Source organism: Dryas octopetala, chromosome 7 (genome assembly GCF_963921425.1).
Source record: "Dryas octopetala chromosome 7, drDryOcto1.1, whole genome shotgun sequence".
Taxonomy (NCBI): domain Eukaryota; kingdom Viridiplantae; phylum Streptophyta; class Magnoliopsida; order Rosales; family Rosaceae; genus Dryas; species Dryas octopetala.
Genome location: NC_141372.1, coordinates 14848153 through 15136510, shown reverse-complemented (window position 1 = coordinate 15136510; position 288358 = coordinate 14848153). Strand labels below are relative to the sequence as shown.

The following is a 288358-nucleotide window of genomic DNA, read 5'->3' as shown; positions in this document are numbered from 1 at the left end:
TCTTGGTCAACCAATCATGATTTTGTTAGTACTAACTATACAACTGAAGCATTTTTTCCTTAAGAAAAGTCTTGAAACACAAAACCAATATTCTGTAGAAGAAAAGTCTAGCCTTCCAAACTACAAAGGCATTTTGCAAAGCTTATAACAGAATCATGTAAAGAGCACGAAAAGAAATTCGAGGATACCTTATTGATATCATTCCCAAATTCATTTTTGTAGTGATTGAGAGATGCATTGATCTGTGCTTTGATCAAATTCATTGATCTGTGATTGAGAGATGCATTGTTTTTCATTTTTGTAGCCAACATCCTGATAGGCCTTCTCCGAGATCTTTTCATGGAGTATCTTAGCGTCTGATTTTTCCAGAGTCATGTTCACCTCATCTCCCTCATATCTATATGCGCTAACAAGAGGTGCCAAAAGCTGGGAAGAGCAAAGTTTGACAGTAAATCTCTCTTTGTTGCAAGGAGAAAAAAATTCTCAAATGAAATAGAAACTTTGATATGGTAAGTCCATAAAAAAATTAACTTGCCCAGCAAAAAATATATATAACTAACATTAACAAATTTGAAAAAAGAAGGCTTATCAATGGATGACTATAGCCAGTGCTTTGCTAGGACCTTTCTTTATTGCCCTTGAGACTGGGCTAACTCTGTTCCATTGCCACCAGCCATTATATGATTAATCATTTTCACTCACACATATATTTAAAGTCTACCTGTCTAGGAAGTCTATTTTCCTTTTAATTTTAAGAAAGCATTTTCATGAATTCAAAAGTGAAAAGCACCACTCATCATTCACTGCACCTGTCTAAACAAATGGTTGCTAAACCAATCAGAAAATAAATGTCATACAGCCTTCTTGGACTGATAAAAGAATGCATTAAATTGTAAAAGTACATTGTTTTTCTTTCTTTTCCAAAACAATAGAAAAGGAACTTCATATCCAGTTAATACCTAGATATCTCAAGTGGAAAAGTCTTCTATTAGAAGATAATCTATATTCCTTTTAGACTGAAAGAGCTATACTCAAAAAGTTGTACCTTGAAGATGTCCCCAGTTGTGTGATGTGCAACATCCTCTTCAAGGGACCTCTTATAGCGAGAATGATAAGCCTGCCTTGCCAAAAGTAGATCATGTGAAGACCTAGGGCCTGACTGCTTTTAGTCCTCTTCTTTGTTGCTTCATTGGCCTAAAGTGCATTGCGTTCAGCAGGATCAAGATTAAGCTTGTGAAAACTAGTATCATGGATTCGTATCCAATTAAGAAAAAAAGAAAGCTGCAAATATTGATAGCATATGCCTTGCCTTGTCTTGGAAGAATCATGGTATCAGTCTATGTAAAACATATGCAGTTAAATGAACACAACTAATGTAAAACAAAGTACCTTCCAAAAGTGGCCTCAAAGTCACTTGAAAGTTCTTTGTTCAGTTCCTTAGGGAGATCTTCACCATAAGCTTCAGCATACGTTTTTCGAATAACCTTTCTTTGAGCAGCATTTCTATTCCCCAAAATGGATATGATCAACCTCATTGGTCCCCCTTCCTACAATCATATTGATAAAAAATTCATATGTCTACAATAGAAAAGGACATTGTTTTTTTTTTTTTTTTCTTTTTCAAAACAATAGAAAAGGAACTTCATATCCAGTTAATACCTAGATATCTCAAGTGGAAAAGTCTTCTATTAGAAGATAATCTATATTCCTTTTACACTCAAAAAGTTGTACCTTGCAGATGTCCCCAGTTGTGTGATGTGCAACATCCTCTTCAAGGGACCTCTTATAGCGAGAATGATAAGCCTGCCTTGCCAAAAGTAGATCATGTGAAGACCTAGAGCAAGCTATTTCTGCAAGAACCTGACTGCTTTTAGTTCTCTTCTTTGTTGCTTCATTGGCCAAAAGTGCATCGCGTTCAGCTGGATCAAGTGTCCAAAGCAGTACCCCGGCCCTTCTGATTTAGAGAAATTCAGAAAACCAAATATGTTAGCTCTATCAACGGATGTGTTTACTTCCTCCCATAAGTTAATTAGCCCAAAGATTAAGCTTGTGAAAACTAGTATCATGGATTCGTATCCAATTAAGAAAAAAAGAAAGCTGCAAATATTGATAGCATATGCCTTGCCTTGTCTTGGAAGAATCATGGTATCAGTCTATGTAAAACATATGCAGTTAAATGAACACAACTAATGTAAAACAAAGTACCTTCCAAAAGTGGCCTCAAAGTCACTTGAAAGTTCTTTGTTCAGTTCCAAAAGTGGCCTCAAAGTCACTTGGAGATCTTCACCATAAGCTTCAGCATATGTTTTTTGAATAACCTTTCTTTGAGCAGCATTTCTGTGCCCCAAAATGAATATGATCAACTCATTGGTCCCCCTTCCTACAATCATATTGATAAAAAATTTAAGATTACATAAATCCAAACAACTTGAACATGAAAGTGATTGATAACAACTCTGGTCTAAACTATTAGCGGTAAAATAATTATAATCATGCTGGGAAAATTTATCAAATCAAAGGAAAATTTATGTTGTTAAAAGTGACTATAAATTGCACATCAGACAATGTTGAAATGTATTTCAAATGGTTTCCAAAGCCAGGTGTAATATTTAGAAAATTAATACTACATTTTCAAGAATCAACCAGATCTAATAATTAGCTTCACTATATTGCTTCTGCTATCAAAGGACACGCTTTCTAACGGTAAGAACTGAATAACCTTTTCTTTCTCTAAGGATTTTCATCATTAATAAATACTCATGCATCCCTCTTAAACAGTCCATGTCAAATCGGATTATTTACAAACCTGTTATATATCTATATATAGCAATCTTTTTTTCTTTTTCTTTTTGTTTCAGATGAATTATCCCAAATACATTATCGATCTTCCTCTGATAAAAAAAAAAAAGCTTTGGTGAAGAGTGAAGTGCTCAACATGTAAAACAAGCTTAACAGATACATCGTTTACATTCACATGGACCATTCACCAACCCAGAAGACCCCACATACAAGCTTAACAACAGAGTCATATAGAATTAGAAGAATAAATATGAATAACAAGGCGGCTCGTTTTCCATTATCAGATCATTAACGTCATATTTAACGTTAACAATCAGACCAGTGAAATAGGGTTGGTCAACTTGGTCGAGAATCAATCTTGAGGCCAATTAAAAATGGGGTGGTGGATTATGATCGGAAAAAGAAATGGTGCAAAAGAGAAAATGATCAGAAATATAAAGGAACTTGAGTTGCTCACAGTCTTCGGATGCAGAAGGATCAAGTTCGTTCTGCATCCAAAGAATGTGAGCAACTCAAGACTAACTGATTAGGGACTTGAAGGGTCGACATTGTCACTTTTGCTTTCTGATTCTCTCTCTGTATAAGAAAATTGAAAACGAGAATGGCTCTGTTTGTATATGAGTCTGTACGTGGCCCTTTTTTTCTTTGTAGCTGTCCATATTCCATATATAGTAATGCCACTGTAATTACTGCCACGTTTCAACGTACCTGGTAGTCTTTGTAGCTTTGTATTGGTCCTGTTTATATATATTGTATTGTTGCTAGTCATTTTGCATATAAAGTATAGGCATATAAGAAGCCATTGTTTTATTCTCTATAATTTCTCACAAGGAAAAGCCACACTTTTAACATTGAGGCATCCTACATGCATTATACAAGAAGCATATATCGCACACAAGTACATGAAATAGATTACAATAAGAAAACATCTAGGAAGAACCTTTCTTCTACGAAGAAGACTCACACAAAGTAAAATATGTATAGGAAAGAAGCAAATTCCTCAGGTAGTCAAACCATGGAGTGCCAGCAATTCACCAAAGGTTATCATACGCAATGGCTTTGACAAATGCAGCCTTTGAGCTGAGAAGTGTTGAGAAACTTGTTTCATTGTTGTACGAGATTGCGGACTAGCATTCAAGCAGGCAAACGCTGTCTTCACAAGAGTGAGCACTTCCCCTGCTTCTTGATGTGTAGGAGGGGAAATGCGTTGGTCCAAAAACTCTAGAATAGGGATTTGATTGGCTGGTAATGCAGATGAAGACGACGAGGATGATGATGACGATGACCCTGATGCTACAGATGAGAGAAGATCACCCGGATGCCTTCCCAAAATTATTTCCAGTGTTACTATTCCGAAGCTATACACGTCACATTTCTCATTCACTTCCATTGTATAAGCAAGCTCTGCTTAAAGAAAAAGCTCATATAACAATGGCATTGTTAGTATGTAGGAATAACTATTCAATGAAAGTTTAAAAAAATTAATCATATCTTGCATAAATTGTATCATGCTATCACGGATTAATTATTAGTGTAACATGTTTATCCTTAATTAACCTCATCCTAACCATGAAAACGAATGATTGGTCTAAAAATAAAACCATAAAATATGTTAAATATACAATAATATAAAAGACATAAAACCACAATATTACCTGGTGCCACATATCCGTATGTGCCCGCAAGGGCAGTCCAATTAGTTGAGTCTGGGTTTAAGAACTTAGCAGTGCCGAAGTCTGAAACACAACCCTCATATTCAGAATCCACCAAAATGTTCTTGGTTGATATGTCTCGATGCACAATTGGTGGCAAGCAATCGTGGTGCATGTAGCACAAGGCATGAGCTACACCTTTAACAATATTCACTCTTTTTCTCCACCCCAATTCTTTAGCTTCATCATCCTTGCTCAAAATTGTGGCCAAGCTACCCCTTTCTAGATACTCATACACCAAAAATGAGTGCCGTTTATGGGAACAAAAACCATAAAGCTTCACAATATTTCGGTGTCGTATCTCTGTTAGTGCCCTTATTTCATTCAAGAACTCCTTTTGAAAATTCTTCTCACCATTGCATAGAAGGTGGAGTTTCTTCACAGCAACTATGTTGGCGGATCGCAAATTTGCTCTGAAGACGCTTCCCTGTCCTCCTTTCCCAATGCAATATTTAGAATCAAAATCCTCGGTTGCCCTTACGATTTCCTCATACATGGTTTTTCCATCAAAGTTTAAAACTGAAAAAGAAACCTCTTCATGCGCAATGGTTTCTTCTAGATGCTGATGCTTCTTTTTCCTTTCTACTACAAAGACAATTGTAAATATAGAAGAAAGAAGGAAAAGTGCTGCCACAGGAGAAAATGTGATTACAAATATGAGTTTGTGGTCCTTTTCCTTTTTTGAGCCATGTTTGCAAGGTTGCAAAGCACCAACGTTGCCACACAATCCTTTGTTGCCTTGTAACGCTTCTGGGGAAGCATCTTGAAATGCGCTGATGTTGGGAAGGGGACCTTCCAAGTCATTGTAGGATATGTCAATATTCAACAAGCCGTGCATACCGCCAAAACTTGTTGGAATGAAACCAGAAAGATTATTGTGGGAAAGATTCAGCTTCACCAAACTCTCCAAATTGCCCATTGCTGATGGTATCTTACCTCCAAGCGAGTTACCACTTAAATCAAGTTGGGTCAAGTGAACTAATTCCCCCAACTGAACTGGAATTCCTTGATTAAACTGGTTGTTGCTCAAATTTAAATAGAATAATTTGACCAAGTCACCCCGAAGGCTAGGAATTGAATCATTGAATGTGTTTGTGGACAAGTCGAGATACTCAAGATTAGTCAATGATCCAAATTCTGAGGGTACACGACCAGACAATTGATTTCTATCCAACATCAACCTCTGCAAAGAAGTCAACCTCCCGAACTCCTTTGGGATAATTCCAACTAAACGATTTGAAGAAAGATTGAGTTCTTGAATTTGGATTGCGTTGCCAATTTCAGGTGATATACTCCCAGTAAGGTTGTTTCCTCCAATTCGTAAGGTTGTTAAATGCGGGCACTGTACCCAGTTGTGTGAGATTTCACCATAAAATTTATTGTCACTTATATCTATAAAATGAAGATTTGGATAGACACCAAAATCATCAGATATATTGCCTGTCAATTGGTTCCCATCAAGCCACAATCTGAATAAGCTCATGCAGGTTTTGAAGCTTTTGGGGATTGGACCAGTCAAATGGTTGTTGCTTACTGATACGTTTGCGAGTGATCCACCTTGACAAAGTTTTTGGGGCAAATAACCAACTAATTCATTATTATCTAACTGCAATACTGCCAACCTCGTGAGATTTCCTATTTCCGGTGGGATAGTTCCAGAAAGCTTATTTGTAGAGAGATAGAGACGGGTAAGATTTCTCAAATCACCTAAAGAAGTAGGAATTGAACCAGTGAATTGGTTCTCGATCAAATCGAGCTGCTCTAGAGACTTCAAGTTCCCTATCTCTTTAGGAATTGTTCCAGAAAACTTATTTGAATAAAGATCGAGAATGGTAAGATTTCTCAAATCACCTAAAGAAGTAGGAATTGAACCAGTGAATTGGTTGTCACCCAGATGTAGCCACACCAAAGACTTCAAGTTCCCTATCTCTTTAGGAATTGTTCCAGAAAACTTATTTCCCCCAAGATAGAGAATGGTAAGATTTCTCAAATCACCTAAAGAAGTAGGAATTGAACCAGAAAGCTTATTTGTATTGAGATAGAGATGGGTAAGATTTCTCAAATCACCTAATGAAGTAGGAATTGAACCAATGAATTGGTTCCCGCTCAAATCTAGCTGCACCAAAGACTTCAAGTTCCCTATCTCTTTAGGAATAGTTCCAGAAAACTTATTTCCCCAAAGATAGAGAATGGTAAGATTTCTCAAATCACCTAAAGAAGTAGGAATTGAACCAGAAAGCTTATTTGTATTGAGATAGAGATGGGTAAGATTTCTCAAATCACCTAATGAAGTAGGAATTGAACCAGTGAATTGGTTCTTGCCCAAATCTAGGTACACCAGAGACTTCAAGTTCCCTATCTCTTTAGGAATAGTTCCAAGTCGATTGTTTCCCAAGTATAACATGGTTAGCTTTTTCAAGTTCCCAAACTCTTTAGGAATAGTTCCAGAAAACTTATTTCCCCAAAGATAGAGAATGGTAAGATTTCTCAAATCACCTAAAAAAGTAGGAATTGTGCCAGAAAACTTATTTTCCCCAAGATAGAGATGGGTAAGATTTGTTAGTAGACCGATTTCTGATGGGATTCTCCCAGACAACTGATTGTCAGAGAGATCAAGATGAACGAGTTTTGAGAGGGAACTGATCTGAGGTGGGATGGGATCAAAGAGTTGATTGATGCTGAGGTCAAGATATTCAAGATTAGGGAACGACAAGAAAGAAAATTCATGTAGCGTACCTTGTAAACCAGAGTTGGTAAGGTTTATCCAGGTGACACTTCCAGCAGCGTCGCATGAAATCCCAGCCCAAATGCATGGGCTTGTATTTGGTTTATGATTGGTGGAAGAATTGGTGGCATTGTTACTGGGAAGATAAGTCCATGAGGTGAGATTATTGAACTGGGTTTGATTATGAAAGCTGGCTTTCCATTTGAGAAGAGCCTCTGCTTCAGTAGGAGCAGCAGAAGCAAAAGCAAAGTTTGGTGATGAAATCAGCTCAACATACAAGATAAGGCAAAAAGCAACAGAGCATGATACTTTTGAAGATGTCATGGTTTTTCTTTTTGGTGTATATAATGTTTATACTACTTCTGGTACTTATTTATAGTGCCAACTGCCCTGCATTAGCTATAATTATTCTAAGGGCCCTGTTCTCTCTTCTGTAATAAGTTGGTAAGTATTCCAGGGTTCAGAAGTCTTTCCAATATTTCTTTCACTTTTATTTCTTTTCCATGGAGTTTTTCACACGCTTGAGTCAAAGTCTTTGTTTGTCATCTTTAAAGACTAAGAACAGTTCATCCATATGAGTAGAAAAAGACTAAGAACAGGAGAAGAGTGACAGCACGGCAAGCATGTATGAACAGGTGAATTGCAAAGAGTGAGAATTCATGCAATATATGAAAATAAGCCAGAATTCATGCAATATAAGAAAATAAGCCAGAGAGCATATTTTATCAGAATAAGTTGAAGATGTCCATAACAGTGATGGGTTAACCCATCTTGCTAACGAGCTAAAGCTAAAATTAGCAATACAAAAGTAAAATATATTTTCTCTCATACTGATTACATATTGGGTATCTCCTATATATAGGAAAGGAAAAGTAAATAAGTATCTAATAGGAAATATTGCCCATAACTGTGTCAAAGTCTTCGTCTCTTATATTTACTGTAAATTAATTTATGTTCCTCAATAAAGTTAGGTGCAAATTGTTTTCTGTTTGGGCCTTTGGCTCGCAGTCACCAAAAAAAAAAAAAAAACAAAATAATAAGGTTAAAGACTTGGAAGGTGTTTCCAACTTTCTCCTTCACTTTCGTTTCTCAATCATAAGTCTTTGTGTCTTTTCTCTTTAAAGTTAAATGCAACTTTTGCATTTTATTGGATTTTGACAGTAGGGTTTGAGACTTGAGATGGGTCCTACTCCTACCTGAAAGATTGATAGTGCTAGACTGATGAAGAAGACTTGATCGAAGACCTTGTCTGAAGGGACCATAAAATTAGTGCACATCACTGCCAAAATCAGTCAATTTCTTTTGTTTGGTAGAATGTTGTGCGTACCTCATACTGTGAGATTGGATTTGGCTCAATTTATTTGGTTGATGTCAGTGTTTTCAGACGCAAAAACATGACGCGAGGCGTTTTAGTCGTAGTAGGCGAGGCGTAAGTCTCAACGCGTTAAGGCGTAAGCTTTTTGGGATATATTTTTTATAATAAAAAAAATTATAAATATATATAAACATATATAAATAGGTAAATATATATATATATATATGTATATATATAGAACATAAGACCAAACCCATGCTATAAGTATATATAAAGAATATAAGTATATATATAGGTAAACATATATATAAATAGTTATATATAGGTAAATAGGTAAGTATATATATATAAGTATATATATAGCAAAAATGCTCTAAAACTAACTTGTTAGTAAGTTAATACAAAACTAACTACCATGTTGGGCCCACTGCACAATGTAATTTCAAAATCCGAACCGTATATTTTTTAGGCCATACTTCAAAGATCAGCCCTGTAAAAAATCTTCAAAATCGGAAGTCATTTAGTCATTTGATTATGATAACAACTATTTCTATGCTTTTATCGAAAATATTGATCGTCTATTTATTTGATCTCAATTAGATGACTACATGATTTTCGATTTAGTTGATTTTTTGCAATGATGATCTTTGAAGTAGGGCATAAATAATTGATAGTTCGGATTATGAGATTAGTGATGTGGTGGGCCCAAAAGCATGGTTAGCTTCGTATTAACTTGCTAACTGGTTAGCTTTAGAGCACTCCTCATATATATAGAACATAAAAAAATTAATATTTTAAAATGTTTTTGAATTAAAAAATAAATAAAAATTCTTCTACCTCCCTTCCCCCCCACCCTGTGCATCCCCCACCCCGCGCATCCCCCACCCCAAGGTCCCCAACCCAGCAGTCCAGCACTATCCCCTCCCCGACCCCCACCCCCACCCCGCCCCACCCCATCACCCCTTCACCCTCACCCTCACCCAAGCCCAACCTAACCCCCTCCTCTTCACGCGTGGAACCAGGAGGCACTTCCAATCCTTCACGATCTCTTTGGGATGTCTTCTCCGATCTTCTTGGGGAAGAGACTGCGCGGACCGATTGGGGGGGTGAGCGAACTGGCAGCGCCGACGTCGCCTCTGGTGACTCAGACGTAGACGTCCACCACCTGCGATGGGTTGAATTTTGGCGGCATGGGTTTTGCGACGCTTTGGGTTTTGCGAATTTATCTCCTTCTTCGCATGGGTTTTGCGTACGCCTTCAACGCCTTCAATGCCTTGCCGTCGCGAGGCGTACGCCTTCAACGCCTTTCCGTCGCCTTTCAGTCGTTTTACACAATCCGGCGACGTCGTGCGCAATCGGCCGCCGCCTCGCCACGACTCGCGCCTTGAGGCGCGCCTGAAGCTCGCCTTTAAAAACACTGGTTGATGTCGTGGTTTCAGACTCCCTCCCTCTTTTTTTGTTTGTTTGTTTGTTTTTTTTTTTTTTTCTTTTTCTGTCAGTCATTCCCTCTCTTCCTCTAGAAACTCATACAATAAAAAATAAAAATAAAAAGATTTAGAGAAAATTTCAACTTTAGTAGTGAAGTGCCCTTCTTCAAATCTAATTTTTTTTTTTCTAACTTATTATCAAATTGGAGTACAATATAGAAAAAGAACTAGAGATGCTCTTATATTTGGTCACTATTGTTGTATTGTCTTATTGATTTTTTTTTTCTTTTTTGCCGGTCTTTCTCTCCCTTCCTCTTTGCTCTTTCTTCTACTTTCACTTCCTTTTCTTTCTAACTTTTTCGTTCTTTCTCTTTTTTTTCTTTTTCTTTAGCTCTTTCTCACTGTCTTTCATTTTCTCTCTTTCTCTTCTCTTTTTTTCTTTCTTTAACATATAATGAACGTTATTATCTAAACCCATTAAAAAATGAAGGCATAATTGTGCAACCCAAAGTATCACGTGAATCTCACATTACTATCCGAAATTTTTTCTCCTCTAACTAACCATTTGCAATTTATTTGTGTGTCGCACTTTACTATTCTCTGTGAAGTTCATTAAGTAATCCATTAGTTTTGATATGATGATGTAGTGCCTATGCGGCATCGATGATATAACTATTTAAAATGGTCATTGCTTTGAAATTTGAAAATAAATACCTATGTGGATTAAACAAATAAAAGTTAGGGGGGCGAGGAAGATTAATGGTTATTGTTGAACTTTAGTTATTTTTTAACTTTTGTTATTAGGATGAATAATTGTACATTTTGGGATCCTATTTTTATTTTAAACTGAAAGGCATCATTTGGGCGAAGGCTTTGAACTTGTTTAGAACTTGTTTACATTATTTGCCCATATGACTACTGAGACAAATAAACCCAACAACACCTCCATTCATGCTCTTTACCTATATTACCAGTATAACCAACGAAGACACACACCAACACCCAATGCAAGATTCCCCTAAAATTTTCCCCAAAGCAAGTTAAATGGAAAAGGCTCTTCTTCTTCTTTTTTGCCAGGGGAAAGGGCTCTTCAAACTCTCCCTAAACCTCTAATAGTCAGAAAAAAAAAAAAAAAAAAAAAGATTTAGGACAAATTTCAACTTTAGCATTGGAGTGCCCTTCCCCAAATCTAACTTTTTTCTCTAACTTATCATCAAATTGGAGTAATATATAGAAAAAGAACTGGAGATGCTCTTGTATATGTATGGTCACTATTGTTGTATTGTCTTACTGATTTTATTAATTTTGAAAACTGAATTATCGTTTGGCATCAATTTTGAAGTTTATGCCAGATATAAGTTGATTTCCGAATGATTACTGCTGACCGAACATAGAATCCCAACAGAGAGAGAAAATACCAAGGTGATATCTACTTATGGTTTGATGCATAGAATTGATTTAGATAGTTTAATTCAATGGCTAGATATATATGTATTCAAATAATAAGCTTCTAATTAACTAGAAGAAATTAATATAATTTGTAAATTAGAATATTCTTAAGGCGTAATTTAGGGATGATTAACAAACAATTGACCAATGGCCTGCTACTTCCGAGAATATTCCTGAAGATCATCATGAGGTAATTTCCTCCACCTACTTCTCCTTCTCTTTTTCTCTTGAATCTGATGTTAATCTTGAAATTAACTACATTCGCATTTCAGCATAAGATTGAATTTGTTATGTATTAGTAACACCATTGAGTATCCTATTGCTAATTACATGTTATCTCATCGTTTGTCTGAATTATATGTTGCCTTTGGAACTCTAAGTGTTAGAAAAAAGCTTTCATTGTCTAGGGGCCAGCCTGTTTAATTTTTTCTGCCTCCGTCTACCATATTAGACAATCACTAAACCAAACCTTACGGATCCTGAGACTATGCAGATTGCAGCTTGTGAGATAGCACCTGAGAAACCATTTACAGTTTTGGCCTAAATTGTTGATGGGATTGTGACAATGCAATTTAATTGGTAGCCTTGCAATGGTTAAATGGTTACATTCGCATTTCAGCATATAGATTGAATTTGTTATGTATTAGTAACACCATTGAGTATCCTATTGCTAATTACATGTTATCTCATCGTTTGTCTGAATTTTATGTTGCCTTTGGAAATCTAGGTGTTAGAAAAAAGCTTGCATTGTCTAAGGGCAAGCCTGGTTAATTTTTTCTGCCTCCATCTACCATATTAGACAATCACTAAACCAAACCTTACAGATCCTGAGACTATGCAGATTGCAGCTTGTGAGATAGCACCTGAGAAACCATTTACAGTTTTGGCCTAAATTGTTGATGGGATTGTGACAATGCAATTTAATTGGTAGCCTTGCAATGGTTAAATTAATGGTTATTGGTTCATCCTCAACTTGACTATAGCTTTCTTGACTATTTTTTTATCCTGTTCCTTGAGTATCAGACAAATTTAATTAGAAATGAAATTCGAAATTGTCATATATGGTCTTGACTATTGCTGTATTGTCCTATCGATTTTTTTAATCTTGAAATTGAATTGTTTAATTACAAGAACAACGAAGAAATTGGTTTTCATAACCAAAACCCAAAAGCTTTCACATCTCTCTCACAAAGCCAAACAAAATTCTCTCACTTACTTGCTTAACTGTGGCTAGAACAGAACACTACATAAAATGTCAAACCATGCCATTATACAAAGAAATCTGTGTTGGGTTTATTGATTTAAAAATTTACAGCAAAAAGGAATCATCAAGCTCATGATGCACTTGCATGACTGAAAATTCATTCTCATAGTCGACTTTTCCTCACACAGGGGTTGTGGACCTTGTCGATTTTCACTGTTACTCACGTATCGCATTCATATTGGTATGAAAAAAAAAAACATTTTTCATTCATAAAAATCTTAAAAGAATCCTAGTCAGAAAAAAAAAAAAAAATCATATGCTAATCTAGCTAGTCTTTTATCAAACAACAGATATATATATATGTTTAAAGTAAAATCAAGCTTCAAACTTCAATGATCGAGGAAAAAACCCAACAAAAAAACAATAACAAAAGAAAGAAAACTAGTATTTAATCTTAATTGCATATCTAATTATTTCGGCCAAATGAATTGGTTACTAATTATTTCGAGCTTTGTGGAGTCTACTCTTTAAGGATGGTATATCACAAGATTTAGAACACATATTATCAATTATCAAACCATTTAACAAAACGAAATCCTTGTTTTATTCTTTTTAACTTCTCACAAGGAAAAACAAATTCAACTTTATAAAGTACGTACATATTAGCCATAGCAAAAGATTGATAAAAAAAATTAAGCAGAAATATAAGTAGGAAAGAAGCACATTTCTATCAGGTAGTCAAACTAGAGAGAGCAAGCAATTTTTTTTATATTTTTTTTGTTATCATACTCAATGACTTTGACAAATGTAGCGTTTGAGCTGAGAGGTATTGAGAAACTTTTCCTTTAGAAAGTATAAATTGGAAATTTTGCATCTTCTCATGGAAGTTAACAATGAAATTGATAGATGCGAGAGTTTTATTGGATGTTATTGGTGGAGGATGTTTTTCATAGACTTGGACTTGAGTCGAGTCTTTTTGTCTTATCTTTAAAGTTTTTAATGCAAATTTTGCATTTCATTGGATGTTAGACAGGGAATTGATAGTGCTTGATGGTGTGGAAGAAGAGAATCAGCAACAGAGAGCTCGCTGGAGATGATTATTACAGCAGCTATGTAATGGGTTGCTGGAATTGGGTGGGTTGGGGTCTCGAATCTGGATATTTTTTTTTTTTTTTTCAGAAAATTAGAGTTTACACCTTATTATGTATCTTTTTTGGACTGAATCTCTATGGTGTTTTTTTTTATTTTAAATAAAGCCTTTTGACCACTGCCAGGTTTTTCCTTTATGAGTTCACCTCATACCTTTATATGGTGTAGAATGAGACTTAGGTTTTAACTCTGTGATTTTGAGCAGAGGCGTCAAGCACTCGAGGGAGAAGCAAAAATGAACTATCGAACTTTGCGCTGGGAATCCTATAAAAAAATTTGCCGCCATATATTTATAAGAGTTTATTTATAATTTTAAAAGTCATAAGGTTTCAGTCTGTAAAAGGTATAATTAAAAAACTCGAATGAAAGTTTCCCTTAAATTTTTTTGTTATAATTATAAACCCTCTAATCATCCCAAAATTCTCCCAAAACCCCCTGTCATCTAAAAGATCTAAAAAAAACCCCTTAACTATCCCAAAACTCTCTAGCTATCCCAAAACCTCAAGCCATCATGTACTGTTCATAAAAAAATTACAATAAAACCCCCTAGCCACCTAAAAACTTTGCCTAAACCCCCACCTATCTAGAAATTCTCTCAAACCTCCCTATAACTTATATTCCTAAATTACCCTCCTGACGCACGCTGACATGCACTAACATGAATTAGTGAAACTGAATTTCAGAAATTCAGTTACACTAAAAAAATTTTACATTATTATTAACTAGAATAAAAGAATAATTACACCATTATTTTTCCATGGAAAAAAGAATTAATAATATATTACACCTTTACTTCAAAACAAAAACAATTACATCAATTCAGTTTCAGTCTGAATTCATAGCATTGGGGCATTTTTTTCAATTACAACTGAAACTTAACAAAAATCTTCAGAACTTCAATCCTCAAATCTTTAAATCTTCAAATTGTAACTGAAAGTAAACAATAAAACAATTTCAATCGAAAAAACATGAAATAGAACACTACAATCAAAGCAACAGGCCTATTCAAGAATAAAAATCAAAGCTAAAACAGATTATAAAAGAAAGCTAAATCAGAACTGAAATTGAATATGAACTGGAACTGAATACGAACTTAAACTTAATTTGAACTGAAATTTTCTCTAAAGCATATAATTAATCATAGATCAACAACAGAACACTATAATCAAAGCAACAAACTATTCAAGAACAAAAATCAAAGCTAAAACATATTATATAATAAACAGATTATAAATCAAAGCTGAATAAGAACTGAAACTGAATATTAACTGAAACTGAATACGAATTGAAACTGAATTTGAACTGAAACTTTTTTTGAAGCATATAATTAATCAAAGATCAACAATAAAACAACATAACACTATAATCAAAGCAACAAACATATTCAAGAACAAAAATCAAAGCTAAAACCGATTATAAATAAAAGCTAAATCAGAATTGAAATTGAATATTAACTGAAACTAAATTTGAACTGAAACTTTCTCTGAAGCATATAATAAATCAGAGATCAACAACAAAACAACATAACACTATAATCAAAGCAACAGACCTATGCAAGAACAAAAATCAAAGCTAAAACATATTATATAACAAACAGATTATAAATCAAAGCTAAATCAGAACTGAAACTGAATTTGAATTGAAACTTTCTCTGAAGCATATAATTAATTAGAGATCAACAATAAAACAACATAACACTATAATCAAAGCAACAGACATATTCAAGAACAAAAATCAAAGCTAAAACAAATTATAAATCAAAGCTAAATCAGAATTGAAATTGAATATTAACTGAAACTAAATTTGAACTGAAACTTTCTCTGAAGCATATAATTAATCAGAGATTAACAACAAAACAACATAACACTATAATCAAAGCAACAGACCTATTCAAGAACAAAAATTCAAAGCTAAAACAAAATATATAACAAATAGATTATAAATCAAAGTTAAATCAGAACTGAAACTGAATACGAAGTGAAACTGAATATAAATTGAAACTTTCTCTGAAGCATATAATCAGAGATCAACAAAACTTTCATTGTTAAATCACGCTTCGTACAACTATTCATACATACATACATACATATATATAACCCTTATTCCAACAAAACAAGCAGACAAAAAGCAAAATAATTATTGTGAAAAAATAAAACAGAAGAATTTATATATATATGTACTCTTTTTTTTTTGCTAAAGAGATATGTGACATGAATACTAAAATTCCAAGCAATTAAGCACACACGCACAACCATGAAGACAATCCATGCAATTAGCTCATAAATTAAACTATGATATTTTGCAACAAAAAATTAAACTAAGATTTCATGGACATAATTTTTTGTATTCTCGTTTGTATTGGAACTTTCACACAATAATTTCTAGATAATTTCAATTGGTCCCCAAATTCTAAATCCTCGGTAAATCAAACAAATATATGATATGCTTGGAACTCACAGGAAAGGGAATAGAAATTGTAATTGCTAAAAGATTTTAATTAAAGTGAATAAAATCAGGTAACCACTCGAGGCGGAGTCGCTGCAGTGGCCGTGAGGTTTGATTTGGGGTTTTTCGATTCATCAACAATTAATTGGACCAATCCAAACACACATAAGTGAAGAGCACAATGAGGAGAAGAAGATGGGTACCTGACTTGACGGAAATGGTTGCCGGAACACAGAAATCACCGGCGAGGATGTCGCCAGCTTCTCTCCTTCGAACTGGCTGGCCTAGGGGTCATCTAGATCTTATGATGGCACCAGTGGACTTGGGACGTCGAGAGGAAGCCATCGATGGCGGTCCGGCACTTTGTCGTTGCCGGAATCGACGGATTGCCGGCTAGGGAGCTTGGGTCTGCCTAGACCCGATCCGGCGTTGATGCTAGCTTTCATTGAGAGTGGAATACAGGGGGAGGAAGAGGGAGGAGAGATGAGAAGATCAGGATCGGTCTCGCCGGCAACCGTTGCCGGACGACGGAGCACTCGCCGATCGACATAGCCGCGAGGGAGAGAGAGAGAGAGAGAGAGAGAGAGAGAGAGAGAGAGAGAGAGAGAGAGAGAGAGAGAGAGAGAGAGAGAGAGAGAGAGAGAGAGAGAGAGAGAATGAGAGAGAGTGAGAGAGAGAATGAGAGAAATGAAATTGGAAAGTGGGTCGTGCACATGTGCAGTAATCATAATGGGAAAGGGCAAAACCGGAATTACAACAAAAATGAAAGTCAATAATAGCTGTATATCCATTGACTAGGGTGTTTAGGCAAAAATTTAAGTAAAATAGGGGGTTATGAATTAACTAAAAGCATGGTTGGAAACTATGAATTAACTAGGGTAGAATTAGGGGGTTTATAATTATTTACTAAAAAAAGAATTACAGTAAAAAAAAAAATTGGAATAAAAAACAATTACATTAAAAGTTAACACATTTGTTTATATGCAGGATATTATTTTCAAATGGATGCTCTTTTTTCTATTTGTTTAAAGCAAAAAGAGAGCATCATTTTTCTTGTGCCTGTTCTTTTGCATCCTGTCTATGGCTATAAATTGGCTCGATACAGCTCGAGTTCATATTGAGTTCGGCTCGAGCTTGGTTCGTTTAAGCTCGGTTTGAAAAAAAACAAGCCAAGTCGAAACTCGCTTGTTTAAGAAACAAGCCAAGCTTGAGCTTTAGTATGTTCGGCTCGGAAAGCTCGTGAGTAGCTCGTATTTTCTAGTTTATATGTTTCATACCTCATTTTCCATAGCTTATATGAGGACTTACTATTTTTATTTCCTACTTTGTTTTTGTACTGTTTGGTTATAAGACTTCTACTACCTTGCGTTTCCTTTTTTAATGAGAATTTTTGCAAATGTTATAAGTTATCAATGTTTAGAAGGAATTATTTGGTACAGTTGTATTTCATGGAAACCAATTCATCTATATGGTGTTTTAAAGAAGTCTTTGGTGCCTATCTAATTTAATTAAAAATATATATTAACTCTAAGTTATATTAACATATTAATATATTATAATGCTTTCAAGAAGAAAATGTTTGATAGAAATTAATATTTTTTAAAAATAGTAGCTAATAAAATATTTTTGATAAAATTATGTGAATAAGCTCGATACAGCTCAAGTTCGTATCGATTTTTTTTTTTTAGCTCGTTCGAGCTTGGCTTGTTTCTTAAACGAGCTGAGCTCGAAAAATTAAAGCCAAGCTTGAGCACAGTGATATACGGATTGGCTCCGCTTGTTTACACCTCTAATCCTGACTTCTGGTAAAGGAAATTAAAGTTAAGCATCTTTTTTGAGTTTCTCTAATTCATTTCTTTGTCTTAAATTATGAGATATGTTTTAAAAGATTAACATGCATGCTCATCTATTAAAACTTTGATGGCTTGGAGCTGGCATAAACTCAATCAAGTAATCAATCAATTGGTAAATCAACCACACATCCAATTCCAATACATTTTAACCAAAAGGACCTAAAACATTAATGTAAAAGAATTTTTTGTAATTTCAACAATCAAGATAAACTTAAAAATCCAACATTGACCTGCTATCCTAATCATCTACTTCCAAATTAAAATCATTGATCAATATCCTGCTTAACATCACCATATGGCATCATTTGAATGATAAACAAAAAATTCTCCTACTTCTTCTTTCTTTGTTTCCGTTTATGTGCGACCCGACCCGAACCCATCTTCCATTTTCAGCCAGTGGCATTAGAACCATCTCTTTATCCTCTTTCTCCCTCTGTCATCCTTTCCACCATTAGAGCTACCAACACAGTGAGTTGAAGAGAAATAAGTCCGAAAATCCTCATTGTCTATTCGCCGATTCCAGCCACGACGTGACCTCCTACCTCCACTTGCTGATCAATTTGGTACCAATCCCTTGTCCCGACAACGACCCACAGCGGCGAGTCAAAGAAAAGAAGCTCGCGACTTCTCAGGTAATTTTCCAGCGACCCCCTCATTTCGTCCTCCTTTCTTTCTCTTTCTGTCTCTCTTCCCATACCCCCAAATCTCCCAAGCCCTTCTTCTAAATATAAACTATCGAAGGAAAAAAAAAAAAAAAAAAACTCCACACAAAAACAAGAAGAAAGAAGAAAGAAGAAGAAGAAGATTAAAGAAAAACGAAAAGGAAGAAGAAGAAAGGAAAGAAAAAAAAAAAAAGGAAGAAAAAGGAAAGAAGTACTTTACCCAATAATTAATTTAGTTGAGGTACTAAATTGTACTTTACCCAATAATTAATTTAAGAGCAAATTTCACTTTGCACCCCTGAGGTTTGCTCAGATTGTCAAGTTGCTCCCTTAGGTCAATTTTGGCAATTTGAAACCTAATATTTGAAATCAAAGATAATGTGGCCCTTCAGTAAGTCTGACCGTTAAGTCAGACGTTAAATGCTTATGTGGCACATGTGGGACCCACAATGTCTGCAACCATCATAAGGGCAATTTTAGAACTTTTCCATGTCTGCTCTCTAACCACATTCTTTTGTAAAATTTTAAAAATAAAGAAATTCCTTATTAGTAAGCATTTAACGACTGAGGGATCACATTGTCTTTGATTTCAAACCTTAGGTCGAAATTGCCAAAATTAAAACCTGAGGGAGCAACTTGACAATTTGAGCAAACCTCAGAGGTGCAAAGTGAAATTTACTTTTAATTTAAACTACACCCAACACCATCAGTATACCCAACATCTGCACTCATCTTTACATCTCTACACACCTCTCTTCTTTAACAAAACCCTAAACTCCACTACACTAACATTCTCTATATCAAGGCAAACAAGCAAAATATTGATAAATAGATGCATAAGTCACGATTTGGGAGTCTTCAAATCAAATATTATCATCATTTCTTCATTTTTTTATCGAAAAAATTAGTATTTTAAAAAAATGAAATCACAACATGTTCGGTGCATCAGTGTCGAACACTTGGGATACTGTTCGGCAAAGAGGCACCGAACATCATCAGTCTTGTTCGGAAGGCCACAACCGAACAGGTCTTTTTTTAAACAAAAATGACCACAACGAGAACCAATACATATCAGTTGCAATTGCAATTACAATTATTGCCACGTTAAATTCAACATACCTGGAAGTCTTTCCAGCTGTCTAATGGCCCTGTTTCTATTTATTGAATTTTTTATTTTGTTAATTAATTTTGAAAAGAATTGCTTAGTACTGATTTTGAGCCTTGTGGGGTCTTTTCTTTGCTTGTCTGTTGGGGTGGCGTACAAACTCAAATTCACTGTATGTGTTGCTGCATTGTCCTGCAGTTAGTCGTTTTGCATATAGCATATAGTTATACAAAAAGAAGCCATTGTTTTATTTTCTTAAGAGCCATAGCACAAGAGTGCATGTAATAGATTACAATAAGAAAACATCAAAGAAGAACCTTTCTTCTCACTCACACAAAGTGAAATATGTATAGGAAAGAAGCACATTCCTCAGGTAGTCAACCCATGGAGAGCCAGCAATTCACCAAAGGTTATCATACGCAATGGCTTTGAAAAATGCAGCCTTTGAGCTGAGAAGTGTTGAGAAACTCGTTTCATTGTTGGATGGGATTGCGGACTAGCATTCAAGCACGCAAACGCTGTCTTCAAAAGAGTGAGCACTTCCCCTGCTTCTTGATGTGTAGGAAGGGAAATGCGTTGGTCCAAAAACTCCACAATAGGGATTTGATGGGATGATAATGCAGATGATGACGACGACGACCCTAATGCTACAGATGAGAGAAGATCTCCCGGATGCCTTGCCAAAATTATTGCCAATGTTACTATTCCAAAGCTAAACACGTCGCATTTCTCATTCACTTCCATTGTATAAGCAAGCTCTGCTTAAAGAAAAAGTTCATAACAATGGCATTGTTAGTATGTAGGTATGGCTATTAATTCAATGAAAGTTTATAAACATTAATTATATCTTACATAAATTGTATCATGCTATCACTGATTAATTAGAAGTGTAACATGTTTATCCTTCATTAACCTCATCCTAACCATGAAAACGAATCATTGGTCTAAAAATAAAACCATAAAATATGTTAAATATATAATAATATAAAAGACATAAAACCACAATATTACCTGGTGCCACATATCCGTATGTGCCCGCAAGGGCAGTCCAATTAGTTGAGTCTGGGTTTAAGAACTTAGCAGTGCTGAAGTCTGAAACACAACCCTCGTATTCAGAATCCACCAAAATGTTCTTGGTTGATATGTCTCGATGCACAATTGGTGGCAAGCAATCGTGGTGCATGTAGCACAAGGCATGAGCTACACCTTTAACAATATTCACTCTTTTACTCCACCCCAATTCTTTAGCTTCAACATCTTTGCTGAATATTGTGGCCAAGCTACCCCTTTCTAGATACTCATACACCAAAAATAAGTGTCGTTTATGGGAACAAAAACCATAAAGCTTCACAATGTTTCGGTGTCGTATCTCTGTGAGTGCCCTTATTTCATTCAAGAACTCCTTTTGAAAATTCTTCTCACCATTGCAAAGTAGGTGGAGTTTCTTCACGGCACGGCAACTACTATGTTGGCGAATGGCAAATTTGCTCTAAAGACGCTTCCATGTCCTCCTTTCCCAATGCAAAATTTAGAATCAAAATCCTCGGTTGCCCTTATGATTTCCTCATACATGGTTTTTCCATCAAAGTTTAAAACTGAAAAAGAAACCTCTTCATGCGCGATGGTTTCTTCTAGATGCTGATGCTTCTTTTTCCTTTCTACTACAAAGGCAATTGTAAATATAGAAGAAAGAAGTAAAAGTGCTGCCACAAGAGTAAATGTGATTACAAATATGTGTTTGTGGTCCTTTTCCTTTTTTAAGCCATGTTTGTAGGGTTGCAAAGCTCCAATTAATGTTGCCACACAATCCTTTTTTCCATTGTACCGCTTCTAGGGGAGCATCTTGAAATGCGCTGATGTTGGGAATGGGACCTTCCAAGTCATTGTAGGATATGTCAACATACAACAAGCCGTGCATCCCCCCAAAACTTGTTGGAATGAAACCATAAAGATTATTGTTGGAAAGATTCAGCTTCTCCAAACTCTCCAAATTGCCCATTGCTGATGGTATCATACCTCCAAGGAGTTACGACTTAAACCAAGTTTGGTCAAGTGAATTAAATCCCCCAACTGATCTGGAATTCTTTGATTAAACTAGTTGTTGCTCAAATTCAAGTAGAATAAATTGGCGAAGTCACCCAGAAGGCTAAGAATTGAATCATTGAATTTGTTTGTGGACAAGTCGAGATACTCAAGATTAGTTAGTGATCCAAAGTCTGAGGGTACACGGCCAGACAGTCTTAGATCACCCAACAATGTAGAAAAGCCTAATTCCACTAGAGACTTCAAATTTCCAATTTCTGGTGGGATTATCCCAGACAACTGATTGTGAGAGAGATCAAGATAAATGAGTTTTGTGAAGGAACTGATCTGAGGTGGGCTGGGATCAAAGAGTTGATTGATGCTGAGGTCAAGATATTCAAGATTAGGGAAGGACGTACAGGAAAGAAAATTCATGTAGCGTACCTTGTAAACCAGAGTTGTTAAGGTTTATCCTGGTGACATTTCCAGCAGCGTTGCATGAAATACCAGCCCAAATGCATGGGCTTGCATTTGGTTTATGATTGGTGGAAGAATTAGTGACATTGTTACTAGGAAGGTAAGTCCATGAGGTGAGATTATTGAACTAGGTTTGATTATGAAAGCTGGCTTTCCATTTGAGAAGAGCCTCTGCTTCAGTAGGAGCAGCAGAAGAAAAAGCAAAGTTTGATGATGAAATCAGCTCAACATACAAGATAAGGCAAAAAGCTACAAAGCTTGATACTTTTGAAAATGTGATGTAGAACAAATGGCAGAACGGTTCATGCAACAACTCGACTGCCAGAAGGCCAAGAAAAGGAACAAGCCTCAGCCCGGCCCAGTGTTTGAAATGGGCCCATGATATACCGATTCTGAGGGCCTAGTTTGGCCAAATTCCTTCGTTTAGGGCTTCAAATAAGCAATTTAGTGTTTTTGAATAACTTTTCTAAATTGCACTTTATTTCCATTTTGATTTTCGTTTTGTTTTGAATGTATTTCAACAACCTTTTTGGCTGTTTGTATTTTTCATTATTATCATTTTAACCAGAAAACTTTGAGATTTCTCTCTTTTCTCTGGTGGACTTCAGATTCTTTTTTAGGGTTAACATTGGTTTTCCCTACTTGCGTGTTACGCTGCATCAAGATGTTATGGTTTTTCTTTTTGGTGTATATAATGTTTATACTACTTCTGGGACTTATTTATTGTGCCAACTGCCCTGCTACATGCTTTTTTTATTTCCATAATAAACTCACAAGTCTTTAGGGTGTAGACTTGAAAGTCGTTCCAGTATCTTGTTAAAATTGGAAATTTTGCATAGTTTCCTAGCCTTGAACTTAATGAAATGAAAATGATAGATTCATTGAAGATCGAGAGAGTTTTATTGGATGTTACTCATGGATTGGCAAAGAAAATATTTCGTGGATGACAGCTCATCCACTTGAACAGGAAACACTAAAGATCGTGGAGAGTACATCATCAATATGGATAGAAGTGAGCCAAATCCACTGTGAGTAGGGAGCATCATCAATTAGAAGAGAAGTGCGCCAACTCGGCTCCTCTTCAATCCACACTAAAACCGCTGTCTTAGTTTTCTATTTAAATGTTTTTGTGGCCTTAAAATGAACGTGTGCTTTAGGTTAATTGAAAGTCTTAATTTGTCTCTGAGCTTTATCGATCTATTAAGTCAAATGCAAATTTTGCTTCTTTTTTTGTTGTTGTTGTTGATGTTGATGTATGTGGTGCGTACTATAGGGAATGAGCATTTGAGGTGAAATAGCGATTCAGGGATATTTTCTCATAGGCTTTTGCTCAGTGGTCTGGTGGTCCAACTTGAAAAGAGAGAAATAGACTGAAGTAAAACAAATCGGATTATCTCAGATACATTTTCTTCTTATACAAACATAGCTTTGGCGCAGACTGCAGAAGTGACCAACATGTCAAACAAGACAATTCGGCTCCTCGATCGGTCTCCAATGCACATGAAAACTTATACAAGAAAGTACAAACTTAGCTAAAGATTAGTGGTCTTAAAATGAGGGCATGCGTACGTTGGGTTTAATGATTCAAGAATTGACAACACAATGTAATCTTCAGGCTCATGATGAGTTGATGACCATGCCGCATGACTAAAAATTCAATTGCAAGTGGGGGTTGAGGGGAAGCTTCTCAATTCTCATAGACTTTTCTTCATATGGGGGTTGTGGACTTTGTGGATGTTCACTGTTACTTATAATTCAACATGTCACATTCTAATTAGCACTCATAAAAATCTTAAATTCTCCTAGACAGAAAATAAAAAGAAAATATCGGATGAGGTACTATCTAGTATTTTTTCGAAGAAGAGACATGGTTAAAGTAAGTTCAGAAGTCTTTCCAATATTTTTTTTCACTTTTATTTCTTTTCTTTGGAAAGACTTGGGTGGGGAATTCCTTGGAGTTTTTCATACGCTTGAGTCAAAGTTTTTGTCTTTCACCTTTAAGACTAAGAACAGCTCATCCACTTAGGGTGCGTTTGGTAAACATGGAAAAGCAGCTTTTTATTACAATTGTGAGGTGACACACAATTAAAGCAGCTAATTGGTGTTTGGTAAATATTAATTAAGTTGCTTTGTATGAAAGTTGGAGGTGAGTGACCGTAACTATGCAAAGCAGGTCCTCCCCTGCTTTTAAAAGCAGCTGTGAGTTACAAAAAACCGGTCATTTAATGAAATATTTACATTTCCTATTATACCCTCGATCATGTTAGAAAAATTACATGTTATACCTCACATTTTCACGATGTTGTCTTCTCCGCCGTTCTCTCTCACAGTCTCTGCAACTTGAAAGCCTTCAATCGGCATTTTCTTCTCGTCGTCTCCATCGTCTGTTGTCGTCGTCTCCATCGTCTGTTGTCGTCGTCTCCATAGGTTAGTGCTCTATGTTTCTCTCTCTCTGTCAAAATTTCCTAAATTCTAATATTTGTTAATAGGTTAATATGTATTTGTTATTATGTATTTGTTAATATGTATAGGTTAGTGCTCTATGTTAATATGTATTTGTTAATATGTATTTGTTATTATGTATTTGTTATTATGTATTCGTCGTCTCCATAGGTTAGTGCTCTATGTTTCTCTCTCTCTGTCGTCGTCTCCATAGGTTAATATGTATTTGTTATTATTTCTAATATTTTTAATTCTTATTTTACGTTGAAAAAGATGTCGAATGTTAGTTATAGTTTTTTGTTAGATAATATGATATAGTTATGTTTTCAAATATCAAACAAATGAGAGACATGTGTCAGTTTAGTCATTAAAAAAAAATTGAAAAACAAGCAAAAAACACTTTTTTTTTGCCAAACAAATGAGTAAAAAATATTTTCAACTATAACATGTCAATTTTAGTCATTATAAACATCCAAAGCACTTTTACATGAAAATTTACCAAACAGTATTGCTTTGCTTCACAGCTACTTTTACTTCACAGCACTTTTGAAAACACAATTTACCAAACACTAAACTACTTTGTTTCACAGTTAGTTATACTTCACAGCAGCTTTAATTCACAGCTAATTATTTTCACAGTATTACCAAACACAACCTTAGAGTAGTAAAAGACTAAGAACAGGAGAACAGTGACACGCACGGCAAGCATGTATCAACAGGTGAATTGCAAAGACTAAAGAGTGAGAATTCATGCAATATAAGAAAATAAGCCAGAGAGCCTATTTTATCATCAGAATAAGTTGTAGATGTCATGGTTTTTGTTAGTGATGCGTTAACCCATCTTGCTACTGAGCTAAAGCTAAAATTAGCAATACAAAAGTAAAATATATTTTCTCTCATACTGATTACATATTGGGTATCTGGGAAAGTAAATAAGTACCTAATAGAAATATAGCAATCAACCAATTCATTCCTCTATCCCATAACAGTACTGTCAAAGTCTTTGTCTCTTATATTCACAGTAACTTCACTTTTGTTCCTCAATAAAGTTAGGTGCAAATTGTTTTCTGTTTTGGGCCTTTGCAGGCTCCCAGTCACCCCCAAAAAAAAAAAAAATTAGATGCAAATGTTTATCTACAAACATGCTATAATGTATGTATACCAATTATTTCTTTCTTTCTTTTTTTCCAGTAGAATTAGCCCAAATACATAATCTTCTTCTAATACAAACAGAGTTTTGGAGCAGAGTGAAGTGACCAACATGTAAAACATGCTTAACAGATCATCGTTTACAAAAGGCAGGCAATCACATTCACATGGACCTTTCTTACACCAACCCACGAGACCCCACATACATAAAACACCGATCTGACCATTGATACTGAAAGAGTGAATGAAGATGAATTAAAAGACAGCTCATTTTCCATTATTAGATCATTTACGTTAAACATAACGTTAACAATCGGATCGGTGAAATGGGGCTGGTTCAGAATCAATCTTGAAGCGAATTACAAAAGATGGGGCATGTGATGATCGGAACAAGAAATGCTGCGAAGGATAAAACGATCAGAAAATAAAAGAAGGAACCTTTGAAGGCCTTTTTGAGTTGCTCACGGTCTTTGGATGCAAAAGGAACTTGATTAGGGACATCATCACTTTTGTTTTCTGATTCTTGGTCTTTGTAAGAAAATTGAAACTGAGAATGGCTGTGTTTGTATATGATTTTATGACCCTTTGTTTCATATATAGTGTCGCCATTGCAATCACTGCCACGTCAAATTCGGCTTACCTATTTTTCTGATTAAATTGTTGATAGATTTTGTTGATTAATTTTGAAAATTTAATTGATTTTTAGCTTTGTGGGGGTCTTTTCTTCTCTGTTGGGGTGATGTACAAACTCAGATTGGTCTGTATGTGTTGCTGCATAGCCTGCATTGTCTAGTCGTATTGCATATAACATATACGCATATAAGAATGCACTGTATATAAATATATCAAACCATTATACAAATAGAAACCATTGCTTTATTCTCTTAAATTTCTCACATGGAAAACAACAAACTTTTAACATTGAGGCACACCACATGGAGTATATAAGAGCCACAGTACACATGCAAGTATGTGAAATAGATTACAATAAGGTACAATCGAAGAAGAATCTTTCTTCTAAAAAGAAAGCTCACACAAAGTCAAATATGTATAGGAAATAAGAAACTTCCTCAAGTAGTGAAACCATGGAGAGAAAGCAATTCACCACAGGTTATCAAACCCAATGGCTTTGACAAATGCAGACTTTGAGCAAAGAGGTATTGAGAAACTTGTTTCATTGTTGTACGGGATAGTGGACGGGCATTCAAGCAGGGAAACGCTGTCTTCACAAGAGAGAGCACTTCCCCTGCTTCTTGATGTGTAGGAGGGGAAATGCGTTTGTCCAAAAACTCCACAATTGGAATTTGATGGGCTGGTAATGCAGATGAAGATGAAGAGGATGATCATGATGATGACCCTAAAGATAAAGATGAGAGAAGATCACCCGGATGCCTTCCCAAATTATTTCTAGTGTTACTACTCCGAAGCTATACACATCGCATTTCCCATTCACTTCCATTGTATAAGCAAGCTTTGCTTAAAGAAAAAGCTCATAACAATGGCATTGTTAGTATGTAGGTATAACTATTCAATGAAAGTTTGCATAAAGTGTACCATGCAATCAATGATTAATTAGAAGTGTAACATTTTTATCCTTAATTAACCTCATCCTAACCCTGAAAATGAATCATTAGTCTAAAAATAACCATAAAACATGTTAAATATACAATAATATCAAAGACATAAAACCACAATATTACCTAGTGTCACATTTCCGTATGTGCCCGCAAGGGCAGTCCAATTAGTTGAGTCTGGGTTTAAAAACTTAGTAGTGCCGAAGTCTGATAGAAAGCCCTCATATTCAAAATCCACCAAAATGTTCTTGGTTGATATGTCCCGATGCACAATTGGTGGCAAGCAATTGTGGTGCATGTAGCACAAGGCATAAGCTACACCTTTAACAATATTCACTCTTTTACTCCACCCCAATTCTTTAGCTTCATCATCCTTTCTCAGCATTGTGGCCAAGCTACCCCTTTCTAGATACTCATACACCAAAAATGAGTGCTGTTTATGGGAACAAAAACCATAAAGCTTCGCAATATTTCAGTATCTCTGTTAGTGCCCTTATTTCATTCAATAACACCTTTTGAAAATTCTTCTCACCATTGCATAGCAAATGAAGTTTCTTCATTGCAACTATGTTGGCGGATCGCAAATTTACTCTGAAGACGTACGCTTCCATATCCTCCTGTCCCAATGCAATATTTAGAATCAAAATCCTCGGTTGCCATTATGATTTCCTCATACATGGTTTTTCCATCAAAATTTAATACTAAAAAAGAAACCTCTTCACGCGCAATGGTTTCTTCTGGATGCTGATGCTTCTTTTTCCTTTCTACTACAAAGGCAATTGAAAATATAGACGAAAGAAGTAAAAGTACTGCCACAAGAGAAAATGTGATTACAAATATGAGTTTGTGGTCCTTTTCCTTTTTTGAGCCATATATGTTCGCAGGGTTGCAAAGCTCCAACATATCCACACAATCCTTTGTTGCCTTGTAATGCTTTTGGGGGAGCATCTTGAAATGCACTGATGTTGGGAAGGGGCCCTTCCAAGTCATTGTAGGATATGTCAATATTCAACAAGCCATGCATACCTCCAAAACTTGTTGGAATGAAACCAGAAAGATTATTGTGGGAAAGATTCAACTTCTCCAAACTCTCCAAATTGCCCATTGCTGATGGTATCTTACCTCCAAGCAAGTTAGCACTTAAATCAAGTTGGGTCAAGTGAAGTAACTCCCCCAATTGAATTGGAATTCCTTGATTGAACTGGTTGTTGCCCAAATTCAAGTAGAATAATTTGGCCAAGTCACCCAGAAAGCTAGTAATTAAATCATTGAATTTGTTTGTGGACAAGTTGAGATACTTAATATTAGTAAGTGATTCAAATTCTGATGGTACACGACCAGACAGTTGATTTCTATCCAACATCAACCTCTGTAAAGAAGTCAATCTCCCAAACTCCTTTGGGATAATCCCAACTAAACGATTTGAAGAAACATTGAGTTCTTAAATTTGGATTGCGTTGCCAATCTCAGGTGGTATACTACTAGTAAGGTTGTTTCCCCCAATTCGTAAGGTTGTTAGTTGTGGGCACTGTACCCACTTTTGTGAGATTTCACCATAAAATTTATTATCACTTATATCTATAAAATGAAGATTTTCATAGACACCAAAATCTTCAAATATATTGCCTGTCAATTGGTTCCCATCAAGCCACAATCTGAATAAGCTCATGAATGTTTTCAAGCTTTTAGGGATTGGACCTGTCAAATGGTTGTTGCTTACTGATAAGTTTGCGAGTGATCCACCTTGGCAAAGGTTTTGGGGCAAATAACCAACTAATTGATTATTATGTAACTCCAAGTTTGTCAACCTCATGAGACTTCCTATTTCCGATGGGATAGGACCAGAAAGCTTATTTGTAGAGAGATAGAGATGGGCAAGATTTCTCAAATCACCTAATAAAGTAGGAACTGAACCAGTGAATATATTGGTTCTCCCTCAAATCTAGGTGCACAAGAGACTTCAAGTTCCCTATCTCTTTAGGAATAGTGCCAGAAAGTCGATTGTTTGCCAAGTCTAACACGGTTAGCTTTTTCAAGTTTCCAAAATTTGGAAGTATAGGCCCTATTAAATAGTTGTAGCCCAACTGTAGATCCACCATAGATTTTAAGTTCCCTATCTCTTTAGGAATTGTATCAGAAAGTTTATTTATAAAGAGATACATAAGGGTAAGATTTCTCAGATCACCTAATGATGGAGGGATTGAACCAGAAAGAGTGTTGTTATTAAGGGCTAAACTCACAAGAGACTTCAAGTTCCCCATCTCTTTAGGAATAGTTCCAGAAAACATATTTGAATAGAGATAGAGATGGATAAGATTTCTCAAATCACCTAATGAAGTAGGAATTGAACCAGTGAATTGGTTCTCGCTCAAATCTAGGTGCACCAGAGACTTCAAGTTTCCTATCTCTTTAGGAATAGTTCCAGAAAACCTGTTTGTATACAAATATAGATGGGTAACATTTCTCAAATCACCTATGGATTCTGGGATTGAACCAGAAAGATTGTTTGTATAAAGTTTTAATTGCTCTAGGGACTTCAAATTTCCTATCTCCGGTGGGATAGGACCAGACAGTTGATTGTTGGTCAAGTATAAGACTTTTAGCTTTTTCAAGTTTCCAAAATTTGGAGGGATAGAGCCTGTTAAATTGTTGAGGCTTAACTCTATATCCACAATAGATTTCAAGTTCCCTATCTGTTTAGGAATAGTTCCAGAAAGCTTATTTTTATAGAGATAGAGAAGGGTAAGATTTCTCAGATCACTTAACGATGCAAGGATTGAACTAGAAAGATTATTTGCAGCGAGACTTAGACTGGTAAGATTTGTTAGGAGACCGATTTCTGGTGAGAATCCCACCAGAGTTGGTAAGGTTTATCCTGGTGACACTTCCAGCAGAGTCGCATGAAATCCCAGCCCAAATGCATGGGCTTGTATTTGGTTTATGATTGGTGGAAGAATTGGTGGCATTGTTACTGGGAAGGTAAGTCCATGAGGTGAGATTATTGAACTGGATTTGATTTTGAAAGCTGGCTTTCCATTTGAGAAGAGCCTCTGCTTCAGTAGGAGCAGCAGAAGCAAAAGCAAAGTTTGATGATGAAATCAGCTGAACACACAAGATAATAAGGCAAAAAGCAACAGAGCATGACACTATTGAAGATGTCATGGTTTTTCGTTTTGGTGTATATAATGTTTATACTACTTCTGGGACTTATTTATAGTGCCAGCTGCCCTGCCACATGCCTTGAACTTAATGAAATGAAAATGATTTATTCATTGAAGAGAGAGTTTTATTGGATGTTACTCGTGGATTGGCAAAGAAAATATTTAGTGGATGAGCTCATCCACTTGAACAGGAAACACTAAAACATCGTGCATCATCTGCTCTGAGCGTGCGTTGGGTTTATTGATTAAAGAATTGACAACAAAATGTAATCTTCAGGCTCATGATGCACATGCATGACTAAAGATTCAATTGCAACTTGCAAGTGGGGGTTGAGGGGAAGCTTCTCAATTCTCATAGACTTTTCCTCATATGTAACTCATAATTCAACATTTATGTCACATTCTAATTAGCACTCATCAAAATCACATTCTAGACATGGTTAATGAAATGAAAATGATAGCAGTAGTGAGAGTGTTATTTGATGTGCCCATACCTGGGGGTTTTTCGAAAATGTTTTTCTTTGGTCCAGGGACTTGATTCATCTGGAATTGACTGCAAGGGATTGGTGCCACCAATCATTCATCAATTTTTTCTACATGTTGTTCTTACCGAGAGAGTCAAGAGATTGGATTTGGGCTCAATTTAATGGTCGTGTCTAAGGTTCTATTGCCTTGAAATTTACAAATAACCCCTATGTTGGTTAATTTTTTTGGTACGTACAATTTATTTTTGGGAATTTTTTTTTATCAATAATCCAATAGCTAGTTGGTCTAATATTAGATAAACCAACGAAATTTTCAAATAAAAAAAAAACCCAAACTATTTTTTAAATTATTTATGTAATTTATGTTTACATGATCATTTTATAGTTATAATCTTTATAGTAAATATTTTAAAAATATCTATTTTTTAAATTTATTCATTCCGGTCCATTTTTCCCATTAGAATGTTTTTCTAATTGTCAATTAGCTAGTAACATATTGCATAAGTAGTATATCAACAATGGGAATTGAAATGCAATTCACCTTCTTCAATCTACCTTCTCTACCAACCTTATCTTTTATTAGTCTTATTCCGCAATGTATTTTTATGATCGAAACCATTTGTTTCTTAGATTATTCAATGAAGATCATCTCTAAAAAAAATCTACCGAATCCGAAATTGTTTAATTGCATAAATGTGATCAAATAAATAGACGGTTTTTGTAACAGTTTGATTCACAATTTGTTTATTTGATAGCGATTATATGACCAAATGATTTATGATTTAATTGATTTTTTACAGAGACGATCTTCAAAGAATGATCTAAAAAATAAATAATTCCGATCATCAAAATATACTACATAATGAGAATAATAAAAGAGAAGGACGGTGAAGAAGATAATTGCCCTATGAGGAAAACAATGTAAATGACTATTAATTTGACACAATTGTGGAAACAATAATTTAATTAGATGTTGTAAGACAATGCTAATGTTCCCTTTCAGTATCAGGGCTACTGAAGTCACTCACACTCGTCCTCCATCTAAGACTAGAGATACGAACACAATCCATGTTTGTTGTAGACCTACTTTGACCTAATTAGACAAATGAAAAGCTTTAAAAAAAAGGGCCAACTAAGCTGTATATATATATATATATATATATATATAAGAATGTGCAGTTTAATTTGAAAACACCTGAGAATTATACACTTTGTGCAATTTATGGGTTGCCTTGTGTAACACCCTGGATTTTTTTGCAATCCTATTGTGTTTTGACACCTGTTTTCGAATTTCTTTTGTACTTAGAAACTTAAGATTTCTTAAAGGAAAGAGATTTCCTTTATCTTTTGAGTAACTAACTTGTACCAATAGAGGTTTAGAGTTGAGCTCCAGTATCCTTGAGTGTGATATCATTTTGGTGATTATCAAGTTAGAATTAATTTTTGAAAATTAAATTCATTGAAGTTGAATTTTCTTTAACTTTTATGGAGATCAATTTAGTGTTTTAGGTTACAGGAAATTAGGATTAATCACTACAAGTCCGTAGGATTTTTCGAAAAAATATTTGGAGCCCCGAGCTATTTTTTGTGATTTAACAAAATTTGGAGAAATTAGAAAAATAGGAAAAGAAAGAAATTAATTTGTTTTGCAGACTAGACTGACACGTGACACGTGTCGCAACGTGACTGGTCCACTCGCATTGACGAGGCACCACAGGCGTTGACATGCCAAGCTCACGGGAGCTGTCCTACGCGCATCACACCGGAGCCAGACTCGCGATCTAGTCGCGACCATCCAAACTCATTAATTGAGCGAGATCTGGGCCGTTGATCCGAGAGAGAGAACCGATCACTTTGCAGCCGGGTCGCGCGACCCGCGCACCACCAACCGGGTTGACCCGCAATTTTTTTGTTAGTATAAATGAGTTTTGTGATGGGTTTTCTTGACCCAATTCGAATTTCAGCCTTCTTTTGAGGATTTTAGTGCAATTTGTCTCACTTTAGAGATTTACAACTTCTTCCAACCCTCTAGTGCCTATAACTAGAGACTCAGTCCCTTATTTTCACTTACACCACCAAGTGAAGTTAGAGTTACTCACTCCTTGGTTATTTGGGAGTCTCGATCTCTAAGAAGAGACATACCAAAAGGGAATAAACTTCTCATAGTTTAAAGTTTTGGGAGTGAAAGGAGGAGTCCCTAGGAGTGGGTCTAGCTTTGGAGGTCTATAACTGGATAAGTATTTTATTATTTCTACTTTATTTATTTATTTTTAGGCTTTAATATTAGGATGCATGCTTAGATTAATTAAGTAGGACTTATTTATTAATTAAGCATACCCAGCCTTATTTTTGGAGACTTATTTGTTTGTTTAAGAGTAATTAGCATGCTAGAATTATCAAGTTTCAATTATAGCGATTAAATTGGATCAATCTAAATTATTTTAAGGATTTGGTTTGAGTTTAAGCAAATAGTCAATTGGTTCGACGTCAAGATAAAACTTGAAACTTGTGAACGCTTAAGTAAACTCTAAAGAGAGGAGTTTAGTCCACTTAGGACCAGAAACGAGCGACGTATGACTAAAGGAAAGGTCATATCGTCTTCCCTTATTGTTAATCATCCCTAACTTAGACTTTGTTTTCTTTTGTCATTTTTGTTTCTATCGAATTACCAAGTTACCTAGTTGCCGAGTTATTAAGAGGTTAAGGTTGCAGTATTGTCTAGTTACGACGGATTTTCCAAGATAGAACCGTGCGCGAACATGGAAGGCTTATAGAACAGAATACGTGTAAAGCATTGGATTCCAGGTAGGAAGATTTATCCTACATTCCTAACTATGGACTTTGTGTGTGTATATGTAATTTTTAAACTATGATAATATGCTATTATTATTATTGTGTTTGGTCAGAGAGTTTGGATAGCTTAGTATGGGACCTTGGGTTCAAATTCCTAAACCTTCTAGAAGAATTGATCTGTACATTATGGGGAGTTTAGCCAGGCTAACACGTGGCTACGTGTGTTTGTGCGAAACGGAGACCCACGATTGATTAAGTGGCAGTGTTACGGTTTCTCAATTATAAGTTCCTATTTTCTGTTTACAGAGCACTCTCGCTATGAATGCTATTTTTTTTTTTATTATAGCTGGCCATAGTTGTACCTAATGTGTATCGATCATCTGAGTTATTGTTATTTATGGGTTTTTATGCATGTTTACCATATACTGCAGCAGCTGAGGTGTTAAATCGATTTTGTGGAAATGTTTTGCGATTTTGGAATCAATCTTTCACAAGGAAATGGTTTTAAAGGTTTTTCAAACCTAGCAGGGTCCCTTGAGGGAAGTTATGATCGTATGAGATGCTTACCCTACTTTGTTTGTTTGTTTTGTTTCTACCCCATTGCTTATGCAGATTTACCTCTTGGAGGAGATCTTGACTGAAAGGGTGCGTAGCTTGGATTCTCTTGTCGGGTGTCTCAAGGTCTCTGTTATCATGTCTTTTGCTATAGTAGCGGATCTTGCTTCCCATGTGTGTTTTATATTGGGAACCCATTTTGAAACAATGTTATTTTGTTTACTCATTTTGTAACTTTTGGGTTTTACTTATACTTTGGTAATACTCTTTTTGGGGTGCTGATTTAACTATTTCACCCTAACGGGTTGGTTAATCTTTATTTTGATTACTATTTATTTTGATTTTATTATTCCTTTAAAGATCCTATTGTGTAATGAGTACTCTGATCGTCCCCGAGTGTCTTGGGGGATTAAGGTCAGTGGTTTGACATTAATCTCTTGGGATACTCAGGAAGGGTGCCTCTGTCGCATAATCGGGGTTCGAGCATGTTCAGAAAGTAATAAGGGATGAGGTGTCTGGTGGAGTAGTGGCTATGAGTCATGACATCACTATTGACCCAGGTGTGTGGAAAAATTATTGGTATATGTTTACACCCTATTTCAGAATTGGGCCGAAAGCACGGCTAAGCCCAAAAATTCATAAGGAGAGTTTAAGCCCACTGACAGTTAAAGCCCAGGTGTTTGGTGGAGTAGTGGCTATACATGAGTCATGACATCACTACTAGCCCATGTGTGTGGAAAAATTATTGGGTATATGTTTACACCCTATTTCGGAATTGGGCCGAAAGCACGACCAATTAAGCCCAAAAATTCATAAGAAGAGTTTAAGCCCAATGACAGTTAAAGCCCAAGTCCACGGCAAGGATGCTCCAAAACCAAAATCCAAATCAGAATGTGTTTTTATGAAGAAACCTAGTTGCGCCGAGAGTCCTTGGTGAATTAGCAGATTTAAATCAATCCAGAATGGTAAGTACGTCTTGAGCGTGAAGGAAAGAGGAAATAGAGTTTGTATAGGAAAGGGTTTCCTAAAACCCTAAAGGATTGATCACTATATAAATGAAGCATTGACAAGAAGAAGAGCTCTCTCCAACACATTCAACACAACTCAACTCAAATCTCAGATCAAGCATCTCGATTTTTCAAGTTCTTCAAGTTCTCAAGCAAATTGTTCCTTTTGTTTTAGCTCTACTAGGATCTCATTGTTCTTAGTATCGATTTCTTTTGTCTTAATCCTGGGTTTTCATGTCTTTTCATCATGAGATTTGTTATTAGAACTACAATTGTTACTCGTTTTCAAGACAATCAGATTGTCTATACTTTTTACATCAAAGTTCATAATTTATCGTTGCATCCAATTACTCAAGCACCCATTAATCGCATCTTTACTTTCGAGCACACTGTTATAGTCACACCAAGTAATTAGAAATCCTTGAGGATCAAGGCGATTGAATCTAGGCGAGGTTTTTGTTCCTTATCCTGCCGCACGTTCGTTTGATTGGGAGTTTGAATCACGGTGTAATACAACAAACTAGGCATCATAATACATTCTGTATCCGGCCATCTGGCCATGAAGTGGCACGCCCGCGCACAAAGAATAAGGACTACCAGTGAATCAATTTTCTCGGCTAAGTCTGCCGTGATTTTTTAGGGTAACAGTATAACTGATACACCACCACGTACGTAGTGTAACCAATCCAACGTGTAAGGGTATTATTGGACGACATGGCAATGTATAACACATAAGTTGGTTATATTACGTGGCAATGTTTCTGTTATACCCAATAATTTCTTATTGAGTCATCTATTTATGGACATGTTCTTCATCAAATGCTCCTGTATATGGTTGTTTGATTTTGTGTAACTGTTCATTCAATTTGGCTACTCATTGATTCATAAGTCATTTGCTTAGCATTCTTGACTATTGGTTTGTTTCCCTGTTTGACCCTTTCTCTTTTCTTTTTTTCATATTTGGTGTGCATCAGCCAAATGTAAGAAGACAATGTGAAATTTTCATATAGGCTTTTTATCATGTTACTCACCTGAACTTTGACCCGATTTTTACTTCACCACTTAATAAATTTTTTGACTCGATGTGCCACCTGAATTTTAAAATATTTTCAATGTGAGACCTTCCGTCCAATTCCGTCACATTTTCTGTTAAAAATAAGGTTATTTTGGTCTTTCTATGTTAATTTACTGTTCATCATCTTCAACCTCAAGCCTCATGTTTTCTAATTTTTATCTCAACTTCACTCCTACTTTTGACTCATCAAATCTCCATCAAAATCAACAATCTTATACTGATTTTGAAACCATGAAACTCCTCTTTACAACCATATAAAAATAATTCAAAAAGAAGCTATGAAACTCGAGATAATGGGTCACAAACTAGGCTACCCGAAACTGCCAAATTATCTAAAAAAAATTGCAGATTTTTCAAATTTCACCGAACTTCAATTTCTTTCAAATTCATCACCCCAAATTTCACCCAACTCCAAATTCCTTCAATTTCCTTCAAAATCCCCATAAAAAACATAAACCTCAAAACTAAGAAGTCAAAATCAAGAGAAGTAAAATGAAATAACTCAGTTTTTATTAAATTAGCTAATAATTTTGTCTAATTAGTTGCAATTATTTTTATATTTATGTTTAAAAAAAAATTTGGACGTGTAGAAGATAGTAGCTTCTACACTTCTCTATTTTCTTTTGTTGTTTTAGTGTATAGTTTTGATTGGTTATTCTAAGAGGTGGCTGGGTGGTGGTTTAAGTGAGGTGTGTGTTTGTGGTGGTGTGGTGTGGTGTTGGTGGTATAAGGCTGGGGTTTTAAACACAACTTTGAACATCAAACCTAGCAGAACCAAAGAGAACTCGAGAGAAAGAAAGAAAAAGGAAGAAGAAAGGAAAAACCAGAGAGAGAGGAGAAGAAGGAGAGAAAGGGACAAAGAGAGGAATACAGAGAAAGAGAAAGGAGAAAGCTGGAAAGGAGAAGAGGTAAACTCCAATTGCATACACTCTGTTTTTCTTTGATTTCGAATTTGGTGATGAAATCTGTTTTGGTGAGGTTTATATAATTGTTAGAGATGTTTATAGGATCACAAACAACCTAGAGTTTGAAGGAGAATTGAAGTGATTTTCGAGTTGGGGTGTAGAGAGTAAATTTTCAGTTTTGGGTTTTTGATTTTCATTCCTTTTGATCGAGTTTTCTATGATTTTAATTGAACTATAAGTTATAATTTATCATTCCTTAGCCTTAGGAACCGAATTGGATGTTGGGAATCAAAGAGAATTGAAGTTGGATGAATTTTGGGAAATCTGCAAATTTTGGACAATTTCGGGTACCTACCTTTGAGACCAATTATCTTGCATTTTACCCGTCTATTTTGAGTGATCTTTGTATGGTTATAAAGAGGAGTTGCATAGCTTTAAAATGAGTATAAGTTTGTTGAATTTGGTGGAAATTTGATGAGTCAAAAGTAGGGGTGAAGTTGAGATAAAAATTGAAAAACATGAGGCTTGAGGTTGAAGATGATGAACAGTAAATTAAGATAAAAAGACCAAAATAGCCTTATTTTTAACAGAAAATGTGACAGAATTGGAAGGAGGTTTCACATTGAAAATTTTTTAAAATTCAGGTGGTACACCGAGTCAAAAAATTTATTATGTGGTAAAGTGAAAAACAGATTAAAGTTCAGGTGGGTAACATGATAAAAAGCCTTTCATATATGGTCATGGTTTTGAGAACCCATAATCAAAATATTATAAGAGTAATACAAACTCAAATTCTTGTTTGTATATGTTGCTGTATCCTTCTGTAGCCTTTGTGTATATGACACTTGGGTATATTGTTAGCAGTTTATGCCAGATTGGAGGTGATTTCACAAATATCTACTTATGGTTAACACGTACGTACCTTATCCTTCAAATGAATAATGCGTACAAGAAACAATGAAGAGTAGTTTTGATTCCCATAACCAAAACCCAAAAACTTTCACATCTAGCTCTCTCACAAACCTGGCCAAAGAAAATTCTCTCACTAGTCGACTTACTTGTTTAACTGTGGCTAGAACAGAACACAACATAAGATGTCAAACCATGCCATTATACAAAGAAAGCAGATATGCAAGTTTAGGTCTATCTCCACTCCCCCATGCATCACTCTGATTAAGTACAAACTTTTATTAAATTAACACTAAAAATACAAAGAGTTTATTAAAGGATACAGAAGAATGACTTTATGAAAACACCCAATTGTTTTAGGATACAATAAACCAAATCCTACATATACATGCAGCTAAGAGAAAGAAAAAAAAAAAATCAAATTATAACTCACCTTTTCTTGACCATGCGCCTGTTCTCATAATTTAAACCTGGAGGGAAATCATCTTTCTCAAGAAGAAAAGAGTTGCTATTCCTCTTCTTAACATTGTTGGATTTATCGCGGTCAAATTTGTCACGTTGATGGAGGTTTTTTTGGACTTGTGACTTGAAAGGAGAAAAGGAGTAAGGCCTCTCTTGTTGTTCTTGCTGGACTTGTGATTTGGCAAAGGGGGAACACGCGACAGGTTTAATTCCCTGAAGCTCGGGATCGGGAAAATAATGGTATGGTTGTTTGCTATTATCCATTTTTCGGAAAGTAATCGAAATCCTGCAGCGATTGCAGAAAATATTCAGGAAATACATAAAAAGACGAAAAGAAAAAGTGGTTGTATTGAAGGGGAACATGATATATAGGATACCTTCTTGCTCGAACACCAGGAACACAATGCTTAGCAATGTCTGCTGCATTACCATTTAGAATAAGCACTGATCTGCAAATCATATGTATAGCAATTAACAATTAATTAACTACAAAATCCAGCATACATTCCTCATATATTTTTTCTTGAAGGACAAAAAAAAAATATATATATATATATATATCTCTTAGTAGTGCTATGCGTTTTTTTGGCCAATAGTAGTGCTATGAGTTAACTAGGAAATATTTGATTTATTAGTTATAGCTAAACTTTTTCTATTAGAACATAATTAATATAGGAAAAGAAAATGCGAGAGAGAGATAGAGAGAGGGAGAATTCAAAAGAAATGCCACTTTGGTATACATTGACACTCTATATAAAATTTTTATCTAGCTCTAACATGAATGTGCTATTTGATTGAAAAAAGAGGATGCATTTCAATAATAAGGAATTGAGTATATCAAGAGTAAAAAACATTAGAAAGACAGCGTCTACAATGACTGCGGGCATACAATGCCGTCAAGAATGTGGTAACTAACGATCAAGAATGTGATAACTGACGATATATCAAGATAGTGGTAACTTACCAGCTTAAGTAAGTGGTAACTAGCGATCAAGAATGTGGTAAGTTACCAAAAACTTGATATGGAGTTACCAGTTCTTTAATAAACGTTCAAGAATGTGGTAACTAGCGATCAAGAATGTGGTAAGTTACCCAAAACTTGATTCAGAGTTACTAAGTACTTGAGCGAGATATCAAGAAGTGGTAACTTATCTAGATAGACCCATTTTTTAAGAGTTACCACAAACTTGATCCGGAGTTACTAGTTCTTGAATGAACGCTCAAGAATGTTGTAAGTTACCAATTCTTGAATAAATGCTCAAGAATGTGGTAACTAGCAATCAAGAATGTGGTAAATTACCCAAAACTTGATCTGGAATTATCAATTACTTGAGCGAGATATCAAGAAAGTGGTAACTCATCTAGATAGGCCTTTTTTGAAGAGTTACCACAAACTTGATTCGGAGTTACCAATTCTTGAATAAACGTTCAAGAATATGGTAACTAGCGAGAATGTGGTAAGTTACCACAAACTTAATTGATCTCGAATTACCAGTTCTTGAATAAACGCTCAAGAATGCGGTAACTAGCGATCAAAAATGTAGTAAGTTACCATAGACTTGATTTTGTGTTACCAGTTCTTGAAGAAATGCTCAAGTAAGTGGTAACTAGTGATCAAACAATTAAAACAGAAGAGATCAATTGAGAAGAGAGGCAGACCAAAAAGCATACCCGAGAGGCAAAGGTATAGAAACAGGTCCTGAAAATTCTCCTGGACCCACAATCTTTAGATTTGAACCAAAAAGTATATTGCACTCTGCCAAAAGGGAAACTGTGCAAAAAGGTCTAACAAAATCATGGTGGTCGATGTGAGGAGGAATGCAATCTCCTTCATCATATATATTCACAATGCAGCTGTCAGGGATGCATGTTGGAGGTAATACGTGCCACTTTACCATTCTCCTTATCATTTGCTTGAACAAAGGAGGTAGCACATCAACTTCTTCATCTCTAACTATGCCTGGTGGGTTCCCATTCTTATCCTGTAATGTCACACAAAATATAACATAAAGCTAATATACATTGTAATTTGAATTAAATACTAATAGTACATAGAGAGAATACATAGAGATACCATTGCATAATTGTAGCAACAACCAAACTGTATTTTTACACGTCCTTTACCACGCATCCATTTTCTAGGTTCAGTATATGTACGTTCTGTAAGATATTCAAGCAAAAGTTACAAATGGAATAAGGAACGACAAATATCTGATTCATTTTATTTCACATATATGTTATGCAAACCCACATGCTTGGAAATGAGGAGACAGAAAGAAGTCCACCCATGAATTAATGATTGTTTTCATGATATCTTTATAACGATAGCTACTAATAAAATAGCAAGTTAGAGTTTACATTGTCTAATCAGATAGAGGCCTATACTAAGGAAATAGGATTTGTAATAGCCATGTATATATTATTCCGGCCAGGACATTTTATTTTTTAAAAAAAGAAACATAGTGATTATATTAATGGTATACAAAGGGGAAGAACAATCAATGTGGACCAGCAGTCCACAGCATCTTAAGAACTACAAGCAATCTACAGTAAACAAGCCACCATAAATTATTGGCTTTTTAACACTTTACCTATCTTAATTTTGAGATCGATCTCACTTTATCACCTAACAAACAAATTGTAGCAATTTACTAAATTTTAATTTTAATTTTTTTGCAATATCATAACTCAGGCAGATTTCATAACAGTTCCGTTAAAAATAATCACGTGTCGTCACACATGACCCACTTTTAAGGGGGCTTTTTGGTCTTTTTATGTCAAATTTGAAGTATATACGAAAGATTTTTATTGTATTTAGGGGTACTAGAAGTGCAATAGCTATAAGGATGATTTGCTTCTTTTACATACCTCTTTTTTTTACAATGAAAAACTTCCAAATACACTTCCAATTAGACATAAAAAAACCATAATGCCCCTTAAAAGGAGGTCACGTACGACACGCGCGCACGTGCTTATGTTTGACGGAAAGTATGACGAAATCTGCCCGAGGTCTGACATTGCAAAAAAATTTAATTAAGATAATAAATTAGCACAGTTTTTTATTTTATTAAGTTGTAAATGAGATCGGCCCTAAAGTCCAATAGGTAAAGTGCAATAAAGCCTAAGATAATTGACAAACAATGGATGACCATTAAAGAAGCGGAACAGAAACAAATAAAACCCCCAAAATGAAAACAAAACTCCTCCCCAATCTAGATAGATCAGACTAACCAAGATATATCCTCCTAGAATGTTTTGTTGAAGATATCGAATTAATCATTTATAGCATTATCAACTGCTAGAGAACTCTTCCATTTCTTCCTACTCTTTGCAGATAGGTTGTTTTTACATCTGAATGATGTGTTATCTCATTTTTTGCACACTTAAGCACAACCCAGGAACCCAAACAGTTGAATGGAAATTAAACATGTGTGGAATTTACTATAGCGCGCTGTCAAAATAAATTATACCTCTCAGCTGTCCCTTTTGCCCCATACGTTGTAAACTATAGATGCATTCAACAATTTTCTTCTGCTCACCCGAGTTAAAAACCCGAGTATGTAGCTCTAGGCCCAATAGCACATTTGTTGCTCTGCCACTTATATTCTCAATGTGAATGAAGTCCTTCTTTCTGCGAACTTCTGATAATCGGTTATGCTCATTCGGATCCTCCGATAACCCATCATGAATGGATGAGGAATTTCCATTGAGTGATCTTTGAGAACCTGAATGCTCAAATGAATTGCCTCTGTGTCCTCTTTGTGTTGATGGGTAGGATATCTTTTGTGTATATCTTGTGTGGTTATCACTAGAAAAGGATACCTCATCCACTTTCTCTGCTTATAAGGAAAAAAATAAAATAACAAAGAAAAGGAAAGGATAGAATGCATTTATTCATGGTTAATGATAAGTGATAACATATCTGTGCAATAACAAACACAAAGTAGTGAAATATACTAACCACCTTAACATATATTTCCCTAATTGGACAAAAAGTTCAAGTACAGCTAGAAACCCCAAAAATACTGAATTGGGCATATAAAACATTATTTTGTTTTTTCTATTTTTATACTAAAAGGTAAGGTATGAAACAAACAGTAGAAACGCCACAGGCCACAGCAAAAGCAAAAAAAAGTAAAATATATCAGCTGCTTGAAGAAAAGAATAAACTTTAAACATAACAGGAAAACAAAAAACAACCAATAATTCTGTTATTCTCACTCACAGGAATTAATGCGAAATTCAAAACAAAAAATGCAGAGATGGTATATCGATTTCTTACTGTTAATGAAGCTGTGAATTCGATCCTCCAAAACGACTTGGCAGCACTGACAAAACCCATTTGACAAAACTTGCAAAATTTCGTCACGCTCTAAAGTCCTCAGCAAACTCATCGAGCCGCCGCCGCCGCCGCCGCCACTGGACTCCGGCAAGTACTCCTCCTTGCCATGCTCTCCAGTCATCATCATTACAAATTCACAATTACATGAGATGAGTTGACATTTATGAGATGTTTGTCAGTTTTCAGTTTTGGAAGACAGAATGAGTGAATGGTTGACTGATGGATTGACTTGGGAATTGGGGAAGTTGAGGTTGTTCTTGTCAGTGTTCTGCAAGACTTATTAAGTCTTTCTCTTTTTGGTCAGAAAAATAATTTGACTACAATGCCCCTGGGCCTTGGATGCTTCCTATTAAATCTTGTTCCGTTGTTCTTGTCAACTCTTTCTTTCTTTAGTAACTGTCTTAAGTCTTTCAATCAATCAGTTAGTCAGGCCATCAAGGTGGTTACTTGGGCGCCTCTGGGTCTGGGCCTTTGATGGGCTTATCATAGTTTTATTTTATAAATAATAATTTGTTAACCTCGTTTTTTTCATTTACAATGTCAGACATATTCTTAATTACTATTTTTGTTCATCATATATTTGTTAAATTAAAATTATGGTTTATATCTCTTCTTACCTTTTTTTTTTTTTTTTTTTAAATATCCCATCTCTCAAAAATGGTTTTTTACATTTATAAAGAATGCAGCTCTCTGTTGTGGAGTGTGTTCAATATTTATTTGTATGCTAATTGTAACATCATCTTCGTTCACATTTTATCAGGGGTGGATGGATGGGAGCATGCTTTATGATTTGATAATTTGATTGAATAATGGAGCATGTTATTGCTTTTGAAATTAAAAAAAAAAAAAAAACAGATGTGTTGGTTGCCCTATCCTCATTTATCTTGGTGATCTTAATGGTTAAATCATATATTCACCAGAGGAAGAAGTTCCTCTGAGCTTTGTTGCTCAATGTCTAACTTTGGGGAGAAAATAAATGGATGGTTTCTAGAGGCAGAGATATGTGGTAGTAGGATCTTTTGATTTGGGCTTAAGAAAAGAAAGCGTATATACCCAAGTTACTTTCGTAAAAAATAAATATTTGGAATAATCCCTAAAAAAATAAATAAATAAATACATCATCCCAATTCAACTAAGCATGGCATCATATGTACATGCTAGCATCAAGTTTGAATTTGAACATGTTAAATACATCAAGATATGAGTCAAATTTCATTCACAGGTTGGCAGCCAAGTTCACGTACATTCAGAAACAATCACATTCACAAGCACACAAGCATTCAAGGTTCATTCACATTTCAACCATCAAGCACTTGTTCAACCATCATTCACATTTCACAGGTTTGGTAAGCACCACTTCCCCTACCTCAATTACGTAGATCCTCCACCAAAGCTAAGAATGCTCACAAGGGAAATTCTATATCTAACAATTTTCTTTTCTTACCCATCATCATTCTCACTACACCCAACATTCACTTTTTTTTTTTTTTTTTTTTTTTTTTTTCATTTTCTCATTATACCCAACCTACTTTCCTATAACACCCTTATGTTAGTAAAACATACGTACATTAACATTAGAATTTATCTCCTTACCCAACACCACTCTCACATGTACCAATACCCACATCACCAAATACCCAACTTCTAAAGCCAACTCTCTGCCACCGCCGCCACCGAGGCTAGCCTTCCTTGCCGATGCAACCACCCACTACAACCGCCGCCCAATCAGCCTTAAATTTGCTTCAAACAAACATTGGCATCCCCACATATTCTCATTTTTCCATCAATTAAATGAATCAGACACATTTTCTTGTTATAAATCATAAGGATTAATGTGTGGATGACCACCATTATCATATCATCATTATTGTATAACCTATGCCTTAATGACATTTTTGTAACCTATGTACTAATGGTGGTAATTAGTGATTTGTAACCTACAAATTTATGGATGGTTAATGATTTGTATTAACCATCCTATCATTGTAAGCCTATAAATAGGCACCTCTACCAAAGATGAAATACACAAGCTTTTTGAGAAACACTCTTAGTTTATAACACGTTATCAGCACGAAGAATCTCTTGATATATTTTCTTTCTTATTACATCGCAGTATTGTTTATTCACTACAACAATTTTGGCCAAAGGCCTCCAATGATTTCCACCAACGTTGGGGGGGTGCCAATTGCTAATGTGGCTGTTCACTAATGTTAATTATTAGTGATTACATTATTAAGTCTGACATGAACAGTGATTGCATATTCAACTAATGATTATGATTAGTTGATTAAATTGTGGCAACCCAGTAATTTAAACTAAAAAAGGGGTTTAATTAATTTAAACTAAAAAAAGGAGTTAAAAAAGGAATTTAATTTTTTGTCTGCTTGCTCCTAGTGGCTAAACCATTACTAGGTTTCCCTATATAGTGGCAGCAACTCTTTCTTCCCACCCTCAAACCAAATAGGATCCAGCATCGGTGGATGTCAAATCTCACCCTAGAAAGTGCCGATCGGTTCAAATCCCCAAATTAAGGGGTTGCTCGTCCTCCAGTCACCATCGGAAAGTGGGTTCCCTTTGGGTTGTTTATTGCCAAATAACTGAGGTTCAATCCTTCCACTGTTGTTGCGCATAGGTGGGGGAAATTCATGAGTTTTTTTGCTTCTATGGTTACCATTATTCATGTTTGTGGCACCTGGACTTGGGTTTTTTCAGAAATTGTGGTTCCTCTTTGCGCTTGGGCTATGCATGAATGAGGAAGCACCTGCTACACCCATTTTTTGTGTAGATGGAGACAATATGCTTTTCAGAAAATGTGTTGATTGCTGGAGGTTCTGGAGGTCCGGTCCTCAACTTCATGTTGGCTTCCTAGAGGTCAAGTCCTCAAGGTGGAGGTCCGGTCCTCTCTCCATGGCTTTGCTGAATTGTACACGTGTATGTATTTTTAGTGATTGTGGTTATTAGTTCTTCTAGTTAGTCTATAGCCTATAGGTGTGTGCCATGTGGCTTTTAGAGGGCAATTTAGTAAATTCGTCAGATAGGGTTTGTTTATAAAGACCTAGCTTCAACCTTTTTCTTCTCATTTTAGTCCTGAAGCAGCCGCACACCCCCTTCTCTTTCTCTCTCTTCTCTCTCCTCTGTTGTGAGCTCTCTTCGGCCATCTCTTCGCCATCCAGCTGCCAACACCGACGACATGGACCTCAATCAACTAGTCTCTTCCTCCTCTCTCTATCCTTGCCTTTTGATTGCTCAACAACCCAATGGAAACATGGATTCACATCTTCTCACAGCTATGTCCCAAGATATTTTCTCCTGCATTCTCCATGGATACAAGTTAAAGGACATGCACGGGTAAACAAATATTTTCTCTCTTCCTCTCTCAAATCATGAAATTTTCTTCTAGGGTTTCGGGATTTTGAAAATTATTACAATTTGTAGATTTGGTGTTTAGAGGAAGATTTAAGTTGTAACTATTATGTTTCATTGTTTCCTTTCAGATTTGGAGCTTTAAAGAATTTCTATCTTCAAAGTCGTTTATATTGTCGCCATCATCATCATCTTAAGAACATCCTCTGGACCACCCAAAGGAGGATATGAAGAATTTCTGGTGAGACCCACCATGAACCTTAATTTCTGCCCTGTCCAAGATCCCTAATTTCTAAGAGACCTCCATATATCCTAGTTGAACTGAGTTTGAGTCATGTTGTGGACAATAAAAAGCGAGCTTCTTTCTTATGAACAAGAGTTTGAGAGTTGATCTGTTTATATTTGTTGTGAATTTGTTTTTTTTTTTTTTTTTTTTTCATTTTTTAGATATGTTTATATTTATTTATGTTTTATAAATTTCCTTATGATTTTGTGGCTATAAACAAACACTTAATTTCGTAGTAAATTCTGAGACTCAAAAATAAAAAGAATATGAAGTATTAGATTTTGCTGAGAGAGGTCCGGTCTTCATGGTGAAGCTGGGAGCTGCTGGAGGTTCTGGAGGTCCGGTCCTTAGCGTCATGGAGGCTTCCTGGAGGTCCGAACCTCAAGGAGGAGGTCCGGTCCTCAGCTTCATGGCTTCAATGGTGAGTTTCTAGAGGTTCGGTCCTTTGGGGAGAGGTCCGGTCCTCAAGCTTCGAATCTACTTCTTGTTCTACATCAATATGGAACATTCAACATTGCATGGTTTATATATTGGTGTATGTATTTGTGTAGATTTTAGATGATTCACAATGGCTAAGTATTGTTGTTGGTTAATTCTATATAAGTACAACAAAAAAGTTTGTTTATCAGTAAATTTAACAACTATGCACTATATGACTTGTAAATGGTGTTCTTGAAGCAGAGAGAGTTACTACTGAAGCAGCAACAAATCAAGAGAATAAAGTTGCATGCTTAAGGTACACTCTTGATAATTATCGGGGCATTTATATATTTATTTTGGTGGTACAATTAAAGAAATTTCATTTTGTAGTTCTGTGAGATTGATGGTATTGAAGGATCTTCGGTTCGTGAAAGGGGATCTTGAAGGGCATCATATTGATGGTGAAAGCTTGGTCATATTTTTGTGAAAACTGATAGGGTATCTACGTATTTTGTAGCGGGTTTGGAGCTGTTGCTTGACCAAGTTTAATTGTTTTAGATGTTTCTAGTTGTAAGAATGTTGAAGGAAACTGATAGAAGGATTTGTAATTTAGGCTTCAACTGATATATATATATATATGTGTAATGCAAGTTACATTCAGTTCAAGTATGTGTTTTCAGATTTTATGAGCAATTTATTAATTAGTAGTGTTCCTTTGAGGTTACATGAAAATTCATTACTATTAATTAGTAAGCATTTTTTTTTTTTTTTGCATGGTGGAGGACATTTAATTACTGAAACCAAATCAGAAACTAATACCAAGAAGATGGGAATGCAGCAAGCTACTGTTAGAATTAGCGAGCTACCTAACCCACTTTTAACAAGATAGTAGAAGAATCCATGGCATATCATTATTTAATAATATCAATCCTCCGCCAATATAGCAACCTCATTAGATATGGTGAACAATTGAAACCAACTAACTACAGCATTGGTGAGGACCGGACCTTGCAGACTGTCATGGCAGGTTTTGGCAGAAGCTTCCACCATTCTTACATGTGGGTGGCCTTAGCTCCCTTGCCACCCCAACACCAACCTCCAACATGCTCTATGATGACTGCAGGGTGGCAATGGGTAATACAAACTAACAACAGTGGCAGTTGCATCTATTCCTACCCAAAAAAAATTGGTTGCCTTTGCTAGATTTTGTTGTAGTGATTATTCTTTTCAATGCTGTACTGTAAGTCGCAATGATAGCATATTTTGATTATCAATGTGCCATTGTGCAAGTTTTCGCATGTTTTCTAATCTTTCTAATTTTATTTACTATTACTTTGAACTCATGTGTGCCTTTATTTTTACATATGTGTGTGCTTCCAGTTAAGTTTAATCCATTTGAGATTGTTTTATTCTCTAACTAATATAGCCATTTTTTATACTTGATTCTTTTGGATGTTTTAATATATTGTTTTTTAAATGGATTAGTCTATGTATAATTGGTTTTCTAGGTGCTACTGTTTTCGTCCATTACTTTTGCTTCGGATTCATCACCATATATTTGTAATCATATAATTGGTTCATCATCAATTTTAAAATCTATTAAGAGCTTTTATTTTTATTCTGAAAATTTGGCTGTTAATTTGTTATTAAGTAACGTGAACTTTCTTTTGTCTGTTACAATTTTCTTTGATCTTTATGGTATTTGTTTTTACTTTACCTATATTTTAAATATTCGATCATTAGTTGTATTTATTTATATTGTCTATTGTTTGATTTTATATTGTTTAAATGTTATCTTTTCATTTGTACATTTATGGATTGTACGTTTCATTTATGCAAAATGTATGGGTATATATATATATATATTATATTTATCATCATAATATAGGACCTGAAGTTCCTAATTTTAGTTATATTGTATTTAGCTCAAGCTTATTGACTCTTGGAACCTGAAGTTTCCATTAGTTTTTTTTTTATTAAGAACCCGAAGTTCTAAATTAGACACACATATCCGAACATGGAAGTTTTGAATGTCCATTGAAATATATTAATATGAACCAAAAGTTCATGGATCCCAACATTGTAAACTTAAAGTTTATATTTTATGTTCTTACTTATTGTATCAATGGATCCTAATTTATTATTATTTTATTATTATGTAGTGACCAAGAATGACCAACTTGACTAAGCTTGAGTTTGTTGAACTTGATATCTCGGGGAAGAATTACTTCTCATGAGTCTTGGATGCTGAGATTCATCTTGAAGCTATGAATCTTGGGAACACCATCAAGGAAGGCACAGACACATCCCAGCAGGATCACGCCAAAGCCTTGATTTTTTTCCATCACCATATCCATGAAGGACTTAAGAGTGAATATCTGGCGGTCAAAGATCCATTAATTCTTTGGCAAAATTTGAATGAGCGATATGATCACCAGAAAAACTGTGATCCTTCCAAAAGCTCGCCATGATTGGATGCACTTCCGTCTCCAAGATTTCAAATTTGTTTCTAAATACAATTCTGCTATGTTCCGAATTAGCTCCCAGCTGACATTGTGTGGAGAAAACATAACAGATGAGGATATGTTGGAAAAGACTTTTTCCACATTTCACGCCTCGAATGTGCTCCTGCAGCAACAGTATCGAGAGCATCAATTCAAAAAATATGCAGATTTGATATCTTGTCTCCTACTGCTTGCTGAGCAGAATAATGAGCTTTTGATGAAGAATCATCAATCTCGTCCAACAGGATCGACACCATTCCCTGAAGTGAATGCCACTACATCACGTGGTCGTGGTTGTGGTCGTGGCCGTGGACGTGGCAGTGGTCAAGGTCGTGGTGGTCACAACCATAACTTGGGTCCCAAAATAGCCAAACTTCGCATCACCACTAGAAGTGGAACAATGGCAAAGGGAAAGGTCCAATGAATAAAGCTACTAAAAATTCTGAGAATTTCTGCCACAGGTGTGGTGTGAATGGTCATTGGTCTAGGGCCTGTCGTACGCCCAAAAATTTGGTGGATCTTTAATTATCAAGCTTCATTAAAAGAGAAAGAGAAAAATGTGGAGACCAACTATGTTGACCAATTTGATCAAATGGACATTTCTGATCCAATGGACATGACCCATCTTGAAGCTTCAGATTTCTTTGTGGACATGGATGTGAACTCTTTTCGTCCTATGATTGGTGACGGGATTGTCCCTTCCAACTAAATTGTTTTTTTTTTTTTAATCTATCTATGTTGTTTTTTTGTTTTCTAGTTATGTTTGTATGTTCTCACATCAGAATAAAGTTTTTAAATTGAATAAAGATTTTAATTTCCTTCATTTTTGAGTAATTGGTTTAATTTATTTTATTTTTATATTAGTTCGCATGGATGAGACTTGTAGATATTCCATTTAAAAAATAATGGTGAAGATGTATGTCTAGCAGATAGTGCGACTACACACATAGTTCTCCGAGATCGAAAATATTTTTCGAAGTTAACATTATCAAAAGCTAATATATGTAACTACTATATCAGGTTCTTCGATTATGTTACCAAATGGGACACAATTTTCCATTCAAAATGCTTTATACTCTGTCAGATCTAGAAGAGATCTGCTTAGTTTTAAACACATACGTGTGAATGGATACCACAATGAAACTACAAATGAGAACAATGTGGAATATCTTTGCATCACCTCCAATATAGATAACCAGAAGCTTATATTGGAAAAACTCCCAGCTTTCTCTTTAGGGATATATTATACAAAAATAAAAATAATTGAAGCCAATAGTGTCATGAACCTGAAGTTCACTGACCTGAATTCCTTTATACTTTGGCATGAACATCTTGGTCACCCTGGATCCACAATGATGAGAAGGATCATTGTCAGATCATCTGGGCATTCGTTGACAAACAAACACATTGTGTTGTTTGGTAACAAGTTATGCAAAGCTTGCTCACAAGGAAAGTTGGTTATCAGACCATCATCATTAAAGGTTGAATTTGAATCCCCAACATTTTTAGGAAGAATTCAAGGGGACATTTGTGGGCCTATTCAACCACCATGTGGACCGTTTCGTTACTTTATGGTCCTAGTTGATGCATCCACAAGATGGTCCTATGTTAGCCTATTATCGACTCGTAATGTTTCATTCTCTAAGCTACTTGCTCAAATAATTAAATTATGAGCACAATTTCCAGATTATTCTATCAAGTCTATTCGACTTGATAATGCTAGAGAGTTTACATCTCAAACTTTTGATGAGTATTATATGTCCTTGAGATTGATGTTGAGCTAGCATCCGGCCAGTTCCCATGTTCATACCCAAAATGGACTAGCATAAGCTTTTATTAGGCGTATTCAATTGATCGCTCGAACTTTACTTTTGAAAACAAAATTGCCAATTTCTGCATGGGGACATGCAGTTTTACATGCTGCATCATTAGTTAGATTGAGGCCTGTTGCCCACAATTCTTACTCTCCTTTACAACTCGTTTCTGGTACTCGACCTAATATTTCACATCTATAAGTTTTTGGCTGTGCGGTATATGTGCTTGTTGCACCCTCAAAACGCACTAAAATGGGTCATCAACGCAGACTTGGCATTTATATTGGTTTTAATTCACCTTTCATTATTAGATATCTCGAACCCTTGCCAGGTGATACTTTTATCGCACGTTTTGCGGATTGTCACTTTGATGAGATTGTCTTCTCGCTAGGGGTGGGCATAATAACCGGCGCACCGAAAACACCGAACCAAACCGACTGTAAAAAAACCGAAAAAAAACCGAGTTGACCAAAAAGTCAACACCGTAAGAGAAAACCGAACCAAACTGTATATGGACGGTTTCGGTTCCGGTTCCATGCTCATTTTACTCGAACCAAACCGTGTAATTTTTTAAAAATATAATTATATATTTTTATGCACATTTTATACATTTCTGTACACATTTTATATATTTGTATACACATTTTATACATTTTTATTTTAAACCCTAAAATATATTTTATATGACCCTATGAGTTTAATATTATATATATAATAATGTTTTAGTATATAATTTTAGTTATATCTTATATAATAAAATTAGTATATTATATTTCTATATACTCTATAGTCTATAGTCTATATAATAATGTTTTGTGTATATAGAGTTATATATAAACTTAGTATATAACTATATAGTTAGTAACTTAGTATATTGTTGTATACATACTACAATAGTTATATATAACTATATAAGTAATATATAATTATAGTAGTATACTAGTATATACTGTAGTAGTATACTAGTATATACTGTAGTAGTATATAGTTATATATATACTATACTCATTACTCTATAGTAGTTATATATAATTTTATATATAGTTATAACTTATAACCCAAATTTGCCCAAACCCCAAACGAAATCTCAATCTCCCCAAACCCTAAACTAAACCCCAAATAAAATAAATTAAAAAAACCAAACAAATAGACAACAAATAGATTATATAATATATATAGTTACAGATTATAATCTTATATTAGATATAACTTATAAGTTATAACCCCAATTTGCCAAAACTCCAAATGAAACCCCAATCTACCCAAATCCCAAACGAAACCCCAATCTACCCAAACCCCAAACAAAACCCCAAATAACTAAAACAGAAAAAAAAAAAAAAAAAACCAAACAAATAGAGTAATACATAAATACTATAATAGACCAAAAACAAAAAGAACAAATTAAAAATCACAAAATCGATCACTTAGTAATCACTTAGAAATCACTCATCACTCATCACTCATCAGACAGTGGCATATCTAAATTAAACTAATTAATAGTGTAAAGTCTGTAATATTAGAATAGAGTCAACACTCAACATACCAAAAACAAAAATAAAAAATTAGAAATCAGTAAATCACATATTCATTATTCATATTCACATTCATTCAGACAAACCTAAAAGGCTAAAACTCGAACCCTCTCTCGAGCCGCCCTCTATCTCTCAGACTCTCACTCATACACTCATCTCCCCCACTCTGTGTCTCTGTGACTCTCATCAGTCTCTCGCGCCGCCCTCTATCTCTCACAGTCTCAGTATCGAAAGTCGCAGCTTCAAGGTATCGAAGGTCTCACGCTCATCTATTTCTCAGTCTCAGTATCGAAGGTCGCCCTCTATCTCTCAGTCTCACACTCTTTCAGTTTCTCACCTTTCATGATCTCATCTCTCACTCTCTCAGTATCGAAGGTCGCAGCTTCAAGGTATATCTTCTCACACTCTCATCTCGTCTCTCATTTCTATCTCTCATCTCTCACTGGTTACTGGTTAGCATGAATTGAATCAATTGATTTGGGGATTCACTAGTTAAGGTTCGAATTAGGGTTTTTCATTTGGGATTTACGGGTTAAAAGTGTTAAAGTGTTAAATGTTAATTGTGCATTTGATAATGAGTTATTGAGTTTAATTTAAGAGTTTATTAGATTTGAGTACTTTGATAAGATTAATGTTTATTGTTTAATAGAAACTTGATAGTTGATACCAGTGGGCATTTCGCATTTGAATGAATTTCTTGGGCATTTATTGTATTTTTTCTTGTTCCAAACTTCCAATGTTAGAACCAGTGGGCATGTTAATTGGAGATGCAATTGTAAATTTGTAATTTAGTTTATGGCATTTATGATGTGAATTGGGTCTGAATTTGTAATTTAGTTAACATCAACTTGTTTTTTTTTTTAGGGTTTAGGCAGTTATGGAACCCCAATCAGAAGTCCCTAGCCACTTCCATTTTGGCTTAACTTGTGCGCTTGGTTTTTTTTTTTTTTTTAACAGAATTCATGAGCTCAGCCACTTCCAATAAAAGTGCCCCTTCAACATTTCAATGACTCAGTGTTAAAGAACTTAAAGTGTAAGTGAACTACCAAAATTTGATTTTGTATGTGGTCTTTATCTATTTTGTATGTGATCTGATTTTTATGTGAATATGATGTTGTTTTGTTACTTTTGTATGTGATCTGATTTTTTTTTTTTTTTTTTTTTTGTATGTGAAACTGGGGGCATTATGAACTTGGATTTTGGAATGTATGAACCTTGGCTGTCTTGGCTGATGGCAGATGGTGCATGTCATGGACTCATGGTGTAGGTCATGGTGCAGGTCATGGTGCAGACAAGGTGCAGGTCATGGTGCAGGTTATGGTGCAGTGCAGGTCATGGTGCAAGGCTTAGAGCTGCTGGCAGCCTGACATAGATAATTAGATATTAATATGATGACTAATGACTTAGTGTAATTTAACTTGTTATTTTTTTGGTTGGCCTGTAATACCTAAAGAAACTAAGAAAGCAGGTTCTTAACTTTGTTTGGTTGTAGACTTGTAGTTATTTTTCTGGTTGTAGTAAACTAGTAACTTTTAAGTGTTACGCAGGTTGTATTTGTTTTAATTTTAAGTAGGTTCTTAACTTTGTTTTAAGTAGGTTGTATTTATTTTAAAATCGTGCATGCTGCACCGAACCAGACCGTCTCTGCAAGGGTTTGGTTTGGTTTGGTTTGGTTTTTCTCTACTTTGTTCGGTTCACAACACCGAACCACACCGAGAAAACATTTCTGGCGTGGTGCATGGTTCTCGGGGTGAACTAAGCCGAACCACACCGTGCCCACCCCTACTTCTCGCCATTAGGGGGAGAAAAGGTTGTTCCTAAGGAACAACGTGAATTGTCGTGGAATGTATCTACCATGTCTCATCTTGATCCTCGTACAACTCAGTGTGAAAATGAGGTACAAAGGATAATACATCTTTAGAGGATTGCTAATCAAATGCCAGATGCATTTACTGATATAGCAAAAATGACTAAATCACATATACCGGCCGCAAATGCACTTGCAAGAATTAATGTTCCAATTGGAAAAACTAATGTGGCAGTAAATGAGTCCTCTGTTGCACGCCTAAAGCGTGGCAGACCTTTAGGTTCAAAGGATTCAGCCCCTCGTAAGAGGAAATTAAAAGTGCATTCAAATCCGAGAGAGAATGCTCCATAAGAGGTTCTTGAAAGAGAAATAACCAATGAACCAACACTTCATGATTTCTAAAATTCTGAAAGGGAAAATATCCTTGAAGAAACACAAGCCCATGAAGAGGCACATGTACTTAACAATAAAGAAATCTCAGTAAATTATGCATGCACTAATGAATTGTGGGATCACAATGAGATTATTATTGATGATATATTCTCATTTGCAGTAACTACTGATATTATAAAAACTGATGATAATATTGAACCAAGATCTATTAATGAATGCAGACAAAGGCAAGATTGGCCTTTATGGATGGATGCAATCCAGGCAGAATTAAGTTCTTTGGAAAAACGTAGTGTATTTGGACCTGTACTTCAAACACCAGAAAATGTTAACCCTGTAGGTTACAAATGGGTTTTTACAAGAAAGAGAAATGAGAAAAATGAGATTGTAAGATATAAAGCCCGTCTCGTTGCACAAGGTTTCTCACAAAGGCCTGAAATTGATTATGAGGAAACATACTCTCCTGTTATGGACTCAATTACATTTCGATATTTAATTAGTCTCGCAGTTTCAGAAAAGCTTGATATGAGACTTATGGATGTTGTTACAACATATTTATATGGAGAGTTAGATGCCAATATATATATATGAAAGTCCCAGAAGGATGAAGCAAAACCCCGAAATATGTACTCAATCAAATTGAGACGATCATTGTATGAGTTAAAATAATCTGGGTGAATGTGGTATAATCGTCTTAGTGAATATTTGACAAAAAATGGTTATATTAATAATCCTATATGCCCTTGTGTTTTTATAAAGAAATCAAGTTTTGGATTTGCAATAGTGGCAGTATATGTCGATGACATGAATTTAATTGGAACTCCTGAAGAGATTGTAAAAATTGCCGATTATTTGAAAAATGAATTTCAAATGAAGGATATGGGGAAAACAAAATATTTTCTCGGCCTGCAGATCGAGCATTGTACAAACGAAATTCTTTTCCATCAGTCAGCCTATATCGAAAAGGTTTTAAAACGTTTTAGTATGGATAAAGCCCATCCGTTAAGCACTTCAATGGTTGTCCGATCTCTTGACACTAAAAAAGATCCGTTTCAACCTAAAGAGGATAATGAAAAGATCCTTGGCCTAGAAGTGCCATATCTTAGTGCAATAAGTGCTTTATTATACTTAGCACAATGTATTAGACCAGATATATCATTCTCAGTGAATTTGTTAGCCAGATATAGCTTTGCTCCAACACATAGGCATTGGAATGGTGTCAAACATATCTTACGTTACCTTCGTGGAACAACAAATATGGGTCTATTTTATTCAAGTGAATCTTCCAATGGCTTAAGTCTTGTTGGATATGCAGATTCTGGATATCTCTTTGATCCGCACAAGGGCCGCTCCCAAACCGAATATGTGTTTACTTGTGGAAATACAGCAATCTCATGAAGGTCTACAAAGCAAACATTGGTTGTTACTTCCTCTAACCATTCATGAAGCTAGCCGAGAATGTGTTTGATTAAGATCAGTAATTCGTCATATCCGAAGCACATATGATCTACCTCCAACAAACACTCCAACTGTTATGTATGAAGACAATGCTGCTTGTATTGCTCAAATATAGGAAGGATATATCAAAGGTGACATGACCAAACATATATCACCAAAATTCTTTTATACACCTGAACTTCAAAAAGGTCAGCAAATTAAAGTCAAGTAAATTCGATCCAATGATAATCTAGCGGACCTTTTCACCAAATCTCTACACATAATGTTGTACTCTTTTTCCTTCGCTTTGGTTTTTTCCCACTGGGTTTTCTAAGCAAGGTTTTAATGAGGTAACTATCATTGTATGGTGGACATCCAAGGGGGAGTGTTATAAATCATAAGGATTAATGTGTGGATGACCACCATTATCATATCGTCATTATTGTGTAACCGATGCCTTAATGACATTCTTGTAACCTATGTACTAATGGTGATAATTAGTGATTTATAACCTACAAATTTATGGTTGGTTAATGATTTGTATTAACCATCCTATCATTGTACGTAAGCCTATAAATAGGCACCTATACCAAAGATGGAATACACAAGCTTTTTGAGAAACACTCTTAGTTTATAACATTTCTAAGTTTTTTGGATTGATTTTTCATATTTGTTGATAAATATGATGTTTTTATATGAATTAATTGGAGTTTTTTGCAGGTAAATGAGGTTTATGGGTATTCATGTCGGAGAGGTTCATTCGATACTGGTATGCTGAATACAATGACAGTATTCAGTAGCCAACCACCAAATTAGTTTAGTATTTTCAAAACACTCCCACTGAATTAATGAATCCAAACATGAATACTTCATATGTCCATTCGATGGATGTCAATCGAGTGAGAGTATGTTGTTTGATGACTGCCTGTCGAATGACTCATTCAGTTGACACCCATCGAAATTTGTTATTGTGTTCGGTATTGGTCCACCTAACAGAACAGAAACTAGAAATTTTCTAGAGCGTCATTTGCACGAAAAATTGGCATAAAGTCACTTTTGGTTCCTGTACTTTGGGGTAAGTAGCACTTTGGTCCAGTCATTTCAATTTGCACATTTGTAGGACCGTGTTTACATTAGTGTCGCAATCATGTCCAATTCGTCAAAATCGAGACGAAAAATGCCGACGTGGCATTACCTGATTGGCTATGAAGTAGACGATTTTGACAGATTGGACCTGATTGCGACATTAATGGAAACATGATCCTTAAAAACTTCAAATTGAAATTATAGGACCAAAGTGCAACTCATCCATAGTACAAGGACCAAAAACAGCTTTTGGCCCAAAAAATTTATAGTGACGATGAGCAATCTAAGCAAAACTTAAGAATGTGCGAAGAATCACAAAAGAAAAATACTTGATTAATAAATATTATAAATCTTCCATGGTCTCGAAAAGAGTTTAGCCGATATATATTATTTTCCAACGACATTAGTTTTATCGACACAATTCTTTTGTTTTTGTTTGTTGTTGTTGGGTTGTTGCCCCCTTTGGGCTTCTGCCTGGGCTATTTCTGTGAAGGCTAGAACAATGATGTGTTCATAGTAGAATCTATTTTTTGGACGAATAAGAGCACAAGTTCAATTTTTATAAGGCATTTCAATTTAAGTGAATCAAAAGTTTAATTCAAGTGAGCTTTATCCTTCTCTGGTATCTCAATTTATTGGCTTTATTCGCCTATAATGATTTTTGAATCTACATCTAGTTTTAGTTAGAAAAGTATTCCCATGAATAGTCTATCAAGAAAAAAAAATCATGAATATATAGTTTTCATGGTGGTAAGATTACTCTAACTATATTGATGAGAATGATGATCGATCAGTAGATGTGATGATGAACTATGAAAAATATGATAAATCAAACATATAGAATAAAAAAAAAAGAATCATTGAATTTTATATGGATAAGATGGTCTTTCACTAAATATAATATTAATATGATTTGACAAATATATACTGATGTATGCAAAATAAGGGAAAAGATTTTGGGCCCTAATAGGGCACAAGATCTATGTGCCCTAATCTGATGTGGCAAAAATATTTTGCACACATTATTATATATTTGCCACATTAGATCAATATGATTATTGTTAAAAGACTATCTTACTCGACTCAAATTTAATTAGTAGCTAAAATTACTATTTAATTAATTAATATAAATATGTATTGTATTTTCCCTATGATTTAAAGACATCATCTTCAAAGACCTAAATCATCTCCAATACTTTTTCTTCTTCTTTTCTCTTCCATTAGTTCTGAATCATCCAACTTAATCTAACAATTAGAGAATTAGAGAATTAGAGAAACCTTCAACTAGTTCATTGAATGATTTTATTGGGAAACAATTTTTTCTTCATAACTCAATCTTGTTGACGTCTCCAAAGAATTTGACGTCTACAATTTCATCTGCTTCTTCCTTCTTATAAGCATCAAGAACAATGAATGGGTATACTCCAATCCATGAAGACATAACAGGTGGCCGACTCTATTACTCCATTTTTTTCTTCTTTTGAATGGGAAAGTAAAAGAAAATTGGATCATTAGGTGATTTAGTAGAAGAGATTGACTTAAAAACCTTCAATTTTATAGACCAATCGAATCCCACATCTATTTTCTCCTGGGTTGATTCTCCAGTAACAATTTACTTTTAGTGTCTTTCATCAAAACATCACCTCCGTTTGATTTCAATCTAATGACTGCAATCTACTCAGCTATACTTCATTAAACTAAATTAGCAGTATCCCATGCTTTTCAGCTATACTTCATTAATTGTTTTTCTATTAGAAGGAAGAAGCAGATGAATTGATCATTTGTACAAAAGTGATACTTTTCAGCTATACTGCAAAACATTGATAGTTGTAACTTATGAATGATGTTGCCATGAGCCATAAGCCAAAAACCTCCGTCTGAAGAAGATGAAGAATTAAAAAGAATTTCTTTTTAACAAAAAAGTTTATTTATGGCCATTGGATCTAGTTTAATGAAGTTGGACAACTGAGATTACAAGTAGAAGATAGAATATCCAATTCCATTTAAGTTTTAAAATTTTTTAAAAGAGGTTAAAAGAGTCTTTAGAGAAGCTTATGTCGCTATGACATGTAATTAGGGCACGATTAGGGCACAAATTATTAGAACACTCTCCGCAAAATAATTTTGTCACAGATTATGGCACATAGATCTTTTGCCCTAATAGGGCACAAAATCTTTTCCCTTGTATTTATTAGGCTAACTGAAGAGTTTAGAAGTTCAATTAGGCCCAAAGTATATTTATCAGATTATTATTTTGGCTAGGATTATTATAGGCCTTTTGGATTTTATGTATTTATTTATTGAATATGAAAAGTGGATAAAATTCCAACAACCCAATCCCTCAACATGGTCGGCACTCCCTAGGATAATGGGAGTTGATTTTAATACTCCTATTATAAATATGAGAGTTATCCTCGTCGATGAGAAATAGTAAGATTCTAGGTAAGTATTAGTCCTGAGACATAAGATAGAGAGTATGTTTTGAGAGTTTTTCTGAGAGTTCAAGAGAGAAAAGAACCCACCCTCATTGCCGCCGGCCACCTAGGGATAGCAAGGGAAGATTGTCGAATATTGCCTCTTGATAGCACATTTCGACCCCTCCGTTATAATCTTGTTTAGGTCGACTTCTTTGTGGACATTTCTTTGAGACACGTCATTTGTGGTGCATGAACCATTGAACTAGATGACCATGAAGAATAGCTCAATCAAATAACATAAGTGTGAGAATGTGAAGTGTTGTCCCACATTGGAATATTATATAGGACTATTTATAAAAAAGTCAGTAAAACATTTCATAATTACAAATAGGTCAATGAACATTTCCTAAATTCCAAAATAGTCACCATTGACTAAAATGAATTAAATGAAATTATGCATTATATAAAAGAAGACATAACAAATACTAGAAATTATAGCCACTGCCATTACCATGGAAATTTCAAAAAATTATAAAAAGGTCAAAATTAACCATAAGCTGACACGTGTCCAAATTAAAGGTAATAAACTAACTAAATTATTAAAATAAAAACAATGAACTGGGGCAAAAGGGTAAAATGAACTCAGAGAAAAACTAATAATGAGCTGGGGCCCGCAGGGCTATTAATCAAAATGTAATTTATGAAATTATATGATTGACTAAAATGAGATAGAAACTTTGGTATTGACCTTTTTGCAATTTTCAAATTTTTTATTGACTTATTTGTAATTATAACCTTACAGTGGCTTATAAGGGTTTGGGCTACTCCTCTTATTGCCAATTGGTTTTGGAATGAATGCCTTGATTCCTTCATGGTATCAGAGTAGGTTCACCCACGTGTGTTAGGTCGAATGACCACACATACTCCACGTCACCCAATTTAAGTATGAGTTGTTCATGTGTTTGGCTTTAGTGACGCCACACTTGCGGGGGCGTGTGTCCTACATTGAAAAATTATAACCTTGTATTGTAGCATATAAGGGTCTTGATCTACTTCTCCTATTGTCAATTGGTTTTAAGATGGATGCTTAGATTTTTTCATGGTATCAGATCAGGTTCAGCTATGTATGTTAGGTCTAGTGGCCACACGTAAGGGTGGAATCGCGGTTAGTAATTGAACCGATACACCGATGCCAACTACCGACTATTGAAACATCGGTTTGACGGAACCGAAACACCGGTGCCAACAAAAAAGACCCGCCGCGCGCTGAACCGATTGAGGTCTGTAACCAATTTTTCGGGATTGGTAGGGATCAGTCGGCGGTATTAGAGGGGTTGGTCGGGGTTTTTGGTGTTTCTTGAGGGGTGGTTTCCATGCAGTTTCCGACCCCGATCGTGGCGGTTCGGAACGGTTCACCAACCGAAACCGAAAAGACAACAACAAAATCGAACCAATCGGTTTGGATCGGTTTGGTAGGCGGTTTTCTTTTTTTTTGGTATTTCAGTATAAAATGTCAGCCTTAGCCACACGTGCTCCATATCACTCAATATAAGTATGAGTTGTTCACGTGTTTGGCTTAAAGTGACGCTACACGTGCGGAGGTGTGTGAGAATGTGAAGTGTTATTTCACATTGAAATATTATAACCTTGCATAGTGGTTTATAAGGGTTTATGTTACGCCTTCTATTGTCAATTGGTTTTGAGATGGATGCATGTATTCCTTCAATAAGAATGTATTGATTTTCATTTTATTAAATTCCATATATTTCTATTAACATAGATTTGATCGCCACCTCTGACGCCTTTACCCCATATTGATTGAAAAGCACAAGCTTAATAGTTTACTAATCTACCCTTGGATAAAAGGCGGGTGAACAGAGGTATCTAGCGGAGCTTTCACCAAACAAGTTATTAAAATTAGGCTCAAGTTGATTAACAATTAATCAATTTGCTAAATTACAAGATCTAGACTCATTGGTCAACCGAGGTCAAAGGTGGTCAATTTATTAGTCAAACCAACCGGGGTTGACCCATCACACCCCCGAATTAGTCTGGCAGATAGAAAGTCTCATGTGTGACAATGCAACTAAAAATTTAATGAGCCAACAAACAAATCTTAAAAAATGACGAAAATAACAAATCTACTTAGTCCAACCCTCATTCGCTAGTTTCGTGAAGCTCAGATATCCAATAGTGGTCAAGGTCGAAGGGGTCTCGTCGTCAGACAGAACCTCAATGATCACCATGTCCCTCTACATGAAAATTTGAGTAGGTGTAAAAATCACCAAACCACCAGATCCTTTGCTCGGTTCACCTTACCCAAAGGTGTCACCATACACACCTGACCCAAAAGCGTGACCATACAAGTTTTATAGAACTTGTTAAAAAAGATAAGAATCAACCAAATCCAAGGAAATTGACAACCTTTGTGGCTAACAAGAACCAACAGACTTCAAAGTGATAAACAAACCAAAAGTAAGCAAAAGTAAGCAAATGCCTATTTATTAGTAGCCCAATCAGTAAACAACTGCAGAATTTGCTACAAGACCAAGAAACCATATTTAAAGAATTTGGACCCATCTACCAATAATTGCTACCTAGGAAATATATTATACTTTCAAAATTAGAATCAGGGATTTCAATTATTATCTTCAACTATTGTTCCATCTGCCCGGCAGGATAGGAGGAGGTGGACACTGTAGAAATTCTCCACTTAATGGCTGCCGCTTCTAGCTCTGGCGCTCTTGGGCAGCGAACCTCCTGCCAAGAGGCCAAGGTTGCTTGGTAACTCTCAGCCACTTGGTACAAGGAAGACCTTCAAAGGTAAGCTTGGATTATTGCTCATGGGAAAGTTAATACTTGTGATATGGTTCAAAGGAAGACCTTCGTTTTGTCTTTCTCCACATTGTTGTGTGATGTGCAAGAAGGAAGCCGAGAGTGCTGATCATTTGTTTTTGCATTGTCCAGTTGCAACGTCCTTTTGGTCGCGACTCTCTAAGGAGTCTGATCTGAAGTGGGAAATCCAAGCCTCTAGTGCTGGTCCAAGAGGTATCATTTTTTTGGAGGGAAGAAGAGGGGTGTGTTATTGGGGACCATTGAAATTATGTGGGAAAGAGTCCGAATCTGGGGTTCCCTATGGGTTTCGGTTTCTTCGGAGCTTAGAGACTTTTCTTTTGCTATCATTATGCTGGATTGGAAGGCTGTAGTGTCTTAGATTCTTGATGGTATGTTCTGCTGCTGTTTTGTTTAATTGCTGTTTACAAGTTTTTAGCTTCTGCGATAGTGGGTAGCTTATCCAATGTGTACATTTATTTTCTATTAATAGAAGTATGTTTCTTTAAGAAACAAAATCAAAATCAAAATTACTGTCTTTGCTTATTGAGGTAAGAACTGCGTGGATATCCAAGCTTCAAAGCTGTACCTTGTATATATTTTGGTCAGTAAGATAAAGAGAGTAGTTCCCCTGAGAATCTTTATTTATTCTTGTTTTATTAATTATTATAAACAAGATGTCAATGTCTACATTTTCTAAATAGGTTTGCATTGTTGGCCTAGTTGGTACCCACGTCTTTCCTCTAGAAAGGATGTTCTAAAGTTCAGATCCTCTTTCCCTTAAGTGTTGTAACTAATTAACAAGACTTCCGAATTAGGTTTGAGCAAACACCATATCCTGGAATTAATGTTGATGTAGTTTTTAAGTATTATATTAAGGTAATTTAGATTAATGATAAACTTTGTTGGTTTACCAATATCCCAAAAGCTTAGGCTATTAGGATGTGGACCAAAATTATCATATATTCTAACACTCTCCCTCACATGTTGGCCTCTCTCCACCACTAGAACTCAAGATGTGGAGTTCAACTTATATTAAGAGGTTGCAACTGCAGTGATTTGAACTCAGTATCTTCTGGTTTGATGCCATAATAAAGTTTGTTGGTTTATCACTATTCCCAATAGCTTAAACTATTAAGATGTGTGGGCCAATAATTATTTTATATTCTAACGATCCCCAGTACCTGCATTCCGGAAGTAGTGTTTGTCAGTTCATTCTTTTGGTCGATACAATTTTTCTTATGTTTTAGGCCTAATTATCATTGAAGAGAAATCAATCAGTGTGGTTGAAATTTTGCTTAGATGCTTTTATAGTATCTGGTTCACAAACGGTAACATAAGTGCGGCTTATTTTATTAGTACATGCAATGGGCAGCCTTGTACCTACTAATATCCTGATCTTGTCAACCTATTTATTCTATGCCAAATTTTGATGCAGCTTCGTCACTTAAGTGATAATGTATCCTCCTGATCATGCTGCAAACACTTGCAGGTTATTTTGACAACTTTATTGAAGGTTTATGTCAGAGGAGGGCTGTTCGAAAAATCAAGAGAATTATTAGCTGAACTGGAAGCTTTGGGCTATGCTAAAGATGAGGTCCACTAAGATCTTTACCTCTGAATCATTAGTTTAAAAACCCAAGATTTACCTTTCTTGTCATTGGTATGATTTTCTCTTTGTAAAGAGTGCTTCAGAGCCAAATAGGGCAGCTTATGAAATCGCAAAAGTATGTAATCTTCACGAGATTATCTAATAAGTTAAATAAGAAACTGACAAGAAGAAATTTAGGCCGAAAAAAAGTTTTGATGTTTAAATGCTATGAATATTTATCTTTTTTAGAACCATTTGTAAGGCTTTGATTCCCGTTCCCTTTTAAAACCTTTGTTTGGTTGCTTGCATGGTATTAACTTTGGTCTCATTGCCTATAACTTTATTCCCTTCAGTCATTTACGAAAATAACTTTTAAAATGCTATTGTGGTATTCTTTGCAATGATCTTTCTGTATCTTATCTCAATAAAATTTGTCTCCTTTTCAAAAAATCTCTCTGTATCTTACCTTTCAAACATCTTGTGCTTTCTTAATTAGTGACACTACCAAGTAATCTTTGTTTGGTTTACAGTAATGCAACGCTTGCTTGTCAAATATTGGACCACCATAATTTGACAATGCTCCTATGGCTTTTGTATGTGTGTTTTTTCTTGGAAAATTTATACAAAGTTTTATGCTTCAGTAACTGCATTTTCTTAGTTGTCTCTTAAATTATTATTTTTTTGTTATGTTCTTTTTTAGCTCATCGAATTAAGTCTATTTGTAGATGCCATACTGTTTATTGATGGATGCCCTTGCTAAGGCTGGGCGTATACATGATGCTAAATTGGTTTTTGATGAAATGAAGGAGAAATCCATCCGATCTGGTATCTGACAAATCCTCAAAGAAGGCTTTCCTGTTATTTTGAATAGATGTATTATTACTTGTGACACACAATTCACTAAATGACTTAGGCCAAACTGAATTATGCATTTTTGTGTCTTCAAAAGTATTTATAAGTTATGAACAAGCTAAAGATGCCATTTATTATTCTTCCTCTATTCCCCGTATAAATTTCCACTCACAATTTGAAGAGTAAATCTTTGTATTTAAATAACGTCTTCTTAAATTATATTAGCAAAATACTTGCTCTTACATAGAAACAGAAAACTTGTGCATGAATCCCTATTCTGTAAAAATAAGTGACGTCTGAAAGCAGTATACATATTTTTGGAGCTTTGAGAGATACTTCCTTTGAATTTGTCTTTTCTGAAGAATTTTGCTTCCTATGCAGAAATCTAAGTTTCTGTGTTCAGTCCTGAAAATTTATGATTTTTTCGCACTTGCAGATGGCTATTCGATCATACAGTATCATGATTTCAGCTTTCTGCCGAGGTGGGCTTCTGGAAGATGCAAAGCAGTTGGCTAAGGATTTTAAGGGAACTCATGGCAGATATGACTTGGTTATGTTGAATACAATGATCTGTGTATATTGCAGAGCAGGTGAAATGGATAGTGTAGGAAATGCCAAGAAAAATGGATGAATTAAAAATCACTCCTGATTATAATACCTTTCATATCTTCATAAAGTATTTCTGCAAGGAGAAGCTATAGTTGCTTGCTTATCAGACCATAGAGGACATGCACAACAAAGGCTACCAACCAGATGAGGTATTATGTTCTTACAGGATGCATCATCCTGAGTATACTTGTTGAACACTGCCATTTTACTTGCATTCTCTTCAATAAAAAAGAAAAGTAAACAAAGAACTGGCTTCCAAATTTGAACATTAATATGACTGTAGGGATTCTGTTCAAGCTGTCCTTTGTCAATTTACTTGCCTCTATGTTGTATTAGTGAAGGAAAATATATGGTGTGTATTGTTGTTTATGCTGTTAGGAAACAAATGAAAGCTCCCTGAGAGAGGTACAGTTAGGCAGCTAGCTTAGTTGCTAAAGTCCTTTGGCATTGCCTAAGGACTTGGGATTGAATCCCACCTGAACATAAATGGGGATTTTTAATGGGATGGGTGAGCGCTACCCTTGTATTGTTTATTGCATAGGCACATTTGGCTTCAATAGACAGAAGAAAAAGAGGAGCATTCTGAGAGAAGTGAAAAAATGAAGGGAATGCTGGCTGTTGGAACTTTTACAATACAAAAGCTGCAGCGCTTTCGGGCTTAACTGTTAGTTGCTCTCTTACTTGAATAATGAATGTTACAAGTCACTAGGATAAATGTTTGCCAAAAAAGTTTGAAATTTGACTGACTGATGATTTTCTGATCTATTTAATGACAGATTCTCTTTCTTAAAGTAAATGTTGGCTTCAATATTAGGTTTTTGGGCAGGAATATGTGATGCAATGGACCAAATAGATTATATTTTTCTTAATATTTTTCTTTTGCCTATAATTTTATTAGTTTGTAAAAGTTTGGCCATTGAATACAGTTCTTTAAACAGGATCCCTGAGTCTTTGGGTTGGGGATAGGGATGAGGATGAGCGATATGATTAATACCTCTTTAGGTAGCTCTGTTTATTGCAGGATAACTGAGTGAAAACTGTGGATACTGTATGATTTCTAAGAAGGATAACTGAGTGAAAACTGTGGAATTCCAGGTACCTTCCATCTTGGCCTTACTATATGTGAGAAGTGTAATTTAATACTGAAGGTTGACACTGCTAGTATAACATGTCTTTTCACATTTATGAGTCAGTTGTTTGTTGTATCGGAATGCTTCCTTCTTTGATTGGTTTTGACTGATCCCAATATGAAGTGCAATAATTGAATTATGCTAATTGTATAGCCTTGAGTGCATGTAATCAGATATTGGAATTCTGTTCTAATTCTTTTGCTATGTAAATTGACCTACTTTTTCGTGGTGACAGTTAGTGAATCTTTGACTACTGAATGGGCTATGAGTATCATAAACTCAGATGGTGCATGAATATGTTTTTCTCTTTTCTTTTTCTTCTCTTAACGTTGTTATTTCTTTTTCTGATGCAATAGGCATTTTGCATGGCTAAGATTTGTCACATGATTGCTCTAGATTCTAGCATCAGTCATGCAGTTGTAATGTATTTAGCGTTCTAAATGTAATAAATGAATCAACCACCTTCTGACCAAAAAAAAAAAAAAATCAACCTACCTATAAACCATATCTGTTGGTTCTGATAGCAGTCTTAGGGATAATTTTGGTCACGATTTTGCTTTCACAGGCTCCTCTCTCCGAAATTTGTTGAAGAAAAAGTTGGGTGCGAAGGACTTTATCATTTAACTTAAAGCAGGCTGTCCCCTTTTAAGAATAGAAATGTTGTTGCCAAACTCGATCAAGGAGTTTGTGTCATTATAAATTGGAATAGGCTAATTTTATGAGAAATGTACAAGTGATAGGTTTGCTTTAGACATAAGGGGGACTTAGTTTTTTTGCTATTAGTTCAAAAAATACGTTGGTTAACCAAAATATGACATGATTAATTAATGGGTTGGGTTAGTGTCGAGTAATTCGACACAATTAATTAAATAGGTTAGGCTAGAGTTGACTTGTCTATAGCACGTACACAAAATGACAGGACACAAACACGATCCACTAACACGAATCGTCACATGCACCTACTTATTGTCTAGCTAATTTTTCTTTTAGAACGTTATGTATAAATATGTACATTGATTCATTATTATTCATTGAATGAAAGTATTTAATTCTTGAAAATCATCATTCTCTCTGGACACAAAGTGTTCTTCTGTAAAATCTTATTGCTTATTTAAAAGGGAAAATAAATTAATAATAAAGGTTACAATTCTGATCAATGGTTACTACAACACATTGGATATCATTAGGTTACATTTGTGATCTCTTCAATAGGGTACAAATGGATTCTGTCTGACCATGCATTTCTTTCTGTTGGATCAATATCCGAAATGCATTTCCAAATTGCACTGTTACACTTGAAGCCACTTCCAAAGGCAATTTGCCACACATGGTTTCCTTTCTTCATCTTTCCTTTTGCCTCCAAATAGCAGAGCTCATACCAAACTGAAGAAGATGAAGTATTTCCAAATCTATATAATGTCATCCTGGAAGCTTCCCCATCTTCCTTGTTCAGTCCGAGACTCTCTTCTATGCCATCAATCACTGCTCTTCCACCAGCATGTATACAGAAATGCTGAAGAGCCTTGTTGAAATTTGGTACATAGATTCTCTCCTGGCTTGGTAAAAGCCAAAGTTTCTTGCGAATCACTGACCATCCAAATCGGAGCTGCTCCGAATATGGTAGCACAAGTGGGCCTAACTTTGATATGTTAATTTTAAGGGCTTTTGCTGCTACATGTACAAGAGCCCGTGATAGTGAGACCCCAACAATCCCAGCTTCGTCGGGTTTCTGGAAAACAGATTGGTATGCTTGATCATCCGAACCAATGTGCGTTCGGACAAGATGCTGGAGCTTATACTTAGCTCTTCGCTTGTCTTGCTTCCTATTGGATAGTAGAATAGCAGCTCCCCCCATCCGAAACAAAATGTTGGGAAGAAGCATGGATTTTTTTGTACCCTTGTACCCACTGGGAGTTACAGCTTCCATGCTGAGAACTAAAGCCAAGGAATTCTTTTGAACTTTTAGAAGATCTTTAGCCAAACTTATTGACAAGATTCCAGCACCGCAACCCATTCCACTGAGGTTGATGCTCTTTATGTTGCTTCGGAATCCAAACTTGTTTATGACTGTAGATGTAATGGAAGGTGTAGGGCAGAAAAGGCTACAATTTGACACAAGAATGTCGATGCTTTTAGGATTTATTTTGTGCTTGGAAAGCAGGTCTTTGACAACAGTGAAGAGAACAATTTCAATTTCTTTTCTAGCACCGACTGAAGAAAGACAAGGCGGCAGCTCATGTAGTGAAATAGGCATGCAAGTCTCTTCTCCAATGCCTGATCTTTCCAATACCTTTGCTTGGAAACTGACACATTCTGTGTCATAAAATCCAGATCTTTCGAGGTGTTCAATGAAGCTCGATTTTGAAACCCGCAAGGTATCAGGAGGCAGATAGCAGGTGAAATCGATAAGGTATGTACTCTTGGATCTGAAAAGCAAATAGAGAACTGCAATGATCAAAACAGTTGCAGCTAAGAAATGGGTGAGGGAGATTGGAAATTCTGTAATGATAGATGAAAAGGATCTTCTAACCAATGTAGTCTCCATTTCAACTTGTTGGACGGGGTTAACTAGGAGCTTGTTCTGATATTTTTGCTTATATATATCTTAGCAGGCAATGAGGAAGTTAGGAAATTATCTTTCTGATGTTCAATCAAACAATTCCAGAGTTCTCTCTCTCTCTCTCTCTCTCTCTCTCTCTCTCTCTCTCTCTCTCTCTCTCTCTCTCTCTCTCTCTCTCTCTCTCTCTCTCTCGCAATATGAGGAAAGAAACGGTCAGAACATGAAAACCCAACCTCAACAACCTTTTATCTATTACGTTTGCATATTTTCTTACTTTTTATGAGTTAAAGAGTATGGTTTTGTACTCATAGCTATCCAAGGCTGAGATTTTAGGTATGAAAGAGCAGGACTACAAAGATTCATCCAAATTACTATGACATGATTTTTTCTTTTCACAGCTAAAAGTTACTAGGGTTTTTTTCCTAGTTTTAAGTACGGTAGACTTTTTTTTTTCTTCTAAAAGTCCTTGTACTTCATAAACATTACACAAAATATACATGTACTCAAATACATGCTTTTTTCAAATCGGAGGATTGGGATTTATAAATAAAGACACCAAAACAACAATCTCTTTGGAGAAGAAGATGAGCAGGTACATGCTTACTCGCACAGACATATACCACAAACACATACGTGGTATATGATGCAAACATTAACCTATAGATAATATCAATGGAATGTTCATAACTGTCAAATTTTACATAATCTGCCCAATCAATTATTAATAGAGGCATCAATTGTTACCTCAAGTAATGTTAATATTTTATTTTTCTATATTTGAGTCCATTTTGTACCTCATTTATTTATAATAAATAAGAAATTACGTTATCATGTATCATATTGGTAACTACAAATTTGAGAAATAATTGGTGCCTTTAGTATTATTGATGTTTTTTATTTGAAAGTCCCATATTTTTTATATTTGTATATATGGTTGTTAAAAAGACTAGGGCGTCATTCCATACCAACTATCAATCCCTTATGTACCTTTTCCAACAAGCACCTGAGATGCTGGACCATATCTTGATTAATTGTTCCTTTGCTCAAGTTATTTGACTCCATGCTTATAGGCTTATAGCAAATGCATTACGTACACCTCCAAATCAATCAGTTCGTTAATATCGATAATTATTAATTGGTCAGGCTTCAACATTTTTTGTCCTTCGGCTGTCCACATTTGAGACCCATTTACTTAGTTGTGGCCTCATTAGAAGTTCGGAAAAAACTTACCTATTCCAATGTTGTAGTGACGCATCTCTTAAAGAGAGAGATAGAGACAAGAGATGAGAGAAAGAGAGAGAAAGAGAGTGAGAGTAGAGAGAGAGCCAATGAGAGAGGGTGAGGATACCATGTAATATCACACGGGGTGATATGTAAGTTTTTTTCTTAGAGGTTTTTGTTTGTTATTTTGTTTGGTAAGAAAAAAAGAACTACAATTTTCATAAAGAAAAATTGGGTTTTTAGTAGTGTAGTAAAATGGGCATGCATGGTTTCCTTTTACTTTTGAGTGTAAATATTTCGTTTTTTATTAAATAGATGGTTGCATTCCATGGGTAAAGGCAATCTCTAGTTTGTTTAATCATGAAGTTTTCATGTGCAGACGAATATTATGAAGCCTCTTAAACTTGAGAACCTCCAACTTGCATGAAACAAATCAAGCAAGCACTAGTACCCCGGAATAAACTGCCCTCAAGACAGGGTCCACTAAATTGAGGAAGCATCATAATGCCTCTTGACATTAATTTGCTCTATTAAACACTCCAAGCCAATGTTCAAGCACTCGCCTACAAGAGGGCCAATTAAAAATGAGTACTTATATTTCTACCCTTTTGTCCTATTTTGCAGGCCACCTACCTTAATTTTATACCCATCATTAAAATTTAACAAAATATAAAAACATTTTTCCCACCTCTCATTATTCTTATCCCTTTGATATCAACTCAAACACTCACTAGTCTTCCCAGAACAAAATAAATCCATAATTGGGTCATCTAGGTCTGTTGTTCTCATGAAGCTAGGGAGGTATCTCAATCGGATACCCTTCATGCCTGGTATCCAATCTATTACAGTATCCAAATACCCTTTTATCAAATAACTAGCATCTGCAAATCCAAAGAAATAATTAGTAAAAAGTCAGTGGTTTCCAATATTCCAAATGATCACTCAGAAATTTGATGTCAATTCCTCATTTTGATTTATAATCATCCCCAACGGCCACTTTTGAAAAGTTTATCATAATGTGAGCCACTTAATCCGTATATATAGATTCCCATATATATAATACCTGTGCCTTTTCTTTTATGTGAGATACGGGAATCTTTTAATGGCCGTTCGTTTGGTTATTTGTGTGTGGCTCAGATTTAACTGAGCCAAAAAGAAGGATTTTAGGACTTCAATTAGGATTAGAGGAGCAACATTTTAGTTGAGGACTCGGAGCAAAATAGGATAGGAGGAAGAAAAACAAGCACAGTTTTTGCAGCATCATCAACATTTTCTTCAGACGGTTTGTGTTATCTTTAGGACGTCTATTTAGGTAGTTCATGTATTTTCCATAACAATTAATCTATCTTCTAGATTCTTTTTTGACTTTATGTGTAAGATCCTTATAGAATTGTCACTGTATATAAAAGGAGAGTGACGCAGCGTAGCACGCAAATAAAAGAGAATAGGGAAAACCAGCGCTAACCCTAAAAAAGAATCTAGAGTCCACCAGAGAAATGAGAGAAATCTCAAAGTTTTCTGATTAAAATAATAATAATAATAATAATAATACAAGTAGCCAAAAAGGTTGTTTAAATATTTTCACAATCCTAGACGTTTGAAATTCAAAATGGAAATAAAAATGAAAATAAAGTGCAATTTAGAAAACTTATTCAAAAATACTAAATTACTTATTTGAAACCCTAAACGAAGGAATTTAACCAAAATAGGCTTGTCGTTCCCTTCGAATCAGTATATCATCGGCTCATTTCTGACATTGGGTCGGGCTGAAGTTTGTTCTTTTTTTTAGCTTTCTGGCGGTCGAGTTGTTGCATGAACCGTTCTGCCATTTGTTCTACATCAGAGAGTGATCAGCTCTCAAAGTGGGCTTCTTCTTGGAGAAATGAGAATTAGTTTACACTTTGTCTTTGCAGTTTTTCTTCAAACAAATTGTGGTTGCCCATATCTTTAAGGAATACAACCAATATATAAAAGGGCCGATTACAAATAAATCAATAAACTTTTTCACAATTACATATTAATTAATGCACTTTTTCATAAGTTTATTTTAGTCACTATTGACCAAAATGAAAAAATATAAATTACAATAGATTAATAAACATATATTACTATTAATATTTAGATTTTTATTAGGTTCGTGTTTAACTGCATCGCAGCAAAATGGCTTAGGGTTTAGCGCCCCGGGTTTTTTGACTCTAAACCCTCTGCCCAAAACTCGAGACCTAAACCCTAAGGCATAAGCCCTAATTCTAAACTGGCCTTAAACTCTAAACCCTATTTATATACTCTAAATATTATTTATATATATACCCTAAATCTCATTTCTATACCCCAAATTAAATCAAAAGCAACGTCGTAATTTTACGCCCATAAATAATGAAAAAAAGGAATAAACAAATTGATATTTTTCAATGCACCAAAATACATGACATGATCAAGTGAATTGAGCTTTATGACAAATTAGTGACTAAAGTGTGATATAATTTCAAAACTTATTGACCTTTATGGAAATTTTTTTTTTTACATTGACCATTATATAATTTTGAAATATTTTATTAATTTAACTGAAATTTGCAATGTATAAAAGTCCATGCAACTACAATTGGGAAGTATAATAAGAAACCAAGTACAATATGACATCAACACAATATATGACGTTTTTATTAATTGGGGAAAAAACAAAGAAAATATATTATATCCAACGATGTTTGTTTTATTCTGAAATCAATATAAAAATCCTACTTCTTTATTGATTTGATAAAAAAAAAAAAAATCAAATGCCACAATATGCCTTGACGGTAAGGGATGGTCCAAAAGTGCCAATGAGTTGTGCTTTAATATATTCTGACTGATCAAGTGGCTTATATCTTAAGGGATTGTCCTTGTCCACAAGCTCCTTTGGTACGTATGTTATCGCTTTTTTGAGTGAAGAAAGCTCGAATGAGTATCTAACCTTATTTTCCTTCACAAAGACTCTATGTATACAAGACCGTATTCTATCATTGCTCAAAACCTAGTATGAAAATAAAATAAAAAATTAGGATTAAATATCAAATATCAATAGTTTTTCAGTAAAGCAGCAATACACTAATTTTTTTTTTAGTTTAGGTACTAACCTAGAGCAAGACATTTTGGATTAGGTCAAAAATCGGTTTGCTGTATAGTTGTGACAGTTCGGCAGTCACAGTTGTGACTGTTTCAAATTCATAAAAATTTAAAATTTATAAGAATTTAATGCTTTTGATTTAGGCTTGGAGGATGAAGTCCTATAACTCAGAGACTAAACATTAAAGTTTAAGTTTTGCAAATATTGAAAAAAAAACAACAAATTGGATAAAAAAGTTATGACTGTTAGACAATCACAGCTGGGTATAACCATATTTTTTAAAGTTGGTACCTAAACTGAAATTTAGTATCTAAAATGAAATGACATTAACGTTTTAGTAGTTAAAATGAAAGAACATTGCAATTTGGTAACTAAAGTCAACAAACCTAAAATAAAATAAAACTTGGAATTAATGACACTAGCACAAAAAAAAAAAAAAAAACAAAGAACTAATTAATTAATAATATAGGAGAAGGATCCATGACATCATATTTTTGACACAAATTTTGACACAAATTTTCAATGAGGCCCATTCCATATAGGATTTCAACGATCGGAACCGTCTATTTTTAAGGTCTCCATTAAGGGATCATCCTTGCAAAAAATTAAGTAAATCAAAAATCATTTACCATAAGATTAAATGGTCAACATTTCAAGTAGAATGTCACGATCCGCCCCCAATGATATATATATATATATCATAGTATGGATAAACACTGGTGGGACAAAAAAGTTCTTTCAAAATTTTAGTAATTAAAAATATTTGTGTTTTATGAGAATGAGAGATTAATTGGAACTTGAAAACTCTTCCATAAAGTAGACAGAAATATTATTAGACAAATAGCTAATTGATAATTGTTAAAGGATAGTGTTATTGGCACTCCAAAAAAGTCATCCTGCATGCACTCCAATTTTAAAAAAACATAAGATAAAATTTGTACATGTTGAAGTACTGCAGGATGACCTTTTTGGAGTGACAATAACACTATCCTAGCTTGTTAAATAATTCGTAATTCACACTATAAATAATCACCTCAATTGATCTACAAGGGATGCCAGTCAATTAAATTGGTTTCCCATGTGAATTTCATCATCAAGCTAGAGTAGAATTACCCACAATGCACCCAAGTTTGATCCCTCTCCTCCCACTCAAAAAAAAAAAAAAAGAAGCTAAAAAAGCTAAAAAATTGATTTTTCATCTATTAAATAAAAAGACGAGTGTGGCCGATCTTATAATTAAGTGGGATTTTCAAAGTTGCAACTCACTTATATTACGTATGTATATGAGACATGTGATATATACATATAGAATTTTTCTCTAGAGAGGATGTCTGCATTTTTTAAAATTTGCGGATACCGACATAGTGCTGACATGGGGTAGACAGTGTGTCGACACAGATGATATGCTGCAGCAAGTTTTTGAATTTCGTGTCGTCACACTGTCTACTCCATGTCAACACTGTGTTGGCATCTTCAAATTTTGAAACATACGGACATCTTTTCTAGAGAAGGATTGGTATTGAATTTCTCTCTAGAGAGGATGTCTGCATTTTTCAAATTTTGCGGATGCCGACACAGTGCCGACATGGGGTAGACAGTGTGTTAACACAGATAATGTGCTGTAGCAAGTTTTGGAATTTTGTGTCGACACACTTCCTACCTTATGTCTGCATTGTGTCGGCATCCGCAAATTTCAAAAAATATGGACATCCACTCTAGAGAAGGACTGTAATTATATTAAATGAAAAATTATGGCATAAACATACATACCTGCAATACATCACTTGCTAGGAATACGAAAGATGAGGTGGAAGATCAACACATATCCATTGATCATCCTTTGTATTTACCTCCAAACCATTGAGATGATTTTGACAGAGAATTGGTGGATATCCTGCAAGTATACAGGGTGGATGTAATATAGTATATGGAAAAAAAGGTTGTCGTACCCACGAGGATTTTTAATTTAATTGAAAAACTTAAATTCCTTATTTAGATCTAATAAAAATAAGCACAACTTGAAAATTAAAAATGACTTTGAGAAAATTATTTTGATGATTTATGATGGAGTAAATGAAAACGCAACAATTAAAAACAAGGATCAAGAACAATAAGTAAACTAATGAAAATAAAAGATTATGGTTTAACAGTCAATTGGAAGAACTAGATTCGGAATTAACCACAAGCAATCTAGTTTAGGTTTTAATACATTCAACAAATTCCTTTGATTCTTTAGATGATAATTCTTGTATCTAAGTTCCTCTCAATCCCTTAGACCATAGTTTTACTTAAGTGCATGATTCTTTCCTTCTCAGGCAAAGGTCGTATACCCTAACATACAATTTATCCGGTCTTCTCAGACATAAATTTAACAAGTAAGATTCATTACGCTCTAGAAAACAAGATAACCAAGCAAAACATTATTCTCTCTCGAGCAACAATGTAATTTACCACACTCAACCACAAGAAGCTAATTCAAATTATATTGCCTCTCAGCCTCAAATTTAACTTCAAATTTACTATATGCAAAGCCCTAAGGTGCACAGTCAAAAAACTTAACAAATAGCAACAATTAAAACAGTGATTAAGCATTCATCTAAAAGAAACTAGAAATCCATTGAATAAATATTAAAAACCATAAACATTCATGCTAGGGCATCATCCTATCCCTAGAAAAAGAGTTTAGTTACTCATGTTTAAAGAAAACATAATTAAAAATCTAGAAAGCATTAAAAACTTATGAATTATGACAACGGATGGAAGAAAACAATGATGGCAGCCACTTCTTGTCTCTCCCTCTTTGAAAAAAAAAATTCCTTTAAGATGATGATCTCCTCCCTTTAAATAAGAAACAAATCCTTTTCTTATTTGGTAAAGACTTTCCTTGTTTTCCTTGTTGGACTTGGATTATTCTTATGATGAGTTGTCATTGATGATTTGGCAGCCAAAATCCCAACAAAAATAGGATTAGACCTTAAAAAATAAACCTGGATCCCTCTAGATACTTCTCAAATGCACATAACATCAATTGGTCTCCAAGAAAGAAATCTACAAAGAATTACTTTGCATTTTCGCACAAACTTTTCTGCATGAACTGCCTTCACTCAAATAGCTATAACTTCTCCTAGAAAAATGCAAATCACGAACCATAAATTAAATTCCTCGGAAAGCTAACATTCATATCTTTCCAATGGTATAAGGCACGACATCTGGTTTGCTCCGAGGAGGTGCAGTTTATTCTGTGAAGTTGACTGATTTGCCCAGTAATTTCTACTCCGAAAATATCCCTTTTGCTTTGTTTTCTCCTCTTTACTCTTCAAACCTATAGAAATACAAAACTGAATTAAAACGAACTAAAAACACTCAAAAACATAACAATAATCCAAGAACAAAAGTATAAAAGTATATGAATAAATGGTCAGATCAAGAATGGTGGAAAAGCTCTTGTCTGTATGACTAACTAGACTCACACTTTCACCTTTCTTGGGTTCTCTGTATTTTAATAATTTGAGAGCGTAAAAAGTCGATTGAATGTGATCATCATGATACTTCTCTACACCATAGTTCTCGAATACCATTCTCGTCACAACTTCATTTAGTTCTGCCACCACTTTCATATGCATATCAACACTATCACTGTAGGCCCAAAAAAAAAAAAAAACAAGAATTAGCTAGACAAGAATTGAAATGAACAATCCAAGAACATATGTTTTGAAAACTATACTGAAACTGATGGTTTCCGTTGGGCCAAAAAATATGTGAGAATCTCTGAAGTTCTTCTGGGTTTGAAACATTTTCAAGGAACATGGCTTCATAGCAGGGTTCTTAGTAAAATAGCCAGAAAAAGGCTTGTCTTGGTAAGTATGTTGGGCTTTGATTTCTGTGGGGAAATCAAACATCTCTCTCAATGTACCAAACAAAGTGTTGTGAAGCTCCAAAGAGACTTTGTTGGACAGGATTGAAATGAACAACCAAACTCTTCGAGTGCATGGCAAACTTCTCTGCGAGCTGAATGCCAAGAACTTGTCCCTGGCTTCTAGAAGTCCTCTGATTTGGAGAAATCTACCACCGGAATTTTGGTCACTGTTTGAGTGCTCATGGTGTTCTTTTTCTGCTCACAAGCAAAGGAAAAGATGGAGAAAGAATTGTTGGAGAACAGGAGAAGAGAGATCTCGCAAGGTGATTAAATTATATGGAAAAAGTGGTCCATGCTAGCCATCTGTTTAGTCGTTTGGCACATGAATTTTAACGGAGTTATAAATTTTTGCAGAATTTATGGATTCTATAGATTCTTTTTTATTTTCATAAAATCCATCAAAATTTGAGGGGGAAAGGTTGAAATTGTCATAGTCTTTGTTTTTTGAACAAAATCCACCACTTAATGAAATCCTTTAAAATCAAATACAAATATTTAAAATTCTGAATTAAATACACCTATATTTGTATATGAATTTTCAAATTCTCTTAAAATCCATTAGGATCCATTTGGATGGAGTTATTTCATTGGGGGGACTTGGATTAGGGCTCCCCAAAAACAAATCCTCATGTTTGGATCCATGATTTGTTTTCTAAAAAATAGAGACAAAGTGTGGTTGTTGGGTTTCAGCCCTCAACCTTATACACACAAGTAATTTCCCACCAAACTAAGCCAATTAAACTTGTATTTGTATTCTATTGTCTAGTTTTATATATTTATCCAAAATTGCTAAATATTTGAAAAAAAAAAATACGAAATCCTCACATTTAAAATTTTTATCCAAAGAACATAATTTCAAATCTAAAGATTTTAAATATATAGATATCAAATGTGCATATATGTATTTGAAATTCAAATTCAAATTTAAGAATCCAAATGGGCCCTAGAATCTCAATTGAATACACCCCCCTTAGGCCAGCCTATTGTAATTACTACCTTGGACAATAGGATACTAATCTCCATTCTATGCTAATCTTATTTCATATTAATTTCCATGTCCTCTATTTGATTATATAACACAATTTGCAATAGTAAAAAGAAACGAAAATCCATGTCCTTTATTTGATTATTTGACATCCTGCCTTAATCGATAGACCACATTTTACAACAGATAATTGTAGGACTACAAGCTACATTGGTTTGATACATAGATGGGGATCCACTTCACCCTTATGGGCCATTTGGTTCAAATTTTGGAGGCCTGGGAATAATAAATCTCATTCCCACGTTTGGTAAGTACAAGGAAAAGAAATCAATTTCTGGTCCACTCAACGTTTTTCACATTTCAAAGATTAGGTGGATTGATGTAACATTTAGAGACCTCAAAATTGACCTATTTATGATTTACATCCCCTATTCCCACGTTTGGTAAGTACATGGAAGAGAAATTAATACCTGGCCCACTTGACATTTTTCACATTTCAAAGATTAGGTGGATTGATATATCGATGTAATATGTAGAGACGTAAAAATTGACCTATTTATCATTTATATCCCAATTGAATACACCCCCCTTAGGCCATCCAATTGTAATTACTACCTTGGACCACAGGATACTAAGCTCTATTCTATGCTAATCTTATTTCATATTTTCATGTCCTCAATTTGATTATATAACACATAGGGAGAGGCTAGGGAGTTTACTTGCTAACTTGTTAGAGTAAGGGAATAGGAATTAGGGAGGAGCACGTACTTCCACTACAAGATAGAGAACAGGTCCTGTTTTTTGGAAGGAACAATCTTTGAAAGAACTATAAAATAAGAGCGTTTTCCCCTCGGCAACCAGAGTTACCTCAGCCAGCTGACTAACTCCCTTCTTCAACTAGAGTTACCTCTTCCAGTTACCGGTATCTCTGTCCCTTCTTCTGTTAGCCCAATTGTCACCCCATTTTATGACACCAATCACTACAAGAAAAAATACTTTAGGCGACGAACCTGTTTTGTCGCCCAAAGTCAAATTTCGTTGCCCAAACTTTTGGGCGACGAAACAGCTTCGTCGAGAATTTTGTCGCCCAAACCATGACGCCCAAAGTTTTGGGCGACGACTAACATGGTGGTCGCCCAAAGTCGCTTTGGGTGACGGAATTGGTCGTTGCTTAAAGTGACTTTGGGCGACGGAAATAATATGTTCGTCGCCCAAAGTCACTTTAAGCGACTACCAATTCCGTCGCCCAAAGCGACTTTGGGCGATGAACTTATGCCTTTGTCAGCTTATACGACTTTGGGTGACAAAAATATTCGTCTCCCAAATATTTTCTTAATTATTATTTTTTTAATTTTTTTTTTACTTTTTTTTTTTCTTTTTATCCAAAACCTATATAATAGAACACAAATTAACACAATTATAAGTTTTTTTATTTAATAAATTTTTATTAACACAAATGAGCAAAATATAATTTCATACAAAGTAGTAATAACCCTAATGGTCAATCTATTCTAAACCAGTAGCATCATCATCATTCATATCTGACGGAGGTTGATGAGAAGATGGTGGCGGGACAAACCCAGGTATCGCCTTGGTCAATGCAGCATACAACGCCTCCTTCTCCGCTCTCTCAGCTCGTAAGTCCTCCTGCAACTTCTTCACTTGAGCGGACAACCCTACGACGACTGCAGATGGCTGAGAAGAAGATGAAGACGAAGACGAGGATCCAACATCACGAAGCCGCCCATATCCCATGCCGCGTATTTCCTTACCGGGTCTAACACCCAATGAGTCTATCATAATACGAAGTCCGACATTAGAATCGGGTACTGTAATCGACTCCAACAGAGTACCCGGAGGGTGCTGCTCGGCCAAGCTCTCCAAATATATTCTCGAGTTGGCCACCATCTCATTCTTCAAAATGTTATATATACAAGTAACCAATTAGAAAATAAATATAAAAAATTGTGAAAAAAATTAAAATATAAAAAACTAACATGTTTTGCCTTGGCCGCATCACAACCGGGATGAACATAGATATCCCCGAAAGTGTCTATCTCCGGGAATTGCGACCCACGCTGAAAAAGAAAATAATTTTGTCACAGACCCAAACAATATTAAAGAATATATATGTATTAAATTAAATAATGACGTACCCGACGTCGCGACTCCACCCGATATGAGATGGGCGTCGGACCACTATGATAGTTAAACGGCTTCCCATTCCGGTTTCTGGCGTTGGCGACCGACTTCTTCTGTTAAATATTAAGCAAATTATCAATGTGTTAGTGTATATATACAATAATAGAATAACAAAACAATAATCGATTTTTTAAAGTCTTAAAATGATAAAACGTACCAAAAACGACGGGCTCATGAAATGATCGCACAAAAAAAGCCACTGGTTAGACCGCTCTACCAACTCCATAGGGGGGTTCGCCAATGTCTCAATTGCCAACGAAAATCCCTTGAAATGCACGTGTAGTTCGTGCTTCCACTGCCTGTAGGACTTCATGAGTAAATCTGTCATGTACGTGACGGTGAGGGGATCATCCATCTGAATGTCAAAGTTAACCTGAAAAAAATATTAAATTGTTATGAATGATCAAATTTATCGTTTTGAATTAATTATTGAGCTATATACACACTGAGATAGAGAGGATCACTTTGTGTTGAATCTCTGCCGGCAATTTTCCAAATGGTTGCAACCATGGCGCACTCGGCATGGATAATAGCCCCCACATCATGCGAGAAAAAATTGTCAACGTTAGGATCTAACGGTCGTCGGCAGTTTTGCACACACATGACTGGAATCCGCACCCCAGTACTGCGCACGATCCGAGAGGACTTCAACCCACTACGTGGTTCCCTCGTCGCAGTGGATGACGTCGCAGTAGATGAAGCGGAAGCGGCGGTGACCTGACTAGAGCGGTGAGATCGACGGGCCCTCCGTGGCATAGAGGGGCTCCCAGTACTCGAGGATGGCTGAACTATATCATCGAGAGCTGACTCCATCGCCTTCCACCTTATAAATAAATTATATTTCTCAAACTAATTAATCTACATTTTGTAATTAAACTAAAGTTTATATTTAAAAACTAACAAACTAATTAATCTACATACAAACTACCTAATAAATTTTATAATTAAAAAACATATAAAACTAAATAATTTTATATGAAAACTAATTTGTTATCTAGCATAAGAAAATATCAGTAAACTAATTTCTCTAAGAACAATGATCTGGATTAAACTAATTTATTCAACACTGATAAACAAATTTAAGAACAAAAAATTAAAAACACCAGCCAAATAACATTAAAGGAGCGATTGAGTCTTAAGTCTGACCTGAAAAATTTCCCTGGGTATTACTATTCCCCTGGCCACCTGCACTTGATCCCTCTGAAAAAAAGCTAAAGCTAATGAGCAGAAAGACAGAAAACAAAAAAACAAAAAACACCCAAATAAAAAAAATAAAAAATAAAACCCACCAAAAACCCACAATCGGGTGGGTTTGCTACAGCTGGGTTCCGGTGGGGTTGCTGGTCGGGGTGAGGGTTTCTAGTGGGGATAGGAATGAGAATCGAGGGAGGCGGCAGGGAGAGGGGAAAGAGAGAGAAAGAGGAAGCCGGGGAGGGTTTGATGGGGGTGGGGATGGGTTTCGGGGAGAGAGAAAGAGGAGGGGGTGGGGATGGTTTCCAGGGAGAGAAAAAGAGGAAGGGGTGGGGACAGGGATAGGTTTCAGGGAGAGAGAAATAGGATGAGAGATCGAGAGAGAGAGTTTTGGGCGATCGGAGACGAGGGGAAGCGAGAGATGCAGCGGCAAAGCGACGGCAGGGCTGGGGCTGGGCGGGGATCGGCGGGGATGGGGTTTCTGTGGGCTGGGATGGGCAGGGCTAGAGCTGGGGCTGGGCGGGGATCGGTGGGGATCGGCGGGGATGGGGGTTTTTGTTGGCTGGGATGGGCGGGGCTGGGGCTGGGCGAGGAAATCAGAGAGATCAGAGAGATGAGAGAAAACAGAAAGGAAAAAAAAATAGAAAAAAAGAAGAAAAGAAACCAGTTTAAAAATCTCGAGACCCTTAAGCGACGAAGGATTTTCGTCGCCCAAAACGTTCTTGGGCGACGCACAAATAATCTCGTCGCCTAAAAACACCTTGGGCGACGAACTTTAAGTTCGTCGCCCAAACATTAAAACATATGGCGGGCTTAACCCCGCCAAATTTTTTCAGATTTTGGGTGACGAAGAAGAATTCCGTCGGCCAAAAGAGTCTTGGGCGACGACTTTCCCACTTCGTCGCCTAAAAGCTGTCCGAATAATTAATTTTAAATAACTAAATATGTTGTTAATTTTACATAATCAATTATGTTGTTAATTTTATATAATCAGTTTATTAATTTTAACGATCTGAACCGTTCATTTATTAGTCCCTCACTAAAAGATTATCCCTACAAAAAATCGGTCAAATCGGAATTCATCTAGCCGTTCGATTATCATTATTAAAATCATGATCGTTCATAAGTTCGATCTCCGATACTTAACTTCTAAAACTTTGATTGAGCTAATTTTTTGCATAAATGATCTTTGAGTGGGAAACTAATAAATGAACGGTTTGGATCGTTGAAAACACGATCAATATATGAGATTATATATATAAATGAACGGTTTATATATTTGAAGAATAAAATTTCATTAACTCTTTCATTGAAATCTTGTCATTTCAATAATTGTGAAGACCACAACGTGATTACAACGATCAGAGCCGTTCATCATCTATGTTCATACTCAAAGATCATCCGTGCAAAAAATCAGTCCAATTGGAGTTTATCTACCCGTTCGATTATTATTATAAGAACCAAGATCGTTCATACACCCAAAACGCCAAACCTAACTTCTACATCTCCGATTGAGATAATTTTTGCATGGATGATCTTTGAGTGGGGCACTAAGAAATGATCGGTTCAGATCGTTCAAACCACAATAAAAAAGTGAGCTTCTATATACAAATACACTTGAAGATTATAATTCTATTAGCTTTTTTGTTGAAACTTTGTCGATTCAACAATTGTGAAGACTACAATGTGATTTCAACGATCTGAGCCGTTCATTTTATTCGTTTATACTCAAAGATCATCTCTGTTAAAAATCGGTCAAATCGAAATTCATCTACTTGTTCGATTAGTATTAGAAAATTCACAATCGTTCATAAGTTCGAGCACCGTTACCTAACTTTTACACATCTCCGATTTAGTTAATTTTTTGCAAGGATGATCTTAAAGTGGGGAACTAAAAAATGAACAGTTCGGATCGTTGGAAACACGATCGCATCTTATACGATTACATACATAAAATTGTACACAAAAAAGGCAATGAGATTTTGGGCGACGAACTGCACATTTCGTTGCCTAAGATCACTTTGGGCGACGCATACTAATATTCCTCGCCTCAAGTAACTTAGGGCGACGAACCATTTCCTCGCTCAAAGTTACTTTAGGCGAGGAATGTCAAATTTCGTCGCCCATAGTTATCTTAGGCGACGAACATCTTTGAGTGACGAAATTTTACATTCCTCGCCTAAAGTAACTTTGAGCGAGGAAATGGTTCGTCGCCCAAACCTTAATTAGTAGGCAATGATCGTTCATGGGTTCGAACTTCGATACTTAACTTTTACATCTATAATTAAGCTAATTTTTGCATAGATGATCTTTGAGTGGGAAACTAATAAATGAACGATTCGGATCATTGAAAACACGATCGATATATGAAATTCTATATATAAAAGAACGGTTTATACAATTGAAGAATAAAATTCTATTAACTCTTTCATTGAAACCTTGTCGTTTCAATAATTATGAAGAGCACAACGAGATTACAACGATCAGAGCCGTTCATCATCTATGTTGATACTCAAAGATCACCCCTGCAAAAAATCGGTCAAATCGGAGTTCATATACTCGTTCAATTATTATTATAAGAATCACGATCGTTTATACACCCTAAACGCCAAACCTAAGTTCTACATCTCCGATTGAGATAATTTTTTGCATGGATGATCTTTGAGTGGGGCACTAAGAAATAATCGGTTCGGATCGTTAAAAACACAATAGAAAAGTGAGCTTCTACATACAAATACACTTGAATAGTATAATTCTATTAGCTTTTTTGTTGAAATTTTGTCGATTCAACAATTGTGAAGACTACAATGTGATTTCAACAATCAGAGTCGTTCATTTTATTCGTTTATACTAAAAGATCATCCCTGCAAAAAATCGGCTAAATCAGAATTCATCTACTCGATCGATTAGTATTAGAAAATTCACGATCGTTCATAAATTCGAGCACCGTTACGTAACTTTTACATCTCTGAATGAGCTAATTTTTTGCAATGATGATCATTGAGTAAGGAATTAAAAATTGAACGGTTTAGATTAATGGAAACACGATCGCATATATTAATAACCTACATAAAATTGTACAAAAAAAAAGGCAATGAGACTTTGGGCGAGGAATATGCATGTTCCTCGTGTTGGATTTCTTAATATGCAGGTATAAAGGCACTTACCTTGTGATGCCATTGCAGATAGCTCGTGAGAATCAAGATGCAGTCAAAGTGTTTGATGCAATGCCAAAACCAGCCGTGAGTCTTCCTCTCTCTCTGTATCTCTATATGCACTGCCTATATGGGGTAGGATCTTTTATGCTTGTAATTGTACATAAGAGAGGGGACCCTGGCTGTATATTTATAGATGACAACTCCTAGGTTTCTTGCCCATAAAGAATTACCCGAAGTCAGCCTTATCACCTCTGGATTCCATAACCTTATGCAATAGGTATTCCTTGTTAATTAGGATTCCTACTTCACCTTAAGTACCAGGCTGTACAAGTTAGTTTCCCACTTAAATTCTTAGTTGTATAAGTGATTAAATAGGTTGCTAACTCAAATAGGGTCTTACATTCTCCCACTTGAGTGCCACACCTATTTACACCTTTCTTTGCAACTAAAAATCGATTTCCTTATGTGCACAGTTAGGGAAACAACCTATAACTATACCTATTTCAAACTCAGTGTTGATCATTATATACTCATAGGGCTATAGACATGATTTCCAATATGATGGTATCATCCACCTATAACCACCATAAGCAATAACAATTACACAAAGTACCAACAAGTTATGAATTAAATTGTATGACATGTGAGCTGAATTGTGAAGAATCTCACTGGTCATATCTTGGTCCTCTTTAATGATTACAATGTAATCTTCCTTAGTGCTTAATAGTAAGCTATTTAAATAAAAACATCTGTCATATATATTGTAATACTCAAAATGAAAGACTTAAAATTGTTAACTGATCCAAACCAAAAATATATCAAAAGTTTCGAAAATAAAACAAACTCTCAAAACTAAATCATGACTAGACAGCTCCCACTAACTCAAAGCATCTTCAAAACTTGACAGAACACCAATGTTCTTGATATGCTGTAGGAAAACTGAATTTGGTATTGCCTTATTCAATGGATCAGCCAACATCTCTGTAGTGCTTATGTAATCAATCTTTGTGAGCCCTTCTCTAACCTTCTCCCTTACCAGCAGATATTTAGTGTCAATGTGCTTGATACCCGAAGACCTCTTATTGTTTTTACAAAAGAAAACTGCTGCATTGTTATCACAATATAACTGAATTGGTCTTGTTATGCTATTGATTACTCTTAGGTCTAGAATAAAATTTCTCAACCAAATGGCATGGACAGTAGCTTCATAACACGCTACAAACTCTGCATTCATTGTGGAAGTAGCCACAATGGACTGTTTTACACTCTTCCAAGCTACAGCACCCCCTCCTAACATGAAAACAAAACTAGAGGTTGACTTTGAAGTATCTTTGCAACCTGCGAAATCAGAATCTAGATAACCAACCAGTTCTAAAACATCTCCCCTTTTAAAAACTAACATGTGCTCTTTAGTTCTTTGTAAGTATCTCAACACCTTTTTAGCAGCCTTCCAATGTGCAAGTCCTGGATCAGATTGGTATCTTCCTAAAACACTGATTGGGAAAGCCAAATCAGGTCGTGTACACACTTGTGCATACATAATGCTTCCCACTACTGAAGCATATGGTTTCTCCTTCATTTCTGCTCTCTCAGCTTAATTCTTTGGACTGTCTTTCTTGCTTAACTTATCTCCCTTTGAAATAGGAACCTCAACACCATGACTGTTTGCCAAATTAAATTTCTTCAATACCTTTTCTATATAAGCCTTTTGTGACAAGCCTAGTAACCCTCTAGCTCTATCTCTGTGAATTTCAATCCCCAAGACATAGGCAGCTTCACCGAAATCTTTCATATCAAAATTTTTGGACAGAAAATCCTTAGTTTCATGCAAAAGACTCTCATCACTACTAGCCAGCAGTATGTCATCCACATAAAGAACAAGAAAAATGAACTTACTCCCACTGAATTTCAAATATATACATTCATCCAGCTTGTTCTCAACAAAACCATGAGAAGTAATAATACCATCAAACTTCAAATACCACTGCCGAGAAGCCTGCTTTAGTCCATATATAGATTTCTTTAACCTACACACCAAATGCTCACTCCCTTCTACTATGAAACCTTCTGGCTGCTGCATATATATCTCCTCAGTCAACTCACCATTAAGGAATGCAGTTTTGACATCCATCTGATGCAAGAATAAATCAAAATGGGCCACTAAAGCCATGATGACCCTAAAAGCATCCTTAGATGAAACTGGAGAAAAGGTTTCATTAAAATCAATCCCTTCTTGTTATGTAAAACCTTTAGCCACCAATCTTGCCTTATGTCTTTCTACATTTCCCTTAGAGTCTCTCTTATTTTTAAACACCCACTTACACCCTATAGGCTTCAAACCTTGTCTCGGCTCTACTAACTCCCATACTTTGTTGTGTCTCATAGATTGCAACTCACTTTGCATAGCCTCTAGCCACTGACCAGAATGTTCAGCAGCCATTGCTTGTTTATAATTGATAGGATCCTAAAAAACAAAGTCATCAAAATTAGTTTCATTTAAGTACACAAAGTCCGGATGTGTAGTAGGTCTTCTCTCCCTATTGGATCTTCTAACCCCTCCTTGTTGTGGCTGCAAGACATCAATGTTTGGCTCTTCATTTACAACTTCCATATTATGATTGTCTATCTGAAGTCTGTCATTGTTATTAGGTAATGGCAAACTAGAAAAATGATAAGTCAGAATAGGATCAGAAGTGTTGGCAGCAGTATTGTCTAAAACTGTACCTATATCCCCTTCCTCTTCAAAAACAAAATCTGTATTTACTTGAAAACCACCACAATCAAACTCTATAAATTTTGCTTTCCCTGTTTCTACAATCCTATTGGTGTGATGAGGGCAGTAGAAACGAAAACCTTTAGTCCTATCTGCAAAGCCAATAAACCTACAACTTACAGTCTTAGGATCTAACTTGGCTAAGTCTGGATTATATATTTTAGCTTCAGCTTTGCAGCCCCAAACATGTAGGTGGTTTAGGCTAGGTTTCCTTGCATTCCACAACTCGAAAGGTGTTTTAGAAACTGCTTTGCTAGGCACTCTATTTAATATGTAATTGGCTGTTTTGATAGCATCTCCCCATAGGAATTTAGGCAAGTCAGTGTTGCAGATCATGCTTCTAACCATGTCCTTTAGTGTTCTATTTCTTCTCTCAGCAACACCATTTTGCTGAGGTGTTCCAGGATTTGTGTATTGTGCAACAATACCACAATCTTGCAGATAACGAGCCAATGGAGAAGGATGTCTTCCTTGCTCATCATACCTGCCATAGTATTCTCCTCCCCTATCAGATCTTAACACCTTAATCTTTAAGTTTAACTGATTTTCAACTTCTGTTTTGTATACTTTAAACACCTCAAATGCACTAGATTTAGTTGGTATTAGGTAGAGATAGCAGAATCTTGAGTAGTCATCAATAAAAGTGATAAAATACCTATGACCTTCTAGAGTTTCAGTTGGAAAAGGACCACAAATGTCAGTGTGAATAATCTGTAAAAGTCCTTGACTGCGTGTGGATCCTAGTTTTCTAGTGTTTGTCAATTTTCCTTTAATGCATTCAATACAATCTTCATAATCTGTAAACTCTAAGTAAGGAAGAATCTCCTCTTTGACTAGAAGTTGCATTCTCTCCTTAGATATGTGGCCTAATCTCTTGTGCCACAATCTGGAAGAGATTTCATGATGTTGAATGCGTTTGTGTCCAGTTAAATCAACATTAAAAGTGAAACTATTAGAAGCACAATTTAACTGAAAAATATTATCAACTAGAAAACCATTGCCAACTAAAACTTTATTTAGAAATAAATCAAATCCTACACTAGAAAATTCAAAATGGAAATTTTTCCTAACTAGTTGAGAAACTGAAATCAAATTCCTTCTCATGGAAGGTACAAAAGCAACATTTTCCAATTCTAATTGAAAACCTAAACCTAATTGAACCCTAACACTTCCTACTGCATGGACTAGAACCTTCTTGCAATTCCCTACGAAGACATAAGCTTGCTCTTTACTTGGTGTCTTCTGGCTTACGAAGTCCTGCATAGAAGTAGAAACATGGATTGAAGAACCAGTGTCAATCCACCAGGAATTTGAAGGGACAGTTATAGAACTTGACTCAAAACAAACTAGAACAGAATTTAATTTACCTTTAGTTGCCTTTTTCTCTACCCACTTTTTATACCTAGTGCAATTCCTTTTGAGGTGTCCTGCCTTATCACATAAATAACATTTAAAATCAGTAGTTTTGTTTGGTTTTAAGATGTTAGACCTTTTAGGATGAGGATTAGCCTTATGGTTGGCAGCAGCATGATTTGGTTTGGCTGAATTGTGTTTGGGAACATTGGTAGTGAGATGCACATGGTTGGACTCCTTCTCCTTCTTCATCCTAGTCTGTTCTTGAACACAAATACCAATGAGTTCATCCATATCCCAGTTCTCCCTTTGAGCATTATAGATTATCTTTAGCTGCTCAAAAGGTGCATAAAGTGAGTTCATGGCTAGGTGAACTAGGAATGGATCAGCTATGGGAATGTCTAGGGCTTTCAGCTTTGTTGCAAGTTCATTCATGCCTAAAAGATACACCCTGATGTCTTCCACTCCATCATGCCTCATGTTGGTAAGCTTGCACATTAAATCCCCAGTTTCTGCCTTCTGGGGTTCCTTAAATTTTTGACTTACAGCTTCCAGATACTCCCTTGCACTCTCGGATTCAGGAATACCTCCACAAATTGTCTCTGACATGGACTTCTTCATTATCAGCAAACACATCCTATTAGCCTTCTCCCATTTCTCGAATTTAAACCTCTGTTCAACAGTGCTTTCCTCAGTGAGTTCTGGAGGTTTGTCTTCCCTTAGGGCTAAGTCATGGTCTAGGAGACCTAAAGCTATCTCTAAGTCTCTCTTCCATTTCTTAAAATTGCCACCAGTCAAGGGCTCAATGGAGTTGATAGAAGGATTCACAACTGAAATATAGAGTTCACAATATATAAGAAAATACTTTAACCCCAAAACTTTATTCATGAATGACAACCATCTGTGGACTGAATTATCATACATGTTTGTTTCCCTTTTACATGACTAACAATATAAATTGATATGACCAACCTTTATCAAAAAACTTTCATCTGTGGACTGAAAAGATTCTAATATGCATACCAGTTTGTACATCATCTTGTTCCATCATGAGATATTTCTCAATTGAGTTCACACTTGTGAGCAGAAAAGTCAATGATAGTCTCTCATGATGCAATCTTGTCATTTAATGCTTTGAATTGATTAATAACAATTGATTCATGCTTATCTGTGGACTAAGCATAAAACAATTGTCTTTAATCAAGACATGACAACTTTATGGGTATTCTTTATTGCGGAATATACTTATACAGGAAGGAAAAACATATATATAAACAACTATATAGTTTATGCTTTACATGGCAACTTGTAAGTCATCAATCAGATTATATATATATGTACAAATTGCTGTCAATCAATCTTGTAAATAAACAATCATATATTGATGGTTAACAACAATATATATCTGACTCATCAAACTAAAGAAACACAAAAGCAAGAAATAAACTCGTGACTTTCTTTAACATACATATATAAATTATAAGATCAAAAATTAATCAAACTGCACTTCTGCAAACAGAATTCTTTAACAGAGCAATTACGCAAGCATGCATATATATTGACTTCACAAAATAGGCCTTTAGATGCATAGAACCTTGCTCTGATACCACATGTTGGATTTCTTAATATGCAGGTATAAAGGCACTTACCTTGTGATGCCATTGCAGATAGCTCGTGAGAATCAAGATGCAGTCAAAGTGTTTGATGCAATGCCAAATGTAACGACCCAATCCGAATTTCACAAGAAATCAAATTTTTATTCGTAATGGCCATTTAGAGGTGTAGTGAGAAATTGAATTGTGAGACTTCGTATTTTTCTCAAAAGTTATTTTAGGTATTTTGAGAATTTATTTGGATCATTTTGGGAATTTATTTTGAAAATAAAAAGGTTTTGGTTTATTTTTAATCTACGTTTTAAATTGGGATTGACCCAAAAGTTGACTTTTAAAACTAATGGGCTTTTGATTTTGACTCTGGGCCCGTTACAAAGGTCTCGAGCCCACGATTTCATAGACATGTAGCACGCGTTGATCCGAGTCACGGTTTAGGAGTTACGGATCGTACAAGTGTGGGGCAATTGTGTAAAATTGCACTTAAGGGGTTTTAAAAAGCCATTTTTATTTCTGAAAATTCAGATTCTCTCTCTTCTCTCTAGAAAATTCTACAACTCTCTCTCTCTATTTCCTCCTCTCTCTCCCGCAACCCCCCCGGGACGGCCCGCAATCCAGGAGGTGCCACAGCCACCACCACCACCACAACCCTTGATGCCGGCCGCTTCCCTGTCGACCCAGACAGCCGTGCGACCCCCCTCCCTCGCCGGCGCCGACCGTCCACCCTGAGCCCCCCAATTTCTCTCTTTCTCCCCTTCTCTGTGCGCGACCACCAGCCACCAACACCAACGTCTCTCGCCGTCGCCGACCTCCGACGACCTCCCCTCAGGCCGGCCGACACCCCTAGTCTTCCCCCTTCCTCGAGCAGCTCCCTTGACCCGCGGAAACAGCACAGAAAACCCCCCAAACCGCCAGCCTTGTTCTCCAAATTCTGGCTAGTTTTTCACCATGAATTCTCCAGTGTTTTAGTGGGTTTTCTCCTTGAGGTATGAGCTTCCTTTTCCCTATGTATTAGCTGTTTATTTTGAGTAATTGTGAAAAGTCGAAAATTGGGTTTTTGAAGCCATTTCGGGTTGTTCTTTAATTTTCGGACTAGGGGGCAGTTTTGTTGTTTTGAGTAACAAATTCTATTTCTAGGAACCCCAACTGTGGTTTAAGATTGAAGGATTGAGTGGGTTTAAAGAATTAGGCATTTCTTGGCTAAAAATTTATTTCGGGGCAGTCACTGTGGGCGGCACTTTCAGTAAATTCGAACCCCATTGTAAATTCATGACTAAGGGATTATTAAGGGACAATTTGGTGTGAATTGTTGGTTTTGGATGTTTCAATTATTGTTGGAGAAAAACGAAGATATTTTAGAACTAGTTTGACACCTTGTTAATACCGATTTCACTCTAGGACGAGCTTTCCGACCGAAGTGAGTCTCGGACAAGTTTCTTTTTAAGTTTGGGATTTGTTTTAAATCCTTGGGTGAAATTAGGTTCAGCTGGACAGGTTTTTGGGAATGGATTTGAGAGCGTTTTATCTAACCGTGGTGAAGAACGCAATATCAATGAGGCTCAAGAAAAATCCGACGGAGGATCAACGTTGATTTCGCACTGTGAGTGGACTTCATTTTTTATAAAAGTTTATGTTTCTAAATGTTTATGATTTCATTGATTTAATGGTGGATTTGTGTTGAGAATTATTATTTAAGTTTCTTCAAATGATATTCTGGTTGAGACTAATGACTTTAAAAATTGAGATGTTGTGAGTTGAGGAAAGACACATGTTTTATGAGTTGGGTTGTTAAAAGGGAATTGTGAAAAGAGTATTTAAAAACTGATGTATAAATGCACGTATTGACCGGTCGAGCCTGCCTGTGTAAAATGCACGGGATTGTGGCTAGGATACGAGCCTGCTCGTACGGAGTGACCCCTCCGTATGAGATTGTGGCTAGGATACGAGCCTGCTCGTACGGAGTGACCCCTCCGTATGAGATTGTGGCTAGGATACGAGCCTGCTCGTACGGAGTGACCCCTCCGTATGAGATTGTGGCTAGGATACGAGCCTGCTCGTACGGAGCGACCCCTCCGTATGAGATTGTGGCTAGGATACGAGCCTGCTCGTACGGAGCGACCCCTCCGTATGAGATTGTGGCTAGGATACGAGCCTGCTCGTACGGAGCGACCCCTCCGTATGAGATTGTGGCTAGGATACGAGCCTGCTCGTACGGAGTGACCCCTCCGTATGAGATTGTGGCTAGGATACGAGCCTGCTCGTACGGAGCGACCCCTCCGTATGAGATTGTGGCTAGGATACGAGCCTGCTCGTACGGAGTGACCCCTCCGTATGAGATTGTGGCTAGGATACGAGCCTGCTCGTACGGAGCGACCCCTCCGTATGAGATTGTGGCTAGGATACGAGCCTGCTCGTACGGAGCGACCCCTCCGTATGAGATTGTGGCTAGGATACGAGCCTGCTCGTACGGAGTGACCCCTCCGTATGAGATTGTGGCTAGGATACGAGCCTGCTCGTACGGAGCGACCCCTCCGTATGAGATTGTGGCTAGGATACGAGCCTGCTCGTACGGAGTGATCCCTCCGTATGAGATTGTGGCTAGGATACGAGCCTGCTCGTACGGAGTGACCCCTCCGTATGAGATTGTGGCTAGGATACGAGCCTGCTCGTACGGAGTGACCCCTCCGTATGAGATTGTGGCTAGGATACGAGCCTGCTCGTACGGAGTGACCCTTCCGTATGAGATTGTGGCTAGGATTCGAGCCTGCCCGTGCGCGGGATTGTGGCCAGGACATTGTCTACAGTACGGATACAAGAATGGTGTAGTTTTAAGTATAAGTATTTGAGATATCAGTTTATAAAGATAATTTCAGTTCAGATTTGCTATTTTTCAGCTTGGAAAGTTTTATTGCTTTTTCAGTATATTGAGGTCTATTGGAGATGATTGTCGAAAATGATTTTGAAAATAGTATTTAAAATTGGGGGATTTCAAAGAGCAACGTGAAGTCTTAGAGTTAAAAGTGATTGAGAAGGGTTTCCTGAAGAGATATTAAATCTTTGATTACATTTTCATTAAACTGTCCACTTACTGAGTTATCTTACAGTTTCTCTTGTTTTGTCTTAAATTGCCTCCCCCCAGGTAGTACTTTTGGTGGAGGTCGAGCCAATAACGTCGAGGCATTTGTGTCCATCTTCTGACTCGGACTCTGTAGGCGCCATTCAATTTTTTTGTAGAAATTCCTTGTAATAGAATAGAAGCTCTTATAACTACTTTAAATATTAAGTACATTTCTCTGTGAAATTGTCGGGTCTGAGACCCTTTTGGTTGTGGTAGAGATGGTTGCTGTTCTAGAAGTGCTTTTTAACAGGTTTGAAATTTCGGGGTTAGTCCATTTTCAGGGGAGGTTCTGTCGAATTTTCGGTAGAATTTTCCTTGATTTTGGACTCCCGCAGAACCTCTCCGAGTTTCAGGGCGAAATCCAGGGGCGGTCCTGTCACCAAAACCAGCCGTGAGTCTTCCTCTCTCTCTGTATCTCTATATGCACTGCCTATATGGGGTAGGATCTTTTATGCTTGTAATTGTACATAAGAGAGGGGACCCTGGCTGTATATTTATAGATGACAACTCCTAGGTTTCTTGCCCATAAAGAATTACCCGAAGTCAGCCTTATCACCTCTGGATTCCATAACCTTATGCAATAGGTATTCCTTGTTAATTAGGATTCCTACTTCACCTTAAGTACCAGGCTGTACAAGTTAGTTTCCCACTTGAATTCTTAGTTGTATAAGTGATTAAATAGGTTGCTAACTCAAATAGGGTCTTACACCTCGCCCATACATTGGGCGACGAATACGTAAGTTCCTCGCCCAAAGTGACTTTAGGCAACGAACAGAAAAATTCCTCGCCTAAAATGACTTTGAGCGACAAAATATGTCGTCGCTCAAAGTCATTTTAGGCGAGGAATTTTTCTGTTCGTCGCCTAAAGTCACTTTGGGCGAGGAACTTACATATTCGTCGCCCAATGTATGGATCAACTACCGTTTTGGCGCGTGATTTGAGGCAACGAAATATTGTCGTCGCCCAAACCTTGATGGGATTAGGCGACAAATTTTCTGGTTCGTCGCCCAAAGTTGCTTTGGGCGACGAATTTTAGTTCGTCTTCCAAAGTTTCGTCGCCCAAATATATTTTTCTTGTAGTGATCGAATGAGGGTGAGGTTTGCTCACATTTCTTGTAGTGTCTCAACTCTTCAAGTCGAGTTCTAGTTGCTATAAGAAAATTATCCCATTGAGTTGTGAGTTCGTTCCAGTGGACTATATAAACATGCATAGCTTTGCCTTATGAGGGACGTACAGTTTGCAATAGTAAAAATAAAGGAAAAATCCATGTCCTTTATTTGATTATTTGACATCTGGCATGTCTTAATCGTTAGACCACATTTTACAACAGATAATTGTAGGACCACAAGCTACATTAGTTGGATACATAGATGGGGAGGTCCCTCAATCGGATACCCTTCATGCCTGGTATCCCATCTATTACAGTATCCAAATACCCGTTTGTCAAATAACAAGCATCTACAAATCGATCAAAGAAAATAATTAGTACAAAGTCAGTGGTTTCCAATTTTCCAAATGACCACTCTGAAATTTGATGTCAATTCCTCATTTTGATTGATTAATACAATAGTACGACTATAAGAGGAATGAAGCCCTTTTCAATGAGAGGCCGATACTGAAGGTAGCCCATGAAGCCACAAGCACTTGTTCACTTGTGGATGAACTCTGTGCTTTTTCTTTTATGTGACATACGGGAATCTTTTAATGGCCGTTCGTGTGGCTCAGATTTAACTGAGCCAAAACGAAGGATTTTAGGACTTCCATTAGGATTAAAGGAGCAACATTTTAGTTGAGGACTCGGAGCAAAATTGGATAAGAGGAAGAAAAACAAGCACAGTTTTTGCAGCATCATCAACATTTTCTTCAGACGGTTTGTGTTATCTTTAGGACGTCTATTTAGGTAGTTCATGTATTTCCCACAACAGTTAATCTATCTTCTAGATTCTTTTTTGACATTATGTGTAAGATCCTTATAGAATTCTCACTTGAGGGGATATATAAAAGGAGAGTGACCAGCTCTCAAATATATAAAAGGCCATGCAACTACAATTGGAATGTATATATAATAAGAAACCAAGTACAATGTGACATCAACACTACTTAAGATCGAAAGCATGCATACATGACGTTTTTATTAATTGGAAAAAAAAACAAAGAAAATATATTATTCCAGCCATGTTTGTTTTATTCTGAAATTAATATAAAAATCCTACTTCTTTATTGATTTAAAAAAAATATATCAAATGCCACAATATGCCTTGACGGTAAGGGGTGAAGTGCCCATGAGTTGTGCTTTAATATATTCTGATTGATCAAGTGGCTTATATCTTAAGGGATTGTCCTTGTCCACAAGCTCCTTCGGTATGTGTGTTACCCCTTTTTTGAGTGAAGAAAGCCCGAATGAGTATCTAACCTTATTTTCCTTCACAACAACTCTATGTATACAAGACCGTATTCTATCATTGCTCCAAACCTAGTATGAAAAATCAAATAAAACTTGGAATTAATGACAATAGAACTACAAATAAATAAATAAAAAACAAAAAACTAATTAATTAATGATATAGGAGAAGGATTCATGACATCATATTTTTGAAACAAGTTTTGACACAAATTTTCAATGGGGCCCACTTCATAAAGGATTTCAACAATCCGAACCATCTATTTTTTAGGTCTTTATTAAGGGATAATCCTGGCAAAAAATTAGGTAAATCAGAAACCATTTACCATATAAGATTAAATGGTCAACATTTCAAGTGTTTATTTTGTTGACCACTTAATCTTTGTAGGTAAATGATTTATGATTTACCTAATTTTTTGTAAGAATGATCCTTTAATGTAGACATAAAAAATAGACGGTTTGGATGTTGAAATCATATATGGAGTGTGCTTTAGTGAAAACTTGTGTCAAAAATAGAATGTCACAGATACGCCCCCAATGATATATATATATATATATATAGGGTTTTTAAGATATAAGACCATTTTGAATACCCTATTTTATAGTAGGTCCAATAGGTAAAGAAAAGTGTGTGAATTTTTTTTTTCCACGTCAAATAATGGCTTAGGCATAAATATGTAGATATTTACAAAAGATGTCATTGCTCCAATTTGAGCAATATTTAAAGATCCATGATTTGAGGCATTTATTACTTTTAATTTTGAATGTTTTAATTGATGAAATTTCATGATTCATACATTCAATTAAAAAAAAAAATTGTTACCAATTATGAATATCAACATATAAACACTCAAATACAAAAAAAATTAAACAAAGTAAGCCTTCACTTTGAGAGAAATATCACCAACCTCCTTTTGAGATATATATACCAATGCTTTCATCACCTCTTACTCAGGTAGAAAAATGTGAAAGAAAAAAAAGTATCACAATCATGGAGTGCTTGGTGTTGAAAAAAATAGAAGAAGATCAAAGGATGGATAAACACTGGTGGGACAACAAATTTCTTTCAAAAGTTTTAGTAATTAAAAATATTTGTGTTTTAGAGATTAGAACTTGGAAACTCTTCCATAAAGTAGACAAAAATATAATTAGACAAATAGCTAATTGATAATTGTTAAAGGATAGTACGTGTTATTGGCACTACAAAAAAGTCATCCAGCATGCAGTACAATTTTAAAAAAAACATAAGAGAAAATTTGTACATATTGAAGTGCAAGCTAGGATGACCTTTTGGAGTGCCAATAACACTATCCTAGCTTGTTAAATAATACGTAATTCACACTATAAATAATCACCTCAACTGATCTACAAGGGATGCCCATCAATTAAATTGGTTTCACATGTGAATTTCATCATCAAGCTAGAGAATTAATGCAGTTGTTGGGTAGGCCAGTTGAAAGGGCCGTACAATTACCCACAATTCACCCAAGTTTGATCCCCTTCCCTCCAACTCAAAAAAAAAAAAAAAAAAAAACTAGCAAATTGATTTTTCATCTATTAAATAAAAAGAGGAGTGTGGGCTTAATTATAATTAAGTGGGATTTTCAAAGTTGCAACTCACTTATATTACGTATGTATGTGAGACATGTGATATATACATATATATTTTAGTGGTGAATGCAATACAAATATACATATAGTTATATTAAATGAAAAATTATGGCATAAACATACGTACCTGAAATACATCACTTGCTAGGAATACGAAAGATGAAGGTGGAAGATCAACCCATATCCATTGATCATCCTTTGTATTTACCTCCAAACCATTGACATGATTTTGACAGAGAATGGTGGAAAAGCTCTTGTCTGTATGACTAATTAACTAGACTCACACTTTCACCTTTCTTGGGTTCTTTGTATTTTAATAATTTGAGAGCGTAAAAAGTCGATTGAATGTGATCATCATGATACTTCTCTACAGCATAGTTCTCGAATACCATTCTCGTCACAACTTCATTTAGTTCTGCCACCACTTTCATATGCATATCAACACTGTCACTGTAGGCACAAAAAAAGAAAAAGAAAACAAGAATTAGCTAGACAAGAATTGAAATGAACAATCCAAGAACATATGTTTTGAAAAGTATACCGAAACTGATAGTTTCCGTTGGGCCAAAAAATATGTGAGAATCTCTGAAGTTCTTCAGGGTTTGAAACATTATCAAGGAACATGGCTTCATAGGAAGGGTTCTTAGTAAAATAGCCAGCAAAAGGCTTGTCTTGGTAAGTATGTTGGGCTTTGATTTCTGTGGGGAAATCAAACATCTCTCTCAATGTACCAAACAAAGTGTTGTGAAGCTCCAAAGAGACTTTGTTGGACAGGATTGCAATGAAACAACCAAACTCTTCGAGTGCATGACAAACTTCTCTGCGAGCTGAATGCCATGAACTTGTCTCTGGCTTCCAGAAGTCCTCTGATTTGGAGAAATCTACCACCGGAATTTTGGTCACTGTTTGAGTGCTCATGGTGTTCTTTTTCTGCTCGCAAGCTAAGTAAAAGATGGAGAAAGAATTGTTGGAGAAGAGAGATCTCCCAAGGTGATTAAAAGCTATAGAAAAGGTGGTGCATATATATATACTAGCCATCTGTTTAGTCGTTTGAATTGGCATATGAATTTTAAAGGAGTTATAAATTTCTGCAGATTTTATGTATTCTATATATGGATATTCTTATTGATTTTCATAAAATCCATCAAAATTTAAGGGAGAAAGGTGGAATTCTCATAGCTTTTGCTTTGTTAACAAAATCCATCAAAATCCAACAAAATCCACCACTTAAGGAAATCATTTAAAATCGATCAGAGTTTTTTATTATACCTATATTTCTATGGAATCTATAAAATTCTGAATTAATTGAATATACATAAAATTCTGAATTAAATACACATAGATTTCTATGAATTTCCAATTTCTTTCTATTTAGAGAAGGGATCAAATCCAAATCCAGGGTGGATTTTAGAGGCCCAAATCCATGGATATGAAATCACTCCTACAACGAATTTGAAATCTCACGACCACTCTCCCTCTCCCTGCCGGCCATCACCTTTGCCACCGACCACCACCACCGTTTGATCCCCTCCATCCACCATGAATTTGGATTTGGTTTTGGATTTTAAATCTATGCATTTGAAATCCATGTATTAGAAATCCCTAGATTTGAAATTCTATTGTTTGGATACAAAATTTAAAGGTGAGGATTTCAATGTAAGAATTTTTTTTGACAATTTAATAATTTAAACATATGATTAAGAAAAAAAAAATAAGAAATATGATTTTAATTTTTATATATTTAGCAATATGTGATAAATATTTAAAATATACAAGCAAACATAAATATAGGTTTAGTTTAGTTGGTTGATGGTCGTCGAGGTGGTGGTCGGAAAAGTCATCGGAGGGGGTGGCCGAAAAAGTCACTGGAAGTGGACGAAGAAGCGGACAGAAAAGTCTCCGAAGGTGGTGGCTGAAAAAGTCACCGGAGGTGCGACAAGAAAAGTCGCTGGAGGGGGTGGCCGAAAAGGTTGCCGGAGATGCGTCCGAAAAAGTCGTCATCGTCGGTGGACGGAAAAGTCGCTCGAGTAAGTGGCGGCCGAAAATGATGCAGGAGGTGCAGCCGGAAAAGACGTCGGAAAAGTGGCCGAAGGGGTGGCCGAAAAATTCAACGGAGGGGGTGGCTGGTAGTGGTCGTCGGAGGTGGTGGTCACCGGAGGTGAGGGAGAGAGAGTGAGATTGTGAGATTTCAAATACCTAGTTACATATGGCATCTCAAATTCATGGATTTGGGTCAAATCCAAATCACTTCTTTAAATTAAATCCAAACAAATGTACAGTACTTGGATTTGGGCTCCCCAAATCCAAACAGCAACCCCAAAATTACATGCAGAACTACACTACAACCAAAAAGACACACAAATCAAAGAAAAGTTGGGCTAAATCATAGCTAACAAACAGCGCCTCTCCAATCTAAAAGAATAGTAGAATTCCTTATATTCAACTGATACACTCCCACTAAGAAGTCCAGAATAGATCTCTTTCCCCATGTTCCTCCACACCACCCCTTATGCAGTCCTCAAAGATCATTCTATTCCTCTCCATCCAAATGGCCCACAATACAGCCAGAACACAGCACTGTCGCAGAACTATAGCCTTCGCTTAGCATTGCAAAGCAATCTGCTGGAATCACCCAGCTTACCCCTGCCTCCCTAAAAGAATTCTGCCATAAACGGACAGCTACTGGACAGTGTACAAACACATATGGAATTGATGGATCATTTTGTTCAAGTAAGAAGCAAAAGGGATATAATGATATTAAAATATCAAATAAATGCAACACCGATAACTCAGGTCGCAGAAGCCTTAACTTGACCACTCATTTTTCTTTCACCTCCTCAATCAATGGGCTATGGCCTTCACAAATACAATCATTACGTAGTGTAACTAACGATCTAAAAACACAGGAAAAGCATTCATCCTGACTTCCCACAATCTCTCCCCAGCAGCTTCCAACAAATGCATTCTTTTTTAAAAATATTAGCATTTCCCAACCCATCAATTTCAATATCTTCACAGCATTTCCCAACCCATCAATTCAATATCTTCACTGCATTTCCCAACCCATCAATTTCAATATCTTCACAGCTACAATCTTCACATTCAATTTTAAAGGGATAAAGAAACAGAAGATGATACAAAAAACCAACAAAAACCTTCTGACTGGAAATGGTGGGATTGCAGTTCCCTTTGACCTGAGCTACATGTAATCATTGGCTTGCCAAGAATCAGACAAAAAATTCTGGAATCAAGAGGTCCAATTAAAACTAGAATGCCAAGAACCAGTCCATACATGTCCAATTATGTGATCATTTCAGCAAAGCTCCATTTGTTTCCTACAAAGATTACGAAGGAGTACCCCTCCAATCTGAGCTATCTGAAATTATTATATAGAGTTAAAGCCCTTGAAAACATAAAGGAAACTAGCAATTCCACATCAATAGCACCCTTTGACCACCAGACATATGGTAAATGAAAACCTTCCTTTCATGATTTTCCTTTTACAATCTCATCCACATCAATTTGAGGCATCAAAGAAACAGCTAGTGGATCCTATGATTCAGTGGACACAATTGCTAATGTAGCTATGAATATGCATTGGAGACGATCCCTTCAAATCATTGAAACTGACCTAAAAGAACAAAAATCTAATTTAGCCCCACAAAGAAGAATATTTTCAAACTAGTCGTTAAAACTCCTAGCATGTGTTTTCCGATCCAACAAATCTACGATTTTCGACAAGTAAAATGTGCAAATTCTCAACCAGCACAGGTGGCCCAGTGGTAAAAGGTATGCATAGGGCGAGATGTAAACTCGAACATCCTAGGTAGAACCCCCCCCCCATGAGCGCAACACCCATATATAACTCCTACATATCCAAGATTTACGTAAGATCTTGGACCCGATAAGGGGCGAATCATGAGGGTTTTCCTCGTTACCCAAAATAAACAAGTAAAAGTTCACAAAGGTACTTTAATATGCAGAATAAGATCTCTCTTCTCTAACCAACTTGAGTTGGTCAAGTCATGATGTATTATAGTTCTAGGATAAATTTACATCTCACAAGATATAAATTATTAGTAAACTGAAAAAACAAAAATAATATAATAATTTTATAGAAAAGTAAAAAGAAAAGGATTGCTTACGGATTTTTCCAATTTTCTGCAGGTTGCTTCTTATGGTGCGTTTGAATGAGGAAGTTTGAAAGAACGAGCGAATTTCAAAATTGCGAAATTGAAAGAATGGAGTTTAAAGTCCTGGAACTTGTAAAAGATCTTGTTTGGCCAACTTATTAAGCATGATGGAATTTAAATGCAATTTTAGTGGTAGAGGTGGTGGTGTAAATGCTAACAGTGATGTTGGTGGTGACAAAACTGACGATGGAGGTGGAGTTGGTGGTGAAGGGGGCAAGGTGGTGGTGTCAACGGTTGGGGTGGTAGTGGGAGTGAGGTGATAGAGGCTGGGACAGAGGCGGGGCTAGTGGAAGGAAGATGGTGAGGTGGTTGCGGCAACAGTGATTGCAAAGGTGAGCGTTATGGGAGCAAGATCATAGTAGTGGGGCCAGTTCCGGTGGCTGCAACAATGGTGGTGGTGGCGGTGGTTGATGCAGAATGGAAGTGGTGATGCCAGCAATGGAGGGGGTGTGGTGGTAGTTACAGTGGGGGAGGGGGCAAGCAACTGAAGCAAGGCAGGGGTAGTTGGGTGGGGTGGGGGTGACAACGATGGGGAAGCTAGTGACAAGATGGTGGTGACGACGACGACGGCAATGGTGGTTGTGGCAGAAGGGGAAGCGAGATGGTGGTATTTGTGGTTGAGGTGGGGTGGCGGAGTGGTGATGGATCACTTTTTTTTTTTTCTTAAAATATCGTTATACTGGGATTTTGGAAATGACACCTATTTAATTTATAACCTCTAAATTCCACATTTTTTTAACATTGAATTTCAAGATTTCCTTCTTGATGATACCAAAGAAGGAAATTAGAGATTGTCATTTCCAAAATTCCAACATTTTCCCATATACCAAGTTTAATTTTCGATGAACACATTGTTATTGTTTTCTACTAGAGGTACTCAGATTGGGAAGATCAGCATGCTTTTGAATGGGTGGAAATAGAACTAAATTTTCATTCGGTGTGTCTGTTCGACAGTAAAATAATTTTTAAGGATATGTTCTCCAGCAAGCGTACAAATATAAATGCATATACATTACAGAGTACAGACATGTGTAAACATCAATTTATCATATTTTATGATTTTTAACTATCCGAAAGGTCAAGAAAGGGAGCTAGAGAACAGACAATGTAAACCCTATAAAGTTGATAAAAATATACTGAGAATCCACTTTTACCGTTTAAAAAATAAATTCAGACTACAAAAGGTTTTATTAAGAAAAAATAAAAATGGAGCATGTTGATAATCGTTAGCCAACTGCTAAGTTCATTCAATACGAAAAGTAAACTGTTTGGGGTGCGTGGAACTTCGAGTATAAAGAACTCATTTTATATAATTTAGCATAGAGGTTTGCAATGTTCAAACCTTGAGTTCAGTTTTCCTTAAGAGTCTTAATCACAAATCTATCATCATGAGAAAGGTAGAAGATACTGCCACTTTTCCCTGGGGAAGAAAGCTCTCTTAAGCCATCATCACCACAAATGGACATTATGTACTCTGCTGCATCTAATTTAAACATCTCCCTTAAATTCCTGAAATGCAACACTTTAATTAGGCAGAAAGAGATTCAAACATGCTTATTTGCATAGGATATAGCAGAAACATATTCTTGTGAGGTTACAAGGTGTATATGATAAAGACAAATATAATACATAAAGAAGAAGGATATACTGCATATTACACCAAGTAAACAAAAACATAAGAATGAATCAAATTGAGAAAATTAACTATTGAGAACGTTGAGAACGCTTATGATTTTGATGATACTAGGTAATGAGAACTATTATATGCTTCAAAGCACCAAAGCCCGTAGTCAGACACATAAGGAAAAACATTTCACGGTCAGAGGCTCAGAACAACACAAAGGAAAAAGAACCATTATGCCTTCTTGTGAAAGAGCCATTATCTGCCAATCTTTTAGTGTTAACAAAAGCTTTATTAGGACGTGGGCCAATAATAGTTTATTTTCTAACACTCTCCCTCATGTGTGAACCCAAGTTCCCCCTGATTGTGGGGCACAACATGTGATATAGTTGACTTAAATAGGGAGGCAGTGCAATGGAGCAGAGATTTGAAAATAAGACCCCTTTCTTTGATACAATATTCGATTCTGTGAGTTTACCACTATCCCCAAAAACTTAAGCTATTTAGGCTTCAGTCAACACCCAACAATTACTTTATATTTTAACAGACTACAGTTGGGCATTGACCTAAGGGCTACTTGTGACTCCACAGGTCAGGGAATCTTTAGGTGTAGATAGGTATCACATGCTTACCTCATTAATATATAATCAGTACCAAAAGCTCTGCAGAAGTCCACTGACAGAAAAGGTTAGTGTTATTTTCAAAAAATGGAGGGAAGTCTCTGTACCTGGAAATCAATGTAATTTACTCAAATGACTTTAATAGTGATCAAGTGGCTGATAGTTGTTAGGACACTACAGAAAAAAAAAATTTAGTAGCAGCGCAGCAGGTAGTTACATGTGTAGAGGGAGAAATGTCGAGACAACAACTGTTGCAATTGACATATGTGTATTTTACCAATTTACCCTTATCATTTATCACCAAAAAATTTCATAAGTGAGGTTTCATAGATTAGTTCTTTTCCATAAACAAAACAAAAAACAAAGTCTGACAGATCAACCAAAACCGGAACTGGGGATTGACTTTATCTATTATTATGATGAAAGATAATAATCCACAGTTTAGGATTTCCATTCATTGAGATCTATGCAGACAAATATGCTCTCATTAGAAACCAAACAATCCAAATGCAGAAAGCTTTATCTCACTCACTTCATAGGTTAGGCAATGTGCATAAGGCAACTATTACCTGAAGACCATAGGGCAATAATCTTTCCAATAGAAATCAATTGAATAATGCGGAGGTGTAAACTGAGATCCCTTTCTAGGAAAATACATCCTTATTCTGGCTCGGTCTCCAAAATCAGAAGATCGAACTTCACGTACAGGAACTGGTGTGATCTTCCCAACAGTGTACCTGTGAACTTCAAACAGAATATTTAGTAAGTGTAAAAATTCCTATCAAAATTATAATACTTTGGCAGAGAATGGATCTGCCCAATTAAACTGAGATTTCATCTGGGAGTTCAAATTTATTTAATCATCATATATATTGCTTGAAAGTTATTCTTATTGGTAAAAAAAATATAGCTCAAAGTGACAGTTTATGTTATATAGGTCTAAATTGTTAATTTATAAAAATCACAAAAATAAAAATCGCACAAATGGACTTCCTGAAAATCCATTTCCTTCTACTTCCATTTTTTTAAAGGTGACCAACCAGAGATTTAGCCTGTACCTTCATCATCATGACCAAAACTTAGCAATTCCAAAAACATATAACCAAAGAGGATAACATATGGCATAATCCAGCCACGTGAGGATCATTAAATTAAGTTAACACATTACTGGCAGCCAAATGCTTATGCAATCCAATGTTCCACCAAGTCAATAATTTCAATTTTCAATTTTCAAACATCAGGTAAAATATTGAGGGCTCTGTGCCAGTGAATACACATGGAATAAGAAACATCAAACACACATGTGAACATGCAAACAAAAAGAGGGATTTTTTTTTTTTTTTTTAAGAATGCAAACTAAAGAGGATATTGAAGATTAAATGGTCATTTTTGTGCACATTGGTATTAATAGTTTGAGACTACAAAGGTGTGGGTCAAGCGATTTACCTGATACCAAGTTGCAGATTAAGCATCAAATAATAGCTTCTATGGCCTCCAAAAATGTCAATACATGACTTCTTTCCTTCCTTCACTGAAATTTTATTCTGTTGTTTACTTTTCTTTGACATCTCTGTATAATTCCTAACTCTCTCTTTAATCAACACCCCTTGCATGTATTCTCTCTCGTAAACAAAATTGTTGTTATCTTGTGTCTCATGATGACTTTCCTCGGAGGTATGGGACAATGTGCGTAAAGAGTCGTAACATCTAAATTCTCTAGCAGGATCCAAATGGGTCCAGTTTTTATCTAATGACATAGATTTGTGTGATATACGACTTGAATTTCTTAAAATTCCACCAATGGAGATTTTCTCAGAAAAACTGCGCTTAACACTTGGTCTAGCCTTGCTTTCTTCTGAATTTACCAATGATCCAGACAGCAAACTCTTTCCATCATCATATCCCAGAGAGCTGCACCACTTCTTTAAGGGCGGATGTCTAGTTCCAGCTGGATAGAATGTTCCTTTTCCATCTTTTAGGCCCCGACTCCACGTTCCAAAATAATATCCCCCATCTGAGAACCTATAAATTCCAGACCCATCTCTTAACCCATTTAACCAGAAACCATTGAAAAGATCACCATTGGCCCATTTCATGACCCCTCTACCACACATTTTCCCAGCTTTCCAACACCCAATATATGTATTCCCACTACTCCAAGAATACCTACCACTACCTTCATGTACTCCTTCCTTCCATGATCCTTCATAAGTATCTGAATTACAATACTGGTTTTTTCCAGTCCCATGCTGAATATTCATCCTCCAGGAACCCCGGTAAAAGGTACCATCAGATCCAGTAAAGATGCCATAACCATGAAGGTAACCACCAGAGAAATCACCCACATATTGTGCTCCTGATGTCCAAACTATCTGCCCTTTACCTGTCATTTTTCCTTCTTCCCAGTCACCCTCATAGACTGTTCCATCAGACCATGTGTATTTACCCTTACCATGTGGCAGAATTCCCTTAAAATTTCCAACATAGATGTCTCTATTTGAGAAGGCTTTCTCACTAAACCACTGAAGAAAAAAAAAAAAAAAAAGATATTATTTATGGAACCTGATTACATTGGAAAATGAAGGGAGGAGAGAAACAGATAACCTGAGAATTATTACCTTTCAGTGTCCTCCATAACAGCCTATAATAACTAATTCATTCGTCCTGGATATTGTTCACAAACTTCATCTCATACAGGCTTTCTAACTGTAGGCAGATCCATAAGTAGAATAACAGATAGACTCTTCAATCACCTTCATCATCTATATAAAAGCAGCAAGCAGGTTTTGTGACTCTGAACATAAAACATATCCATCAAATAAAGGCGATAACACAATTGTTTATATGCCGGATATTATTTTCAAATGATGCTCTTTTTTCTATTTGTTTAAAGAAAAAAAGAGAGCATCATTTTTCTTATGCCTGTGCTTTTGCATCCTGGCTTCTGGTAAAGGAAAAGTTAAGCATCTTTTTTGAGTTTCTCTAATTCGTTTCTTTGTCATAAATTATGAGATATGTTTTAAAAGATTACATGCTCATCTATAAAAACTTTGATGGCTTGGAGCTGGCAGAAACTCAATCAACCAATTGCTAAATCAACAACACATCCAATTCCAATATATTTTAACCAAAAAGCCCTAAAACATTAATGTAAAAGAATTTTTTGTAATTTCAAAAATCAAGATAAACTTAAAAATCCAACATTGACCTGCTATCCTAATCATCTACTTCCAAATTAAAATCATTGATCTATATCCTGCTTAACATCACCATATGGCATCATTTGAATGATAAAAAGAAAAATCCAAACAAACTACCAATAAAATGCACCTTCGTATTTGAAAGGTAGTTTCCACCCCCAAATTTTCCAAAGTTTCCAAACGAATACTAATAGCAGTATGCTTTAATTGTACAAAAACAGTTTTTAAAAAAAACATAGAACTTGAATTCCTAATATTCTAGTTATATGCAAAGCTTCCAAGTAATCTGATAATTCATATTCCAAAGATGTAGCACTGCATGCCAACTGCTACTTCCCAAACTATAAATTATACAGCTAACCATTTTCTCGTGGGATTAATACCATTTTGCTCCCCAGACTATTACACTTGTATCAGTTTGCTCCCCAGACTTCTAATTTGGAAATTTAAGGACTCTGACTTTTTCAATTTTGTCAATTGAGGTTCTTTTGTCAATTTACACATTTTTAATCCAAATCTTTGAGGGCAAAATGGTCCCTTCCAATTAGATCTTATCATTTTTTCCTCATGCATCATTTTTCCTCTTTTATTTCTTGCTAAATTTTGCTTGATCATCTCGATATTTTAGATGAAAAATGTATAAATTGACGGAATAACCTTAATTGGCAAAATTGAAAAAGTCAGGGTCTTAATTTTCCAAATTAGAAGTCTGGGGAGCAAACTGATACATGTGTAATAGTCTGGGGAGTAAAATGACATTAATCCCTTTTCTCGTTGAGAGTAATCTTACAAGAAAATGAGCCTGTAGTTAACCAGATCATAGTTTTGAAGTTTTTCAAATGGTATGCAAATGCAATAATCAACTTCAAGCAAAGAGGGAATTTTCAGCTTTATGGGTTACTGCTTTACACATATCAAATGCTCTTGACAATAATTGAGTACCCATTTCAGTGAAACTCCTATTCCTAATAACATTAGGAAAGCATTAAAGCCCCACTACAGAAACCTGAGAAATTAAAGTTCTTTATATACAGTAATGAATTTTGATACTAATATCAACAAAATGAATTTAAAAAAAAAAAAATTAGTGATTTAAATGGGGAATAACATAAGCTCACCTGGGCTTAGATTTAAAAGTTGAAGCCAATCCCTCTCTCCAAAGAGACCCCAAAACTCTCAATGAACTGAGTTTCAAGAAAAAAAATGAAAAATAAATAAAAGAATCCCAAAAAATTTCAGGGCCAAAAAAAGCAATAAAGAGCACCAAAAATTCCGAAATTCAAACCGACCTTTGCCCCAAAATTTTGACAAAAGAAAGTCAAAAACAAGCTAGAAATGAATTTTGACAAAAAAAGAAAAGTGGAAACCGACTTGAATTGACACTTCTTGACCACTCTCTCCTCTCTCCCTCTCTAAAAACTGATCATTCGGTTTGAACTTGGTTTTCCCTTTTTTCCACCTGAGAAATGGAAAAAGGGCAACAACAGTGAACAGATAGACAGAGAGAGACCCTTGATTCCGCAGTTCGAATCTAGACACGTGTCACACATCTGTCACGCGGGATCCACACCCTCTTCATCAAGCATTAAGCATAAATGTCTGCCGCCTCGAAAAGCATACTGGCTGGGCTAAGATTGGGTGTGTCGCGGTGCACCAAACCCTTCACGTGGGGATTCGATTCCTTTTGGTCGTCTTCCGTAGCCCATGTGACTTGTGTAGGTACGTGCAAGTTGCAACTCACCAGATTCTTCCTCCATGTCAAAGTAAAGAGAGAAGCCACAGCGACTACTATATTATTCAATTTATTCTCTGTTTTTTTTTTTTTTAATTGATATTAGAAAATTACAAATTTGATTTACTTATTTCATACTTAATTCACGATATTTTTTAATTTCAATTTTAGTCCACTTATTTTATATTTAATTTAATTTTGGTTCACGATCTTTTTTAAGTGATGATTTTAAATCATTTTAGTTGTGTTTTTTTCAATTATAAGTGAAATATAAGTTATATTTCATTATTCTTTAGTAATAGAAACTAATTTGAAATATTAAAATCAAAGAGAGATGAAGTGACTATATTTTATTTATTCAACTTTAGATCAATTTTAAATCTGATATATTTTTAACTAGTTAGATACTTACATGTGTATACATATACCATACTTTGATGACAAAATTTGATCAAAATACAAATACAAATATGTTCTTCTAATTAACAAATTTGATAAATGTGTCCGTGGATAATCACCCTCACCCTATATGTGTAATTTTTTAAATAGATAAATTATTGACTCCCACAATTTTATTCTTAGGTGGACAGGACTAAAACGAATAAAAGATTCTCCTAAAGGACAAATTTTTAACAATTGTGAGACACCATGGATAATCACAATTGGATTAAATGTGTAACCTCTTAAATGAATAATTCATACAACAAGTGCAAGTTTACCCAGATTAATAGTTTGACTGTATAAAAAATTAGACTACCAAAGAAAAAAAAATATTCAATCATACAAGAAAAAAAATAAACAATCTTTTAAAAGGAAAAGAATAAGACAAAAACCATCGTCTAGAAAATTAGAAATAGAACAATGCCACTAAACGGGTATCAAATAGGAAGAGAAACAAGTTGAAAGTAGCAAATTGAGATGCTGCCTCAACTTCACAACTAAAAATGAGTGAAGTAAACTGATTCCCACCAAGGAGATTAGAATAAGAATTCAAGGCTTCAAGCACATACATTTTTCATTCTTATGGTGGTGCATGTTTTCAAATAGATAATTAATAGTGATGTCTAGTGTGGGAATGAGATTCTAATCATCAAGCTTTGCACAAAGCCTGATGAAGCATAATGCACTTTTTCAACCAAAGTTTTATCTTTTTTCAAAAAAAAAAAAAAAAAAACAGCATGCCTTTTGAAAGCCTAACTTATTGCCTATTGGTATTGCAGTTAGATTAGATTAACTTGTAGTGTTTCTTGTGCTTAATTTGTTAGAGAAGCCAGTCATTTAGGGATTCTTCAAATTATTTTTTTTTATAGAAAATTCATAAAATCCCCTTTAAACTCATATTTTTCTAACTTAAACCCATGGTTTTTTTTTTATTCAAGTTAACCCCTTTGACTAGCTGCCAACTCATCCATTTTCCATATTTAGATTTCTCAGTCAACATTTTACAAAATTAAGATTTTTTTAATGTCTTTTTTACCCTTATCCTCATGTTTGACATTGTTTTTAAATGTTTGACTCTATTCTTTTGTAACGGCTGTTGTTCTTCCTAAAATTTGGGTGCTTTAATGCTCATTATTCATTTCATTTGACGTGTTGGTCTAATTTCAAGCATGAAGGCCAGTGTTGTTTCAACCAAATCCCTTATGATTGATCTTTCCATATTTAATTGATTGTTTTGGGTTTTTATATAAATCATCCAATTTCATAATTAAGCCCTTCATCTTTGTGTTCATCCTACAGTAACAAATAAATATAATGAACCTAGCTACATACAATTCTCATAAACAAATGACCTACAACAACAAAGGAACAAACATTTGTATAAAAAAAAAACTAAGGAACGTACATGAATTACTCAAATAAGAACTTACGTTACCATATAATTTAATAAGGAACCTACATTTAATAAAGAGAAAATTACAGATTTAGTCAACTTATTTTATACCTAGTTCAATTTTGGTCCACAATCTTTTTTAAGTTCTGTTTTAGTCCACTAATTGTTCCACTTGTTCAATAAAGGTCCATATTTGTTTTCTCAAATTTAGTCTGTCTTTTATCTTATATCTTACCCAAATTCAGAAAATATATACTTGTTTAAAAGCTATGCATCTCTTCTTTACAATCATATAAAGATCATTCAAATTGAAGTTCTAAAACTCAAAATAATTGACCCTAAAGTAGGGTACCCGAAACTGCTAATTTTTCAAATTTCACCCAATCTCAGTTCTCTTAGATTCTAATACTCCAAATTGGTTCCTATGACTAAGAAATGATGAAATATAACTTATACTTCAATTATAATTGAAGAAAACACAATTCAAAAGATTTAAAGTCACAAATTTGGACATTTATTGAACAAGTGAAACAATTAGTTGACTAAAACAGAACTTAAAAAAAATCGTTGATCAAAATTGAACTAGGTATAAAATAAGTGAACCAAATCAGTAATTTCCTCTTTAATAAATATACTATAAAAACCCTACATCAAAATCATTGATAAGAAACCTACATTAGAATTTTTTAAATAAGTAACTTACATGACAATTATTTAATAAGGAAACCTATGTAAGAATTATTTAATAAGGAACCTACATTTTATGAAAATACAATACCTCATACACCTACAACATAAAAACTCACATATCTCCAATAAAAAAAATAAAAAAAACTAACATATCTCTAATAAAGAAAACAACTCACATATTTATTACTTTCTATATTTAAATACGAACAATCATAATTCTAATAATTTAATGATTCGCTCTAATTTAGTGATTTGTCAAGAAGAGAAATCTGAAATTAACATTAATTGTATAATCGCAAAACTTGTAAATAATAGGAAACTAATGGATTGTTGTTATCCTATGTGGCGTAGGATTTTAAATATGGGCTTTAGATATTAAGAAAAAAGTAATGGTGTTAGACTCTATAAAAAATTAGTTTAAAGGGCTAATATGCTAATATCCCTTTTTTTAAGGGATTTCTCATGTGGCCCAATCCATATTATATTTTAATGATCGAAACCATTTATTTTAAATCTTTATTGAAAGATTATCTTTGCAAAAAATTAGCTAAATCAAAAACAATTTACTCGTTTGATAATCAGACTTCCAACTGGGCTACTCTAACAATTGTAGGGTAAAACTCATCTTTAAAAGCCAACTTGCAATCATTTATTGTAATTTTTCATCCATGTGATGATCAAATGGTCATGATATATAAACTCTTTTAATTTTCTTCTCCCTATGTGTATCATACGTACATCACAAAATTTTCTGATTGGTTGTCATCAAATCTCTCGAGTCGATCTTGTGTTAATTTATGGGTTTTAAGTCCATATGGGTGGAACTCATTCTTGAAAACCGACTTACAAATAGATGGCGTCTAAGTTCAAATATTGCATATCCCAAAAGTATATATATAAGGGATGTGAGAGTCTGCTAACACTAACATTTCGCACTAGAATGGGATCACTCTATCAAGTCACTAATCCCCTTTACAACCAAGGTTGGAAACACTCAGTTTTCCCTTTCCACACAAGGCATTGGACACAAACCTAACCCACCACAATGATACACATACTTTGATTCCATTTCAAATCTAAAACTTCTTGCAATTTCATTTATTCTAATTGTCTTTTAAATTGTCAAAATAACTTCTGAATATTTTCATCCCTATGTGCATCATATACCATTTTTTTTTTCAAAATGTTTCTTTGTCATCAATTCTCATGAGTTTTGTCACGTGTTACATTCATGGAGGGAATTCATACTTGAAAATCAACTTACAAAAATTAAAATGGTGTCTATGTATTTAAATATTGCTAACACTTCCATTCATGGCCAGGGCTGGAGACACCCTGCTCACTCTTTAGTGTCAGGGATGGAAACGTTGGAATTTCCCCTTTATGCAAGTAATTGAAATATTGAATGAGACACAAACCTAATTAACCAAGGCATAAGGCATGGCCCTTCTTTTACTCTTCTAGCTAGCGATCTATAACAATCATGAAATAGATTTCATAATATATGTTTTATCTACTATCATAAGATGTTAAACTTATTGATTGAAAATAAATACTAAAAATGGACCAAAAAGGCCATTTTAGATGTAGATCGACCATAACATTATCTTATTATGTTATTTGCATTATCTTATAAAAAGCTTCTTGCACTTCTTTGGGAGAATACAAATATATAACATTGCTATTTTGCACTCATGGATAACCTTCTGTAAGGAGTGTGGATATCACTACCATTAATCATGAAAGGGGAAAAGAAATAGGAGAATGATGGGTGGGATTGGACATAATATAGGATTCATTTTTGCTCACCACGGTGAACATACTACCATCATAGATGTGTGAAAATCATGGATGTGTGATAATCATGAATGGTGAGACACGTATCACCCATTTATGATAATGGTAATGCTCACCACCACTTTTTTGTGGTGAGCAAAAATGGACTCCATAATATATGGCAGAGGAAGGGTGGGTTGGACTATAGTGCGGCCCAACTATGCTAATTACTAATAGGCCAGTGCTATTCCGACCACCTTAAACTGCTGAGTTAACCACTATATTTTAAAATTCAATTTTACCCTTAAAACAAAAAATTTTAATTTTGTTCGTTGGGTTATTCGACAGTTATCTATTGAAATGGTTATTCGACAGTTATTTACTGAACATTGGTGGATTATTCGGTGGCTAACCATCAAATGGAAATGAAAAATGTATTCGACAGTTATCTGTCGAAATGTTTGTGTTTATTTGACACTTATTTGCCGAATATTGGTGAATGTTTCGGTCGATAACCACTGAATAGATCTGGGTGATCTTATCATGTTTTTGCAATAAAGAGTAAAATAGGAAAAAAGTTGGACAAAATATGTTAGGGTAGCCAACTCAACAATTGAGGGTGGTCTGCATAGTCTCACTCTTACTAATATATGGGCTTCTAGGTTTTTTTTTTTTTGGGTCAGTGGGCTTCTAGGTTCTCATGTACTTTAAGTCTGTAACTAAACTCTTCCACTTTTGTATTTTAAAGAGATTATACGGCCATCGTATTGTAAGGATAAAACCAGGTGGGTGTAGTCTAAAGTTGATTAGGAAAACAATGAGTATTACTTATTATATTTATGATCATACCGACACTTTTATGTGGCAAATGATATTTTAATTTATACACAAATATATAACAACGATTTTTGGAATAGTTCGTTGTTATCAATTATTTATTGTCAAATTGACATTGGTTGACTTTGTGACGGTTGTTATATATGTACATGCATATAGATGTTGGTTATTTATATACTTTTTAATATATAACTACTCATTAGACTTACTATTTTATTAATTATGAGTGTTTAATGTGACTTTCTTGTTGGAAATACTAAATCAAGCTCAATTATGAATCCTAAGTATTAGTGTGTGTTGATACCTATTTTGTGTCATGTTGAGCCCTAGAATTTATTGGGTCTTAGATTATATAGAGCATTATTGTTTGTATCATAATTGGGCCTTAGATGTGTTATAACCCATTTGGAGTAATTGTAAAAGAGAGGGCCTTATCATCTATTATAAATAAGGCCCTCCACACCTTTTTAGTTGGGGAGAGACTTATAACGCCTCCTCTAGGGCTCTAATATCTCTCTATATTCTTTGATTGTTCATAGTGAAACTCTAATCACAACTAAGAGGACGTAGCGTGGATCTCATTGAGATCGGGTGAATCACTATATATCTTTGTGTTCGCTTGTGTAATTGTCATTTTGTGTTTTGATTATTGTCGTTGATGACTTTAGGAAATTTGTGCATCAACAGTGTGTATACACACTTTGCTAAGCTAGCTTGTATACAAATGCATATATATATATATATATATACAAAAATGCTTTAGAGCTAACTAGTTAGTAAGATAATACAATACTAACCACCATTTTGGGCTCACTATACAATGTAATCTCATAATCCAAACCGTTCATATTTTAGGTCTTCATTCAAAAATTAATCTTGTAAAAAATCAACTAAATCAGAAATCATTTAGCCATTCGATTATCATTACAATCATTTCATGTTTTATTGAAAAACCTACATTCGTCCGTTTACATAATATACATAATGTTGTATGTTGCATGTGCAGATCTACTATGATCCTCAGGAAAACAATACAGATCTAAACGACAAGTTCTCAATCTTATGTAGAGACCAATTTTGCTTTCAAAGATGAAAAGATTAATAAAGAGCCAAGACTAGCTAGCCATATGAATAACATATAATATGTTATCTACATATCCCAGAAAATATACATAGATATGATGAGAAAGAATAAAGATATAGAGCAACCTTATTCATCATCAACTGTTTCTTTTTAATTGTGTCTAAAAGGTGAAAGATTTTTGTTTATGATTATGATTGTGTCAAAAAGTAATTTTATCATTATTCTTTGGGTTTTATTTGGAAAATTTTTTGGGGGTTGAAATAGAAAAAAAGAAAAGAAAAAAAGAATCACCATATTGCTCTTATTACCCGTTTCTAATAAGGTTTTGTTTGAGGTTGATTCATAAACCATTTGCACTAATATATGAATAAGCTTTTTGGTTTAAATGACATGTAATCTTTTAATTTTATACAGTTTTATTGTACGGCTCTTCAAGTGATGTTTGCCTAATGACCAGGATCAAATATGGTCTTTTAATTGGAATATAATTTTCTACTGGATCACACAACTAATTATTATTAACAATGTGAATCAAGTAATCAACGAAGATTTAGGAGATTTTTTTCATTATAATAAAGAGTTGTGTGTTATAAAACGAAAAGCCTAAACTTGAAGGAGTTAGATGCAATTTAATGTTTTGCACAATTATTATTCTATATGAAATAATAGTAATACAATTCTATAAAAAAAGAAAAAAAGAAATAGTAATAAAACATTGCAAAAACTTGGCATAGATAAATTGACCCTAAGCGAAAGTCTTTCAAAGAAAAAATGTGTATGTCGTTTCTCCTTTCATAATCACCCCATCACGTGAACATCATGTGAAAGGCTGGGCATATAGGGCATATATATATGTGGACTGCCCATTCCTAATTTTTTTTGTTAGTTTATTGAATGCTATTGAAACCAATCACTAACATCCTATATAAGTAAAACGTACCCTAGCTTTTTCCCACCTTAATTTCTCCTACCCCGATTAATAAGATATTACGGCGGCGCTCTTCTTTAACCTACCAACATTTATTTGTATCATATTCAGAGACCGATTCAGATGATTTGAGTGAAATCTATCATGCTCAGACTTGGTGTATCAATAAACGGGAAAAGATAGTTGCAAAGGAAAGTAGAAAAAGAAAGAGGAATAATAAGATAAAAAGCAAAGAAGATGATAGTGGGAGTGCAAAGGCATTGAAGGAAGATCCAGGTTCGAAAATGCTAATTTTCATTTGGTATCTAGTACTTCTCAAAGTTGTTGTCTCTTTAGTTTTACATATACAATATCATTCATTTCATATGATTTTAACACATAATAAAATTTTAATAAAAGCACCAAAAAAAAAAAGTGAAATATATGATGATCGACTACATCTAGTCAATCAATAGTCAATTCTAGAGGTTTATTCTTTACTTTTGTCTTGAAGCAGCATGAAAATACTTCTTTTCAAAATGATACATTTGAAAGGTTTATCAGCGCTAATACTTCATGAAAGTAACTTCGATTTTCACTTTGCCCATTGAAACTTCATTCCTCCCACTTTAATTAAAAAATATAGATTCCTATTTTGCCTATGAGATAAATTAAAAAATATATGAACCCTTAAAAAAAAATTTTACACTTAAATTAAAAAACTAAAATTTAAAAAGAAACAAGAAATATTTTCTAAAAAAAAGGAAATATATACAACAACAAAAAAAAACAAGAAAACCCCACCCCACCTGGCCGCCGGCCCCACCGCCGATGGCTCCTCTTTCCGGTGCAGCACCCCAGCCCACCCAGCCACCTTTCTCTCTCTGTCTGTCTATCTTTCTTTCCCTCTCCTTCCTTATCTCCCCCTCTCTCTTTTTCTTTCTCTATTGTCTTTGCGCATATCCAAACCAAGTCGAAACCCAAAGTCGCTGACCTTCGGGTAAGTCGCCGGCCTCCAGTAAGCGATTTGATCTGGGCAGAGACGAGAGAGAGAAAGAGAAAGGGAAGGAGAGGGAGGGAGGGAGAGAGAGAGAGAGAGAGAGAGAGAGAGAGAGAGAGAGAGAGAGAGAGAGAGAGAGAGAGAGAGAGAGAGAGAGAGAGAGCGGGGAGGCTTGGTGGCTGGGTTGGTGGGGTGCGGTGGTTGGCCTGGAAGAGGATTTCCCGGTGGGGGGCCGGCGGCTGGGTTTGGGGTGGGAGATTTGGGTTGTTTTTTAATTTGATTAAAAATTAAGTTTTAATTGAATTTTAATTTTTGTCTTAAGTTTTAAAATCATTTTTCATTAATTTTTTGTGCACTCGGCGTCTTACATACCAAAATGCACATCTATGTAAGCACCACGTCATCTTTTTTCACGAAGCTCATGATGGACTTGACAGAATAGGGTGAACATACTGAAAGGGTTTGTAAAGTTCGCACCGGGGGGGGGGGGGGAGGAAGTGAGATGAATGAAGTTTCAGGGGACAAAGTGAAAATGAAAATTACTTTCAGAGGACATTGGCGCTAATAAGCCTATTTGAAATGATGATTGTGAAGCCCACAAACTATACCATTGATCAGAAATCAAACTTAAATTAACTTGAATAATTGATAATGCAATTGAAACTCACTAGTTGACTCACAGTATAGTACTCGAAATAGGCACTATGACTAGGGAATAGTACTATATTGATTTGGAAATTGGAAATTAGACAGTACATGAACCATATATATCTCAAACTCAAAGCAATACATGTAACTACGATAATGGATTAGGATAGGTTTGGTGTTCAATTCCCTCCAAATGCAACCAAATATATGCATTTAACTTTTATCAAATTTTAGTTCTTCCATTACTATGAAATTTACAACAAGAATGATTTTTTGGTGTAGAAGTTGTACTGAATCTTGCACAAGATTATCAAGAACACATGCACCAGATTTCAGTCCCATCGCTTCGCAGGTCGAAGGCTATCTTCATCACTTGGCATGCATTAGTCAAGTCCATGGAGCAATTTTATAATCAACCATTGCACTATCTGACTCATGTTCTTGTGAAGCAGTGGGATCAGTCAAGAATTGGCACTATGGATGAAGAGAAGCCAATGAACAACTTTATTCATTCAAGGAAAGCTGAAAGTACCATCTGGGATGTTGAAGCAATCCATAGAGGTTTCACTTCTCACATTCATTTGGCTAAGCTCTGGCTTTCTGACCCTGGCTACCATGCTTTTGTTGATGATCGAGGTTATCCCCTCATCTAAATATTTGGTTGCATGAAATTGAATATATGCATTTGAGTTGAAGCTTATTATTAATGGTGCTCTCTGTTAGATGTGTGGACTTATTATTTTATGATATTAGCCCCTTCAAACCCATTAATTTGCACAAAACTTGTTGGTTTTAATGCTTTGTTGTTCTATTAATCACATATATATTTGGTTATGCTTCTAATATATTAATTCAAGGTACCATATGCAAATAAATTGTAAATTTTTTTCTGGAATTTTGGATGGTTAGACCATATATATATGTATATATATATTCATATATGTACCACAATGGTGCATTATGTTACTAATATAAGTGTGATTCATTTATCATTTTGTGTGTCATATCACTAATAAAGATGAGATTAATTTGTATAAGAGGACAAATTATTATGTATAACATAACATTGTTGTCACATGGTGTAATCAATGCACCCGTTATAATATGGGTGGACTCATCCTTCAACCATCTTATACATAACCGTAGATTTATTATACCAGATGACAGTGTTATGTATGACTACCCAAGATAAATTTTTGGAAAAGTGAATCTCACTATTAGAGTGATATGATACATGAAATGTGGTCCAAATGGTTTTATTATTAGACCTTATTGATTGGTAAGTTGGTAACCAGTTTGGCTCCCTTATTTGACTTCTCCTAAATTAGTAACTAATTAAACGGCCTTTGTGGACAAAAAGTAAATTTAAACGGCGCTCTATTCTATCCGGACGTAAAAAATTGTGAAAGCCTACATGCAAAGAAGAACAACCAAAATCTAATCTGGTATTTGTCTATTTATGGAAGGATATCTAGTCCTAATTAATTTCGGTAATTTTACTAATTTGTGAATTCTTATGCATAATATTTTTTAGGGTGAACGTACAATTGTATACAATTGGAACTCCTATTATATAGATTGCTGTAAGTACTAATAAGGCTCCAGCACAGGTCCACCATCTGGGTTGGGTGAGGCCCACTGGACCTCTTTACGTGTGAGATTTTCTATGGCAATTCAAATGGAATTGAACAGAACAAACTACATTGATGAGCAGTGGTAAATATGAAAGACCACATTAAGTAAAATGCACTTTAAGGGGTAGAGATTTTATGTCCCCAATTCCCCATGTCCCTCCCTATCCCCTCTCTTAAAATTTTTTGAAAAAATAAATATGTTTTTTAAACAAAACAAGAATTAAGAAAGGGCCCAAAAAAGCTTAGAAAGGGGACATGAAGGGACATAATGATTGGAGACAGGAGATCTCAACCCCACTTTAAGAACTAAATTGATATTTTTGTTAAAATTGAGAGACTATTTGTGATAAAAAGCTAATAAATAAATATAACAAATGAGTGTATACACTCGTTGGTGTGTTTGGATGAAAAAAAAAAAAAAAAAACTTAAAATTTAAACAAAATTCAGCATTTAAAAAATTACATACTCTAATTTCTTTGTTTGAGTCCATAAATACAAAATTTTGTAAATTCTATGTGGCAAACTTGAGATTTGAGGGCTCTAAATTCCAACTTTAAATTCCACCCAAATTGATGTCATTTTCAAAATTTTAATTTTTACAAAAGAATAATAAGTCGTGTCCACCCATTACTTTTACAATTAATCACAATACCACCACCACTATCACTATGCCGTCACTACCACCACCACTGACACCACCCCGCTGCTGCCACCACCATCGACACCGCCACCACCACGTATTGCCGCCACCACCACTGTCGCCGCACGCCACCATCACCATCAACATTGTCGCTGCCACCACCATCTCCACCATCGTCGTCACCGCCACCGCTGCCACCACCAACACCCCAATTTTCGCCATCACCATTTTTCCCACCGCCCATGGACCATCACCCCTACCACTATCATCAACTCACCACAAACATCATTTTTATTGTTGCTACCATCACCATCACTCTTTTATAATTGATGCATCAAAAATAATACTGTTAATCCGTATTTAAATTCAATTATGTTTACATATTATTCAAACAAGAGAATTTACATATTATAGAATTTTAAATCACATCATTTTAAATTCCTGTCATTTGTGAATTCCTTAATAGTTTCAAACTACTTCATCCAAACGCACAGTAAAAGTTTACTCCCATTATTGGTGATTTTAAAAGGCTGAACTAATCCATGTTAACCATAATAATGGACGAAAATGATAAAAAAGCTCCTCCACAAGAATTTCATTGACAAAATAGTTCCAAGTGTTTCAATTCTTTCCTTTCAATCCAACTTTGGGCTCATGTAAATGTTAATTAGTACTATGCTATTAATAAGATTCTCTTGCTTATAAGAGAATTTTTTTAGCAGTAATATCATATTTTTAGAATTTAAGATTGTTTTTTCTTAAAATTTGTGTATGAATTTATTATATTAGTGTATTAAAATTTTACAAGTAAAATATGACAAATGCCGTATATATAACTATAATTTTAACATAATTAATTGTCAGTAACTATAGGGTGATGGGTGTTCAAAGTTCAAACACTAGCTGTTATATCCAAGTTAGCCTTGACCTATTTATCCGCGCAGTTGCCTCAGCATATAAGACAATACTGTTCACAGGTAATAAAATCCAAACTGTACCTTGTCAAAAGCTGCTGAAAATTGAAGGGCAAGCGAGATGCAACTTGTTAACCTTGTAATTTTTCTGGTATATTTTACGAAACTGAAGAAACAAAAATCTTAACTCTGGCTGCAGGAGGAGCCCCTTCTTGCCATCCAATCCTGTGTAGGACTCAGTTCTGTTAAACACCATGCAAATGCATCTACTGCTTGGTTTTACTACCAATACCGGACAAGAAATCCAAAATTTTAAGAGCTCTTGCAGTGTCATTCTGCAAACCTTCACTCATACTGCTATTCTTAGTGTCCCTATCAACCTGAGTACTGGTAGAACCAATTGACTGATTCATCCTTTTGGTTTCATACTTTGCTGCAAATGCAAGTGTCGAAAAGAATGCCCTCTGAGATGATTTGTCTGTGTCTTTATGAAACCTGGATGCTATGTGATCTGAAGATTGACCCGAAGTAAGTGGAGAATGTGGCAGCTTCAGTGAGATTGCACTTGGGTTTTGAGGGTTATCAACTCTATTTTGATTCTCATGAAAACCCTCATTGTTACCACAACCGGCAGCCAAGCTAAGAGGTTTTTCACTGCTAGAGTTAGCTACGGAAGATTTCCCGAAAGAAAAAAAGTTTAGTCCCTGTGGTGCTGCTGCAGGCTGATTAACTTTAAGCACCCCAATTGAGTTTTGAACAGTCCTGGACACACTTGGGCTACAAGGATCCCCATTGTTACCACAACCAGAAGCCAAGCTAACTGGTTTTTCACTACTAGAGTTAGCTATGGAAGCTTTCCCAAATGAAGGACAGTTTAGTTCCTGTGGTGCTGCTGCAGGTTGATTAACTTTTAGCATCCCATTCGAGTTTTGAACAGTCCCGGACACACTTTGTCTTGTCTGATTCCCATTATTACCACAACCGGAAGCCAAGCTGACCGGTTTTCCACTACTAGAGTTGGCTACGGAAGTTTCCCCAAAAGAAAAAAAGTTTAGTCCCTGTGGTGCTGCTGCAGGTTGATTAACTTGTAGCATCCCATTCGAGTTTTGAACAGTCTCTGGCACACTTGGGCTTGTCTGATGACAGACTTGGTTTGTACCACTGGCATCATCTGGTGAAGCTTTTCCAAATGATAAGAAATTTATTCCTTTAGGAGTGACTACTGGTGGTGTTCTCATCAAAATGTCATTTGAATTTTGAAAGGAACTTGATGGACTTTGGTCTATCAAGTTCCCAGCTTTGGTACCAGTATTCCCATCCAGGGTCAAGGCTCCTTGTTTATACATACTAGACTGAACCAACGATGGTTTCCCAGTAGAGAAGAAGCAAATTCCTTTGGTAGCCAGAACAGGTTGTTTCAACAGAGCCCTTGCCGCATTCAGTTCAGTATTACTGAGAGTATGGGCATTCTTGTGGGAGGCAGAGCCGATTTTTACTTGTGATGCAGATCCAGAATTACCTTGCACCGAGGAAGGCGTCAATTCAGGTTTGCAAGCAGCAGTTGCACTGTCTTCCTTGGATGTCATCTTAGAAAAATTGTAAATTTGACCAGCAAAATATAACTTATTTTAGTAGTAGCTGAATTAGGTAAGAGCTAATGATAACTCAGGGCAGATATAGTCAGTTAATTTACACATGCAATATACTGTGATAGAACTCGCCAAGCAGGCTTTACATTATAAGTGGCTCAAAGTAGCATCTTATACAGGCAAGAATGTACCTTGTGCGAATACAAACAATGATCACCTCTGCTGCAGAAACCATTGGCAATGAATTTGTCACAGGGATACTTGATAAGCTGATGATCATATGGGCAGTCATCCCCTTTCATGCATAACCCACGTGCAAAAAAACTGCAGGGCTGCAACACCAGAAAACAAGACAAGGAAAGTGCATTATATCCTTCATAGAGTTTAGGTACCATTTATAGAGTACCTCTATTACCACCACCCACTCTGCTCATCCCACCTATCTGTTTTGCTAACCCTCCTATTAAAATTTTAAAAATCATATTGCTTAACACACCCACCAATATTTGCAAAATACCCAGCCTACCCTTTTTTTTTTTTTTTAATGTTTTATAGTTAGTTATGGATGATGGCGGCCATGCCAGCCTCCAGTTCCATTTTTCATTTTTGTTTAATGTTTGTAATTTTAGGCAATTCATAGAAGGATAAAACTGTAATTGAAAATTTTACAAAGAGGTGGGATGAAAAATTTGGGGGTGGTAAAAGAAGCGATCTTTAAAAAAAATCCTTCAATTAAAGCAACTAGCACCACGAGAAAGCATTAAGAATCCAGTCAATTGACATACCTTGGACTTTGTTAGAGGCACCATATCATGTGAAAATTTGCATTTTTCACCCTGTGAAACAAAAACAAAACATTATAAATGAGGAGAAAGCTAAGGGAAGGAAATCCAATGATGATAGATCATTGACACCCGAAAATTGTTTTAAAAAGAAATAAAAGAAAGACATTGCTTTGGCAACTCTACAAAGAAATAATTATGAGGAAAAAATTTCTGAGTATGGTCAAAAATCAAATACTATTGCAATAAGCAATATCAAGGCACGCTGCTTTAGGAAAAATATAAAGTAAAGTTAAAAATCAATATAGATCAACAAGATTGATAGAATTGAAAGCTCAACCTCGTAGCACCTTCCCTTTAGATAATGGCGGCAATAATTTACAGTTTTTGGTTTCTGTATTGGAAGCAGCTTCAGCCTTTTAACACCAAGTTTCCTGTTCTTTTCTGCTCGTTTCTTTCGGTCTTTTGCCTGCAAGGTGCATTGTTCTGAAAAACAAATATCAATGTACATTTACAAGCAGCTACAATATGTTGCCCTTAAGCACTGAACATATTGAGAAACTTTTCAATTACTTTTCCAAATGGGAGTTCCAAAGAGATTTGCAATAAGATCTCTTTGCAATGTAAGTAATAACTAATATGTAATACCTTTTTCCTTTCTTTTGATTCCTTTGAAGGAAGACCACGCTTTTTCTTATTACAGGCAATCGCATCCCACTGCACATGACCACCAATAAACCATACTGGTTACATATGGACCAAAAGAGCAATGTGTCAAACTAAAAATTAATTCATACTCAAGACTCTCTGGCAGAAGAGCAATGTGTATGTATGTGGTAGAGTTTCTGCTCAATGAATTGAGCAGCAACTCCAAAGAATGAAGGTGGCATATTGATACATCACAAAATGTACCATGCCAACAGCTACATTGGTATGAGTAAACAGAATTTACGAAAACAAAACACAATATATGGACATGCATCTAAGGAAAAGAAAATACACAAGTGAAAAAGATACCTTTTCTTCAGATGTGATTCCATGCGTTCCAGCTGTATTTTTCACTGAGATTTGTTCATGCAATGGTAGATTACTAGTACAAAATGCTGGACAGCCAATAACCTCCCTAACTCGGCTATTTTTCTTTTCAATTCTTCCACTCTCTACCAAAGGATCAAAGTCATCTGCCTTTATAGCTTTCATATATTTACCCTTAACAACTCCTGGTCTACAAATGCTTTCAGTTCTTTTACTTTCTCTGAGTTCCACTCCTCCACCATTTTTTACTTTGTCAGCAGTATCCACCAGAAAGGAATCGTAGTCAAAATATATTCCATTTGCTTCCTCACAAGGGTGCTCTTTTCTACCAATTACATCTTTACATATTTGCACCTCATTGACCTTGTTTTCCTCAAACATTACTGTATCATGCAAAATCATATCTATTGATCGGTCATCCGTACCGTCATCACCAGAAATTTCTCCCTCTTCAATATCTCTATCATTCATATGGTTGGGAGAAGTCATCCCATTTCTTGTGCAAGCTATTTTCTCCAGTTCCTTATCCTTCGGCTGCATGTCATGCTCTACTTCCAAATAATTAGTTTTATGTGTATAACTTTTGTCTTTATTACACTCACTAGGCTTTGAAGCTTCAACAACCATATCTTTGTTTAAAGAGAAATCAAAGGCTTTTGTATCACCCCCAGCAGATACAGAAGTCTCCATTCCTTTATGTTGCATTATAGGCTCTACAACCAATGTGTTAGTCCTCAAGGAATCGTTGTGTTCATTAGACTCCTTTTGATTTGAAATTCCACCAACCACAGCATTAGTTAAAGACGAATCAAAGGCGTCACAAACCTTTTGATCCACATTGTCAGATCTCAATGCAACACCGCGTTGAAAGTCATCACGTTCTTGGTTATTCAACAATTCAAATTTATCGTTCCCACTCGGGTTCTGATCCAATGATGTGGTTGAGGGTTTAGGAGTGCTGTCTTCATTTTCGTTCACAATCTGCTTGAGCTCATCCATCAGCATTTGTTCAGGACCAAACCCCAAATCTTGAAAACCAATTCCAAAGATATTTTCAATGTCCATCGCGTCCTTTTGTTTCGACAGATACTCATTCTCTTCCGATATCATTAAATCTTCTATCTGCTCTATTGTTTCTCGGAAAACATTAGCATCAGAACTCTCATCAACCGTCGTGACTCCTTGAGCTGCTGAATTATCAGGGTTCACACTCTCAGGAGCAACCAATTCAACATTCTCATACACTTCCTTTTCAGTTGCTTGCCCTGACTCATTGCTGCCATTATCTTAATACAAAATAAAGAATATATAAATAAATGAAACAACACAATTAAACCTAAAATTAGCTATAAAAATATAAAAACCAAAATTCTAAAACTTTAAACTAAATGTTGATGCAAATTCTCGTAAGGCAGATGCAACAACTTAGAAAAGCTGATCTGGCTGATCAGATGCTTTGCTGGATGATGAAGTGGGTGTTGATTGAGATCTTCCTGCAAGAGAAACAAGATCAAAGGAGATGGACCGGTGTGGTACCAGCCAAACACGCTCCGATGATGAAGTCAGTGATGGTGTTTGATGGTGGGTGAGGAAGAACAAAGGATGAACTAGGGAGAATGGGAAGAACAAGGCAAATGTTCTGGGTTATTCTCAGCAAGTTGGGTATGCTCTTGGGTGAGTAGGAATTTTTGTGTAAGTTTGTGTGGATAGCTTGATAGATGTATATATCCCTCATTTTGTGCATATATGGTGCTTTATATAGGCAAAGGAAGACTTAATGAATAAGTTACCTGCATGTGAATGAGTGGTTGCCAGAGACCCACGCACCTGGTCAGACCTAGTTGCATGTTCAGCTGCTCACTTCCTCAGCATTCAATGCTGCATTGAATGCTCCATTAAATGCAAGGTTGGAAGGTTCAGACAAACTGCCCCAATAGTCATGGATGCAGGCTGGATATTCTATCTGTCAGAAGATATGTGTCAGGTGCATTGAAAGGTGGCGGTTCACCCCAATGTGATCTTCCTAGGAATGGCGGCGGAAAGCCGAGCCGAACCGATACGAACACATGTTCTTATGCGTAGACATGAAGTCCATGTGTGGTCGGATCGGACATGGGATTCCAGACCGAGCCGGCCCAATAGACTGGGATCTTTCCGAGCCCTAACTGGTCGACGCCAGAACTCGAAAGAAGACCATCCCCTGTGCCGAGCCGAGCCGAACCGGGATGACCGTGGAAAGATGGACACTCAATCCCTTGGAAGATCATCGGTTCGGCTCGGACCGAACATGGAGGGCCCGGCGTTGAAACCTGGTCTGAGCTGGCAGAGGAAGTGCTGATCAGTGATGATGTGGAGGTCAAAGTTTGACCACTGAGAGTCAACTCCGAGGTGGTTGTTGACCAGCCACGTGTCGAGCCGTGATTGGCTGTTCGGATCGATTTGGATTTTCCCACAAACAGGAGTCCCCCAGCTTCCGATCCGAGCGGACAGTGGTGGATTGGAAGTTGAAGTATAAGGACCTTCCCAAAGGTAGCATGTTGCTTGATCCGAGCCGAACCCTACAAGCCCATGTTCCCGAAGATCCGAGCACATGACGACTTGTGATTGGTCAAAATATCTTAGGGACAGGTGAAGGGACGTTTGGTTTCTGCATGGGGGAACGTAAGAGTCACATCACTTATGGGTATTTTGAATGCTTGACAGGTGTCAAGATCTGGCATGTGAAGCGCCAGAAATGAAGGGTTGAGATCGGTTTGCATGGGGGTTTATATGTGACTGTTTCTCTCTCTTCCCTCTCATATTTTTCAGAAGCTCACTCTCTCTCCTGCAAAACTCTCTCTCTCACCGTGAAACTTTCTCTCTCACCGTCGTTCGAGGGGTGGTCCGATCCCAACATCGACCAGATACGGCGATAGGCGAGGTGGTTCCGAGGGTATTTGGGGCGGAGAGATTTGGCCGGACAAAACCAGTAAGTGATTCTGTCCACTTTTGAGTTTTTGCCTTTTTCGGTTTTTCTGGGTTTTGTTCTTGGTGTTCTTGAAAAAGGGCACGTTTCGATCCAAAAAGTAAGAGAGAAAAACATAAAAAGGTGTTTTAGAAATGTCTGAATCCGATTCGAGTGATCGGCTCGGCTCGGGGAATGCCTTCGAAGGGGAGAGCGAGGCCGAGGAGAGTCGAAGCCCACTAGGGGGTGAAGCAGGCTGGGATAGCCTGTCCGAGGAGCTGAATGAGGTCATCTCGACCTTAGACCGGAACCCAGGTAGAGTGCGCCAACCCCGAGGCGATGAAGAGGAGGCTCAAGCCGAGCCGAACCCAAGAATTCCGAGAAGACTTATCTCGGGTTCGGAGGAAAGGGACAGGGGTCATGAGGCGTCGACCTCAGATCGGCTCGGATCCGTGATGGGGAGTCCGATCGATCCGGACTTTTACGAAGAGTTGGAGTGGAAGGCCGATCAGATCCCAAACGAGATGACCGAGTTTCATCTCGAGGATCTGAGAGCTCGGTACTCCGTTCCCGAAGCCGTGCTGATGAGGTTGCCGACGGAAGGGGAGAAGCCGAGCCGACCCCCCAAGGGATGGGTGACCATGTATCCCGAAATGTTTGAAAATGGGGTTCGGCTTCCCCTGCATCCGTTCCTGCAGGATTGGTTGGCTATGATCGGCGCGGCGCCGCATCAGCTAAATCCCAACGTATACAGGATCATCTTGTCCATGCATATTTTGTGGCACAAGGTGCACAAATGCGAGCCGGACAAGGATATCCTGTTCTGCTCCTACGCACTGAGGTCGAAGAACACCGAGCTCGGCTTCTACAACCTGCAGGCCTACTCGGGGCCACTGTTCTCGGGCAATCCCTCCTCTCAGAAGACTTGGAAGAGGAGATACTTCTTCGTCTCTAGGGATTGGGAATTCGCCGATCCGAGCAGACCCACCCCGGCTCGGGTTCCCAGAGCCTTTAGGATCCCAGGTGGGCATTGGAAGACTGGGGCCGATCCGAGGGCAATTTGCACATGTTTTGTAATAATTGTATATATATTTTGTGGCTAACTTCTTTTGGTTTCGTCTTTGCAGTCAGCTGGGGCAAATATAAACTCCGAGGCGAGCTGAGGGATCAGATTGCCGTGATCAGAGACTCGCCGACCGAATACCTATCCACCAAGTTCTTGCTCGGGCAGACCCAGATCAGGTCGAGCGGAATCTCCTGGTTTGTGCCCAGGTGGAATCCAAGAGCGGAGAGAGGTATGAGTTCGGCGGATCTGGAGGCTCGGCTCAGGAGGAAGGCGCAGAAGAGCGCCCAAAAGAAAGCTGCAGGCCGGGTACCCGCCGAGCCGATCCCGATGCCAGCGCCTGCCGCCGCCGCAGCCCGACCCGGGCCCTCCGTGACGAGACCGGCTCGGCAGGGAGAGAAAAGGAAGGGCCCGGCGACCGAGGCTCGTCCTGAGAAGAGAACCCGGGCCGAACCCGGTGATGCGGATGCCGAAGCCTCTGGCTCGGTGTCCCTGAAGACGGTGGAGGTCGACCCCTGCATTGAGCCGTTCGTCTCGGGCCTTAAGCGCGTGATGACGTCAAAGGCGCAGGAGGGGCTCTGGGCCGGTCAGCAGGAGCCGAGCTTCAGCCACAAAGCTCTGAGCACATCCCGGCAAGCCATGTTGGTAAGTCCTTTTCACTTCGGATTACGTTTATCCGCTCGGTTCGAATTAATAATTAATTCCTTTTGCAGCTCGCCATGAGGCAATTTGAAGCCGCCCACGCCGCCGTCGAGGCCGAGGCGACAATGGGGAGGCTTCGGGAGCGGATCCAGGAGCTTAAGGAGAAGCTGGCCGAGGCCGAGCGGGTGGGCAAGGCCGAGCGCGATCGGTCGGCGGGTCTGCGTTCCAAGCTGGCCGAGAAAGAGGTTGAGGTGGCTCGGCTCGGAAAGGAGCTCCTCGCCTCCGAGCAGAAGGTGGCCGAGCTGGGCCAATTTGCCGACGATCTCCAGCGGGACGTCGAAGCTGCCGAGCGGAGGGCTGTCGAGACTCGGCGTCAAGCCGGAGTGCCGAGCGTCCAGGTACTCGCCGATGCCCAGTTCCAGGGGTACAAGGAGCTGCTGGAGGAGATCCGGTCGAAGAGGCCGGATTGGGATTTGTCCTTTGTCGGCGAGTCCGACGGCGAGGGGGACACCCAGGAGAGCCAACAAGAAGACCTCCCTCCTTCTGATCACCGAGCTGCCGCCGAGGTGGTCACTTCAGAGACCGAGCCGATGCCGGGGGATCCTCCGCGGCCCGAGTGCGAGCCGACCCCAATCCCCTCAGTCCCCGAATCCGATCCCAATGCCGAGATGCAGATCGGCGGGGTTGAGGTGGTGCAGCTCGGCGAGGAGACGCCCGAGGAGTCCACCGAGCCGATCCAGGAAGAGCCTGCCGAGCGATCTGCATGATAGCCAATTTTAATTTTAATTTTATGTTTTTATTTTTCTCCCCGAGCCGAGGTGTGGCTCGGGTTTGATTAATTTTGGAACAGATTGTATTTGGATTTTATGTTTGTCAATTTATCAGTATTTTCTTTTTATGATACAAGTTGCTGTCAGTTCAGCTCGGAAATTAAGCTAAAGACATAACAAGTAACATGGATAAGAAAATGTTAAAATAACAGATATAATAAAAACCAAGATATCTTGAGATCGGCTCGGCATGCCGATCGCAATGAAAATGAATGGTAATGATAAATTAGAACTTGTTTTCGGATCAGCTTGATAAGCATACCCAAGATAAGTAAGAATTTAAAAACCCTAGTGATCTCAGATGGGCTCGGTATACCCATTGAGATATTTAGGAATTTTGTTTTTGAGAAAAAATATTCAAACCTACTTTCAGATCGGCTCGGCATGCACGATGAAAGTTTTGGTTGGAGTGTATATTTTTTCTTTTCGAAATATCCTGTTGAGCGTTAGGACTGTAGAAAGTCGCTTCGGCTCGGACAGGGATTTTTATAGACCTGATAAGTCTGTACTATGTCGAGCATCGGGCCGAAAGTGGCGCGCCAGCTCGACACATGAGTTTATAGACCTGATGAGTCTGTAATATGCCGAGCATCGGGCCGAAAGTGGCGCGCCAGCTCGACACATGAGTTTATAGACCTGATGAGTCTGTAATATGCCGAGCATCGGGCCGAAAGTGGCGCGCCAGCTCGACACATGGGTTTGTTATTTTTTCGAAGGGAACACTTAGATCTTTCCTTTTTGTTGAAAGTGTATAGGAGTAGAGTCCCCAGTGTTTGCTTCGAAAAAATGAGAAGAAAATGAGTCAAAAATGTGTTCATCCTTTCATTGATTGGAACGAATGTTAGGTCGGACAGTCCCCGATCCTAACTACATTCTTACTGATAATAAGTCTTCAAGTGTTCAGCGTTCCAGCTATGCTTGAGAGGCTTCCCAGCCAGAGTGGCCAAGTTGTAAGTGCCGGGCTTGACTATGCCCATGATTCTATATGGTCCGGTCCAGTTCGGATCGAATGAGCTTTCCTTGATGGCAAGGGGATTCTTTTTCATGACGAGACTGCCCAATCCGAAGCTCCTGGGCCTGACCCTTTGATTGTAGTATTTGGCTACCCTCTGTTGGTAAGCGGCTCGGCAGAGATTGGCGTCGGTTCGCCTCTCCTCGATTATGTCCAGGCCGAGCCGAAGTCCGGTGTCATTGGTCTCGGGATTGTACGTGCCGGTCCGGAATGAAGGAGTCCCCATTTCGACCGGGACGACAGCGTCAGTTCCGAACGCCAATGCATAGGGTGTTTCCTTCGTGGAGTTGCGATAGGAAGTTCGGTAGGACCAAAGCACCTCTGGCAAGAGTTCAGGCCAATTTCCCTTAGCATTATCCAGTTTAGTCTTGAGGGTCTTCTTGATGATCTTGTTGATGGCCTCGACCTGTCCGTTCGTCTGCGGATGGTAAGGCGCGGTGAAGCGCAAGTTGATGTTCAGACGTGAACAAAAACTCCTGAATTTTTTGCAGTCGAACTGTTTGCCATTGTCCGCAATGATGGTGTGCGGCATGCCGAACCGGCAAATGATGTTCTTCCAGACGAAGGTCTCCATCCGTTCGGCTGTGGTTGTGGTTAGGGGCTCGGCCTCGGCCCACTTGGTGAAGTAGTCGACTGCCACCACCGCCATGGTGACTTGCCCTTTTGCCTTCGGCATGGGGCCGATCAGATCGAGTCCCCACTGTGCGAACGGCCAGGGACTGGATATGGAGGTCAGCAACTGGGGGGGTTGATGGGGAACCGCGGCAAATTGCTGGCATTTGATACAAGTGTGAGACAGATGATCTGGGTCCTTGTTCAGCGTTGGCCAGAAGTAACCCTGTCTGATCGTCTTGTAGGCGAGGGCTCTTCCTCCAGAGTGGTTGCCGCATATCCCCTCATGAATTTCTCTCAGCACATCCTGACCTTCTTGGGGAGTGACGCATCGCAAGTAGGGCAGGGAGAAACTCCTCTTGTAGAGCTGACCATCGATGATACTGAACCGAGCCGATCTGGTTTTGATGAGACGCGCCTTGTCCTTCTCTGGGGGAAGTATCCCGGAGGCCAGATAGTTAGTGATCGGCGTCATCCAGCTCGGCTCGGCCTCGGTCTGCATAACGACGGCTTCGTTTTCTGCGGTGCTAGGTCTGTCCAGGATTTCAACTGGAACGTGCCTAGCGGATCCGGTGTCCGTGGCCGAAGCTAGGCGTGCCAAGGCATCGGCTCTGCAGTTATCTGCCCTCGGGATTTGGGATATTTTGTACTTATGGAAGTTCCCAAGTAGCAAACGAGTCTTCTCGAGGTAGGCAGTCATGCTAGGTTCTCGAGTTTCATACTCTCCCAATATCTGATTGACGATGAGTTGGGAGTCGCTGAAGATATTCAGTTCGGTCGTGCCGAGCTCTTTTGCCAGTCTGAGTCCGGCGATGAGTGCCTCATACTCTGCTTCATTGTTGGATGCTTGAAATTTGAAGCGAAGAGCATACTCCATCACAACTTGTTCTGGGGAGATCAGAACAAGCCCGGCTCCGCTTCCCATGGCATTGGAAGATCCGTCCACATTAAGGGTCCAGGTGAGGAGATCAACCTGGCCGCGTTCGTCGATTGTGCTCGGATCGGACGCCGTTGGCATGGCGTCGGTGCGCGGTGGGTCCTCCGTCGAGGTGGTCGACTCACAGATGAAGTCCGACATGGCCTGACCTTTGATTGCCGTCCTGGGACGGTAGATGATGTCAAACTCGCCGAGCTCGACTGACCATTTGATGAGCCGACCCGAGGTCTCGGGTTTTGCCAAGATTTGTCTGAGCGGTTGATCCGTCAAGACGACGATTGAATGAGCCTGGAAGTAGGGTCTTAATTTCCGAGCCGAGCTGACCAGGGCGAGAGCCATCTTCTCGAATTTTGGATATCTGGTCTCGGCATCGGCGAGGGCTCGGCTCGTGTAGAAGACGGGGTGTTGTACACCGCCGACCTCTCTCACCAGAACCGAGCTGAGAGCCGAGTCTGAAACAGAGAGGTAGAGAAAAAGTTCTTCACCTTCTTCTGGTTTGGATAAGATGGGAGGTTCCCCCATGTGCCTTTTTAGATCTTGAAAGGCCTGCTCGCATTGGGGGGTCCATTCTATGCCCTTCCCTGCTCCCCTTAAAGCCTTGAAGAAAGGGAGGCACCGATCAGTGGACTTCGAGATGAACCGGTTCAGGGCGGCGACTCTTCCAGTCAGACTCTGGATTTCCTTGCGTGTCCTTGGGGACTTCATGTTGATCAAGGCCTGGATCTTCTCTGGATTGGCCTCGATCCCCCGTTGGCTGACCAGGTAGCCAAGGAACTTTCCTGACCGAACCCCAAAGACACATTTGGCTGGGTTCAGCCGCATCTGATACTCCTTCAGGACTCCGAACATGTCTGCGAGGTCCCTGACGTGATCGTCCGCTTTGATGCTTTTGACCAGCATGTCATCCATGTAAACCTCTACGGATTTGCCGATGGAAGATCTGAACATGTGGTTGACCAGCCTTTGGTAGGTGGCTCCGGCGTTTTTGAGGCCGAAGGGCATGACCTTGTAGCAGTACATGCCGCGGTCCGTTATGAAAGATGTGCCTTCCTGGTCGGACTTGTGCATGAGGATCTGGTTATACCCAGAATAGGCGTCCATGAAGCTGAGGAGCTGATGTCCAGCTGTTGCATCGACGAGCTGATCTATCCTGGGCAAAGGAAAGCTGTCCTTGGGACAAGCCCTGTTCAGGTCGGTGAAGTCCACGCACATCCTCCACTTCCCGTTGTTCTTTTTCACCATGACCACGTTGGCAAGCCAGTCGGGATAATTGACCTCCCGGATGAACCCGTTGTTTTGCAACTTGGTTACCTCTTCAGCCATGGCGGCGTATCGGACCGGATCGTATGACCTCCTCTTCTGACGGACCGGCTTGCATCCCGGGTCGATGTTCAGCCTGTGGGTGATCACGTCAGACGATATGCCTGGCATGTCATCGTAAGACCAGGCGAACACCTCCGCGTTAGCACGGAGGAAGTCGATTATGGCGGAACGCATCTCGGGACTGATCTGAGTCCCCACTCGGACGAGCCGATCCGGTGTATCGGCCGAGATCGGCACTTCCTCCCAGGCCTCGGCGGGAAGGGGTCGAGAGTCTGGGCTCGGCTCGGAAGTGAAGTCGAAGGTTTCCGCCCTCGGCCACCTGCCCGAATCGGCGATGGAGTCAAGTTTCTGCGAGTTCGGCAGCTGACCCTTCTGCTTGATCGATGTGGCGTAGCAAGACCGAGCCGAGCATTGGTCTCCCTGAATGACGATACAGTCGTCGCCCACCGGACACTTGATGAGGAGGTTGGCGTAGTGGACGATGCAGTCCAGGTCGACCAGAGCTGGTCTGCCCAGGATGATGTTGTAGGCCGACTGCCGCTTGACGACGATGAAGTACGTCATGCAGGTCTTCTTGATCGGTCCCTTCCCGAGCGAAAGGGGAAGGTAGATATGTCCGAGGGGCTGAACCACTTCTCCCCCCCGAACCCGACCAAGGCGGGAGTGTCAGTCTCCAGTTTGTCCTCGCCGATGCCCATCTGCGCGAACGCAGAGTGGTAGAGGATGTTGACTGAGCTCCCTCCATCGACGAAGGAGCGTGCGATGGTAGTCCCGGTCACCTCAGCCACTATGACGACCGGATCATAGTGGGGGAAGATGATCTCATTTGCCTCGTTCGGCTCAAAGGTGACCGGTGCCCAGTCCTTCCGTTGTCTTTTGGAAGTGCTGGGCTGACCTGCCTGGATCGACAGGGACTCGTGAGCTTGAGCCGCCTGTCTGACATACTCCTTCTGGAATCGGTTTGAGTTTCCCACAAAGGATGGTCCCCCCCCGATCGATCCGATGGCGGCATCCCGGACGTCGATGGTATTGGTGGGCTTCTTCAGCGCGGCCTTGGGTACCCTAGGCCCGCCGGCCAGGAATTGATTGATCTTACCCGCCCGGGCAAGAGTCTCAATCCCGTCGCGGAGAGCGTAGCAGTCACCCGTGACGTGGCCGTGATTGGAGTGGTACTTGCAGAAGACGCCCTCCCTGATTTTGTCTGGGGTGGTCCCTTGATCTCCCTTGCAGCTGGGAGTTGGTCTTTGACCTTGGAGAAGATCGTCTCCAGACCGGCGTTGAGGGGTGTGTACTCCGTGTACTGGATGAACTTGGGCCCCTTGCCCAGAAGTTGGCGTGGTTCCTCGGTCCTGGTCTTCTTGGATTGGACCTGGGGTTTGGGGCTTGCAACTTCTCCCTCCTTCCTCTTGGCTGAGGTCGGCCTGGGATTCAGGGCCTTTACTTGAGCATCCCACTCCTCAGCCCGCGTCCACTTAGTGGCTTCGGCAGAAAGCTCATCGTAAGTAGAGGGAGGATTCCTCATCAGATGGGAGCGGAGTCCCCCGGCGAGCAGACCCTGCATGAGGGCGTTCTTAGCCGATCTGTCATCGCAATCGTCGCACTTCGTGTATTCGATGTTGAAGCGGATCAGATAGGCCTTGAGGCTCTCCCCTTCCTGTTGTTTGATGAGCGACATATCGTTCAAGTTGTAGAGTCGTTCGGAGAAGGAGTCGATGGAGTTGGGCTGGAGGGTTCGGAACCAACCCCGAGCCGATCCCTTCAAGGTTGAAGGGAAGATTCGGCATTTAGTAGCTTCAGATGCCTGACGGGCCTCCATGGCGTATCTGAAGCTGTCAAGATGGTCGTAGGGATCCTTGGCCCCATCGTACTGATCCATCTTGGGGGGCTTGGTGTCGCGGGAGACCTCAGCATCCATGATTCTGCTGGTGTACGGGAGGGGAAGCTCTTCCCCGTGGTCGGCCCTACCGGTGTATCCCCTGGAGACCTCGACCTGGCCGAGCCGATCGTGGACGCTTCGGATTTGGTTTTGGACCAAAGTCCGGACAAGATTTTCCACATTGGGCGGGGTCGGCTCGGCCGCATTTTCCCCTGAGCACTCGGCCTGGTTGCCGAGTCTCTCACTCACCGGCTGACGAGTGATCCTCTCGCTCACCGGTTGTCGATCCGACATGATCATAGTCGATCCCAGTCGGTCGCTCACCGATCGTCTCCCTGAATGAGCTCCTGACGGGGAAGGATCTTGGCTGGTGATAGGGCCGAGCCTATCCCTAATCGGGACCCTGGTTTCGGCCGAATCGGTTGGACTGTTGGCCCCCAACCTGGATTGGGCCGGGGGTCGCCGGTTTGTATTCAGGTCGGCACGGTCTCCGCTCGAATTCCTGGGGACACGCTTCCCGAAAGCCGCCTGTTTTTGCTGAATGAGATGGTGGGCATTTAGGAACTCGGCCTGTTCGGCCGGGGGCATGTCCTCGAAGCCCGGGAAGGCGCAATCAGAATCCTGCCGATCGGTCTGGTCGTTCGGCTCGGCAGGAGTGCTTTGCCGAGAAGGAGACGGCGAAAGGACCTCCTGCTCGGTTCGGGTCCGGCGCGATCGGAAGCCCGATCCCCCACTATTCTCGAGCTGAGCACGGTGGCGTGCAAATTCCCCGGCCAGCTCGGCCTGTTTTGCGAGCAGTTCATTATTCTGCTTCAGGAGTGCATTTTCAGCGGCTAGATGTCGCCGGCTCTCCTTAAGGAGTTTATGAGCAGCTCGGATTTTCGAGGGACCTTTGGACTTTGATGTCCTGGGGAGTTGTGCTCCCCTCCTCTTCTCAGGTGTCTCAGGCTGATGTTGTTCATCATTCTGAGATGCTCCTGAGGAAGAGCTACTGTCGCGAAAGATGGTAGTCATGATGACTTGTTTGGAAGAAGAGCTCAGCACTTGCGGTGATGAACACAGTGGCTGAAGATGATCTTCCCACAGACGGCGCCAATCTGTTGATGCAAATTCTCGTAAGGCAGATGCAACAACTTAGAAAAGCTGATCTGGCTGATCAGATGCTTTGCTGGATGATGAAGTGGGTGTTGATTGAGATCTTCCTGCAAGAGAAACAAGATCAAAGAAGATGGACCGGTGTGGTACCAGCCAAACACGCTCCGATGATGAAGTCAGTGATGGTGTTTGATGGTGGGTGAGGAAGAACAAAGGATGAACTAGGGAGAATGGGAAGAACAAGGCAAATGTTCTGGGTTATTCTCAGCAAGTTGGGTATGCTCTTGGGTGAGTAGGAATTTTTGTGTAAGTTTGTGTGGATAGCTTGATAGATGTATATATCCCTCATTTTGTGCATATATGATGCTTTATATAGGCAAAGGAAGACTTAATGAATAAGTTACCTGCATGTGAATGAGTGGTTGCCAGAGACCCACGCACCTGGTCAGACCTAGTTGCATGTTCAGCTGCTCACTTCCTCAGCATTCAATGCTGCATTGAATGCTCCATTAAATGCAAGGTTGGAAGGTTCAGACAAACTGCCCCAATAGTCATGGATGCAGGCTGGATATTCTATCTGTCAGAAGATATGTGTCAGGTGCATTGAAAGGTGGCGGTTCACCCCAATGTGATCTTCCTGGGAATGGCGGCGGAAAGCCGAGCCGAACCGATACGAACACATGTTCTTATGCGTAGACATGAAGTCCATGTGTGGTCGGATCGGACATGGGATTCCAGACCGAGCCGGCCCAATAGACTGGGATCTTTCCGAGCCCTAACTGGTCGACGCCAGAACTCGAAAGAAGACCATCCCCTGTGCCGAGCCGAGCCGAACCGGGATGACCGTGGAAAGATGGACACTCAATCCCTTGGAAGATCATCGGTTCGGCTCGGACCGAACATGGAGGGCCCGGCGTTGAAACCTGGTCTGAGCTGGCAGAGGAAGTGCTGATCAGTGATGATGTGGAGGTCAAAGTTTGACCACTGAGAGTCAACTCCGAGGTGGTTGTTGACCAGCCACGTGTCGAGCCGTGATTGGCTGTTCGGATCGATGTGGATTTTCCCACAAACACTAAACATTCCAAATCACTAAGCTACTGAAGTAATGAAGACATCAGTTTCACTAAGTTAAATTTGATTTCTCAATAACCAAACAGTATAAAAAATAAAAAACTGAGCTATGCAAATTCAACTACCTTGATTAAGCTCCTGAGGTACAAATTGTGAGGGAATTGAATGTTGCGACTCGTTGTAGCAGTGAGATAGTATGCGAACCAAGGTACGGTAAGTTTCGCTCCTGAGGTGTCTTCGACGGTGAGGAGGGAAAGAGATTAGAGTTTGGGACAGTTTGGCGGTTTCAATTTGGGTTTCCTCCATTGTTGCAAGAGGTTCCTTCTCTTCAGAAACTGTTTGGGCTTACATATGTTACCAACCGGAGTAATTTTTTGTGTTAAAGTGCGTTGGGTGGCATTTGAGACAATTCACTTGGTTGGAGCAATTCGTCAAACACGTGTAGTGCCTGCTTGTTGGGTGGAGATGGCTGGGTGCTAATTGATCATTCACTTGGTTTTGCACAGGGTATAAGCCAAGTCAATTGGTTTGCCATCAGGGACGGATCCAGGATCTGAAACTGGGGTGGGCTAAAAAAACCCTTGACAGTACGAGGAAATTTCATTAATAAACAGAAAATATACACCTAGCAACCTAACTTCTAGCAATATGCAACTAAGAATTTAAGATTGAATTTTGAAGCTTACCAAACCAGCAATAATGAAATATACAACTTGGTTTCCAAACTTCCACTTCCAACACTTAAGATTGAGCTTACAAAACTTGGCACCTGAAATTTACAAGCAATCCCACGTCAATCAAGTTGATCACATATGCATTTACAAATGAAATGTGTGTCCATATGCTCGGACATCATATACTCTCTCACACTCTACGGGACCAAACTTCATCTTCTTTTTACTAGAATTCTATGATTGCTTTTATGGCCATGGGCCCATGGCTTGTGCTATTCAGTAACTGGAGACTATACATATACAAGTTATACTTTAGTAAATAACAAGAAGGCATATAAATATACAATACAAGTCAACTGGACTAATGGACTTGCTCTTTCTTCCTGCTCGTCACCAGTCAGTCAGCTCCCCCACCCCATACACATATACAACGCAAGTATAGAAGCTGATTGTTGGCAATGGAGAACCAAAACCATATGTGGGACTCTTAAAACTGGTTTAGGAATTACAAATATATTTAAAGTCTACCTGTCTAGGAAGTCTATTTTCCTTTTAATTTTAAGAAAGCATTTTCATGAATTCAAAAGTGAAAAGCACCACTCATCATTCACTGCACCTGTCTAAACAAATGGTTGCTAAACCAATCAGAAAATAAATGTCATACAGCCTTCTTGGACTGATAAAAGAATGCATTAAATTGTAAAAGTACATTGTTTTTCTTTCTTTTTCAAAACAATAGAAAAGGAACTTCATATCCAGTTAATACCTAGATATCTCAAGTGGAAAAGTCTTCTATTAGAAGATAATCTATATTCCTTTAAGACTGAAAGAACTATACTCAAAAAGTTGTACCTTGAAGATGTCCCCAGTTGTGTGATGTGCAACATCCTCTTCAAGGGACCTCTTATGCATCCTATTAGAAGATAATCTATATTCCTTTCAGCATACGTTTTTCGAATAACCTTTCTTTGAGCAGCATTTCTATGCTCCAAAATGGATATGATCAACCTCATTGGTCCCCCTTCCTGCAATCATATTGATAAAAAATTTAAGATCAAACAACCTGAACATGAAAGTGATTGATAACAACTCTGGTCTAAACTATTGGCGGTAAAATAATTATAATCATGCTGGGAAAATTTATGCTGTTAAAAGTGACTATAAATTGCACATCAGACAATGATTGAAATGTATTTCAAATCGTTTCCAAAGCCAGGTGTAATATTTAGAAAATTAATACTACATTTTCAAGAATCAACCAGATCTAATGATTAGCTTCACTATATTGCTTCTGCTATCAAAGGACACGCTTTCTAACGGTAAGAACTGAATAGCCTTTTCTTTCTCTAAGGATTTTCATCATTAACAAATACTCATCCATCCCTCTTAAACAGTCCATGTCAAAACCATTTTCATGTCAAATCAGATTATTTACAAACCTGTTATATATCTATATATATAGCAATCTTTTTTTTTTTTTTTTTTTTGTTTGTTTCAGATGCATTATCCCAAATACATCATCGATCTTCCTCTGATAAAAAAAAAAGCTTTGGTGAACAGTGCAGTGATCAACATGTAAAACAAGCTTAACAGATCATCGTTTACATTCACATGGACCATTTACCAACCCAGAAGACCCCACATACAAGCTTAACAACAGAGTCATATAGAATTAGAAGAATAAAAATGAATAACAAGGCGGCTCGTTTTCCATTATTAGATCATTTATGTCATATTTAACGTTAACAATCGGACCAGTGAAATAGGGTTGGTCAACTTGGTCGAGAATCAATCTTGAAGCCAATTAAAAATGGGGTGGTGGATTATGATCGGAAAAAGAAATGGTGCGAAGGAGAAAATGATCAGAAAGACAAAGGAACTTGAGTTTCTCACAGTCTTCGGATGTAGAAGGATCAAGTTCCTTCGGCATCCAAAGAATGTGAGCAACTCAAGACTAACTGATTAGGGACTTGAAGGGTCGACATTGACACTTTTGCATAAGAATGGCTCTGTTTGTATATGAGTCTGTACGTGGCCCTTTTTTTCTTTGTAGCTGTCCATATTCCATATATAGTAACGCCACTGTAATTACTGCCACGTTTCAACATACCTGGTAGTCTTTGTAGCTATGTATTGGTCATGTTTATATTTATTGTATTGTAGCTAGTCATTTTGCATATAAAGTATAGGCATATAAGAAGCCATTGTTTTATTCTCTATAATTTCTCACAAGGAAAAGCCACACTTTTAACATTGAGGCATCCTACATGCATTATACAAGAAGCATAGCACACAAGTACATGAAATAGATTACAATAAAAAAACATCTAGGAAGAACCTTTCTTCTACGAAGAAGACTCACACAAAGTACAATATGTATAGGAAAGAAGCAAATTCCTCAGGTAGTCAAACCATGGAGTGCCAGCAATTCACCAAAGGTTATCATACGCAATGGCTTTGACAAATGCAACCTTTGAGCTGAGAAGTGTTGAGAAACTTGTTTCATTGTTGGACGAGATTGCGGACTTGCATTCAAGCAGGCAAACGCTGTCTTCACAAGAGTGAGCACTTCCCCTACTTCTTGATGTGTAGGAGGGGAAATGCGTTGGTCCAAAAACTCTAGAATAGGGATTTGATTGGCTGGTAATGCAGATGAAGACGACGAGGATGATGATGACGATGACCCTGATGCTACAGATAAGAGAAGATCTCCCGGATGCCTTCCCAAAATTATTTCCAGTGTTACTATTCCGAAGCTAAACACGTCGCATTTCTCATTCACTTCCATTGTATAAGCAAGCTCTGCTTAAAGAAAAAGCTCATAACAATGGCATTGTTAGTATGTAGGTATAACTATTCCCTGAAAGTTTTAAAAAATTAATCATATCTTGCATAAATTGTATCATGCTATCACTGATTAATTAGATCAGAAGTGTAACATGTTTATCCTTAATTAACCTCATCCTAACCATGAAAACGAATCATTGGTCTAAAAATAAAACCATAAAATATGTTAAATATATATACAATAATATAAAAGACATAAAACCACAATATTACCTGGTGCCACATATCCGTATGTGCCCGCAAGGGCAGTCCAATTAGTTGAGTCTGGGTTTAAGAACTTAGCAGTTCCGAAGTCTGAAATACAACCCTCATATTCAGAATCCACCAAAACGTTCTTGGTTGATATGTCTCGATGCACAATTGGTGGCAAGCAATCATGGTGCATGTAGCACAAGGCATGAGCTACACCTTTAACAATATTCACTCTTTTTCTCCACCCCAATTCTTTAGCTTCATCATCCTTGCTCAACATTGTGGCCAAGCTACCCCTTTCTAGATACTCATACACCAAAAATGAGTAACGTTTATGGGAACAAAAACCATAAAGCTTCACAATATTTCGGTGTCGTATATCTGTTAGTGCCCTTATTTCATTCAAGAACTCCTTTTGAAAATTCTTCTCACCATTGCATGGAAGATGGAGTTTCTTCACTGCAACTATGTTGGCGGATCGCAAATTTGCTCTGAAGACGCTTCCATGTCCTCCTTTCCCAATGCAATATTTAGAATCAAAATCCTCGGTTGCCCTTACGATTTCCTCATACATGGTTTTTCCATCAAAGTTTAAAATTGAAAAAGAAAGCTCTTCATGCGCAATGGTTTCTTTTGGATGTTGATGCTTCTTTTTCCCTTCTACTACAAAGGCAATTGTAAATATAGAAGAAAGAAGGAAAAGTGCTGCCACAAGAGAAAATGTGATTACAAATATGAGTTTGTGGTCCTTTTCCTTTTTTGAGCCATGTTTGCAGGGTTGCAAAGCTCCGACGTTGCCACACAATCCTTTGTTGCCTTGTAACGCTTCTGGGGAAGCATCTTGAAATGCGCTGATGTTGGGAAGGGGACCTTCCAAGTCATTGTAGGATATGTCAATATTCAACAAGCCGTGCATACCGCCAAAACTTGTTGGAATGAAACCAGAAAGATTATTGTGGGAAAGATTCAGCTTCACCAAACTCTCCAAATTGCCCATTGCTGATGGTATCTTACCTTCAAGCGAGTTACCACTTAAATCAAGTTGGGTCAAGTGAACTAATTCCCCCAACTGAACTGGAATTCCTTGATTAAACTGGTTGTTGCTCAAATTTAAATAGAATAATTTGACCAAGTCACTCCGAAGGCTAGGAATTGAATCATTGAATGTGTTTGTGGACAAGTCGAGATACTCAAGATTAGTCAATGATCCAAATTCTGTGGGTACACGACCAGACAATTGATTTCTATCCAACATCAGCTTCTGCAAAGAAGTCAACCTCCCGAACTCCTTTGGGATAATTCCAACTAAACGATTTGAAGAAAGATTGAGTTCTTGAATTTGGATTGCGTTGCCAATTTCACGTGATATACTACCAGTAAGGTTGTTTCCCCCTATTCGTAAGGCTGTTAATTGTGGGCACTGCCCCCAATTGTGTGAGATTTCACCATAAAATTTATTTTCACTTATATCTATAAAATAAAGATTTGGATAGACACCAAAATCTTCAGATATATTGCCTGTCAATTGGTTCCCATCAAGCCGCAATCTAAATAAGCTCATGCAAGTTTTCATGCTTTTGGGGATTGGACCAGTCAAATGGTTGTTGCTTACTGTTAAGTTTGCGAGTGATCCACCTTGGCAAAGGTTTTGGGGCAAATAACCAACTAATTGATTAGAAGTCAACTGCAATGCTGCCAACCTCGTGAGATTTCCTATTTCTGGTGGGATAGTTCCAGAAAGCTTATTTCTAGAGAGATAGAGAGTGGTAAGATTTCTCAAATCACCTAATGAAGTGGGAATTGAACCAGTGAATTGGTTCTCGCTCAAAGCTAGCGCCACCAGAGACTTCAAGTTCCCTATCTCTTTAGGAATTGTATCAGAAAACTTATTTCCCCAAAGATGAAGAAGGGTAAGATTTGTTAGTAGACCGATTTCTGATGGGATTCTCCCAGACAACTGATTGTCAGAGAGATCAAGATGAACAAGAGACTTCAAGTTCCCTATCTCTTTAGGAATAGTTCCCGAAAACTTATTTCTCCAAAGATAGAGAATGGTAAGATTTGTTAGTAGACCGATTTCTGGTGGAATTTTCCCAGACAACTGATTTTCAGAGAGATCAAGATTTATGAGTTTGGAAAGGGAACTGATCTGAGGTGGGAAGGGATCAAAGAGTTGATTTTTGCCCAAGTATAACATGGTTAGCTTTTTCAAGTTTCCAAAATTTGGAGGAATAGGCCCTGTTAAATTGTTGTAGCTCAACTTTAGCTGCACCAGAGACTTCAAGTTCCCCATCTGTTTGGGAATTGTGCCAGAAAACTTATTTCCCAAAAGATGGAGAAGGGTAAGATTTGTTAGTAGACCGATTTCTGGTGGGATTCTCCCAGACAACTGATTGTCAGAGAGATCAAGATGAACGAGTTTGGAGAGGGAACTGATATGAGGTGGGATGGGAGCAAAGAGTTGATGCTGAGGTCAAGATATTCAAGATTAGGGAAGGACAAGAAAGAAAATTCATGTAGCGTACCTTGTAAACCAGAGTTGGTAAGGTTTATCCCGGTGACACTTCCAGCAGCGTCGCATGAAATCCCAGCCCAAATGCATGGGCTTGTATTTGGTTTATGATTGGTGGAAGAATTGGTGGCATTGTTACTGGGAAGATAAGTCCATGAGGTGAGATTATTGAACTTGGTTTGATTATGAAAGCTGGCTTTCCATTTGAGAAGAGCCTCTGCTTCAGTAGGAGCAGCAGAAGCAAAAGCAAAGTTTGATGATGAAATCAGCTCAACATACAAGATAAGGCAAAAAGCAACACAGCATGATACTTTTGAAGATGTCATGGTTTTTCTTTTTGGTGTATATAATGTTTATACTACTTCGGGGACTTATTTATAGTGCCAACTGCTATAATTATTGTAAGGGCCCTGTTCTCTCTTCTGTAATAAGTTGGTAAGTCTTCCAGGGTTCAGAAGTCTTTCCAATATTTCTTTCACTTTATTTCTTTTCTTTGGAGTTTTTCATACGCCTGAGTCAAAGTCTTTGTCTGTGATCTTTAAAGACTAATTAAGAACAGCTCATCCATATGAGTAGAAAAAGACTAAGAACAGGAGAAGAGTGACAGCACGGCAGAGAGCATGTATATATCAACAGGTGAATTGCAAAGAGTGAGAATTCAAGCAATATAAGAAAATTAGCCAGAGAGCCTATTTTATCAGAATAAGTTAACCCATCTTGCTACTGAGCTAAAGCTAAAATTAGCAATACAGAAGTAAAATATATTTTCTCTCATAGTGATTACATATTGGGTATCTCCTATATACAGGAAAGGGAAAGTAAATAAGTATCTAATAGGAAATAAGTATCTAACAGTGTCAAATAAATTCACAAGTCTTCAGGTTAAAGACGTGGAAGGTGTTTACAACTTTCTCCTTCACTTTTGTTTCTCAATCATAAGGCTTTGTGTCTTTTCTCTTTAAAGTTAAATGCAACTTTTGCATTTTATTGGATGTTTGACAGTAGGAGTTGAGACTTGAGTGCTAACAGTGTCAAAGTCTTCGTCTTTTATATTTACTGTAAATTAACTTATGTTCCTCAATAAAGTTAGGTGCAAATTATTTTCTGTTTTGGGCCTTTGGCTCGCAGTCACCAAAAACGAAAAGAAAATAAATTCACAAGTCTTCAGGTTAAAGACTTGGAAGGTGTTTCCAACTTTCTCCTTCACTTTTGTTTCTCAATCATAAGGCTTTGTGACTTTTCTCTTTAAAGTTAAATGCAACTTTTGCATTTTATTGGATGTTTGACAGTAGGAGTTGAGACTTGAGATGGGTCCTACTCCTACCTGAAAGATTGATAGTGCTAGACTGGTGAAGAAGACTTGATCGAAAATTAGTGCACATCACTGCCAAAATCAGTCAATTTCTTTTGTTTGGTAGAATGTTGTGCGTACCTCATACTGTGAGATTGGATTTGGCTCAATTTATTTGGTTGATGTCGTGGTTTCAGACTCCCTCCCTCTTTTTTTGTTTTTTTTTTCGTCAGTCTTTCCCTCCCTTCCTCTTTTTTTCTTTCTTTTACACTACCTAAACGTTCAATAGTTAGATATTATACTAAAAAATCATACCAAAAAAAAAAAAAAATTAAAAGATTTGGAGAAAATTTCAACTTTAGCAGTGGAGTACCCTTCCTCAAATCTAATTTTTTTTTTTTTTTTCTAACTTATTATCAAATTGGAGTAAAATATAGAAAAAGAATTGGAGATGCTCTTATATATAGTCACTATTGTTGTATTGTCTTATTGATTATATTTTTCTTTTTTGTCGGTCTTTCCCTCCCTCTTTTTTTGTTTCTTCTACTTTCACTCTCTTTTCTTTCTAACTTTTTCGTTCTTTCTGTCTCTTTCTTTTCTTTTTCTCTAGCTCTTTCTTACTGTCTTTCATTTTCTTTCTCTTTCTCTTCTCTCTCTTTTTCTTTCTTTAACATATAATGAACGTTATAATCTAAACCCATTAAAAGATGAAGGCATAATCGTGCAACCCAAAGTATCACGTGAATCTCACATTACTATCCAAAATTTTTTCTCCTCTAACTAACCATTTGCAATATATTTGCGTGTAGCACTTTACTATTCTCCGTGAAGTTTGTTAAGTAATTCATTAGTTTTGATGATGTAGTGCCTATGTTAAGTAATCCATTACTATTCATAGAAGCAGCTCATCCACTTGAATAGGAAACACTAAAGATCGAGCAGAGTACATCATCAATATGAGCTTAGTTAAATTAATCTTATTTTTCTATTAAATGTTTTTGTGGCCTTAAAATGAGCGTGTGCGTTAGGTTAGTTGATTCAAGAATTGACAACCAAAAGGAATCTCCAATTAAGCTCATGTTGCAGATGCATGACTACAAATTCATTTCCAAGTGGGGGTTGAGGGGAACCTTCTTATAGACTTTTCGTTGCATTGGTTGTGGGGATTGTGAATGTCCACTGTTACTAATTAATCAACAAACTAGTCACATCCTAAGCATCCATGAAAATCTTAAAGTTAAAGTTCAACCTTCAATGAGGCAAAAATCTCACTTTATACCAAAAAAGAAAAAGATGGTAAAAAACACATATTGGAATTGGAGTAGAAGATGCTGAATCTTGTGTGCCTGAACATATAACTGGAGTATGAATTTTAGAACACAACAGTTTGTTCTTTTTTTTAAGTGTTTCTTCTTATTTTTCATTGTATTGTCTGATTTGGTTTTATTTAAAAAAAAAAAAAAACAAAACAAAACAAACTTAAACACTCTCAAATTTTAGTTACAATAAACTACTTACTGAACACACACAGATAGCTAGAGACACAAAACAGTATGGTTGTGCCTATAAGAAAGAAATTTCATACCTTGAGTCAAAGCTAGTCTTTAATTTGCCCAATCTTATCTTTGTCGATCTATAAATTAAGTTAAATCCAAATTTTTTTTTTCTTCAAGTCCTCATGACATATATATATAGCGTGAATAAGAGGGTAGAGATCAAAGGAGATTTCAATCAACTGTTATTGCATGATGAACGGATGAGGAAGACTAAAGGGACCTATTTGATAACAGATTGAAGAGAAACAACCCAGCTAACTGTGTCACAATGCTAACCATTTCTCTAACAGATCGACTTCTAACAACTAAGCCACATGTCAGCTTATCATTGGCTACATTCAAACTAAACGAATTAACAGCACAACTACTAAAATTATTGACACGTGTACAATCTTGTAATATACTGGTATGCTTAACACTATTGTCACTTGGTTTTGTACATACTAAAATGAGCGTGTGCATTGGTTTAATTAATTCAAGAATTGACAACAAGGGAATATTTGGGCTCATGCACATGTGACATGACCAAAAAATCATTCAATTCGTTCTATTTGTTTTGTTGTATGTGGTGCGTAATATATATGGATTGAGAATTTGAGGTGATAATAGGAATTCAGGGATATTTTCCTTGATTATTAATTAGGACTAGGCTTATTGTCTGCGATGGATCTATATATAAAAATACGAATAATTTTCTTTTTCTTTTTAGGAAATCGGATCATCAATCACAAATACATTATCTACTTTTTACACAAACAGAGCTTTGGTGCAGACTGCAGAGTGAAGTGACCAACATATATGTCAAACAAGACAATTTGGCTCTTTGATCTACAATGCACATTAAGACTTATACAAGAAAGTACAAACTCAGCTAAAGTTTTAGTGGTCTTAAAATGAGAGTGTGTGTTGGGTTTATTGATTTAAAAATTGACAGCAAAAAGGAATCTTCAAGCTCATGAGCACATGCATGACTGAAAATTCATTCTCATAGTCGACTTTTCCTCACACGGGGGTTGTGGACCTTGTCGATGTTCATTGTTACTCATATTCAAACATATCGCATTCATATTGGTAAGAAAAAAAAGACATATTTCATTCATAAAAATCATAAAAGAATCCTAGTCAGAAAAAAAAAAAAATCATATGCTAATCTAGCTAGTCTTTTATCAAACAACAGATATATATATATATATGGTTAAAGTAAAATCAAGCTTCAAACTTCAATGATCAAGGAAAAAACCCAACAAAAAAACAATAACAAAAGAAAGAAAAGTAGTATTCAATCTTCATTGCATATCTAATTATTTCGGCCAAATGAATTGGTTACTAATTATTTCGAACTTTGTGGAGTCTTCTCTTTAAGGATGATATATCACAAGATTTAGAACACATATTATCAATTATCAAACCATCTAGCAAAACGAAATCCTTGTTTTATTCTTTTTAACTTCTCACAAGGAAAAACAAATTCAACTTTATAAAGTACGTACATAGTAGCCATAGCAAAAGATTGATCAAAAATTTAGGCAGAAATCTAAGTAGGAAAGAAGCACATTGATTTCTATTAGGTAGTCCAACCATAGAGAGCAAGAAATTTTTTTTTTTTTTTGTTATCATACTCAATGACTTTGACAAATGTAGCGTTTGAGCTGAGAGGTATTGAGAAACTTGTTTCCTTTAGAAAGTATAAATTGGAAATTTTGCATCTTCTCATGGAAGTTAACAATGAAATTGATAGATGTGAGAGTTTTATTGGATGTTATTGGTGGAGGATGTTTTTCATAGACTTGGACTTGAGTTGAGTCTTTTTGTCTTATCTTTAAAGTCTTTAATGCAAATTTTGCATTTCATTGGATGTTAGACAGGGAATTGACAATGCTTGATGGCGTGGAAGAAGAGAATCAGCAATAGAGAGCTCACTGGAGATGATTATTACAACAGCTATGCAATGGGTCGTTGGAATCGGGTGGGTTGGGGTCTCGAATCTGGATATTTTTTCCACTTTTTGCTTCTGTTTTTTTAAATTTTTCAGAAAATTAGAGTTTACACCTTCTTATATATCTTTTTTGGACTGAATCTTTATGGTTTTTTATTTTTGGTTTTTTATTTTTTAAATAAAGTCTTTTGATCACTGCCAGGTTTTTCCTTTATGGGTTCACCTCATACCCTTATAGGGTATAGAATGAGACTTAAGTTTTAACTTTGTGATTTTGAGCAAAGGCGTCAAGCACTCAAGGGAGAAGCAAAAATGAACTGTCGAACCTCTGCGCTTGGAATAGGAAACACTAAAGATCGAGCAGAGTACATCATCAAGCATGCTCAATCTTATTTTCCTATTAAATGTTTTTGTGGCCTTAAAATGAGCGTGTGCGTTAGGTTAATTGATTGAAGAATTGACAACCAAAAGGAATCTCCAAGCTCATGTTGCAGATGCATGACTACAAATTCATTTCCAAGTGGGGGTTGAGGGGAACCTTCTTATAGACTTTATCATTGTATTTTCTGATTTGGTTTTATTAAAAACAAAAAACTTAAACGCTCTCAAATTTTAGTTACAATAAACTACTTACTGAACACACACATCTAAGCTAGAGACACAAAACAGTATGGTTGTGCCTATAAGAAAGAAATTTCATACACTTGAGTCAAAGCTAGTCTTTAATTTGCTCGATCTTATCTTTGTCGATCTATAAATTAAGTTAAATCCAAATGCACATGTGACATGACCAAAAAATCATTCAATTCATTCAATTTGTTTTGTTGTATGTGGTGCGTAATATTTGGATTGAGAATTTGAGGTGATGAATAGGGATTTAGGGATATTTTCCATGATAATTAATTAAGATTAGGTTTATTGTCTGCAATAGATCTATATATAAAAATACGAATAATTTCCTTTTTCTTTTTAGAAAATCAGATTATTGATCACAAATACATTATCTACTTCTTACACAAACCGAGCTTTGGTGCAGACTGCCGAGTGAAGTGACCAACATGTCAAACAAGACAATTTGGCTCCTTGGTCTACAATGCACATCAAGACTTATACAAGAAAGTACAAACTTAGCTAAAGTTTAGTTTAGTGGTTTTAAAATGAGGGTGTGGGTTGGGTTTATTGATTTAAAAATTTATAGTAAAAAGGAATCTTCAAGCTCATGATGCACATGCATGACTGAAAATCCATTCTCATAGTCGGCTTTTCCTCACACGGAGGTTGTGGACCTTGTCGATGTTCACTATTACTCATATTCAAACATATCGCATTCATATTGGTAAGGAAAAAAAAACATATTTCATTCATAAAAATCTTAAAGAATCATATCCTAGTCAGAAAAAAAAAAAAAAAAAAAATCATATGCTAATCTAGCTAGTCTTTTATCAAACAACAGATATATATATATGGTTAAAGTAAAATCAAGCTTCAAACTTCATTGCATATCTAACCAAAAAACCCAACCAAAAAACAATAACAAAAGAAAGAAAAGTAGTATTCAATCTTCATTGCATATCTAATTATTTCGGCCAAATGAATTGGTTATTAATTATTTCGAGCTTTGTGGAGTCTACTCTTTAAGGATGGTATATCACAAGATTTAGAACACATATTATCAATTATCAAACCATCTAACAAAATGAAATCCTTGTTTTATTCTTTTTAACTTCTCACAAGGAAAAACAAATTCAACTTTATAAAGTACGTACGTACATATTAGCCATAGCAAAAGATTGATCAAAAAATTAAGCAAAAATATAAGTAGGAAAGAAGCACATTTCTATCAGGTAGTCAAACCATAGAGAGCAAGCAATTTTTTTTTTTTTTTGTTATCATACTCAATGACTTTGACAAATGTAGCATTTGAGCTGAGAGGTGTTGAGAAACTTGTTGTGCGTACCTCATACTGTGAGATTGGATTTGACAAATCAGTCAATTTCTTTTGTTTGGTAGAATGTTGTGCGTACCTCATACTGTGAGATTGGATTTGGCTCAATTTATTTTGGTTGATGTCGTGGTTTCAGACTCCCTCTCCCTTTTTTTTTTGTTGTTGTTGTTATTGTCAGTCTTTCCCTCCCTTCCTCTTTTTCTCTTTCTTTTACACTACCTTAATGTTCAATAGTCAGATATTATATTAGAAACTCATAAAAAAAAATTAAAAGATTGAAAATTTCAACTTTAGCAGTGGAGTACCCTTCCTCAAATCTAATTTTTTCTTTCTAACTTATTATCAAATTGGAGTAAAATATAGAAAAAGAACTGGAGATGCTCTTGTATATGTATGGTCACTATTGTTGTATTGTCTTATTGATTTTTTTTTTCTTTTTTGTCGGTCTTTCCCTCCCTTCCTCTTTTTCTCTTTCTTCAACTTTCACTTTCTTTTCTTTCTGTCGCTTTCTTTTCTTTTTCTCTAGCTCTTTCTTACTGTCTTTCATTTTCTTTCTCTTTCTCTTCTCTCTCTTTTTCTCTCTTTAACATATAATGAACGTTATAATATAAACCCATTAAAAAATGAAGGCATAATCGTGTGACCCAAAGTATCACGTGAATCTCACATTACTATCCGAAATTTGTTCCCCTCTAACTAACCATTTACAATTTATTTGCGTGTAGCACTTTATTATTCTCCGTGAAGTTCGTTAAGTAATCCATTAGTTTTATTGATGTAGTGCCTATATGGCATCGATGATATAACGATTTAAAAATATCATTGCTTTGAAATTTGAAAATAAATACCTATGTGGATTAAACAAATAAAAGTTAGGGGGGCGAGGAAGATTAATGGTTATTGTTCAACTTTGGTTATTTTTTAACTTTTGTTATTAGGATGAATAATTGTACATATTGGGATCCTGTTTTTATTTTAAACCGAAAGGCATCATCTGGGAGAAGGCTTTGAACTTGTTTAGAACTTGTTTACATTATTTACCCATATGACTACTGAGACAAATAAACCCAACAACACCTCCATTCATGCTCTTTACCTATATCACCGATATAACCAACGAAGACACACACCAACACCCAATGGATGCTTGACAGTGATTTTTTTTTGGCGTTTAGAGCAACGTACTTTAGTCATTCCTTACGCGTTTCCCCAAATTTAAATTTGGAATAAAATAATATAAAACACAGCTTTAATAATTCTGTAAAATTAATCTCCCCAAATTTAAGATTCCCCTAAAATTTTCCCCAAAGCAAGTTAAATGGAAAGGGCTCCTCAAACTCTCCCTAAACCTCTAATAGTCAAAAAAAAAAAAAAAAATTTAAGACAAATTTCAACTTTAGCATTGGAGTACCCTTCCCCAAATCTAACTTTTTTCTCAAACTTATCATCAAATTGGAGTAAAATATAGAAAAAGAACTGGAGATGCTCTTTTTTTTTTTTTTTTTGTCTGTCTTTCCCTCCCTTCCTCTTTTTCTCTTTCTTTTACACTGCCTAAACATTCAATAGTCAGATATTATACTAGAAACTCATACAAAAAAAAATAAAAATTTAGAGAAAATTTCAACTTTAGCAATGGAGTACCCTTCCTCAAATCTAATTTTTTTTTTTCTAACTTATTATCAAATTGGAGTGAAATATAGAAAAAGAACTACAGATGCTTTTATATATGGTCACTATTGTTGTATTATCTTATTGATTTTTTTTCTTTTTTGTCGGTCTTTCCCTCCCTTCCTCTTTTTCTCTTTCTTCTACTTTCACTTTCTTTTCTTTCTGTCTCTTTCTTTTCTTTTTCTCTAGCTCTTTCTTATTGTCTTTCATTTTCTCTCTCTCTTTCTCTTCTCTCTCTTTTTCTTTCTTTAACATATAATGAATGTTGTAATCTAAACCCATTAAAAAATGAAGGCATAATCGTGATACTCAAAGTATCACGTGAATCTCACATTACTATCCGAAATTTTTTCTCCTCTGTCATCAAATCTTTAAATTGTAACTAAAAGTGAACAATAAAACAATTTCAATCGAAAAGACATGAAATAGAACACTATAATCAAAGCAACAGACCTATTCAAGAATAAAAATCAAAACAAAGACAGATTATAAATCAAAGCTAAATACGAACTGAAACTGAATATGAACTGAAACTGAATACGAACTGAAACTTTCTCTGAAGCATATAATTAATCAGAGATCAACAACAAAACAACAGAACACTATAATCAAAGCAACAAACCTATTCAAGAACAAAAATCAAAGCTAAAATAGATTATATAACAAACAGATATAAATCAAAGCTAAAGCAGAACTGAAACTGAATATTAACTGAAACTAAATTTGAACTGAAATTTTCTCTAAAGCATATAATTAATCATAGATCAACAACATAACACTATAATCAAAGCAACAGACCTATTTAAGAACAAAAATCAAAGCTAAGACATATTATATAACAAACATATTATAAATCAAAGCTATATCAGAATTGAAACATCAACCACACTTGAGATTAGACCATTTTTCTGCTGCCTTTGTGTATCTCAATTTAACTGGTTTCCTTACATTGTTCTATGCTGGCAGAGATAAGAATGTTTAAATGTTACAAAACATTTATTTTTAGATAGGTTGTTGATTTTGTCTCATGCATGTTATACATATTGCAATCAACCATTCTTATTTCCATTACTTAACATTTTTTCTTATTCTAAATTACTGTGTTCTTTGCATTATCTTAATTGCTCTCTTTACATACCTATTTATTCTGTATGTAAACATAGATCCTCATTATTTCTACATTTTACAAAACCACCTGTTCTTTTTCAAAATATGATCCCTTCAATTTTAATAATCATTTTTTCATCCTCATCCTTTAATAATGGTCTATAATTTGTTTCAAATCAAAACAGATCATAAAAAAAAAAAAAAAATAAAAAAAAATAAAAAATCCCTGCTATTTCTTCCTTTATTTTCTTTATAACATGACATCCTTCAATTTCTGAAACTTTCTGTCTTCATCAAAATATACAGCAAAGCAGAAAAGATGCTCTCAACAGAAGACAGTGAAGAGGAGAGCAGTCCCACAGCAAAAGAAGGAAAAAAAGATGATGAAAATCTACCTCTCCAACAAACCAACACTGATGAGAAACCAAACAAGGACAAATCACCAAACACAATTTGAACCATTCCTCAAGAAGCATGGATACCTCTTTTGAACAATCAGCAATTACATATCCCCTTATCTTTTGTTTAGCATAACAGACATTTGTCACATACATTGTAATATTTTTTGAAACCTGTTTGCACTTTTAAGATATAATCAATATCTTAAAACAACAAACAGGCATGCTTTCACCCACATCTAAACACCCATGCTTAGATTTTTTTATAAATCAGTATATAGAAAGGTAGTTCTATTTTGAGTAATCTGACATACAACAGTTTGTAATATATTTTCAATGTTGTTAAATCTTTTAACATATTATTCAAATCTTAAAATAACAAACTTCTCTCTATTTAAATCATTGGACCATTTCTTATTACCCACAGCAGCGCGCGGGCACCGATTCTAGTTGTTTTCGGTTTTGGGCCTTTGGCTTGCGGTCACCCAAAAAATATATATATATTCACAAGTCTTCAGGTTAAAGACTTGGAAGGTGTTTCCAACTTTCTCCTTCACTTTTGTTTCTCAATCACAAGTCTTTGTGTCTTTTCTCTTTAAAGTTAAATGCAACTTTTGCATTTTATTGGATGTTTGACAGAGGGGGTTGAGACTTGAGATGGGTCCTACCTGAAAGATTGATAGTGCTAGACTGATGAAGAAGACTTGATCGAAGACCTGCTCTGAAGGGACCATAAAATTAGTGCAAATCACTGCCAAAATCAGTCAATTTCTTCCATAAAATTAGTTCACTAGTCTTCAGGTTAAAGACTTGGAAGGTGTTTCCAACTTTCTCCTTCACTTTTGTTTCTCAATCATAAGGCTTTGTGTCTTTTCTCTTTAAAATTAAATGCAACTTTTGCATTTTATTGAATATGCTGAGACTTGAGATGGGTGCTACCTAAAAGATTGATAGTGCTAGACCTGAAGACCTGCTCTGAAGGGACCACAAAATTAGCGCACATCACTGCCAAAATCAGTCAATTTCTTTTGTTTGGTAGAATGTTGTGCGTACCTCATACTGTGAGATTGGATTTGGCTCAATTTATTTGGTTGATGTCGTGGTTTCAGACTCCCTCCCTCTTTTTTTGTTTTTTTTTTCGTCAGTCTTTCCCTCCCTTCCTCTTTTTCTCTTTCCTCTAACTAACCATTGACAATTTATTTACGTGTCACACTTTATTATTCTCTGTGAAGTTCATTAAGTAATCCATTAGTTTTGATGATGTAGTGCCTATGTGGCATCGATGATATAACGATTTAAAAATATCATTGCTTTGAAATTTGAAAATAAATACCTATGTGTATTAAACAAATAAAAGTTAGGAGGGCGCGAGGAAGATTAATGGTTATTATTGAACTTTGGTTATTTTTTAACTTTTGTTATTAAGATGAATAATTGTACATTTTGGGATCCTATTTTTATTTTAAACTGAAAGGCATCATCTGGGCGAAGGCTTTGAACTTGTTTAGAACTTGTTTACCTTATTTGCCCATATGACTACTGAGACAAATAAACCCAAGAACACCTCCATTCATGCTCTTTACCTATATCACCGGTATAACCAACGAAGACACACACCAACACCCAATGGATGCTTGAAAGTGATTTTCTTTTGGCATTTAGAGCAACTTCAGTCATTTATTAAGTCTTTCCTCAAATTTAAATTTGGAATAAAATAATATAAAATACAGCTTCAATCATTCTCTAAAATTAATCTTCTCAAATTTAAGATTCTCTTAAAATTTTCCCCAAAGCAAGTTAAATAGAAAGGGCTCCTCAAACTCTCCCTAAACCTCTAATAGTCAGAAAAAAAAAAAAAATTAGGACAAATTTCAACTTTAGCATTGGAGTGCCCTTCCCCAAATCTAACTTTTTTCTCTAACTTATCATCAAATTAGAGTAAAATATAGAAAAAGAACTGGAGATGCTCTTATATATATATGGTCACTATTGTTGTATTGTCTTATTGATTTTATAATTTTGAAAACTGAATTGCTTGCCATCAATTTTGAAGTTTATGCCAGATATAAGTTGATTTCCGAATGATTACTGCTGACCGAGCATAGAATCCCAACAGAGAAAAAGAAAATACCAAGGTGATATCTACTTATGTTTAACACCTTATTCTTTAAATCTGTTTGATGCATAGAATTGATTTAGACAGTTTAATTCAATGGCTAGATATATATGTATTCAAATAATAAGCTTCTAATTAACTAGAAGAAATTAATATAATTTGTAAATTAGAATATTCTAAAGGCGTGATTTAGGGATGATTAACAAACAATTGACCAATGGCCTGCTACTTCCGAGAATATTCCTGAAGATCATCATGAGGTAATTTCCTCCACCTACTTCTTCTCTTTTTCTTTTGAATCTGATGTTAATCTTGAAATTAACTAACATTGGCATTTCAGCATATACATTGAACTAGTAATCCTGCCCGCGCGGTGCTGCGGGTGTGGAAAGCTTATAAAATGTGGTTAGGGCTTATAAAATTTAAGTGGATACATAGAGTGTTTTGTATCCACTAAAGATAAAAATGTTATGAAAGTGGATACAATTATATTTTTCATATTATTATCAAAACATTTAAGCACTAAAACTGAAAACTTGCCAAAGCTTATAACAGAGAGGTAAAACATTTAAGAGTTCATATTAAGTGAAACATTTATAAGAGTTCTATCCACTTAAGCCTATTCTTTCAGGGGCACCCCTTCTTTTTCTTGTCTTTCAGTGATTGAACAATAGGGAATGTCATGGTGGGTTTGAATTGTTCAACTTATGCAGCTTCTTCAACCATTTGAAGCTTGTCTCTCTGGACCCTTTCTTCAACTTCTGCAATTCTTCAACACACGTTGCTATTATAACATAAAACTTGGACAGATGCACATTCATGCAAACTAAATTTTGCAAAACTGAAAAGTAATAACATAAAGCAATAATATAAACATAGGATGACAATAGACCCTACTATTCCAACAATGCAATTAGAGCCAACTCACAGTGATTCGAGCCTAACTCAGCCAAAAACCCAGTTCTCTAAAACACCAGAAGCCAATATTTTTTGCACCAAATGCACCGACTCATAAACCAAAACCAAGCAAAATAATAACCACTCAAATAATAGTATGTTATTTGAGTTTTGCCTTAGTTATCACAATATTTTATCTCATTTTTTCACCTATCAAGACATATGGAAGATAAATTGTTTCAATAGTGCTACAAATTGAGTGAATATATGTCAATCACAACCCATCATCCGGATTCAGGACCCCAATCAATTCCTAACCCAAAACATAAAATTAAGGTACTACAATACTAATTAACTAAAACAACCTCTCTGTTTCTGATTAAAAATAATGTTTTCATTCTCAAATAATTTTTTTTAGAGAAAATAAATTAAAATTGAAAATAACACGTACACACATACACCCAAAGCATGGCACTGGCACAATATCTCTTCAATCTTAGCCATGTAATCATGAAATGAAATGGCACATACAAAATATTCACCCTAAAAAAAAAAAAAAAACGGCACATACAAAACAACCACATCATAAAATGGCATCATCCCATTTATATCATACCCTTTTTTTTTTTTTTTTTTGTTTAAGTAAGGAGTTGTTATGTTTTGAACTTGCACGAAAGAATTCCAATTCATTGATTTAACATAAATGTTTTTAGAGCCAAAACTCTCTCTCTCTCTCTCTACTGTGGTAATATTTTCTTCCAAACAAACTTTTTTTGGTAAACACACCAAGCAACAATTGTTCTGACAGTTAATCAAAGACCTCATATAAAACATAAACTAATTATTGACATCGCTCAATCATTATTAGATATAAACTAAAGTTCAGTTTGAGTTCAAGAGACGATTAGAAAACAGAGGTTAGTAGTCAAACTACGCATTCGATTACGTCCTTAATCCATACTTGTTCATTACCAACAGTTTTTCTCAACCAATGCAACTATATAAAATAGATCAGCTAGCTAGGCAGCTAAGTATACATGCATTGTTGCAATAATATATATTATCCTTTCACTTTTGTTGATATCTTTGAGAGATCTCAATGCAACAAAAAAATAAATATTAATTAAGCACTTCAAAACCAGCTGTCAAATAAACGAAATAAAACTATATATACCACTAATCTCAACCAATCTAATTACAATTCCTAACTTGTATCTAACCAAATCAAACTGCCTATTTTAGAAGACTGAAAAACCATTTGTACTAAAAACAAAAACAATTCGAATAATAACGTATGAAATTGCTTACCAAATGAGTCTTCTTCAGAATAGAACGAAGCCTGGTGAGGAAATCTGCATTAGTGTCATATATCTGCAGTGAAAAAGGGAATAAGCAAAACTCAGTCATTATAGTACCCCAAAATTTTGTGAATTTGATGATACTCACTAAGGCATGATTCAAATGTTTTTTATAGAAATCAACCAAAACCTGTTAAAAGTTGAACAGAAACATACCAAAGCTAAAACCAGCGAAAAAAACATACCTTACCCCAAAAAAGAAACCAATCTTCAAATCCAAGAAAGTATAGGAACCTGAAATTAAAACACAGAAATCAAGTCACCGGCGCAGCCACACGCGGCGGGAATCGTGGTGGCAGTGGGTACAAAACCTAGAAATACAAATTTCACAACTAATTGAACAATTTGATCCAACAATCAGACAGAGTAGACAAAGAGGAGTAAAACTCACACAAAACCTGAGGCGTGAAGTCACCGGAGCCGTCGCAGGTGACGGTGGCAGCGGCGGAGCTAGGGTTCTAATTGGAGCTTTCATTTCGGGACCCAATTGACTTAGATCAAGCACACCAATAGAAAGGCCTGGAAGAGAGGAGCAAAACCCGACCAAAATCATCACCATCCGCCGCCGGAATACCCAACATCGGCGGCGGAAGGCCGCCGGACTTCTCCGCCTCAAAACTCCGTGCACCGCGGTTGGTTGACCAATTTGAAGACACCATCATCCTCAGAACGATGGGAGGAACGAAACCCACCCGGTCCGACATGCTAACTCAGCCGGAATTGACGGATCGCCGCCGGAGGACTCGATCGGGTTTGGGTGTCTTTTCGAGTTTTTGCATAATTTCTGGGTTAATCAAATACCATAGAAATGAAGAGGAAGAGAAGAGGAATAAATCGGAACCCATATCGCCAGCATACGGTGGAGATACGGCCGAATAAAGGGGGCGGAAGGAGAGAAAACGGAGAGAACAGAGAGAACATAGATAGAGAGAGAGGCGCGTGAGATGAGAGTGTTTCAGTATTTTCTGGGTTTTGGGCTTAATGACCAAAAAGTGCACACCCAATCCCATAATTTCACAATGGCAAACACATCAAAAAAAAAAACTTCATGTGAGGCAAAACCAAAGAGATGGCACAACCGTAAAAAAAAAAAAAAAGAAGGCAATAGCAAAAAATATACTGACGATGAATGACCAAAATGGGCCCAACTTATCCCACAAATTACAATGGAAAACAACTGAAATAAAAAAATAGAGGGGCAAAACGGACTTTTCAGTGAACAGTCTGTGAACAGTAGAGCCTCTTCTCACCGTTTAGTATATATACAATTTGTTATGTATTAGAAACACCATTGAGTATCCTATTGCTAATTACATGTTATTTCATCGTTTGTCTGAATTATATGTTGCCTTTGGAAATCTAAGTGTTAGAAAAAAGCTTTCATTGTCTAAGGGCTAGCCTAGTTAATTTTTTCTGCCTCCATCTACCATATTAGACAATCACTAAACTAAACCTTACGGATCCTGAGACTATGCAGATTGCAACGTGTGAGATAGCACCTGAGAAGCCATTTACAGTTTTGGCCTCAATTGTTGATGGGATTGTGACAATGCAATTTAATTGGTAGCCTTGCAATGGTTAAATTAATGGTTATTGGTTCATCCTCAACTTGACAGTCTTGACTATAGCTTTCTTGACTAGTTTTTTATCCTGTTCTTTGAGTATCAGACAAATTTAATTAGGAATGAAATTCAAAATTGTCATATATGTTCTTGACTATTGCTGTATTGTCCTATCGATTTTTTTAATCTTGAAATTGAATTGTTTAATTACAAGAACAACAAAGAAATTGGTTTTCATAACCAAAATGGTTGCTAAAACAATCACAGTATGAATGTCATACAGCCTTCTTGGAGTGGGAAAAGCATGCATAAAACTACATTGTTTTTTGTTTCCCGAAAAATAGAAAAGTAAATTCAAATATATTAACCACCTAGATAACTCAAGTAGAAAAGTCTTTTATTAGAAGATAATCTATGTTCCTTCTAGACTGAGAAAGCTATAATCAAGAAGCTGTACCTAGGTTGCAAAATCCCAAGTTGTGTGATGTTCAACATCCTCTTCAAGGGACCTCTTATAGCGAGAATGATAAGCCTGCCTTGACAAAAGTAGATCATGTGAAGGCCTAAAGCAGGCTATTTCCACAAGAACCTGATTGCTTTTAGTCCACATCTTTGTTGCCTTATTGGCCAAAAGCGCATCGGGTTCAGCAGGATCAAGTGTCCAAAGCAGTACCACCCTTTTATTAAGAGAAATTCAGAAAACCAAATATGTCAGCCTATCAACAATGATAACATATATCCTGCCTTGTCTTGGAAGAACATGGTATCAGTCCATGTAAAACTGAGGCAAAAGAAAGTGCATTGCAAAACTGACCTCAAAGTCACTTGAAAGTTCTTTGTCCAATTCCTTGAGGAGATCTTCACCATAAGCTTCAACATAACTTTTTCGGATAGCCTTTCTTTGAGCAGCATTTTTATGGCCCAAGATGGATACGATCAAATCCTCATTGGTCCCCCATCCTGCAATGATATCGACAAAAAATTTAAGATTACATAAAACCTAACAACCATAACATGAACATGAACTGGTCTAAACTATTAACGGTGAAATAATTATTATCATGCTGGGAAAATTCATCAAATCATAGAAGGTACATTGAATGTCCTGGGAAAATTTATGCAGTCAAGTGACACGTTTTCTCACAGTAAATTTATGCTGGGAAAATTTTTGTTTCTTCTACCAAATGACACGTTTTCTTACAGTAAGAACTGAATAGTCTTGTCTTCCTCCAAGGTTTTTGATCATTTCATCCATCACTCTTAAACATTTCATGTCAAAACCATTTTCATTTAAAATCAGATCATCTACAAACATGCTATAATGTATGTATACCAATTATTTATTTCTTTTTTTCCAGTAGAATTAGCCCAAATACATAATCTTCTTCTAATACAAACAGAGTTTTGGAGCAGAGTGAAGTGACCAACATGTAAAACATGCTTAACAGATCATCGTTTACAAAAGGCAGGCAATCACATTCACATGGACCTTTCTTGCACCAACCCACGAGACCCCACATACATAAAACACCGATCTGACCATTGATACTGAAAGAGTGAATGAAGATGAATTAAAAGACAGCTCATTTTCCATTATTAGATCATTTACGTTAAACATAACGTTAACAATCGGATCGGTGAAATGGGGCTGGTTCAGAATCAATCTTGAAGCGAATTACAAAAGATGGGGCATGTGATGATGGGAACAAGAAATGCTGCGAAGGATAAAACGATCAGAAAATAAAAGAAGGAACCTTTGAAGGCCTTTTTGAGTTGCTCACAGTCTTTGGATGCAAAAGGAACTTGATTAGGGACATCGTCACTTTTGTTTTCTGATTCTTGGTCTTTGTAAGAAAATTGAAACTGAGAATGGCTGTGTTTGTATATGAATTTATGACCCTTTGTTTCATATATAGTGTCGCCATTGCAATCACTGCCACGTCAAATTCAGCTTACCTATTTTTCTGACTTAATTGTTGATAGATTTTGTTGATTAATTTTGAAAATTTAATTGATTTTTAGCTTTGTGGGGGTCTTTTCTTCTCTGTTGGGGTGATGTACAAACTCAGATTGGTCTGTATGTGTTGCTGCATAGCCTGCATTGTCTAGTTGTATTGCATATAACATATAGGCATATAAGAATGCACTGTATATAAATATATCAAACCATTAAACAAATAGAAACCATTGCTTTATTCTCTTAAATTTCTCACATGGAAAACAACAAACTTTTAACATTGAGGCACACCACATGGAGTATATAAGAGCCACAGTACACATGCAAGTATGTGAAATAGATTACAATAAGGTACAATCGAAGAAGAATCTTTCTTCTAAAAAGAAAGCTCACACAAAGTCAAATATGTATAGGAAATAAGAAACTTCCTCAAGTAGTGAAACCATGGAGAGAAAGCAATTCACCACAGGTTATCAAACCCAATGGCTTTGACAAATGCAGACTTTGAGCAAAGAGGTATTGAGAAACTTGTTTCATTGTTGTACGGGATAGTGGACGGGCATTCAAGCAGCGAAACGCTGTCTTCACAAGAGAGAGCACTTCCCCTGCTTCTTGATGTGTAGGAAGGGAAATGCGTTTGTCCAAAAACTCCACAATTGGAATTTGATGGGCTGGTAATGCAGATGAAGATGAAGAGGATGATCATGATGATGACCCTAAAGATAAAGATGAGAGAAGATCACCCGGATGCCTTCCCAAAATTATTTCTAGTGTTACTACTCCGAAGCTATACACATCGCATTTCCCATTCACTTCCATTGTATAAGCAAGCTTTGCTTAAAGAAAAAGCTCATAACAATGGCATTGTTAGTATGTAGGTATAACTATTCAATGAAAGTTTGCATAAAGTGTATCATGCAATCAATGATTAATTAGAAGTGTAACATTTTTATCCTTAATTAACCTCATCCTAACCCTGAAAACGAATCATTAGTCTAAAAATAAAACCATAAAACATGTTAAATATACAATAATATCAAAGACATAAAACCACAATATTACCTAGTGTCACATTTCCGTATGTGCCCGCAAGGGCAGTCCAATTAGTTGAGTCCGGGTTTAAAAACTTAGCAGTGCCGAAGTCTGAAAGAAAGCCCTCATATTCAAAATCCACCAAAATGTTCTTGGTTGATATGTCCCGATGCACAATTGGTGGCAAGCAATTGTGGTGCATGTAGCACAAGGCATAAGCTACACCTTTAACAATATTCACTCTTTTACTCCACCCCAATTCTTTAGCTTCATCATCCTTTCTCAGCATTGTGGCCAAACTACCCCTTTCTAGATACTCATACACCAAAAATGGGTGCCGTTTATGGGAACAAAAACCATAAAGCTTCACAATATTTCAGTATCTCTGTTAGTGCCCTTATTTCTTTCAATTAACACCTTTTGAAAATTCTTCTCACCATTGCATAGCAAATGAAGTTTCTTCATTGCAACTATGTTGGCGGATCGCAAATTTACTCTGAAGACGTACGCTTCCATATCCTCCTTTCCCAATGCAATATTTAGAATCAAAATCCTCGGTTGCCATTATGATTTCCTCATGCATGGTTTTTCCATCAAAATTTAATATTGAAAAAGAAACCTCTTCATGCGCAATGGTTTCTTCTGGATGCTGATGCTTCTTTTTCCTTTCTACTACAAAGGCAATTGAAAATATAGAAGAAAGAAGTAAAAGTACTGCCACAAGAGAAAATGTGATTACAAATATGAGTTTGTGGTCCTTTTCCTTTTTTGAGCCATGTTCGCAGGGTTGCAAAGCTCCAACATATCCACACAATCCTTTGTTGCCTTGTAATGCTTTTGGGGGAGCATCTTGAAATGCACTGATGTTGGGAAGGGGCCCTTCCAAGTCATTGTAGGATATGTCAATATTCAACAAGCCATGCATACCTCCAAAACTTGTTGGAATGAAACCAGAAAGATTATTGTGGGAAAGATTCAACTTCTCCAAACTCTCCAAATTGCCCATTGCTGATGGTATCTTACCTCCAAGCAAGTTAGCACTTAAATCAAGTTGGGTCAAGTGAAGTAACTCCCCCAATTGAATTGGAATTCCTTGATTGAACTGGTTGTTGCCTAAATTCAAGTAGAATAATTTGGCCAAGTCACCCAGAAAGCTAGTAATTAAATCATTGAATTTGTTTGTGGACAAGTCGAGATACTTAATATTAGTAAGTGATCCAAATTCTGATGGTACACGACCAGACAGTTGATTTCTATCCAACATCAACCTCTGTAAAAAAGTCAATCTCCCAAACTCCTTTGGGATAATCCCAACCAAACGATTGGAAGAAACATTGAGTTCTTGAATTTGGATTGCGTTGCCAATCTCAGGTGGTATACTACTAGTAAGGTTGTTTCCCCCAATTCGTAAGGTTGTTAGTTGTGGGCACTGTACCCACTTTTGTGAGATTTCACCATAAAATTTATTATCACTTATATCTATAAAATGAAGATTTTCATAGACACCAAAATCTTCAAATATATTGCCTGTCAATTGGTTCCCATCAAGCCACAATCTGAATAAGCTCATGCATGTTTTCAAGCTTTTAGGGATTGGACCTGTCAAATGGTTGTTGCTTACTGATAAGTTTGCGAGTGATCCACCTTGGCAAAGGTTTTGGGGCAAATAACCAACTAATTGATTATTATGTAACTCCAAGTTTGTCAACCTCATGAGACTTCCTATTTCCGATGGGATAGGACCTGAAAGCTTATTTGTAGAGAGATGGAGATGGGCAAGATTTCTCAAATCACCTAATAAAGTAGGAACTGAACCAGTGAATATATTGGTTCTCCCTCAAATCTAGGTGCACAAGAGACTTCAAGTTCCCTATCTCTTTAGGAATAGTGCCAGAAAGTCGATTGTTTGCCAAGTCTAACACGGTTAGCTTTTTCAAGTTTCCAAAATTTGGAAGGATAGGCCCTATTAAATAGTTGTAGCCCAACTGTAGATCCACCATAGATTTTAAGTTCCCTATCTCTTTAGGAATTGTATCAGAAAGTTTATTTATAAAGAGATACAGAAGGGTAAGATTTCTCAGATGACCTAACGATGCAGGGATTGAACCAGAAAGAGTGTTGTTATTAAGGGCTAAACTCACAAGAGACTTCAAGTTCCCCATCTCTTTAGGAATATATAGTTCCAGAAAACATATTTGAATAGAGATAGAGATGGATAAGATTTCTCAAATCACCTAATGAAGTAGGAATTGAACCAGTGAATTGGTTCTCGCTCAAATCTAGGTGCACCAGAGACTTCAAGTTTCCTATCTCTTTAGGAATAGTTCCAGAAAACCTGTTTGTATACAAATATAGATGGGTAAGATTTCTCAAATCACCTATGGATTCTGGGATTGAACCAGAAAGATTGTTTGTATAAAGTTTTAATTGCTCTAGGGACTTCAAATTTCCTATCTCCGGTGGGATAGGACCAGACATTTGATTGTTGGTCAAGTATAAGACTTTTAGCTTTTTCAAGTTTCCAAAATTTGGAGGGATAGAGCCTGTTAAATTGTTGAGGCTTAACTCTATATCCACAATAGATTTCAAGTTCCGTATCTGTTTAGGAATAGTTCCAGAAAGCTTATTTTTATAGAGATAGAGAAGGGTAAGATTTCTCAGATCACTTAACGATGCAAGGATTGAACCAGAAAGATTATTTGCAGCGAAACTTAGACTGGTAAGATTTGTTAGGAGACCGATTTCTGGTGAGAATCCCACCAGAGTTGGTAAGGTTTATCCTGGTGACACTTCCAGCAGAGTCGCATGAAATCCCAGCTCAAATGCATGGGCTTGTATTTGGTTTATGATTGGTGGCATTGTTACTGGGAAGGTAAGTCCATGAGGTGAGATTATTGAACTGGATTTGATTTTGAAAGCTGGCTTTCCATTTGAGAAGAGCCTCTGCTTCAGTAGGAGCAGCAGAAGCAAAAGCAAAGTTTGATGATGAAATCAGCTGATCGAACACACAAGATAATAAGGCAAAAAGCAACAGAGCATGACACTATTGAAGATGTCATGGTTTTTCGTTTTGGTGTATATAATGTTTATACTACTTCCGGGACTTATTTATAGTGCCAGCTGCCCTGCCACATGCCTTGAACTTAATGAAATGAAAATGATTTATTCATTGAAGAGAGAGTTTTATTGGATGTTACTCGTGGATTGGCAAAGAAAATATTTAGTGGATGAGCTCATCCACTTGAACAGGAAACACTAAAGATCGTGCATCATCTGCTCTAAGCGTGCGTTGGGTTTATTGATTAAAGAATTGACAACAAAATGTAATCTTCAGGCTCATGATGCACATGCATGACTAAAGATTCAATTGCAACTTGCAAGTGGGGGTTGAGGGGAAGCTTCTCAATTCTCATAGACTTTTCCTCATATGTAACTCATAATTCAACATATATGTCACATTCTAATTAGCACTCATCAAAATCACATTCTAGACATGGTTAATGAAATGAAAATGATAGCAGTAGTGAGAGTGTTATTTGATGTGCCCATACCTGGGGGTTTTTCGAAAATGTTTTTCTTTGGTCCAGGGACTTGATTCATCTGGAATTGACTGCAAGGGATTGGTGCCACCAATCATTCATCAATTTTTTCTATTTCCTACATGTTGTTCTTACCGAGAGAGTCAAGAGATTGGATTTGGGCTCAATTTAATGGTCGTGTCTAAGGTTCTATTGCCTTGAAATTTACAAATAACCCCTATGTTGGTTAATTTTTTTGGTACGTACAATTTATTTTTGGGAATTTTTTTTTATCAATAATCCAATAGCTAGTTGGTCTAATATTAGATAAACCAACGAAATTTTCAAAAAAAAAAAAAAAAAACCCAAACTATTTTTTAAATTATTTATGTAATTTATTTTTACATGATCATTTTATAGTTATAATCTTTATAGTAAATATTTTAAAAATATCTATTTTTTAAATTTATTCATTCCGGTCCATTTTTCGCATTAGAATGTTTTTCTAATTGTCAATTAGCTAGTAACATATTGCATAAGTAGTATATCAACAATGGGAATTGAAATGCAATTCACCTTCTTCAATCTACCTTCTCTACCAACCTTATCTTTTATTAGTCTTATTCCGCAATGTATTTTTATGATCGAAACCATTTGTTTCTTAGATTATTCAATGAAGATCATCTCTAAAAAAAATCTACCGAATCCGAAATCGTTTAATTGCATAAATGTGATCAAATAAATAGACGGTTTTTGTAACAATTTGATTCACAATTTGTTTATTTGATAACGATTATATGACCAAATAATTTATGATTTAATTGATTTTTTACAGAGATGATCTTCAAAGAATGATCTAAAAAATAAACAATTCTGATCATGAAAATATACTACATAATGAGAATAATAAAGGAGAAGGACGGTGAAGAAGATAATTGCCCTATGAGGAAAACAATTTAAATGACTATTAATTTGACACAATTGTGGAAACAATAATTTAATTAGATGTTGTGAGACAATGCTAATGTTCCCTTTCAGTATCAGGGCTACTGAAGTCACTCACACTCGTCCTCCATCTAAGACTAGAGATACGAACACAATCCATGTTTGTTGTAGACCTACTCTGACCTAATTAGACAAATGAAAAGCTTTAAAAAAAGGGCCAACTAGGCTGTCTATATATATATATATATATATAAGAATGTGCAGTTTAATTTGAAAACACCTGAGAATTATACACTTTGTGCAATTTATGGGTTGCCTTGTGTAAGACCCCTGGATTTTTTTGCAATCCTATTGTGTTTTGACACCTGTTTTCGAATTTCTTTTGTACTTAGAAACTTAAGATTTCTTAAAGGAAAGATATTTCCTTTATCTTTTGAGTAACTAACTTGTACCAATAGAGGTTTAGAGTTGAGCTCAAGTATCCTTGAGTGTGATATCATTTTGGTGATTATCAAGTTGGAATTAATTTTTGAAAATTAAATTCATTGAAGTTGAATTTTCTTTAACTTTTATGGAGATCAATTTAGTGTTTTAGGTTACAGGAAATTAGGATTAATCACTACAAGTCCGTAGGATTTTTCGGAGAATTATTTGGAGCCCCGAGCTATTTTTGGTGATTTAACAAAATTTGGAGAAATTAGAAAAATAGGAAAAGAAAGAAATTAATTTGTTTTGCAGACTAGACTGACACGTGACACGTGTCGCAACGTGACTGGTCCACTCGCACTGACGAGGCACCAGCAGGCGTTGACATGCCAAGCTCACGGGAGCTGTCCTACGCGCGTCACACCGGAGCCAGACTCGCGATCTAGTCGCGACTGTCCAAACTCATTAATTGAGCGAGATCTGGGCCGTTGATCCGAGAGAGAGAACCGATCATTGTGCAGCCGGGTCGCGCGACCAGCGCGCCACCAACCGGGTCGACCCGCAATTTTTTTGTTAGTATAAATGAGTTTTGTGATGGGTTTTCTTGACCCAATTCGAATTTCAGCCTTCTTTTGAGGATTTTAGTGCAATTTGTCTCACATTAGAGATTTACAACTTCTTCCAACCCTCTAGTGCCTATAACTAGAGACCCAGTCCCTTATTTTCACTTACACTACCAAGTGAAGTTAGAGTTACTCACTCCTTGGTTATTTGGGAGTCTCGATCTCTAAGAAGAGACATACCAAAAGGGAATAAACTTCTCATAGTTTAAAGTTTTGGGAGTGGAAGGAGGAGTCCCTAGGAGTGGGTCTAGCTTTGGAGGTCTATAACTGGATAAATATTTTATTATTTCTACTTTATTTATTTATTTTTAGGCTTTAATTAAGTAGGATGCATGCTTAGATTAATTAAGTAGGATTTATTTATTAATTAAGCATACCCAGCCTTATTTTTGGAGACTTATTTGTTTGTTTAAGAGTAATTAGCATGCTAGAATTATCAAGTTTCAATTATAGCGATTAAATTGGATCAATCTAAATTATTTTAAGGATTTGGTTTGAGTTTAAGCAAATAGTCAATTGGTTCGACGTCAAGATAAAACTTGAAACTTGTGAACGCTTAAGTAAACTCTAAAGAGAGGAGTTTAGTCCACTTAGGATCAGAAACGAGCGACGTATGACTAAAGGAAAGGTCATATCGTCTTCCCTTATTGTTAATCATCCCTAACTTAGACTTTGTTTTCTTTTGTGGTTTTTGTTTCTATCGAATTACCAAGTTACCCAGTTGCCGAGTTATTAAGAGGTTAAGGTTGCAGTATTGTCTAGTTACGACGGATTTGCCAAGATAGAACCGTGCGCGAACATGGAAGCCTTATGGAAGAGAATACGTGTAAAGCATTGGATTCCAGGTAGGGAGATTTATCCTACATTCCTAACTATGGACTTTGTGTGTGTATATGTAATTTTTAAACTATGACAATATGCTATTATTATTATTGTGTTTGGTCTGAGAGTTTGGGTAGCGTAGTATGGGATCTTGGGTTCAAATTCCTAAACCTTCTAGAAGAATTGATCTGTACATTATGGGGAGTTTAGCCATGCTAACACGTGGCTACGTGTGTATGTGCGAAACGGAGACCCACGATTGATTAAGTGGCAGTGATACAGTTTCTCAATTATAAGTTCCTATTTTCTGTTTACAGAGCACTCTCGCTATGAATGCTATTTTTTTTTTATTATAGCTGGCCATAGTTGTACCTAATGTGTATCGATCATCTGAGTTATTGTTATTTATGGGTTTTTATGCATGTTTACCATATACTGCAGCAGCTGAGGTGTTAAATCGATTTTGTGGAAATGTTTTGGGATTTTGGAATCAATCTTTCACAAGGAAATGGTTTTAAAGGTTTTTCAAACCTAGCAGGCTCCCTTGAGGGAAGCTATGATCGTATGAGATGCTTATCCCTACTTTGTTTGTTTGTTTTGTTTCTACCCCATTGCTTATGCAGATTTACCTCTTGGAGGAGATCTTGACTGAAAGGGTGCGTAGCTTGGATTCTCTTGTCGGGTGTCTCAAGGTCTCTGTTATCTTTTGCTATAGTAGCGGATCTTGCTTTCCCATGTGTGTTTTATATTGGGAACCCATTTTGAAACAATGTTATTTTGTTTACTCATTTTGTAACTTTTGAGTTTTACTTATACTTTGGTAATTCTCTTTTTGGGGTGCTGATTTAACTATTTCACCCTAACAGGTTGGTTAATCTTTATTTTGATTTTATTATTCCTTTAAAGATCCTATTGTGTAATGAGTACTATAATCGTCCCCGAGTGTCTTGGGGGATTAAGGTCGGTGGTTTGACATTAATCTCTTGGGATACTCAGGAAGGGTGCCTCTGTCGCATAACTGGGGTTTGAGCATGTTCAGAAAGTAATAAGGGATGAGGTGTCTGGTGGAGTAGTGGCTATGAGTCATGACATCACTACTGACCCAGGTGTGTGGAAAAATTATTGGGTATATGTTTACACCCTATTTCAGAATTGGGCCGAAAGCACGGCCAAGCCCAAAAATTCATAAGGAGAGTTTAAGCCCACTGACAGTTAAAGCCTAGGTGTTTGGTGGAGTAGTGGCTATACATGAGTCATGACATCACTACTAGCCCATGTGTGTGGAAAAATTATTGGGTATATGTTTACACCCTATTTCGGAATTGGGCCGAAAGCACGACCAATTAAGCCCAAAAATTCATAAGGAGAGTTTAAGCCCAATGACAGTTAAAGCCCAAGTCCACGGCAAGGATGCTCCAAAACCAAAATCCAAATCAGAATGTGTTTTTATGAAGAAACCTAGTTGCGCCAAGAGTCCTTGGTGAATTAGGAGATTTAAATCAATCCAGAATGGTAAGTACGTCTTGGGCGTGAAGGAAAGAGGAAATAGAGTTTGTATAGGAAAGGGTTTCCTAAAACCCTAAAGGATTGATCACTATATAAATGAAGCATTGACAAGAAGAAGAGCTCTCTCCAACACATTCAACACAACTCAACTCAAATCTCAGATCAAGCATCTCGATTTTTCAAGTTCTTCAAGCTCTCAAGCAAATTGTTCCTTTTGTTTTAGCTCTACTAGGATCTCATTGTTCTTGTATCGATTTCTTTTGTCTTAATCCTGGGTTTTCATGTCTTTTCATCATGAGATTTGTTATTAGAACTACAATTGTTACTCGTTTTCAAGACAATCATATCGTCTATAATTTTTACATCAAAGTTCATAATTTATCGTTGCATCCAATTACTCAAGCACCCATTAATCGCATCTTTACTTTCGAGCACACTGTTATAGTCACACCAAGTAATTAGAAGTCCTTGAGGATCAAGGCGATTGAATCTAGGCGAGGTTTTTGTTCCTTATCCTGCCGCACGTTCGTTTGATTGGGAGTTTGAATCACAGTGTAATACAACAAACTAGGCATCATAATACATTCTATATCCGGCCATCTGGCCATGCAGTGGCACGCCCGCGCACAAAGTATAAGGACTACCAGTGAATCAATTTTCTCGGCTAAGTCTGCCGTGATTTTTTAGGGTAACAGTATAACTGATACACCACCACGTACGTAGTGTAACCAATCCAACGTGTAAGGGTATTGTTGGACGACATGGCAATGTATAACACATAAGTTGGTTATATTACGTGGCAATGTTTCTGTTATACCCAATAATTTCTTATTGAGTCATCAATTTATGGACATGTTCTTCATCAAAAGCTCCTGTATATGGCTGTTTGATTTTGTGTAACTATTCATTCAATTTGGCTACTCATTGATTCATAAGTCATTTGCTTAGCATTCTTGACTATTGGTTTGTTTCCCTGTTTGACCCTTTCTCTTTTCTTTTTTTCTTATTTGGTGTGCATCAGCCAAATTTAAGAAGACAATGTGAAATTTTCATATAGGCTTTTTATCATGTTACTCACCTGAACTTTGACCCGATTTTTACTTCACCACTTAATAAATTTTTTGACTCGATATGCCACCTGAATTTTAAAATATTTTCAATGTGAGACCTTCCGTCCAATTCCGTCACATTTTCTGTTAAAAATAAGGTTATTTTGGTCTTTCAATGTTAATTTACTGTTCATCATCTTCAACCTCAAGCCTCATGTTTTCTAATTTTTATCTCAACTTCACTCCTACTTTTGACTCATCAAATCTCCATCAAAATCAACAATTTTATACTGATTTTGAAACCATGAAACTCCTCTTTACAACCATATAAAAATAATTCAAAAAGAAGCTATGAAACTCGAGATAATGGGTCACAAACTAGGCTACCCGAAACTGCCAAATTATTTTAAAAAAATTGCAGATTTTTCAAATTTCACCGAACTTCAATTTCTTTCAAATTCATCACCCCAAATTTCACCCAACTCCAAATTCCTTCAATTTCCTTCAAAATCCCCATAAAAAACATAAACCTCAAAACTAAGAAATCAAAATCAAGAGAAGTAAAATGAAATAACTCAGTTTTTATTAAATTAGCTAATAATTTTGTCTAATTAGTTGCAATTATTTTTATATTTATGTTTAAAAAAAAATTTGGACGTGTAGAAGATAGTAGCTTCTACACTTCTCTATTTTCTTTTGTTGTTTTAGAGTATAGTTTTGATTGGTTATTCTAAGAGGTGGCTGGGTGGTGGTTTAAGTGAGGTGTGTGTTTGTGGTGGTGTGGTGTGGTGTTGGTGGTATAAGGCTGGGGTTTTAAACACAACTTAGAACATCAAACCCAGCAGAACCAAAGAGAACTCGAGAGAAAGAAAGAAAAAGGAAGAAGAAAGGAAAAACCAGAGAGAGAGGAGAAGAAGGAGAGAAAGGGACGAAGAGAGGAATACAGAGAAAGAGAAAGGAGAAAGCTGGAAAGGAAAAGAGGTAAACTCCAATTCCATACACTCTGTTTTTCTTTGATTTCGAATTTGGGGATGAAATCTGTTTTGGTGAGGTTTATATAATTGTTAGAGATGTTTATAGGATCACAAACAACCTAGAGTTTGAAGGAGAATTGAAGTGATTTTCGAGTTGGGGTGTAGAGAGTAAATTTTCAGTTTTGGGTTTTTGATTTTCATTCCTTTTGATCGAGTTTTCTATGATTTTAATTGAACTATAAGTTATAATTTATCATTCTTTAGCCTTAGGAACCGAATTGGATGTTGAGAATCAAAGAGAATTGAAGTTAGATGAATTTTGGGAAATCTGCAAATTTTGGACAATTTCGGGTACCTACCTTTGAGACCAATTATCTTGCATTTTACCCGTATATTTTGAGTGATCTTTATATGGTTATAAAGAGGAGTTGCATAGCTTTAAAATGAGTATAAGTTTGTTGAATTTGGTGGAAATGATGAGTCAAAAGTAGGGGTGAAGTTGAGATAAAAATTGAAAAACATGAGGCTTGAGGTTGAAGATGATGAACAGTAAATTAAGATAAAAAGACCAAAATAGCCTTATTTTTAACAGAAAATGTGACAAAATTGGAAGGAGGTTTCACATTGAAAATTTTTTAAAATTCAGGTGGTACACCGAGTCAAAAAATTTATTATGTGGTAAAGTGAAAAACAGATTAAAGTTCAGGTGGGTAACATGATAAAAAGCCTTTCATATATGGTCATGGTTTTGAGAACCCATAATCAAAATATTATAAGAGTAATACAAACTCAAATTCTTGTTTGTATATGTTGCTGTATCCTTCTGTAGCCTTTGTGTATATGACACTTGGGTATATTGTTAGAAGTTTATGCCAGATTGGAGGTGATTTCACAAATATCTACTTATGGTTAACACGTACGTACCTTATCCTTCAAATGAATAATGCGTACAAGAAACAATGAAGAGTAGTTTTGATTCCCATAACCAAAACCCAAAAACTTTCACATCTAGCTCTCTCACAAACCTGGCCAAAGAAAATTCTCTCACTGGTCGACTTACTTGTTTAACTGTGGCTAGAACAGAACACAACATAAGATGTCAAACCATGCCATTATACAAAGAAAGCAGATATGCAAGTTTAGGTCTATCCCCACTCCCCCATGCATCACTCTGATTAATTAAGTACAAACTTTTATTAAATTAACACTAAAAATACAAAGAGTTTATTAAAGGATACAGAAGAATGACTTTATGAAAACACCCAATTGTTTTAGGATACAATAAACCAAATCCTACAGATACATGCAACTAAGAGAAAGAAGAAAAAAAAATCAAATTATAACTCACCTTTTCTTGACCATGCGCCTGTTGTCATAATTTAAACCTGGAGAGAAATCATCTTTCTCAAGAAGAAAAGAGTTGCTATTCCTCTTCTTAACATTGTTGGATGTATCGCGGTCAAATTTGTCACGTTGATGGAGGTTCTTTTGGACTTGTGAGTTGAAAGGAGAAAAGGAGTAAGGCTTCTCTTGTTGTTCTTGCTGGACTTGTGATTTGGCAAAGGGGGAACACGCGACAGGTTTAATTCCTTGAAGCTCGGGATCGGGAAAATAATGGTATGGTTGTTTGCTATTATCCATTTTTCGGAAAGTAATCGAAATCCTGCAGCGATCGTAGAAAATATTCAGGAAATACATAAAAATAAAAAATAATTAAAAAGACGAAAAGAAAAAGTGGTTGTATTGAAGGGGAACATGATATATAGGAACACAATGCTTAGCAATGTCTGCTGCATTACCATTTAGAATAAGCACTGATCTGCAAATCATATGTATAGCAATTAACAATTAATTAACTACAAAATCCAGCATACATTCCTCATATATTTTTTCTTGAAGGAAAAAAAAAATATATTTATATATATATCTTAGTAGTGCTATGAGTTTTTTTTGGGCAATAGTAGTGCTATGAGTTAACTAGGAAATATTTGATTTATTAGTTATAGCTAAACTTTTTCTATTAGAACATAATTAATGTTAGGAAAAGAAAATGCGAAAGAGAGAGAGAGCATTCAAAAGAAATGCCACTTTGTTATACATTGACACTCTATATAAAATTTTTATCTAGCTCTAACATGAATGCGCTATTTGATTGAAAAATGAGGATGCATTTCAATAATAAGAACCTGATTATATCAACTGTAAACAATAGAAAGACAGCGTCTACAATGACTGCGGGCATATAATGCCTCCAAGAATATGGTAACTAGTGATCAAGAATGTGGTAACTAGCGATCAAGAATATGGTAACTAATGATCAAGAATGTGGTAACTGACGATCAAGAATGTGGTAACTGACGATTAAGATAGTGGTAACTTACCAGCTCAAGTAAGTGGTAACTAGCGATCAAGAATGTGGTAAGTTACCAAAAACTTGATCTGGAGTTACCAGTTCTTGAATAAACGTTCAAGAATGTGGTAACTAGCAATCAAGAATGTGGTAAGTTACCCAAAACTTGATCCAGAATTACTAATTACTTGAGCGAGATATCAAGAAGTGGTAACTCATCTAGATAGACCCATTTTTTAAGAGTTACCAAAAATTTGATCCGGAGTTACTAGTTCTTGAATTAACGCTCAAGCATATTGTAAGTTACCAGTTCTTGAATAAACGCTCAAAAATGTGGTAACTAGTGATCAAGAATATGGTACGTTACCCAAAACTTGATCCGGAATTACCAATTACTTGAGCGAAATATCAAGAAAATGGTAACTCGATCATCTAGTTATGCCTTTTTTGAAGAGTTACCACAAACTTGATTCGGAGTTACCAGTTTTTGAATAAACGCTCAAGAATGTGGTAACTAGCAATCAAGAATGTGGTAAATTACCATAAACTTAATTGATCTCGAATTACTAGTTCTTGAATAAACACTCAAAAATGCGGTAACTAGCGATTAAGAATGTAGTAAGTTATCACAAACTTGATCTTGAGTTACCAGTTCTTAAAGAAACGCTCAAGTAAGTGGTAACTAGCGATCAAACAATTAAAACATAAGTGATCAATCAGGAAGAGAAGCAGACCAAAAAGCATACCCGAGAGGCAAAGGTATAGAAACAGGTCCTGAAAATTCTCCTGGACCCACAATCTTTAGATTTGAACCAAAAAGTATATTGCACTCTGCCAAAAGGGAAACTGTGCAAAAAGGTCTAACAAAATCATGGTGGTCGATGTGAGGAGGAATGCAATCTCCTTCATCATATATATTCACAATGCAGCTGTCAGGGATGCATGTTGGAGGTAATACGTGCCACTTTACCATTCTCCTTATCATTTGCTTGAACAAAGGAGGTAGCACATCAACTTCTTCATCTCTAACTATGCCTGGTGGGTTCCCATTCTTATCCTGTAATGTCACACAAAATAACATAAAGCTAATATACATTGTAATTTGAATTAAATACTAATAGTACATAGAGAGAATACATAGAGATACCATTGCATAATTGTAGCAACAACCAAACTGTATTGTTACACGTCCTTTACCACGCATCCATTTTCTAGGTTCAGTAAATGTACGTTCTGTAAGATATTCAAGAAAAAGTTACAAATGGAATAAGGAACGACAAATATCTGATTCATATTATTTCACATATATGTTATGCAAACCCACATGCTTGGAAATGAGGAGACAGAAAGAAGTCCACCCATGAATTAAGGATTGTTTTCATGATATGTTTATAACGATAGCTACTAATAAAATAGCAAGTTAGAGTTTACATTGTCTAATCAAATAGAGGCCTATACTAAGGAAATATGATTTGTAATAGCCATGCATATTATTCCCAGGACATTTTCTTTTTTTAAAAAAGAAACATAGTGATTATATTAATGGTATACAAGGGGGAAGAACAAACAATGTGGACCAGCAGTCCACAAAATCTTAAGAACTACAAGCAATCTACAGTAAACAAGCCACCATAAATTATTGGCTTTTTAACAGTTTACCTACCTTGATTTTGAGATCGATCTCACATTATTACCTACCAAACAAATTGTACCTTATTTACTAAAATAAATTTTTTTTGTAATATCATAACTCAGGCAGATTTCATAACAGTTCCGTTAAAAATAATTATGTGTCGTCACACATGACCCACTTTTAAGGGGGCTTTTTGGTCTTGTTATGTCAAATTTGAAGTGTGTACGAAAGATTTTTATTGTATTTAGGGGTATTAGAAGTGCAATAGCTATAAGGTTGATTTGCTTCTTTTACATACAACCTCTTTTTTTACAATGAAAACTTCTAAATACACTTCAAATTAGACATAAAAAGACCATAAACCCCCTTAAAAGGAGGTCACGTACGATGCACGTGCTTATGTTTGACGGAAAGTATGACGAAATCTGCCTGAGGTCTGATATTGCAAAAAATTTTAATTAAGGTGATAAATTAGCACAGTTTTTAATTTTATTAATTTGTAAAGTGAGATCGGCCCCAAATAAATGACAAACAATGGATGACCATTAAAGAACCCGAACAGAAACAACAACAAAAAAAAAAAAAACCCCAAAATGAAAACAAAACTCCTCCCCAATCTAGATAGATCAGACTAACCAAGATCCTCCTAGAATGTTTTGTTGAAAATATCGAATTAATCATTTATAGCATTATCAACTGCTAGAGAACTCTTCCATTTCTTCCTACTCTTTGCAGATAGGTTGTTTGTACATCTGAATGACGTGTTATCTCATTTTTTGCACACTTGAGCATAACCCAGGAACCCAAACAGTTGAACGGAAATTAAACATGTGTGGAATTTACTATAGCTGTCAAAATAAATTATACCTCTCAGTTGTCCCTTTTGCCCCATACGTTGTTAACTATAGATGCATTCAACAATTTTCTTCTGCTCATCCGAGTTAAAAACCCGAGTATGTAGCTCTAGGCCCAATAGCACATTTGTTGCTCTTCCACTTATATTCTCAATGTGAATGAAGTCCTTCTTTCTGCAAACTTCTGATAATCGGTTATGCTCATTCGGATCCTCCGATAACCCATCATGAATGGATGAGGAATTTCCATTGAATGATCTTTGAGAACCTGAATGCACAAATGAATTGGCTCTGTGTCCTCTTTGTGTTGATGGGTAGGATATCTTTTGTGTATATCTTGTGTGGTTATCACTAGAAAAGGATACCTCATCCACTTTCTCTGCTTATAAGGAAAAAAAAATAACAAAGAAAAGGAAAAGGATAGAATGCATTAATGGTTAATGATAACATATATATATATATATATCTGTGCAATAACAAACACAAAGTAGTTTATGAAATATACTAACCACCTTACACTACAAGAAAAAAAGGTTTGGGCGACGAACCTAGTTCCTCTCCCAAAGTCTAATTTCGTCGCCCAAGTGTTTGGGCGACGAACTGAGTTCGTCGAGAGTTTGGCCGCCCAATCCGTGACGCCCAAGAGTTTGGGCGACGAACCAGCAAATTTCGTCTCCCAAAGACACCTTGCGCAACGGAGTTTTTTCGTCTCCTAAAGCATATTATTCCTCTCCCAAAACATGTTTAGGCAACGAAATTTTTCGTCGCCCAAACATGCTTTGGGAGACGAACATAACTATTCCTCACCCAAAGCATGTTTGGGCGACGAAATTTTCCGTCGCCTAAACATGCTTTGGGGGAGGAATAATTAATTTCCTCGCCGGAACATGATTTGGGCGACGGAAAATTTCGTCGCCCAAACATGCTTTGGGTGACGAACATAACTATTCCTCGCCCAAAATATTTTTAGGCGACGACAGTTCATTATTTTGAGCGAGGAATAGGTATGTTCGTTGCTCAAACATATTTAAAAAAAAAATTATTTTTTTATTTAGATTATATATTTGAATTTAATATTTTAAAAAAAATTCTTTATTCAAAATCTATATAAAAAAAAATTAATAAATTTATATATCAAAATATCCATACACAGTAGTAATAACCCTAATAGTCAATCTATTCTAAACTAGTAGCATCATCATCATTCATATCTGACGGAGATTGATGAGAAGATGGTGGCGGGACAAACCCAGGTATCGCCTTGGTCAATGCAGCATACAATGCCTCCTTCTCCGCTCTCTCAGCTCGTAAGTCCTCCTGCAACTTCTTCACTTGAGCGGACAACCCTGCGACGACTGCAGATGGCTGAGAAGAAGATGAAGATGAAGACGAAGACGAGGATCGAACATCACGAATCCGCCCATATCCCATGCCGCGTATTTCCTTACCGGGCCTAACACCCGATGAGTCTATCATAATACGAAGTCCGACATTGGGATCGGGTACTGGAATCGACTCCAACGGAGTACCCGGAGGGTGCTGCTCGGCCAAGCTCTCCAAATATATTCTCGAGTTGGCCACTATCTCATCCTTCAAAATGTTATATATACAAGTAACCAATTAGAAAAATAAATATAAAAAATTGTGAAAAAAATTAAAATATAAAAAACTAACATGTTTTGCCTTGGCCGCATCACAACCAGGATGAACATAGATATCTCCGAAAGTGTCTATCTCCGGGAATTGCGACCCACGCTGAAAAAGAAAATAATTTTGTCAAAGACCCAACCAATATTAAAGAATATATATGTATTAAATTAAATAATGACGTACCCGACGTCGCGACTCCACTCGATATGAGATGGGCGTCGGACCACTATGATGGTTAAACGGCTTCCCTTTCCGGTTTCTGGCGTTGGCGACCGACTTCTTCTGTTAAATATTAAGCAAATTGTGTTAGTGTATGTATACAATAATAGAATAACAAAACAATAATCGATTTTTTAAAGTCTTAAGATGATAAAACGTACCAAAAACGACGGACTCATGAAATGATCGCACAAAAAACGCCACTGGTCAGACCGCTCTACCAACTCCATAGGGGGGTTCGCCAATGCCTCAACTGCTGACGAAAATCCCTTGAAATGCACGTGTAGTTTGTGCTTCCACTGCCTGTAGGACTTGATGAGTAAATCTGTCATGTACGTGACGGTAAGGGGATCATCCATCTGAATGTCAAAGTTAACCTGAAAAAAAATATTAGATTGTTATGAATGATCAAATTTATCGTTTTGAATTAATTGTTGAGCTATATACTCACTGAGATGGAGCGGATCACTTTGTGTTGAATCTCTGCCGGCAAGCTTTTCCAAGTGGTTGCAACCATGGCGCACTCGGCACGGATAATAGCCCCCACATCGTGCGAGAACAAACTGTCAACGTTAGGATCTAACGGTCGTCGGCCGTTTTGCACACACATGACTGGAATTCGCGCCCCAGTACTGCACACGATCCGAGAGGATTTCAACCCACTACATGGTCCCCTCGTCGCAGTAGCAGAAGCGGAAGCGGTGACCTGACTAGAGCGGTGCGATCGACGAGCCCTCCGTGGCATAGAGGGGCTCCCAGTACTCGAGGATGGCTGAACTACATCATTGGGAGCTGACTCCATCGCCTTCCACCTTATAACTAAATTATATTTCTCAAACTAATTAATCTACATTTTGTAATTAAACTAAATTTTATATTTAAAAACTAACAAACTAACTAATCTACATATAAACTACCTAATAAATTTTATAATTAAAAAACATAAAAAACTAACTAATTTTATATGAAAACTAATTTGTTATCTAACATAAAAAAATATCAGCAAACTAAGAACAATGATCAGAATTAAACTAATTTATTCAACACTAATAAACAAATTTAAGAACAAAAAATTAAAAACACCAGCCAAATAACATTAAAGGAGCAATTGAGTCTTAAGTCTGACTTGAAAAATTTCCTTGGGTATTACTATTCCCCTGGCCACCTGCACTTGATCCCTCTGAAAAAAAACTAAAGCTAATGAGTAGAAAACACAGAAAACAGAAAAACAAAAAACACCCAAATAAAAATAAAAATAAAAACCCACCAAAAACCCACAATCGGGTGGGTTTGCTGCAGCCGGGTCGGCCATAAAATATAAACCCACAACATTAACTAATTACCACTAAAATCAGAAATTTCACAACCAATTTATGCAAAATCCACAACAAGTGCAAAATCCACAATATACAAAAACATAAAAAACAGAAAATAACAAAATTTAATTAAAATAAAAGAAATTGAAAAAAAAAATACCTCTGTGGGGGGGGGGGGGTTTCGGTGAGCTGGTTTCGGGTGTGGGGGGGCGGGTTTCGAGCTGGTTTCGGGTAGGGGGGATGGGTTTCGGTGGTTTTCGGGGGAGGGTGGGTTTCGGGTGGGGGGACTGGGTTTCGGTGGGGGTGGGTTTCGGGGGGGGGGGGGAGGTTTGGGTTTTGGGGGGAAGAAAGAGGGAGGACGAGGGAGGAGGAGGAGGGGAGGAGGACGGAGGAGCCGGCGCTGAGAGGGAGGAGCAAGATCGAGCTGCGAGGGAGAGAGACTTCGGGGGAAGGAGGAGGGAGTGAGAGGGAGTGTTGAGTCTGAAGTGAACCAGAACTGGGTTAAGCATATTGAAAGACTTTGGGCGACGAACATTATTTCGTCGCCCAAAGCGCCTTTAGGCGAGGAATTGATTATTGCATCGCCCAAATGACCTTTGAGCGACGGAATCTTGTACGTCGCCCAAAAGTCGTTGACTTTAGGGCACCGTTTCATCCCGCCATAATTTCAGACTTTGGGCAATGAATAGTTCGTCGCCCAAAGATATATTTCGTCGCCCAAAGTTGATTTTTGGTATGAACCATGATCGTTCATACGTTCGAGCTCTAATACCAAACTTCTAGATCTCCAATTGACCTAATCTTTTAGAGGAATGATCTTTGAGTGGGAAACTAATAAATGAACGGTTCATATCGTTAAAAACACAATCGACATATAAGGTTCTACATATAAATCAGTGAATTTTACACTTAAATAATAAAATTCTATTAACTATTTCGTTCAAACCTTGTCGATTCAATAATTGTGAAGACAATAACGTCATTACAACAATCACAGTCGTTCATAATCTATGTTCATACACAAAGATCATCTTTGCAAAAAATCAGCTCAATCAGAGTTCATCTAGCCGTTCGATTATGATTATAAAAATCATGATCTTTCATACACACTAAATGCTAAACCTAACTTCTACTTCTCCGATTGAGATAATTTTTTGTATGGATGATCTTTGAGTGGGGGACTAGCCAATGATCGGTTCAAATCGTTAAAAACATAATAGAAATTTGAGCTTCTACATATAAATACACTTGAAAAGTATAATTCTATTAACTTTTCAGTAGAAATTTTGGGGATTCAACAGTTTGTGAAGACTACAATGTGATTTCAACGATCGGAACCGTCCATTTTATTCATTTATACTGGAAGATCATCCCTGCAAAAAATCGGCTAAATCGGAATTCATCTCCTCCTTCGATTAGTATTAGAAAATTCACAATCGTTCATAAGTTCAACCACCGATACCAAACTTCTACATCTCCAATTGACCTAATTTTCGGCAAGAATAATCTTTAAGTGAGAAACTAATAAATGAACGATTCGGATCATTGAAAACACGATCGACATATGAGGTTGTACATATAAATGAACGATTTTTACACTTGAAGAATAAAGTTCTATTAACTCTTTCGTTAAAACCTTGTAACTTCAATAATTGTGAAGACCACAGCGTGATTATCACGATCAGAGCCATTCATCATATACGTTCATACTCAAAGATCAACCCTGCAAAAAATCGGCTCAATCGGAGTTCATCTACCCGTTCGATTATTATTATCAGAATCAAGATCGTCTATACACCCTAAATGCCAAACCTAACTTCTACATCTCCAATTGAGATAATTTTTTGCATGGATGATCTTTGAGTGGGGCACTAAGAAATGATCGGTTCGGATCGTTAAAAACACAATACAAAAGTAATCTTCTACATACAAATACACTTGAAGAGCATAATTCTATAGTTTTTTCGTTCAAACTTTATCGATTCAACAATTGTGAAGACTACAATGTAATTTGAACCATCGGAGCCGTTCATTTATTTGTTTATATTCAAACATCATTCCTGCAAAAAATCACCCAAATCGGAATTCATCTACTCCATTGATTAGTATTAGGAAATTCTTGATCGTTCATACATTCGAGCACCGTTACATAACTTTTATATCTCCAATAATCCTAATTTTTTGCAACGCTGATCTTTTAATGAGGAATTAAAAATTGAACGGTTCGGATCGTTGGAAACACGATCGCATTGTATGAATAACATACATATAATTGTATCAAAAAAAAAAACAGGGAATGACCCTTTGGGCGAGGAATATACACATTCCTCGCCGAAAGTACTTTGGGCGACGAATATATTCCTCGCCCAAAGTTCTTTGGGCGACGAAATACTTTTCCTCGCCCTAAGTACTTTGGGCGAGGAATATGTATTGTACTTTGGGCGACGAAATACTTTTCCTCGCCCTAAGTACTTTGGGCGAGGAATATGTATATTCCTCGCCCAAAATACATTTGGGCGACGCAATTTCTTGTCTCCCAAAATAGGTTTGGGCGAGAATTTATATGTTGCTCGCCCAAAGACACTTTGGGTGAGGAAAATGTATATTCGTCGCCTAATGCATTGGTCAATTAATTTTTTGGTGCGTGATTAGTGGTTTTAGGCGAGGAACACGTTCGTCGCCCAAATCTGTATAACTTTGAGCGACAAATGTCATTGTTCGTCGCCCAAAATTACTTTGGGCGACTAATATAGATTCGTCTCCCAAAGTTTCGTCGCCCAAATATGTTTTTCTTGTAGTGTTAACTTCCCTAATTGGAGAAAAAGGGTACAGCTAGCTAGAAAACCCAAAAATACTGAATTGGGCATATAAAACATTCTTTTGTTTTTTCTTTTTTTATACTAAAAGGTAAGGTATGAAACAAACAGTAAAAACCCCACAGGCCACAGCAAAAGCAAAATAAGTAAAATATATCAGCTGCTTGAAGAAAGGAATAAACTTAAAACATAACTTGTTCATAAGAAATAATAAGAAAAGAAAAACAACCAATAATTCTGTTATTCTCACTCACAGGAATTAATGCGAAATTCAAAAACAAAAAATGCAGAGATGGTATATCGATTTCTTACTGTTCATGAAGCTGTGAATTCGATCCTCCAAAACGACTTGGCAGCACTGACAAAACCCATTTGACAAAACTTGCAAAATTTCGTCACGTTCTAAAGTCCTCAGCAAACTCATCCAGCCGCCGCCGCCACTGGACTCCGGCAAGCACTCCTCCTTGCCATGCTCTCCAGTCATCATCATTACAAATTCACAATTACATGAGATGAGTTGACATTTATGAGATGGTTGTCAGTTTTCAGTTTTAGAAGACAGAATGAGTGAATGGTTGACTGATGGATTGACTTGGGAATTGGAGAAGTTGAGGTTGTTCTTGTCAGTGTTCTGCAAGACTTATTAAACTCAAGTCTCTCTCTCTTTTTGGTAAGAAAAGTAATATGACTACAATGCCCCTGGGCCTTGGATGCCTCATATTAAATCTTGTTCTTGTCAAGTCTTTCTTTCTTTAGTAAATAATATGTTATCTACATATCCTAGAAAATATACATAGATATCATGAGAAAGAATAAAGATATAGAGCAACCTTATTCATCATCAACTGTTTCTTTTTAATTGTGTCTAAAAGGTGAAAGAATTTTTTTTATGATTATGATTGTGTCAAAAAGTAATTTTATCATTATTCTTTGGGTTTTAATTATTTGGGAAATTTTTTGGGGATTGAAATAGAAAAAAATAAAAAATAAAAAAAGAATCACCATTTGCTTTTATTACCCGTTTCTAATAAGGTTTTGTTTGAGGTTGATTCATAATTTGTTTGAGGTTGATTCATAAACCATTTGCACTGATATATGAATAGGCTTTTTGGTTTAAATGACATGTAATCTTTTAATTTTATACAGTTTTATTGTACGGCTCTTCAAGTGATGTTTGCAGTTTGCCTAATGACCAGGATCAAATATGGTCTTTTAATTGGAATATAATTTTCTACTGGACACAACTAATTATTATTAACGATGTGAATCAACGAGGATTTAGGAGATTTTTTACATTATAAAAAAGAGTTGTGTGTTATAAAACGAAAAGCCTAAACTTGAAGGAGTTAGATGCAATTTAATGTTTTGCACAATTATTATTCTATATGAAATAATAGTAATACAATTCTACAAAAAAAAGAAAAAAAGAAATAGTAATAAAACATTGCAAAAACTTGGCATAGATAAATTGACCCGTCTTTCAAAGAAAAAATGTGTATGTCGTTTCTTCTTTCATAATCACCCCATCACGTGAACATCATGTGTAAGGCCGGGCATATAGGGCATATATATATGTGGACTGCCCATTCCTAATTTTTTTTGTTAGTTTATTGAATGCTATTGAAACCAATCACTAACATCCTATATAAGTAAAACGTACCCTAGCTTTTACCCACCTTAATTTCTCCTACCCCGATTAATAAGATGTTACGGCGGCGCTCTTCTTTAACCTACCAACATCTCTTTGTATCAAATTCAGAGACCGATTCAGATGATTTGAGTGAAATCTATCATGCTCAGACTCAGTGTGTCAATAAACGAGGAAAGCTAGTTGCAAAGGAAAGTAGAAAAAGAAAGAGGAGTAATAAGATAAAAAGCAAAGAAGATGATAGTGGGAGTGCAAAGGCATTGAAGGAAGATCCAGGTTTGAAAATGCTAATTTTCATTTGGTATCTAGTACTTCTCAAAGTTGTTGTCTCTTTAGTTTTACATATACAATATCATTCATTTCATATGATTTTAACACATAATAAAATTTTAATAAAAGCACAAAAAAAAAAAAAAAGTGAAATATATGATGACTACATCTAGTCAATCAATAGTCAATTCTAGAGGTTTATTCTTTACTTTTGTCTTGAAGCAGCATGAAAATACTTCTTTTCAAAATGATACATTTGAAAGGCTTATTAGTGTTAATGCCCCTTGAAAGTAACTTCGATGTTCACTTTGCCCCTTGAAACTTCATTCCTTCCACTTTGTTCCCAGAACTTTACAAATCCTTTCAGTTCATCCTATTCTGTCAAGTTCGTCAATAGCTCTAGTAAAAAAGCTGATGTGGCCGCCTAAATTGCATGGATAAGCTCTTTTAATATTATTTAAGATGTCATGTGGATAGTGGCAAAAAAAAAAAAAAAAAGATACCATGTGGATAAACAGTTAATTAAAAAATGTAGATTCCTATTTTGGCCATGAGAAAAATTAAAAAATATATTAACCCTTAAAAAAAATTTTACACTTAAATTAAAAAACTAAAATTTAAAAAGAAAAAATAAATACTTTCTAAAAAAAAAAAAAAACAAGAAAACCCCACCCCACCCAGCCCAGCCCAGCCCAGCCACCTTCCTCTCTCTGTCTGTCTCTCTTTCTTTCCCTCTCCTTCCTTCTCTCTCTTCCCCTCTCTCCTTCTCTTTCTCTGTCGTCGCATATCTAGACCAAGTCAAAACCCAAAGTTGCTGACCTTCGGGTAAGTCGCCGGCCTCCAGTAGGCGATCTGATATGGGCAGAGACGAGAGAGAGAGAGAGAGAGAGAGAGAGAGAGAGAGAGAGAGAGAGAGAGAGATTGGTGGCTGGGTTGGTGGGGTGCGGTGGTTGGCACGAAAGAGGATTTGCCGGTGGGGGGCCGGCGGCTAGGTTTGGGGTGGGGGATCTGGGTTGTTTTTTAATTTGATTAAAAATTAAGTTTTAATTGAATTTTAATTTTTGTCTTAAGTTTTAAAATCATTTTGCATTAATTTTTTGTACGCTTGGTGTCTTACATACCAAAATGCACATCCACGTAAGCACCATGTCATCTTTTTTCACGAAGCTCATGACGGACTTGACAGAATAGGGTGAACGTAGTAAAAGGCCAGGTTTGTAAAGTTCGTGCACGCAGGGGGGGGGGAGTGAAAGGAATGAAGTTTTAGAGGACAAAGTGAAAATCGAAGTTACTTTCAGAGGACATTAGCGCTAATAAGCCTATTTGTTATTAGCCTATTTGAAATGATGATTGTGAAGCCCACAAACTATACCATTGATTAGAAATCAAACTTAAATTAACTTGAATAATTGATAATGCAATTGAATCCACTAGTTGACTCACAGTATAGTACTCGAAATAGGCACTATGACTAGGGAATAGTACTATATTGATTTGGAAATTGGAAATTAGACAGTACATGAACCATATATATCTCAAACTCAAAGCAATACATGTAACTACGATAATGGATTAGATAGGTTTGGTGTTCAATTCCCTCCAAATGCAACCAAATATATGCATTTAACTTTTATCAAATTTTAGTTCTTCCATTACTACGAAATTTACAACAAGAATGATTTTTTGATGTAGAAGTTGTACTGAATCTTGCACAAGATTATCAAGAACACATGCACCAGATTTCGGTCCCATCGCTTCGCAGGTCGAAGGCTATCTTCATCACTTGGCATGCATTAGTCAAGTCCATGCATGGAGCAATTTTATAATCAACCATTGCACTATATGACTCATGTTCTTGTGAAGCAGTGGGATCAGTCAAGAATTGGCACTGTGGATGAAGAGAAGCCAATGAACAACTTTATTCATTCAAGGAAAGCTGAAAGTACCATCTGGGATGTTGAAGCAATCCATAGAGGTTTCACTTCTCACATTCATTTGGCTAAGCTCTGGCTTTCTGACCCTGGCTACCATGCTTTTGTTGATGATCGAGGTTATCCCCTCATCTAAATATTTGGTTGCATGAAATTGAATATATGCATTTGAGTTGAAGCTTATTATTAATGGTGCTCTCTGTTAGATGTGTGGACTTATTATTTGATGATATTAGCCCCTTCAAACCCATTAATTTGCACAAAACTTGTTGGTTTTAATGCTTTGTTGTTCTATTAATCACATATATATATATATATATATATATTTGGTTATGCTTCTAATATATTAATTCAAGGTACGTGTTTCTTTGCCAATGCCATATGCAAGTAAATTGTAAATTTTTTTTTTTTCTGGAATTTTGGATGGTTAGACCATATAATATATATATTGTACCACAATGGTGCGTTATGTTACTAATATAAGTGAGACTCATTTATCATTTTGTGTGTCATATCACTAATAAAGATGAGATCAATTTGTATAAGAGGACAAATTATTATGTATAATATAACATTGTTGTCACATGTGTAATCAATGCACCTGTTATAATATGGGTGGACTCATCCTTCACCCATATTATACATAACCGTAAATTTATTATACCATATAATGGTGTTATATATGGCTACCCAAGATAAATTTTTGGAAAAGTGAATCCCACTGTTAGAGTGATATGATACATGAAATGTGGTCCAAATGGTTTTATTATTAGACCTTATTAATTGGTAACCAGTTTGGCTCCCTTATTTGACTTCTCCTAAATTAGTAACTAATTAAACGGCCTTTGTTGACAAAAAGTAAATTTAAACGGCTCTCTATTCTATCCGGACTAGGGCTGTTCTTTGGTTTGGTTTTTACCGAATCGACTGACTACCGACATAATTTTTTTGGTTTGGTATACCGCTTTTCACAATTCGAAAATTGGAAATCCGAAAAAAGTTAGTTTGGTTTTGGTAAAAACCGAAAAAAGTTAATAAACCGATCGATTACCGAAAATTATTACTGAAAAAAACCGAATCGATTATTACCGAAAAAACCAAAATATATATCGAAAAAAACTGAAACAATTAGCAAAATTTAGTTATATATGCTTATATAATACTATTATGTTAGTGGTATAATAAATATTAAACTACTAATATCTTAAACAACTATAAGAAAATATAATTGTATAATGTTATCATATTAATATTATCAAAAGTGTGGGTTAAAATATAGAGTCATTCTCTAATAAAGTAAATGTTATTATTTTTAGGAAAATAAGAATCTTATTTTTAGGTAAGTGATGCATATATATTTATTTATCGGTATATATACATACTAAATTAATAGGATATGTACTAATACATATTATAAAACTAATTATACTAGTATATATTATTACTAATATTAATATTATTGCAATTAATATTAGTACTATACTAAACTACCAATATTACTCGTACAAATATATATTCATCAAATATTATATTTTATGCATCATATTTGATTAAATTTTAATGAGAAAATTACAGATTTAGTCTAGTTATTTTATACCTAGTTCAATTTTGGTCCACAATCTTTTTTAAGTTCTGTTTTTGTCTACTAATTGTTCCACTTATTCATTAAAGGTCCAGATTTGTTTTCTCAAATTTGGTCTGCCTTTTACCCTATCAAATCTCTCCCAAATTCAGCAAACATATACTTGTTTTAAAGCTATGCATTTCTTCTTTACAACCATATAAAGATCATTCAAATGGGAGTTCTAAAACTCAAGATAATTGACCCCAAAGTAGGGTATCCGAAACTACAAATTTTTCAAACTTCACCCAATCTCAATTCTCTTAGATTCTAATACTCCAAATTTGTTTTTATGACTAAGAAATGATGAAATATAACTTATACTTCAATTTTAATTGAAGAAAATACAACCCAAAGAATTTAAAGTCACAAATATGGACCTTTATTGAACAAATGAAACAATTAGTGGACCAAAACATAACTGAAAAAAGATCGTGGACCAAAATTGAACTAGGTATAAAATAAGTAGACCAAATCTGTAATTTCCTCAATTTTAATTTATATTGGTATATAATAATTAAACCGAAAATGAACCGAAGATATACTGAAGTAAATTGAAAATGAACCGAAAATATATCGAAGTAAATCGAAAATGAACAGAAAGTATCCGATATCAAAATTACCGAAATCAAACCAAAAACTGAAGTGTACCAAAAATTACCGAACCGAAAAATACCGAAATCGAAAAATACCGAATTTTTTTATTTTAGTTTGGTAAGCTTCAATATCGATTCGAACTGACTGATGGACAGCCCTAATCCAGACATAAAAAATTGTGAAAGCCTACATGCAGAAGAACAACCAAAATCTGATCTGGTATTTGTCTATTTATGGAAGGATATCTATTCCTAATTAATTTCGGTAATTTTACTAATTTGTGAATTCTTATGCATAATATTTTTTAGGGTGAATGTACAATTGTATACAATTGGAACTCCTATTATATAGATTGCTGTAAGTGCTAATAAGGCTCCTACAAAGGTCCAACATCTGGGTTGGGTGAGGCCCATTGGATCTCTTTACATGTGAGATTTTCTATGGCAATTCAAATGGAATTAAACAGAAGGACAATATTAATGAGTAGTGGTAAATATGAAGAACCACATTAAGTAAAAATGCACTTTAAAGACTAAATTGATATTTTTATTAAAGTTGAGAGACCATTTGTGATAAAAAGCTAATAAATAAATATAACAACTGAGTGTATCAGTAATGTTACACTTACCACATTTTTATACCACAATTTCATACTATCTTACATGGCATTCATACATTAGACACTAAAAATTAAAAAATAAAACCTCAAAAAGAAAAAGAAAATACCCTTCCAGTAAAGTAATAACACATCATGTGGGAAAAAAAATGTGGGACAACTAGCATTATTGTGAGTGTATACACCTGTTGGTGTGTTTGGATGAAGAAAAAAAACTTGGAATGTAAAAAAAATTTAGTATTTAAAAAATTACATGCTCTATCCAGTAAAGTAATAACACATCAGGTGGGATACAAATGTGGGAAAAAAAATGTGGGACAACTAGCATTATTGTGAGTGTATACACCTGTTGGTGTGTTTGGATGAAGAAAAAAAACTTGGAATGTAAAAAAAATTCAATTTAAAAAATTACATGCTCTAATTTCTTTGTTTGAGTCCATAAATACAAAATTTTGTAAATTCTATGTGGAAAACTTGAGATTTGAGAGCTCTGAATTCCAACTTTAAATTCCACCCAAATTGATGTTATTTTCAAAATTTCAATTTTTACAAAAGAATAATAAGTTGTGTCCACCCATCACTTTTACAATTAATCACAATACCACCACCACTACCACCATGCCGTCGCTACCGCTACCACCACCACTGCCACCGTCATCACCACTGACACTGCCTCGCTGCTGCCGCCACCACCACCATCAACGTTGCCGCTGCTACTACCATCACCACCACCGTCGTCACTGCCACCACCGCCACCACCACCGCCAACACCCCAATTTTCACCATCACCATTCTCCCACTGCCCATGAACCATCAACCTTACAACCATCATCAACTCACCACAAACATCATTTTTATTGTTGCCACCATCACCATCACTCTTTTATAATTGATGCATCAAAAAATAAAACTATTATTAATTCCGTATTTAAATTTCATTATGTTTACATGTTATCCAAACAAGAGAATTTACATATTCTAAAATTTTAAATCACATCATTTTAAATTTCGTCATTTGTGAATGTCTTAGTAGTTTCAAACTACTTCATCCAAATGCATAGTAAAAATTTACTCTCATTATTGGTGATTTTAAAAGGCTGAATTAATCCATGTTAAACATAATAATGGACAAAAATGATAAAAAAGCTCCTCCACAAGAATTTCATTGACAAAATAGTTCCAAGTGTTTAAATTCTTACCTTTCAATCCAACTTTGGGCTCATGTAAATTTTAATTAGTAATATGCTATTAATAAGATTCTCTTGCTTATAACAGAATTTTTTTAGCAGTAATATCATATTTTTTGAGTTTAAGATTGTTTTTTCTTTAAATTTGTGTGTATGAATTTATTATATTAGTGTATTAAAATTTTACAAGTAACATATGACAAATGCCGTATATATACATAATTTTAACATAATTAATTGTCAGTAACTATAGGGTGATGGGTGTTCCAAGTTCCAACACTAGCTGTTATATCCAAGTTAGCCTTGACCTATTATCCGCGCAGTTGCCTCAGCATATAAGAAAATACTGTTCACAGGTAAAAAAATCCAAACTGTACCTTGTCAAAAGCTGCTGAAAATAGAAGGGCAAGCGAGATGCTACTTGTTAGCCTTGTAATTTTTCTGGTATATTTTACGAAACTGAAGAAACAAAAATCTCAACTCTGGCTGCAGGAGGAGCCCCTTCTTGCCATCCAATCCTGTGTAGGACTCAGTTCTGTTAAACACCATGCAAATGCATCTACTGCTTGGTTTTACTACCAATACCGGACAAGAAATCCAAAATTTTAAGAGCTTTTGCAGTGTCATTCTGCAAACCTTCACTCATACTGCTATTCTTAGTGTCCCTATCAACCTGAGTACTTGTAGAACCAATTGACTGATTCATCCTTTTGGTTTCATACTTTGCTGCAAATGCGAGTGTCGAAAAGAATGCCCTCTGAGATGATTTGTCCGTGCCTTTATGAAACCTGGATGCTATGTGATCTGAAGATTGAAAGAAAAAAAGTTTAGTCCCTGTGGTGCTGCTGCAGGCTGATTAACTTTAAGCACCCCAATTGAGTTTTGAACAGTCCTGGACACACTTGGGCTTGTAAGATCCCCATTGTTACCACAACCAGAAGCCAAGCTAACTGGTTTTTCACTACTAGAGTTAGCTATGGAAGCTTTCCCAAATGAAGGACAGTTTAGTTCCTGTGGTGCTGCTGCAGGTTGATTAACTTTTAGCATCCCATTCGAGTTTTGAACAGTCCCGGACACACTTTGGCTTGTCTGATTCCCATTATTACCACAACCGGAAGCCAAGCTGACCAGTTTTCCACTATTAGAGCTGGCTACAGATGTTTCCCCAAAAGAAAAAAAGTTTAGTCCCTGTGGTGCTGCTGCAGGTTGATTAACTTGTAGCATCCCATTCGAGTTTTGAACAGTCTCTGGCACACTTCGTCTCCTTCGTCTCCTTTTTACTAGAATTCTATGATTGCTTTTATGGCCATTGGCCCATGGCTTGTGCTATTCAGCAACTGGAGACTATACAGATACAAGTTATACTTTACTAAATAACAAGAAGGCATATAAATATACAATACAAGTCAACTGGACTAATGGACTTGCTCTTTCTTCCTGCTCGTCACCAGTCAGTCAGCTCCCCCACCCCATACACATATACAACGCAAGTATAGAAGCTGATCGTTGGCAATGGAGAACCAAAACCTATATGTTTAAAACAAAAAAAAAAAAAAACAAATGTGATTTGTTAAGAATTCGGGTGATATTGAAATGGGTATGGGTCTGGTCATTGGGGCATAAAATCCAACAAAATAAAAAAATTCCTAAATTTAATCCCTAAATTCAAATGGGGTTCTCAGTTCTCACATTTAAACCTAACCTTAACACTCAAATATAAACCCTAAATAGCTAAATTCACACACAATTAGAATCCCTAAATTCAGCCTCAAACATTTAAACCTAAATTAAATTAGAAACAAAAAAGAAGAGAAGAGATTCAAGAGAAATACCTGCCCATGCTGAAAAAAAAGATTGAAGGCAATGATTTAGATGCCTGGACCGCCTGGTGAGTGGTGAGAGAGAGTGAGAGCTGAGACTGAGAGTTGAGACAGAACGAGAGACCAGAGAGAGAACGAAGGGTGGTGTCGTTTTGTTTTTCAAGGTGGGCTGGGCTTAGTTTTGTTTAAAAGTGATTTATAAGTTATAACTCTCTCTCTCTCTCTCTCTCTCTCTTTCTCTCTCTCTCTCTCTCTCATGTCCTCATCATTTTTTCTTCATGCATGGGTCCTCTTCATGCTTATAATCAATGGCATTAAGAAGTCTGAAGGAGTTAATTACAAAGAGTTTTGCTTATATATGATGCAGTTGCTTCTTGTAATATTCTGTTGTTTTGTGTCTTGATCTGATGTCTTGTGTCTTTATATGATTTCTGATTCAATGTTTTGTAAATATGATGTCCGGATTTCTTTCTTGAAGTTGAGATCGTTTATATGGAGCCAATCGGGTTTTTTGTGTTATATACAGTGCATGTTGCTCCCCTGCTTGTAGTCGTGTGGTTGCATCTTTCCAGGTGCAAGCACTTCGGACCAGGTAAAAGTTAGGGGTGGGCACGGTACAGTATGAGCCTCATACCGATATTATAACGAAATTTTTATTCAGTACGGTATCGGTATGGTATTGACATTTTTAAAATTGGTACCATACCATACCAGTGTTCTATGAATTCGGTATGGTTCAGTATGGTTTTGGTATGTGCCAACATTTTAAACTTTTTTTTTTTTGTCAGAAAACAACATTTAACAACCAAAAAGACATACTCTCAATCCCTTGCACTTTTATTCTTACATATTAATTGTCAATCCTTTGCTAGTAATTGTCTAACTTAACTCTAATATTACATTGTAAATATTTGGCTGTATAGAATTAGAAATCACAAACAATAACAGCATAGAATAGAATGCAGTGTGCACTGAGATATTTAGTTACAACTTACAAACAAGAAATACTGTTTAAAATACTCCCAAACCCAACTACGTTTGGTACCACTACTAGGTTTAGAAAGGGGATTCAGCTCACTTACTTCTGTTGCAGATTGAATGGGTTCTCCCACTGTTGCTGGAGGTCCCAATGGTGACGGTGAGGTTGCTGTTGAAGAACAAGCAACCTCACTATGCTGCTGTGATTGAGTTTGAGACTGCATCAACAAAATCACAGAACATATCAGTGAACATATCATCTCTATCTCTACGCACCATTGAAGCCCCCTTCGCAGCTCAATTAAAAAGGAAGAGAAACCCTCAGACTCTTCCATATCCAAATCTTTTCCAAGCAATCTCTCTATTACATTTTAGAAAATCAAATCCAATTTTGTCTGCCCAATCCCAGTGAAATAAGAAATAAGAAATAAGAAATAAGAAATAAGGAACTTACCATGATGTTCCAAGTCAGAGCTGCAGAACCTAGTCGTCGTCACAGCCTCACAGGTCGTCTCGGCGTTGCGGCGTCGCGTTGTCTTCGCTCGTCGTTACTAGTTGCGGCGTCGTCTTCGCTCAAAGCCCAGAGGAGTTACCGAGTGAAGGATGAGATGGAGGGATTGAGAGATGAGATGGAGGGAGGGAGGGATGGATTGGACTGAGATGAGGATTAGAGGGAGGGGAATCGAGATGAGGAGTGGAGGACTGAGAAAGTGAGAGGAGAACATGAATTTAGGAAATTAGGTTGCCCAAATCAAATGTCGCTGGGGAGTGGGGATTGGGGATTATACTGGAACAGGGAATTCGCTGTGGGCAAATCTATTATAGTTTATAGACTTGCCCAAATAGCCACTAATATGGCAACACCGAATTAAAAAAAATATTAAATAATTAAATTAAATATAATTCAGTATGGTATGGTATATTACGGTCTTGAAAGTTTCATACCTATACCATACTGATTTAGAATCGGTACAGTATGGTATTGGTACGGTATGTAATCGGTATTGTTTTTCGATGTAAAATTGACACAGTACGGTATTGTACGGATTCGATTTCGGTTTCGGTATTTCGGTAGTAAATGCCCACCCCTAGTAAAAGTTACAACACATCATGTTAATAAAACCTCCATTTTTTCCCTTTAACCTTCTTTTGTACAAAAGAAAAGAAAAAAAATAAAATACAAAAAGCAGAAGGCCTATATATGTGAGTAAAATGAAATAAGCAGAAAAAAATAAAGGGCATTCCCGCACTACCACCTCCCAAATGTTTAAAATATAAAATCCCATGGGTATTTGAAGCTTTGCATCACAATATAGAAAACCCAATCGCTCATTGCACATAGACTCTCTTTCAAAAACCTACCAACAAAAAGTGAAGCAAGAGAAAACTTCGTAGCAAAGACCTTCGATCAATATCTATTATATCATGGTGGTTTGGTGCTGAACAAGACTTTTAACTTGAGCTGCAAGAATTAGACGCACGTCAGTACTGAGAACCAGATGCCCTTTAATTGTTCAAGAAAAACAAGATTTCATAATCATTGACACATGCCTTTAATCTCAACTATGTGAATGATGTTAAATTTTTCATTTTTCTGATGATCGTTATGAAATAACACAGAACAGAAGCTAATCAAGGACCGCTGTCTAATATACAAAAGTAAAAAAAAAAAAAAAAGGAGTAAACCCCTACTCTTAACAACTTCAAGTTTACTGAAGGCAACTATTTATTTCATAATATAAAATACTTCTCAGGGCGAATCAAGCACTTCATTATGGCCCTTAGTATTGCAAGGTACTCATCCTTGGGGTCAGCTTTCAAGTCTTGTACATAGAAACACTCATCAAATCCAAACCTCTTGAAATATAAGAAAGGAGGTATGCAATGCATTACACTTACAAAAACAAAATTCTAAGAAATTAGAGTAAGCTTTTTAAGGTTGCCATATCCATCCAGGTTTCTTTTCTTCCTTTCAATTTTCCTTCTAAAAAGGGCTAGACGGATTTTTACAACAACAATGATGAGAAATGAAGCAAAGGTTATCATCTTGGTCAACCAATCATGATTTCGTTAATACTAACTATACAACTTAAGCATTTTTTTCTTAAGAAAAGTCTTGAAACACAAAACCAATATTTTGTAGAAGAAAAGTCTAGCCTTCCAAACTACAAAGGCATTTGCAAAGCTGATAACAGAATCATGTAAAGAGCGCGAAAAGAAATCCGAGGATACCAGGCCAAAAATAGTTATATAGAACTCACTTCTATACCTTATTGATGTCATTCCCAAATTCATTTTTGTAGTGATTGAGAGATGCATTGATTTGTGCTTTGCTCCGTGTAGCCAACATCCTGATAATCCTCATGATTGTAGGCCTTCTCCGAGATCTTAGCCTCTGATTTTTCCAGAGTCATGTTCACCTCATCTGCCTCATATCTATGTGCGCTAACAAGAGGTGCTAAAAGCTGGGAAGAGCAAAGTTTGACAGTAAATCTCTCTTTGTTGCAAGGAGAAAAAAATTTGCAAATGAAATAAAAACTTTGATATGGTAAGTCCAAAAAAAAAAATTAACTAAAATTTGCACAAAATATATATAACTAACATTAACAAATTTGAAAAAAGAAGGCTTATCAATGGATGACTATAGCCAGTGCTTTGCTAGGACCTTTCTTTATTGCCCTTGAGACTGGGCTAACTCTGTTCCATTTCCACCAGCCATTATATGATTAATCATTTTCACTCACACATATGTGGGAAGTTTAGAACTGGTTTAGGAATTACAGATATATTTAAAGTCTACCTGTCTAGGAAGTCTATTTTCCTTTTAATTTTAAGAAAGCATTTTCATGAATTCAAAAGCATTTTCATGAATAAATGTCATACAGCCTTCTTGGACTGATAAAAGAATGTATTAAATTGTAAAAGTACATTGTTTTTTTTTTTTTTTTTCAAAACAATATATCGAAAAGGAAGTTCATATTCAGTTAATACCTAGAGATCTCAAGTGGAAAAGTCTTCTATTAGAAGATAATCTATATTCCTTCAAGAAGTTGTACCTTGCAGAAGTCCCCAGTTGTGTGATGTGCAACATACATCCTCTTCAAGGGACCTCTTATAGCGAGAATGATAAGCCTGCCTTGCCAAAAGTAAATCATGTGAAGACCTAGAGCAGGCTATTTCTGCAAGAACCTGACTGCTTTTAGTGCTCTTCTTTGTTGCTTCATTGGCCAAAAGTGCATCGCGTTCAGCTGGATCAAGTGTCCAAAGCAGTACCCTGGCCTTTCTGATTTAGAGAAATTCAGAAAACCAAATATGTTAGCTCTATCAACGGATGTGTTTACTTCCTCCCATAAGTTAATTAGCCCAAAGATTAAGCTTGTGAAAACTAGTATCATGGATTCGTATCCAATTAAGAAAAAAAGAAAGCTGCAAATATTTATAGCATATGCCCTGTGTTTGTGGATAAACCCACACCGATCAAACAGCCAATCATGGCTGGACACGTGGCCGGTCAGACCTAGCTTCAGTGTTTGACTTCTTGGTGGTCAAACTTTGACCTCTACACTATCACGCAGCTCGGCACTTCTTCTGTCAGTTCAGATCGGATCACTACGGCGAGCCCTTCGTGCCCGGTCGGACCCGAACCGAGGAACTTCCAGAGGATCGAGTGTTCATTTTTCCTTGGTCATCCCGGTTCGGCTCGGCTCGGCGCTGAGGGAACATCCTTTCGGACCCTAGTCACAACCAGCTATGGCTCGAAAGGATCACCACCTACTGGATTGGCTCGGTTCGAAAGGTCCATGTCTGACCCGATCGCACATGGACTTCATGTGCGCGCATAGGGACATGTGTTCGGGTCGGCTCGGCTTCCCGCCGCCATTCCAAGGAAGATCACGTTGGGACGAACCGCCACACTTAAATGCGTCTGACAAGGTCTTCTGACAAAAGAGACTTCCCAGCTCACATTCATGACTATTGAGGCAGTTCACCTGAACCTTCCATACTTGCATTCAATGCAGCATTGAATGCAAAGGAGGTGGGTAGCTGTGCATGCCATTGTTCACGACCGAACGCGTGGATCTTTCTCAACCAGCCAACCATATGCAGGTAACTTACTCATCACAATTTCCTTTTGCCTATATATACCAACTAGGGGTGTGATTTGGATTGGAAAATCCGAATCCGACCGATTCCTATCCGAAAATTTCCAATTTCATTCCGAATCCGAAAATGCCGAATCCAAAAATTCCGAAAAAAATTGGATTGGAATTGGAATGTTTATGTAAATTCCGATTCCGATCCGAATTCCGATCCAAAAAATTCCGAAATGTTCCGAAGGCATTCCGATCCGATATTTCCGAAATTATGCCAATTTATTCCATATTATATATTTTATCATTTATTTAGTATGATACATATAACATATATTTTTAAAAAGATGACTAATACTATTAATATAAACATATATACATTATAAATATATGTGTATCATAATAACATAAATGGTAAGTTGGTAACACAAAGACCCACATTTTTTCGTACATGTAATTACTATTTTTTTTTATTAGGGAGGGGAATTGAAGATATGAGGCAATTCTGCAGTTGTTCCAACTGGAATATCCCACCAATTGTAATTACTAATTACTAAATATTTAAGCTTATTATATTCAAAATTTCAAACATGATATATATTATTTGAGTAACATGTATTTATATACACACATATATATATATATATATATGAGTAACATGATATATATATGTGTGTGTGTGTGAGTAACATGTATCTACTAGTGACATTTATTCTAACAATGTTGGATGAGCTTTAAAGATTAATCCCCCACCTCTAAGATATGTGCTATTAAGCCTATTATACATTCATAGTGACATTTATTTCTCTTATATATTATGTATGTTATAATATATAATATATACCATTAAATATACACAATATATATATCATACATAATTTATTTCTCTTATAACATACATAATCTAGCAATGAAAACCTTACTAGATTGCATCTTTTTTTTTTTCCCTTCTTTTCTAGATTTTTTTTTTATGGTAATGGTATGGGATGGTATGGTTCTAAATGTTATTTAAATTAATATTTTGAATTTTCTTTTTAAATTGGCCATATATTTTAATTACATCTTAATATAAATATTGAAATGCATCATAATCTATTGTCTTTTAATTTTTTTTGTTTGTTAATTTCATCATTATTCTAAAAAAAAATCCGAACATGTTCTAAAAAATATTATGAAAATGTGAAAATTCCGATTTTTTATTCGAAAATTTCAAATGTTTATCCGAAAGTTCCGAAAATGTTATATTCCGAAAAATTCCGAAAATTCCGAGAAATCCGAAAATTCCGAATCGGAATGAGATGTTGAAATTCCGATTTTTTGGAATGGAAATTGGAACATAAATTCCATTCCAAAATTTTTTGGATTGGAATTGGAACACCCTATTTCCGATCCGATCCGGCCGAAACACACCCCTAATACCAACTCATATGCACAAAATCAAGGATCTAGCTAGCTATCTTTCACCAGACAAACACTTACACAAAACATTCACTCACCAAGAGCATACCCTACTTGCTGAGAATAAACCCAGAACATTTACCTTGTTCTTCCCATTCTCCCAAGTTCATCCATTGTTCTTCCTCACTTATATTCAAACACCATCAAACACACATCACTGACTTCATCATCGGAGTGTGTTTGGCTGGTACCACACCGGTCCATCTCCTTTGATCTTGTTTTTCTTGCAGGAAGGTCTCACGTCATCACCCAACAAGACTTCGGATCAGCCAAGTCACCATTTCTAAGTTGTTGCATCTATCTTACGGAAATTTGCATCAACAGATTGGCGCCGTCTGTGGGAAGATCGTCTTCAGCCATTGTGTTCATCACCACAAGTGCTAAGTTCTTCCTTCAAACAAGTCATCATGGCTACAATCTTTCGTGACAGCAGTTCTTCTTCAGGAGCGTCCCAGAATGATGAGCAACATCAGCCTGAGACACCTGAGAAGACGAGGGGAGCACAACTTCCCAGAGCAGCAAAATCTAAAGGCCCTTCAAAGATCAGGGTTGCTCACAAACTCCTTAAGGAGAACCAACGACATCTGGCCGCTGAGAATGCACTTCTCAAATAGAATAATGAGCTGCTCGCAAAACAAGCCGAACTGGCCGAGGAACTCGCGCGTCATCGCGCTCAGCTCGAGAACAGCGGGAGATCGGGTTTCCGATCGTGTCAAACCCGAACCGAGCAGGACGTCCTTTCGTCGTCTCCTTCTCAGCAGAGTACTCCGGCCGAGCCGGACGGCCAGCCCCCTCAGCATGATGTGGATTGTACCTTCCCGGGCTTCAAGGACATGCCCCCGGCCGAACAGGCCGAGTTCCTGAACGCCCACCGTCTCCTTCAGCAAAAGCAGGCGGCCTTCAGGAAACACTTTCCCGAGGGTTTGATGGGAAACCGCGCCGAACCGGTCATGGATCAACGACCTCCAATCCGATCCAGGTTGGGTGCTGTCAGCCCAAATAGCTCGACCGAACCCAAGGTCCCAGTCAGAAGCAGACTCGGTCCTACCACCAGCCAAGATCCTTCCACGTCGGGGAGACGATCCGCAGGTGATCGGCTGGGATCTACCATGATCATGTCCGACCGACGTCCAGTAAGCGAGAGGATCACTCGTCAACCGGTAAACGAGAGGCTCAGTGACCGAACCGAGCGCTCGGGGGAGACTGCAGCCGAGCCGACCACACCCAATGTGGAAAATCTAGTCCGGACTTTGGTCCAAAACCAAATTCGGTGTGTCCACGATCGGCTCGGCCAGGTCGAGGTCTCCAGGGGGTACCTCGGCAGGACTGACCACGGGGAATAACTCTCCCTCCCATACACCAGCAGGATCATGAATGCTGAGGTCTCTAGGGATACCAAACCCCCCAAGATGGATCAGTATGACGGGACTAGGGACCCCTATGATCATCTTGACAGCTTTAGATACGCCATGGAGGCCCGCCAGGCATCTGAAGCTATAAAATGCAGAATCTTCCCTTCAACGTTGAAGGGATCGGCTCGGGGATGGTTTCGAACTCTCCAGCCGAACTCCATAGACTCTTTCTCCGACCTCCAGAGGGCTTTTCTGACGAGATATCAGGTTGTATCCGAACGACTTTACAACTTGAACGATATGTCGCTCATCAAACAGCAGGAGGGAGAGAGTCTCAAGACCTATCTGATCCGCTTCAATATTGAATATACGAAGTGCGACGACTGCGACAACCGATCGGCTAAGAATGCTCTTATGCAAGGTCTGCTTGCCGGGGGACTCTGGTCTCATCTGATGAGAAACCCTCCTTCCACCTATGATGAGCTTTCTGCCGAGGCCACCAAATGGGCGCGAGCGGAAGAATGAGATGCTTAGGTGGAGGCCCTGAATTCTAAGCTGACCTCGGCCAAGCGGAAGGAGGGAAAAGTCGCGAACCCCAAGCCTCAGGTCGAGACCAAGGAAGTCCCGGATTGAGGAACCGCGCCAACTTCTGGGCAAGGGGCCCAAGTTCGTTCAGTACACAGAGTATACTTCTCTGAACGCCGATCTGGAGACAATATTCTCCAAGATCAAGGATCAACTCCCAGCTGCAAGGGAGATCAAGGGACCACCCCCAGATCAGATCAAGGAGAGCGTCTTCTGCAAATACCATTCCAATCACGGCCACGTCACAGGTGACTGCTACGCCCTCCGCGACGGAATTGAGACTCTTGCCCGGGCGAGTAAGATCAACCAATTCTTGGCCGGCGAGCCTAGGGTACCCAAGGCCGCGCTGAAGAAGGTCACCAACACCATTGACGTCCGGGACGCCGCCATCGGATCAATCGGCGGAGGCCCAACCTTCGTGGGAAGTTCGAATTGGTCCCAGAAGGAGTACGTCAGACAGGCGGCTCATGCTCACGAGTCCTTGTCGATCCAAGCGGGTTAGCCCAGCACTTCCAAAATACAACGGAAGGACTGGGCACCGGTCACCTTTGAGCCGAACGAGGCGAACGGGATCATCTTCCCACACTATGATCCGGTGGTCATAGTGGCTGAGGTAGCCGAAACCACCATCACACGTTCCTTCGTCGACGGGGGGAGTTCAGTCAACATCCTCTACCATTCTGCGTTCGAACAGATGGGCATCGGCGATGACAAGTTAGAAGCTGATATGCCAGCCTTGATCGGCTTCGGGGGAGAAGTAGTTCAACCCCTCAGACACATCTACCTTTCCCTTTCGCTCGGAAAGGGGCCAGTCAAGAAAACTTGCATGACATACTTCATCGTTGTCAAGCGACCATCAGCTTATAACATCATCCTGGGCAGACCGGCCCTTGTCGACCTCGACTGCATCGTCCACTACGCCAACCTCCTCATCAAGTGTCCGGTGGGCGGTGACTGCATCGTCATCCAGGGAGATCAGTGTTCGGCTCGATCTTGCTACGCCACCTCTATCAGGCAGAAGGGTCAACTGCCAAACTCCCAGGAGCTGGACTCTATCGCTGATTCGGGCAGGTGGCCGAGGGCAGAGACGTTCGACTTCAATGCCGAGCCGAACTCGGACTCTCGGCCCCTCCCGGCCGAGGCCTGGGAAGAAGTACCGATCTCAGAGGATACCCCAGATCGGCTCGTCCAGATATGAGCCCAGCTCGGCTCAGAACAGCGATCGGCCATACTCGACTTCCTCCGTGCCAATGCGGAAGTGTTCGCCTGGTCTTACGATGACATGCCAGGCATATTGTCTGACATGATCACTCACAGGCTGAACATTAACCCGGGATGCAAACCGGTCCGCCAGAAGAGGAGGTCGTACGATCCGGTCAGATATGCAGCCATGGCTGAAGAGGTGACCAAGTTGCAAAACAACGGGTTCATCCGGGAGGTCAACTATCCTAACTGGCTTGCCAACGTAGTCATGGTGAATGGAGGATGTGTGTGGACTTCACTGATCTAAACAAGGCATGTCCCAAAGACAGTTTCCCACTACCCAGGATAGATCAGCTTGTCGATGCGACGGCGGAACACAATCTCCTCAGCTTCATGGACGCCTATTCTGGGTATAATCAGATCCTCATGCACAAACCTGATCAGGAGAACACATCCTTCATAACCGATCGCGACATGTACTGCTACAAAGTCATGCCCTTCGGCCTCAAAAATGCTGGAGCCACCTACCAAAGGCTGGTCAACCACATGTTCAGATCTTCCATAGGCAGATCCGTGGAGGTCTATGTGGACGACATGCTGGTCAAAAGCATCAAGGCGGACGACCACGTCAAGGACCTCTCAGACATGCTCGGAGTTCTGAAGGAGTATCAGATGCTACTGAATCCAGCCAAATGCATCTTTGGGGTTCGGTCAGGAAAGTTCCTTGGCTACCTAGTCAGCCAACGGGGGATCGAGGCCAATCCGGAGAAAATCCAAGCCTTGATTAATATGAAGTCCCTAAAGACACGCAAAGAAATCCAGAGTCTGACTGGAAGAGTTGCCGCCCTGAACCGGTTCATCTCAAAGTCCACTGATCGGTGCCTCCCCTTCTTCAAAGCTTTGAAGGGAGCAGGGAAGGGCATAGAATGGACCCCTCAATGCGAGCAGGCCTTTCAAGATCTGAAAAGGCACATGGGGGAACCTCCCATTTTATCCAAACCGGAGGAAGGTGAAGAACTCTTTCTCTACCTCTCCGTTTCTGACTCGGCTCTCAGCTCGGTTCTGGTAAGAGAGGTCGGCGGGGTACAGCATCCGGTCTTCTACACGAGCCGAGCCCTTGCCGACGCCGAGACCAGATATCCAAGATTCGAGAAGATGGTCCTCGCTCTGGTCAGCTCGGCTCGGAAACTGAGGCCTTACTTTCAGGCTCACTCAATCGTCGTCTTGACCGATCAACCACTCAGGCAAATCCTGGCCAAACTCGAGACTTCGGGTCGGCTCATCAAGTGGTCAATCGAGCTCGGCGAGTTTGACATCACTTACCGCCCCAGAACGGCCATCAAGGGCCAGGCCATGTCAGACTTCATCTGTGAGTCCACCACCACAGCGGAAGATCCACCCCGCGCCGACGCTACATCAACCGCGTCCAATCTGAACACAAACGGTGATCGTACCCAGGCTGATCTCCTCACCTGGACCCTATACGTGGACGGATCTTCCAACGCAATGGGAAGTGGAGCCGGGCTTGTTTTGACCTCTCCGGAACAAGTCGTGATGTAATATGCTCTTAGCTTCAGATTTCGAGCATCCAACAATGAAGCAGAGTATGAAGCATTCATCGCCAGACTCAGATTGGCGAAAGAGCTCGGCGCGGCCAGGCTGAACATCTTCAGCGACTCCCAACTCATCGTCAATCAGATATTGGGAGAATATGAGACTCGAGAGCCTAGCATGATAGCCTATCTCGAGAAGACCCGCTTGCTACTCGGGAGTTTCCAAGAATACAAACTGTCCCAAATCCCGATGACAGAAAACTGCAGAGCTGACGCCCTGGCACGCTTGGCCTTAGCCACAGATACCGGATCTGAACTGGATGTCCCAGTTGAAATCCTGGACAGGCCTAGCACCGCCGAAGAAGAAGCTGCCGTCATGCAGACCGAGCTGAACTGGATGACGCCGATCATCAACTACTTTGTCTCCGGGATCCTCCCCCTGGAGAGGGACAAGGCACGCCTCATCAAAAAGAGATCGGCTCGGTTCAGCATGATCGATGGTCGGCTCTACAATAGGAGCTTCTCCCTACCCTACTTGCGGTGTGTCACCCCCAAAGAAGGTCAGGACGTGCTGAGAGAAATCCACGAGGGGATATGCGGAAACCATTCTGGAGGAAGAGCCCTCGCCTACAAGACGATCAGACAGGGTTACTTCTGGCCTAACCTGAACAAGGACGCAGATCATCTGTCTCGCGCTTGTGTCAAATGCCAGCAGTTTGCCGCGGTCTCCCATCAGCCTCCTCAATTGCTGACCTCTATATCCAGTCCCTGGCCATTCGCGCAGTGGGGACTCGATCTGATCGGCCCTATGCTGAAGGCGAAAGGGCAAGTCACAATGGTCGTAGCAGCAGTCGACTACTTCACAAAATGGGTCGAAGCTGAACCCTTAGCCACCACTACAGCCGAACGTATGGAAACTTTCGTCTGGAAGAGCATCATATGCCGGTTCGGCATGCCGCACACTATCATCGCGGACAATGGCAAGCAGTTCGACTGTAAAAAGTTCAAAAGTTTTTGTTCACGTCTGAACATCAACGTGCGCTTTACCGCCCCTTACCATCCGCAATCAAACGGACAGGTCGAAGCCGTCAACAAGATCATCAAGAAGACTTTGAAGTCCAAGCTCGATAATGCTAAAGGGAATTGGCCTGAACTCTTGCCAGAGGTGTTGTGGTCCTACCGAACTTCCTATCGCAACTTCACGAAGGAAACACCTTATGCGTTGGCGTTCGGAACCGATGCTGTTGTTCCGGTCGAAATGGGGACTCCTTCATTCCGGACCGGCACGTACAACCCGGAGACCAATGACACCGGACTTCGGCTCGGCCTAAACATAATCGAGGAGAGGCGAACCGACGCCAATCTCTGCCGAGCCGCCTACCAACAGAGGGTAGCCAAATACTACAACCAAAAGGTCAAACCCAGAAGCTTTGGATTGGGCAGTCTTGTCATGAAGAAGAACCCTCGTCATCAAGGAGAGCTCGTTCGATCCGAACTGGACTGGACCCTCCAGAATCACAGGCATAGTCAAGCTTGGCACTTACAACTTGGCCACTCTGGCTGGGAAGGCTCTCAAGCATAGCTGGAATGCTGAACACTTGAAGACTTATTACCAGTAAAATGTAGTTAGGATTGAGGACTGTCCGACCTAACATTTGTTCCAATCAATGAAAGAATGAACACATTTTTGACTCATCTTCTTCTCATTTTTCGAAGCAAACACTGGGGACTCTACTCCTATGCACTTTCAACAAAGAGGAAAGATCTAAGTGTTTCCTTCGAAAAAATAATAAACTCATGTGCCGAGCTGAAGTGCCACTTTTGGCCCGATGCTCGGCATATTACAGACTCATCAAGTCTATAAACTCATGTGTCGAGCTGGCGCGCCACTTTCAGCCCGATGCTCGGCATATTACAGACTTATCAGGTCTATAAACTCCTGTGCCGAGCTGGCGCGCCATTTTCGGCCCGATGCTCGGCATAGTACAGACTTATCAGGTCTATAAAAATCTCTGTCCGAGCCGAAGTGACTTCCTACAGTCCTAATGTTCAACAGGATATTTCTAAAAGAAAAATATACCCTCAAACTCAAACTTTCATCGCGCATGCCGAGCCGATTTGAAAGTAAGTTTGAATATTTTTTTCAAAAACAAAATTCCTAATATTTCAATGGGTATATCAAGCCCATCTGGGATCATTAGGGTTTTCTAATTTCCGCTCATTTTCATCATGCTTATCAGGCTGATCTGAAAATGAGTTGTAAGTTATCACTGCATTTTATTGCATTGCGATCGTCAAGTCGAGCCGATCGCAAAATTCCTTGTCATGTTTACTTTTTTTTTTTTATCACAGGGGTTATTTTTCATCATTTTTTTATTCATGTGTTACTTGTTATGTCTTTAGTTTCATCCCCGAGCTGAACTTGTTTCATAAAGAAAATACTGAATAAATTAATAACAAGATAAATCCAAAACAAATTGTTCAAAACCGATCAAACCCGAGCCACACATCGGCTCGGGGAAGAAAAAAAACAACAACAACAACAAAAACATAAAAATACATAAATCATGCAGATCGCTCGGTGGGCCCTTCCAGGATCGGCTCAGTGGACTCCTCAGGCGTCTCTTCCCCGAGCTGCACCACCTCGACCCCGCCGATCTGCATTTCAGCGTTGGGATCAGATTCGGGGACTCGGGGAATCGGGGTCGGCCCGCATTTAGGCAACGGAGGATCCTCTTGAGTCGGCTCGGCCACAGACACGACCACCTCGGCGGGAGCTTGGCGATCGGGAGGAGGAAGCTCTTCCTGCTCACTTTCCTGGGTGTCCTCCTCGCCGTCTGACTCGCCGAGAAATGACACATCCCAGTCTGGCCTCTTCGACCGAATCTCCCCCAGAAGCTCCTAGTACCCTTCAAATTGGGCATCGGGAGCCCAGCTTGACGCCGAGACTCAACAGCTCTCCGCTCGGCAGCCTCGACGTCTCGCTGGAGCTCGTCAACGAACTGGCCCAGGTTGGCCACCTTCTGCTCAGACTCCAGGAGCTCCTTCCCGAGCCGAGCCACCTCCCGCTCGGCCAACTTGGTCCGTAGACCGGCGGACCGATCGCGCTCCTCCTTGACCAGTCGCTCGGCCTCAGCTAGCTTCTCCCTCAGCTCGCCATTCCTCTCCCGAAGCCTCCTCATCTTCGCCTCGACGTCGTCGCTCGGCCTGGGCTGCTTCAAATTGCCTGAGGGCGAGCTGCTTCAAAGCATAAAAACCGAGGTCAAAGATACTTACCACCATGGCTTGGCGGGAGGCGTTCAATGCCTTGCTGCCGAAGCTCGGTGTCTCCTGACCGACCTAGAGCCCCTCCACTATTTTCGGCGTGACCACACGCTTGAAGCTGGTCACGAACAGTTCGATGGAGGGGTACACCTCCACCGTCTTCATGGAGGCCGAGCCAGACACTTCAGCATCCGCACCACTGGGCTCGGCCCGGGCCCTCTTCTCCACTCGGGCCTCGGTCTGGACGCCCTTCCTCTTTTCTCCGTGCCGAGCGGACCTCGGCACAGAGGGCCCAGGCTGGGCTGCCGCCGCGGCGGGCACTTGGACCGGCTCGGCGGGGGCCTAACCCCCAGCCTTCCTCTGGGCACTCCTCTCCGCCCTCCTTCTCAACTGGGCCTCTAGATCGGCAGGATTCATCCTCTTCTCGACTCTCGGATTCCACCTGGGTACAAACCAGGAGATCCCACCCGAGCAGGAATTTGGTGGACATATATTCCGCTGGCGAGTCCCTTATCGCGGCGATCTGGTCACTGAGCTCGCCCCGAAGCTTGTATTTCCCCCAGCTAACTACAAAGGCAAAACAGAAAGGATCAGCTTTCAAAATACATAAGTACACATGTCATTACAAAAAAATATACTACCCATGTTCGGATCGGCTCTCCCAGATATCTAATGCCTACCTGGAATCCTAAAGGCTCTAGGTACCCGAGCCGGAGGGGGACTGTTCGGATCGGCGAATTCCCAATCCCCAGAAACAAAGAAGTATCTCCTCTTCTAAGTCTTTTGGGAAGAGGGATTCCCTGTGAACAGTGGCCTCGAGTAAGCCTGAAGGTTGTAGAAGCCGAGCTCAGTCTTCTGCTTCGACCTCAGCGCATAGGAGCAGAACAGGATGTCCTTGTCTGGCACACACTTGTGCACCTTGTGCCACAAGATGTGCATAGACAGGATGATCCTGTAGACATTAGGGTTGAGCTGATGTGGCGCCTCGCCGATCATCGCCAGCCAGTCTTGCAAAAAAGGGTGCAGGGAGAGCCGAACCCCGTTCTTAAACATTTCTGGGTACATGGTCACCCATCCTTTGGGGGGTCGGCTCGGCTTCTCTCCCTAGGTCGGCAGCCTTGTCAGCACGGACTCGGGAACTGCGTACCTAACCCTCAGATCCTTGAGATGAAACTCGGTCATCTCATTGGAATCTGGTCGGCCTTCCACGCCAACTCCTCATAGAAATCCGGGTCGATCGGACTTCCCATGACTTGCCGAGCAGAGGTCGACGCCTCGTGACCCCTGTCCCGTTCCTTCGAGCCCGAGACGAGCCTCCTCGGTACACTTGTGCTCGGCTCGGCGCCTACATCCTCCTCCTCATCACCCTTTTCATCCTCTTCTTGTTCCGGTTCGGAACTCAAAAATTGGGGATTCCCCTCATCCCCCTGAGGTCGGCGTACCTCGCCTGGGTTACACTCCAAGGTCGAGATGACCTCATTCAGCTCTTCGGACAGACTATCCCAGTCTGCCTCACCCCGTGGTGGGCTTCGGCTCAGCTCGACATCGCTGTCTCCTTCAAAAGCACCCCCTGAGCCGAGCCGACCACTCGAATTGGTGCTAGACATCACAAACACCTTTCTATTTTCTCTCTCTTACCTTTTTGGATTGAAAAGTGTCTTTTTCAAGAACACTCAAGAACACACACCCAGAAACCCAAAAATGCAAAAACTCAGAAAATGAGGAGAATCACTTACTGGTTTTCCTCCGGCCAAAGTCTCCACCTCTCACACACTCGGGACAACCTCGCCTATGGTTGCGCTCGGTCGGAACTGTGACCGGACCACTGCACGAGCGACGGAGATAAGGGAGGATTCGCGGTGGAGAGAGAGAGAGAAAGCTTTTCGGTGAGAGAGAAGGTCTGGAAGTTGAAAATGAGAGGGAAGAGAGAGAAAGAGGCCTTTTTATACTCCCATGCAAACAGATCCTAGCCCTCCAAAAGTGGCGCTTCAAATCCCAGATCATGCCACCTGTCAACATTCAAAATACCCATAAATGAGGTGACCCTTACGTTCCCCCATGCAGACACCAAACGTCCCTTCACCTGTCCTCGAGATATTTTGGCCAGGCACAAGCCACCACTTGTTCGGATCCTCGGGAACATAGACCTATCCAGTTCGGCTCGGATCAGGCAACATATCATCTTTATGGGGACTATCACCCTTCAACTTCCAATCCACCATTGCCCGCTCGGATCGGAAGTTGGGGGACTCCTGTTTGTGGATAAACCCACACCGATCCAATAGCCAATCATGGCTGGACACGTGGCCGGTCAGACCTAGCTTCAGTGTTTGACTTCTTGGTGGTCAAACTTTGACCTCTACACTATCACGCAGCTCGGCACTTCCTTTGTCAGTTCAGATCGGATCACTACGGCGAGCCCTTCGTGCCCGGTCCAACCCGAACCGAGGAACTTCCAGAGGATAGAGTGTTCATCTTTCCTCGGTCATCCCGGTTCGGCTCGGCTCGGCGCTGAGGGAACATCCTTTCGGACCCTAGTCACAACCAGCTATGGCTCGAAAGGATCACCACCTACTGGATTGGCTCGGTTCGAAAGGTCTATGTCTGACCCGATCGCACATGGACTTCATGTGCGCGCATAGGGACATGTGTTCGGGTCGGCTCGGCTTCCCGCCGCCATTCCAAGGAAGATCACGTTGGGACGAACCGCCACACTTAAATGCACCAGACATGGTCTTCTGACAAAAGGGACTTCCCAGGTCACGTTCATGACTATTGAGGCAGTTCACCTGAACCTTCCATACTTGCATTCAATGCAGCATTGAATGCAAAGGAGGTGGGTAGCTGTACATGCCACTGTTCACGACCGAACGCGTGGATTTTTCTCAACCAGCCAACCACATGCAGGTAACTTACTCATCACAATTTCCTTTTGCCTATATATACCAACTCATATGCACAAAATCAAGGATCTAGCTAGCTATCTTTCACCAGACAAACACTTACACAAAACCTTCACTCACCAAGAGCATACCCTACTTGCTGAGAATAAATCCAGAACATTTACCTTGTTCTTCCCATTCTCCCAAGTTCATCCCTTGTTCTTCCTTACTTATATTCAAACACCATCAAACACACATTACTGACTTCATCATCGGAGCGTGTTTGGCTGGTACCACACCGGTCCATCTCTTTTGATCTTGTTTTTCTTGCAGGAAGGTCTCATGTCATCACCCAGCAAGACTTCGGATCAGCCAAGTCACCATTTCTAAGTTGTTGCATCTATCTTACGGAAATTTGCATCAACACCCTGCCTTGTCTTGGAAGAATCATGGTATCAGTCTATGTAAAACATATGCAGTTAAATGAACACAACTAATGTAAAACAAAGTACCTTCCAAAAGTGGCCTCAAAGTCACTTGAAAGTTCTTTGTTCAGTTCCTTAGGGAGATCTTCACCATAAGCTTCAGCATACGTTTTTCGAATAACCTTTCTTTGAGCAGCATTTCTATGCCCCAAAATGGATATGATCAACCTCATTGGTCCCCCTTCCTGCAATCATATTGATAAAAAATTTAAGATTACATAAATCCAAACAACCTGAACATGAAAGTGATTGATAACAACTCTGGTCTAAACTATTAGCGGTAAAATAATTATAATCATGCTGGGAAAATTTATGCTGTTAAAAGTGACTATAAATTGCACATCACACAATGATTGAAATGTATTTCAAATCGTTTCCAAAGCTAGGTCTAATATTTAGAAAATTAATACTACATGTTCAAGAATCAACCAGATCTAATAATTAATTAGCTTCACTATATTGCTTCTGCTATCAAAGGACACGCTTTCTAACGGTAAGAACTGAATAGCATTTTCTTCCTCTAAGGATTTTCATCATTAACAAATACTCAACCATCCCTCTTAAACAGTCCATGGCAAAACCATTTTCATGTCAAATCAGATTATTTACAAACCTGTTATATATCTATATATAGCAATCTTTTTTTTTGGGTTTCAAATGAATTATTCCAAATACATTATCGATCTTCCTCTGATAAAAAAAAGCTTTGGTGAAGAGTGAAGTGATCAACATGTAAAACAAGCTTAACAGATCATCGTTTACATTCACATGGACCATTCACCAACCCAAAAGACCCCACATACAAGCTTAACAACAGAGTCATATAGAATTGGAAGAATAAAAATGAATAACAAGGCGGCTCGTTTTCCATTACCAGATCATTTATGTCATATTTAACGTTAACAATCGGACCAGTGAAATAGGGTTGGTCAACTTGGTCGAGAATCAATCTTGAAGCCAATTAAAAATGGGGTGGTGGATTATGATCGGAAAAAGAAATGGTGCGAAGGAGAAAATGATCAGAAAGATAAAGGAACTTGAGTTGCTCACAGTCTTCGGATGCAGAAGGATCAAGTTCGTTCTGCATCCAAAGAATGTGAGCAACTCAAGACTAACTGGTTAGGGACTTGAAGGGTCGACATTGTCACTTTTGCTTTCTGATTCTCTCTCTGTATAAGAAAATTGAAAACGAGAATGGCTCTGTTTGTATATGAGTCTGTACGTGGCCTTTTTTTTCTTTGTAGCTGTCCATATTCCATATATAGTAATGCCACTGTAATTACTGCCACGTTTCAACGTACCTGGTAGTCTTTGTAGCTTTGTATTGGTCCTGTTTATATTTATTGTATTGTTGCTAGTCATTTTGCATATAAAGTATAGGCATATAAGAAGCCATTGTTTTATTCTCTATAATTTCTCACAAGGAAAAGCCACACTTTTAACATTGAGGCATCCTACATGCATTATACAAGAAGCATATATAGCACACAAGTACATGAAATAGATTACAATAAGAAAACATCTAGGAAGAACCTTTCTTCTACGAAGAAGACTCACACAAAGTAAAATATGTATAGAAAAGAGGCAAATTCCTCAGGTAGTCAAACCATGGAGTGCCAGCAATTCACCAAAGGTTATCATACGCAATGGCTTTGACAAATGCAGCCTTTGAGCTGAGAAGTATTGAGAAACTTGTTTCATTGTTGGACGAGATTGTGGACTAGCATTCAAGCAGGCAAACGCTGTCTTCACAAGAGTGAGCACTTCCCCTGCTTCTTGATGTGTAGGAGGGGAAATGCGTTGGTCCAAAAACTCTAGAATAGGGATTTGATTGGCTGGTAATGCAGATGAAGACAACGAGGATGATGATGACGATGACCCTGATGATACAGATGAGAGAAGATCTCCCGGATGCCTTCCCAAAATTATTTCCAGTGTTACTATTCCGAAGCTATACACGTCACATTTCTCATTCACTTCCATTGTATAAGCAAGCTCTGCTTAAAGAAAAAGCACATATAACAATGGCATTGTTAGTATGTAGGAATAACTATTCAATGAAAGTTTAAAAAAATTAATCATATTTTGCATAAATTGTATCATGCTATCACGGATTAATTAGAAGTGTAACATGTTTATCCTTAATTAACCTCATCCTAACCGTGAAAACGAATCATTGGTCTAAAAATAAAACCATAAAATATATATGTTAAATATACAATAATATAAAGGACATAAAACCACAATATTACCTGGTGCCACATATCCGTATGTGCCCGCAAGGGCAGTCCAATTAGTTGAGTCTGGGTTTAAGAACTTAGCAGTGCCGAAGTCTGAAACACAACCCTCATATTCAGAATCCACCAAAATGTTCTTGGTTGATATGTCTCGATGCACAATTGGTGGCAAGCAATCGTGGTGCATGTAGCACAAGGCATGAGCTACACCTTTAACAATATTCACTCTTTTTCTCCACCCCAATTCTTTAGCTTCATCATCCTTGCTCAACATTGTGGCCAAGCTACCCCTTTCTAGATACTCATACACCAAAAATGAGTGCCGTTTATGGGAACAAAAACCATAAAGCTTCACAATATTTCGGTGTCGTATATCTGTTAGTGCCCTTATTTCATTCAAGAACTCCTTTTGAAAATTCTTCTCACCATTGCATAGAAGGTGGAGTTTCTTCACGGCAACTATGTTGGCGGATCGCAAATTTGCTCTGAAGACGCTTCCATGTCCTCCTTTCCCAATGTAGTATTTAGAATCAAAATCCTCGGTTGCCCTTACGATTTCCTCATACATGGTTTTTCCATCAAAGTTTAAAACTGAAAAAGAAACCTCTTCATGCGCAATAGTTTCTTCTAGATGTTGATGCTTCTTTTTCCTTTCTACTACAAAGAGAATTGTAAATATAGAAGAAAGAAGGAAAAGTGTTGCCACAAGAGAAAATGTGATTACAAATATGAGTTTGTGGTCCTTTTCCTTTTTTGAGCCAAGTTTGCAGGGTTGCAAAGCTCCAACGTTGCCACACAATCCTTTGTTGCCTTGTAACGCTTCTGGGGAAGCATCTTGAAATGCGCTGATGTTGGGAAGGGGACCTTCCAAGTCATTGTAGGATATGTCAATATTCAACAAGCCGTGCATACCTCCAAAACTTGTTGGAATGAAACCAGAAAGATTATTGTGGGAAAGATTCAGCTTCTCCAAACTCTCCAAATTGCCCATTGCTAATGGTATGTTACCTCCAAGCGAGTTATCACTTAAATCAAGTTGGGTCAAGTGAACTAATTCCCCCAACTGAACTGGAATTCCTTGATTAAACTGGTTGTTGCTCAAATTCAAGTAGAATAATTTGACCAAGTCACCCAAAAGGCTAGGAATTGAATCATTGAATTTGTTTGTGGACAAGTCGAGATACTCAAGATTAGTCAGTGATCCAAATTTTAAGGGTACACGACCAGACAATTGATTTCTATCCAACATCAGCCTCTGCAAAGAAGTCAACCTCCCGAACTCCTTTGGGATAATTCCAACTAAACGATTTGAAGAAAGATTGAGTTCTTGAATTTGGATTGCGTTGCCAATTTCAGGTGATATACTACCAGTAAGGTTGTTTCCTCCAATTCGTAAGGTTGTTAAATGCGGGCATTGTACCCAGTTGTGTGAGATTTCACCATAAAATTTATTGTCACTTATATCTATAAAATGAAGATTTGGATAGACACCAAAATCTTCAGATATATTGCCTGTCAATTGGTTCCCATCAAGCCGCAATCTAAATAAGCTCATGCAGGTTTTCATGCTTTTGGGGATTGGACCAGTCAAATGGTTGTTGTTTACTGATAAGTTTGCGAGTGATCCACCTTGGCAAAGGTTTTGGGGCAAATAACCAACTAATTGATTATTTTGTAACTGCAAGAGTGTCAACGTCGTGAGATTTCCTATCTCTTTGGGAATAGTGCCAGAAAACATATTTGAAAGAAGAGAGAGAACAGTAAGATTTCTCAAATCACCTAAAGAATTAGGAATTGGACCAATGAATTGGTTCTCGCTCAAATCTAGCTCCACCAGAGACTTCAAGTTCCCTATCTCTTTAGGAATAGTGCCAGAAAACTTATTTTTCCAAAGAGAGAGATAGGCAAGATTTCTCAAATCACCTAATGAAGTAGGAATTGAACCAGTGAATTGGTTCTCGCTCAAATCTAGCTCCACCAGAGACTTCAAGTTCCCTATTTCTTTAGGAATAGTTCCAGAAAACTTATTTCTCCAAAGATAGAGATGGGTAAGATTTCTCAAATCACCTAATGAAGTAGGAATTGAACCAGTGAATTGGTTCACGCCCAGATGTAGCTGCACCAAAGACTTCCAGTTCCCTATCTCTTTGGGAATAGTGCCAGAAAACATATTTGAAAAAAGAGAGAGAACAATAAGATTTCTCAAATCATCACCTAAAGAAGTAGGAATTGGACCAGTGAATTGGTTCTCGCTCAAATCTAGCCCCACCAGAGACTTTAAGTTTCCTATCTCTTTAGGAATAGTGCCAGAAAACTTATTTCTCCAAAGATAGAGATGGGCAAGATTTCTCAAATCACCTAATGAAGTAGGAATGGAACCAGTGAATTGGTTCCCGCTCAAATCTAATCCCACCAGAGACTTTAAGTTCTCTATCTCTTTAGGAATAGTTCCAGAAAACTTATTTCCCCAAAGATAGAGAAGGGTAAGATTTCTCAAATTACCAAAGGATGCTGGGATTGAACCAGAAAGATTATTTGCAGCGAGACTGAGAATGGTAAGATTTGTGAGTAGACCGATTTCTGATGGGATTCTCCCAGACAACTGATTGTCAGAGAGATCAAGATGAATGAGTTTTGAGAGGGAACTGATCTGAGGTGGGAAGGGATCAAAGAGTTGATTGATGCTGAGGTCAAGATATTCAAGATTAGGAAAGGACAAGAAAGAAAATTCATGTAGCGTACCTTGTAAACCAGAGTTGGTAAGGTTTATTCCGGTGACACTTCCAGCAGCGTCGCATGAAATCCCAGCCCAAATGCATGGGCTTGTATTTGGTTTATGATTGGTGGAAGAATTGGTGGCATTGTTACTGGGAAGGTAAGTCCATGAGGTGAGATTATTGAACTGGGTTTGATTATGAAAGCTGGCTTTCCATTTGAGAAGAGCCTCTGCTTCAGTAGGAGCAGCAGAAGCAAAAGCAAAGTTTGATGATGAAATCAGCTGAACACACAAGATAATAAGGTAAAAAGCAACAGAGCAAGGTACTTTTGAAGATGTCATGGTTTTTCTTTTTGGTGTATATAATGTTTATACTACTTGGGGACTTATTTATAGTGCCAACTGCTCTGCATTAGCTATAATATTCTAAGGGCCCTGTTCTCTCTTCTGTAATAAGTTGGTAAGTATTCCAGGGTTCAGAAGTCTTTCCAATATTTCTTTCACTTTTATTTCTTTTCCAGGGGAATTCCACGTTTTTCACAAGCTTGAGTCAAAGTCTTTGTTTGTCATCTTTAAAGACTAAGAACAGGAGAAGAGTAACAGCATGGCAAGCATGTATTAACAGGTGAATTGCAAAGAGTGAGAATTCATGCAATATAAGAAAATAAGCCGGAGAGCATATTTTATCAGAATAAGTTGAAAATTAGCAATACAAAAGTAAAATATATTTTCCTCATACTGATTACATATTGGGTATCTCCTATATATAGGAAAGGAAAAGTAAATAAGTATCTAAAAGGAAATATTGCCCATAACAGTGTCAAAGTCTTCGTCTCTTATATTTACTGTAAATTAACTTATGTTCCTCAATAAAGTTAGGTGCAAATTGTTTTCTGTTTTGGGCCTTTGGCTCGCAGTCACCAAAAACAAAAAGAAAATAAATTCACAAGTCTTCAGGTTAAAGACTTGGAAGGTGTTTCCAACTTTCTCCTTCATTTAAATCTGGTTTGATGCATAGAATTGGTTTAGATAGTTTAATTCAATGGCTTGATATATATGTATTAAAATAATAAGCTTCTAATTAACTAGAAGAAATTAATATAATTTGTAAATTAGAATATTCTAAAGGCGTGATTTAGGGATGACTAACAAACAATTGACCACTGGCCTGCTACTTCCGAGAATATTCCTAAAGATCATCATGAGGTAATTTCCTCCACCTACTTCTCCTTGTCTTTTTCTCTTGAATCTGATGTTAATCTTGAAATTAACTAACATTGGCATTTCAGCATATAGATTGAATTTGTTATGTATTAGTAACACCATTGAGTATCCTCAACATTGGCTAATTACATGTTATCTCATCGTTTGTCTGAATTATATGTTGCCTTTGGAAATCTAAGTGTTAGAAAAAAGCTTGCATTGTCTAAGGGCCAGCCTGGCTAATTTTTTCTGCCTCCGTCTACCATATTAGACAATCACTAAACCAAACCTTACGGATCCTGAGACTATGCAGATTGCAGCTTGTGAGAAACCATTTACAGTTTTGGCCTAAATTGTTGATGGGATTGTGACAATGCAATTTAATTGGTAGCCTTGCAATGGTTAAATGGTTATTGGTTCATCCTCAACTTGACTACAGCTTTCTTGACTATTTTTTTATCCTGTTCTTTGAGTATCAGACAAATATAATTAGGAATGAAATTCGAAATTGTCATATATGGTCTTGACTATTGCTGTATTGTCCTATCGATTTTTTTAATCTTGAAATTGAATTGTTTAATTACAAGAACAACGAAGAAATTGGTTTTCATAACCAAAACCGAAAAGCTTTCACATCTCTCTCACAAAGCCAAACAAAATTCTCTCACTTACTTGCTTAACTGTGGCTAGAACAGAACACTACATAAAATGTCAAACCATGCCATTATACAAAGAAATCTTTGTTTTACTCATTTTCTCACATTGAAAAACATTTCTAACTACGTACAAAGCACCCTACTTAAAGTGTAAGCCAAAAAACACAAGTGGAGATGTTATAGGGTACAATAACACAACATCTAATTTGGTCCATTGCCACTAGCCATACACGTTTGTTGGAAGCTTAGAACCAGTTTAGGAATTACAAACATATTATAGTCTACTTGCTAGAAACTAGAAAGTCTATTTTCCTTTAATTTTAAGAAAGCATTTTCATGAGTTCAAAAGCGAAAGACAGTCCTCATCATTCACTGCACATGTCCAAACAAATGGTTGCTCAAACAATCACAGTATGAATGTCATACAGCCTTCTTGGAGTGGGAAAAGAAGGCATAAAACTACATTGTTTTTTGTTTCCAGAAAAATAGAAAAGTAAATTCAAATATATTAACCACCTAGATAACTCAAGTAGAAAAGTCTTTTATTAGAAGATAATCTATGTTCCTTCTAAACTGAGAAAGCTATAATCAAGAAGCTGTACCTAGGTTGCGAAATCCCAAGTTGTGTGATGTTCAACATCCTCTTCAAGGGACCTCTTATTGCGAGAATGATGAAACTGCCTTGCCAAAAGTAGATCATGTGAAGGCCTAAAGCAGACTATTTCCACAAGAACCTGATTGCTTTTAGTCCACATCTTTGTTGCCTCATTGGCCACAAGCGCATCGGGTTCAGCAGGATCAAGTGTCCAAAGCAGTACCACCCTTTTATTAAGAGAAATTCAGAAAACCAAATATGTCAGCCTATCAACAATGATAACATATATCCTGCCTTGTCTTGGAAGAACATGGTTTCAGTCCATGTAAAACTGAGGCAAAAGAAAGTGCATTGCAAAACTGACCTCAAAGTCACTTGAAAGTTCTTTGTCCAATTCCTTGAGGAGATCTTCACCATAAGCTTCAACATAAGTTTTTCGGATAGCCATTCTTTGAGCAGCATTTCTATGCCCCAAGATGAACACGATCAAATCCCATCCTGCAATGATATCGACAAAAAATTTAAGATTACATAAAACCTAACAACCAGAACATGAACATGAACTGGTCTAAACTATTAACGGTGAAATAATTATTATCATGCTGGGAAAATTCATCAAATCATAGAAGGTGCATAGAATGTCCTGGGAAAATTTATGCAGTCAAGTGACACGTTTTCTCACAGTAAATTTATGCTGGGAAAATTTTTGTTTCTTCTACCAAATGACACGTTTTCTTACAGTAAGAACTGAATAGTCTTGTCTTCCTCCAAGGTTTTTGATCATTTCATCCATCACTCTTAAACATTTCATGTCAAAACCATTTTCATTTAAAATCAGATCATCTACAAACATGCTATAATGTATGTATACCAATTATTTCTTTCTTTCTTTTTTTCCAGTAGAATTAGCCCAAATACATAATCTTCTTCTAATACAAACAGAGTTTTGGAGCAGAGTGAAGTGACCAACATGTAAAACATGCTTAACAGATCATCGTTTACAAAAGGCAGGCAATCACATTCACATGGACCTTTCTTGCACCAACCCACGAGACCCCACATACATAAAACACCGATCTGACCATTGATCACTGAAAGAGTGAATGAAGATGAATTAAAAGACAGCTCATTTTCCATTATTAGATCATTTACGTTATGTTTAACGTTAACAATCAGATCGGTGAAATGGGGTTGGTTGAGAATCAATCTTGAAGCGAATTACAAAAGATAGGGCATGTGATGATCGGAACAAGAAATGCTGCGAAGGATAAAACGATCAGAAAATAAAAGAAGGAACCTTTGAAGGCCTTTTTGAGTTGCTCACAGTCTTTGGATGCAAAAGGAACTTGATTAGGGACATCGTCACTTTTGTTTTCTGATTCTCGGTCTTTGTAAGAAAATTGAAACTGAGAATGGCTGTGTTTGTATATGATTTTATGACCCTTTGTTTCATATATAGTGTCGCCATTGCAATCACTGCCACATCAAATTCAGCTTACCTATTTTTCTGATTAAATTGTTGATAGATTTTGTTGATTAATTTTGAAAATTGAATTGATTTTTAGCTTTGTGGGGGTCTTTTCTTCTCTGTTGGGGTGATGTACAAACTCAGATTGGTCTGTATGTGTTGCTGCATAGCCTGCATTGTCTAGTCGTATTGCATATAACATATAGGCATATAAGAATGCACTGTATATAAATATATCAAACCATTATACAAATAGAAACCATTGCTTTATCCTCTTAAATTTCTCACATGGAAAACAACAAACTTTTAACATTGAGGCACACCACATGGAGTATATAAGAGCCACAGTACACATGCAAGTACGTGAAATAGATTACAATAAGGTACAATCGAAGAAGAATCTTTCTTCTAAAAAAAAAGCTCACACAAAGTCAAATATGTATAGGAAATAAGAAACTTCCTCAAGTAGTGAAACCATGGAGAGAAAGCAATTCACCACAGGTTATCAAACCCAATGGCTTTGACAAATGCAGACTTTGAGCAAAGAGGTATTGAGAAACTTGTTTCATTGTTGTACGGGATTGTGGACGGGCATTCAAGCAGGTAAACGCTGTCTTCACAAGAGAGAGCACTTCCCCTGCTTCTTGATGTGTAGGAGGGGAAATGCGTTTGTCCAAAAACTCCACAATTGGAATTTGATGGGCTGGTAATGCAGATGAAGATGAAGAGGATGATCATGATGATGACCCTAAAGATAAGATGAGAGAAGATCACCCGGATGCCTTCCCAAAATTATTTCTAGTGTTACTACTCCGAAGCTATACACACCGCATTTCTCATTCACTTCCATTGTATAAGCAAGCTTTGCTTAAAGAAAAAGCTCATAACAATGGCATTGTTAGTATGTAGGTATAACTATTCAATGAAAGTTTGCATTAAGTGTATCATGCAATCAATGATTAATTAGAAGTGTAACATTTTTATCCTTAATTAACCTCATCCTAACCCTGAAAACGAATCATTGGTCTAAAACTAAAACCATAAAACATGTTAAATATACAATAATATCAAAGACATAAAACCACAGTATTACCTAGTGTCACATTTCCGTATGTGCCCGCAAGGGCAGTCCAATTAGTTGAGTCTGGGTTTAAGAACTTAGCAGTGCCGAAGTCTGAAACAAAGCCCTCATATTCAAAATCCACCAAAATGTTCTTGGTTGATATGTCCCGATGCACAATTGGTGGCAAGCAATTGTGGTGCATGTAGCACAAGGCATAAGCTACACCTTTAACAATATTCACTCTTTTTCTCCACCCCAATTCTTTAGCTTCATCATCCTTTCTCAGCATTGTGGCCAAGCTACCCCTTTCTAGATACTCATACACCAAAAATGGGTGCCATTTATGGGAACAAAAACCATAAAGCATCACAATATTTCGGTATCTCCGTTAGTGCCCTTATTTCATTCAAGAACGCCTTTTGAAAATTCTTCTCAACATTGCATAGCAAATGAAGTTTCTTCATTGCAACTATGCTGGCGGATCGCAAATTTACTCTGAAGAAGTTTCCATATCCTCCTTTCCCAATGCAATATTTAGAGTCAAAATCCTCGATTGCCGTTATGATTTCCTCATACATGGTTTTTCCATCAAAATTTAATACTGAAAAAGAAACCTCTTCATGCGCAATGGTTTCTTCTGGATGCTGATGCTTCTTTTTCCTTTCTACTACAAAGGCAATTGAAATTATAGAAGAAAGAAGTAAAAGTACTGCCACAAGAGAAAATGTGATTACTCATATGAATTGTGGATTCGGAGACTGAAGATAATTGGACGTGGTTCACGGAATGCTGGTCTCATCAACGCTATTGCTACTGTTTTTCCGGGTTGGCCTCACAGTTTTTGTTTTCAGCATTTGAAACGTAACCTTGCAAATAGGTATCCGACAACACACAATAAGTATATGCGTGAGAGGGTTTTATATTTGTTCATGTGTTGTGCTTATGCACGTACTGAGGAGGCATTTAACTTATCTGCTGGGAAGCTGGAGGCAGAGGGTGGTCGTCCTGCTATTGACTTTTTGGCAGAAGCACCATATGAAAAATGGTTTAATGCGTTTTTTTAAAGGTAACAGGTATGGGGAAATGTGCAACAATGTGTCCGAGTCATTTAATTTTTGGATTTTGGAGCTGAGGTCCCTCCCCATTTTAGATATGATTGAAGGCATTAGAACCAAAGTGATGGAGAATATGGCAAATCGAAAAATAGAGGCAAAATCGTGGTCTACTGAGCTTTGTCCTAATTTGGAACTGAAGTTGAGAGAGAGATCCAAAGTTGGTTTGCACTGGAAGGTGATTCGATCTTCATCTCATGTCTACCAAGTTGAAGGAAAGGTGACTGTGTGTGTAGATTTGGAAAAGAATCTTTGTTCATGCCATGAGTGGCGTGTTTCAGGGTTCCCTTGTGCTCATGCTTTTGCTGCCATTCAGAGACATGGAGCTTCAATGTATAGTTTCATTGACAGTTATTTCAAGACAGAGTCTTTTAAACGTTCTTATGAGTTTCCAATTTTTCCGGTTCCAAATATTGCTCAGGCATTATATGATTTTAGTCAAGATGCTATGATAGTTCAGCCTCCTATTACAAAGAGACCTTGTGGTAGGCCAAAGACAAACAGGTCGAAGTCTATAGGTGAAGAAGCTGCTCGTGCCAGAAAGTGTAGTCGCTGCGGAAAACCTGATGGTCATAACCGGAAGACATGTAGAGAGCCAATTTAGTTTTATGGTTGCTCTAGGTTTTAGTAATAATGGTACTGCCTGACAGTTTATTGGTTTATAGGTTTTAAACAATTGAGGACATTTTATGATTGCCACTTCCATGCATTGGCAATATGTGACTTGATTAATAGGAGCCCATTTGTAAATGATATTTTGGATAGATATTTTTTGTTACTGTTGCATAGTAACATTTTGTTACTATGTTGTTTTGGCTTTTGGAAATGATATTTTTTCATCTCTTAATTTTTGTTTATGTTATTCTTATGATTTAAATTGTTGTGCTTGTTTTAATATGGTGGTTTGTGAAGTCCATGCATGTTTTGTGGTTTCCTTGTTACTGTTTTAATCACATTATTTGTTATTGCCTGGCAGTGGCAATCACATATTGTTACTGTCTAGCAGTGGCAATCACATATTGTTCCATTGTGTGGCAATGTCAACCTGTTAAGCATTTTAAAATTCAATATAAAAAAGACAAAAGAGTTCAACATAGAAATAAAATTCTGCAATATGTTTGAAACAAAAATACATAAACTTGAATTTTAAAACATAAAAAAGCAGTAGGTAAAGTCTTTCTTTGGCATAGCACAGAGTTTGATCAGTCCTTGTTCTAGATTTTCTTGAAGGATTGAAGTTGCTGTGAAGTCCAGCTTTGTTCATGGTTAATGAACCTTTCAATTATATTTGCTTTGAACTTTTGAATGTCCTTTTTTGTGATTTTGTTGTTATTCAGCTCTTCTTTTGAAACTTTGTCCATATAACACACGACAAAGACCCTACAATCCAATCTGCAAATTATAAAATTGAATGACATCAGTTTAAGATTATTTTTTTAATAATTTTGTTGAAATTGATCTATATGCATATGGTAGACGACTTACGATGTCTCTGACTGCTGTGGACAAATTTTAGATTGGTGAAGTTCGTAGTCATTGCTGAAGTCTTTCAACCATCTGAGTGTTGCTTCATTGTCATCTGTGAGCTCAACTTCAGTGAATTTGAACTCTCTTGCAGTGCTTCTTTGCTTAGCTTTCTTCTTATTCTTGATTCTAGAATACTATCCGCTACTTCCTGCATGACATAGATCCAGCTATCCACGCGCGCTTTCTGCATTTTAAAGTACATTGTTCTTAAAAATTTAAACACATTTCATATCAATCTTTAAGTACATAGAATTTAGTTTTATGAACTTTAAACACATTTCATACCAGTCTTTGAGCTTTTTTGTAGCATATATCCATCTCGATCCTTCTTTGCTTCAGGGGGTTGAAGTGAAGCCAATTTCCCGCATCCTTATCCATCACAAGTAGTGTGTGATGAAAAGCTTCAGAAGTGACCATTGGGATGAATATCTTGTTCGACTTCCCCAAGCAATTAAGGAGAGGTTCAAAAAGGAATTTTTCTATCCCCAACTGATCATCTTTTGCATCCTTAATCTGTTATTGAATTGCCACTGACTGTCAGTAACAATGATGAAGTCTTGGTTAATTTTGAGTAATGAAGTTTTAAATGAACTTACTGAAGCAAAGGTTGTGAGGAATGTTGACTTTGCAGGTGTTTCAGATTCTATTTTGTCCATTTCCTCTTGCAGTAGTTCTCCAAATACATCAATCACCTGGTATGCAAGATTTAAACAATGTTAAGTAGTTTACAATAATTTTTACTCTTTAAATTAATTTGAGTTTGCGTAGAAATTGGTCTTACATTATTTTCCACTGCATTGTCCATGATCAAGTTTAGAACATCTTGTCTAGAGATTGCACTGATTCCACCTTCTCCTTTTTGTCATAGTAAGGTGCTGCATAAACAGTATGTTGTAGTCAGTGTGTGTCAGTAGCTTAAGCTATTGTTACTGCCTGGCAGTGGCAATTAGGTGTTTTAAAATTCAACATAAAAATGGAATAGTACCTGTGTGGGGCATTTGTCCAAAATTCAATTAGGAGTTGTTGAACTCTTTCATTCAATAATTTGAAGACCGGATACTTTGACAACTTTATGTTTTCGAGATTTGGTCTTTTTGTAGCTTGTAGTGTTAAGTTTGTATCACATTCCTGGGTCAGGTCATGATCTTCTTGGGTCAGGTCCAGGTCCAAATCAAAGTTTGGTTGTTCACTTTTTCCTTTGCCTTTTTCAGCTCTTGTCTTTATATTTCTTATTTTGTGTGGCAATTCTAGTACGTCTTTTCTTGCAGCTTTCTTCTTCTTCCTTGGTTCAAAGTTGTATTCATATATATCATCAACCTTCCTAATTCTGTCTTCTCTCTCCTTTAGCCTTCCCATCATTGAGTATTGTACAATTGCAAGGCAGGGAGAAGACTGTTCAGGTTGATTCTTTGCAGGTTGATTGGGAGTTAATTCAACTGAGGTAGCATTCTCAAAGGCAAAAGATGGTGAAGGCTCATCTTGATGCTCAGAAGAGTCTTCAGCTGTATGCCCTTGTTGAGGAGTCCTTGCGGCTTGAGGCTCATGTTGATGCTCAAAAGAATCTTCAACTGGATGCTCTCCTTCCATTTGCTCGTCTCTTTCAGGTGAGACAAGTGGGCCTGACCTTTGTGCTTGGCACTCAATGTTCCCACTGTTATCCAACTTCTCAATCATCTCTTTTTGTCTTGAAATTGTTTCTTTCAGCTTCTCAATCTCTTCAAAGATTGATTTTGTTTTGGCCTCTTGGACTTGTTGTTCCTCTATATCACTTCTTCTCTTTTCTTTCTCTTCATTGAGTAATTGCTTAACTTTGTTGTTCATCATTTTCAATTTCTTATTTTCTTGGCTTAGTTCATAATTGTCACTCTTGAGTTTCCCAATTTCGTCCTTTGCAGTGAGAACCATTTGCCAATAACTAGCATTTTTCTCATCAAGTATGGCATTGTAAGTGGTGAGTTATTTAATCAATTTTTTGCCTGTGACTTCATCTTCATCTTCATTGTGATCTTCATCTTCATCTTCATTTACCACTAATGTCTTTAATTCCTTTATGACTTCTTCATAGATGTTACGGAATTCTTCCATGTCCTTCTTATCCCCTTTACTGATTTGCTCACTTTCAAAGCGGTCTAACTGCATGCATAAAAGAAAATGTTAGTGTTTGCCATATTGTTACTTTGATAAAGTGGCATTTTATTACAAACGGAAATGTGAAATTCCAGTTGTTACTACCTGGAAGTAACAATTAGAATCCTACATATTTGACAGTAGGAAATAGGCACACCAATATGAGAAATTCCAGTTTTTACTATCTGGAAATAACAATTAGAATCCTACATATTTGACAGTAGGAAATAGGCACACCAATATGAGAAATTCCAGTTGTTACTACCTCGAAGTAACAATTAGAATCCCACATATTTGACAGTAGGAAATAGGCACACCAATATGAGAAATTTCAGTTGTTACTACCTCGAAGTAACAATTAGAATCCCACATTTTTGCTACTGTTTGGTTGCTCATAAAAGACACAAAATAAAAGGAAGTATGGCATATACATAACAATTAAGAAATATGCATAGGCAGTGGCAATTTCTGGTTTTCTGGTGTTTGTTATTGTCTAATAGTGGCAACTTATACAACAAACATGCACAATAAATATGCAGTGGCTTTTTGTTATTATTTTTGAATTCTTACCCAAGCTTCGAGTGACGGTTCTACTTCCATTTCCTCCTCTTTGTCTTTTTTATCTAACCAATCTTGGAGTGTCGGTTGTGGATCTTTATCTTCTTCTGAATCTTCTGTGTCTCCTAACCGGCATGTTTCCTCATTAGTTGGTTTCTCCCCTCTTTCTTCATCATCAAACATGTTATTCACAATTTAAAGTGAAGATTGTTAGTATTTTGGTTTTGAAAATAGTTACTAGTATAAAGTAACTATGTTTTTTTTTGCTTTTTTACCTCAAAGTCTTCAAGTCTGTAATGTTTCAACTTGAGATTGAGATCATCCAGATCCCATTTGACTATGCCAGGAGTTTCCTCCTCTCTGCCCTTGATTGGATTAATGATGTTTGTCTTTTTGCATATCAAATACTGGAATTCATCAAAGAGAAAAATCGTACAAAAATGGTTAAACATAGTGTCTAAAATAATACATTCATATTTAATGAATTCAGTTTAGTGCTTACCAGTATGGCAACAACACAACCAGCCATTGATTTACTGTCTTTGCACAATGATTTGTGCAAGTAATCATGTACTCCCTTTGCCCATGCTTTATGTACCATTTCATCCAAGTCTTCAGCATGCTTGACCAAGTCCCAAGCAAGGTGGTATCCAGAGTTTGGGAATAGGAAAGTAGCCAACAGGTACAAAATTATCAGACGTACAACATCGTCACTGTTGTCTTTCAGTCTTCTCTTCCTCGAAGTTTTCTGATTCCCTACTGGTGTCTTAGGTTGTTTTCCTTCCTCTACTACTTTATAGAGAGCATTTTGCACTGAGGTTCTATTTATCCTTTGTTCATCATCCTTAAAGTGATCTGTAATGAACTTGGATTTCTTGAAACCTTTTTTTGTCAAGAGAACTTCATTTCCCAATTCTGGCAGCCCAAATAAATCAGCAATGTCACTTGTTGTAAGTTCTACTTCCTTCTTACCAAAATGGAACTTCTCTGTTTCCTTGTTGTATGCTTGGATGAAGAATCCAACACCGTCGTCTGATTTCACAGGGTTGCTTCCCATCATTTCATTGCGAAATGCATTTATAAGTGGCCAAAAAGGTGTTTTCTGTAGCTTCTCGTATGCCTTGGCAGTCAGGTCATCTTTAATTTTGTCCATAGTATTTTGGAATGCAACCATGTTGCACCTGTACTGAATTTTTCCGGACTGTTTTGGTATAATCCTTTTTTCTTTTGCACTTGTTATTGCCTTTTTTGTGGCCATTTTCTTTGAATCCTGCAATATGGTTGCAAAAAAGCAGATAGTTACTACCAAATGTGAAATTCTAATTGTTATTACCAGCCAGTAACAATTAGACTCCCACATATTTGTCATTGGAAAATCTTCATAGGCAGTGCCAATATCTAATTTGTGAGATTCCAATTGTTACTACCATCCAGTAACAATTAGAATCTCACGTATTTGTTATTGGAAAATCTGCATAGACAGTGCCAATATCTAATTTGTGAGATTCCAATTGTTACTACCAGCCAGTAACAATTAGAATCTCACAAATTAGATATTAATCTATATCAATTAGACGACTACCATATGCATATAGATCAATTAGAATCCCACGTATTTGACATTGGGGAATATTACATAAACATAGGCAATTTAACCAGACAATGGCATATATTACCAAGCAACCCAATAGTACCTGGTAGTCAGTAGCTTATTCTTCTTCTTCAATGTTTTATTGAGGTAGCTTCTTTTTCTTCTTCTTGGACAATGTTGGTTAGTAGTTATTAGGGTTTTCTTTCTCTCTGCTCGGATCTCTTTTCGAGAATGGGTCTGGAAAACCATTAAAAAGCAACCGTTTAGTAAATATAGAAATGAGTTTATGGCTATTAGTAGATATTGACAATACTGTCTTTCATTGAAATGGGTCTAGGTTTTTCGTTGAAAATTGTTTTTGGTACTCGGTTCAATATATAATGTTTTGTAGAAGAAATTGTACCTGGAAGTCAGTAGCTATTGAGGTAGAAATTGGGTGTCGCTTCTTCTTCTTCCTCGACAATGGTGGTCAGTAGCTACCAGGTTTTGTTTCTCTTTCTCTCGTTCAGAATAGGTCTATGGTTTTTTATTCTTCAAGGCAATCAAAGACGGTTTTTGTTCTTGGTGTTTTTGATTCCAGAAGGCTCTTTGATTCGTTATTTTTTTATAATCATCTGCTAATACGGTTTAAAGAGGTTTTAAGAGGTTAATTGCAGTTATGGCAATTAACGGATAGTTAAAGGAACCGGTGGCAGGGCCCGTAAATTTGCTGTTTTTTAATGGTTTTTGTTGCGAGTCTTCCGGGCCATTTTAAAAGTGGGCCGCGTTGGTACCGCATTTTTGCAACTGGGCCGCACAATCACTGTTATTTAATAATTGGGCTTTAAAAAAAAACCCAAAAAAGAATTACAATAAAAAACAATAAAAGAAATTGGAATAAAAAACAATTATAGACTTTACAGTAAAAAAACAATTACATTAAAAGTTAACACATTTGTTTACATGCAGGATATCATTTTCAAATGATGCTCTTTTTTCTATTCGTTTAAAGCAAAAAGAGAGCATCATTTTCGTATGCCTGTTCTTTTGCATCCTGACTTCTGGTAAAGGAAATTAAAGTTAAGCATCTTTTTTGAGTTTCTCTAATTCATTTCTTTGTCTTAAATTATGAGATATGTTTTAAAAGATTAACATGCTCATCTATAAAAACTTTGATGGCTTGGAGCTGGCAGAAACTCAATCAACCAATTGCTAAATCAACCACACATCCAATTCCAATATATTTTAACCAAAAGGCCCTAAAACATTAATGTAAAAGAATTTTTTGTAATTTCAAAAATCAAGATAAACTTAAAAATCCAACATTGACCTGCTATCCTAATCATCTACTTCCAAATTAAAATCATTGATCTATATCCTGCTTAACATCACCATATGACATCATTTGAATGATAAACAGAAAAATCTCCTACTTCTTCTTTCTTTGTTTCCGTTTACGTGCGACCCGACCCGAACCCATCTTCCATTTTCGGCCAGTGGCGTTAGAACCGTCTCTTCATCCTCTTTCTCCCTCTGTCATCCTTTCCACCATTAGAGCTACCAACACAGTGAATTGAAGAGAAATAAGTCCGAAAATCCTCATTGTCGATTCGCCGATTCCAGCCACGACGTGACCTCCTACCTCCACCATAAGCTTCCTCTCATCTTGCTGATAAATTTGGTACCAATCCCTTGTCCCGACAACGACCCACGGCGGCGAGTTGAAGAAAAGACTAAGGAGAAGGACTGTTGGTCGGGTTTTGGGCTGGGGGTGGGGTGCTGCGTGGGGAAGGACTAAGGAGAAGGGCTGTTGGGCTTTTCTTTATTTTTTTTATTGTTATTTTTAATTTGGGTTATTTTTAAAAAATTTTGTCTGTTTTAAATGTTTTGAATTCTTATTTTTTATTTGCTAATTTTTTTATTATCTTTATACTTTTTTGCCAACGTGGCAATGTGTCAGGCCCATATAGCAGTGTGTAACGCACTTAGTCAGTGCCACATCATCACTTAACGGGCCTCCTGACGGATGACTTAACGGAGGTACTAACTTGTCACCAAATTGAAATAGAGGTATGTGGATCCTACTTTTTGAAGACAAGATACCAAGTTAAAATACGTGGTATAGTTGAGGTACTAAATTGTACTTTACCCAATAATTAATTTAAGGGCAAATTTCACTTTGCAACCCTGAGGTTTGCTCAGATTTTCAAGTTGCTCCCTTAGGTTTCAATTTTGGCAATTTGAAATCCAAGGTTTGAAATTAAAGACAATGTGGCTCCTCAGTAAATCTGACCGTTAAGTCAAACGTTAAATGCTTATGTGGCACATGTGGGACCCACAATGTCTGCAACCATCATAAGGGCAATTTCGGAACTTTTTCATGTCTGCTCTCTAACCACATCCTTTTGTAAAATTTAAAAAATAAAAAAATTCCATATTAGTAAGCATTTAACGACTGAGGGGCCACATTGTCTTTGATTTCAAACCTTGGTTCCAAATTGCCAAAATTAAAACCGGGGAGCAACTTGACAATCTGTGAAAACCTCAGGGGTGCAAAGTGAAATTTGCTTTTAATTTAAACTACACCCAACACCGTCAGTATACCTAACAGCTCTTTATACCCAATATCTGCACTCATCTTTATATCTCTACACACCTCTCCTCTTTAACAAAACCCTAAACTCCACTACACTAACATTCTCTATATCCAGGCAAACAAGCAAAATATTGATAAATGGATGCATAAGTCGCGATTTGGGAGTCTTCAAACGAGATATTATCATCATTTCTTCATGTTTTGACAAAAAAATTAGTATTTAAAAAAATTGAAATCACAACATGTTCGGTGCACCAGTGTCGAACACTTGGGATACTGTTCGACAAAGAGGCACCGAACAACATCAGTCTTGTTCGGCAGGCCACAACCGAACATGTCTTTTTTTCAAAAAAAATGACCACAACGAGAACTAATACATATCAGTTGCAATTGCAATTACAATTACTGCCACGTCAAATTCAACATACCTGGAAGTCTTTCTAGCTGTCTAATGGCCCTGTTTCTATTTATTGAATTTTTTATTTTGTTAATTAATTTTTAAAATTGAATTGCTTAGTACTGATTTTGAGCCTTGTGGGGTCTTTTCTTTTCTTGTTTGTTGGGGTGGCGTACAAACTCAAAGTCACTGTATGTGTTGCTGCATTGTCCTGTGGTTAGTCGTTTTGCATATAGCATATAGTTATGCAAAAAGAAGCCATTGTTTTATTCTCTTAAGATCCATAGCACAAGAGTGCATGAAATAGATTGAAAAAGAAAACATCAAAGAAGAACCTTTCTTCTGACTCACACAAAGTGAAATATGTATAGGAAAGAAGCACATTCCTCAGGTAGTCAAACCATGGAGAGCCAGCAATTCACCAAAGGTTATCATACGCAGTGGCTTTGACAAATGCAGCCTTTGAGCTGAGAAGTGTTGAGAAACTTGTTTCATTGTTGGACGAGATTGCGGACTAGCATTCAAGCAGGCAAACGCTGTCTTCAAAAGAGTGAGCACTTCCTCTGCTTCTTGATGTGTAGGAAGGGAAATGCGTTGGTCCAAAAACTCCACAATAGGGATTTCATGGGATGATAAGGCAGATGAAGACGAGGATGATGACGACGACGACCCTAATGCTACAGATGAGAGAAGATCTCCCGGATGCCTTCCCAAAATTATTTCCAATGTTACTATTCCGAAGCTAAACACGTCGCATTTCTCATTCACTTCCATTGTATAAGCAAGCTCTGCTTAAAGAAAAAGCTCATAACAATGGCATTGTTAGTATGTAGGTATGGCTATTCAATGAAAGTTTAAAAACATTAATCATATCTTGCATAAATTGTATCATGCTATCACTGATTAATTAGAAGTGTAACATGTTTATCCTTAATTAACCTCATCCTAACCATGAAAACGAATCATTGGTCTAAAAATAAAACCATAAAATAGTTTAAATATATAATAATATAAAAGACATAAAACCACAATATTACCTGGTGCCACATATCCGTATGTGCCCGCAACGTCAGTCCAATTAGTTGAGTCTGGGTTTAAGAACTTAGCAGTGCCGAAGTCTGAAACACAACCCTCATATTCAGAATCCACCAAAACGTTCTTGGTTGATATGTCTCGATGCACAATTGGTGGCAAGCAATCGTGGTGCATGTAGCACAAGGCATGAGCTACACCTTTAACAATATTCACTCTTTTACTCCACCCCAATTCTTTAGCTTCATCATCTTTGCTGAACATTGTGGCCAAGCTACCCCTTTCTAGATACTCATACACCAAAAATGAGTGTCTTTTATGGGAACAAAAACCATAAAGCTTCACAATGTTTCGGTGTCGTATCTCTGTGAGTGCCCTTATTTCATTCAAGAACTCCTTTTGAAAATTCTTCTCACCATTGCATAGCAGGTGGAGTTTCTTCACGGCAACTACGACTTTGGCAGATGACAAATTTGCTCTAAAGACGCTTCCATGTCCTCCTTTCCCAATGCAATATTTAGAATCAAAATCCTCGGTTGCCCTTACGATTTCCTCATACATGGTTTTTCCATCAAAGTTTAAAACTGAAAAAGAAACCTCTTCATGCGCGATGGTTTCTTCTAGATGCTGATGCTTCTTTTTCCTTTGTACTACAAAGGCAATTGTAAATATAGAAGAAAGAAGTAAAAGTGCTGCCACAAGAGTAAATGTGAGTACAAATATGAGTTTGTGGTCCTTTTCCTTTTTTGAGCCATGTTTGCAGGGTTGCAAAGCTCCAATGTTGCCACACAATTCTTTGTTCCCTTGTAACGCTTCTAGGGGAGCATCTTGAAATGCGCTGATATTGGGAATGGGACCTTCCAAGTGATTGTAGGATATGTCAACAAACAACAAGCCGTGCATCCTCCCAAAACTTGTTGGAATGAAACCAGAAAGATTATTGTGGGAAAGATTCAGCTTTTCCAAACTCTCCAAATTGCCCATTGCTGATGGTATCATACCTCCAAGCGAGTTACGACTTAAATCAAGTTTGGTCAAGTGAATTAATTCCCCCAACTGATCTGGAATTCCTTGATTAAACTGGTTGTTGCTCAAATTCAAGTAGAATAAATTGGCAAAGTCACCCAGAAGGCTAGGAATTGAATCATTGAATTTGTTTGTGGATAGGTCGAGATACTCAAGATTAGTTAGTGATCCAAAGTCTGAGGGTACATGACCAGACAGTTGATTTCTATCCAACATCAGCCTCTGCAAAGATGTCAATCTCCCAAACTCCTTTGGGATAATCCCAACTAAACGATTTGAAGAAAGATTGAGTTCTTGAAGTTGGATTGCGTTGCCAATTTCAGGTGATATACTACCACTAAGGTTGTTTCCCCCAATTCGTAAGGTTGTTAATTGTGGGCACTGTACCCAGTTGTGTGAGATTTCACCATAAAATTTATTGTCACTTATATCTATAAAATGAAGATTTGGATAGACACCAAAATTTTCAGATATATTGCCTGTCATTTGGTTCCCATCAAGCCGCAATCTAAATAAGCTCATGCAAGTTTTCATGCTTTTGGGGATTGGACCAGTCAAATGGTTGTTGCTTATTGATAAGTTTGCGAGTGATCCACCTTGACAAAGGTTTTGGGGCAAATAACCAACTAAGTGATTATTATATAACTGCAAGTGTATCAACCTCGTGAGATTTCCTATTTCCGGTGGGATAGTTCCAGAAAACATATTTGAATGGAGATAGAGATGGGTAAGATTTCTCAAATCACCTAAAGAAGTAGGAATTGAACCAGTGAATTGGTTCACGCCCAGATGTAGCTGCACCAGAGACTTCCAGTTCCCTATCTCTTTGGGAATAGTGCCAGAAAACTTATTTGAAAAAAGATTAAATTGGGTAAGATTTCTCAAATCACCTAATGAAGTAGGAATTGGACCAGTGAATTGGTTCTCGCTCAAATCTAGCGACACCAGAGACTTCAAGTTCCCTATCTCTTTAGGAATAGTTCCAGAAAACTTATTTCTCCAAAGATAGAGAAGGGTAAGATTTCTCAAATTACCAAAGGATGCTGGGATTGAACCAGAAAGATTATTTGCAACGAGACCGAGAATGGTAAGATTTGTTAGTAGACCGATTTCTGGTGGGATTCTCCCAGACAACTGATTCTGGGAGAGATCAAGATAAATGAGTTTTGAGAGGGAATTGATCTGTGGGGGGATGGAATCAAAGAGGTGATTTATGCTGAGGTCAACATATTCAAGATGAGGGAAGGACAAGAAAGAAAATTCATGTAGCGTACCTTGTAAACCAGAGTTGGTAAGGTTTATCCTGGTGACCACTACAAGAAAAACCTTCATATATATCAGTGATAAACCGATATCTATTTAGGTTTCCAACCGATATAATGCGTGCCGATATCTATTCTCCCATATTACATATCGGTTATTCACTGATGTCTATATTATATTAGATATCGTATTTGTTTGATAATCCGATATGATATACCATCATTGTTATCAGATATTAATGATTTCTGATATCTTAAAAACTACATTCCGATATGTAAGATACTTATGATATCATTAGTAATTTTGAAACCGATATACAAAATGTATTCAATATCGTCTTGGTACTTAAAATCGGATATAAAAGGTGTATAACATATCGGTTTTGTAATTAAAATCGGATATAAAAGGTGTATTCAATATCGGGTTTGTACTTAAAATCGGATATAAAAGGTGTATCACATATCAGTTTTGTACTTAAAATCGGATATAAAAGGTGTATCACATATCAATTTTGTACTTAAAATCTGATATAAAAGTATTCTTTAGATATCGGTTTTTTGTTTTTTAAATGATGTTGAAACTTCATTCCTTATCGTTGCATTTTTACATAATCTGATATGCAATAGACTTCTGATATTGATAAAAATTAATTGGTAAATATGCATCCACGCAACAATTACTAAGCTTCTAAAGTAAGCCAACTTAAATTAAATTCTTCCATTCATGTAAATGAAACCAACATCCAAACTCAGTAATGAAGTTAGCAAAATAATTAAAATTACAAATCCATATAGATTTATGGATAGCCCTCATCATGTATACCCCAAAATCACTATCCATCTCTAGCTAGCTAGATCCTAATTAAACACATGCCAACATGTACAAAAATAATGAAGGCACGACACTGCAATTCAGCTAGGCCTAAATTCTGCCTATACAAAAGATTTGAATGTGAACTAGCTAGTATATATCTTCATATCTACAACAAAATGCTCAAAAAGGTACCAAAAACATGCATGTGACTACTAAATAAAATTCATGAAAACATAATCTCCCCATTCAACCCGGACTTCATCTATTTGTTCCTGTGTGTAATTGCTCCTCTTGCTCTTCAGGTTACTCCACTGAAAACAAGAAAGAAAAGTGCATTAATTAATAAATCTATATGAGCAAGGATCCCAAAGTATTGAAAAGTGCGTTCAGCAAAGATCCCAAAGGGCATTAATAAAATATAGGCCAAAAGCATTAATAAGATTGCAGCAAGTATTGAATTTATATGGCTGCACATATATATGATTCAGCATTAATAAGATTGCAGCTAGTATTGAATTTAGATGGCTGCACATATATATGATTCAGATGGCCTACATTTCGCAAACCATCAGCCTAGAGTTCAGCAATCTAAATTCAGCAATCTAGCCTAGAGTAGTCACAGTATCAGCCTAGAGTTCAGCAATAATGGAAATAGAAGAGAAATGCAGACCATCAACCCAAACACACTCTTTAATGCACACAGCACCAACCCAAACACACATACACAGAAAAAATTAAAAGCAAAGCCAGAAAACAAAGTCTTAAAAACCAGCAACAAACTAGTATCCTAGCTAGGCCATCCCTTCCTCCTGTAATTCCCTTTCCCTTTTACAAGTTTCCCAAGTTAGAACTGTACAAAGGATAGCAAAATATACCAGTCAACTGCCCCAATAAGAGTAAGTATTCTAACCTGCGACTCATATACAAGGGTTGTGTCCTCAACTATTTCCTTCATGTACCTCATGACATAATATCCACATTCAACACCACCCGGTTGTTTAGGACTACAGACAAGCAAAGGAAATTACATAGAGTTATACTTAATTAAATTAGTCCAATGTGTAAGACATAAGAAACTTAAAGACTTAAGTAATACATAGACACTTACATAGAGATGCTTCCAAGTTGGTGATTTCGGACCTTTCCTTCCCGTAACCCCATTAAATTGTCTAATAGTACTAGTTTAGACAAAATATCAATTTAAGTTATATATCACAATTTAATATACAATTTATATTATGTAAGATGGTACATATTAATAGACACTTACGTGTTCACGACATCCATCCAGCCTGGATTACTGGTTTGTCTTGGAAGAGGGTCCATGATGTGGACCACGTCCTTTTCTTCATTAATGAATGTCAAAATCCAATGGTTACTGTCAAATTGAACGATACTTCCAGTGTCTAGCTAGACATCAGAAACATTCTAAGCAATTATATATAACTCATAAAAAAAAAAAGTCCTGCAATTAAAAAATTAAGTGACAAGCCGGGTAATATAATTGAGCATTAACAAGTGGTGATAATGACATGATTATTGTGATCTATGTACCTGAATCATATGCCACACACAGCGCCAGGCAGTTCGAGAGAACACTGGAGCCATGATCTCAACAAACCTAAATTAACAAAAGTGACAACCAAGAAATATTTATTAAACCCAAATATCAGACATCGCAAAAGCATATGTCAAAGCATACACAAAAAACACCACCACTTAAACGCCCTTTATAATTTCTTAATGTTCTTACGCAGCACATGGAGGCAAATGCGGGTCAGTGCACCATCCTGGTTTCTCCTTTGTTACTCTGGATAATTTCAGGGATGAGGTTATTTCATAATTCATCAACTAAACCTGAAATAGACAAATTTCAGTAAAGGTCCAGTGATTTTACTTGTGAACTTCACGATCACCTCTTCTCTTTGTCATCTGCCATGTTAAACCTTTGTTAGGTTCCAAACCAGGCTGTGAAATCTCCAAACCATGCTTCCTCACGAGTTTTATGTATCCGAAATCAGATTGAAAAGGGAGGCGTAGCAAAGTTTATTATTAAACTAACAAATTCAACATAAAAGAATTACTTTGTAACCAAAACTCACTCTTCTGCATTAAAATGCTCAACTCCCAGGTCTTCATCCCAGATAAATATGTAGTCGTATGAAGCCACAATGTCAGGATGCAAAAATCGCTTGGCATACCACCTTTGAGAAGCATTTAGAAGTCATAAACCAGAGAAATTATCCATTACGTACATGCATTTTTAATTACAAACAGGAGTTAGAGAGAGAGAGAGAGAGAGAGAGAGAGCTTTTTCACTGCTGCATCAATATTCTTTTTCTGATTGTAACCCACAGTGAATGTTACAAGGTACCTAGGTTTGATGGTTAAATCCTGCAATTGCAAACTCAATCAAAAGCCTTGTACTTTAAATGACAAAGAACCAAGTTATATATTGACACCGGAAGTATCTTTGTGCCTCTAAAAACAAAAAGACTATCATAGACATTAAAGAGTTACCAGCAGAGTCAGATTTAAGAGCAACTTTGTAGCCTCACTCAGACTAAAGAGAATTTTTCTTAGAAGAAAAAATCAAATTGTTTTCATATTATTCCACTGTTTTCCTTTTATTCTTTAAAAGCAAAAATTGGTATATAATGGTAGATATAACAGACTTCTATTTTCATTAGGCGATAAAATAAATAGATAAAACTTTTTAGGTTAATTTCTTTGTATATGACTTCCCACTGTATGATAACCCCATCTATAAAACAAATGTCCAACACAGAAGATTCCAGCTTTTTTGCAACAGCCATATTCCATCATTTCATTAACGTCACCAAGTACATGTCAAATATCTTTCTTTTTCTATGTCCCATATGCATTACCGAGTAATTCAGATCAAGAAAACAGAAAACTCTGCAACAAAAAATTGTTCTCTGAACGCCATATACTAATTGAATCCATCAACAACAGTTACTCTGCATTATCTTCAGTAATCATTGGACCATTCTAGGCATTTTGGAAAGTCCAAATTGTAACTATTTTGCTTGTATAACAGTAGAATACACACCTCGCTAGGCTTGCCCCATAATCTGCGCAAGTAGAAGTCGACTCAGCTGCAACAATTCCTGGCGGTAGTCTTTCTGCACCTCTAGGATTTGATGGCACCCATATCTGCAGTAAATGCAGGGGGAAGCAGGAAATGTAGGGTTAAAGTAGGATAAGCAATGCCTATATATAATGAGCATTTGTAATATCAGAAAAGAAAACTGTCAACTGTATTAATGATAGTCATATTTAGCAGTTATTAGGCATGTTCTCATAGTAAAAGAATATACAAATAAAGCAGATTAGTCCCTGATTTAGATACATCATTGCACATCATTAGAAGTAATTCAAACATTAGAAGTAATGAGCAAAAAACAAGAACAATATTAGGGAAATGAAACCCCTTCCTTCGCAATTTGGCCCTTCTGCAAATTGCTTCAATGAGAGAGTCAAGCTAGACATCATGGACTTATCTGCATCTAGCTAGACATCAGAAACATTCTAAGCAGTTTTAATCCTATTTGCCAAGGAGTACTTATTGATTGTTGTATTTAAATAAGAGCCTTTCTATATGCTCAATTGACTTATGAGTTATCAAAACAAGTTAATTGAGCATAAAACCAACTTTTAAACGTTATGTTTCTTTTGTCTATTTTCTTTTATGTTTTAAAATTTTTGATGGCTGGGAAGACCTGACATGTTGTTCTAGACCACATGGCTGATATATTGATGCTGTTCATTATGTTTCAAAGATGAAGTATTAGATGCCATGTACAGAAGAAACTAGGTAAGAGTATTTATTTCCTACACACAACAATCAAAAAGATGCCTAAGATAAACTATATATATAGAAAAATTGTTGACCAAAAAAGCTTCACTGACATGAAGAACACCACCCAGTACAGTATGCAAAATATGCAAATTGGGAAACTCATAGACTACAACTTCTAGGGACTTTTCAGAGGTCTGAATTTGATGCCTGATAAAATATTTGAGCCCTGCAAATGATTCCTAATTAATCTCGCAATACTGGAAAGGATCAGTCAAAAGAAGGCAAAAAGAAAGGGAATCAAATATTAAAAAATGTCAAAGCTGGTTGCTTAAAGCATTGATGTGATTTGAAGAATTTAATCTTGCTTTGTTCCCACTTATTCTGGAACCTGTCTATTTAGCTCACCAACAGATGTCTACCTCAGGTGTGTGTGTTATTCAGCATAAGCAAATCATTGGCTAAAAGGCAGAATTGAGAGGTCTAACTTTGCCTCCTAGAGTGCTGTCCTGGGCTGTTATTAAGCCCAAGAAATTTTGTTTTCCAGGAAAGTGATAGGAGAGGTTCTAGTCTTGACTCCTAGAGTGTTATTAAGGTAGAAAACTAAACACTTGAACCCACTGGTGATTTATACAGAAGCCAAGATAAAAATCAGAACATCTCTCTCAAATAAAAGCAGTTCATCAATTCACTTCAGTCGGACAAATAACAAACAAATCGTTAAAAGCTTTCAGAAATAGACACAGACATCAAACATGCAAAGAGAGCTGAATTAAAGAAAGAGAATGTAACATGTTTTATTAAACAAATAAACAAAATTAAGGTATGACATTGACAGAGAGATACAAACCTGAAGAAATACTGTTGTGCTGCCATCAATGACTCTACAACAGCTCTGCGTTGACTTTCCTGGTTAATAGCAGCCCACAAAAACTCATGAGGCAGAGAAATAGATTCACAAAAATAACAGGCTTAGCAGCAAAACATGCACACAAAAAAACCACTTCAAATGCAATTAATCTGAAAACCCACCCCTACCGAAACCCACCCCCCCCCCCAACCCTCCCAGCTCACCGATCACTGAAAAACCCACCCCCCCGAAACCCATCTTAATTCCCACCGAAAACCCACCCCCCCCCCCAAAACCCACCCTCCCTCGAAAACCCACCCCCACCGAAACCCACCCTCCCTCGAAAACCCACCCCCACCGAAACCCACTACCCCCCCCCCCCCCCCGAAACCCACCCTCCCCCGAAAACCCACCCCTACCGAAACCCACCTCTCCCCCCCACCCTCCCAGCTCACAGATCACCAGAATCTGTTCATCGTCGATTTCAACAAGCGAAGCGCAGAGAAAGAGAGAGGATGGGGAGATGAAGATTTGGGGGCCGACTGAGAATGAGAACGAGAGAGAAGGATCGAGTGAGAGAGACGGACCAAGTGAGTGTGAGCGAGGGTGAGAGAGAAGGAGATGTCTCCAGAGCGCGATGGGAATGTGTGTGTTTTGTGAGGTGTGTGTTTTGTGAGGGATATCGTGACTGGGCCGGGGTTGGGAACTTAAGTTGGGGAAAAAATTCTCCGTGTTTTTTTTAGGTGAAGTATAGATATCAGATGGTGTGGCTTACATATCGATTTTAAAAAAATCATAATCTAAATTGCAAAATTTAGATATCGGAAACAAAAATTGGTGATATGTGAGTGAGTTTAGATATCACTTACAAAATTAACTGATATCTAAAATTCTATAATATCGGTTAATGTAAAAACTGATATTAAAGAAGTGATGTCTATTACAGTTTTTCTTGTAGTGGACACTTCCAGCAGCGTCGCATGAAATCCCAGCCCAAATGCATGGGCTTGCATTTGGTTTATGATTGCTTGAAGAATTGGTGGCATTGTTACTGGGATTGTAAGTCCATGAGGTGAGATGATTGAACTGGGTTTGATTTTGAAAGCTGGCTTTCCATTTGAGAAGAGCCTCTGCTTCAGTAGGAGCAGCAGAAGCAAAAGCAAAGTTTGGTGATGAAATCAGCTCAACATACAAGATAAGGCAAAAAGCAACAGAGCATGATACTTTTGAAGATGTCATGGTTTTGGTGTATACAATGTTTATACTACTTCTGGGACTTATTTATAGTGCCAATTGTCTTGCGTTAGCTATAATTATTCTACTTAATTGAAAGTCATTCCAGTATCTTTTTTCAATTTCTTTCTTGATTGGGATGGTTTAGGGAAGACTTTGGAGTTTTTTATACGTACACTCTAGTTAAAGTCTTTGTCTCAATCTCTAATGTTGAAATTGGAAATTTTGCTTGGTCTCCTTCAACTTGATAATGAAATGAAAATGATAGATTCATAGAAGCAGCTCATCCACTTGAATACGAAACACTAAAGATCGAGCAGACAATATGAACTTAGTTAAATTAAGCATCCTCAATCTTATTTTTCTATTAAATGTTTTTGTGGCCTTAGGTTAATTGATTCAAGAATTGACAACCAAAAGGAATCTCCAATTAATCTCATGTTGCAGATGCATGACTACAAATTCATTTCCAAGTGGGGGTTGAGGGGAACCTTCTTATAGACTTTTCGTTGCATTGGTTGTGGGGATTGTGAATGTCCACTGTTACTAATTAATCAACAAACTAGTCACATCCTAAGCATCCATGAAAATCTTAAAGTTGAAGTTCAACCTTCAATGAGGCAAAAATCTCACTTTATACCAAAAAAGAAAAAGATGGAAAAAAAAATCAGATGGAATTAACAATAAAAAAGTAAAATATATTTTCTCCCATACTGATTACATATTGGGTATCTCCTGTATATAGGAAAGGGAAATTAGTAAATAAGCATGCATGTAATAGGAAACATAGCAATCAACCAATTGATTCCAGCCCATAATAGGAAATATAGTAAATTCACTTATGTTCCTCAATAAAGTTAGGTTCAAATTGTTTTCTGTCTTGGGCCTTTGGCCCCAAGTCACCAAAAAAAAAAAAAAAAAAAGTTTAGATGCAATGAAACTGATAGCTGTAGTTATAGTGTTATTTGATGAAATTGATACAAGCCTGTTAGTATACTAATACAAAGCCTAATTTCGTGATGTTCCGTTATTTATCTTTTCTTAATTGTTTTTAGGTTTTTAAACTGTTTTCATGGATCATATTCAGATCTGTGTGATTCTTGATGTTTGCTTTTTATAATTTTGTGATGGAAAAGGAGTATGGGTTTATCACTGTCAACCAAATATAGTTTATAGGTATTGAAGATTTATTTTATCTTTGTTTGAGGTAAAATATCTCATCTATGTTAGGTCAAGCACTCATGTATTTGTACCTATTAATTAGGTTTTTTATGTTTATCTATTTCTATGCACCTTGTGATCCATTAGATGGTATAAATACGAAATTTACCTATATGTGAGGTTGTATAAATACTAAATTTACCTATACATGAGGTTTTCTCCTTATACTGTAGGTAGGTTATCTATACGTCAGGCCGGTTTGGTTGTGTCTCCTTGTATAGTAGGTATAGAAGAAGAAGATAGTATAAACACTCTTCTTCTTCCAATAATATTCTTATATTAGTATATATGTTATATATCATTTATATTTATAAACCTTAGAGTAGGTTAGAGATATATTTTGCTTCATTTTTCATGATAGTTGAGTATATATATGTTGATTTTCATAATTTCTAATAATTTTTTGAATTTGATACTGGTGTCATAATTAATTAAAATTTTCGGCGATAAAACATTCAAAATTCAATATTACGAATAATAAATGCCTCAAATTATTAATAGTGGGTAATTTTAAACCCCCTAACCAACCCAAAAAATTTCCTAAACCCCCACCCATCTAAAAACTCTCTCAAAACCCCCTAAAACTTATAATACATTTTTTACCCTTTTGAAGCACTCTGATGCGCGTGCTGACGCACTCTGACGCGCATTGACGTGAATCAGTGAAACTGAATTTCAAAAATTCAGTTACACTAAAAAAAAATAATTTTACATTATTATTAACTAGAATAAAAAAAATAATTACACCATTATTTTCTACGGAAAAAACAAATTACACCTTTATTTGAAAAAAAATAACAATTATATCAATTCAGTGTTTCACTAGAGACTAAATTCAGTTTCAGTCTGAATTCAATTTCAGTGAATTCAGTTTCAGTGCATTCATTAAATTCAAATTCAATTACACCTTTACTTGAAAAAAAAAAAAAAACAATTACATCAATTCAATTTCACTAAAGACTAAATTTAGTTTCAGTCTGAATTCAGTTTCACTAAAAACTAAATCACTAATAATAAATTCTTAAAATAGAATTCAGTAACCCTAAAACCATAAAACTAAACTGAATTCATTGAAATTAAATTAAATGTCAGTGAATTCAAATTCAGTTTGACTTAATGCACTGAAACTGAATTTAGTGAAACTAAATTCAGTGAAACTCAAACCCTAAGCTATGTCATCGGCGTCCACATCTCCGATCTCAAATTCAAACCAAAGACTACACCGTTGTTGTCCAGATTTCAAATATTCGACCACCTCACATGCGCCGAGTACACGACTCATAAATGAATCACCTTTTTCACTTCTCCCAACCACGCAATGAACTCTAGTCCATTGGTCCTATACAATCGTAATCACCAAAAGCGTGAGGCTGCCTAGATTTGTTTCCACCTGCAAATTTGATTCATAATATGTATTTCATGACCACAATTTCATTCAGAATTCATCTAAAACTCACAGTTGAAACTGTTTCACGAACTGAGACTGTTTCACGAAATGAAACTGTTTCATGAATTGAAACTGTTTCACGAACTGAAACTGTTTCACAAACTGAAACTGTTTCACGAACGAAAATTGTTTAATCTCAATAAAATTCCCTAAAACAAACCAAAAGATCCAAACTTTTAACGATTTTCTTCCTTTTTATATATTTCTCAGCAACCAAATAGCACTCCCAATAGTTCAAAAAAAAAAAAGTAAAAAAAAAAAAAAGCAAAGCGCAAGCTCTCATTTTTCCTACAAAACCAAACACAGTGAAACTGAATTTCTGATATTGAAGATTGAAGCACCCTCATTCAGTTATTCATTGTTAAAAGCAAACATTTAGATACAATTAGTACTGCAACAAAGGCGGTGTTTGCTTGGTTTGGATAGGAACACTTTGCAACATAAAGGAGAGAACAAAAAACAAAATTTGTAAAGCATGAATCGAAGCCAAAAAAATGAACAAAATCAGGTCTTAATCGCCACCACTTGCGGCGGAGCCGCCGCATTGGCCGTAAGGTTCAATTTGGGGTTTCTTGATTCATCAACAATTGGACCAATCCAAACACATAGAATTGAAGAGCACAACGAGAAGAAGAAGATGGGTACCTGACTCGACGGAAATGGTTGCCGAAACACAGAGATCGCCGACAAGGATGTTGCCGGCTTCTCTTCTTTGAAACGGCGAGCCTGGGGGTTGTCCAAATCTTTTGATGGCACCAGTGGACTTGGGACGACGAGAGGAAGCCATCCATGGCGGTCTGACACCTCGTCGTCGTCGGAATCGACGGATCTCCGTCGAGGGAGCTCGGGTCTGCCTAGACCCGATCTGGCATGGATGCTAGCTTTCATGGCGAGTGGAATACAGGGGGAGGAAGTGGGAGGAGAGACGAGAAGATCAGGATGAGTATCGCTGGCAACAGTCGCTGGACGACGGAGCACGCGCCGACGACAGCAACGCGAGAGAGAGAGAGAACGTACAGAAGAGAGAGAGTCTGATTTGTGAGTGAGGCTAATATGATTTGTGTTATAATCAATGGGAGAGATTAAAACAGGGTAAAACTAGAATATTAAAAGAATAGGGGTCAAACTATTAGTTGACTAAGAGGTTTTTGGAGAGATTAAATGTCCAATAGGGGGTTGGAAAATAGTTTTATTAAGGTTGCATGGTGGTTTATAAATAATCAAGCTCAAAGTAGGGGGTTTTAAATAGTTTACTAAATTATTAATCTTCAATTTATTTTTATTATTTACCTTAAGGGCAAAATAGGTATGCAAAATAAAAAATGGGCCTAAATCAAAAGAAAAAAAAAAGCACGGGTTTAAATCTAAAGTCAACTACACTATTGGGTTGAAATCCAAGAACCTCCTATAATTATTCTACGTGTTTTATGTCTATAATAAATTCATAAGTCTTCAAGCTACATAGACATTTGCACATGCATGACTATAAATGCATTCGCAAGTGGGGCTTGAGGGGAACATCGTCATAGACTTTTTTGGTAAGAACATTGTCATAGACTTTCCCTCCCATGGGTTGTGGGGCTTGTGGATGTTCACTGTTAACTAATTTTTCAACAATTCACATTCTAAGCATTCATGACAATCTGTTCAAGAATTTGTTGGAAAAACTTGTTGGAGTTCTTGTGAGTTGTGGCTGCTGAAAGAATGATAGAAACTTGTTTCAAGGCACGTTGAACAACGCTTTCTTTCAGACAATATTTGCGATTTTTGCCCCCACTTCTTGTGTGTAGAGGAATTTGCAAACCCCCTAACCAACCTAAAAATTTTCCAAAACCCCCATCCATCTAAAAACTCTCTCAAAACCTCCTAAAACTTATAATACCTTTTTTACCCTTCTGACGCACTCTGATGTGCACGCTGACGCACTCTGACGCGTGCGCTCATGCTCTCTGACACGCGCTGACGTGAATCAGTGAAACTGAATTTCTAAAATTCAGTTACACTAAAAAAATATAATTTTACATTATTATTAACTAGAATAAAAAAATAATTACACCATTATTTTCTACGGGAAAAAAAAATAATTACACCTTTATTTGAAAAAAAATAACAATTATATCAATTTAGTGTTTCACTAGAGACTAAATTCAGTTTCAGTCTGTATTCAATTTCAGTGAATTCAGTTTCAGTGCATTCATTAAATTCAAATTCAATTACACCTTTACTTGAAAAAAAAAAAAAAAACAATTACATCAATTCAATTTCACTAAAGACTAAATTTAGTTTCAGTCTGAATTCAGTTTCACTAAAAACTAAATCACTGATAATAAATTCTTAAAACAGAATTCAGTAACCTAAAACCATAAAACTAAACTGAATTCATTGAAATTAAATTAAATTTCAGTGAATTCAAATTCAGTTTGACTTAATGCACTGAAACTGAATTTAGTGAAACTAAATTCAGTGAAACTCAAACCCTAAGCTATGTCATCGGGTCCACATCTCCGATCTCAAACTCAAACCATAGACTACACCGTTGTTGTCCAGATTTCGAATATTCGACCACCTCACATGCGCCGAGTACACGACTCATAAATGAATCACCTTTTTCACTTCTCCTAACCAAGCAATGAACTCTGGTCCTTTGGTCCTATACAACAGTAATCACCAAAAGAGTGAGGCTGCCTAGATCTGTTTCCACCTGCAAATTTGATTCATATATATATTTCAGGACCACAATTTCATTCAGAATTCATCTAAAACTCAAAGTTGAAACTATTTCAAGAACTGAGACTGTTTCACGAACTGAAACTGTTTCACGAATTGTAACTGTTTCACGAACTGAAATTGTTTAATCTCAATAAAATTCCCTAAAACAAACCAAAAGATCCAAACTTTTAACGATTTTCTTCCTTTTTATATCTTTCTCAGCAACCAAATAGAACTCCTAATAGTTCAAAAAAAAATAAGTAAAAAAAAAAAAAAAGCAAAGCGCAAGCTCTCATTTTTCCAACAAAACCAAACACAGTGAAACTGAATTTCTGATATTGAAGATTGAAGCACCCTCATTCAGATATTCATTGTTAAAAGCAAACATTTAGATACAATTAGTACTGCAACAAAGGCGGTGTTTGCCTGGTTTGGACAGGAACACTTTGCAACATAAAGGAGAGAACAAAAAACAAAATTAGTAAAGCATGAATCGAAGCCAAAAAAATGAACAAAATCAGGTCTTAATCGCCACCACTTGCGGCGGAGCCGCCGCAGTGGCCGTAAGGTTCAATTTGGGGTTTCTTGATTCATCAACAATTGGACCAATCCAAACGCATAGAATTGAAGAGCACAACGAGAAGAAGAAGATGGGTACCTGACTCGACGGAAATGGTTGCCGGAACACAGAGATTGCCAACAAGGATGTTGCTGGCTTCTGTTCTTTGAAACGGAGAGCCTGGGGGTTGTCCAAATCTTCTGATGGCACCAGTGGACTCTGGACGACGAGAGGAAGCCATCCATGGCGGTCCGGCACCTCGTCGTCGTTGGAATCGGCGGATCTCCGTCGAGGGAGCTCGGGTCTGCCTAGACCCGATCTGGCGTGGACGCTAGCTTTCATGGCGAGTGGAATACAGGGGGAGGAAGAGGGAGGAGAGACGAGAAGATCGGGACGAGTATTGCTGGCAACAGTAGCTGGACGACGAAGCACGCGCCTTCGACAGCCACGCGGAGAGAGAGAGAGAGAGAACGTACAGAAGAGAGAGAGTCTGATTTGTGAGTGAGGCTAATATGATTTGTGTTATAATCAATGGGAGAGATTAAAAAAGGGTAAAACTGGAATATTAAAAGAATAGGGGTCAAGCTATTAGTTGACTAGGGGGTTTTGGGAGAGATTAAATGTCCAATAGGGGGTTGGAAAATAGTTTTATTAAGGGTGCATGAAGGTTTATAAATAATCAAGCTCAAAGTAGGGGGTTTTAAATAGTTTACTAAATTATTAATCTTCAATTTATTTTTATTATTTACCTTAAGGGCAAAATAGGTATGCAAAATAAAAAATGGGCCTAAATCAAAAGAAAAAAAAAAGCATGGGTTTAAATCTAACGTCAACTACACTATTGGGTTGAAATCCAAGAACCTCCTATAATTATTCTACGTGTTTTATGTCTATAATAAATTCATAAGTCTTCAAGCTACATAGACATTTGCACATGCATGACTATAAATGCATTCGCAAGTGGGGCTTGAGGGGAACATCGTCATAGACTTTTTTGGTAAGAACATTGTCATAGACTTTCCTTCCCATGGGTTGTGGGGCTTGTGGATGTTCACTGTTAACTAATTTTTCAACAATTCACATTCTAAGCATTCATGACAATCTGTTCAAGAATTTGTTGGAAAAAATTGTTGGAGTTCTTGTGAGTTGTGGCTGCCGAAAGAATGATAGAAACTTGCTTCAAGGCACGTTGATCGAACAACGCTTTCTTTCAGACAATATTTGCGATTTTTGCCCCCACTTCTTGTGTGCAGGGGAATTTGCAAATATGCCCTGTGGATACAATGAAGCTTAGTAAAACTATTGTTTGTTAATGTCCTGCACAACCAAAAACAAACCAAACACACAAATGAATATAACAAGAATACTCAAGTTTCACAAAGATCTAAAACTGTAGAAAGTAGTTCTTTGTATTTGATTTTGGTGAAAAGATGAAGAATGAGATAATAGTTGTTTTTTCAATAAAAAATTCTACAGAGAACTTCTCTTTTTATAATGAATCCAACGTACCCTTTCTGAAATGGTATAGCAACCATTCATTTGAAATATTTATTCAAGAGGTATGATACCATTTGAATATATCATACCTTTTCATGAAAGGTTATGACTCTATGAATATAAAACCTCTAAAGAAAGTTTAGTAACCTTTCCCAAAAGACACACTGATTCAATTCAAATTACAAATATTTTAAAATTATCTAACAATCCTCCACCATTTTCAAAATATAAAACGACTCAAACTTTAAAAACATTTAAAAACTTACTTGAGCAATTTCTTGAAAGCGTTGTGCATAAATTAAACTGTCTTTTGGACTTGAACTTTAACTTAGTGAAAACATATCAAAGTTAATCAAGATAGAGAAGTAGCATTGCTTTGAACTTTCGATCTTATATGACTAACCAAACATATTTCACACACAAAACTTTGCAACCCCTTTTGTGTGTTTATAAACTGACACGTGGATTGGCCTTGTGTCTATACCCACTTTCATGCGTGCTCTAGTGACAAGTCCTTGTCTCATAGGAAGCGGCACCACCTCCTACACGCATATAGGTAGACATGTCGTAGTACCCCTGTAACTCAAATATTTTCAATCATATCTATTAAGAGTTGTAACTCACCCTCTTTCATACATTACAGGTACCAAGCACTTTCACCTTAAGAAAAATCATTATAGTGTGTCATTCAAAATGACAACACTAAATGCTTGTGATTACAATTATATGATGTACTTTGCTCATGAATTGAAGTCAAAGACTTGATGTTTCAAGAGTTCGAGTTGAGTTTCCACCATTGGTAATCATATAGGAGTGGACTTTATGTAACGACCCGACCCAAATTTCCACTAGAAATTTAAATTTTTATTCAATTATGGTTTTAAGAAGTTTTTGAAAAGGATGTTGAATTGTATTTTAAAAAATTTGAGATTTTATTCGGAAATTCAAAAGGTTTTGGATTTATTTTAAATTTTGTTTTAAATCAGGATTGACCCAAAGTTGACTTTTTAAATTAGTTGACCTTTGATTTTGACTTCGGATCCGCTGGATAGATCTCAAGACCACGAGTTCGTAGACACGAAGCACGTATAAATCAGAGTTACGATTTGAGAGATACGGACATTTGAAAGGAGGGGCAATTTCGTAATTTTGCATGTGTGGGCTTTAAATACCCAAAGATCCATAATTTTCGGGGCATTATTCTCTCTCCTCTCACCCCGACACACACTCTCTCTCTTTTCTCTCGCTTGTTCAGCACCGCCGTCCTGTCACCGGCGCGTGGGCGCGCGTCCGGCGGCGGATGGAGGCGGACGAAAGCTCCCCGAGCTCGCCGTCCCTTCCTCTCTCTTCCCTTGGTCTCGGATCACCCAGAAACTCAGCCAAAATCCGAATCCAGGCCAAACCCGATCGAACCCAAGCGACGACGATCCGCCGTCTCCGGCCAAGACGCGACGCCGGACCACTTGGGTCTTCTCCCCCTCGTCGCGGCGAGTCCAGGGGTGGTTCCCGATCGTTCATCGGACCACGGCAGCATGCAAAACGAAGTCACAGGGCCAGCTGTCTTCTTCGGCCAGTTTCTGGTGTTTCCGGCGGTGTTTTCGTCGAGTGAGGTACCCAAACTGATCCTAGAATAGAAAAACCCTGTTTGAAACTCACAGCCACCGCGAGCGCCTCCGCGTGTGGTGGCCGGGTTGAGTTGTTGTGACTAAATTTCTGTCCTAAATCCTTTTATTTGTTGCTTGTAAATTGTTGGACTGAATTTGGGCTTGTTTTGGATTAAAATTTTCTGTCGAGGTGATGCTTTGCTGCTACCACCGCCAGCTCCGCCACTGGTGGTGGCGGGTCGAGCGGTCTTCCTTGTAAATCAGCCTCCCCAGGACATCAAGAGGCCAATTCTAGGGTCCGTTTGCGTATCGGTAAGTGTTTGCATGTTGTTAGGGGCCGGGCAGCCACCGTGCGTGGTGGTTACCGCCCATTTTGGCTGCTGAACGGCCAAATTGTGAACCCTGTATATCGAATTGTTGGTTGTCTGGTCTTAACAGGTATACAGGCTCGGAAAATCTCATTCCCGATGCCGTTATGCTGCCGGATTTGGTATCCGAGCAATGGTGTCGTGAAAGAGCATTAATTATGAATATTTATGTTTAGTTGTTTTCAATTGAGTATAAGTATTACTCATATAAATGGCTGTTACTGTGGAATACATTGATGTGAATTTTTGGTGTGCGTGGAATTTGGTTATTGATTGAACTGATGCTGTTTTGGTTATGATGTCGGTGTTTTAGATTATAGGAGTTGTTGGTAATGCATAATGGATACTTGTGGTTAAATTGAGAAAATAACTTCTTTGAGATTATTTGGGTATTGGATTATGCCTTACAAGATTAATTGATAATGCTTTTGGGCTGTTAGTGCATTATATGGATTGCTATGGATTGCCCCTTTGATTGATAATACCTTGATGTTATTAACTTTATAAGGGAATACTTATTGATTTGCTGCTGAGTCATTCAATTATATCTTTGTGAATTGTCATGGTTGAATTGGTGATGTTAATGATTTTGGATGATTGTGGTTGAGAGTAATAGTTAACGATTTGGAAATTGGTAGATATTAAAAGGCTTATGGTTTTAAGAGCTAGACTATTTTGAGACGATTTATTAATTTCATGATTTGAGGATGTGAAGAGCTTAAGAAATCGTTGATTTTATCTATTTACAAGAATGGTTTTAGAAAGTGGCAGAGCGATTTCTAAATCGCCATATTAGTACCCTCACCCACAGGTATAAATACAGATAGGTCTTTGGGACCCATCACGGCACACACATAGGCTTTGGGCCGTGTGCCGGGATGCCTCGCCCTTTGGGGGTAGTCTACGTGCATGTACGACATTTTGGCTTATTGTACGACGGCGATTCGACGGTACAAGGGCCACCGTATGTCCACTTGTATGACGGCGATTCGACGGTACAAGGGACACCCTAAGTCCACTCGCATGACGGCGTTGCGACGGTGCGAGTGGAAGGGCAATCTACGTGCATGTATGACACTTTGGCTTATTGTACGACGGCGATTCGACGGTACAAGGGACACCCTAAGTCCACTCGCATGACGGCGTTGCGACGGTGCGGGTGGAAGGGCAATCTACGTGCATGTATGACACTTTGGCTTATTGTACGACGGCGATTCGACGGTACAAGGGCCACCGTATGTCCACTTGTATGACGGCGATTCGACGGTACAAGGGACACCCTAAGTCCACTCGTATGACGGCGTTGCGACGGTACGGGTGGAAGGTTATGAAGACGGTCCACTTGGTGCGACGGTCTTGTACGGTACCAATGTGGAGCCCGTCAAATGGGTACTTATATGGCCAACGTTTTTACTAAAAACTTTATAAGATAAAAACATTTTTAGTTATTTTTTTTATCAGTTCAAGACTCAAAAGAGGTTTTAGCTAGAAATCTTATAAGATACAGAATTTCTATTACTTCTCATTATTTTCCATGTTCAAAAGGAATTTCAAAGTTGAAGTTGTTATATAGAAACTTTCTATTGGAATTATGTTGATGATGTAAGGTATTGGATAAGTTGTGAAAGAGTTCATTACAAAGATGTTTTCAATTAATATTCATTTTCAGTTCAAAATTGGATATTTTTCAGCCCGAGCAGTTTTATAAAATGGTTTTCAAATGAAAGGTTTTGAAGTTTATTTTGTTCACTCACTGAGAGTTTTTCTCACATTTTGTTTTTGATGTTTCCCCCAGGTAGTAGCGATCACCGAGGTCGGACCGTAACACGTCGAGGCATTCGAGTTCTCGTCTCCAGTTATAGATATATTAGGATTTAAGGTTTTCCTTTGAAATAAATAAAATGAGATATAATTGTATAAAGGAGTAGATATGCTCTGATTAGAGTTGTATTACTTGTGGTGGGCTTGAGATCTTATGTATTACTTGTGGTAGAGGTGGTTGTAGTTTAGAAGTGCTTTTTAACAGGTTTTGGAATTTCTGGGTTAGTCCATTTTCAGAGGAGGTTCTGCCGAATTTTCGGTAGAATTTTCCTTGAATTTGGATTCCCGCAGGATCTCTCCGGGTTTCAGGGTGGAATCCGGGGGCGGTCCTGTCACTTTAACCCCATCCCTTTTGATGTCTTGCACACCATATCCCTTGCAAGTCCTTTTGTTAATGGATCAGCCAAGTTTTGACAAGATCTTACAAAATTGATGGTTATAACTCCATCAGTAATCATTTGCATCACAGAACTAAGTCTTAGGCAATATGCCTAGATTTACCATTATAAACTTTACAATAAGCCCTTATTGATAGTGGTGCTTGACTATCACAATGAATAAAGATAAGAGGCATTGATTTAAACCAAACTGAAATCTCTATTAATAAGTTTCTTAACCATTTGGCTTCTTTACTACAAGAAGCCAAGGCTACAAATTCGGTTGCCATGGTGGAGTCCGATATGCATGTTTGTTTCTTTGAGCACCAAGATATGGCTCCTCCACCGAGTAAATCCAGTCACTTGTAGACTTATGATCTTCAAAATCATTTATCCAATTGGCATCAGTATATCCTTCTAATACATTAGGATATCCACTATACCAAATTCTATAATCCAAAGTACCCTTTAGATATTTAAATATTCTTGTAATTGCATTCCAATGCAATTGACTAGGACAACAAGTAAATCTACTTAGTTTACTCACTGCGAATGCAATATCCGGCCTAGTACATGTTATTGCATACATTAAACAATCAATCATTTTAGAATATTCTAATTGATTCATAGCCCTACCTTTGTTAGGATATAACTTTATATTTGGATCAAAAGGTGTTGATACTGGATTCAAATCAAAGAAATTGAATCTCTTTAGTATCTTTTTTATGTAATGTGATTGTGTCAACATCAATTCATCATTACATCTTTTGATTTTCATGCCAAGAATTACATCGGCACTGCCCATATCTTTCATATTAAAGCATGATGAAAAATAATTCTTTTGTTTTGTTATAGATTCCATATCTGTTCCAAAGATTAACATGACAGAACCGCCCCCGGATTCAACCATGAAACCCGAAGAGGTCCTATGGGATCCAAAATCAAGGAAAATCTTATCGAAAATTCGGCAGAACATCCCCTGAAAATGGACTAACCAAAAAATTTCAAAACCTGTAAAAGCACTTCTAAAACAGCAACCACCACTACCACAACCAAAGGGTCTCAGACCCAACAATTTCAAAGAAAACCAACTTAAAATTTAAGAGTGGTTATCAGAGCCACTATTCTATTACAAGGAATTTTTACAAAAAAAATAAAATGACGCCTACAGGGTCCGAGTAGGGAAATGGACGTAAAATGCCTCGACGTGATTGGCTCGACCTCCACTGAAACTACTACCTGGGGGAAACAATTTAAGACAAATAAGAAGAACTGTGAGATAGACTCAGTGAGTGGACAATTAAATGAAAATGAAATCAAAGATTAAATACATTTTCAGAAAAACCCTTTATAAACACGTTTAACTCTAAGACCTCATGTTGCTTTTTGAAATCCCCCAATTTTAAAACGCTTTCAGAACACGTTCAAAGTTGCTATCATAATTCAATAAACCAAACCGAAGCACAAACTCTTTATCAAATAAAATTCAAACATTAAAATTCTTAGTAGCTTATAAACTTAAAATAAACGACCGCAATAAAACTGTATAATACATTTATAAAAAAAAAAACCAAATCAGTTACCCGGAGAACCTGTCATACATTCGCAGAGCCGAAAATCTGTCATACGCATGCAGAGTCAGAAATTTCTGTCTTATGTGCACGCAGAGCCACCCCCAAAGGGTCAAGCATCACGACACACGGCCCAAAGCCTATGTGTGTGCTGTAATGGGTCCTAAAGACCTATTCAACCTTGATAACCAAAAGGGTACTGAAAAGGGTGATTTTGAAACCACTTTCCACAACCAAATCATAAATATATAAAAACAAAACTCAAATCCTTTCGTATCCTTCTAAACTTTCTTTAACAAAACCATACTCATCAAATATGCATTTGTTCAACTCACAATATCTAAATTCATAAATCCATGAAACTTTGAATACAAAAACCATAAATATCAATTTAAACTTAGGAAAGAAGAATTTAAAAACCAAATTTTAACTCAAAAATCCTTTAGCTTAAATTCAAATTAACTCAATATAGCCAAGTAATAGAATTTAATCATCAACATATAAAACATTTCAAAAAAATTAAAAGTTAGTCCACTCATAGTGAGAAAATCTAACTTCGATCCTCCTCCGGATCGTCATGAGCCCCGGTCGTCTCGCCTATAGAATAAACAATAATTTCAATTAGTCTTGACTCGATAATAATTAAAGTGTACAATAAATATTGAACCTAATTGTCACACCCATTATCAATTAACCCAATGATTTATTTACTTAAAGCATATTAACCATGTAAGCACTACTTCCTTCTTCGAATCCCCTTGGCTCAACCCAACATCGCCCAAACATCCCAAAACGAATCCTAAACTTAAAAGAGACTTGTCCGATGTTCACTTTGATTGAAAGGCTCTCCCTAGAACGAAATTAGTATTAAAATATCTCAAATTAATTCTACAATAACTCCGTCTTTCCAACTATAAATGACATAGCCAAAACCAAATATAAACCTCAAAAATAAATCTACGTAGCTGCCCTCAATCGAGTACATCGTCCGAGAGTAAGTTCGGTATCTAAAGACTGTCCGATTATGATCCAAAATTGAAATTCCCTTCAACCCAAGGGGCATCCACCTATTCAACACAATCCAACTCATTAAGGATATGTTTTACACATTAACTAAGGGAAGTGGTGGCTGGGTGGTTGAAACCACCGTTGTAGCCGCTCAAGGTGGCGGTAACAAACCAAAATCCACCATTTCTCCAAAATTTCTCTAATTTTTCCGTTCTAACAACAAAAATGGAGTTCCTAGAGATGAAACTTATCCAATAAAACAACAAGAACACACTCTAATCCAATAATCCATGAAATTCCGAAATGGCCCTAAAATCCCATAATTTGAAGTTTCAAATTTCTATATTTTCAGAGCTAACAAACCTGAGGAAATGCAAATCCAAAGAAAGAGGAAGAAAACCCACTTACAAGGGAGGTGATTGGCGCCGGATTTCAACCGAAAATTTGGCGAAACAGAGGGGAGCCAAACCGCTGGTTTTTCTGGGTTTTCTGTGCGCGCGGGCTGGGCTAGCTGGAGGAGGAGCTGGCGAGCTGGCCGGCGTCGGGGAGGCACGCCGGTGACCTCAGGTGGCTGAAGATGGCTGAGCGAAGAGAGGGGCGGCGGCTGAGGATTTTCTGGCTTGTTCGCTCTCGTGTGAGGGCTGGGCTGCAAGGGGGTGATTGGGAGATGGTGGTCGGTGCGGTGGGGTCGCGCCGGTGAGGCTGGGTCGGCGGCGAGAGTGGTGGACGTTGGTTGATGTGCAGGGGCGGGTTGCGGGGGAGGAGAAAACAGGGAGAGAGTGCGTGGAGAGAGAGAATGAGGGGAGAGAGAGTAGGCTCGGGGGGGGGTGTTCGCCGGAGCCAGAGGCTGCCAAGGGGTTGCCGGTGATGGTGAGTGGAGGGTGGCTGGTGTGTGCGCAGGGGGAGGGTACGGGGAAGAGAAGGCAGAGAGAGAAATAAATAGAGAGAGGGAGAGAAATTTGTAGAAATTTCTAGAGAAATTAAGGAAAGAGAACGAGAGATTTCAGAAATAAAAGTGGGTTTTTTTTTATTTTTTTAAAAAACCCTTAAGTGCAATTTTACACAATTGCCCTACACTTGTATGATCTGTAACTCCTAAATCGTAATTCGGATCAATGCGTACTACATGTCTACGAACTCGTGGACTCAAGACCTATCCAACGGACTAAAAGTCAAAATCAAAAGCACACTAGTTTAAAAAGTCAACTTTGGGTTAAGCCCAATTTAAAACGAAAATTAACAATTATATCAAAACTTTTTTTTTTTATTTACCAAATAAATTCTCAAAATTATCAAAATAATTTCTCAAAATATTTAGAATAAATCCTTGTAAGATATAGGGTCTCACAAATTTAAAAATGTTACACTTTTAGTCGATAAGTTTTGAAATAACGTTAAATCAATTGTCAGTGAATACACCAATTGAATTCTTAAAACATTTCTAAAGTAATTTAGTAAGAATTTTCCGAGGTCTTTTAAATTTCGTTTCCTTATAAAATCTCTTAAAATGAACAAAGTTGAATAAAAATTTTCAAATTTTTAAAGAAATTTGGGTCGGGTTGTTACATAACATGTCATCCACATACAAGCAAATAATTACTCCTTATCTTTATGGCATAATAGATTAGGTCATGTCAATATCAAAAAGATGAATGACATGTCTAACCTTGAATTAATTCCAAAGCATGTAAATGATGTGAATGATAAGTGTGCTACTTGTTTGCATACCAAGATCACTAGGAAATCTTTTCATAAGATAGAAAGAACATCTACTTTATTGCAACTTATTCATAGTGATGTATGTGATTTACATAGTACACCTACAAAAGGAAATATGAAATATTTTGTCACCTTTATAGATGATTTTAATAGATTTTGATATGTCTATCTCATGCATACTAAGGATGAAGTGCTGGAAAAATTTAAGATCTATAAAAATGAAGTAGAAAATCTTTGTGAAACTAAAATCAAGTATCTTAGATCAGATAGAGGTGGAGAATTTCGTTTTCCATCCTATTGTGAATCTGTTGGAATTGTGCATGAAACTTCTATTGCATATACACCACAACAAAATGGTGTGGTTGAAAGCAAGTTTCTGTCATCCTTTCGGCAGCCACAACTCATAAGAACTCCAACAATTTTTTCCAACAATTTTCAAACAATATTTACCCTCACTTCTTGTGTGCAGAAGGATTTGCAAATATGCCCTATGGATAAAATGAAGCCTAGTAAAACTATTGTTTGTTAATGTCCTGCACATCCAAAAACAAACCAAACACACGAATGGATATAACAAGAATACTCAAGTTTCACAAAGAACTAAAACTGCAGAAATTAGTTCTTTGTATTTGATTTTGGTGAAAAGATGGAGAATGAGATAATAGTTGTTTTTTCAGTAAAAAATTCTGCAGAGAATTCTCTTTTTATAATAAATCCAACGTGCCCTTTCTGAAATGGTATAGCAACCATTCATTTGAAATATTTATTCAAGAGGTATGATACCATTTGAATCATACATTTTCATGAAAGGTTATGACTCTATGAACATAAAACCTCTAAAGAAAGTTTAGTAACATTTCCCAAAAGACACACTGATTCAATTCAAATTACAAATATTTGAAAATTATCTAACAGAATTTTATTGAAGAAGACCGAAAAAGAGGAATATAATCAACGATAGATAACTGCAAGATTACAAAGCAAGCTTTTTATATATGCTCTGCACGTACGTCGTTCTTACGTTTATATAGCAGTGCAATTATTAGTAACATGCGAGTATCAATGCTACCGATGATTAATTAAAAGTGAAACGTTTTAAACTATGCTTAACAATGAAAAATAAGCATTGACATAAAAAAGAAAAGCATATATAGTGTTAAATATAGAGGATAGAGAACAACAATGTTACGTACCTGGTGCCACATATCCGTATGTGGCTGCAAGGGCAGTCCAACTAGTTGAGTCTGGGTTTAAAAACTTAGCAGTGCCAAAGTCTGAAATAGATGCCTCATTTTTAGAATCCAGCAAAATGTTCTTGCTTAATTGATATGTCTCGATGAACAATTGGTGGCAAGCAATCGTGGTGCATGTAAAGCAAGGCATGAGCTACAACTTTAACAATATTCACTCTTTTACTCCACTCCAGTTCCTTAGCTCTATGATCTGTGCTACCCCTTTCAAGATACTCATACACCAAAAATGTATTCAGCTTATGGGAACAGAAACCATAAAGCTTCACAATGTTTTGGTGCCGTACGTATCTCAGTTAATGCCCTTATTTCATTCAAGTATTCCTTTTGAAGATTGTTCTCACCATTGCACAGAAGATGGAGTTTCTTCACTACAACTACGTTGGCGGATGACAAATTTGCTCTGAAGACGCTTCATTGTCCACTCTTCCCAATGCAATATTTAGAATCAAAATCCTCAGTTGCGCGCCCTTATGATTTCCTCATACATGGTTTTTCCATCAAAATTTAGTACTGAAAAAGAAACCTCTTCATGCGTGATGTTTTGTTCTAGATGCTGATGCTTCCTTTTTCCTTCTACTACAAAAGTAATTGTAAAGATAGCAGATAGAAGTAAAAGTTCTGCTACAATAGAAAATATGATTACAAATATGATTTTGTAGTCCTTTTCCTTTTTTGAGCCATGTTTGCAAGGGTGCAAAGCTCCAACGTTGCTACACAATCCTTTGTTCCCTTGTGAAGTTGGCTTTCCATTTGAGAAGCGCCTATGCTTCAGTAGGAGCAGCAGAAGCAAAAGCAATGTTTGATGATGAAATGAGCTGAACATAAAAGATGAGGCAACAAGCTACAGAGCATGATATATACTTTACTGGAAGTTGAAGATATCATGATTTTTCTTTTTGGTACATATATTATATGTTTATACTACTTCCGGGACTTATTTATAGTGGCAACTGCCATGCATCAGCTATATTATTCTACCTGCTATGTTTTCACAAGTCTTCAGTATTTCTTTCAATTTTTTTTTTTTTTTCAATTGATGGTTTAGGGAAGGCTTTAGTGTTTTTCATACACTAGAGTCAAAGTTTTATGTCTATCCTTGAAATGAATGAAATGAAATTGAAAGATTCATAGAAGAGAGAGTTTTGTTGGATCACCAAAGAAAATATTTATTGGATGAACAGCTGATCCAATAAAACAATGGACAGGACTTCCTTTTTGGCATAGAACACAAAAAACAGAACTTGACTCACTTTGACTGACACCAAACATCTGTAGACATTGCATAGCAAGGAGACATATCTAAAGAATGCTTGATCAATTTGGATAGATTATCTCTGTTGTGTTTGTTTAAATCAATTTGAATTTCAATTTATTTCATAATATAAAATACTTCTCAGGGCGAATCAAGCACTTAATTGTGGCCCTTAGTGTTGCAAGGTACTCATCCTTGGGGTCAGTTTTCAAGTCTTGTATACATAGAAACACTCATCAAATCCAAATTCTCTTAAAATATAAGAAAGGAGGTATGCAATGCATTACGTAAGCCTTTTAAGGTTGCCATATCCATCCAGGTTTCTTTTCTTCTTTTCTTCCTTTCAATTATCGTTCTAAAAAGGCCTAGACGCATTTTTACAACAACAATGATGAGAAATGAAGAAAAGGGTCATCTTGGTCAACCATTCATGATTCTGTTAATACTAACAATACAACTTAAGCATGTTTTCCTTATTCCCAGTCCTTTTCTTGAAACACAAAACCTATATTCTGTAGAAGAAAAGTATAGCCTTCCAAACTACAAAGATATTTTGCGCGCAAAGCTGCCAACAGAATCATGAAAAGAGCACGAAAAGAAATATGAGGATACCAGGCCAAAAATAGTTATATTAAACTCACTTGCATACCTTATTGATATCATTCCATAATTCATTTTTGTAGTGATTGAGTTGCATTGATCTGTGCTTTGCTCCGTGTAGCCAAAACCCTGATACTATCCTCTTGATTGTAGGCCTTCTCCGAGATCTTTTCATGGAGTATCTTAGCCTCTGATTTTTCCAGAGTCATGTTCATCTCATCTCCCTCATATCTATTTGGTGCAAGGAGAAAAAAAAAATTCTCAAATGAAATATAACTTTGATATGGTAAGTCCATAAAAAAATTAACTTGCCCTGCACAAAATATATATAACTAACATTAACAAATTTGAAAAAAGAAGGCTTACCAATGGATGACTATAGCCAGTGCTTTGCTAGGACCTTTCTTTATTGCCCCTGAGACTGGGCTAACTCTGTTCCATTGCCACCAGCCATTATATGATCGATCATTTTCACTAACACATCTGTGGGAAGCTTAGAACTGGTTTAGAATTACAGATATATTTAAAGTGTACCTGTCCAGGAAGTACATTGTTTTTGTTTCCGAAACAATAGAAAAGGAACTGCATATTCAGTTAATACCTAGATAGCTCAAATGGAAATGTCTTCTATTAGAACATAATCTATATTCCTTTTAGGCTGAAAGAGCTCAAGAACCTGTACCTTGCGGAAATCCCCATAAGCTTCAGCATATGTCTTCCGAATAACCTTTCTCTGAGCAGCATTTCTATGCCCCAATCATATTGATAAAAATATGATTACATAAAACCAAACAACTTGAACATATTGATAAAAATATGGATATGATCAAGTCGTCATTGGTCCCCCATCCTGCAATCATATTGATAAAAATTCAAGATTACATAAAACCAAACAACTTGAACATGAAAGTGAAGATCAAAACTCTAGTCTAAACAACCAAAGAAAAATTTATGCTGTTAAAAGTGACTATAAATTGCACATCAGACAATGATTGATATGTATTTTAAATCGTTTCCAAAGCCTGATCCAATAATTAGAACATTAATACCGCATATTCAAGAATCAAACCAGATCCAATAATTAGCTTCACTACATTGCTTTGCTTCTGCTATCAAAGGACAGGCTTTCTAACGGTAAGAACTGAATTGCCTTCTCTTCCTCTAAGGTTTTTCGTCATTAACAATTACTCATCCATCCCTCTTATTAATCATCGTTTACATTCACATGGACCATTCACCAACCCACAGGACCCCACATACAAACACAAGCTTAAATATGTATAAAAATGAATAACAAGACTGCTCATTTTCAATTATCAGATCATTTACGTCATGTTCTTCATACCGCATATTCAATAATACCGCATATTAATTAGAACATTAATACCGCATATTCAAGAATCAACCAGATCCAGTGAAACAGTGATTAACTTCACTATATTGCTTCTGCTATCAAAGGACACGCTTTCAAACGGTAAGAACTGAATAGCCTTCTCTTCCTCTAAGGTTTTTCATCATTAACAATTACTCATCCATCTCTTACCGTCCATGTTAAAAGCATTTTCAGATTATTTAGAAACCTGCAGCCATATATTTATATATATATAGAGGAAATTACAGATTTGGTCCACTTATTTTATACCTAGTTCAATTTTAGTCCACGATCTTTTTTAAGTTCTGTTTTGGTCCACTAATTGTTTCATTTGTTCAATAAAGGTCCAGATTTGTGACTTTAAATCCTTTGGGTTATGTTTTCTTCAATTATAATTGAAGTATAAGTTATATTTTATCATTTATTAGTCATAAAAACAAATTTGAAGTATTATATCTTAGAGAATTGAGATTTGGTAAAGTTTGAAAATTTGGCAGTTTCGGGTACCCTACTTTGGGGTCAATTATCTTAAGTTTTAGAACTCCAATTTAAATGATTTTTATATAATTGTAAAGAAGAAATGCATAGCTTTAAAACAAGTATATGTTTGTTGAATTGGGTGAGATTTGATAGGGTAAAAAGCAGACCAAATTTGAGAAAACAAATCTGTACCTTTATTGAACAAGTGGAACAATGATGTTCCTTGCCTAAAGTAACTTTAGGCGACGACATTACTTTGTCGCCTCAAATCACACACCAAAATGGTGATTGATCCATACATTGGGCGATGAATTCTAATGCTCGTCGCCCAAAGTCACTTTGGGCGAGGAACATACATATTTGTCGCCCAATGTATGGGCGAGGAACATGCATATACCTCGCCCAAAGTCTCATTGCTTTTTTTTTTTTTTACAATTTTATGTAGGTTATTCATATAATGCGATCATGTTTCCAACGATCCGAACCGTTCAATTTTTAATTCCTCACTCAAAGATCATCATTACAAAAAATTAGATCAATCGGAGATGTAAAAGTTACGTAACGGTGCTCAAATTTATGAACGATCGTGAATTTTCTAATACTAATCGATCGAGTAGATGAATTCCGATTTGACCGATTTTTTGCAGGGATGATCTTTGAGTATAAACGAATAAAATAAACGGCTCTGATCAGAGATGTAAAAGTTAGGTTTGACGTTTAAGGTGTATGAACGATCGTGATTCTTATAATAATAATCGAACGGGTATATGAACTCCGATTAGACCGATTTTTTGCATGGATGATCTTTGAGTATCAACATAAATGATGAACGGCTCTGATCGTTGTAATCTCGTTGTGGTCTTCATAATTATTGAAACGACAAGGTTTCAATGAAAGAGTTAATAAAATTTTATTATTCAAATGTATAAATCGTTCTTTTATATATAGAATCTCATATATCGATCGTGTTATCAACGATTTGAACTGTTCATTTATTAGTTTCCCACTCAAAGATCATCCCTCCAAAAATTTTAGTTAAATTGTAGATGTAGAAGTTAAGTATTGGAGTTCGAACGTATGAACGATCGTCGTCTATTAATTAAGGTTTGGGTAACGAACTATTTCCTCGCTCATAGTTACTTTAGGTGAAAAATGTCAAATTTCGTCGTCCAAAGTAATTTGTCGCCCAAAGAGATTTTGGGCAACAAACATGTTCGTTGCCTAAGTGATCTTAGGCGACGAATATTAAAATTCTTCGCCTAAATTAACTTTGAGTGAGGAAATAGTTCGTCGCCCTAAGTTACTTTAGGCGAGGAATTTTAATGTTCGTCGCCCAAAGTGATCTTAGGCGGCGAAATGTGCAGTTCGTCGCCCAAAGTCTCATTGCCTTTTTTTTTTATACAATTTTATGTATATAATTGCATACAATGTGATCGTGTTTCCAACTATCCGAACTGTTCATTTTTTAGATCCCCACTTAAAGATCATCCCTGCAAAAAATTAACTAAATCGGAGATGTAAAAGTTAGGTAACGGTGCTCGAACTTATGAACAATTATGAATTTTCTAATACAAATCGAACGAGTAGATGAATTTCGATTTGACCGATTTTTTGCAGAGATGATCTTTGAGTATAAACGAATAAAATAAACGGCTCTGATCGTTGAAATCACATTGTAGTCTTCACAATTGTTGAATCGACAAAGTTTCAATGAAAAATCTAATAGAATTATACTCTTCAAGTGTATTTGTATGTAAAAGCTCACTTTTCTATTGTGTTTTTAACGATCCAAACCGATCATTTCTTAGTGCCCCACTCAAAGATCATCCATGCAAAAAATTATCTCAATCGGAGATGTACAAGTTAGGTTTGGCGTTTAGGGTGTATGAACAATTGTGCTTCTTGTAATAATAATCGAACGGGTAGATGAACTCCAATTGGACCGATTTTTTGCACAGATGATCTTTGAGTATTAATATAGATGATGAACGGCTCTAATCGTTGTAATCACGTTGTGGTCTTCACAATTATTGAAACGACAAGATTTCAATGAAAGAGTTAATAGAATTTTATTCTTCAAATATATAAACCGTTCATTTATATATAGAATCTCATATATCGATCATGTTTTCAACGATCCGAACCGTTCATTTATTAGTTTCTCACTTAAAGATCGTCTATGCAAAAAATTAGCTCAATCAAAGTTTTAGAAGTTAGGTATCGGAGATCGAACATATGAACGATCATGATTTTAATAATGATAATCGAACGGCTAGATGAATTCCAATTTGACCGATTTTTTGCAGGGATGATCTTTTAGTAAGGGACTAATAAATGAATGGTTTGGATCGTTAAAATTAATAAATTGATTATATAAAATTAACAACATAATTGATTATGTAAAGTTAACAACATATTTAATTATTTAAAATTAATTATTCGGACAGATTTTAGGCAACGAACTGGGAAAGTCGTCGCCCAAGACTCTTTTGGGTGACGGAATTCCTTCTTCGTCGCCCAAAATCTAAAAAATTTGGCGGGGTTAAACCTGCCATATATTTTAATGTTTGGGCGACGAACTCGGACAAATTTTAGGCAACGAATTGGGAAAGTCGTCGCCCAAGACTCTTTTGGGTGACGGAATTCCTTCTCCGTCGCCCAAAATCTAAAAAATTTGGCGGGGTTAAACCTGCCATATATTTTAATGTTTGGGCGACGAACTCGGACAGATTTTAGGCAACGAACTGGGAAAGTCGTCGCTCAAGACTCTTTTGGGTGACGGAATTCCTTCTTCGTCGCCCAAAATCTAAAAAATTTGGCGGGGTTAAACCTGCCATATATTTTAATGTTTGGGCGACGAACTTCCAAGTTTGTCGCCCAAAAGTTTCTTAGGCGACGAGATTCCTAGTTCGTCGCCTAAGGGTCTCGAGATTTTTAAAATTGTTTCTTTTCTTCTTTTCTTCTTCTTCTTCTTTTCTATTTTTTTTCCTTTCTTTTGTTTTCTCTGATCTCTCTCATCTCTCTGATCTTCTCTCATCTGCCTTGCACAGCCCCAGCCCTGCCGTTGCTTCGCCGCTGCATCTCTCACTTCCCCTCAACGCCGTCGCCGCTCCAGATCGCCTAAAACTCTCTCTCCCGATCTCTCATCCTATTTTTCTCTTCCTGAAACCCATCCATATCCCCACCCCCTCCTCTTTTTCTCTCCCTGGAACCCACCCCCTCCTCTTTCTCTCTCCCCGAAACCCATCCCCACCCCCATCAAAACCCTCCCCGGCCTCCTATTTTTCTCTCCTTCCCCTCTCCATGCCGCCTCCCTCGATTCCCATTCTCCTAAACCTATCCCCATTAGCAACCCACCCCGACCAGCAACCCCACCGGAACCCACCTGCAGCAAACCCACCCGATTGTGGGTTTTTGGTGGGTTTTTTTTTTTTTTTTTTATTTGGGGGTTTTTCTGTTTTCTGTTTTTTCTGCTCATTAGCTTCAGCTTTTTTTTTCAGAGGGATCAAGTGCAGGTGGCCAAGGGAATAGTAATACCCAGGTAAATTTTTCAAGTTAGACTCAAGACTCAATCGCTCCTTTAATGTTCTTTGGCTAGTGTTTGCTGGTATTTGCTGGTGTTTTTAATTTTTTTGTTCTTAAATTTGTTTATTAGTGTTGAATAAATTAGTTAATCCTCATCATTGTTCTTAGGGAAATTAGTTTGCTGGTATTTTCTTATACTAGATAACAATTGTGGTTGTTGGCACCTGCATACATCCTTCTTGTTGGCTCTAATGAAATGTTGTTGCATTATGTTCACCTTAATATGACTGTTGTGGATTTCTGTGTTGGGGCTTAAAATAAAAAATACATATGGTATGCGAGCTTCAATGCATTTTAGATTATTGTTATTATGTCAAATTCACCCCAAATGAGGAACCAAAGCAAAGTGTTATATATGGTGATTGTATATTATGTTAGTTTGTTGTATGTTAAAATTAATCATAAAATTAATTAGTTAGTTTTATATGTTTTTTAATTATAAAATTTATTAGGTAGTTTGTATGTAGATTAGTTAGTTTGTTAGTTTTTAAATATAAAATTTAGTGTAATTACAAAATGTAGATTAATTAGTTTGAGAAATATAATTTAGTTATAAGGTGGAAGGCGATGGAGTCAGCTCCCGATGATGTAGTTCAGCCATCCTTGAGTACTGGGAGCCCCTCTATGCCACAGAGGGCCCGTCGATCTCACCGCTCTAGTTAGGTCACCGCTTCCGCTTCATCTACTGCGACGTCATCCACTGCAATGAAGGGACCATGTAGTGGGTTGAAGTCCTCTCGGATCGTGCGCAGTACTGGGGCGCGGATTCGAGTCATGTGTGTGCAAAACGGTTGATGACCGTTAGGTCCTAACGTCGACAATCTGTTCTCGCACGACGTGGGGGCTATTATCTGTGTCGAGTGCGCCATGGTTGCAACCACTTGGAAAAAATTACCGGCAGAGATTCAACACAAAGTGATCCGCTCCATCTCAGTGAGTATAGCTCAATAATTAATTCAAAATGATAAATTTGATCATTCCTAACAATTTAATATTTTTTTCAGGTTAACTTTGACATTCAGATGGATGATCTCATCACTGTCACGTACATGACAGATTTACTCATCAAGTCCTACAGGCAGTGGAAGCACGAACTACATGTGCATTTCAAGGGATTTTCATCGGCAATTGAGGCATTGGCAAACCTCCCTATGGAGTTGGTAAAGCGGCCTGACCAGTGGCGTTTTTTGTGCGATCATTTCATAAGTCCGTCGTTTTTGGTACGTTTTATCATTTTAAGACTTCAAAAAACCAATTATTGTTTTGTTATTCTATTATTGTATACATACACTAACACATTTATAATTTGCTTAATATTTAATAGAAGAAGTCGGTCGCCAATACCAGAAACAGGAAAGGGAAGCCGTTTAACCATCATAGTGGTTCGACGCCCATCTTATATCGGGTGGAGTCACGACGTCGGGTACGTCATTATTTAATTTAATACATATATATTCTTTGACAGAACCGCCCCCAGATTCCACTCTGAAACTTGGAGAGGTCCTGTGGGATCCAAAATCAAGGAAAATCCTACCTAAAATTCTACAGAACCTCCTCTGAAAATGGACTAACTCAAAATTTATAAGCCTGTAAAAACACTTCTAAAAACATCAGCCACCTCTACCACAACCAAAAGGATCTTCGACCAAATAACCAATCCACATCCAAATATGTTATTCACCCAACTCGGGGTTATCAAAGCATACTAAATTAACTTTACACCTCAAGTACACTAACTAAAGGAAGAACCCATTAAGTTCAAGGATACTGACGAACTGCAATTGGGGAACTTGCTGTCTCGACGTGGTACGACCCAACCTCAACGATCGCTAATACCTGGGGGAAAAACATGAAGAAATAATCCCAGTGAGTAAACAAAATAACTTTAAAACTTTTCCTTAAAAATCATTTAATAAAACAACTCCTTTCTTTCTTATCCAACAGTTTAGTTTTCTTTAAAAGCCCCCAGATTTAAAAACCATTTCACCTACATTTCGAAAAATGTCACAAAGCCATCAAACGTAAAGATTTGAATAACCCAAGTATACAAGAGATTCCAGAATTTCTTCCACAAGATATGTTAGATAAAAATATCAATTAAAACATCATATAAGAACACTGATAGGTCAAATAATAAGATTTCACAACTTCAAACTCAAACAAAGGAAAATCTCGAGAAATTTCATAAAGTCACGTCATTACTAGTAACTCGGGGAACTGCTGGTCATACGTACACGCAGAGCTTGTGATGCTGGTCATACACTGCCGATTAGGCAAGTGCAGAGCAGAGTGAAATGCTGGTCATACGTGCATGCAGAGCTTATAATGTTGGTCATACACCGTCGAGTTATTTCGAGGCGAGTGTAGAGCAATATGTCATGCTGGTCATACACCGCCAACTAGGCAAGTGCAGAGCAATTAGTCATGTTGGTCATACACCGCCGACTAGGCCAGTACAGAGCAATATATAATGCTGGTCAAACACAACCGACTAGACAAGTGCAGAGCAAATGCTGATCATACACCGCCGAGTCATCTCTAGGCGAGTGCAGAGCAAATCTATACCTGCTGAGTGGGTACTAATATGACGGTTTAAAACTGCTCATTTTAATATCGAAAACATTCGTTCCAAAACAAGATTTTTGACTGTTCGAAGATCACCTCGTTTCAAACATATCTTGATAATAAAAATATCTTATAAATCCATATAATTTCTATTAATTGGAACCAATCCGTAATATCATATTGAACTAGGCTTTTCCGTGATCTTCCATTTGCAACATATTTGACATGAGTAAAAAAAGATGTATATATAAACATCATTGCCCATGTAAATTCATAAAACTCGTAACTCAAATCAAACCCATGTCAAAAGATACTTAAACCATTGACATTTAATCTTTCTCAAATCCAAAACTCAAATAATTAATATAAATTACGAATTTCATAAATCATTTAAATTCTTAAGGGTCCACTCACGATTCATCAATTGTCAATAAAGTTCAAGACAACGAATAAAAATTAAATTAGGAAATTTTATAAAAACGTTTATAAAACAAAGTCCACTCACAGTATTTGCCGAGCTATGCTCAACCCCTTTTTCGGAACACGTTTTTAAATCACAAATCCTCACTTGTTCGCCACTAACAGTAATCAAGAAACGAAACTCCATCAACCTAATACAAAAATAATCGCTCACTTTAATAATCAGGGATTAAGTATACGAATTTCAATTGAGAAAGTAAAACGACCAAACGATCCTCGTGGCGTAAGTGAAGTCCCATACTAAATTTCCATGATTTATCCCATCTTATCAACTGAACTCAACTCAAATCAAACGTACAAAACCAACTTATACCTCTTGTAAAGGTTTATTCAACAAATGATACGGGGTCGGTTTTTACATTGAAATTGAAGTTTGACTCTCGATTGGTTTTGGGGCAATAAATTTCCGACTCATTGCAACCTGCCCACCACAACGATGTACCATTAAACACTATTCAGAGTTCACACAAGGTAATATTTTGGCTGTTAAATGGCCGAAATGGGCGGCAACCGCCACAAGCGATGGTTGCTCGAACCTATTTCACCACAACAACTCAACCACAACGGACTCTGACCATGGAATGGGCTTATGTGGTGATAGTAGAATAACACATAAATCAAACAACATCCAAATCGCCGCCACCAGTGGTGGAGCTCATGGTGGCAGCAGTGGTAAAGAATCTATACAAGGAAATTCTCGATCAATTCAAACTCAAAAATTAATAGAGATTGTAAAGCACTTAAATGAGAAGAAAACAAGACAGAGAACAACCCAATCCGTCGCCAGGAACAATAGACGCAACGGCGAAGCTGGAGTTTCCAAATGGGGTTTCCTATCCTAGCAACAATTGGCTCAAATCACCACAACCAATAGCAAGAGAAGGTCGAGGGAATCGATTTCGATACCTAGGTCGACGGAAAACGCCGCCGGAGTCGCCGGAACGGCCACTAGAGTAGCCTCGGTCTTCTAGCTTCGCACCACCGTTTTGGGTGGTCGTCGGCGTGAAAGAATAGTACGGAGAGGCTCAGAACGTCGAGGGGAGTCGATTTGTGGTGGTCGGACCTCGCAATTTGGCCGGAAAAACAAAATCGTGTACAGGGGCTGGCTTCGGATTTCGCGCCGTCACGTCGTGGTGGTTGTCTGATTGGGTGATTAGAGGGTAGGGGTAGATGGAGAAGGAGAAGGCGAGGTGATGGGTGGGTGTCTCGTCGCCATTGGCTGCCGGACGGCGAGACACTCGCTGAAGAAGACGATTGGGCAGAGAGAAAAGAGAGAATCGCCCGGGGGGGGGGGGGGGGGGGGTGGTCCGCTCGTGAGTGAAGAGAGAGAAATCCCCATTCAATTGGTCTTTTTAGAAAAATCCCTTGGATGCGAAAGGACAAAAATGCCCCTATAAGTTTATTCGTCCGTAAAACTCAAACTGTAACTCTAATTAACGAACCATTCGCGTTTGCACGCTCGTGAACTCGAGATCTTACCAACAAGCCCAAAACTGAGATCGAAAACCAATTAAATACAAAAGTCAACATTTGGGTCAAACTTTTATAATTTACAAATTACAAATTTTAAAAAATAAAGTAATCCAATTTCCGTCAAAGTCAAATCAACTTTTTATAAAAATAATTAAAGTCTAGAAGTTCTCACAGTAATTTAGAAAAAATTTTCGAGGTTCAACAAACTAACTTCCTTTAAAACCAGAGTTAATTAAAAGTTAAAATTTATAGTGAAATTTGTGGTCGGGTCGTTACATTCTTTAATATTGTTTGGGTCTTTAACAAAATTATTTTCTTTTTCAGCACGGGTCGCAATTCCCGGAGATAGACACTTTCGGGGATATCTATTTTCATCCCGGTTGTGATGCGGCCAAGGGAAAACATGTTAATTTTTTATATTTTAATTTTTTTCACAATTTTTTATATTTATTTTTCTAATTGGTTACTTGTATATATAACATTTTGAAGGATGAGATGGTGGCCAACTCGAGAATGTATTTAGAGAGCTTGGCCGAGTAGCACCTTCGGGTACTCCGTTAGAGTCGATTCCAGTACCTGATCCCGTTGTCGGACTTCGTATTATGATAGACTCATTGGGTGTTAGGCCCGGTAAGGAAATACGCGGCATGGGATATGGGCGGATTTGTGACATTCGATCCTCGTCTTCGTCTTCGTCTTCTTCTCAGCCATCTGCAGTCGTCGCAGGATTGTCCGCTCAAGTGAAGAAGTTGCAAGAGGACCTACGAGCCGAGAGAGCGGAGAAGGATGCGTTGTACGTTGCATTGACCAAGGCGATACTTGGGTTTGTCCCGTCACCATCCTCTCATCAACCTCTGCCAGACATGAATGAAGATGATGCTACTGGTTTAATAGATTGACCATTAGGGTTATTACTACTTTGTATGGAATTATAATTTTGCTAATTTGTGTTAATAAAAATTTATTAAATAAAAAAACTTATAATTGTATTAATTTGTGTTCTATTATATAGGTTTTGGATAAAAAGAAAAAAAAGTAAAAAAAAAATTAATTAAGAAAATATTTGGGAGACAAATATTTTCGTCACCCAAAGTCGCATAAGCTGATGAAGTTATAAGTTTGTCGCCCAAAGTGACTTTGAGCGACGACCAATTTCGTCGCCCAAAGTGACTTTGGGCGACGAACTTATAACTTCGTCAGCTTATGCGACTTTGGGTGACGAAAATATTTGTCTCCCAATATTTTCTTAATTAACTTTTTTTTTTTTTTTTTACAATTCCGTCGCTCAAAGTCGCTTTAAGCGACGAACAATTCCGTCGCCCAAAGCGACTTTGGGCGACCACCATGTCATTTGTCGCCCAAAGTTACCTCAGGAGACGAGTTTGGTTCGTCTCCCCATGTATCTTTGGGTGACGGAAATAATAGATTTGTCGCCCAAGACTTTGGGCGTCATGGTTTGGGCGACAAAATTCTCGACGAACTTGTTTCGTCGCCTAACACTTTTCGTCGCCTAAAGTGTTTTTTCTTGTAGTGATCAGGACTATTGAAGTCACTCACACTAGTCCTCCATCCAAGACTAGAGATACGAACACAATCCATGTTTGTGGTAGACCTACTCTGACCTAATTAGACAAATGAAAAGCTTTAAAAAAAGGGCCAACTAGGTTGTCTATATATATATATATACATATATATAAGAATGTGCAATTTCAGATGAAAACACCTGAGAATTATACACTTTGTGCAATTTATGGGTTGCCTTGTGTAACTGCCTGGATTTTTTTACAATCATATCGTGTTTTGACACGTGTTTTTGAATTTCTTTTGTACTTAGAAACTTAAGATTTCTTAAAGGAAAAAGATTTCCTTTATCTTTTGAGTAACTAATACCAATAAAGGTTTAGAGTTGAGCTCTAGTATCCTTGAGTGTGATTTTAGTGATTATCAAGTTGGAATTAATTTTTGAGAATTAAATCCATTGGAGTTGAATTTTTTTTAACTTTTATGGAGATCAATTTATTGTTTTAGGTTATAGGAAATTATGATTAATCACTACGAGTCCATAGGATTTTTCGAAGAATTATTTAGAGTCCCGAGCTATTTTTGGTGATTTAAAGAAATTTGGAGAAATTATAAAAATAGGAAAATAAAGAAATTAATTTGTTTTGCTGACTGGACTGACACGTGACACGTTTCGCAACGTGACTGGTCCACTCGCGCTGACGAGGCACTAGCAGGCGCTGACATGCCAAGCTCACGGGAGCTGTCCTACGCACGTCACACCGGAGCCAGACTCGCGATCTAACCGCGACCGTCCAAACTCATTAATTGAGCAAGATCTGGGCCGTTGATCCAAGAGAGAGAACCGGTCACTGTGTAGCCGGGTCGCCCGACCCGCACTCCTCTAACCGGGTTGACCCGCAATTATTTTGTTAGTATAAACGAGTTTTGTGATGGATTTTCTTGACCCAATTCGAATTTCAGCCTTCTTTGGAGCATTTTTAGTGCAATTTGTCTCACATTAGAAATTTACAACTTCTTCCAACCCTCTAGTGCCTATAAATAGAGACCTTAGTCCCTCATTTTCACTTGCACCACCAAGTGAAGTTAGAGTTACTCACTCCTTGATTATTTGGGAGTCTCTCTAAGAAGAGACATACCAAAAAGGAATAAACTTCCCATAGTTTAAAGTTTTGGGAGTGAAATGAGGAGTCCCTAGGAGTGGGGTCTAGCTTTAGAGGTCTACAACCGGGTAAGTATTTTATTATTTCTACTTTATTTATTTATTTTTAGGCTTTAATTTTAGGATGCATGCTTAATTAATTAAGTATGATTTATTTATTAATTAAGCACACCTAGCCTTATTTTTGGAGACTTATTTGTTTGTTTAAGAGTAATTAGCATGCTAGAATTAAGGTCGTCCTCTAGCGTCTTGGAGGATTAAGGTCGGTGGTTTGGCATTGATCTCTTGGGATACTCAGGAGGGTGCCTCTGTCGCATAACCGGGGTTCGAGTATGTTCAGAAAGTAAGAAGGTATGAGGTGTCTGGTGGAGTAGTGGCTATGAGTCATGACATCACTACTGGCCCAGGTGTGTGGAAAAATTATTGGGTATATGTTTACACCCTATTTCGGAATTAGGCCGAAAGCACAGCCAATTAAGCCCAAAAATTCATAAGGAGAGTTTAAGCCCAATGACAGTTAAAGCCCAAGTCCATAGCAAGGATGCTCCTAAACCAAAATCCAAATAAGAATGTGTTTTTATTAAGAAACCTAGTTGCACCGAGAGTCCTTGGTGAATTAGGAGATTTAAATCAATCCAGAATGGTAAGTCTTGGGCGTGAAGGAAAGAGGAAGTAGAGTTTGTATAGGAAAGGGTTTCCTAAAACCCTAGGGGATTGATCACTATATAAATGAAGCATTGACAAGAAGAGCTCCCTCCAACACATTCAACACAACTCAACTCAAATCTCAGATCAAGCATCTCGATTTTTCAAGTTCTTCAAGCTCTCAAGCAAATTGTTCCTTTTGTTTTAGCTCTGCTAGGATCCCATTATTCTTAGTATCGACTTCTTTTGTCTTAATCCTGGTTTTTCTTGTCTTTTCATCATGAGATTTGTTATTAGAACTACAATTGTTACTCGTTTTCAAGACAATCAGATCGTCCATACTTTTTACATCAAAGTTCATAATTTCTCGTTGCATCCAATTACTCAAGCACCCATTCATCGCATCTTGACTTTCGAGCACACCGTTATAGTCACACCAAGTAATTAGAAGTCCTTGAGGATCGAGGCGATTGAACCTAGGCGAGGTTTTTGTTCCTTATTTGGCCGCACGTTCATTTGATTGGGAGTTTGAATCACGGCGTAATACAACAAACTAGGCATCATAATACATTCTGTATCCGCCCATCTGGCATGGCCATGCAGTGGCACACCCACGCACAAAGCATAAGGACTACCCCAGTGTTCTAATCAATTTTTTCGGCTAAGTTTGCGGTGATTTTTTAGGGTAACAGTATAACTACGTACGTGTAAGAGTATTGTTGGACGACATGTTTATATTTTTAAGGTATAATATTAATAACATCTACCCATATTATAACACATAAGTTGGTTATACTACGTGGCAGTGTATCGGTTATACCCAATAATTTCTTATCGAGTCATCAGTTTATGGACATGTTCTTCATCAAATGCTCCTATATATGGGTGTTTGATTTTTTGTAACTGTTCATTCAATTTGGCTACTCATTGATTCATAAGTCATTGCTTAGCATTCTCGACTATTGGTTTTTTTCCCTGTTTGACCCTTTCTCTTTTCTTTTTTTCTTATTTGGTGTGCATCAGCCAAATTTAAGAAGACAATGTGAAATTTTCATATGGTCATGGTTTTGAGAACCAATAACCAAAATATTATAAGAGTAATACAAACTCAAATTCTTGTTTGTATATGTTGCTGTATCCTCCTGTAGCTTTTGTGTATATGACACTTAGGTATATTGTTAGAAGTTTATGCCAGATTGGAGGTGATTTCACAAATATCTACTTATGGTTAACACGTACCATATCCTTCAAATGAATAATGCGTACAAGAAACAATGAAGAGTAGTTTTGATTCCCATAACCAAAACCCAAAAACTTTCACATCTCTCTCACAAACCTGGCCAAAGAAAATTCTCTCACTGGTCGATCGACTTACTTATTTAACTGTGGCTAGAACAGAACACAACATAAGATGTCAAACCATGCCATTATACAAAGAAAGCAGATATGCAAGTTTAGGTCTATCCCCTCTCCCCCATGCATCACTCTGATTAAGTACAAACTTTTATTAAATTAACACTAAAAATACAAAGGGTTTATTAAAGGATACAGAAGAATGACTTTATGAAAACACCCAATTGTTTTAGGATACAATAAACCAAATCCTACAGATACATGCAACTAAGAGAAAGAAAAAAAAATCATATTATAACTCACCTTTTCTTGACCATGCGCCTGTTCTCATAATTTAAACCTGGAGGGAAATCATCTTTCTCAAGAAGAAAAGAGTTGCTATTCCTCTTCTTAACATTGTTGGATGTATCGCGGTCAAATTTGTCACGTTGATGGAGGTTCTTTTGGACTTGTGAGTTGAAAGGAGAAAAGGAGTAAGGCTTCTCTTGTTGTTCTTGCTGGACTTGTGATTTGGCAAAGGGGGAACACGCGACAGGTTTAATTCCCTGAAGCTCGGAATCGGGAAAATAATGGTATGGTTGTTTGCTATCATCCATTTTTCGGAAAGTAATCGAAATCCTGCAGCGCTCGGAGAAAATATTTAGGAAATACGTAAAAATAAAAAATAATTAAAAAGACGAAAAGAAAAAGTGGTTGTATTGAAGGGGAACATGATATAGGATACCTTCTTGCTCGAACACCAGGAACACAATGCTTAGCAATGTCTGCTGCATTACCATTTAGAATAAGCACTGATCTGCAAATCATATGTATAGCAATTAACAATTAATTAACTACAAAATCCAGCATACATTCCTCATATATTTTTTCTTGAAGGAAAAAAAAAATATATATATATTTCTTAGTAGTACGTGCTATGAGTTTTTTTTGGCCAATAGTAGTGCTACGAGTTAACTAGGAAATATTTGATTTATTAGTTATACCTAAACTTTTTCTATTAGAACATAATTAATATAGGAAAAGAAAATGCAAGAGAGAAAGGGAGAGAGAGAGAGAGAGAGAGAATTCAAAAGAAATGCCACTTTGGTATACATTGACACTCTATATAAAATTTTTATCTAGCTCTAACATGAATGTGCTATTTGATTGAAAAATGAGGATGCATTTCAATAATAAGGAACTGAGTATATCAACTGTAAAAAACAATAGAAAGACAGCCTCTACAATGACTGCGGGCATACAATGCCGCCAAGAATGTGGTAACTAACGATCAAGAATGTAGTAACTGACGATTAAGATAGTGATAGCTTACCAGCTCAAGTAAGTGGTAACTAGCGATCAAGAATGTGGTAAGTTACCAAAAACTTGATCTGGAGTTACCAGTTCTTGAATAAACGTTCAAGAATGTGGTAACTAGCGATTAAGAATGTGGTAAGTATGTTATCCAAAACTTGATCCGGAGTTACTAATTTCTTGAGCGAGATATCAAGAAGTGGTAACTCATCTAGATAGACCCATTTTTTAAGAGGTACCACAAACTTAATCCGGAGTTACTAGTTCTTGAATGAACGCTCAAGAATGTTGTAAGTTACCAATTCTTGAATAAACGCTCAAGAATTCAAGAATGTGGTAACTAGCGATTAAGAATGTGGTAAATTACTCATCTTGATCTGGAATTACCAATTACTTGAGCGAGATATCAAGAAAGTGGTAACTCATCTAAATAGGCCTTTTTTGAAGAGTTACCACAAACTTGATTCGAAGTTACCAATTCTTGAATAAACGCTCAAGAATGTAGTAACTAGCGAGAATGTGATAAGTTACCACAAACTTAATTGATCTCGAATTACCAGTTCTTGAATAAACGCTCAAGAATGCGGTAACTAGCGATCAAGAATGTAGTAAGTTACCACAAACTTGATTTTGTGTTACCCTTAAAGAAATGCTCAAGTAAGTGGTAACTAGCGATCAAACAATTAAAACAGAAGTGATCAATTGAGAAGAGAAGCAGACCAAAAAGCATACCCGAGAGGCAAAGGTATAGAAACAGGTCCTGAAAATTCTCCTGGACCCACAATCTTTAGATTTGAACCAAAAAGTATATTGCACTCTGCCAAAAGGGAAACTGTGCAAAAAGGTCTAACAAAATCATGGTGGTCGATGTGAGGAGGAATGCAATCTCCTTCATCATATATATTCACAATGCAGCTGTCAGGGATGCATGTTGGAGGTAATACGTGCCACTTTACCATTCTCCTTATCATTTGCTTAAACAAAGGAGGTAGCACGTACGCACATCAACTTCTTCATCTCTAACTATACCTGGTGGGTTCCCATTCTTATCCTGTAATGTCACACAAAATAACATAAAGCTAATATACATTGTAATTTGAATTAAATACTAATAGTACATAGAGAGAATACATAGAGGTACCACTGCATAATTGTAGCAACAACCAAACTGTATTGTTACACGTCCTTTGCCACGCATCCATTTTCTAGGTTCAGTATATGTACGTTCTGTAAGATATTCAAGCAAAAGTTTCAAATGGAATAAGGAACGACAAATATCTGATTCATTTTATTTCACATATATGTTATGCAAACCCACAAGCTTGGAAATGAGGAGACAGAAAGAAGTCCACCCATGAATTAATGATTGTTTTCATGATATGTTTATAACGATAGTTACTAATAAAATAGCAAGTTAGAGTTTACATTGTCTAATCAGATAGAGGCCTATACTATGGAAATATGATTTGTAATAGCCATGCATATTATTCCCAGGACATTTTATTTTTTAAAAAAAGAAACATAGTGATTATATTAATGGTTTACAAAGGGGAAGAACAATCAATGTGGACCAGCAGTCCACAAAATATTAAGAGCTACAAGCAATCTACAATAAACAAGCCACCATAAATTATTGGCTTTTTAACACTTTACCTACTTTGATTTTGAGATCGATCTCACTTTATCACCTATCAAACAAATTGTACCAATTTACTAAATTTAAATTTTTTTTACAATATTATAACTCAAGCAGATTTCATAACAGTTCCGTTAAAAATAAGCATGTGTCGTCACACATGACCCACTTTTAAGGGGGCTTTTTGGTCTTTTTATGTCAAATTTGAAGTGTGTGAGAAAGATTTTTATTGTATTTTAGGGGTATTAGAAGTGCAATAGCTATAAGGATGATTTGCTTCTTTTACATACAACCTTTTTTTTTACAATGAAAAACTTCCAAATACACTTCAAAATAGACATAAAAAGACCATAAACCCCCTTAAAAGGAGGTTACGTACGACGCACGTGCTTATGTTTGACGGAAAGTATGACGAGATCTGCCCAAGGTCTGACATTGCAAAATTTTTTAATTAAGGTGATAAATTAGAACAATTTTTAATTTTATTAAGTTGTAAAGTGAAATCGGCCCCAAAGTCCAAAGTCCAGTAGGTAATTAAAGTGGAATAAAACCTAAGATAAATGACAAACAATAGGTGACCATTAAAGACCCGAACAGAAACCTAAAAAAAAAAACCCCAAAATGAAAACAAAACTCCTCCCCAATCTAGATAGATCAGACTAACCAAGATCCTCCTAGAATGTTTTGTTGAAGATATTGAATTAATCATTTATAGCATTATCAACTGCTAGAGAACTCTTCCATTTCTTCCTACCCTTTGCAGATAGGTTGTTTTTACATCTGAATGATGTGTTATCTCATTTTTTGCACACTTAAGCATAACCCAGGAACCCAAACAGTTGAATGGAAATTAAACATGTGTGGAATTAATTTACTATAGCTGTCAAAATAAATTATACCTCTCAGTTGTCCCTTTTGTCCCATACGTTGTAAACTATAGATGCATTCAACAATTTTCTTCTGCTCACCCGAGTTAAAAACCCGAGTATGTAGCTCTAGGCCCAATAGCACATTTGTTGCTCTTCCACTTATATTCTCAATGTGAATGAAGTCCTTCTTTCTGCGAACTTCTGATAATCGGTTATGCTCATTCGGATCCTCCGATAACCCATCATGAATGGATGAGGAATTTCCATTGAGTGATCTTTGAGAACCTGAATGCTCAAATGAATTGCCTCTGTGTCCTCTTTGTGTTGATGGGTAGGATATCTTTTGTGTATATCTTGTGTGGTTATCACTAGAAAAGGATACCTCATCCACTTTCTCTGCTTATAAGGAAAAAAAAAAAAATAACAAAGAAAAGGAAAGGATAGAATGCATTTATTAATGGTTAATGATAAGTGATAACATATATATCTGTGCAACAACAAACACAAAGTAGTGAAATATACTGACCACCTTAACATATATTTCCCTAATTGGAGAAAATGTTCAAGTACAGCTAGAAACCCCAAAAATACTGAATTGGGCATATAAAACATTCTTTTGTTTTTTCTATTTTTATACTAAAAGGTAAGGTATGAAACAAACAGTAAAAACCCCACAGGCCACAGCAAAAGCAAAAAAAGTAAAATATATCAGCTACTTGAAGAAAGGAATAAACTTAAAACATAATTTGTTCATAAGAAATAATAATTAAGAAAAGAAAAACAACCAATAATTCTGTTATTCTCACTCACAGGAATTAATGCGAAATTCAAAACAAAAAATGCAGAGATGGTATATCGATTTCTTACTGTTAATGAAGCTGTGAATTCGATCCTCCAAAACGACTTGGCAGCACTGACAAAACCCATTTGACAAAACTTGCAAAATTTCGTCACGTTCTAAAGTCCTCAGCAAACTCATCCAGCCGCCACCGCCGCCGCCACTGGGCTCCCGCAAGTACTCCTCCTTGCCATGCTCTCCAGTCATCATCATTACAAATTCACAATTACATGAGATGAGTTGACATTTATGAGATGTTTGCTAGTTTTCGTTTTGGAAGACAGAATGAGTGAATGGTTGACTGATGGATTGACTTGGGAATTGGGGAAGTTGAGGTTGTTCTTGTCAGTGTTCTGCAAGACTTATTAAGTCTTTCTCTTTTTGGTCAGAAAAATAATTTGACTACAATGCCCCTGGGCCTTGGATGCTTCCTATTAAATCTTGTTCCGTTGTTCTTGTCAACTCTTTCTTTCTTTAGTAACTGTCTTAAGTCTTTCAATCAATCAGTTAGTCAGGCCATCAAGGTGGTTACTTGGGCGCCTCTGGGTCTGGGCCTTTGATGGGCTTATCATAGTTTTATTTTATAAAATAATTCGTTAACCTCGTTTTTTTCATTTACAATGTCAGACATATTCTTAATTACTATTTTTGTTCATCATATATTTGTTAAATTAAAATTATGGTTTATATCTCCTCTTACATTTTTTTTTTTTTAAATATCCCAACTCTCAAAAATGGTTTTTTACATTTATAAAGAATGCAGCTCTCTGTTGTGGAGTGTATTTAATATTTTTTTGATGCTAATTGTAACGTCATCTTCGTTCACATTTTATCAGGGGTGGATGGATGGGAGCATGCACTACTACAAAAAATGTAATAGACATCGGTCAATAAACAACGTTTTGTATTTTTTCCGTTATCTTAATTTACCACACAACGGTTTTTAACAAACCGTTATATTAATGTATATTATCCCATGGTATTTGGTTTGATAATTTTTCCTAATAATTAACAGACAATAGTTTTAGGGAATACCGTTGTGTTGGGCAAGTTTCACAAAAATATAAAATTTTGCGGGTCTTTGTATTTGACAAGCGCATGACCGCGTTAATGAAATATATCGCGCCTTAATTAGGTCTTTTTGGGTCAAAGCCCTTTGACTTCACCTTTCAGAAACTCACACACACTTAGCCCACAACTTAGTCCTCATTGATCAATCGATCTTCCCTCCTCAACTCAATCCTCTGGCTTCACCGATCGATCTTCCCTCTCGCGCATCAATCTCTGTCCTCATTGCGCGTCAATCTCCATCTTCGACATCGTCCCTCGCTCTCCATCTACACGTCTCTTGACGTCACCGACCTCCATCTCCGTCCTCATCGTCTCCGCCCATTCCTCATCGCCCGGCCATCTCTGCACTCCCTTGAATCATCTTCGCGCATCTCTGCACTCCGATTCAGGTACAGTTGATATAGGGTTTGATTTTGGGGGATTTTTTCCTCATTACATTTTGTTCTTTCTTTTTTTGTGCATATCTGATTTTTGTTCTTTGAGGTTCTTCTAAACCTTTTTGTTTTGTGTTTTTGCTGAAGGTGAAGTTCATATTGGTGATATTTGGTGATATTGTTGAGCTTGGGGAAAGAAAATAGCTAGGCTGCTGATTGAATTGGAAAGGTGAGTTCATCAGGCCCTTTTATTTTTTTTTCGTTTTGTTGGTTTTGGCATCTTGTTTTCTTCTATTTTGATGGTAGGGGTTTTATTTGTAGACTATTGAAAGGATTATATTGATTTCTTGATGCTATTGATTAACTTTTGTTACTCATTATAATGAATGTTTGATTTTGATGAGAAAAATAGTTATGAGTAAGTAATTGTATATTGAAGTGGAAAGTTGCTACCCCTCCCCTACCCAATAGAAACCATATAAGTTCATTTACTCCATTGTGTTTGCTTTATTTCAATTGAGGAAATTACTAAGACTGAACTAGGTGTATAATTTTAAGATGCATTGTGCTAGCTTGAAATATCTAATTTAGATCAGCCTGCAGGTTAGTGTTGATTTCCTCTCTGTCACCTACTCTGTCTCTCTTATTCTTGTTCTAGTTCTGGGTGAAGTTATTGTGGCTTGATAAAAATGGAATTAAAATAGATGATCTAGGCTTTACTTTGGTCAATCTTAAAATGGAAGTTATTGTGGTTTGTGATTGATTTTACTGATATGGGGTTTATTGGGTTTTACTGATATGGGTTTTACTGTAAGACCAGTTAGCTTTCAATTGCATGCCCATGTTCAATGGTATAGTGGTTGTGTTTAGTTTATCTTTGTATTTTTTTTGTTTCACTAGAGTCAATATTGGTATGATTTTATAAATGACATGCATGTTTGTATGGACAAGTCAAAGATGGACAAGTCATGGATGTATGCGGATAGAAGATCAAGGGCATATGAGTTAGGGATTCAAGAATTCTTCAAGTTTGCATTACAGCATGCTAGAAACCCAAACCTCATTCATTGTCCTTGCCAAAAATGTGGAAATATGAGACAATTTGGGATTGGAGTTATAAGGGATCATCTATATTTTAATGGGGTTGACCAAAGTTACCAAAATTGGATATGGCACGGAGAAGTTTCTAGTACATTTGCGAATGCAGCTAGAAGTGTGGAGGAACAAGAAGATAATTTTGTCTCCGAAACAGTGGATATGGGAGATAATGAAGAGGAAGAATTTTCAAATGATTCTAACGATTTCATGAATTTGGTTGGGGATGGCGATGAACCTTTGTATCCTGGTTGTGATAAATTCACCAAGTTGGGAGCACTGGTAAGATTGTACAATTTGAAAGCGAAGCATGGATTGAGTGATGCAAGTTTCACTGACTACTTGATTGCCTTTGGAGATTTTCTTCCATCAGGTAATAACATACCCACATCTATGTACGAGGCAAAGAAGATTTTGTGTGCTTTAGGGATGGACTATGAGAAAATACATGCATGCCCTAATGACTGCATCTTGTATAGAAATGAGTATGCAGATGAGATTAATTGCCCTAACTGTAATGTGTCAAGGTGGAAGTTAAGTAGGTATTCAACTATTAAGGAGGGGGTGCCTGCGAAGGTGTTGTGGTACTTTCCCATTATCCCAAGGTTTAAAAAGATGTTTCAGTCTAGTAAAACATCTGAGAGTTTGACTTGGCATTATGATAAAAGAGTGAAAGATGGTAAGATGCGGCATCCTGCAGATTCTCCATCTTGGAAGTTAGTGGACGATAAGTGGCCTGAATTTGCTGAAGATCCTAGAAACCTTAGGCTCGCACTTGCATCTGACGGGTTCAATCCCCATAGTTCTTTGAGCAGCAGATACAGTTGCTGGCCAGTTTTACTTGTCACTTATAACCTTCCACCATGGTTGTGTATGAAAAGAAAGTTCATGATGCTGAGTCTATTGATTTCTGGTCCTAAACAACCTGGAAATGATATAGACGTTTACCTAGCACCTTTGATTGATGATTTAAAAAGTTTATGGAAGGGAGTTGTAGGAGTGTATGATGCATACAAAGGAGAGTATTTCACTCTAAAGGCTGTATTGTTGTGGACAATAAACGATTTTCCAGCCTATGGTAACTTATCTGGCTGTGTCGTAAAAGGATATAATGCATGTCCAATATGTGGAGAACACACAAAACCCCACAGGTTGGTCCACGGTAATAAATGCTCATACATAGGCCATCGAAGATTCTTACCACGATTTCATCCTTATCGAAATCAAAGGGCTGCATTTAATAATCGTCAAGAACTTTCTCCAGCTCCTGTGCCATTAAGTGGAGAGGAAGTATTGGCAAAGGTGGATAGTCTTAATTTCTTGCCTTTCGGAAAAAAAAAGTGGCCCCGTAACCATGTGGAGGGTGATACAAGAGCGTGTTGGAAGAAGAAGTCAATCTTTTTTGAACTGGAATATTGGAAATCTCTTCATGTTCGCCATATTCTCGATGTTATGCACATTGAGAAAAATGTATGCGATAGTATTATCGGTACATTGTTGAACATTCCTACAAAAACAAAAGACGGTCTTGCTGCTCGTTTAGATCTTCTGGACATGGGGGTACGTACTGAATTAGCACCTATTGTTGGAGAAAAAAGAACACATCTGCCTGCAGCAAGTTGGAATCTGTCTAGGGAAGAGAAGAGAACTGTATGCAAATCCTTTCTTGGTATGAAAGTCCCTGAGTATTATTCTTCAAATGTTAGAAGTCTAGTATCAATGGAGGATTTAAGACTTGTTGGAATGAAGTCACATGATTGTCATATCTTCATGCAACAATTGCTCCCTGTGGCCATACGTTCAGTGTTGGAGAAGCCTGTGAGATATGCTATAACCAGATTCTGTTTCTTCTTCAATTCTATATGTAGTAAAGTGGTGGATGCTTCTATACTAGATAAGATGCAGCAAGATCTAGTGCTTACACTTTGTTTGCTTGAAAAGTACTTTCCACCATCATTTTTTGATATTATGGTTCATTTAACGGTGCATCTCATTAGAGAAGTTCAGTTGTGTGGACCAGTTTACTTCAGATGGATGTATCCGTTTGAACGGTATATGAAAGTGCTAAAGGGGTATGTTCGAAATCGCCATCGACCCGAGGGTTGCATTGCCGAGTGTTATATTGCCGAAGAAGCTTTAGATTTTTGCTCTGAACATCTTTCTACTGGCAGTTCAATTGGAATCTCATCAAGACACAATCAAGGATCTTCTAAGGAATGTATGGCCTTATCTGGTGCTTCTATACATAGGGTTGATCGTGAACTTTTGGACCAAGCTCATCTGTTTGTATTAGAGAATACATATGAAGTGACACCTTATATCGCGTAAGACAATCCCATATTTCCTTTGTCTTTTCATTAATTATGTCTTTGATTAGCTGAATTCTCAATATTAATTGAGGAATCTCAAATTTTGTGTAGTGATCATATGAGCTATTTAAAGGCTACAAATCCTAGGTTCAAAAAAAATGAGAAGTGGCTGCAAGATAAGCACAATCACACTTTCATTCTTTGGTTAAAGAATCGAGTAAGTTTAATTTGTTCAAAGGATGCACTAATGTATGTAAGTAATTCCTGTATTTTATTAGAATGCTTATCCTTACAGGTTAGATCTCAACTCAATTGTGAAACTCATGACATACCAGACACGCTGAGGTGGCTAGCTGATGGACCATGCATGGAAGTCCCAAAATTTGCAAGTTATTCCATTAATGGGGTTCATTTTAATACTAAGGCTCGTGATGACGTTCGGGCTGTTCAAAACAGTGGCGTGTGTTGGCAAGGGGAGACAATGCAAGTTGCATCTGCGAAGGATAAAAACCCCATCATTACAAATATGTGTTTTTATGGGGTGATCCAAGAAATATGGGAACTTGATTATTTCAAGTTTAGGATACCTATCTTTAAGTGTGATTGGGTTGAGAGTACAAATGGAATTAAAATAGATGATCTAGGCTTTACTTTGGTCAATCTTAGTAGGATAGGTTCCAAGCATGATCAATTTGTTTTGGCAAGACAAGTGAGTCAAGTCTTTTACGTGGAAGACCCTGCAGATGCTGCTTGGTCTGTTGTTCTATCAACCCCAGATAGAAATTACAATGATGTCGATTATAATGATGATGAGTTAGGGGATAGTATGGTTGACCATCAACCTTTTACTAGAGGCCTGCCATCTATTGAGACATTGGATGAAATGGTTAGAGACAATCCTACAAACTGCATTAGACCTGATGGTGAGGGTATATGGATTGATAAGTAGCATCAAAATGGCATTTATATAAGGTAACTGGTTATTTTTGGTGTGGCAATGATTGTGTGATTTATTTTTAATGTGTGATTTGTTCTTAAATGTGTTTCTGCATGTATGAATATGCTCATTCTTAAATGTGTGATTTATTTTTAAAGTCTTGGTTTGTTTTCTGCATCCAAGCATTCTTTAAATATGCTCATTCTGGCTAATGGTTTTACAATACTGAATTGGATGTACATTTGACAGGTAAGAGGGGAACCCAACATATCTTACATCTGTTCGAGGTACTATCGAGCACCTGAACTTATATTTGGTGCAACTGAGTATACCACAGCCATTGACATTTGGTCTGCTGGCTGTGTTCTAGCAGAATTACTGCTTGAACAGGTAGGTGTTGTTCTTCTTTAATGTGAGTTTCCTTTATCTTTAGACTCACATATATGTGCTAACTAAGTAATGCCTATTATGCCAGCCTCTATTTCCTGGTGAAAGTGGAGTAGACCAGCTTGTTGAAATCATCAAGGTGATTGTGAGCTTTGAATTTTTTCAACTTTAAATGCAGTTGGATAATGAGGAATAGAACATTCGTATATATACTTATCTTGGAATGGGTTGAAAACTTTGCATTCTATTCATTCTGACACTGCTGGCTCTTTCTAGACAATCTTGGTTGGCATGTATTTTTTTATTGGCAGCTCCAGGAAAATCTAGATTGCTTCATATTGCTTCCCTTTGAGTTGCATTTAGTTTTTTTTGTCTCATGATGATTTATGTGATTCTCGTGCAGGTTGTTCATTCTGGCTAATGGTTTTACAATACTGAATTGGATGTACATTTGACAGGTAAGAGGGGAACCCAACATATCTTACATCTGTTCGAGGTACTATCGAGCACCTGAACTTATATTTGGTGCAACTGAGTATACCACAGCCATTGACATTTGGTCTGCTGGCTGTGTTCTAGCAGAATTACTGCTTGGACAGGTAGGTGTTGTTCTTCTTTAATGTGAGTTTCCTTTATCTTTAGACTCACATATATGTGCTAACTAAGTAATGCCTATTATGCCAGCCTCTATTTCCTGGTGAAAGTGGAGTAGACCAGCTTGTTGAAATCATCAAGGTGATTGTGAGCTTTGAATTTTTTCAACTTTAAATGCAGTTGGATAATGAGGAATAGAACATTCGTATATATACTTATCTTGGAATGGGTTGAAAACTTTGCATTCTATTCATTCTGACACTGCTGGCTCTTTCTAGACAATCTTGGTTGGCATGTCTTTTTTTATTGGCAGCTCCAGGAAAATCTAGATTGCTTCATATTGCTTGCCTTTGAGTTGCATACTTGGTTATTTATATGTCTCATGATGATTTATGTGATTCTCGTGCAGGTTGTTCATTCTAATTTACAAGGTCTCTAGAAATTAAACAAGGATCCATTTATAAGATCCCTAGAAAATTAAACAAGGATCCATTTACAAGATCCTCCATTTACATATCTATCTTGCAAAAGTTACACTGTGCTAATCGATCTTTGTATTGTCTCTATTATATATACTTCTTACTAGTTAAATATATACTCTATTTACAAACTGTTTCATATCATTTCATTTCATCCTAGACAATGGCGCTAAAGAGAGTGGCTTCCTCGAGGAAGAAAACCTCCAAATCAAAGGTAGCTGAGCCTCCTGTAACTGAATCGAAGGTGACAAAGGACACTGCTACCACAGATAGCTCAGTTAATGGAAAAAGGAAGAAAAGGGGGATGGTTACAATGCATCGCATTGTAAGGCGAAAAATAATGAAAGTCAAAAAGGTGGTGGAGTTTAATTCAAAAGGGCAGCCACATGGGAAGGCAGCAACCGAAATGCAGTCTTACATTGGGACTTTAGCACGTACAAAGATCCCAATTAACATAAAGAAGTGGAAGGATGTTACGGAGGATATGAAAAATAAAATTTGGGAAAATGTAGAGGTAAGCAACAATACTTGGTTATTTATATGACTAGTACATCATTTAACTAAAACATTATATAGTATCATTTATTTAACTAGGACATCATTGATTGTAGATGGCTTTTGTGCTGAGTCCTCAATGTAAGAAGATGGTGTTAGCATCTGCATCAAATAAGTGGAGAGAATTCAAGTCTAGGCTGACATGCAAATTTGTTCTCCCTTACAAAGATCAACCTGAGCTATTAAGTGATCCTCCTAAAGACTATCAATTTATTGACAAGTCAGATTGGAAGGAGTTTGTGCTACATAGGCTTACGGATCAGTTTGGGGTAAGCTATTACTTTCTACATATATTTTCGTACAATTGTTGTCTTTAAATTTGTATATAACTCTTTGTATTGTCTCTATTCTGTTTTGAAGCAACTTCACGAGGAACAAGTGGAGAGGAAATCTAAGCATGAGTATCATCATAGACTATCGCGTAAAGGGTATGCTGGTTTGGAGGATGAACTGGTTAGTGTTTACTTTAACTGCCTTGGTACAATGATTATTAAACATGAACTGGT

At 37.1% G+C, this 288358-nt stretch overlaps 13 protein-coding genes, 3 long non-coding RNA genes and 13 pseudogenes across 42 annotated transcripts; 4 read left to right on the top strand and 25 right to left on the bottom strand.

The window, feature by feature from the left end:
• Positions 1 to 3692: 3692 nt before the first annotated feature.
• Positions 3693 to 7563, bottom strand: LOC147280006 (uncharacterized). 3 transcript variants are annotated; one of them, XM_086251481.1, is made up of 3 exons: positions 6641 to 7563; positions 4455 to 6568; positions 3693 to 4203 (listed from the first exon to the last, which is right to left on the bottom strand). In XM_086251481.1, exons 1-3 carry the CDS (start codon positions 7558 to 7560, stop codon positions 3800 to 3802), a joined length of 3438 nt encoding a protein of 1145 aa, XP_086107607.1. In that variant the 5' UTR covers positions 7561 to 7563; the 3' UTR covers positions 3693 to 3799. The 3 variants fall into 3 exon arrangements, with proteins under 3 accessions (XP_086107607.1, XP_086107606.1, XP_086107605.1); XM_086251480.1 differs by having other exon boundaries at positions 3693 to 4206; positions 4455 to 7563; XM_086251479.1 differs by having other exon boundaries at positions 4455 to 7563.
• A 12651-nt stretch (positions 7564 to 20214) lies between these two features.
• LOC147280005 (MDIS1-interacting receptor like kinase 2-like) lies at positions 20215 to 20603 on the bottom strand. Its single transcript, XM_086251482.1, has one exon. It carries the CDS (start codon positions 20587 to 20589, stop codon positions 20215 to 20217), a length of 375 nt encoding a protein of 124 aa, XP_086107608.1. The 5' UTR covers positions 20590 to 20603.
• Positions 20604 to 20759: 156 nt separating this feature from the next.
• Positions 20760 to 21844, bottom strand: LOC147280004 (MDIS1-interacting receptor like kinase 2-like). The gene is made up of 4 exons (XM_086252110.1): positions 21646 to 21844; positions 21310 to 21548; positions 20857 to 21259; positions 20760 to 20764 (listed from the first exon to the last, which is right to left on the bottom strand). Exons 1-4 carry the CDS (start codon positions 21842 to 21844, stop codon positions 20760 to 20762), a joined length of 846 nt encoding a protein of 281 aa, XP_086108236.1.
• Positions 21845 to 27005: 5161 nt separating this feature from the next.
• Positions 27006 to 30671, bottom strand: LOC147280003 (uncharacterized; annotated as a pseudogene).
• Positions 30672 to 38582: 7911 nt separating this feature from the next.
• LOC147280002 (RNA demethylase ALKBH9B-like) lies at positions 38583 to 43451 on the bottom strand. The gene is made up of 6 exons (XM_086251353.1): positions 43144 to 43451; positions 42332 to 42697; positions 40936 to 41021; positions 40533 to 40843; positions 39239 to 39310; positions 38583 to 39147 (listed from the first exon to the last, which is right to left on the bottom strand). Exons 1-6 carry the CDS (start codon positions 43328 to 43330, stop codon positions 38829 to 38831), a joined length of 1341 nt encoding a protein of 446 aa, XP_086107479.1. The 5' UTR covers positions 43331 to 43451; the 3' UTR covers positions 38583 to 38828.
• Positions 43452 to 49443: 5992 nt separating this feature from the next.
• Positions 49444 to 50485, top strand: LOC147280001 (uncharacterized; annotated as a pseudogene).
• A 15489-nt stretch (positions 50486 to 65974) lies between these two features.
• On the bottom strand, positions 65975 to 69818 carry LOC147280000 (3-ketoacyl-CoA synthase 7 pseudogene; annotated as a pseudogene).
• A 4009-nt stretch (positions 69819 to 73827) lies between these two features.
• Positions 73828 to 78259, bottom strand: LOC147279999 (putative 2-oxoglutarate-dependent dioxygenase AOP1.2; annotated as a pseudogene).
• An 8230-nt stretch (positions 78260 to 86489) lies between these two features.
• LOC147279998 (secreted RxLR effector protein 161 pseudogene) lies at positions 86490 to 87191 on the bottom strand (annotated as a pseudogene).
• A 9515-nt stretch (positions 87192 to 96706) lies between these two features.
• Positions 96707 to 99397, bottom strand: LOC147279997 (putative 2-oxoglutarate-dependent dioxygenase AOP1; annotated as a pseudogene).
• A 4178-nt stretch (positions 99398 to 103575) lies between these two features.
• On the bottom strand, positions 103576 to 109491 carry LOC147279996 (phosphatidylinositol 4-phosphate 5-kinase 8-like). Of its 4 annotated transcripts, XM_086250744.1 has the most exons (7): positions 109403 to 109491; positions 109232 to 109297; positions 107532 to 107675; positions 106360 to 107427; positions 105483 to 105650; positions 105042 to 105087; positions 104188 to 104955 (listed from the first exon to the last, which is right to left on the bottom strand). In XM_086250744.1, exons 3-6 carry the CDS (start codon positions 107546 to 107548, stop codon positions 105042 to 105044), a joined length of 1299 nt encoding a protein of 432 aa, XP_086106870.1. In that variant the 5' UTR covers positions 107549 to 107675; positions 109232 to 109297; positions 109403 to 109491; the 3' UTR covers positions 104188 to 104955. The 4 variants fall into 4 exon arrangements, with proteins under 4 accessions (XP_086106868.1, XP_086106871.1, XP_086106870.1 ...); XM_086250742.1 differs by lacking the exons at positions 104188 to 104955; positions 105042 to 105087 and adding an exon at positions 103576 to 104181; XM_086250745.1 differs by lacking the exons at positions 104188 to 104955; positions 105042 to 105087 and adding an exon at positions 103576 to 104181 and having other exon boundaries at positions 106360 to 107435; positions 109403 to 109490.
• Positions 109492 to 118941: 9450 nt separating this feature from the next.
• On the top strand, positions 118942 to 119274 carry LOC147279995 (protein RDM1 pseudogene; annotated as a pseudogene).
• Positions 119275 to 121316: 2042 nt separating this feature from the next.
• On the bottom strand, positions 121317 to 126502 carry LOC147279994 (uncharacterized). The gene is made up of 6 exons (XM_086251448.1): positions 125199 to 126502; positions 124830 to 124898; positions 124522 to 124650; positions 124185 to 124235; positions 123591 to 123731; positions 121317 to 123396 (listed from the first exon to the last, which is right to left on the bottom strand). The coding sequence occupies exons 1-6, from the start codon at positions 126324 to 126326 to the stop codon at positions 122077 to 122079; spliced, it is 2838 nt and encodes a 945-aa protein (XP_086107574.1). The 5' UTR covers positions 126327 to 126502; the 3' UTR covers positions 121317 to 122076.
• Positions 126503 to 138749: 12247 nt separating this feature from the next.
• LOC147279989 (uncharacterized) lies at positions 138750 to 194120 on the bottom strand. Its single transcript, XR_015123425.1, has 3 exons — positions 194073 to 194120; positions 139308 to 139390; positions 138750 to 139201 (listed from the first exon to the last, which is right to left on the bottom strand). It is a non-coding gene; the product is annotated as an uncharacterized LOC147279989 (long non-coding RNA).
• Positions 141508 to 145174, bottom strand: LOC147279993 (uncharacterized). Its single transcript, XM_086249627.1, has 2 exons — positions 142356 to 145174; positions 141508 to 142097 (listed from the first exon to the last, which is right to left on the bottom strand). Exons 1-2 carry the CDS (start codon positions 144625 to 144627, stop codon positions 141694 to 141696), a joined length of 2676 nt encoding a protein of 891 aa, XP_086105753.1. The 5' UTR covers positions 144628 to 145174; the 3' UTR covers positions 141508 to 141693.
• LOC147279992 (uncharacterized) lies at positions 163067 to 175173 on the bottom strand (annotated as a pseudogene).
• LOC147279990 (RNA demethylase ALKBH9B-like) lies at positions 175246 to 184990 on the bottom strand (annotated as a pseudogene).
• Positions 179497 to 181044, bottom strand: LOC147279991 (uncharacterized). Its single transcript, XM_086250077.1, has 6 exons — positions 180690 to 181044; positions 180400 to 180615; positions 180203 to 180301; positions 180044 to 180124; positions 179702 to 179959; positions 179497 to 179550 (listed from the first exon to the last, which is right to left on the bottom strand). The coding sequence occupies exons 1-6, from the start codon at positions 181038 to 181040 to the stop codon at positions 179497 to 179499; spliced, it is 1059 nt and encodes a 352-aa protein (XP_086106203.1). The 5' UTR covers positions 181041 to 181044.
• A 2649-nt stretch (positions 194121 to 196769) lies between the features above and the next one.
• Positions 196770 to 220963, bottom strand: LOC147279987 (annexin Gh1-like; annotated as a pseudogene).
• LOC147279988 (uncharacterized) lies at positions 213505 to 217206 on the bottom strand. Of its 20 annotated transcripts, none has more exons than XM_086252252.1 (4): positions 216363 to 217206; positions 216072 to 216287; positions 214164 to 215927; positions 213505 to 213908 (listed from the first exon to the last, which is right to left on the bottom strand). In XM_086252252.1, exons 1-4 carry the CDS (start codon positions 217204 to 217206, stop codon positions 213505 to 213507), a joined length of 3228 nt encoding a protein of 1075 aa, XP_086108378.1. The 20 variants fall into 20 exon arrangements, with proteins under 20 accessions (XP_086108378.1, XP_086108381.1, XP_086108376.1 ...); XM_086252255.1 differs by having other exon boundaries at positions 216072 to 216215; XM_086252250.1 differs by having other exon boundaries at positions 214164 to 216215; positions 216363 to 216578; positions 216651 to 217206.
• A 284-nt stretch (positions 220964 to 221247) lies between the features above and the next one.
• LOC147279986 (MDIS1-interacting receptor like kinase 2 pseudogene) lies at positions 221248 to 222703 on the bottom strand (annotated as a pseudogene).
• Positions 222704 to 222932: 229 nt separating this feature from the next.
• On the top strand, positions 222933 to 223565 carry LOC147279985 (uncharacterized). The gene has a single exon (XM_086252108.1). It carries the CDS (start codon positions 222933 to 222935, stop codon positions 223563 to 223565), a length of 633 nt encoding a protein of 210 aa, XP_086108234.1.
• Positions 223566 to 232059: 8494 nt separating this feature from the next.
• Positions 232060 to 241779, bottom strand: LOC147279983 (uncharacterized). Its single transcript, XM_086252262.1, has 3 exons — positions 241506 to 241779; positions 232774 to 235107; positions 232060 to 232524 (listed from the first exon to the last, which is right to left on the bottom strand). Exons 1-3 carry the CDS (start codon positions 241777 to 241779, stop codon positions 232124 to 232126), a joined length of 3009 nt encoding a protein of 1002 aa, XP_086108388.1. The 3' UTR covers positions 232060 to 232123.
• Positions 235760 to 240673, bottom strand: LOC147279984 (uncharacterized). Of its 2 annotated transcripts, none has more exons than XM_086252265.1 (10): positions 240541 to 240673; positions 238944 to 239047; positions 237973 to 238264; positions 237768 to 237802; positions 237624 to 237680; positions 237425 to 237491; positions 237141 to 237280; positions 236979 to 237048; positions 236781 to 236874; positions 235760 to 236181 (listed from the first exon to the last, which is right to left on the bottom strand). In XM_086252265.1, exons 4-9 carry the CDS (start codon positions 237800 to 237802, stop codon positions 236869 to 236871), a joined length of 375 nt encoding a protein of 124 aa, XP_086108391.1. In that variant the 5' UTR covers positions 237973 to 238264; positions 238944 to 239047; positions 240541 to 240673; the 3' UTR covers positions 235760 to 236181; positions 236781 to 236868. The 2 variants fall into 2 exon arrangements, with proteins under 2 accessions (XP_086108391.1, XP_086108390.1); XM_086252264.1 differs by having other exon boundaries at positions 237768 to 238074; positions 238245 to 238264.
• A 4916-nt stretch (positions 241780 to 246695) lies between the features above and the next one.
• Positions 246696 to 248117, bottom strand: LOC147279982 (uncharacterized). Its single transcript, XR_015123621.1, has 2 exons — positions 247809 to 248117; positions 246696 to 247142 (listed from the first exon to the last, which is right to left on the bottom strand). It is a non-coding gene; the product is annotated as an uncharacterized LOC147279982 (long non-coding RNA).
• Positions 248118 to 254361: 6244 nt separating this feature from the next.
• On the bottom strand, positions 254362 to 256910 carry LOC147279981 (uncharacterized). The gene is made up of 3 exons (XR_015123535.1): positions 256364 to 256910; positions 254960 to 255544; positions 254362 to 254615 (listed from the first exon to the last, which is right to left on the bottom strand). It is a non-coding gene; the product is annotated as an uncharacterized LOC147279981 (long non-coding RNA).
• Positions 256911 to 258859: 1949 nt separating this feature from the next.
• On the bottom strand, positions 258860 to 261833 carry LOC147279980 (MDIS1-interacting receptor like kinase 2-like; annotated as a pseudogene).
• Positions 261834 to 273803: 11970 nt separating this feature from the next.
• Positions 273804 to 287257, top strand: LOC147279978 (uncharacterized). Its single transcript, XM_086252107.1, has 10 exons — positions 273804 to 273824; positions 282454 to 284915; positions 285012 to 285117; positions 285196 to 285829; positions 285996 to 286000; positions 286087 to 286227; positions 286313 to 286363; positions 286683 to 286823; positions 286909 to 286959; positions 287228 to 287257. The coding sequence occupies exons 1-10, from the start codon at positions 273804 to 273806 to the stop codon at positions 287255 to 287257; spliced, it is 3642 nt and encodes a 1213-aa protein (XP_086108233.1).
• On the bottom strand, positions 275603 to 280380 carry LOC147279979 (RNA demethylase ALKBH9B-like; annotated as a pseudogene). The gene is made up of 6 exons (XR_015123379.1): positions 280081 to 280380; positions 279244 to 279609; positions 277850 to 277935; positions 277441 to 277759; positions 276140 to 276211; positions 275603 to 276033 (listed from the first exon to the last, which is right to left on the bottom strand). The product of XR_015123379.1 is annotated as an RNA demethylase ALKBH9B-like (transcript).
• Positions 287258 to 288358: the final 1101 nt, after the last annotated feature.

Excerpts from the sequence above, each read along its gene's own strand:
- LOC147279996 (XM_086250742.1), bottom strand. Across the intron at positions 105,651-106,359 it reads AATCTGCAACTTGGTATCAG|GTACACTGTTGGGAAGATCA; the intron begins GTAAATCGCTTG and ends TGAAGTTCACAG. Across the intron at positions 104,182-105,482 it reads TATTGCCCTATGGTCTTCAG|GAATTTAAGGGAGATGTTTA; the intron begins GTAATAGTTGCC and ends GTTGCATTTCAG.
- LOC147279983 (XM_086252262.1), bottom strand. The coding sequence starts at position 241,779 with ATGACATCTTCAAAAGTATCATGCTCTGTTGCTTTTTGCCTTATCTTG. Across the intron at positions 235,108-241,505 it reads TTCATGCGACGCTGCTGGAA|TGGTCACCAGGATAAACCTT; the intron begins GTGTCCACTACA and ends TTTTTCTTGTAG. Across the intron at positions 232,525-232,773 it reads ATACGGATATGTGGCACCAG|AGCTTGCTTATACAATGGAA; the intron begins GTAATATTGTGG and ends TTCTTTAAGCAG.
- LOC147279988 (XM_086252241.1), bottom strand. The coding sequence starts at position 217,206 with ATGACATCTTCAAAAGTACCTTGCTCTGTTGCTTTTTACCTTATTATC. Across the intron at positions 213,909-214,163 it reads ATACGGATATGTGGCACCAG|AGCTTGCTTATACAATGGAA; the intron begins GTAATATTGTGG and ends TTCTTTAAGCAG.
- LOC147279993 (XM_086249627.1), bottom strand. The coding sequence starts at position 144,627 with ATGGGGAACTTGAAGTCTCTGGTGCAGCTAAAGTTGAGCTACAACAAT. Across the intron at positions 142,098-142,355 it reads ATACGGATATGTGGCACCAG|AGCTTGCTTATACAATGGAA; the intron begins GTAATATTGTGG and ends TTCTTTAAGCAG.
- LOC147279985 (XM_086252108.1), top strand. The coding sequence starts at position 222,933 with ATGTGCAACAATGTGTCCGAGTCATTTAATTTTTGGATTTTGGAGCTG.
- LOC147279984 (XM_086252265.1), bottom strand. The coding sequence starts at position 237,802 with ATGACAAAGAGAAGAGGTGATCGTGAAGTTCACAA. Across the intron at positions 237,681-237,767 it reads GGTGATCGTGAAGTTCACAA|AGTAACAAAGGAGAAACCAG; the intron begins GTAAAATCACTG and ends GAAATTATCCAG. Across the intron at positions 237,492-237,623 it reads CATTTGCCTCCATGTGCTGC|GTTTGTTGAGATCATGGCTC; the intron begins GTAAGAACATTA and ends TTGTTAATTTAG.
- LOC147279991 (XM_086250077.1), bottom strand. The coding sequence starts at position 181,040 with ATGGAGTCAGCTCCCAATGATGTAGTTCAGCCATCCTCGAGTACTGGG. Across the intron at positions 180,302-180,399 it reads TCATGAGTCCGTCGTTTTTG|AAGAAGTCGGTCGCCAACGC; the intron begins GTACGTTTTATC and ends AATATTTAACAG. Across the intron at positions 179,960-180,043 it reads ATGCGGCCAAGGCAAAACAT|GATGAGATAGTGGCCAACTC; the intron begins GTTAGTTTTTTA and ends AACATTTTGAAG.
- LOC147280002 (XM_086251353.1), bottom strand. The coding sequence starts at position 43,330 with ATGATGATGACTGGAGAGCATGGCAAGGAGGAGTACTTGCCGGAGTCC. Across the intron at positions 41,022-42,331 it reads GCAAAAGGGACAGCTGAGAG|AACGTACATATACTGAACCT; the intron begins GTATAATTTATT and ends AATATCTTACAG. Across the intron at positions 39,311-40,532 it reads TCTATACCTTTGCCTCTCGG|ATCAGTGCTTATTCTAAATG; the intron begins GTATGCTTTTTG and ends TATGATTTGCAG.
- LOC147279978 (XM_086252107.1), top strand. The coding sequence starts at position 273,804 with ATGACATCACTACTGGCCCAG. Across the intron at positions 285,118-285,195 it reads TTCTTTGGTTAAAGAATCGA|GTTAGATCTCAACTCAATTG; the intron begins GTAAGTTTAATT and ends TTATCCTTACAG. Across the intron at positions 286,824-286,908 it reads CAGAATTACTGCTTGGACAG|CCTCTATTTCCTGGTGAAAG; the intron begins GTAGGTGTTGTT and ends CTATTATGCCAG.
- LOC147279994 (XM_086251448.1), bottom strand. The coding sequence starts at position 126,326 with ATGATATCGGAAGAGAATGAGTATCTGTCGAAACAAAAGGACGCGATG. Across the intron at positions 123,732-124,184 it reads TGCCTCTAACAAAGTCCAAG|CCCTGCAGTTTTTTTGCACG; the intron begins GTATGTCAATTG and ends CTGGTGTTGCAG. Across the intron at positions 123,397-123,590 it reads ATTGTTTGTATTCGCACAAG|ATGACATCCAAGGAAGACAG; the intron begins GTACATTCTTGC and ends AATTTTTCTAAG.
- LOC147280005 (XM_086251482.1), bottom strand. The coding sequence starts at position 20,589 with ATGGAAGTGAATGAGAAATGCGACGTGTTTAGCTTTGGAATAGTAACA.
- LOC147280006 (XM_086251480.1), bottom strand. The coding sequence starts at position 7,560 with ATGACATCTTCAAAAGTATCATGCTCTGTTGCTTTTTGCCTTATCTTG. Across the intron at positions 4,207-4,454 it reads ATACGGATATGTGGCACCAG|CAGAGCTTGCTTATACAATG; the intron begins GTAATATTGTGG and ends TTTTTCTTTAAG.
- LOC147280004 (XM_086252110.1), bottom strand. The coding sequence starts at position 21,844 with ATGGGCAATTTGGAGAGTTTGGAGAAGCTGAATCTTTCCAACAATAAT. Across the intron at positions 21,549-21,645 it reads ATGGAAAAAAGGATTGTGTG|CACTTTTACTTCTTTCTTCT; the intron begins GCAACATTAATT and ends CTCTTGTGGCAG. Across the intron at positions 21,260-21,309 it reads ATTTGCCATTCGCCAACATA|AATTTTCAAAAGGAGTTCTT; the intron begins GTAGTTGCCGTG and ends AATGGTGAGAAG.